Genomic DNA, 249978 nt, shown 5'->3' on the forward strand with positions numbered 1-249978 from the left:
CATGATATTCTGGGGGGAGGGGTATCAACCTAATAATGTGTTCAGCTAACTTAGAACAAAACATGTTTTTGTATTTTACAGGGCCATATCGCCTAATCATTTATGAAATATTCTGTTAGAAAAGACACTAGGCTTACATTCTCTATCTGGATTTGAAAGGGAAAAGGGAGGAAGGGAGGAAGAAGATCTCGGTATTTTTTAAGGACTATACTTTTGCAAGTTATGGTGACGATAAGCAAATTCTGTGCATGACAGTGTAAAATGGTCCCCAGAGGGCCCGAAGTGGAATTTTCACAGCGCTCATGGCACAATTAGCCAAATGTATCATAACTGCTCTTTGTCTTCTCCTACCAGACCCAAAGCTCATCCTTCTTATCTATTCTGAGAAAAACCCAAGTGTTTGAATCATTATTTTAGGAGAGACAGGACCTGTGTCGAGACATTTCCATATTTATAGAAAAGGCAAATCATGAATTTCCAATTCTCTCCTGTATTTCTCTTGAAGGTTTATTCAAGGTCATACTAAAGTATTCTGGGTGGGAGAACATTTACAGTCACTCTGAGGAAAACGTTTAAGAAGTAAAATTTTAAACTTTTAGCCTGAGCTTTTCAGATATATTTATTTTAAAGAAAACTGACACCTACACAAAACAAAATGATGTGTCATCACATTTTTAAAAATTACAGTTTGTTCTTCCTTCCTCCCTGGCCATTTTAAACATGTATATTTATAGGTTTGATGAAATGGATACTTTGTGTATATTTGAACCATCAACTCTATGTACTTAAGGAGATTTATAGGGTCATTTTCCTAAGCGTAATGGACTGAAATCGCTCTCAGCATGACCCCTCAACCTCTCTGCAACTCTGTGTTCCCCTCTATAGACTGAGAAAATCAGACCAACACATGAGTCTGATATTTTCTGAGAGAAAGACGCAAGGCTGCAGATTTAGAAAATGTTTTCTCCTCCAGCATTTCCCAGTTTCTAAAGACGAAGAAACAGACGCTGGTTGAGAGGCCCTCCTATGGGGGAAGATTCTTCATCCCAAAATAAACACTTCCTGCTCAAGTCAGAGCCTCTGGCTTAAAGTCTCAGCGTCCTGGAACCAGAACAATACAAACATGGGATAAGTGGAATGAGACTGGGGCATTTGTATGTGATGCGATCATCGCTTTGTTAGTGCAGGTGTACTGACACGCTGGGAATGCACTAAATTTAGGGGGGATTTTAGTCAAGATAAAAGAAGACTAGGTGCCATCTACTGGTGAAGAAACTGAAAACTTTTCCATTTTTCCAACAAAACTGAGTGTCTTTTCGGACAATGCAGTGTGCAGGATACACAAGTCATCATCCCGTGGTCATGATAAGCTGACTGTCTAACCCATTCCCCAGCCTGATCTAGACACTTCCATTTCTATAAATTTAGTCTACAAAACTTTGTGTACAAGGATGGTAAAGATGACGTAAAAGGATGTTTACTGTGGCATTGTTTGCAATTACTAAGAAAATGAGCCAAGTGCCCAGTAATTGGAGTCTGATTAAATATATTATGAATATATATATATATATATATATCTGCTACACAATGAAAAGGTACATACAAAGGAGCTTACAGCTATCAAAAAGAAAGGAGTTATATATATATTGACATGGACTGATATGTTAGAGATATGTCAGGAGAAATAAGCAAGTTGCAGAACAGTATTATAATATGATCCTGTTTTATAAATAATAATAATATGGAGGATTGTTCCCTAAAATAGTAACAGTTTTCAATTACTGTTACTGTTATAGTAATGTAGTAACACATGCCATTTGCAACCAGGATAAAAGGAAACCAACACAAATGATTTTTAAAGGAAAATGAAAAATTTGTAGGGTTTTAGCTTATGTAATGTTTTATTATTTAGATTTTATACATTTATAAAATAAAAATGGTTTATACCCTATTTTAAAAACTTTGGTTTGGGCTTCCCTGGTGGTGCAGTGGTTGAGAGTCCGCCTGCCGATGCAGGGGACATGGGTTCGTGCCCCGGTCCGGGAAGATCCCACATGCCGCAGAGCGGCTGGGCCCATGAGCCGTGGCCGCTGAGCTTGCGCGTCCGGAGCGTGTGCTCCGCAACGGGAGAGGCCACAGCAGTGAGAGGCCCGCGTACCGCAAAAAAACCCAAAAAACAACAAAAAAAACCACTTTGGTTTATATATACACTTCCTTTCTTAGGAATTTATTCTACAAAAAACACCTGCACAAAATATCAAAGATTGTGTAAACTCATGTAGATATAGAGAAGATATAGAAAAGCTATAGAAATGAAGAGGGGAAAGATCCCATACTATATACAAAAGAAAAAAATAAATCACCTGCGATTCCATTTTCCAAGTACCTGATGTTAACTGGTATATTTCCTTCCTTTTGGTGTCAATTTCACACTGTGCTGTTCACATGTATATTTTATGCACGGCTTTTCTGCCGTCACATGACAAAAACTCTAGAAACTCCTCGTTTTAAAGACGCTCTTTTTTTTCATTTCCCAGCTGCAACTTGAGGTAATTTAAAACAAAATATTTGTAGCTTGACCCTCCCATCTCAACCCCTTCTCTCTGTCAGTCTACTTAAGTATTGTTTTCATGCTGTCACCAAGGCTAAAACTCCAGCATCTTCCAAAATAGAGAGCAAAGAAATAAATGATCACATTTCTTTAATGTCCAACTCAGCACAGCAACTTGCCTGATGGAATAAATACATGCTGAACAGTGACAAACACGGCCCCATGCATAAAGGGCTGGTTGAAAAGGTCACAATCCTTGCGAAATCTGACAAATTCAGAAAGTAAGATCTTTGGTAAAACGAAAGCAACTGGGAAGATGGACTTAACCTGATTCAAATCTGAGCGAAGACCGGTATAAGCCACTAGGAAAACTTATTAGAAGAGAAGTGCTTGATAAGTCCAGCTTATGTACTCTTCTCTTTAACTGACAGGGAGACTCCTAGTGGATTTGGAAAAGCAAAAAGAGGGGGTTTATGCAACTGAGTGTTGACGGAAAATTTTATTCAAGTGCCTGGCTTGCCTAAGAAAGGAGCAAAGAACGATTGGGGTAACAAGCATGACAGGTCAAAGGCTTGAGGGTTTAGCTACGTGAGGCCCTGCTGTATTACACTCAAGTTATTTTGAGATGGTCGCAAGAGTACTTGAACCCTGAACAAAGAACTTCTCCTTGCCTTATCCTGTTGCAGATGGGAGCAAAGTGTTTTAAGTGTCCAGAATCTGAAGCAACTGTGAAACCCCAATCAAAAGGCTAGTGAATGGGAGTCGTTTCCATTCTCTTGGTCTGCCTTTCTCCTAAAAAGCCATAGCATTCCCACACCTATGTTTAGCCCTGTTTTCCCCATAGCATTTATAACAGTCTGCTTAAAGGAACATTTGATAGGACTGATGAAACACAGAGTGGGCATCTGATATAGCTAGTGACAGGTACAGTAAAAAAAATCTTAGTAACTCTAGTTACACTTGGTTTTAGCCAACTTTGTCCTCATAGCACTGCACTGGGTGCTGGTGGAAGTTGAATTAGAAAAGGAAGACTAGCAAAACCAAGAATGTATGTTCAAAGTCAGTTTCCCTTGCAGATAAGCAGTTCAGGAATATTCAAGCCTTTAAGCCTCTCCCATGACAGATACAGGAGAGTAAGTTTTAAATAATAATACAGACAAAAACACTTTAAAAAGAATAAACAAGTCACACTATGGTTAGTTGGATAATACTAACTTCCCTCCAAGTTCAGCTTCACTCAGTATCTGCTCTGGAAAACAGCTCTGTGACAAGTGAAGGCATCGATCCCAAGCCCTGCGTTAGATTAGCACCAGCTAACTGAAGTCGTTCACCCCTTGCTTCCATTAGCCTGAACTTGACAAAGATCCCAAATGAGTCAGGATCTTTCATCTCAGCAACAGACTTCTAGGACAGTCATAAATATAGGCTCAAACTGCCTCACTCATGGGGTTAGGTTTTAACTTCTGATATACAAAGTGTTAATGGTTTCCGTGAACACCTGGCCAAAACTCTGCAGTACTCTATTTGCTTGTGATATATTACAACTGTATTATCCAAGCTAATAACTACTCAGCCAAGAGAAAGTTTCTCCTAGCCTCTTTGCTTTCTTTCCTTATCCCATTTAGATTTAATTATAATGCTCAAGTTCTAGTTCATCAAAAGGTTTGATATAAGAAGAAAACTGGACTTCCCTGGTGGCACAGTGGTTGAGAATCCACCTATAAATTCAGGAGACATAGGTTTGTGCCCTGGTCAAGGAAGATTCCCACATGCCAAGGAGCAACTAAGCCTGTGCACCACAACTACTGAGCCTGTGCTCTAGAGCCTGCACGCCACAACTACTGAAGCCCACGCGCCTAGAGCCCGTGCTCCGCTCCACAACAAGAGAAGCCACCGCGACGAGAAGCCCGTGCACCACAACAAAGAGTAGCCCCCACTCACCGCAACTAAAGAAAGCCTGAGTGCAGCAATGAAGACCCAATGCAGCCAAAACTAAAATCAATCAATCAATAAATTTATATTTAAAAAAAGATGAAGAAAACCATTCACAACTCTCCATCTCAAGCGGGCTAGTGTAATATTACTGGTTACTATTCATCACATACAACAATTGTATGTGGTAGGTAGTATTATTATCCTCATTTTATAGATGAAGACACTCATGAATAAAAGTTTCGGTATTTTGCCCAAGGTTACACAGCTAGGAAGTGGTGGAGATGAGATCCGACTCTAGATTTTCAGGCTCCCAGCCCATATTCTGAAAACACAAGCTAAATGACACCCTCAGTCTCTCATTTTATCTTCCCCACTTAAAAATAAGCTTGTTCATATGTTTTGAGCAAAATCCAATGATGTGTTTGTTCTTGATTTGATCCTTCAATAATTCTCTTTCACACATGGCACGTAAAATTTAAGGAATAACATTTTCTCCAAAGACATCACATTACCTTATATCCATGGATAGAATCCATTCACCAACAGTCCAAATTCTACCACATTATTAACATCCAATATCAATAGAGTCAAAAGATATTTTAAGTTACAATCAGATGGTTGGGTCACTCCATCTGTCCATCCTGGCAAACCCACCTGTTGTTACTCCTGTCATGTGCCTTTCCACTCTCCTCTGACATTTGACTCCGACACATTCTTTCCTGCAGGTTGCCAAACCTCCTAGGGATGAGACCAAAAAAAAAAAAAAAACCACATGTAAGAGTATCCACAACTTTCCTTTCCTCCCTCCCCTGCCAAAGAGAATTCTCCCTCTTCCCAAAGCGAGAGAATTCTTGCTTTGTGGAAGAAAAGCTAGGTCAATTCAAAGAGGAGGAAACTGTGGGTCAGAGAGATTGTTTTCCCCAAAGTTTATTCTACTCTTAAGTGACAGTACCAAGATTCTAAGTCTAAAAACTGCAGGAATTACATCTTATTAATGCTTGTACACCCGTATCATGATGCTAAGCAAACACTAGGTGCTTGGTCAAAATTTGTTGTATGAATGAAATGGATAGAAGGAAAAAAGGAAAAGAGAGAAAGAAAAAAGGAAATTAACATCTAGTGGTGTATATTACTACGTTTGATTTCACGGAAGGCAGAGATAAAATTAGGTGAAATTATTTTCATAGTTCTTTTTGCGCTTCCTGTAACTAGGACCCTCTGGGTGACATCTGAACGTGACCCAGGTTTATACTTAATTCTGTGTTAGAGTTGGTTGTGTAATAGTAAGGTGCTGAATTAAATTGTCCTTGGATATCAGTGAATAAGCACTCTTCTTCCTGTGTTTTCATTCCCCATGTATTTTGTCAGCCAACAGGCTTGGATGCCTGTTATTTACCAGTGACAGTGCAGGGTGAAAAAGGAACAAAAAATGGGTAGGGATGCTACTCTAGTTGAGGGTGTCACATGATAGAACCAAAGAGTTAACAGTACAGGATGGTAGGTGCTCTGGTGGAGAAATGTATCCACTGCTGGGAACAGTGGGTAGTGATTCCATCTTTTGCAGAAAAGGTGAAGAGGATGATCAGGAAATTTTTACAGAGGGAACCTGGACAGTGTGAAGGACATTCCCAACAGAAGAAATAGCTCGGACGAGGGCATGGAGGCATGCACGTCGTGCCACGCTCAGGGACTGGCCAGAGGGCTGGTGGTACTGGAGCAAGGGCCCTGCCCAGTGCCAGGAGTGGAGACTAACAAGGAGGCTAAGCCAGATTCAGAGGGGCCTTATCTGCCCTGCTAAGGAACTTGGGCTGCTTCTTCTATTTAATTTTAATTTTTTTTTTTTTTTTGGTGTCACTACACGGCGTGCGGGATCTTAGTTCCCCTACCAGGGATCAAACCCGCGCCCCCTGCAGAAGAAGGGCAGATTCTTAACCCCTGGACAGTTAGGAAAGTCCCTCTTCTTCTATTATTTTAAACCAGGCTTATATAGTTTTCCTGACTAAGTACACAAAATCTGTGTGTTCCTTGCTCTCCAATCTCCGTCTGAGTGAGTCTGCTCCAAATGTCTCTGCCAGCCTGGACCTTGGTCTTTCTGGTAAGACATCCTAGAAGACTCCATAGTTTGGTAAGACAGCAACGCCAGCCACAAGTTCGATGAGCAGCCCAGGGACTCTGGGGATACCCTGGAATGTGTGTGTGTGAAGTAGTGTGGGGAGAGACGTAACAAACATTGGTCCCAAGCGCATTATTCTTATTGTCCAACAATAGCCTGCTAAGTAATTTTGTGTCTCAGATTTGCTTTCAGTATCATATATGTATTTAAGCTACTGCATAATTAACCAACTTTCAAGTTAGAGGTCAATACAATTAAAGAGGCAGATAATTCCACGTTAAAATACCAACTACTGGGCTTCCCTGGTGGCGCAGTGGTTGAGAGTCCGCCTGCCGAGGCAGGGGACACGGGTTCGTGTCCCAGTACGGGAGGATCCCACATGCCGCGGAGCGGCTGGGCCCGTGAGCCATGGCCGCTGAGCCTGCGCGTCCGGAGCCTGTGCTCCACAACGGGAGAGGCCACAGCAGTGAGAGGCCCGCGTACCGCAAAAAAAAAACAACCAACTACTAACATTTACAGATTTTTTGATGTTTTGATTTTAATCACTGTGTAAATAATTTTTACATAACATAAAGCACACATGTCCCGTTCTACTTTCTCACTTAGCAGTGTCTCATATAGAGTTCTTCATTCATCTATTTATTCACTCATTCACTTTAGAAGTCATTAAGTAGTATTAGTAATCATATGTCATGCATATCTCATCTAATCTTCAAGGCAAACCTGAATTAGGTACTATTGTTACCCCCATTTCGAGACGAAGGAACTAAAGCTCAAGGATGTTAAGTGACATGCTTGAAGTCATACACCCAGCGAGCAACAGAGCCAGAACTCAAGCACAGGCCCAACAGATACTTAGTTCTGGCCTTGACCTCTTTATTAGTGCTTCCTTTAGGAAGATCTACTTTAAGCCAGGTATGCTGTGAACTGCTGGATATACTCTGGTGAACAAGATGCCTAGAGTCCCTCCCCACGTGAGCTTAGTCATATGGTTTTCCATTTTGCTTCTGTATTGGTTGACGAGTGTCAGCAAGTGCAGCCTGCAGAAAACAAATGCTGCAGAACTCAACATCATCTATAAGGAGGTCTAATATTCAGACGGTGTTGGAATGAACTCAGAGGAACAAAACACTTGGAAGCTGCTCCTTTTCCTTTTCTTTGTTAGGAGTCTGGCATGAATGTGTCTAAACTGACATTTCCATAACCAATCCCAAGTGTTTACATTCCCTACCCCAGCCCTACCCCATTCCCTTCTCCCAGTTAGGAACCCAACCCTACTGATGTATAATTCTGAGTCACAGGAGATCTCAGAGTACAACGTTGATCTTGACGTCACATCCTGTTTGATGGATTGTAAGACCTCTCCTCTAAACACACACACACACACACACACACACACTACCTCAATGGAGAGACAGAGTGCAAGCTTCAGAAAACTTCCCTTTGGATATGTGGGTTGCTATGGTGATGAGAGAGCCATGGAATCGAGAGGCACTTATAGAAATGACTGTAAATGACGCTTAAATAATATTCGAGAACATTTTCCTCTCGAAGTCAGTCTTGGACAAGAGCATTGCTGGGCTCCCTTGGCTTGTGGCAAACACGTTTCTATGCTCATTCACTGAGTGGCTTCAATGTGCCAGGTGACTGGTGTACATACAGTGGGGAACACAGACACAGAATCTGCCTGCCAGGAGGTGATGGTGAAACAATGCACCTTCACTAGAAAGTAAACACATAAGTAGAAAAATGGTATCAAGAAAAGAACAGGGGCTATGAGAAGAATTATATTTTGTACTTGTTATTTATTTACATATTATATTTGTGATAACATAAAAGGGGAAAACAGGGAACACCTACTTTGTTTTGGGGGCAGGAGGCTCTTTAAGCAAGTATTAGTAACCTGAGGTCAGAAGAACAAGTAAGAGTCTGAGCCATGCCTGAGCGTGGCAACGGAGAAGTGTTCCAGGCAGACCAACAGCACTGCAAAGGTCGTGGCGCGGGAGAGACTGTGCTACATCCCAGTACTGAAAGCACAGTGAGAGTGGGGTGATGGGGGTGGAACTAGAAGTGGTGCCTGGTGGCTTCACACCTCATGTATTAACAGGTCTGTCCCTAGAAGGTCATTTTCTCACTCCTAGAAGAAGAGTCTCTTCCACTTGGCTTCTCTATGCCTCAACTTGCCTCTCTGAACTATGCAAGATTCAGAACTGAGTCACCTGTTTGGGTAAAGGTGCACCAACTTTTGGGTAGAGACAATTAATTACCAGGAAGGAATAAAAATGATGTGTATTTCAGGAATCCCATTAAACCTTGGGGAGTGTTTCCCTGTGTTGATACAAGACCGTCACTTGCCAGGGTCACCCACATAGATTTTCTGTGCTTCCTGAAACACTTCCCTCCTTTGGCTCCCATGACTCAAGCCTCTTCCATTTTCCTCCTACGTTTACATGGTCTCCTCTTTCTCCTTTGCAGGCTCATAACTGTCCACCAGGCTTTGGAATGATGGAGTCCCTCAAAGATCAGGTCTCATTTTTGCTAGTTAATGCTTAGTCATCCTTCAAATCTTATCTTAAGCATCACTTCCTTGGGGAAGTCTTTCCTGGTCTCCTTGACTAATCAAACCCCCTCGATAGGTACAAATGTTTGCATCCCCCCAGAATTCATATCTTGAAGCCCTCCCCTCCAATGCGATGGTATTTGGAGATGGGACCTTTGGGAGACAATTAGGTTTAGGTGAGGTCATGAGAGTGGGGCCCCCATGATGGGATTAGTGCCCTTATAAGAAGAGGAAGAGACACCAGAGCTCTCTCTGTCTGCCATGTGAGGACATGAAGAAGGAGGCCATCTGCAAACCAGGAAGAGAGCTCTCGCCAGAACCCGACCATGCTGACACCCTGATTTTGGCCTTCTAACCTCCAAACTGTGAGGAAATAAATCTGTTGTTGAAGCCACTCCTTCTACGGTGTTTTACTGTAGCAGTCTGAACTAAGATACTTGCTCTGACAGGCATTCATAGAACCATGCTCTTGTTCTTCAACAGTCCTTACAGAGCCATAATTTTAGATTAATTGGTGTGATTAAAGAATTTCTCCCCAGAAATTCAGCTCCATGAGCACAAAGTCTCTTGTTTCCTAAGGCTTTTTTCATGAGAACCAGCTTCATGTATAACAGTTGCACAGGGCCCCATGCACAGAAGGGCCCCATCCTTGCTTTAACACTCTGATGTTGCCGTGCTGAATCTTAATAATCTTTGAACAAGGGGCCCTGCATTTTTTTTTTTATTTGCACAGGCCCCACAAATTATGTAGTCAGTCCTACTTATCATTATATCCCAGCATATAGCACAGTTTCTGGCACATAGTAGAGCCTCAATAACTGTCAGTTGAATGACTGACTGACTGAATATAAAGTGCCCAGAGCTAAGAATGGTGGCTGGGTCTATCTGACCCCAAAGGTCATGCACTTACCGCCTCTCCATAGACCACTGTTTGCACTCAGATATGAGGCTGGGTTTGACTAAATCTGCTTAGGGACCTTCCTCTCTCACTCATCGCTCCAAATTATTTTGTCCTGGGGCATCTCTGGGGTAGTGTTGCAGGGGCAGCATTCTCTGGCATAAACATCCCTCTGAGTCATAGAGCAATGCCATCGAGAGGGGCCTGGACAGCTGCAGCTGTCAGGCATCTGTGAGTTACTTTGAGATGGCATGAAAAATATCTCCCGATTGGTTAAATCTACCTTACGTCCTGCCCCCCAGAACTGTAGGATTGACATTTGTACAGAATACTTTTATACAACATATGAAAATATAACACCAGCTGCTGAAAAGAATGGGCCTCCTCAAATTCAGTTGCGATAATCTCGCACTTCAAAATTAAACTGAATTTTATCTGAAGCTCTTTGACCTTTCTCTAGTATAGTTAATTTACAGAAGTAATATGAAAGATTTGCCCTTGGAATCAGGAAGCTGGGACAGGAGTGGAGAATTGATTCAGTTTAGGTCAAGGGAATTGTGAATTTACATGCCTTCCTTAAGGCGAGAAGTCTATCTCTCTGGTTAAGGGGGCTGCAAGATAGATTTGCAAACTCCTGCCTTGAATCCACCATCATGGCTATAAAGCTGGGGCCGCCTTTGGTGCAGAGCCCACTGGGCAAACCTTTAGCTCTTTCAGCATTCCAGACAAGAGCTCTGTGCCCGTAAACCATCTTCAAATGGCAAGCTGGGGAAAGAGTCAGGCTCAAAGAGAATTAGCTGGTGTGCTTTCAGCCAGGCGTAAATCACACCCTGTGTGAGGGGTAAGGGGCAGGGGTTGCTGTGCAAATAGATCAGCCCTAGGAATAGAATGGCCCAACACTCTTTAAATAAAAAGCTGAGCAGGGCCTGTTTCGTGAAGACAGTACTTTGCCACACCAACCATTATCACAGTCACGGCACCTTTGCTTTAGTTTGTGTTATGGTTCTGGGGTGGATCAAAAATCCTGTCTCCTTTGGGCTCCTCATGAGGGTGAAGGGTGTTATCTTCTGGATCTATAGGTTTAAATAACAAGTGGTTAGAATCTCAAGGAACCTTCTGCCTGCCTGGCAGCTCTAGATACCCTAGAAAATCTCAAGGGCAAAGTTTAAGGTCCACATGAGTCTCAGGTAGGTAAAGAAAGACCCTGTAACACATTCATCCATCCTGGACAGTTCAAGACCCCTCAAGTACCACTTCATTCTCTTTCTGATATCATCCCAAGAGAATGCTGGGCCAGGAATGTCTCCTACCAGCCACTCAGTTCTCATATAATTATAACATTGATAATAATAACGAAGTATCACTAACACTTTTTGAGTGAAACTATTCTAAGCATATAGACACTCTCCGTGTACAGACTGATTTTCTCCCTGCAACAACCCTCTGAAGTAGGTACTATTGTTACTCTCCTTTGAGAGATGAGGAAACTAAGACAGAGTTATTTAGGGTCACTCCATCTGGAGACAGGACTGCCTTTCTTATCCTAGTAACATTTTCAGGACTCTGTTTTAGGAGTTTGCAAAGGTGACTTGAAAAATATTTTTTAGTGAACTCAAAATGCTGGCGCTTAGAGGATGGGGATTTAAATAAAAGGAAGAAATCAATATGGTGGTGGTGGTGTTTTTTTAAGTGGGGGAGGGGCATGTATATTTTGAAAAAAGTCAGCTTGAAGCCTAGGGCCACTTTGGGAAATCATATTCCAGGAAGTTAACTTGACTTTTCACTTGGCATTATTGATGCCCCTGATAGAGATTCTCTTCTCTATCAGGGGCATCAGGTTAGGGTGCAGGTCAACCTAAGTATATGTTAAATGTCAATTCAAGCCTCCTTTTCAAAAAATATGGACGAATGCACCATCTAACATTGTCCCTCATGGGACTTCCCTGGTGGCACAGTGGTTAAGAATCTATCTGCCAATGCAGGGGACACGGGTTCGATCCCTGGTCCGGGAAGATCCCACATGCCGTGGAGCAACTAAGCCCATGCGCCACAACTACTGAGCCCATGTGCCACAGCTACTGAAGCCCGTGCACCTAGAGCCTGTGCTCTGCAACAAAAGAAGCCACCGCAATGAGAAGCCCACGCACCACAATGAAGAGTAGCCCCCGCTTGCTGCAAATAAGAAAGCCCGCACGCAGCAATGAAGACCAAATGCAGCCAAAAAAAAAACCCAAAAACATTGTCCCTCATGGAATCTCCCATTGAAGCAATAGCTGCAACTTTTACTTTTAAGCCATGAAGACACTTTCTTCAAAGTCATTTTCTGAGTTTGGTTAGCCTGGACTGCTTTGAAATCATGACCTTTTAGATGGAACTAGCATCTTTTTTCCCCCTCCAAATTATGATGACAGAATAATTAAGAGAAAAATTAATTAATCAAAGATATGCAGCGATAGAGGCTATCCAAATTCCCATCTCAAACTATTCTCCCTTTTATCTCTTCTTTTCATTTTCTGAACCTCTGTTAGATTCTTCCTCTCTTGAGTATAAGATTTTCCAGTAATACCCATGGACACCGCATAGGTGCATGGCAGAACTCAACCTTAATATAATATGAATGAGCAGAAGAAGGGAGGAGGACTCATCATAGCAAGAGAGGCAACAATTGACAGATTTTAGAAAAGTATCTGTCTTAGTTCAGGCTGCTATAACAAAAATACCATAGACTGGGTTGCCTTAAACAACAAACATTTGGGACTTCCCTGGTGGTCCAGTGGTTAAGACTCTGTGCTCCCAATGCAGGGGGCCTGGGTTTGATCCCTGGTCAGGGAACTAAGATCCCACGTGCTGCAACTAAGATCCCGCATACTGCAACTAAACGATCTCACGTACCACAACTAAAGATACTGCACACCACAATGAAGATCTCGCATGCTGCAACTAAGACCTGGAGCAGCCAAACAAATAAATAAATATTCAAAACAAACAAACAAACAACAGCAACAAACTTTTATTTCTCACAATTCTGGATGCTGAGAAGTCCAAGATTAAGGCATCCACAGATTCAGTGTCTGATGAGAGATGGCCTTTTGGTTCATAGACGACTGCCTTCTCACTGTATCCTCATATGGTGGAAGGGACAAGGGAGCTCTCCAGGATCTCTTTTATAAGGACACTAATACTGTTCAGGAGCCCCCTCCCCATGACCTAATCACCTCCCAAAGGCCCCACCCCCTAATACCACTGGGGATTAGGTTTTAGCCTATGAACCTTGGTGGGGACACAAACATTTAGCCTATAGCAGCACCAATCACCACTCAGGTTTGTGTGATCATTTTTATTTTATTTTTTTAATTAATTAATTTATTTTATTTATTTATTTTTGGCTGCGTTGGTTCTTTGCTGCTGTGCGGGCTTTCTCTAGTTGTGGCCAGTGGGGGCTACTCTTCGCTGCGGTGCGCGGGCTTCTCATCGCAGTGGCTTCTCGTGTTGTGGAGCATGGGCTCCAGTCATGCAGGCTTCAGTAGTTGTGGCTCGCAGGATCTAGAGCGCAGGCTCAGCAGTTGTGGCGCCCGGGTTCATTGCTCCCCAGCATGTGGGATCTTCCCGGACCAGGGCTTGAACCTGTGTCCCCTGCTTTGGCAGGCGGACTCCCAACCACTGCACCACCAGGGAAGCTCTGTGTGATCATTTTTAGGTATCTCCTTGTGAGGCCAGGCCTACATTTACTTCTTTTTCTCTGACACTCAGTAGAAGTGTTGGGTGACAAATTTGAGGAAATCTTCCAGAAAATATGTCAGAAAAAAGAGAGATAAAAAATAGAGAAAAGAGGGACTCATGGTTGTCCAGTGGTTAAGAATCTGTCTTGCAATGCAGAGGACGCCGGTTCGATCCCTGGTCAGGGATCTAAGATCCCACATGCCACAGGGCAACTAGGCCCACGCGCCACAACTAGAGAGAAGCCAGCGCACTGCAACGAAGAGCCCATGTGCAACAACTAAGACCCGACGCAGCCAATAAATAAATAAATAAATAATACATAGTTTTTTTAAAATAGAGAAAAGATAACACCTGAATAACAAGAGTTGTAGAAGAAGGAACAGAGAAAAATGAAGGGAAGGGAAGCCTCAAAGAAATAATTCAAGAGCATTTTACAGACTGAAGGGCTTGAGCTTCTGGACTGAAAACATCCATCAAGCATCTTGGAGAATGTATGCCTTGAATGCCAGAGCTTAACATCCACTGCTTAAATCCCATCTCTTGGAAATCTTTGAAGCATCTCAAATTCCACCAGTTGAAAATTGAACTCGTTTTTTTCCCCTTAAATCTTCTCTCTGTGCTCCATATCTTGAAGGCTATGACTATTCATCTAGTTACACAGCTTAAGATTCTAGGACATCTTGACATCTTCCTCTCCTATACTTTTTATATCTGATCCATCTCCAAGTCCAGTTGGTTTTGCCTTCTATCTTGTAAATACGTCTACTTGCATTCACATTTAGCATCACCTCTTAACATCAGCTCCTAACACCTCTGCCTTAACATCACCACGACAGCAATAGTTTTTCTTGTCTCTCTGTAGCCTCTCTTAACCTCCTCTTTTTTTTTTCACACTGTATCTAGTTATCTTTTCAAAAGGCAAATATGATCACGTTTTTCCTCTTTGTCTCCTATCCAGAATTGAGACTCAACAGTCTGATTTAAAATATGTAAGAGCTTTACTTCCTTTTCTGGGAAAGTTGGTCTCTTCATGGGTTCACATCTAAGTTATGGTCAAAACTCCTCTATTGGGGCTTCCCTGGTGGCGCAGTGGTTGGGAGTCTGCCTGCCAATGCAGGGGCCAAGGGTTCGTGCCCCTGTCTGGGAAGATCCCACATGCCGCGGAGTGGCTGGGCCCGTGAGCCATGGCCGCTGAGCCTGCGCGTCCGGAGCCTGTGCTCCGCAATGCGAGAGGCCGCAACAGTGAGAGGCCCGCGTACCGCAAAAAACAAAAAACAAAAAACTCCTCTATTGTCTGTTCTTCCAAACACCAAGAGAGAAACACAAAGATCGAGGCCCAGAATTGGTTGGCAAACTGAAGAAAAGCAGCTTAAAGGAGGACCAGAGGCAGGAGTTAATGTGGCTGTTGTTTTGGGCTGCACTTGGTAAGGAATAAGGGTCATGTGTAGCCCTTTGCCTGGTCTCTACGTCTTGGTGTCCTGAGATTTTAATTTCATCATAATTCCAAAGAATCAGAGTGAGATTTGACCCAGCAAAGAAAAGCATCCCCGAGTTTTGGGGTCCCAATGACAACTTCCCAATGCTCTTCACATAAATAAAATCCTTAAAGATGTGGTATGTACGTGTGTGTATACACACACACACACACACACACACACACAACTGAATATTACTCAGCCATAAAAAAGAACAAAACAATGTCATTTGCAGCAATATGGATCGAACTAGAGATTATCATACTAAGTGAAGTAACTCAGAGAAAGACAAATACCGTATGATACCACTTATAGGTGGAATCTGAAATACAACACAAATGAACCTATCTCTGAAACAGAAACAGACTCATAGACATAGAGAACAGACTTGTGGTTGCCAAGGAAGGGGGGGCGGGGGGGAGGGATGGATTGGGAGTTTGGGATTAGCAGGTGCAAACTATTATATACAGGATGGATAAACAACAAGGTCCTACTGTATAGCACAGGGAACTATGTTCAATATCCTGTGACAAACCATAATGGAAAAGAATATGAAAAAGAACGTATATATATATGTATATATGTATATATGTATAAATGAATCACTTTGCTGTACAGCAGAAATTAACACAACATTGTAAATCAACTATACTTCAATAAAATTAAAAATATAAAATCCTTAATGTGGCCATAGGAACCTGCAATGTTTGGTTCTACCTACTTCTCCAGCTCAGTCTCAGCCAGGCTACCCTCACTCTGTTTCAGGCTCACAGTCCTCTTTCCATCTCTCCCCTCACCACGTCCCTGCCACCTCAGGACTGCTGTTCATGCTGTTCCCTCCACCTGGAATGCAGTTTCCTCCCACCTCCACCTGGTTAACTCCCCCTACTCCTCCAGCTCTCAGCCCCATCAGCACCTCCTTGGGGAAGACTTCTCTGGCCAAATCAAATTCCTTCCTAATAGGCTCTCAAAGCAACTTTTCCTCTTCTTAATAGCAATCATGCCAGTTGGCAATTATATGTGCGTGATTATCTGATTAACATCTTTCTCGCCCCCGGATTGTAATTTTGCGGGGGCAGGGACTATATGTTCTGCTTACTGTCGACTCCTCAGTAACTAGCAAAACTTCTGGCCCATAGTAAGCCTTCAATGCATATTTGTTGAATAAACAAATAGTTGAACGAATGAATGAATGAGTGAATATATAAATAAATGAAAGAATTAGAGATCTGGAAACTTCTAAGATATACAGATGGCCCTCAACTTACGATGGCTAGATTTAGGATTTTTCTACTTTATGATGGTGCAAAAGCAATAGACGTTCAGTAGAAACTGTACTTTGAATTTTAAATTTTGATCTTTTCCCTGGTTAGCTTATGCAGTAGGATACTCTCTCACATGCTCTTTCATGATGCTGGGCAGTGGGAGCCGGTGCAGCGGCCAGTCGGCCTGGCGATCACGTAGTTACTAATACATTTACAGCCATCCTGTACCCAGACAACCGTTCTGTTTTTCACTGCCAGTATGGTATTCAATGAATTACTTGAGATATTCAATACCTTATTATAACATAGGCTTTATGTTAGATAATTTTGCACAACTGTAGGTCAATGTAAGTGTTCTTGAGCACTTACACTAAGGTAGGCTAGGCTAAGTGATGATATTCCCCAAGTCAGGTGTATTAAATGCATTTCTGACTTAAATATTTTCAACTTAACGCCGGGTGTATGGGGACGTAACCCCATCGTAAGTCGAGGAAGATCTGATTTTGAAAGTGGTCCAAAACAACTTCTGTAAAATTTCTCCATTGTTTATTCAAAAGCTGTCATAAAAGCGCCTCAGGTAACAATTTCTATATCATGGTGCTTAGGCCCTGAAATACATCCTGAGATATTAATAAGGATTTGTGGCTGTAAGCCATAGTTTCAAGAAGGCAAGTACCGTCTTCTTACTGTAGTGAAACATGGTTTCAGTCTCTTAAGAGATCATCAAGGGACTTCCCTAGTGGTCCAGTGGTAAAGAATCCGCCTTGCAATGAAAGAGACGTGGGTTCGATCCCTGGTCACGGAACTAAGATCCCACATGCCGCAGGGCAACTAAGCCTGCGTACCACAACTACTGAGCTCGAGCGCCTCAACTAGAGCCCACGTGCCGCAAACTACAGAGCCCACGTGCCCTGGAATCCTGCACGCCACAACTAGAGAAGAGAAGCCAGCGCGCCACAGTGAAGATCCTGCATGCCTCAACAAAGATCTCGCATGCCACAACTAAGACCTGACACAGCCAAAAATAAATTAACTAAATAAGTAAATAATAAATAAACCTTTAAAAAAATTAAAACGGCCCATCAGAGTGCTAAGCACAATGGATGAAAAAAATTAAAAAAAAAAAAGATCATTAAAAAACAAGCTGGGTAACTTTATAGCTGTCAACCTAATTTTACCTCCTAATAAAAATATGATACTGCTTATTTGGAAAAGTCAAAAGGACTCTAATTGCAGACGTTAATAGTATTAAAGAAGTTTGTTAAATTACAGGCTATCCAGCTTTGTGAAAGCACAGCTCAGGACCCAACTCTCCCTGAAAATCTTTGAAGTGAGACAGGAATTCTGAAGTGGCACATAATTTCATCATTGCAAGATATCAGACATACAGTCCCAATTTAGAAAGCCCAGAGTAAGACCATACTGAAAGACAGCTTTGATCATCATAAGGATGGTGGCGAACATTATACATCTGAAGATCGTAAGAGCTAACATTTACTAATCACCAACTTTGTGTCAGGCAATGTTCTAAGTGTTCATTTAATCCTCATAAAATCTAATTCTAAATGAGGTAGGGACTAACACTTCCTCCAGTTTACAGATGAGGAAACTGAACACAGAGATTACGTTACTTTCCTAGGATTATACCCCTAGTATAATCCTAGTATAGGGTGCAGAGCCCACACTTGCACTGTCCAGTACGGTGTCCACTAGCCCACATGGCTGTTGAGCACATGAAACGTCGCCAGTGGGAACTGAAATGCACTGTAAGTGTAAAATACACGATAGATTTTGAAGGCGCGTATACCAAATGTCTCTTTAACAATTTTTCTCATGATTACACATTAAAATGTTAATGTGGATATGCAGCGTTCAGTAAGACATGATCAAAATTAGTTTCATCTATTTTTTTCTTTTTTCATGTGGCTATGAGAAAATTTTCAAATATATCCATGGCTTTTATTCTATTTCTATTGGACAGCTCTGCTCCACACTCTTATACTACGTTATACGGTCTCTTCCTCTGGTAGCAAAGCCTTTCACTGCTAATGGTTGCATTTTTATGACTATTAGCAATGTAAATGACCTGTCAGCCTGAATGATGCAGTGAAGAATGTGGAAAGGAACAAAAGAAGAGAAGCAGAGATGTCATCTGAAATTATCAGCAGTGAAATCCCAAAGCAGCAGGACATGTTGGCTATTGTCTTCAGCACATATGGCTCTGTGATGCTATTCCCTGTGTAGAATGTCTTCATTTCTCTGTCTTGGCCGAAACCTTTGATGGGCAGACACCAGCAACCAACGGACATCTTCCTTATTGCCTTCTAGACAATAGAAAAAAACACCACTCTTGATGAGTTACCTTGGGGCCCATCAGCAGAACACACCTGCTGCCCATCAAAGGCTACCCTAGTGAATTTCATTCACTCATGGATTTGTTCTTTTATTCTCAAGTCAGACAAGATCCCTGCCCTTGATGTTTTGAGGAAATATGGGTTCCTTCGGGTTCCTTTTGCAGACCCTAAGGGGCAACGTCTGTGGGGCATGGGAGAGAGGAGGAAGGGAAGAAATAAGAAGAAAGAGTCTCCGTGTGAAAAGGAGGGGACCATGGTTGTCAAGGCCCAGGGCACAGAAGAGGACAAACTCTTCTTGCTCTCTCTGTCCACTGGCTACTACCCTCCCCTTACCATAGCATGAGCTTTGCTCTCCCCACCCATGCTCCTCACTACTCTGATTCAGAAGCCTCTTTCAGGATTTAAGTTTTAGTTGTTTTCACCTGAACCTACAAAGGAGTAGAATAATTCGCCACGTTAGTCGTGCAGGAATAGAAGAGGGTGGACCACAAACAATATGGGTCCTGAGGACGCCAGAAAACTTTTTTTAAAACCTAAAGAAATGTGTCAGAGTCACAGATGAAATGGTGATGCCTGAAGACTCAGTAAAATCCGAGACGTGAACCTTGACTCCTGGACTTCGGATTCTCTGGTTTTGCACAGGATATTCCAAGGGACACAGTACTGGACAGTCCAGTTGATCCCCTAAGAGCATCACACCCCAGGCTATCAAGATCCTAAACACATAACTTAAGTATTTATTTTTCCTTTTGCCCCAGCAAGCCCCGTGTACTGGCTCAGCAGGCAATGGGTATAAGGACAGACCTGCTTAAAAAAACAAAAATTAGGGCTTCCCTGGTGGCGCAGTGGTTGAGAGTCCGCCTGCCGATGCAGGGGACACGGGTTCGTGCCCCAGTCCAGGAAGATCCCACATGCCGTGGAGCGGCTGGGCCCGTGAGCCATGGCCGCTGATCCTGCGTGTCCGGAGCCTGTGCTCCGCAATGGGAGAGGCCACAACGGTGAGAGGCCCGCATACCGCAAAAAAAAAAAAAAAAAAAAAAAATATTAGAAAATTCTCCCAACATAATGCAAAGGGGAAAACACAATAAGCAGCATATATAATGGTGTAAACAATATTAGCCTAATTATGTTTTTAAATTTGTATATATATTTTACTGAGTTTTCAAATATCATCCACTAGAATGTAAGCTCCATGACGGCAACTTTTTTTTTTGGTCTATTTTGTTCACTGCTGTATTACCATCACCTAGAAAAGTGCCTGGCCCATAGCAGGCATTCATAAAGTACTTATTAAATGAATGAATGAATACACACCCATACTCATAATTGGAAAGAAGTGCCTCAAAATGTTAATGAGGGTGGGAATTCCCTGGCAGTCCACTGGTTAAGACTCTGCACTTCCACTGCACGGGGCATGGGTTCAATCCCTGGTCAGAGAACTAAGATCCCGCATGCTGTGCGGCATGGCCAAAGTTAAAAAAAAAAAAAAAAAAGGTTAATGAGGGTTATCTCAGGTGGAGGGGTTGTGGGAGAATTAAATATTTTTTATATAATACCCTGCATTTTCCAATTTTTAAAATAAGTATGTGTTGTTCATAATTGTGACAAAATAAACATTATTTTTGGATAATAACTTTTTTATGCTCTAGGGGCTCCCCCTAAGAGGGCTGCACGGGTCCCTCATGGGCTAACTACGTGGGTGCGCATGGAGGCCCCGAGTCTGGTTGATCGCCAGGCCCTGCCTTGAGCCGATGCTGCTTAGCAGGGCCCGGTCACCAGGTGGCTGCTTGTGGAATCCTAGGGGGTCCCCGGGGCTAGTGCTGGCTCGCAGGTGGGCAGAGTCAGTGTTTCGCCTGCCCTCTTCCAGCCAGTCCTCTCCGTGGGCCCTGAAGCCTGCGCTGGTCCATCTTCTCCCTTGGTTCCTAAAACGTGCTTCCCCCTTCAGTGCCAACGCTAGGCAAAACATTTCAGAATGGGGAGAGCGGCCAAGATGGCAGAGTAGAAGGACCCTGAGCTCACCTCCTCTCACGAGCACACCAAAATCACAACGGTCTGCAGAACAACTGAAATCGAGAAGGACCCTGTGGGGCTCTTGGGCATGGAAGCCGTTTTTTTTTTTTTGCGGTATGCGGGCCTCTCACTCTTGTGGCCTCTCCCGTTGTGGAGCACAGGCTCCGGACGCGCAGGCTCAGCGGCCATGGCTCACGGGCCCAGCCGCTCCGCGGCACGTGGGATCTTCCCAGACCGGGGCACGAACCCGTGTCCCCTGCATCGGCAGGCGGACTCCCAACCAGTGCGCCACCAGGGAAGCCCTGGAAGCCTTTTTTTGTCCCCCATTTCTTGTAGGCAAGGCTCCAGCCTCCATGACCTTCCGTGAGTTCCAAAGCGCAGATTCCAACAGTTGCTAATCAAGGGAGGAGCAGGCAAGAAACCACCTGAGGCGAGATTAAAGGGACCAGACGCTGGTCCAGTGGTTAAGACTCCGCGTTTCCAGTGAAGGGGGTGGTGGTTCGATCCCTGGTTGGGCAACTAAGATCCCACATGCCATGCAGCACAGCCAAAAATTAAAAAAAAAAAAAGGCGGTGGGGGGGGGCACCAGAGAAGCTCATCAAGATTGGGAGACTGACCATCTGAGATCCTGCACACACCCTAATCTTGTCACCAAGCCGACACTTGAACTATCACTATAAAACTCTTCATCAAATCCTCCTGGGTTGGGACACATAGTTTTCAAGGGCAGGAGCCCACTGTGTCCCCCTTTTGCCTGGCAAAGCAATAAAGCTATTCTTTTTTACTTCACCCAAAACTCTGTCTCTGAGATTCAGTTCGGCATTGGGTGCAGAGAGGCCGAGCTTTCAGCATCACCACCATCGATGAAAAGACTGGAAACTACCAGGAAAGATCTTCTACAGCTAAAAACATAAAGAAGGAACCACAAGGCGTGTAGGAGGCGCAGACTCACAACGTAACTAAATCCCATACACCTGGAGGTGACCGACATACTGGAGAATAATTACATTGCAGAGGTTCTCCCACAGGCTCCCCAGGGCTCTGGAACCAGGAAGACAAGCCCCCAGGGCATTTGGCTTTGAAGGCCAGCAGGGCTTATTGGCAGGAGCCCCTAGGTACTGGGGGAAATAGAGACTTCACTCCTAAAGGGCGTGCATAAAATCTCACGTGCACCAGGACCCAGGGCAAAAGCAGTAATTTGATAGAAGCCTGAGCCAGACCTACCTGCTGGTCTTGGAAAGTCTCCTGGAGATGCCGGGGTGGCAGTGGTTCACCCTGGGAACACTGACACTGGTGTCAGACACACCGGGGAACATTCAGCCGCACGAACACGGTTGATACGGGCGGCTGACATCTTGGCTCATTAGCTCTAAGACCCGGGCCCTCCCAGCAGCCTGCAGGGACGCCCCAGGCCAAACAACTAACTGGGCTGGGACACAGCCCCACCCATCAGCAGACAGGCTTTCTAAAGATTAAAGGGCCCACGCCTCCTCTGGGCTCACCCAGCCCACCGAAGGGCCAAGGCACGGGCCCCTCCCACCAGGAATCCTGCATAAGCGTCTAGACCAGCCGCATCCACCAGGGGGCAGACATCAGAAGCAAGAAACTACGATTCCCGGAACACAGGCCAGATCCTATCCTGGGACCATCTGAGCCCTGGCCCTGCCCACTAGCAGAACAGCGCAACCTTCAGGACACTCAAGAACACATACCCAACTGTGTCAGGAACCAACCCTCCCTCAACGATCTGAAACGAGCTCTGGGATCGCTGGGCCCTGAAGCCAGACTCCAGGAACCAGCTCTGCCTGCTCATAGACCGGCACTAAACTAACCCCAGGACCTGGCTTCACCTGCCAGTGGTGGGCATCAGCCTCAGAGTCTTCTCAGTAACTTTTCTTTTTGGCTATGTTGTGTGTCTTGCAGGATCTTAGATCAGGATCAGGGATCGAACCCACACTCTCGGCAGTGAAGACGTGGAGTTTTTTTGTTTTGGTTTGGTTTGGTTTTTTGCAGTACGCGGGCCTCTCACTGTTGTGGCCTCTCCCGTTGCGGACCACAGGCTCCGGACGCACAGGCTCAGCGGCCATGGCTCACGGGCCCAGCCGCTCCGCGGCATGTGGGATCCTCCCGGACCGGGGGCACGAACCGCGTCCCCTGCATCGGCAGGCGGACTCTCAACCACTGCGCCACCAGGGAAGCCCCAAGACGTGGAGTTTTAACCACTGGACTGCCAGGGAATTCCCTCAGTAAAATTTTAAAAGGAATATTGGTGTATTTAAAATAACATAGATATTTCCTCCTTTTTTACTACATGTCCTAGAGCCCTGATATACGCAGGCCAACTGAGAAGACGTTCTGTGTGGAGGCTGCATTTTAACTCAGGACCTACTGTGTGTTGGACACTATGGACACAAAAGGCTGAAGAATCATAACCCTTAAAACAGGTCCTAGGGAAGAAAATCTGAAGAAGTGATATAAATCTTTAAGGAAATCCTTGCAGTTGTACTGCATTTATGGTTTTACATTAATGACCCCTCTAAAACACGCAGAGAATTCCTGAGGAATCAGGACAGGTGTTACTGTTCCCATTTTACAGATGGGATTGAGTTACTGGGAAGTTGAGCTGCCTGCTTAAGGTCAGCTGTCAGAAAGTGGCAGATCCGCGCACACCCAGGTCTTCACGCCACCCTGCCTTATCAGCTTTCCAAAGAGCTGCCGCCACGATGGCTCTGCCCGGGTCTCGGGGAGGAATGCTAACTGGACATTTGTGCTTCTCTAGTCACGTGTGGCTACTTAAATTCAAATTAATTGAACTTGACATTAAACATTCAGCTCTTCAGCTGTGCTAGCCCCATTTCCAGTGCTCTGTAGCCACTTGCAGCTAATGGCTGCCTAATTGGACAGCACCGAGGACACGTCCATAATCCCAGAAAGTTCTACTGGATAGCACTGGTATAAATTCATTTGAATTGGCTTTTATTTTCAAATAACAGTCAATGTGTATTGAACAATAACAAGGTGAAAGGCCTCATTTAAACCTCATAAAAACTTCTAGAGGTTGGGCTTCCCACACACAATACACAATTTTGAAAGGTTATACTCCATTTATAGTTATTATAAAATATTGGCTATATTCCTTATGGCATACAATATATTCTGTAGCTTATTTTATACATAATAATGTGTACCTCCTAATCCGCTACACCTATACTGCCCCTCCCCCCTTTCTTCTCCCCACTGGTAACCACTAGTTTATTCTCTATATCTGTGAGTCTGCGTCTTTTTTGTTATACTCACTAGTTTGTTGTATTTTTTAGATTCCACATATAAGTGATATCTTATAGTATTTTTCTTTCTCTGTCTGACTTATTTCACTTAGCATAATACCCTCCAAGTCCATTCATGTTGCTGCAAATGGCAAAAATTTTCTTGTTTTTTATTGCTGAGTAGTATTCCATTGTGTGTGTGTGTGTGTGTGTGTGTGTGTGTACATACCACAACTTCTTTATCCATTCATCTGTTTATGGACACTTAGGTTGCTTCCATATCTTGGCAATTGTAAATAATGCTATGAACATTGGGGTGCATGTATCTTTTCAAATTGTGTTTTCATTTTTGGGGGATATATACCAAGGAGTGGAATTGCTGGGTCAAATGGTAGTTCTATTTGTAGTTTTTTGAGAAACCTCCATACTGTTTTCCACAGTGACTGCACCAACTTACATCCCCACCAGTGAACTCCCACTTTTTAAGCATCTATGACACACCCAGCACTGTGCTAGGTCTTGGCTATTGGTGTCTTTTAAACTTGCAACGGTAAGCCTAAAAAAATCTTTTGGGTGGAATAAAAAGGATCTTTAATTAACATGAACTGAGTGCTTACTCCGTAGAGGACTCAGGGGTCCATTTCTCACTCGAATGGACTCAGAGCCATTATCTAACTTGCCCGCGGTCACACAGCTAATAAATGATAGGGCAGAGATGTGAATCCAGACTCTTGGCACTAAAGCCCATCCTCTTCACCATGAAGCCTTAACCTTACTTAGAGGACAGTGGAGAAGGAAGTCATTGTGTCCCTAAATACAAATGAGTTTTAAAATTCTTTGCTGCTGCAGTGTGTTCCACTCTTCTGTTCTCCTAGAGGAGACTGACTTTCCCTTCTCCTCTCCAGGTCACATTCTATCCATTTTTTAAACTTAGTCCAACATAAAAATAACTTTTCACATCAGAAGATATGAATCCTAGAATGTACCGACCTGAAGTTCAGAATTTCTATTCCTGGGAATTCCCTGGCAGTCCAGTGGTTAGGACTCTGTGCTTTCACTGCCGAGGGCATAGGTTCAATCCCTGGTTGAGGAACTAAGATCGTGCAAGCCGCATGGCGTGGCCAAAAAAGTATTGTTTTTTTAATATTAAAAATTAAAATAAAAGAATTCCTATTCCTGGAGGTTATCGAGCAATGGAAATTCACTCATTCATTCTTTCATACCCCATACTCTGTGGCAGGCACAGCCCTAGGCAAAGCTCCTGCCCTCATGGGGCTTATGGTCTAGTGGGAGAGAAAGACAATAAAAAGGTAAGCAAATAAATAAAAACAATAAATGAAGATTGCAAAAAGCAGTAAGAAGGAAATATACAAGACGCTGTGTGAAGGAATAAATAATGGTCATTAGGGACGACCTTCTCTGAAAAGGTGACCTTTGACTGAAACATGACGCCTGTCAGTCAAAGAGCCGAGAAGATGGCATTCAGACAGAAAGAACAGCATGGGCAAAGGCCTTGAGGGTGAAAAAAGCTTGACTGGTTCTAGGAACTGAGGCTGTGAAACATAGGGGCAGGGAGAGAGTGATGTGAGTGAGCTAAGCTGAGGCTGGAGATGTAGGAAGGGACCAGGTCATGTAGGGCCATGTGGGCCAAGGTAACACATTTGTATCTTATTCTAAATGGATGTGCTTTAACAAAGGGAAGGCACATTCTGGTTTATAGTCTTAAAAGATCACCTTGGATGTGAAGTGGTTTTAAAAAGTCAAGAATGGAAGCAGGGAGAAGACTAAGGAACCTGTGGCTCTGGTCCATAGGATGATGACGATGGTGATGGAAGCAAGTAGATAGATACAAAAAAAATATTTTGGAGGTAGATTGTGTGCTCTGTACCTGACTAACAAGTGGTGAATAAATAAGTGTTCAATGAATGAATGAATGAATGAATGAATGAATGGATATTTCTAGGTTGCAGTCCTGGACAGTGTGTTATTCAACATGTTTTCCCCATACTTATCATGGTGCCTATTTGATAACTACTTGTTGAACAAATAATTCTGGTGAGAGGACTATAAAAAGGATTCTGGGGGGCTTCCCTGGTGGCGCAGTGGTTGAGAGTCCGCCTGCCGATTCAGGGGACACCGGTTCGCGCCCCGGTCTGGGAAGATCCTACATGCCGTGGAGCGGCTGGGCCCGTGAGCCATGGTCGCTGATCCTGCGCGTCCGGAGTCTGTGCTCCGCAACGGGAGAGGCCACAGCAGTGAGAGGCCCGGGTACTGCAAAAAAAAAAAAAAAAGGATTCTGGGAAGAAAAGTTCTAATTTTTCTTCTGAGAATAATAAAGTACCAGCTGTAATTTATGGAGCATCTTTTATATGCCAACTGTGCATTCATCAAATTGTCCTCACAACAGCCCCATGAATTCGTACGATTAGCATCCACATTTTACAGCTGGGGAAACTGTTATTCACAGACATACATTCAACACGTTTATTTAATAAGTATTTGTTGAGTGCCTGAAGTATTGGTTCTCATGAACAATAAGTGGCAAATCTAGCCTTGAACTTAAGACTGTCTGATTTTGAAGCCCATGTTCTTTGACCAAGTTTTACTAGTGGAAATTAAAGAATTAAAGACTTGAAAAATCTATAATCCCCCTAAACCTGGTCTGTCATTTATAGGTAACAGCATGTACAAAGTGTGAGCTGCTTAGGCTGGGTTTTGGGCACACCATAAGCCTGTACCCCTTGACCTTTATCCCCAGCTCAGAATATTTCTATGCATAACGCTGGGATCTCTTGCCACGGGTGGAGACAGGAGACTGGCTGGCTCCACACGTCTGCATTCCCACTTGCTCTCCCGAAGTTCCAACTGCCCACAGTTCCCCTGACATTATGCCCTGATTGCTAAGTCTGGTCTGTCACAAGGACTTGGAGACTCCAAGGCTGAGGAGTTGAGAATTCTTGCTGGCCGCTTTGGGAGGGCCAGATAACACAAGTAAGACCCTGGCATGCTAAACAGAGGGAGGGCTATTTTGAGACTCTGCTCAAGTAATATTTCACGGTGGAAAAACGGTAGCACTCTGCACAGGATGTGACTTGACAGGAGTTTTGGCTCAGGTGTCAGTGCCCTGGGTTTCTATTTTTATTGTGAAAACTTGTAGTTTGACTCTAAAAGGGCCAGCCCCTAACGGTAGTTTGAACCTTAAAAGGCTGGCCCCTAACAAAGAGGTAAAAATTGGTGTGAAATCTGGAAACTTTTCTAAAAAATGTCATAGCTCAAGATTGAAGGGTCAGTCTATTAAATGCATCATGACATAGCTACATAAGGAATATCATGTAGCTATTAAAATGATAATATGAAGCTCCCTTTGGCCACAAAGAAACATGTTCATGCAGCATTTTTCTGTGCAGAGAGATTATTACAAGCAGAGTGTACACATATAGCACCATTTTGTAAAATATGTGCATGGCTATAAATGTATAGAAAAAGTTTGGAAGGAGATATAAAAATAATAAAAGGTTGTTACTGTGCCTTTATATTGTTATCTTTTGAACTTATTACAAGAAGTATGGATTGTGTGTGTAAAACCAGAAAAAAAAAATGAAGCAATTTCCATTTTGAAGGGAAAAGACGGTGATCAAATTGGTCCCTGACCAAGTGGTTAAGGGAAATCCTGTACGGTAAGGGTCCTTAGCTCAAACATTATTTCTAATATTCTCATGAAAGAAAGTTCTATTTCTAAAATTATCCCCCACTTGCTTATATATTGTGTTGAGTAGATGTGTAGATTTGGGTTCGAAGAACATCTGAAAAATCAATGGAGGAAAAAGAAGAAATACTAACTAATCGGCATCATAGCCACACGTTTATAGTCAGTTCATAGGAACTAATTAACATTGAAATCTTTGGGGCAAGGACAGTTGTTTACATAGGAGTCTAGGAAAGGCATAGAACACTGGGAGAGGAGAAGATGAAACCTGCAAGGTAGGAGATGAAAGAGCTTCAGGCACCTTGACCATGAGAGTTAACATGGAGGACACATGGCGGAGGGGAAACAGAAAGCTTAGTGCACCATGTGTCAGTGTCAAATTCAACCTCCATATTCAGTTTTCTTACCTCTTCAATTTAGAGAGAGGGTTTTTTCCCCTCAACTTTTTCCTCGACTGGATATTCTGCCCAAACGTTGATTCATTTAAACTGCATAACATTTTGAGCAAATATTTAATCTGAAAGAGGTTGTCTTTTTCATGAATACTTTGGAAGGTATAAGAACATATTCAACATTCACAATTGTGATATGTAGCACAGAGTTCTATGTGGGCATGCTATGGGTTGAATCATGTCTCTCCAAAATTCGTATGTTGAAGTTTTAACCCCCACTATCTCAGAATGTGACCTTTTGGAAATAGAATCTATGCAGATGTAATTCATTAGGATGAGGTCATACTGGAGTAGGGTGGCCTTTAATCCAATATGACTAGTGTCCTTATAAAAAGGGGAAATTTGGACACAGAGAGATGCATACAGAGAAGATAATGTGAAGAGATATGGGGAGAAGATGGCCATATACAAGCCAAAAAAGAGAAGCCAAGAACACATCCTTCCCTCACAGCCCTCAGAGGAACCAAACCTGACAACATCTTTTCTTTTTTTAATTATTATTATTTTTTTAATTTTTATTGGAGTACAGTTGATTTACAATGTTGTGCAGATGAGCTTTTTTAAAAATTTTATTTTATTTATTTTTTTATACAGCAGGTTCTTATTAGTTATCCATTTTATACATATTAGTGTATATATGTCAATACCAATCGCCCAATTCATCCCACCACCACCACCACCCCTGCCACTTTCCCCCCCTTGGTGTCCATATGTTTGTTCTCTACATCTGTGAACCCTGATAACATCTTGATTTCAAACTTTTAGTCTCCAGAACGGTAGGACAATGATTTTCTGTTGCTTAAGCCACCCAATTTGTTATACTTTGTTACAGCAGCTTTAGCAAACTAATACAAAGTGCAATATATCCTAAGGATATGTGTATGTTGAATTCTACCAATAGACATTTGAGTTGGGTCAGCATATTTTCCTCCGTTATGGGGGATGTCACCAAAGGTCATAGGTAAATAGTTTGCCCAAGGTCAGTCAAGCCAGAAGTCATAACAAAATTACTATACTTAACATAGTCATTTAACTAATGTACACTCTAGAAGTTTATGTTTTCAAGTGACTTAAAACATTTTTTGAACATTGCATTGAGAAAATGAGAGATTAAGTTATATTGGGGCCACTTTTATTTATTTATTTATTTTTTGTGGTACGCGGGCCTCTCACTGTTGTGGCCTCTCCCATTGCGGATCACAGGCTCCGGACGCGCAGGCCCAGCGGCCATGGCTCACGGGACCACCCGCTCCGCGGCATGTGGGATCCTCCCGGATCAGGGCACAAGCCCGTGTCCCCTGCATCGGCAGGCGGACTCTCAACCACTGCGCCACCAGGGAAGCCTGGGGCCCCTCTTAAGTGGAGTGATTATCAGTATGTCATTTAGCCCTCAGGACAGCCTTGAGAGAGAGTAATATCTACATTATGACAATGAATAAATTGTGTCAAAAATTTTAAGTCACTGTCCAAACCTGAAGATTCAAACACAATCATTTCTACTCTAAGTCTGGTATACACTCACACTTATTTTTAAAAAGCATAACACTCCTATACCTCGTTATGTGAATGATATTTTCTATGCCATAAGCCTCATTGTAATGCTCTTTCACCTATTTAATTTATTTGTCATTTCCTTTCTCCTACAACTTCCCCCCCAGGTAGTCACAATTCCCCTATCAAAAGTCACATGCCAATCTAAGAAATAATTTTAAAAGTTCTCTCATTTACTGCAACCAAAATGAGTCGCTTTGTACTCCACAAAGTCAAATGATCTGATTAAGTTATTCAGTATGGAGGTAATAAGATAGCAAAAATATTTTTATGGGTTGGAATGACATATTCCTTCTGCCACTCAGGGGACATGATAGGATATTCCTGCTCTACAAAAATGTTTTTACATCATCATGATATCATGTGGCCCCTACATATAAATGCTTCTAAAACTACCCATTTAAAATGTTGGGTTGTTGTTGCCTCTGAAAAAAATTGCATAGGAAAACCTAGGAGAAATACAAATTTCTTGTGCTCAAATGCATAGAACTGATGGTTTTTCTTGTATTTTAAAGTGCCTTACGTATTTTAAAGTACAGCAATATAATTATTCCTTTTAGATAGCCTAAGGAATACTAATGTCTCTTATGTTGATTACCTAACCTCCTTGTATTAGATTAGGTTAATTTCCTAGTGATTTTAATAAAAGTGCGATACAAAATTAGTAAGTCATGTCACTGTCTTTGAAGAAAAACTCAGAATAAACTTACCCAAAAAAGACAATGACTAACATAATGGGATAGGTAGATAAAAATAGATATAGTTTATGCCTCCATCTACTTCCCAAAAAGTCTATAAAGCAGCAGATAATGAATACACATAAAGATGTATCTGATAAATAAAGATAAGGAAAAAAAACAGAAAGCAAATACAAATGAGAGTGATAATTAAATCAGAAATCATGAATGAGTGTTTAAATAAATGGATAACAAAATTAATGGGATTGCATATTACTGAATGTCTGGGATATGATGTTCTGAATTTCCTAGCCATTAGAGCAATAAAGAAGGAGGAAGAAGAAGATGAGATATAATCAGTGCTTCTCAAACATCCCCCCCTAAATTTCAAGGAGAATGACTCCTGGGATACATAAACTAAAACAATCCACCAGAAGTGAAAAATCATTTTATGATTTAGCATAAGAATTCATGGAAATACTGTATTCTACCATTAATACAATGAAATGTTTTAATGAAAAAATAATGACTTTTATTATTTCTATCTGTGAGTAAAATTTATTCTCCACAATTAAGTAGCATGTTAATCCTATACCTTAACACCAATTTCCAACATGTTACATTTCCTATTATTCCTAGAAAGTAAATATATAGGTTTGAAAAGTATATGTTTACAAAACTCTCATCTTATTTTTTAAAATCACACAACAGACTTTACTTTTTTTTTTTTATTTTATTATTTTTGGCTACGTTGGGTCTTCATTGCTGACGCGAGCTTTCTGTAGTTGCAGTGAGCGGGAGCTACTCTTCGTTGCGGTGTGTGGGCTGATCATTGAGGTGGCTTCTCATTGAGGTAGCTTCTCTTGTTGCGGAGCATGGGCTCTAGGTGTGCAGGCTTCGGTAGTTGTGGCATGGGAGCTCAGTAGTTGTGGCTCGTGGGCTCTAGAGTGCAGGCTCTATAGTTGTGGCCCACGGGCTCAGTTGCTCCACAGCATGTGGGATCTTCCTGGACCAGCTCTTGAACCCGTGTCCCCTGCATTGGCAGGCGGATTCTTAACCACTAACCACAGGGAAGCCCCACACAACAGACTTTTTAACGTGAAATTTTTTTTTAATGTTTGAATTTTATTTTATTTACTTTTTTATACAGCAGGTTCTTATTGGTCATCAATTTTATACACATCAGTGTATACATGTCAATCCCAATTGCCCAATCCATCACACCACCACTACCACCCCCCGCCACTTTCCCCCCTTGGTGTCCATACGTTTGTTCTGTACATCGGTGTCTCAATTTCTGCCCTGCAAACCAGTTCATCTGTACCATTTTCCTAAGTTCCACATATAGGTGTTACTATACGATATTTGTTTTTCTCTTTCTGACTCACTTCACTCTGTATGACAGTCTCTAGATCTATCCACGTCTCAACAAATGACTCAATTTTGTTCCTTTTTTTATGGCTGAGTAATATTCCATTGCATATATGTACCACCTCTTCTTTATCCATTCATCTGTCGATGGGCATTTAGGTTGCTTAAACCTGGCTATTGTAAATAGTGCTGCAATGTACACTGGGGTGCATGTGTCTTTTTGAATTATGGTTTTCTCTGTGTATATGCCCAGTAGTGGGATTGCTGAGTCATATGGTAATTCTATTTTTAATTTTTTAAGGAACCTCCATACTGGGTTCCCTTTTCTTCACACCCACTCCAGCATTTGTTGTTTGTAGATTTTCTGATGATGCCCATTCTAACTGGTGTGAGGTGATACCTCATTGTAGTTTTGATTTGCATTTCTCTAATAATTAGTGATGTTGAGCAGCTTTTCATGTGCCTCTTGGCCATCTGTATGTCTTCTTCGGAGAAATGTCTATTTAGGTCTTCTGCCCATTTTTTCATTGGGTTATTGGTTTCTTTAATATTGAGCTGCATGAGCTGTTTATATATTTTGGAGATTAATCCTTTTTCCGTTGATTCATTTGCAAATATTTTCTCCCATTCTGAGGGTTGTCTCTTCGTCTTGTTTATGGTTTCCTTTGCTGTGCAAAAGCTTTTAAGTTTCATTAGGTCCCATTTGTTTATTTTTGTTTCTATTTTCATTACTCTAGGAGGTGGATCAAAAAAGATCTTGCTGTGACTTATGTCAAAGAGTGTTCTTCCTATGTTTTTGTCTAAGAGTTTTATACTGTCTGGTCTTCCATTTAGGTCTCTAATCCATTTTGAGTTTATTTTTGTGTATGGTGTTAGGGAGTGTTCTAATTTCATTCTTTTACATGTAGCTGTCCAGTTTTCCTAGCACCACTTATTGAAGAGACTGTGTTCTCTCCATTGTATATCCCTGCCTCCTTTGTGATAGATTAGTTGACCATAGGTGAGTGGGTTTATCTCTGGGCTTTCTATCTTGTTCCATTGATCTATGTTTCTGTTTTTGTGTCAGTACTATATTGTCTTGATTACTGTAGCTACATAATATAGTCTGAAGTCAGGGAGTCTGATTCCTCCAGCTCCGTTTTTTCCCCTCAAGACTGCTTTGGTTATTTGGGGTCTTTTGTGTCTCCATACAAATTTTAAGATTTTTTGTTCTAGTTCTGTAAAAAATGCCATTGGTAATTTGATAGGGATTGCATTGAATCTGTAGATTGCTTTCGGTAGTATAATCATTTTCACAATATTGATTCTTCCAGTCCAAGAACATGGTATATCTCTCCATCTGTTGGTATCATCTTTAATTTCTTTCATCAGTGTCATAGGTTTCTGCATACAGGTCTTTTCTCTCCCTAGGTAGGTTTATTCCTAGATATTTTATTCTTTCTCTTGCAGTGGCAAATGGAGTGTTTCCTTAATTTCTCTTTCAGATTTCTCCTCATTACTGTATAGGAATGCAAGAGATTTCTGTGCATTAATTTTGTAACCTGCAACTTTACCAAATTCATTGATTAGCTCTAGTAGTTTTCTGGTGGCATCTTTAGGATTCTCTATGTATAGTACCATGTCATCTGCAAACAGTGACAATTTTACTTATTCTTTTCCAATTTGTATTCCTTTTATTTCTTTTTCTTCTCTGATTGCTGTGGCTAGGACTTCCAAAACTGTGTTGAATAATAGTGGTGAGAGTGGACATCTTGTCTTGTTCCTGACCTTAGACAAAATGTATTCAGTTTTTCACCATTGAGAATAATGTTAGCTGTGGGTTTGTCGTGTATGGCCTTTATTATGTTTAGGTAGGTTCCCTCTATGCCCACTTTCTGGAGAGTTTTTATCATAAATTGGTGTTGAATTTTGTCAAGATGATCATATGGTTTTTATTCTTCAATTTGTTTATATGGTGTATCACATTGATTGATTTGTGTATATTGAAGAATCCTTGCATTCCTGGGATGAATCCCACTTGTTCTTGGTATATGATCCTTTTAATGTGTTGTTGGATTCTGTTTGCTAGTATTTTGTTGAGGATTTTTGCATCAATATTCATCAGTGATATTGGTCTGTAATTTTCTTTTTTTGTAGTATCTTTGTCTGGTTTTGGTATCAGGGTGATGGTTGCCTCATAGAATGAGTTTGGGAGTGTTCCTTCTTCTGCAATTTTTTGGAAGAGTTTGAGAAGGATGTGTGTTAGCTCTTCTCTAAATGTTTGATAGAATTCACCTGTGAAGACTTCTGGTCCTGGACTTTTGTTTGTTGGAAGATTTTTAATCACAGTTTCAATTCCATTACTTGTGATTGGTCTGTTCATATTTTCTATTTCTTCCTGGTTCAGTATTGGAATGTTATATCTTTCTAAAAATTTGTCCATTTCTTCCAGGTTGTCCACTTAATTGGCATAGAGTTCCTTGTAGTAGTCTCTTAGGATGCTTTGTATTTCTGCGGTGTCTGTTGTAACTTCTCCTTTTTCATTTCTAATTTTATTCATTTGAGTCCTCTCCCTCTTTTTCTTGATGAGTCTGGATAATGTTTTACCAATTTTGTTTATCTTCTCAAAGAAACAGCTTTTAGTTTTATTGATCTTTGCTATTGTTTCCTTCATTTCTATTTCATTTATTTCTGCTCTGATCTTTATGACTTCTTTCCTTCTGCTAATTTTGGGTTTTGTTTGTTCTTCTTTCTCTAGTTCCTTTAGGTGTAAGGTTAGATTGTTTATTTGAGAGTTTTCTTGTTTCTTGAGGTAGGCTTGTATAGCTATAAACTTCCCTCTTAGAACTGCTTTTGATGCATCCCATAGGTTTTGGATCGACATGTTTTCATTGTCATTTGTCTCTAGGTATTTTTTGATTTCCTCTTTGATTTCTTCAGTGATCTCTTGGTTATTTAGTAATGTATTGTTTAGCCTCCATATGTTTGTGTTTTTTACATTTTTTTCCCTGTAATTCATTTCTAATCTCATAGCATTGTGGTCAGAAAAGATGCTTGATATGATTTCAATTTTCTTAAATTTACTGAGGCTTGATTTGTGACCCCAGATGTGATCTAGCCTGGAGAATGTTCCGTGCACACTTGAGAAGAAAGTGTAACCTGCTGTTTTTGGATGGAATGCCCTATAAATATCAGTTAAAATATCTGGTCTATTGTGTCATTTAAAGCTTCTGTTTCTTTATTTATTTTCATTTTGGATGATCTGTCCATTGGTGTAAGTGAGGTGTTAAAGTTCCCCACTATTATTGTGTTACTGTCGATTTCCTCTTTTATAGCTGTTAGCAGTTGCCTTATGTATTGAGGTGCTCCTATGTTGGGTGCATTTATAATTGTTATATCTTCTACTTGAATTGATCCCTTGATCATTATGTACTTTCCTTCCTTGTCTCTTGTAACATTCTTTATTTTAAAGTCTATTTTATCTGATATGAGTATTGCTACTCCAGCTTTCTTTTTATTTCCATTTGCATGGAATATCTTTTTTCCATCCCCTCAGTTTCAGTTTGTATGTGTCCCTAGGTCTGAAGTGGGTCTCTTGTAGACAGCATATAGATGGGTCTTGTTTTTGTATCCATTCTGCAAGCCTGCGTCTTTTGGTTGGAGCATTTAAGCCATTCACGCTTAAGGTAATTATTGATATGTATGTTCCTATGACCATTTTCTTAATTGTTATGGGTATGTTTTTGTAGGTCCTTTTCTTCTCTTGTGTTTCCCACTTAGAGAAGTTCCTTTAGCATTTGTTGTAGAGGTGGTTTGGTGGTGCTGAATTCTCTTAGCTTTTGTTTGTCTGTAAAGCTTTTGATTTCTCCATTGAATCTGAATGAGATCCTTGCTGGGTAGAGTAATCTTGGTTGTAGGTCCTTCCCTTTCATTACTTTAAGTATATCATTCCACTCCCTTCTGGCTTGTAGAGTTTCTGCTGAGAAATCAGCTGTTAACCTTATGGGAGTTCCCTTGTATGTTATTTTTCTTTTTTCCCTTGCTGCTTTCAATAATTTTTCTTTGTCTTCAATTATTGTCAATTTGATTACTATGTGTCTTGGCATATTTCTCCTTGGGTTTATCCTGTATGGGACTTGCTGTGCTTCCTGGACTTGGGTGGCTATTTCCTTTCTCATTTTAGGGAATTTTTAGACTACAATCTCCTCAAATATTTTCTCGGGTCGTGTCTCTCTGTCTTCTCCTTCTGGGACCCCTGTAATGTGAATGTTCTTGCGTTTAATGTTGTCCCATAGGTCTCTTAGGCTGTCTTCATTTCTTTTTATTCTTTTTTCTTTATTTTGTTCTGCAGCAGTGAATTCCACCATTTTGTCTTCCAGGTCACTTATTGGTTTTTCTGCCTCAGTTATTCTGCTATTGATTCATTCTAGTGTAGTTTTCACTTCAGTTATTGTATTGTTCATCTCTGTTTGTTTGCTCTTTAATTCTTCTAGGTCTTTGCTAAACATTTCTTGCAACTTCTCGATCTTTGCCTCCATTGTTTTTCCGAGGTCCTGGATCATCTTCACTATCATTATTCTGAATTCTTTTTCTGGAAGGTTGCCTATCTCCACTTCATTTAGTTGTTTTTCTGGGGTTTTATCTTGTTCCTTCATCTGGTGCATAGCCCTCTGCCTTTTCATCTTGTGTATCTTTCTGTGAATGTGGTTTTTGTTCCACAGGCTGCAGGATTGTAGTTCTTTTTGCTTCTGCCGTCTGCCCTCTGGTGGATGAGGCTATCTAAGAGGCTTGTGCAAGCTTCCTGTTGAGAGGGACTGGTGGTGGGTAGAGCTGGCTGTTGCTCTTGTGGGCAGAGCTCAGTAAAACTGTAATCTGCTTGACTGCTGTTGGGTGGGGCTGGGTTCTCTCACTGTTGGTTGTTTGGCCTGAGGCAACCCAACACTGGAGACTACCTGGGCTCTTTGATGGGGCTAATGACAGACTCTTGGAGGGCTCATTCCAAGGAATACTTCCCAGAACTTCTGCTGCCAGTGTCTTTGTCCCCACGGTGAGCCATAGCCACCCCCCGCCTCTGCAGGAGACCCTCCAACACTAGCAGGTAGGTCTGGTTCTCTCTCCCCTGGGGTCACTGCTCTTTGCCCTGGGTCCCGATGTGCACACTACTTTGTGTGTGCCCTCCAAGAGTGGAGTCTCTGTTTCCCCCAGTCCTGTCAAAGTCCTGCAATCAAATCCCACTAGACTTCAAAGTCTGATTTTCTAGGAATTCTTCCTCCTGTTGCTGGACTCCCAGGTGGGGAAGCCTGATGTGAGGCTCAGAAACTTCACTCCAGTGGGTGGACTTCTGTGGTGTTAAGTGTTTTCCAGTCTGTGAGTCACCCTCCCAGCAGTTATGGGATTTGATTTTACTGTGATTGTGCCCCTCCTACCATCTCATTTTGGCTTCTCCTTTGTCTTTGGATGTGGGATATCTTTTTTAGTGAGATCCAGTGTCTTCCTGTCAATGATTGTCCAGCAACTAGTTGTGATTCTGGTGTTCTTGCAAGAGGGAGTGAGAGCACATCATTCTACTCCGCCATCTTGGTTCAGGGCCCTTAAAGTGAAATTTTAAGATTTAGGTATAACATATATGCAAGGCTATAATTTAGGAGATTGTATAAAAAATGTTATACCTTACAAAGACTGAAACCCAGTCTTGTATTAGTTCAGTCCCTGACTGAATTAAGGTGATCTGCTCCTAATCTATCTTCTAATCAAAGCTAAGATAAATCCTTTCTGGTGGGAAATAATATCATGTAGAGTTTATAATTTTTCATATTCAGTGTCTGGCATTCAACTTAAAATTACCAGACATACCGAGAAATGGAACCAACAGCAAAAACAGACGGTAGATACAGACTCACAAATGATCCAGTGGAGGGTTATTAACTGCCTTGGCCAAGAAGAGAAAGCTTCAATCCACATGTACACAGAAGAAGAAACTTAAGAACCAAGTTGGTTTGCCTCTGCCTGAGAAGTTCAAAACTTGGAAGCACCAGGTATCATGGAAAGCAGTGAGCAACACTGAGTTGAAAATAGAGTGATTAGTTGAAAGTTTTTAAATGGGGAAGTTGCATCCCCAGGTCCTTTATCCAGAAAATAATTCTTCTATCTAATAGGAGGTAACAGATTTATTATGTAGAGAAATTGTATCAGAGTGGCTCCAACTTAGGTTGGAAAGTAGAGTTAAGTATGAAGCTGAAAACACTAATATTAAATGAACATCAGCTTACTGAATGGTGGGATCTCTAGACCCTTATTCAACCTGCTCTGAGAACCCCAGGAACTGGTTTTATGCCTTTTCAGTCTCCCTAGTAATATTCGTCTCACAAAGAATCATTTGCTGGTGGTGATATTTGGGACCCCCAAAGAAATAGCCAGCTCCCAACCATAACATCTTGAAGTGAAGCCCACAGCCAGCAAGTTCCGTCCAAAAATGCTTTTTAGTGCCTTACACATTAGTGGAGAGATAAGAATCAACCATACATTTGCAGAAAGTCACAAACATAAAAAGCAAAGGGAAGCAAAGAACAAAAAGCAAATAGGAAAAATAAAGCGTGGGGGGGGGTGCTTGGAAAGAAAGGAGATTATACTGGAAATGGAGAAAAACTTAAAGCTACATACATATATTTAATAACTTGAGAGAGAGAGGATAATGTGCCCATAGAATAAAAACAAGACGTAATGAAAATGAAAAGTCTGAAAACAAGATAAAACTTTTGATATTTAAAATATAATATCTAGGGCTTCCCTGGTGGCGCAGTGGTTGAGAGTCCGCCTGCCGATACAGGGGACACGGGTTCGTGCCCCGATCTGGGAAGATCCCACATGCTGCGGAGCAGCTGGGCCTGTGAGCCATGGCCGCTGAGCCTGCACGTCCAGACCCTGTGCTCCGCAACGGGAGAGGCCACAACGGTGAGAGGCCCGCGTACCGCAAAAAAAATTAAAAAAAAAAAATAATAATAATATCTAAAATGAAATTTAGTTGAGGAGTTGGAATATGAAGTTAAGGAAGTTTCCCAGAAACTTGAAAAGAAATGAAAAATAGAAGAGAGAGAGAGAGAGAGAAAAAAAAGAAAAATAGAAGAGAAACAAATGGGACCTAATCAAACTTAAAAGCTTTTGGACAGCAAAGAAAACCATCAACAAAATGAAAAGACAACTTACAGAATGGGAGAAAATATTTGTAAATGATGTAACTGACAAGGGGTTAATATCCAAAATATATAAACAGCTCATAAAACTCAGTATCAAAAAACAGCTCAATTAAAAAGTGGGCAGAAAAACTAAATAGACATTTTTCCAAAGAAGATATACAGATGGCCAACAGACACATGAAAAGATGCTCAGTATAGCTAATTATTAGAGACATGCAAATCAAAACCACAATGAGGTATTGCCTCACACCGGTCAGAATGGATGTCATCAAAAAGTCTACAAATAAATACTGGAGAGGGTGTGGAGAAAAGGGAACCCTTGTACACTGTTGGTGGGAATGTAAATTGGTGTAGCCACTGTGGAAAATAGTATGGAGGTTCCTTAACAAAAAACTACAAATAAAGCTACCATATGATCCAGCAATCCTATTCCTGGGTATATATACAGGAAAAAAGAAAACTCTAATTTGAAAAGATACATGCACCCTGATGTACACAGCAGCATATTTACAATAGTAAAGACATGGAAACAATCCAAGTGCTCATCAACAGACAATTGGCTTAAGACACTGGAATATTATTCAGCCATAAAAAGGAATGAAATATTGCCATTTGCAGCAACATGGATGGATCTAGAGAATATTTAGTGAAATAAGTCAGAAAAAGAGAGACAAATACTGTATGATATCACTTATATGTGGAATCTAAAAAATAATTCAAATGAATCTATATATAAAACAGACTCACAGACATAGAAAAAAAAATTATGGTTACCAGAGCAGGGGGAGGGACTAATTAGGAGGATGGGATTAACAAATACAAACTACTATACATAAAATAGATAAGCAACAAGGGTTTACTGTACAGCACAGGGAATTATATCCAATATCTTATAGCAACCTATAATGGAATATAATCTGCAAAAAAAAAAAACAAAAAACTGAATCACTACGCCATACACCTGAAAGGGAACTCTTTCAATATTGTAAATCAACTCTACTTCAATTAAAACAAGAAAGGAAAACTTATATTCTTACAATCTATAGGACCGATGTCCAAAAAGTGGGTCTCAGTGGGCTGAAATCAAGGTGCTGGCAGGATTGCATTCCCTTCTGGAGGATCTAGAGGAGAATATTTTTTCTTGCATTTTCCAGCTTCTAGAGGCTGCCTACATTCATTTGCTCTCGGGCCCCTTCCATCTTCAAAGCGAGCAACCGCTGGTTGAGTCTTTCTCACATCTCATCACTCTAACATTGACTCTTCTGTCTCCCTCTTCTACCTTTAAGGATGCTTGTGAATGATTCCATTGGACCCACCTGGGTAATCAGGCTAATCTCCCTATTTTAAGGTCAGCTAATCAACAACATTAATTGCATCTGCACCCTAAGTACTCCTTTGCCATGTAACAGAAGTTATTCACAGGTTCTGGAGATTAGGACATGGCCATCTCTGGCAGTTACTATACTACCTATATCACCATTCTAAGGTGATGTATTCTCTTAACCACAGTAGCTGCAGTAGAAATGTGTTGGGGGTGCCCACCCTAAGCATACCCTTTCTCAAATAATGTTTGCCCGTCTTCACCAGTCACAGTTACATGGAACTAGGGTGAGCACCCAGCTGAAGAAGGAGCCCTTTTACAGATGAGCCAATAATTAATGACATCTGAAAACTAGTACCAAAGACAGGTTGCTCAAGTCAATTATATGTTTGGGGATTTGAATTTAGAGATAAAGGCAGAAGATACCAGCTATTTGTGGATTCAGGAGCTACAAGGTTATGCAGACTTGGAAGCTACAAGTCAGCAGCATTTTTTAGGATTTAATTTAATTAAGCTAAGGAAACATTGAGAAAGGGTGGTGGGTAATAGAAAAGGATGTACTAAAAAACAAACAAAGCGGGCTTCCCTGGTAGCGCAGTGGTTGAGAGTCCGCCTGCCGATGTAGGGGACACGGGTTCGTGCCCCGGTCCGGGAAGATCCCACGTGCCGCGGAGCGGCTGGGCCCGTGAGCCATGGCCGCTGAGCCCGCGCGTCCGGAGCCTGTGCTCCGCAACGGGAGAGGCCACAACAGTGAGAGGCCCGCGAACCGCAAAAAATAAAAAACCAAAAAAAACACCACCCCATGCCAGGGCAAAATCAAGAAATTTTAGAGCACCCAGGTTAAAAAGGAGATCCAAAAGCTTTCAGAGAAGGAAAGAAAAGGAACCACCATCTGAAGGGCATCTGATGTCTCAAAAAACAGTGAATGTGAGAAGGTGATGGAAAAAAATGCCTCCCAAATTCGGGACACCTGCTACCCAGTCAAACTAAAAATCAATATGAGAATAAAATGGAGGTATTTTTACACCTACAGGTGCTAAAAACATTAACCTGCTATGAAGTTATATTAAGAAGCTCTTTGGGACTTCCCCGGTGGCACAGCGGTTAAGAATCCGCCTGCCAATGTAGGGGACACGGGTTCGAGCCCTGGTCTGGGAAGATCCCACATGCCGCGGAGCAACTAAGCCCTTGCACCACAACTACTGAGCCTGCACTCTGGAGCCCGCGAGCCACAACTACTGAAGCCTGCGTGCCACAACTACTGAAGCCCGCACACCTAGAGCCCATGCTCCGCAACAAGAGAAGTCACCGCGATGAGAAGCCCGCACACCGCAACGAAGAGTAGCCCCCGCTCGCCGCAAGCAGAGAAAGCCCACGCGCAGCAACGAAGATCCAAGGCAGCCAAAAATAAATAAATTAAATAAATAAACTTAAGAAAAAAAAAGAAGCTCTTTGAAGATGTGCCTTAGCAAAATGAGAGGAAGCCTGATATCCTATAAGTGGGGGCAGGTTGATAATGTCAATTGATAATATATAAAGTTGGGAAACCAAAAAAAAAAAAGCAGAAATGACATTTATTTAGACATGTGTCATAAATACAGAAGAAACAGCTAAAAGAAGAGGAAAGGGTTGGAGGAGGGTTCTGTTGTTTCCCATTATAAGCCTTTCAGAACTATTTGAAGTTTAAATTCTGTACATCAGAACCCTGATATAAATTAAAAATACTGTAATTTTTAGCTATGTGTTTTAAAACTCTGATTAATATCATCACATTGTCCTCCAAAGATTGTACTAATATACACCCCCATCAACAGTGATGGAGGGCAGGTGGTGATTTTATATATGATCTTTGTTAATGGCATTTAATAAATTTAGCAAAGGCTTTTCTGCAAAATGATAGTGTTATGAAGATCTAGCACTGGCACAGGAGAGAACTTATATTCATGCATACTTAAGATGGTCTTGACATCAGCAGATGGTACGGCATAGTAGAAAGAATTAGATGGACCTGAGTTCAAATTCACAGTGGGACACTCATTAGCAGGGTGGCTTTAGAAAAGATACTTAAATTCTTCCAGCATCAGTTTTCCAATCTATCAAATGGGGCCGTTAACACGCAATGTGACTCATGGCATAGCCTGCCTGGAAGAGAGAGAGAGGAGACAGCAAACATACTAGTATTCCAGTAAGTTCTAACTGCTGGCCCACTGTTCTCATCCATAATTGATAAAACTGAGTGTCCTAAGTAATTTGATTCACTTAATGGATTGGGTTGGGTCCTCCCCTTCCTCCAGAGGCCAAAACTGAGACAAGAAGATGAATGTTAGTGGTTTGAGAGGTGGTTCCAGGAAACAGCATTAGGGGAATAGGAAAGTGTAAGAACACGTCTCAGCATTATTCTAACTAAGAGGTGAAGAAACAGAGGTAAGTATCTACCAACCCCCAACCTTCATTGGTTGAGAGCTGGTCCCGAGACACCACTGAACTCTTAGCACTTTCAGTGTACTCCTCACATCCTCAAGGCCAGCTCTGGCAATCAGAAAAATGCTCTTGGGAAAAGAATATCAGTTAACTTTCATACTTGTAACTGGATTATATTAGTTTTAGCTTTTCGAACAATCTCAGTGAAACTAAATCATGAAACTGGAACATTATAAGAATTCCCTGAACAAAGGAAAATAGATATGAGTAAAGACTCCATAGTGTGAAAATTACCAATTATGGGATTTAATTTCTTCGATTAGCTTCAGTTCTAGAAATATGTTACAAGTTTACTTGATATCTAGAGAACTTAAATACTATGCTGAAATTGCCTTCTCAGAAAGATAAGGAAAATTTGTTTAGAAACTGTTTAAATTCCTGTGACCACAGAAGTACTAAGAACAAAGAGTATTTTTGGAGATTAGCCAGGTAGGGCAAAGGTCTTTAAAATTAAACTATACATGCTCTGATCCTTGTTATTGTAGTTTAAAATTCTAATGAACTTTTGTCATTCTTTTGGCTGCCCAGCATCTGAACCCCTTTCTATGTTTGGGGAATTCTTGAACTTATGAGTCTTGATAGGATGCAGAAACAGTCTCCCAGTATAAGAATTGAAAGTTCTAGATAGTCACTTTTCTAGCCTTCTTTGCAGCCAAGCATAAGCACATGACCAAGCCTCAGCCAATAAGAAATTGCCAGGGCTTCCCTGGTGGCACAGTGGTTGAGAATCCGCCTGCCAATGCAGGGGCCACGGGTTCAAGCCCTGGTCTGGGAAGATCCCACATGCCATGGAGCAACTAAGCCTGTGCACCACAGCTACTGAGCCTGTGCTCTAGAGCCCGCGAGCCACAACTACTGTAGCCCGTGCCCCTAGAGCCTGTGCTCCACAACAAGAGAAGCCATGACAATGAGAAGCCCACGCACCACAACGAAGAGTGGCAACTGCTCACTGCAACTAGAGAAAGCCCACGTGCAGCAACAGAGACCCAATGTAGCCAAAAATAAATAAATTTATTTTTTTTTAAAAAAACAAATTCCCTTCCCAGAATTTGAATGAGGATCTAGTGATGTACAGAAGCAAGGAGGGTAAAAAACCATCTCTGAATGCCATGGCAGTTGCAGCTAGATAGTTTCTGGGGCAGCAGTGATGCTATGCTAGCTCTGTTCAGTGACATGCAAGATGATGTAAAGTTGCGGCACTTAGTGACTGGTAACAATGATAGTGATGTCTTCACTTGGCCAGATCTTTGATGTGGTTTGGGGCTTTATGTCTGGCTGCTTGTTCTCCAGCCTTCTCAGAAATTCTGTGAGCAGTCTAATACCTTTCAATAAATCCCAGTGAATACTTCAGTGAGTCAAAGCTGATTTCAGTTAGCTACAACCAAGAAAGTTTACTGCTTCAAAATTCAGTACCAGCAAGTAGGGTGTTGTCAGTAGCAAATGTTTAAACCGGTTTGAGTCAGGGTTTTTTGTTATTTGAAACCCAGAGCATCCCAACTGATCTCCCTGATTTTACTAAGAGTTAATGAGAAGAAACAAAGTGTTCCAAAAGATATCAGTCTGACTAAAATTTGTAAATGCGATATTTCATCACATGAACTTGTTATAATTTAATTGCTTATGTAAAACATACTTGTTAGGTAAAATTTTATTTGTTCACACAGATCATAAAAATGTTTATTCAGTCTGTTAACTTAAGCTGTTTATGAACTCACTGGCCTTTTGTTGGTTAATCCACCACTACAAATCCTGGATGGGTTTGCTTATCAAAGAGAATCTTCAGGGCTTCCCTGGTGGCGCAGTGGTTGAGAATCCGCCTGCCGATGCAGGGGACACGGGTTCATGCCCTGGTCCGGGAAGATCCCACATGCGGCTGGGCCCGTGAGCCATGGCCGCTAAGCCTGTGCGTCCGGAGCCTGTGCTCTGCAACGGGAGAGGCCACAACAGTGAGCGGCCCGCGTACCGCAAAAAAAAAAAAAAAAAAAATGTTTTCATTAACATTCATCAACGTATGAAAAAGGAGTAAATTTTTAAAGCCTATTTTACATTAAAATCTTTGCTATCAGAATCCACACCATCAAAATACAAAATCAAATTCCACTTAGATTATATGAGTTGGAAAAAATATATGAACCAAAATATCTAAATATAAACTAAAGTGGTGGCTATATGAGAGTATAAAAGTCATTCCAGATCTTTGAAGGACAGGTATGGATGATGTTTGATAGTAAAGCGACACTATCCATGTGAGTATGGGAATAATCAGGGTCTATTTTATATTTATAAAGTCTGGAAATTAAAAGAAGTTTCAGGGCTGTAAAAAAAAAAAATTGGTACTGTCCTTTAAAAGTCAGCAGTTGAAAAGCAATGAAAAAGAATAAACTTCTGATATACCCAGCAACATTGATAAACTGTAAATATTATATTGAGGAAAATAAAACCAGATGCAAAAGAGTATATGTTGTATAATTCGATTTATATGATGTTCAGAAGGTAAGCATAGATTGGGAAGAGAAGTGAGATAAACTTATGCGGTGCTAGAAATGTTTCTGTACCTTAATCTGGATGATGGTGATATAGGTATATGCATTAATCTGTACAGTTAAGTTTAGATATAATTAATGCTGTCATACTAATACACTTTACATACTTTACTACATATGTGTACCCAATTAATCAAGAAATTGCTCATCAGTCAGCCATTAAGTACATGTTGGTTATATAATAATAGAATTTATAAATCTTTGATTAAATATTGATAGAACTGAAGCTTCATAACAGAGGAACAATATCTGTTTCACTTAGCACTGGATACCCAGAGCACAACATATTCTACCAGGCACAGGGTGATGGAAAGGAGGGAACAGAGAGAGAGAGAAAGGACTTTATTTTAGCTATTTTTCAGTTTATGTATTGTAATTAATGCTGCCATCCACTTTGTGTATTTGGTTTTTTCCTTAATTTAGTAAAGGAGATGGCTTTGAGCAAGGCTGCCCCATAGAATGTGTCCACAGAATGGCTGGGATAAGGAAAAAGAAAATATTCTCAGCCCTTACTTATGCCTTATGAATAGGAATAACTGAAGAGAGAAAAGAGGATAAACTAACCAGAACCATAAGCTCCAGGACCAGAGCCCAGAGGAGGATCCTGTGATTTAAAGGAAGGAAAGATTTCATGCTTAATACCTGGGCCAAAAGACCAAATAATGGGAAGCTGCCCATGGGATGCACTGTAACTGGATAGAGTTTGCTTCTTGGAACTCCTGCTCTCTAGAGAAGAGTTTAACTGATCTGTTCAACCGGATGAAAGTGACAAGACGGAGGATGGGATTTCATATACCAGAAAATGAGGGGCCATGAATAAAGGCTAAGAAGTCTCTCTTCCTTGTCCTTGGGTGGTGGCAGGGAGTAACATTTCCCATAATATATGGAGAGGGTTAGTCTTTGAGCAGCTAGTATGAGCATCTTTATAAGAACTTGCTTGTGAAAATGGGCTTTGATCAATGTATTTTAGGTAAAAGGCAGAGCCCAGATTTTTGCCCAAGAGGAAGCAACTCTGTAGAAAAGAGTTGATGCTGACTGGGGGCTTTGGGGAAAATTGTCAAGATGAACCCCTCAGGCTTGCATTGGGTATAGGAGGGACTATGGCATGAGGAAAAATGTTGATAGAATTTTATTAATTTGTTGGCTGAATGATTTCTGTTGTAAACCCTCTTCACCATTTCCTCTTTCAAATCTTTGGTAAAATTTATGTGCTTGATTAATATTTTATCAAGCCTATTTTCTTTGTGGGAGAATGAGTATAAAAGCTGAGTCTTACTTTGAATTTAGCACTAATTGAAACTTTCTTTGTCTGTCCGGGCTGGTCTAACAGAATACCATGGACCAAGTGGCTTATAAATAACAGAAATGTATTTCTCACGGTTCCGGAAGCTGGGAAGTCCAAGATCAAGGTGCTGGCAGATTCAGTGTCTGCTGAGGGCCCACTTCCTGGTTCATACAACCATCTTCTCGTACCCTTACATGGTGGAAGGGGAAAGGGAGCTCTCTGTGATCTCTTTTATGAGGACACTAAACCCATTCATTAGGGATCTACCTTCATGACCTAATCACCTCTCCAAAACCCCACCACCAAATAACATCACACTGGGGACTAGGTTTCAACATGAATTTTGGGAGGACACAAAGATTGCCTATAACAAACTCAGACTACGTGTGGATATGGCCAATATTGAGTTAGCCTCCATTTAGTCACTCTGGGTCTACCATGCTCTTTCTTAAGAGTCCCTGGGGAAGGAAGGGCACCAGGAGGGGACAAAAGAAAAGGGGAGACTGGGAATGCTGGACACAATGCAGAGTACTAACCACTATACGACCATGGCAGTGCTGCAAATCTTTTTTTAATTAATTAATTAATTAATTTTATTTTTGGCTGTGTTGGGTCTTCGTTGTTGCGCTCGGGCTTCCCCTAGTTGTGGCGAACAGGGGCTATACTTCGTTGAGGTGCATGGGCTCCTCCTTGCGGTGGCTTCTGTGGTTGCGGCGCATGGGCTCTAGGCGCACAGGCTTCAGTAGTTTTGGCTCGCAAGCTCAGTAGTTGCAGCACAGGGGCTTAGTTGCTCCGCGGCATGTGGGATCTTCCTGGACCAGGTCTTGAACCTGTGTCCCCTGCATTGGCAGGTGGATTCTTAACCACTACACCACTCAGCGAAGTCCCAGTGCTGAAAATCTAATAGGGCAAGCTCCAAGGAGCTCTTGACGTACTGGCCAGGCTCACTTGGTCTGGACTGAAGATGGCCCATATAGTCCATGAAGCTCTCTTGTTTCATGGTAATACAGATGGCATATGCATAAATCTGCCAAGCAGCAAGTAAGAGACAAAGGGTTCTTTCCCAGGGTTTCTTATGGAATGTTGAGGATAAACCATAGCTCCCAGGAAAGACTGCCTAAATCCTGGCTCCTCTCTAGGGTTTATTATTTGCTAGCCTCCATCTTTTATCAAAGTCTTTCTTTCTTTTTTTTTTTTTGCCTCCAGCTGTTCCAATCTGGTTTAGCTGGGCTAGTTCAAGGAAAGAAGAGATCATGGCCCAAGTTTGGGCCAGAGAAGTAACAGTGCAGGAGCACCTCCCTGTGGCTGAGTGGCAGGAGAGCAAGAAACTTTAGCTCCTGGATCTACCCAAAGCAAGAGAGAAATGCAAGCAAATGATTTGTGGGAAGTGTAACTTTGGAGTTTATAAGTGGCATTTTCCCTAGACCATCGTGTCTTTAGCACCGCAGGGTTACAGACCATGAGGTCTGAAGTGCAGAAAAAAGATAGGTTCAGAATAGCCACTAAAGTATTTACTTTTTGATTTTTATGTATTTATTTTATAGAAATACAGTTGATTTACAATACCAGTTTCCGATGTACAATATTATGTTAGTTTTAGGTGTACTACATAGTGATTCAATATTTTTCTAGATTATGCTCTATTCAAAGCTATTATAAAATATTGGCTATATTCCCTGTGCTGTATATTACATCCTTGTTATCTTATTTATTTTATACATAGTAGTCTGTACCTTTTAAAACTCCACCCCTATCTTGCCCCCTCCCTCCTTCCTTCCCGCCACTGATAACTAATTTGTTCTCTATATCTTTAAGTCTGTTTCTATTTTGTTATATTCGTTTCAATTTTTAGATTCCACATATAAATGATAACATACAGTATTTGTCTTTCTCTCCCTGACTTATTTCACTAAGCATAATACCCTCCAGGTCCATCCATGTTGTTGCAAATGACAAAATTGCACTCTTTTTTTATGGCTGTGTAGTACTCAATTGTGTATATATACCACGTCTTCTTTATCCATTCATCTGTGGTGGACACTTAGGTTGCCTTCCATATCTTGGCTATTATAAACAATGCTGCTATGGGAGTTCCCTGGTAGTCTAGTGGTTAGGGTTCTGCGCTTTCACTGCAGAGGCCTGGGTTCAATCCCTGGTCGGGGAACTGAGATCCCACAAGCTGTGCAGTGTGGCCAAAAAAAATGCAGCTGTGAACACTGGGATGCATATATCTTTTCAAATTATTGTTTTCATTTTCTCTGGATGTATACCCAGGAGTGGAATTGCTGGATCATATGGTAGTTCGAGTTTTAGTCACTGAAATTTTTAAAGCCATGAATGTAATTTAGCAGGAACACTATCACAGGCAATCATTTTTTGTTTTGTTGCTAAAGCTGTTGGATACATGTTAGAATGATTTTTTTTTTGTCTGAGTGTATGACAGGAAAATAATGTTTAAATCAATATGTAAATCAAAGCATCTCCACTAGCATTATTAATCTAGAAGGAAGTATTACATAGACAATAGTAAAAGGAAGGACATTTAGTCTATATTTTCAAATGGGACTTGATCATTTAAAGTTGTTCACTGGCAAAATTTTTCACCAAGTTAGTATAGATTATATGCTACTTCATAAAAGATAGCAATAATGAAGTTTGGGTTTTTTGTTTTGTTTTTCAGTATCTGTCTTCAGAGAAAAATCCTAAAACTTGTAGGGATTTCTGATGCCAGAAAATTTTGATATATAAGAGTATATTTAGCAATCAGGGTGACTTAGATCATGGTAAGTGGCATATGTATAATTATAATTTGCATTCCAGTTATTTAAACTGAGATATCCTTGATCAGGTTGAACACACTGTGAGTAGAAGATCTCTTCTTCCAAGAAATAAGATGGAGACAGTCTTTGGAGAATGGCCTCACTGAATTGGTAAGTTAACTTTCTCCGGATTTTGATGACTTCCCCAGTCCTTCCATAATTCCTCAGTGCTCTGGCCATTTTCTGGTAAGTCATGGTCTTCCGATTGCCTTTTCTTTTCCCCCAAAGTTGGGCAAGTTTTTCTTTGTTTTTTGATACAAACTGAAAGATGCCTTTGGTTTGATCTATCCATTGAATACAAGATGCCATCTCGGGATTACACAGGGATTCATGAAGGTATTCAAACAGTCGGAGCTTCTTCCTGCCTAAAATAGAGGAAAACAATGTCATACTTCACCATGGCTCTACACAAGGAACATCCTTGGGAAGCGTTTGTTGACTGACTACACAATTCAAAGTTGCATTGGGACTGGTTTTCTTCCTACTCACCCCTTAGAATGCATTTATGGTATCATTTTATGGGACTTGAAAATCAAGGGTCTATTTGGCCTACTGCAGTTTCAACTGAACCTTTCTTTGTTAGGGAAGTTGTCCAAAATTTTGTACCGTCCTTCACTGGAGAAGGGAAGCATGGCATCTCTCTACTCGAGTCTCCCATTTGTCACGTGGTCTTTTGTCACAGTTAAATCTTGACTTCTAATTTTATGTTGTATGTTAAACTGTCTACAGAACAACAAGACTGAGCAAAATGGACTGCAAAGTTTAGTGGTTTTAAAGAGAAGTCTCAAAAGCCATTTCCAAAAGACAACTCATTTGAAGGGGCTTTATTCAAATAAGTTAAGTCAAATGAGGTAAGGAAGGTGAATGTATTTTGCAAAATGTAAAACAGTGTGCAAATACAAATGAAATCAGTAACAGACATGTAAAAATGCTAACTCCGGTTCTGCATAACTACTTGAAAAAATAAAGAAGAGAAAAAAACCAGAGTCGAAATGCCAAAATATCTTCATGACATTTTGACATTATTAGTGAGCAATGACAGTGAGCATTGTGGTATTTTTTCATTGCAGTGAAATAAGATGGTACTGCCAGAGTTTTTAATCTCTTTTAGGAGCATAGCCCTTTATATTTCAGAATAACTAGAAAGGAAACTTTGGGAAGATTTGTTGCTATGGTTTTTGCTTGTTTGGTGGATTGGAGAACAAAGGTGACAACCGGTTTTGTGACTTCTGAATTGGCCTGTAAACACCATGTCCCACCAGATCTGTCAGTAGCTAAAAGCTCCACAGCCAAATTCCATTTTCCCCTTGAGAAAGTAGAATAGTGGATTCTCAAACTGCTTTAAACAGTCTCTGGGGTGTAATACTCATGCATCTGTCATCATTCATCCAAAAACCTCAAAGGTTTTTACAAAGATTATCTTTTGCGTTATATTATCTTGAGTTTATGAATTGAGAAATGAAAGGGACTTACCAAAAAATACATCATGAATTAAAGTCACAGCCTTAAAGAAGTTCTGTGGCTCTCACCCAGTGGTCAAATCAATTATAATGGATTCTCATCTTTAAAAGTTTGTTTTTCAATTTTGAAAAAAATGTTTAAGTTTTTACTTTTTGAAACTAAAAGTATTATATGATAAAAAATTCAAACAGAAGCACAAACGGAAAGTAAAAACTCCAATCTATCCTACATATTTCTAGAAAATAATTTGTTTTGCCTATATAAACATATGTGTATCCTTTAAAAATTAAAAATGGGGGCTTCCCTGGTGGCGCAGTGGTTGAGAGTCCGCCTGCCGATGCAGGGGACACGGGTTCGTGCCCCGGTCCGGGAAGATCCCACATGCCGCGGAGTGGCTGGGCCCGTGAGCCATGGTGGCTGGGCCCGTGAGCCATGGCCGCTGAGCCTGCGCGTCCGGAGCCTGTGCTCCGCAACGGGAGAGGCCACAACAGTGAGAGGCCCGCATATCGCAAAAAAAAAAAAAACCAAAAAAAAAAATTAAAAATGGTATCACAGTATTTTGTACTTTTTCCAGTGAATAATATATCTTAAATAAAATCATAGAACAATATAGAGATTAGCTATAGATAGAGGAAATACTAAACTGTTGACAAAGGTTACTTGTGGGGCATAGCATGGGAAGAAAGAACATTTTTTCACTTGTTCTTTACATACTTCTGAATCAGTTGAATTCTTAATAATGAGCATTATTACTTTTGAATTATGGGATTAAAAAGGATTAAAACAAAACCCAAAATGTATTTAGAGCTCTTTCTGTTTCAATACTTAAAGTATGCCTTTTGCTCTTTAATAACTATATATGTTCTATTTTTATGCATGTACTATTTTTCTCTCAATAATGAATTCCCGAATTATTTTGAAATTTCATTGTTTTAAATGTATCACTATTTCAGGTGATAAGTGGTAAATGATACATTCCCTAATGGCGAGATCCACAGCCGAAAACATCAGTGAAAAGATACAGGCGCCACACCCTGGATTTAGTAACTGGTTGGTTTGTTTGTTTAAAAAAAAAATAGGTGACAGAGGTAGAAGTGTTATTGGCCTCATATTAAATTACTACCATTATTTAATATTCAATAGTAATATTCAGTAGATTCACTTTACTTATGTGATTTTATACATTATTCCTTGCTGGATTAGAATATTACTGCATAGTTAGACTTTTACAATTCTAGGATACAGTATACTGTTTTATAAGAACAAAACTAGTTATCTCAAAAAATATTCATTTAAAATAATTTTAAGTATGGACAGCTACATGTAAAAGAATGAAATTAGAAGATTTTTCCACACATTTACAAAAATAAACTCAAAATGGACTAAAGACCTAAATGTAAGACCAAAAACCATAAAACTCCTAGAAGGAAACAAAGCACTAGGCAGAACCTCTTTGACAAAAATTGTAGCAATATTTTTTTTGATCTGTCTCCTAAGGCAAAGGAAACAAGAGCAAAAATAAACAAATGGGACCTAATTAAACTTAAAAGCTTTTGCACAGCAAAGGAAACCATCAACAAGACAAAAGGGCAACCTACTGAATGGGAGAAAATATTTGCAAATGATATGACCAAAAAATGGTTAATATCAAAAATATGTAAATAGCTCGTGCAACTCAATATCAAAAAACAAACAACCCAATTAAAAAATTGGCAGAAGACCTGAATAGACATTTTCCCAAAGACATACAGATGACCAACAGGCACATGCAAATCTGTGCGATGTTTATGCTCAACATCGCTAAAGATTCAGAAATGCAAATTAAAACCACAATGAGATATCACCTCACACCTGTCAGAATGGCTATAACTTTTTAAAAAATCACAAATAACAAATGTTGGCAAGGATGTGGAGAAAAAGGAGCCCTTGTACACTGTTGATAGGAATATAAATTGATAGAGCCATTGTGGAAAACAGTGGGGAGATTCCTCAAAAACTAAAAATAGAGCTACCAGGGACCTCCCTGGCGGTCCAGTGGTTAAGACTCCGCGTTTCCAATGCAGGGGGCTTGGGTTCAATCCCTTGTTGGGGAGCTAAGATCCCACGTGCCGCATGGCACGGCCAAAAAAAACAAAAAAGAACTACCCTATGACCCAGCAATTCCACTCTTGGGTATATATCCAAAGAAAATGAAAACACTAATTTGAAAAGTTACATGCTTTCCAATGTTCATAGCAGCATTATTTATAATAGCCAAGATATGGATGCAACCTAAGTGTCCATAAACAGATGAATGGATAAAGAAGATGTATATATACATACAATGGAATATTATCCATTAAAAAAAAAATAAAATCTTGCCACTTACAACAAAGTGGATGGGCCTAGAAGGTATTATGCTAAGTGAAGTAAGTCAGAGAAAGACAAATACTGTATGTTATCTCTTATGTGTGGAATCTAAAAAATAAACAGAAAAAATTTTAAAAATTAACAAATGAATGTAACAGAATAGAAACAGACCCACAGATATAGAGAACAAAGTAGTGGTTACCAGTGGGGAGAGGGAAGGAGGGAGGAGCAAGATTGGGGTACAAACTACTACGTATAAAAGAAATAAGTTACAAGGATATACTATGCAGCACAGGAAATATAGTCAATATTTTATAACAAAAATGCAGTACAAGCTATAAAAATTTTGAATCACTATGTTATAAACCTGGAACTAATAATATAAATCAACTATACCTCAATTAAAAAATAAAATAAAAATTAAAAAAAAATAATTTTAAGTAGCTATGATAAGGGATCATTTTTTAAATTACACTATAAAATTGGGATGCATCTTATATGTCTTTGTATATCAGAGGTACTTTACTATCACAAACAACATTGCAAGGAACATCCTAATACATATATATGCACACACATGCATCTAAGGTATTCGGGGAAATATCCATAGTGCCAGACTATGAGCCTAATGCTTTACATGGATCTTCTCACTTAATTTTTATAGCAACCTTACAATGTCTGTACAATTATTATTATTTGTTTGCTTTTTTTTGAATAAGGAGACTGTGGTACAGAAGGTTAAGTAAGTGATTTGGGCAGGGTCACATAATCAACCCAGAGTTCACACTCAACCACTAAGTGAGTTATATAGTCACTAAGAGTCAAAAGATATGAACATTTAAAATTTTGGTAGGTACTGCTAAATTGCCTTACAAAACTTTGTAAAAATTTATACTCTCTTTAATAATGCACGTGAATGTGTGTGGCCCACATCTTAGCCAACAGAGGCCATTATCCTACTTTAACACTTTGCCTACCTGTTAGATGAGATCATCTTCATTTATGAAATCAAGATTTCAAATTTATGAAATAAAGTTATGATGGAACTTGGAAAACTTAATAGAGATGATTAAGTTTGTGGAGAACTTAATAGAGATGATTTCTATCCTGAGGGCTTCACAGTTGAAATAAGACTGCTAAAATAATTTACGGAAAAGTTCCCCCTTCTATACCTAAAATGTATATACCTTATTCCTTTTTTATTGAAGTATAGTTGATGTACAATATTATATAAGTTACAGGTTTACAATATAATGATTCACAATTTTTAAAGGTTATATGCCATTTAAAGCTATTCTAAAATAATGGCTATATTCTCTGTGTTGTAGAATATAGCCTTGTAGCTTATTTTATACATAATACCTCTTAATCCCCTACTCCTATACTGCCCCTCCCCGCAATGGTAATCACTCGTTTGTTCTCCATATCTTACACCTTATTCTTGAATACAGATTTACTTGACTGAAGTGACACTTTGCACCTTTACAACATCTCTATGAAGCTATAGGAAAGCTCACCCAAGATAAACAGCTTGGAGTAGTTTGTCTGTCAGAGTTAAATTACTCTCAACTGTGAGAAGAGAATATTTTGCAAATCAATTCCAAACTCAGATATGAAATTCCCTTAAAGCTGCTTTGATGAAGATTTGACTCTTTTACCTATGCGAGGAGTAATGGATCCACATACCTTTTCCTCCCTTTTGCTGGAGAAGAGTAGGTTGCACCAGCTGGTTTTCAGGGATGTTCTGCAGAGACTGATGAATATTTCCTTCAAAATAGAGGTCCGCAGCACTGTTCTATATAAATAATGTATCAGGATGTTAAGTGGGACTTCCCGTGTGGCCCCCAATTGGTGGCCAAAGTCAAAAGCTGAGGGCAAAAAGAGTGTTCAGCATCTCTCGAATTCTGAAAATCCCTACCTTCAACTGCTGTCTCCCAGGGCAGAGCTAGCATCAAACCCATATATGGAGAGGGCCAAGGGACAGAGGGTAATCTGAGGCTTTGTGAGGAGTTCTGTATCTTCCCCTCCCTATGAGAAAGGAGAGTGGGTTGCTTCCTCCTTTCCCCTAAAAATGCCCAGCAAGAAAGATCCAAAAGAATCATTAGTAGAAACTGAGGCGCCAGCAAAAAGGGAAGATGGGCTTCCATTCCTGAGCTGGATGCCCATCTGGCAAGAGAAGATAAGAGGAGAAAGATGGCAGCTGAGGGAGGACAGAGGCAAGAGAGGCAGGAAGAAGCAGCCTGAGTTCCTACCATTACATATGGCAAGGAAATGTGGGCCTCCATGGGTTAACTAGACATGGTGGTGGAAGGGGGTGGACTTGAGCCCTCCTTATACAGGAGGGCTGCCCAGCAGGTAAGGAGTCCCCACCACAAGAGGCTGTGCAGTGTATGCTGGGGATGGAAGCTGAAGTGGAAATAGGGTAGCCAGATCTAGCAAATAAAAATATTAGGCATCCTATATTTTATAGGTTGCCAGGTTACCTGGCAACCCTAAGGGGAGGTGAGAGAGGTTAAAGTAAAACCCAAACTCCCTCTTTAAAGAAATGTCTTGTTGGAGAGGCCCTGATAGTATAATTTACAGGGACAGAAAAAGGACATTTGACATACTATGGTTGAAGGTAATAACTGAAAAAAAACTTTAATATTTATACTCTACCACATTAAGACTGCTTGATAAAAGGGACACATCAAGGAAACAATGCAGGTAATTTCCTGGCAGTCAAGTGGTTAGAACTCGGCACATCCACTGCAGGGGGCATGGGTTCCATCCCTGGTCAGGGAACTAAGATCCCACATGCCGCAACATGGCCAAAATAAATAAATAGATAAATAAGAAGAAGAAGAAAGAAAGAACATAAACAATGTAAAAGAACACATGGAAGGAGAGGTAGATGGTGGGGACACTCCCGTTTGCAGAAGGCTACTAAAATAGAAATGAATTGGTCCAATACACATAGCTAGCTCTGAGCTTGGGAGGGGAAATAGAGCAGGTTAATACAAGATTGTGGGTAAAGCCAGTGCAGGGAACGTTTTAGGGGATCCATAACTTTCCTGCAGCTTTTCGGATGGACTGAGGAGAAGCATTGATGTGAGAACCCTAAAATACCTCCTCTATAGAAATCATTCAAACCCATCTGAAGTCAGATGAAGGACAATGATAAAGCGCAGTTTCCTTCTTGACAGCATTGATGGTCCCCCACACTGACCATCAAATTCACCAAGGGGAAGGCTGGGACAAATAGGAAATTTGCCTGTTACTGAGGGATGCTGGTCCCCTGGTAAAAGTACTCACTATTACTGTTCTCCAATTGTAGACAGGTTCCTCTGTGGGCAGCACATCATAGCTGTTGGAATTTCCTCTGACATGAGAACAGTGGTTGATGAAAGCCAGGTAATTTCTGTAATCTATTTAAAAACAGGGAAAGAAACTGACAAAGTCAAAGTTTATATTTGTGTGTGTGTGTGATGCTTATACATGTTTATATGCTTATATACGTGATTGCTCTTGGCATTTTTATATTGAGATGTTAAATTTATTTAGGATAAAGAACATAGGCAGATCTGTCTCCTAATGCAAAAGAAATAAAAGCAAATTAAACAAATGGGACCTAATTAAACTTAAAAGCTTTTGCACAGCAAAGGAAACCATTGACAAAACAAAGACAACCTATACAATGGGAGAAAATATTTGCAAATGATGTGACTCACAAGGGGGTTAATATCCAAAATATATAAAGAGCTCATATAACTCAATATCAAAAAAATAAACAACCCAATCAAAAAATGGGCAGAAGACCTGAATAGACATTTCTCCAAAGAAGACACACAGATGGCTAATAAGCACATGAAAAGATTCTCAACATTACTAATTATTAGAGAAATGCAAATCAAAACAACAATGAGAAATATCCTCACACAAGTCAAAATGGCTATCATCAAAAAGTCTACAAATAATAAATTCTGGAGAGGATGTGGAGAAAAGGGAACCCTTGTATGCTATTAGTGGGAATGTAAATCGGTGCAGCCACTATGGAAAACAGTATGAAGGGCCCTCAAAAACACAACTACCATATGATTCAGCAATTCCACTCCTGGATATATTCAATATACCTGAAGAAAATGAAAACTAATTCAAAAAGATACATGCATCCCAATGTTCATAGTAGCACTATTTACAGTAGCCAAGACATGGAAGCAACCCAAGTGCCCAATCAACAGACAAATGGATAAAGAGGATGTGGTATATATATACACAATGGAATATTACTCGGCTATATAAAAAAAATGAAATTCTGCAATTTGTGGCAACATGGATGTACTGAGAGAATGTTATGCTTAGCGAAATAAGTCAGACAAAGACAAGTGCTGTATGATATCACTTATATGTGGAATCTAAAAAATAATACAAACAGAAACAGACTCTCAGATATAGATAACAAACTTGGGGGCGCTTCCCTGGTGGCGCAGTGGTTGAGAGTCCGCCTGCCGATGCAGGGGACATGGGTTTGTGCCCCAGTCCGGGAAGATCCCACATGCCACGGAGCGGCTGGGCCCGTGAGCCATGGTCGCTGAGCCTGCGCGTCCAGAGCCTGTGCTCCGCAATGGGAGAGGCCACAGCGGTGAGAGGCCCGCGTACCGCAAACAAACAAACAAACAAAAACAGAGTCTGCCTGCCAACGGGTTTGAGCCCTGGTCTGGGAAGATCCCACATGCCTCAGAGCAACTAAGCCTGTGTGCCACAATTACTGAGCCTGTGCTCTAGAGCCCGCGAGCCACAACTAATGAGCCTGTGTGCTGCAACTACTGAAGCCCGCGTGCCTAGAGCCCGTGCTCCACAAGAAGAGAAGCCACCGCAATGAGAAGCCTGTGCACCACAACCAAGAGTAGCCCCTGCTCGACACAATTAGAGAAAGCCCATGCACAGCAACAAAGACCCAAGGCAGCCAAAAAATATAAATAAATAAATTTAAACAAAACAAAAACAAACTTGGGGCTACAAAAGGGGAGAGGAAAGCAGAGAGGGACAATTTAGCAGTGTGGGATAAACAAATACAAACTACCAGCAGAAGGGGACTGACATCTTTACCTGAGGAGTACTGAAGATCACCAGTTGAATGTTGCCTCAGTACTTCAAAAGCATCTTCAAATGCTTGACCCAGCTTGTCTTGTTCAACACAAGCCTGTTAGAACAATTGCAGAACTCTGGAGTTAGGAAATTACCAGTAGAACTTAATTTTCCTGATATAAAGGAGGGTTTGTTTCTCAACCACAGCACTATTGACATTTTAGATTGACAAAGACTGTTGCAAAGGGGTTGCCCTGTGCATTGCAGGGTGCTAAACGGCATCGCTGGTCTCTACCCACTAGATGCCAGTAGCACTCCCACAGTTGTGACAAACAAAAAATGTCTCAGACATAGCCAAATATACCCTGGGGAACAACATCAACCCTGGCTGAGATCCATTGCTCTGTAACATAGTATTTAGAGAGCAACCTCATTCTATAGTATAGTATTCAACATTTTATAAATTTTTAGCAAGGAGTTATATAGCAGGAGACTGATTTGGAAAAAGGGATCAGGGAAATATCTTTAATCAAACAGAATCTGAATCATTATTTAAAAATGAAATGCTCTTAATTTCAAAAGCATGCCTCCAAGACCTAAAATTGAACTGTTTTGCAAACCATTTCATACCCTTATTAATCTAGCCCATATATCTTATTTTCAAAATGGAGGAAGCGTAAAGATTTTTAAATGCCAACTTACCATGCTTCATTAATAAATTGACAATTCTGAAAAAGATTAATATTTAAAAAACAAAATTAAATAGTGTTTCTATTTAATTTGCCTCTGAATTAAAAGACTTTACTTAAAATATTTTCTGAATATACCTTATATAAACCAAAAGTACCGTCTGAATTCTCTTTGATGAGTACAAATTTTCTTTCTACAGAAATTTCCTACAAAAATTTATTTTTGCTTTTCTGTCATCACAAAACTTTTTTTTTTAAATTAATTAATTTATTTATTTTGGCTGCATTGGGTCTTCGCTGCTGTGCGTGGGCTTTCTCTAGTTGCAGAGCACGGGCTCTAGGAGCACAGGCTTCGGTAGTTGTGGCTTGTGGGCTCTAGAGCGCAGGCTCAGTAGTTGTGGCACCATGTACTTAGTTGCTCCGTGGCATGTGGGATCTTCCTGGACCAGGGCTCGGACTCGTGTCCCCTGCATTGGCAGGCGGATTCTTAACCACTGTGCCACCAGGGATGTCCTACAAAACTTCTTAAATGTTAAATAGCTACATATGTATAACTGAATCATTTTGCTATACATTTGAAACTAACGCAACATTGTAAATTAACTATACTTCAATAAAAAGAGATTAAAAAATAAATAAAATAGCTAGAGTTAATTACACAAACTATTTATATTGATATGAAAATATAGAAATAATTCGAGTATGTTTAAATATTTTTAAATTCTTTTAAATATTAAAGTATTAAAAAGTTCTGGAAATCAAAATCTTTTTTACCTTAGCATGGCTCTCCATTTATAACAGTGATTTTTTTTTTTTTGTAAGTTTCTGGTGTCATATGGACTTCTGAGAATCTGGTGAAAGACATGCTTTTTCTCTCATGAAATGTGAATTTACATTACAAATAAAACGTACTCCATGAAAACTGTCGGTGGACTTTCTAAAATCCTAGATTAAGAACTCTGGTCTATAATTTTACATTATTTACATTCTTATCTCTGTAAGTAATGTAGATTTTGTTTTAAATAAACAATTATCATACTGACCCACATTAAATGTTTTCAAACTTTATGTTCTATAGAACTACACAAAACAAACAAATCCACGTAACAAGAAAGAGCGGGTGGTGGGTCCACATTGCTTACCATTTCATTTAGCACATGAAGCAACTCTGTTTATACAAGTTTTTAGCATTTATCCTGCAAACACAATGAGCTTACTCTTTAATATTTAACACTGCATAATATGATTAGATGATATAATCTAATGCTATTATTATACATATCCATAATGTAGCAATACAATATGTCAAACATCGAAATTCTATTCTGCTCTTTGAAATCACTATGTCATTTAAAAGAGAATATGACAAGAAAAACCATAAAAAAAGGTAACTATGGGAGGTGATGAATGTGTTAACTAATTTTACTGTGGTAATCCTTTCTCAGTGTATATGTATGTCAAATCATCATGTTGTACACCTTAAACTTACACGCACAATATGTCAATTATATCTCAAGAAAGCTGAAAAAAAATACAGCTTCTCAATGTGGGAGATGTTGAAGAATTTAGCAAAAACTTTAAAAAAAAGAAGAAAATCCATAAATCACATTTTGGGCTATAGTCCCTAATGAATATTATCAGTACATATGTTTTTAAAAGGCCATGTCAGTAACTTTCAATTAATTATGCCTCAGCTCATAAGCACCGAAGCAAATACATACTCAGGTGAGTGTTGTACTTTGAATTAAATACTTAAATGAGACTACTCCCTTTGACTAAAATACCCCACAAAACTATCATGACTCTTAAAAGTAGCAAACCCAAAGGGAAGAAAAAAGCTTGAAAACATTATTGATCACTTCAATTGCTTAATATTTCTAGTATTGGAACAGGCAGTCAATGAGAAATACTCATTAGGCCAGAGAAGAAAATTAACACTTATTACAAAGAGTTTTGAAAAGCATAAACTAAACACTTACCAGGAAGAAACTTCAGCCCTTTACCAAGTTGTTTCATTAATATCAGAAATAAGACAGAACTGTCAAGAGCTCACTGGCAGAGTTTCATTAAGTAGCTGTTTTTAAGGAAGTGCTACAAAAGGGGATTTTTTTTAAAAGATACAGTGCCTTCATTATTTCTATTTCATGATATGGCCAGTGGACACCAGAGGCTATTATTTTGAAGAGGCACAGAATATTTGTATCCTATGGGCCAAAAGCATTAGAACAAATCCCATGAAACCCGCCTGCCACCGAGCATAATTTATGGCTCCTCCGGCCTACACAGCCCCACTGGGCACCTCTGACCTGTACAACCCTTGTCCACCTTTCTTTTTCTATTACTCCTATTATTTCTCCCCTGATTCTGGAGCCTACGTTGTTTTTCTTGCCTGAACTATTAACAGCCTTCACTCTGGTCTCTTTCCTCTCAAACCACTTTACTTCTAATGTCGTTCACTGATCGCCCTACTTAGAGATCTTAAAGGCGCAGACCCTTGCCCTGGCATTCGAGGCTCCTCATTCCAGTCTTAATCTTACTTACCACCATGCATTTAAGAGGAGGAAATGAATCCATGCTATGGTCTTCCCTTCTTACCTGGATCCAGTAACAACTCCAAAACAGGAGAAGCTTCTGGGTAGTGATCTGATTGGACATGCTTGAAGCTGCTGCACTTATAGACCAGGTCCAGTTCTCTTATTTAGCTTGAAGGTTGGGATGGTTTTTGCTGGCCCTGATGGAAATTATTGGGGACTTCCTCCACCTATAATGCTTCCTTCCCAGCCCATCCATCTGCCCATTTACCTATTTTATCTTACCTGTCCATCAGAGGCCAATCTAACATTTAGGTATAGTCCAGGTGGAAATAACTTTCCTCTCTGAAGCGCAGGTAGGCAACACCCTTAAGTAACTGTAACCTTCTGTCATTTTAATAGATGTCACATTTAGCCAGGGGGAAAACCACCTAAGAATTTTTTGTAAATGTTATGGGTGGGGAGAGAGATTTTCTGTTTTGCATAGTTGGAATCTGAGCTCACCTTTGATATGGGACTATTGTTCTACACCAATTACTTTTTTGACCGAGTTTTATTATGCAAATGTAAACACACATCCCCTCTTCTGAAATGTAGATGTTTAAGTAAAAAGTGTATAAAACCAAATCGCTAATGTTGATGAGTTTTTAATCTGTACCATCGCCAGTCTACGCCCTTTTCGTGCCACTTTATTTTGTTTGGTTCATTTAGTCAACAAATATATATAAATGAGCTCTTTGCCAGACACCGTCCTGAGTCCAGGGACCACAGCCCTGAACAAGTTCTGGTGAGGAAAAATGATTTTTTTTTTAAAGCAAACTAGAGAAGTGTTATTAACAATAAGTGCTGAGAAAACAGTAAGAGAACGGTCATAGTAAGTGTATACTGTCATGGTGAATGGTCACGAAAATTCTAAGGGAGTGTGTGTGAGCTGAAATCCAAGGATAAGAAAGAGTGAGCAAAAGAAAAGCAGAAATGCAGCGAAGCACCTCTAGTCAGAAGAAACAACAGACGCCAAGAGCCTTAGGTGGAAATGAGTTTGGTTTATTCAAGGCACAAACAAGAAAGCCAGTGCAGCTGGAGGAAAATGAGTGTGGGGTCCAAGAGGCAAAGTTAGCGAGGAAGGAGGAAGGATCCAGATCAATCCACACATCAAGCCAAAAAATAATATAAAACTTTTTCAAGAGAATCTAAACATCACATATGATAGTAGTTACCTCCTTAGCTCCATTTCACAGATGAAGAATCTAAACCGAGGATCAAAGACATTTCATGATTTTTTTTCTAAGGTCCAATTGCTAGTGAGAAATGGGCTGGGCTGGGTCCAGATTTAGGCCCAAATGACTTCATGCACACGCTCTCAACCACATTGGAGCCCTATGTCCGCAGATTAGGTTCCACTGGACTAGGGTTCTTAGTCCCGACGGCAGACTTCATAGCACCCGGCAGATTCTCATAGTAGTACAGGCTTGTTATGTATTTGAAATCAATGGAAAAAAGTCAATTTTCTAAGCCAACATTTTCCCCAACAGGTGTCTCCAAAGTTTTATTCTGCAAGATATAAATAAATGGACCCTGAAAAAGAGTTGAGCAAAACCAATGAGCACATGATGTTTTGGGGGCACAATTCTATAATACAGATGAAAAATAAAAATGCAGTTTTGAGTCCTTTGTAAAGATAAAGTATGAAAATGCTTTCAGCAACTTAAAAAAGAAATGATACACTGTCCTTTTAGCATTCTAGAGAGTAAGGCTCCTATTCCTTGAGAACCTGATGAAAGCTACGATGAGCTCTTTCTCCAGGAAAATGCCATCAGCACATTTTCAGGCAAACTCTCTGAGTCAGGCCAATAGAGCCCACTTTAGGAACTCCTACTGTATTGTAAATATTTTCAAAGCCTTCTTATCTAAGGACTGCTTCTTGAGACACTTGTACCCAATACACACACAAAGCATCTTTTTAGGGGTGGTCATTAGTGTTTCTGTTCACTCTAGAAATGAGCTGAGTAACAAGAGCTCTACAGAGAGGATCCCTGATCAACAGATTCTTTTTTGCAGAAGTTCATTGTCCTCAGTGGCAACTGATATTATTTTAGAAAATTGTAAGCAACAGATGTGGTGGAGTCTAAATCCTATGGTGCCAAGCTTCAGGTGGAAAATTGCTTTTTCTGAGGATAGAGAACTTCAGAACCCAAGAAAAGGAGACTAAATTCAAGCTCTTATCTTTCTTTGCAGTTTCTATTTAAATAATTCGATTCCGGGCTTCCCTGGTGGCGCAGTGGTTGGGAGTCTGCCTGCCGATGCAGGGGACGCGGGTTCGTGCCCCGGTCTGGGAAGATCCCACATGCCGCGGAGCGGCTGCGCCCGTGAGCCGTGGCCGCTGAGACTGCGTGTCCGGAGCCTGTGCTCCGCAACGGGAGAGGGCACAGCAGTGAGAGGCCCGCGTACCGCAAAAAAAAAAAAAAAAAAAAATCGATTCCTTAGGGGACTTAAGAAGTGGGTCTTAATCTTAGTAAGACCTCTGAAAACCTAATAAACAAATAATTTTGCAAGACCGGGAAGAAGGTGCTAGAAAATTTGTTATGTCTCAGTAGAATTCATAGAACCGTAGGTTATGAGACAAATAGCTAATCTTCACCCTCATTTTAATAATAACTTCTACTAGATTACTCTTTGAAATTTATTGAGACTTGTTTTGTGGCCCAATATAGGGCCTATCTTGTTCCATTTGCACTTGAAAGAATATGTGTTTTATAGTTATTATATGTAGTGCTGGATAAATGTCAATTCGATCAAGTTGGTTGATAACGTTATTCAAATCATCCATATCCTTACCGATTTTTTTCTCTGCATTTTCTTTTTTTTTTTTTTTTTTTTTTTTTGGTACACGGGCCTCTCACTGTTGTGGAGCACAGGCTCCGGACGCGCAGGCTCAGCGGCCACGGCTCACGGGCTTAGCCGCTCCGCGGCATGTGGAATCTTCCCGGATCGGGGCACGAACACGTGTCCCCTGCATCGGCAGGCGGACTCTCAACCACTGCGCCACCAGGGAAGCCCTTCTCTGCATTTTCTATCGATTACAGAGATTACAAAGAGGAATGTCAAACTATAGTTGTGGATTTGTCTATTTCTCCCTTTAATTCTGTCAATTTTTGATTTCATGTATTTTGAAGCTCTATTATTAAATGCAGACTCATTTAGAACTGTTATGTGTTCCTGATGAATTGAGCCTTTTATCATTATAAAATTTCTCTCTTTCTTTTTTGCAATCCTTTCTGGTAGTCCTTGAAGTCTGCTTTGATAGTAACCACACTAGCTTTCTTATCCTTTTCACTTTCAACATGTTCTCTTTATCTGTCTTTATATTTAAAGTATGTCTCTTTAAAGCAGCATAGAGTTGGGTGCTGCTTTTTACCTAGTTTGATGATCTCTGCCTTTTTAGTGTTCAGTCCAATTTAGTAATTACTGATATAGTTAGGATTAAATCTACCATCTTGCTATTTGTTTTCTATTTGTTCTGTTTATTTTTTGTTCCTTTGTTCTTCCTTCCCTGCTTTCTTTTGGATTAAATAAGTATTTTATTATTTCATTATATTTCCTTCATTAGCTCTTTATAATGTCATGGTAAAATAACGGTATGACATACTTCTGTAATTTATCTTTAGCGGTTACAATATGCATTCTTCATTTATCAAGTCTACCACTATTATACCACGTCATGTATAAGAAACTGTTATACCACTTCATAAGGTAAGAAACTTACCACAGTATAATTCCATTTACATCCCCTCCTATCCTTTGTGCTACTCCTGTCACATATTTACTTCTACATAGGCCAGCATAATAGATTATTTAACCCTCACAATAATGCCCTGGGTTCCAACTGTGGCTCCATTGCACCTATCTGTGTAAACTTGGACAAGTTATTTAACCTCCCAGTTTCCTCTATAAAGTGTAGATAATGATTTTACTTACCACATAGAGTTATTGTGAAAATCTGAGTGAATTTATGTCATGTACTTTGGACAGTCCAAGCATTTAATAAATGTTGAACGAACGTTAGGTCCTGCTTTATAAGTATTGCAGATGAAGTAACAAAGCCTCAAGGGAAGTTAAATGACTTAAGATCACACAGTGAGTGATAGAAATGAAGGCTTTCAAACCAGTTCTATCTGACTCCAACCAAAGCCTTTTAACCATTCAACCAGAATTTGCTTCCTTATCTATGGAGTAAGACTGAGAACAAGCATGAGAACAAGAATTCGCTAATGGCCTTATGTAAAAGGGCTCTTGAGAGGTTTTACTGAGATAGCATAGGAACAGAGTAGTAAACACACCCGATGGTAGCTATTAATCACAAAACTGCTCCTATTTACCACACCTGGGACCCTCACCACACCTGGGACCTTCACCACACCTGAGACCTGCAGCCACCTGGCAAGTGGCAGAGCCAGGACTCAAACCCAGGTCTTTCCTGCCATGTCTGGTGCCTCTTCCCAACAACCAGGTTGTGTAAAAATTCTCCATAACAACATGGTAAATCAACTATACTCCAATAAAATTTTTTTTCAATAAAACTTCTTTAAAAATTAAAAAAAAATAGGCAAAGGCAAGAAAACGAATTCTCCATAGGCTCTAGTATTTACTGTAATTACTGTAATAGCTCCCACCACTGCTCACACCAATGGAGGAAACTCCTCTGACACAGGACTGGTAAAAAAAAGCCACCCAGCTCCACAGAGAGGCGGGGAGCCAGCAGATTTACTCTCCTGCTTTCTGTGGAGGCGCTGAAGGAGTGCTGGTTTGTTAGTCCTGTGTTCAGAGCCATGACAGAGCCTGTGCAAGGGCTGTCTCTAGTCCTAAAACAGCTAAGTTCTGACAACCTACTGGTGTACCTGCTGCATTCTAGGCAGGCAGCGGTGAGCTAACCCATTGTGAAATTTGTATACATCTTTATCTGGAACCCCAAGAGCAAGAATGCCTCTCCACTTCAGCCCTTCCAGCCTCAGAAGCTTCTGAACCTAAACCATTCACTGGCCTGGGAAAGGGAAGAGGAATGTCTCCTCTCTCTTACTGGGGTCATCATGCATATTTTCACTTTCTAGTTCACTAAGAAGACAGGCTTGCAAGTGATTCTGCTTCATCTCCAGGCCCTTTTGGCTAGGATTTTTTTTTTTCCTAGCGATTTGTGAGTGGCAATTCCCTATGTTTTAACAAAATCGGTTAGCTGGGCAGATATCTTTCATTATGGAGAAGCGGCCTCCCATTCCCACAGAAGTTAACTGGGTAGGGAACTGATAGGGACGGGGTGGGGAGGGGATTCTCTGAGCTCAGAATAGTTTGGGAAACTGACACATTAATGGGATCCCAAGTTACAGCTGTGTGCCTATAACAGCCTAGATGTTTCTGGTTCCAGTTACTAATCGTCATGATATTTACAGCTTCTCTGTATTTAACTTTTATCAGATAACTACAATTAGCAATGAAAAGACTCACTAAAAGAGAAATCTGTAGAGTGCCTTTGGTATGGTTAGAAAAGAGAGAAACCTTTCAAAGACTTTCTTCAAGGGGTTCTCAGTACTGTTTTGCTCCAGTTTTTTACAACTTTCCTATAATCTTCATTATAACAACCACGATAATATAACCTTACACTTTCATAAGATTCTGTCATTTCCAGCATTATCTCTGCTATAGTACCTTGCCAACTTTGGGGGGCAGGTGGAGGGAGCAAATCTTACATGTCTTTTGCTTTCCCAAAGCAGGTGGTAAAACACTATAACACAACATAGGGCTTCAGTGGAGGTTGGATGGGTGAATGAGTACATTGTATCACTGAACTCTCACAACCGCCCATAACGCTGGCAGGGCAGGTATTATTCCCATTTTGCCGGTGAGGAAACTGATGCCCAGGGAGATCAGAGGTCACTCAGTGAGTGAGTGTTAGGTTTAGAATTGGGATTTCCTTGTTCTCAATTCAGCTTTTCAGATATCGTCTCTGGGGAACATTGGCAGATACCAACTAACTTTTTTTTTTTTTTTTTTCCGGTACGCGGGCCTCTCACTGTTGTGGCCTCTCCCGTTGCGGAGCACAGGCTCCGGACGCGCAGGGTCAGCGGCCATGGCTCACGGGCCCAGCCGCTCCGCGGCATGTGGGATCTTCCCGGACCGGGGCACGAACCCGCGTCCCCTGCATCGGCAGGCGGACTCTCAACCACTGCGCCACCAGGGAAGCCCTGTGGTGGCTTCTCTTGTTGCGGAGCACGAGCTCTAGGCGTGCGGGCTTCAGTAGTTGTGGCTCGCAGGCTTAGTCGCTCCGTGGCATGTGGAATCTTCCCAGACCAGGGCTCGAACCCGTGTCCCCTGCACTGGCGGGCGGATTCTTAACCATTGCACCACCAGGGAAGCCCCACAAATCCATCAACTTTGACAGAAGGTTTTGTTCTGTTTTTAATGCTGTGGTTGAGATTAACAAAAATTAAGAAGTCTGACAATACTAACTAAATGAAGAAGATGTGAATCAGTGGGAATTCTTCACATTACTGGTAGGAGTCTAAATTGGGACAATCATTTAGGAAAATAACTAGTTATTAGGAGTATACACAAGAGATACTTTTGTACATGAATGCCAGGATATATGTAGAAAGATGTTAGCAGCCGTGTTAATAATGGAAAAGCTCTGCAAACAACTCATCTCTCTCTCTTTCTCTTTCTCTCTCTCTCTATAATATATACACACACACACACAGGATAGATAAATAATACATAGATATATACATATATACACACTGACAAGAGAATGAATAAATTGAGGTGTGTTCACATAATGGAATAATATACAAAAGTGAAAATGCAATAACACAGAAGAATCTTGAACACATAAAGTTCAGTGAAAAAATAAAACCCAGAAAAGCACTTAGAATATGACAGGATTTTTACAAGTTTCAAAAATAAACAACTAAACGATATATTTTTAATCAGCTTTTCTTTTCTTTGTTTCTATTTATCACCTATGTATCTATGTATCTTTCTATCTATCTATCTTTATATGGTGTGTGTGTAAACCAAGTGAATAATAAACACAAACTTAAAGACAGTGAATACTCCCGGGAATAATAAACACAAACTTAAAGACAGTGAATACTCCCGGGACGGGGCAAGCAGGGAGATGGTCTAGGGAGTAACACACCATTTATTTAAAATGTTTTAGTTTTTGGACCAGGGGATGGTTCATTAAAGTAAAAGCATACATATGCTTTTATGTGTTTCAAATAACATACTAAAATAGTAAACAATAGACAAAGAGAACAAGGGATTACAGAAAGGTTATCTAACAAAGCAAATGAAATTCCAAAAAAGAAAATTCTAAGGAAACAATTTTGCTTCGGGCAATAAAAACACTCATCAGTCAGTGTTATAAAACTACATTTTTATTTTTTTAATTAAAAAATGTTTTTTAATTTTTAAAGTTTTTTGGCTGTGCTGCGTGGCTTCTGAGAGCTTAGTTCCCTAACCAGGGATCGAATCTGTGCCCCCTGCTTTGGAAGCGTGGAGTCTTAACCACTGGACCACCAGGGAATTTCCCCAAATTACATTTTTAATTCTATTAAAACTCCTGCATGATTTAAATATACTCTATAAATTTATGACAGAAATAAAGACGTATGGCAGTAATAAAGATGTATAAAATTTAGAAAACCAGTTCTGTCCTTTTCACCTCAGCCTCCAATCAATTCCTAGCGTTATTTCTTACTTGAAGCCCTAAACTCAAATGGCAATAATTTTGCCATCAGATAACACAATACCTCACATATGAACCCCAGATTCATGTTTCTTGGCATGCTACTTTGGAAAAATATAAAAGCAGACCCACCTGGTTTTAAATACATTTAGTAAGGCATCTTATTTTGTTTAATGAGAAACCAAAGAGCTCGGTTATTTTTCTTTTGCGTTCATGGTGTGAATTCCCAAGGTTTCTGTGGAAAAGAGGAAGTTAAGATTCAGATTCTAGTTGTCAGATCTGCAGTACTAGATGCTACTGTGCCACAATGTTCATGAATTTGAGAGGATCATTATCAGTTGAGGTCCAAGTGAGAGTCTCCAGGAACTTGGAAAAGGGAAAATCTTGCGCCCATTAGGTGAAACAGCAAGAAGAATAAAACCAACCTCAAAGTCTCCTGAAAGAGAAGGGCAAGGAGGAATATCCAAAAGGAGAATGAGTCATTCAGACGGGAGGGCTGCTACTGAAGGAACAGCCTATTCTAGAACAATCCAAGACGTATCCAGAAGGAGAAGTAATCCGCTTCTGGGCAAAAGAATCGATACTGTGGTGATAGATGCAGGGCGTGGAAGCACATGAGTATTAGAACACTGCAGGAATCTCTAAGACCATCTTTATCGTGAGTGCAGAGCCAGATCAAGGGTGGGCCAGGCAGAACGACAACCTACAATATCTAAATCTAAAATAAGGCCACAAATATACAGAGGTAAGGGAAATGTTTTTGGTTTTATTTGTTTTTCTGGTTTTCAGCAAAATCTTTTATTTACCTCCTGTTCCCCAACTACGTCACATGAACACAGGTAGCCAGGTACCTTTGTAAACGTAGAGCACTCAGTATGAATAGAAATCATGCACCTCAGTGATTTTTTAACAAGAAACTTAATGAGTAAAAAGACTTCAGGTGTGTTTGAAATGTCTGCCCTTTACTGTATTCCAATCACTGAATATTATCTGTGTCGAAATTTTACTCAAATGTAGACATGTTTTTTGTTTTTTTGTTTTTGGCCTCGCTGCGCAGCTTGCAGGATCTCAGTTCCTCAACCAGAGATTGAACCCAGGCCCCCAGCAGTGAAAGCACAGAGTCCTAACCACTGGACCACCAGGGAACTCCCTAGACACTTTTTCTTTGCACACTTGCTAGTAACTACCTAGTGTGTTTCAGATTGTGTTTACTTCTGACAGTTGTTCTTCCCAGAAGCTGCTGGTCTTCTTGAGGACAGGATTGTAAGTAGTTGGGAAAAAAGGTTTAATAAACTGTGGGCTAGAGGTGAGAAGTGAGACCTCTGAGACACACCCTCTTGTATCCATGGAGGTCTCAGAGCTGCCTTGATTTATTCCTTCAAATAGATGCTGTTCTAGATGCCAGGATATATCAGTGGACAAAGAAAAAATTCCTGTCTTTGTAGCATTTCTGCAGGGGGAGACAGATAATAAACATGGGCATGATGACTAAGTAAATTACATAGCATAGTAGACAATAAGTAGTTTATGAAAAAAGGAAAGCTGAGTAGAGTAAGGAGAAGCAGGAAGGGGAGAGGTTCCCCTTTTAAATAGGCTCATCAGCCATGCCATATTACGATGGTAGCATTTGTGTCAAGACTGGAAGGAGGTGAGGAAGTGAACCGCTCAGCAGCCAGTGAGACAGCAGGTCAAGGGCTGAAAGACAGGTTAGGACCAAGGGCTTCTTGAAGGAGGGAGAGTCACACTTCATTACTGGGATTATATTGGTTGCTTGGGGACACTGAAGAAAGTCATCTTTATTCCACCTTTCTTGCACTCAGAACTCACTCCTAAATGTCACATTACTATTTCAGGCATATCGATTTGAGTGTGCACAAAATTGATATGCCTACTCAGGCTGCCCACTTGTTTCTCTCTCTTCTGATGCCATTAAACATTCAGAGTGGCTTGCTGTGGTGGCGGAGGCATAAGTTTTCCCTCTAGCTTTGGATTGAGAGCTCGTAAGCTTCTACACTGCAATTAAGTCAAAATTGGAAGTGAAATTACACTGCTTGGAATTTTAGCCCAGTTTGTAGCTATCATTTTAATCCCCGAAATTGGATTTAGGGAATCTAAGTTGCAAATGCCCTGTGGCACTTTTAGATGGAAGATAACACAATGGCTTCTACACGGTTACTTCTACAGTGTTTCAAATATCATGCCCACAGGTATTAAAAAATCATTAAGCCCCTAAGGAGATTAGGCAATTTGAAGGGAAATAAGTAGTAACAACAGAAAATAGAGGTAGCCACACCCTGGGGCTTCTGATATTGGGGTTGTCAGCCACAGGCTTTAAAATAATTATGTTTGATAGTGTTTAAGGAGATAAAACACAAGATTGAAAATCTCAGCAGAGAACTGGAAATTATTATTTTTGTTAATAGCAGACGTTAGGGGCATGACAGATGTGAAGAAAAACCAAATAGAAATTCTAGAACTGAAAAATGCAATAACCTAAAATAAGAACTCAGTACATCCATTCATGTCTTCTATATTCTATAAAATACAACAAACCAAAATAATTTTGTTGACCTTTTCAAAAAAGTTTGACCTTGTTGATTCTATTGTTTGCTGCTTTTCTTCTATTCATCCTCACCTTTATTATCTCCTTCCTTTCATTCTCTTTGGATTTATTCCATGTTCCTTTTCTAATCTCTTATTTGAGATATATGTCTTTAATGTTTGTTTGTTTGTGTTTGTTTTTTTAACTAATGTGAGCATATAAGGCTAAAAGTAGCATTTTTGCTCTATCCCACAAGTATTATTTTTTCTTTTTTTTTGTTTTTGTTTCATTTTTTTTCTATTCTATAAATTTTGATGCAGAGGGCTTTTACTATCATTCTGTTCCAATTATTTATTAACTTTTCATTATTATTTCTTTTTTACCCTGGAGTTAATGTTTTTGATTTCTAAATACAATATCTCAAGGGCTTTTAATTTTTTTAAAAAATAAATTTATTTATTTTTGGCTGTGTTGGGTCTTCATTGCTGCACATGGCCTTTCTCTAGTTGCAGTGAACGGGGGCTACTCTTGTTGTGGTCTGCTGGCTTCTCATTGTGGTGGCTTTTCTTGTTGCAGAGCATGGACTTTAGGCACATGGGCTTCAGTAGTTGTGGCACATGGGCTCAGTAGTTGCAGCACGCAGACTTAGTTGCTCCACGGCATGTGGGATCTTCCCAGACTGGGGGTCAAACCCACGTTCCCTGCATCGGCAGGTGGATTGTTAAACACTGCGCTACCAGGGAAGTCCTTTTAATATGTTTTTTGTTATTAATTTTTAACCCTGAGACCATGTTCTCTAATCATTCACTATTGAGTTAAAAATTAGTAACAAAAACAGAACCCGACAAACTTTCTCTGTAAAAGGCCAGGTAGTAAATATTGTAGGCTTTGCAAAACAATGTATAGTTTCTGTGGCATACCCTTTTTTTTTTTTTTTTTTTTTGGCCACACTGAGCGGCTTGTGGGAATCTTAGTTCCCTGACCAAGGATCTAACCCCGGGCCTAACCACGGGATCACCAGGGAATTCCCTTCTGTGGTATATTTTTTAATGGAATGTTATGTACCCATTACAATGACTCATTTTTAAAATATCAATATGGAACTCTAAGCTACATTATAAAATAAGAAATGCAAGATGCTAGTGTATATATGATAATTCAATTTATATTTTAAAGGCTATATTAAATATTATACGTACTTACATATGCATGGAATATCCTAGAAGGATACATAGGAAATTGTTAAAAATGAGCATCTCTGGGGAAAACTAGGGTTTGGGTACCAAAGATGGGAGACTTACTTTTCACTATATACTTTTTGGTATTCTGAATTTCTTTTTTACAATTTGTATTACCTAGTTAAAAAAGTATAAAACCTTTTAAAAATTATAGGCTGGCATTTTATCATACAACACTATTTTTTTTTCTTTTTGCGGTACGCTGGCCTCTCATCATTGTGGCCTCTCCCGTTGCAGAGCACAGGCTCTGGACGCGCAGGCTCAGTGGCCATGGCTCACGGGCCCAGCCGCTCCGCGGCATGTGGGATCTTCCCGGACCAGGGCACGAACACGTGTCCCCTGCATCGGCAGGCGGATTCTCAACCACTGTGCCACCAGGGAAGCCCCTAGAACTTGAACTTTTAATATAGCAACTAGGATTGCTATTGTTCTTGGTTCATAGTTCAAGGTAGCCAGCTTTATTTATTTTTGCTCCTACATGCTATAGACTAAAAATATATTACCAGAAAGAAAAAAGAAAATTGTGTGCCAAAGTGGTTTAGAAACCAAAAGTCAGAATTTAATCTCTACATTAAGCTGAATATTGGGGAGGTATACACTCAGAAATTAAATTGTGAAAACATTAAAACACACAAACACACACACACACACGATATTGACAATTTTCTAAAAAGATAAAAATTGCCTATACTGATAAAAAAAGTTTTTTAACCATTCTTAATAATTTCTCCTTATTTATTGTTCTATCCCTGTTATAGACAGCATCTTCAAACATTTCCTAAAGTTTATCACAAGTTAAATATTATGTTAACATTTTTAATATTAGTCTTCCTGTTCCACCATTATAATACTTTTGAAAATCTTCAATATTTTTATTTCACTTTTTCAATCATTTTCACACATCCCAATAACTTCTTTCTTAATTTCAGTCATCACTGTTTCCATTTCTTTTATTTTTTTTTTCAGATCAAGATCTGTAATTCTTTTGCATCTGTGATTCAACGCCCATCCTACCATAAAAGGCCTCTTTAACTGTTCACTTCTGTGTTATATTCAGTTCAGTTTTTTAAAAAAATCAGCGTTATTGAGGTACACTAAAAGATAAACTGAGGCACATTAAAATTTACAAGAGTTTATTTGCGCAAACATCAATTTCCAACATGAAAGTGGTTAGAAAATTGTTAGGAGCACCCTACCAACAGGAGCTAAGAGAAGGTTCTTGTGGAGCAGACAAGGAAGCAAAGCAAGAAAGTTATTTGATTGGCTGTAGCTTAAGCATTTGCTTGTTTTGGGGGAGGCTAGTTGCCTGTTTGCGATTGGTTGTTCTTAAATCTTGTCTTCTTGGATATGAGAGCATTTCCAACTGATTCTGGCTTAAGTTTTGGTTTGCTTATGGAGGCTACCAAGGCATTAGAGCCACCTCAGCATAAAATAGTCTTTTTGTTTAGCTACTTTAACAGATACAATTTACGGTCAATAAAATTTACCCATTTCAATATATAGCTCTATTTAATATTGTACTAGAGGTCCTAACAATTGTAATAAGGCAAGAAAGAGGAATAAAAAATGTATAGACTGAAAAGGAAGAAGTAAAATTGTCTTTATTTGAAGATGATATGATCAGGGAATTCCCTGGCAGTCCAGTGGTTAGGACTACTAGGTTAGCTTTTACTGCCTAGGGCCTGGGTTCAATCCCTGATCAGGGAACTAAGATCCTGCAAGTTGTGCATCTCGGCCAAAAAAAAAAATGAAGATGATATGATCAGCTATGTATACAATTCTAAGAAATCCACTAAAAAACTGCTGGTTCTAGGAAATGAATTTAGCAAGGTTGCAGAATATGAGATTAATATACAAAAATCAATTGTATTTCTATATATTGACAAGAAACTATTGGACATTAAAATTTTTTAAATATCATTTATAGGGACTTCCCTGGTGGTGCAGCGGTTAAGAATCCACCTGCCAGTGCAGGGGACACAGGTTCGAGCCCTGGTCCACAAAGATCCCACATGCCATGGAGCAACTAAGCCCGTGCACCACAACTACTGAGCCTGTGCTCTAGAGCCTTGCTCCACAACAAGAGAAGCTACTGCAATGAGAAGCCCGCACACCAGAACAAAGAGTAGTCCCCACTCGCCTCAACTAGAGAAAGATCGTGCATGGCATCAAAGACCCAACGCAGCCAAAGTAAATAAATAAATAGATTTATAATAAAAAAATATCATTTATAATAGCATTTTAAAAACATAAAATACTTAAGGGTAAATATGTGTAAGACCTGAATACTGAAGACATTCTTGAGAGAAATTAAAGAGGACCTAAATAAGTGGAGAGTTATACAACGTTCATCGATTAGAAGACAATATTGTTAAGGTATCAAATCTCTCAAATTTAATGATAGAGTCTAGACAATGCTAATCAAAATTTCAGCACATGACTTGTAGAAATTGACAAGCTGATTATAAAATTTATATGGAAGTCCAAAAAATCTAAAAGAAAACAATTTTTCAACAGAAGAACTTTTGTTAGAGGCATCATAAAACTACAGTAATCAATATCATAGTGTGATATTGGCATAATAGGCACAGATCAATGGAACAGAATAGAGAGTCCAAAAACAAACTTACACTTGTATGGTTGATTATTTCTTTAAAAATGCAGCTGGGGGCTTCCCTGGTGGCACACTGGTTGAGAGTCCGCCTGCCGATGCAGGGACATGGGTTCGTGTCCTGATCCGGGAAGATCCCACATGTCGCAGAGCCGCTGGGCCCGTGAGCCATGGCCGCTGAGCCTGCGCGTCCGGAGCCTTAAAAGAAAAAAAGTAAAAATGAAGCTGGAATAATTTGATAGCCAGATGGGAAAAAAGTGAACCCTGATCTTTGCGTCATAACATATACAGAAATTAGTTGATTAGTTGATTCAAAGATTTGAAGAGGTAAAACTATAAAACTTCAATAAGAAAGCATAAGAGAAAAATTTAATGCCCTTGTGTTAGGCAAAACAAACAAAAAATTTTTTTTGGCTGTGCCGTGTGGCATGCGGGATCTTCCCTAACCAGGGATCAAACCCACACCCCCTGCAGTGGAAGCACGAAGTCTTAACCACTGAACCACCAGGGAAGCCCAAAAATTTCTAAAATAGGGCACAAAACACACAAAACCTAAAAGAATAAGAATTGATAAGTTGAACTTCATCAAAATTTAAACCTTGGCTCTTCAATACGCATGAATAAAATTAAAAGCCAAGCCACAAACTGGGAGAATACATATGCAAAACTTATTTCTGATAAAAGTCTTATAGCTAGAACATTAAAAAATTCTAAAACTCAATAATAAGACTAAAATCCAAGTTAAAAAGGGGACAAAATAAAATAAAATAAGGGGACAAAATTTTTGAACACACATTTCACTAAAGAAAATATATGAACGATAAACATGAAATGATGCTCACCAGCATCCTTGTCGTTGGAGAATTGCAAATTAAAACCACAATGAGCTACATCTACATGTATATTAGAATGGCTATAATTAAAAGGATTGAAAGTTACCAAATGTCAGCAATGATATGCAGCAATCGGAACTCTCATATATTGCTGGTGGGAATGTAAAATGGTATAGCCATTTGGAAAGTAATTTGTTAGTTTCTTATAAAGTTGAACATGCACCTCCTGTTATGACCCACCCATTCGACTCCTAGATATTTGCCTGAGAGAAATGAAAACATGTTCACACAAACACTTGTATGAAAATGATCATTGCAGCTTTATTCATAATAGCCCCAAATCGGAAATAACCCAAATTTCTGTCACTCATGAATGAATAAACAAATTGCTGTAGAGCCATGCAATGGAATTTTACTCAGGAGAAAAAGGAACAAATTATTGATACACACACGTTTAACATGGATAAATCTCAAAAGCTTTATGCTAAGTGAAAGAATCCAGGCACAAAAGACTACAAACTGTAAGATTCAATTTATATGAAATTCCAGAACAGGCAAAACGATAGTGTCAGAGTCCAGATCAACAACTGTCTAGGGTTGGGGAGACTGGGAGAAGGGACTGGCTGCAAAGGAGCACAAGGAAAATTTGAGGGGAGGGGGGTTATGGAAATGTTCTATATTGTGATTGTGGTGATGGTTACATAACTGTATACATTTGAACCAATAATAATCAGAAGATATAATGAACAACTTTATGTCCATAATTTAAAATTTATATGAAATGGGCAAATTCTTTGAAAAACACAACTTACTGGGTGACATCAATAGGAGGGTTTTTCTAAACTAAGTACCTTTGTGAAAAAGAAGTTAGTGCTGGCAAACAAACCAGCATCATACATGTCAGAAGTGTGAAGAGGGTACAATTAGGACTTTTTTTTGTTGTTGCTGTTTTGTTTGTTTTGTTTTGAGCTAATATGTTGAAACCATATTTATCCCTCCATTTTTTTCCGTTTTTTGTTTTTTTGGCCACACCGCACAGCTTGTGGGATCTCAGTTCCCTGACCAGGGATTGAACCCAGGCCATGGCAGTGAAAGTGCTGTATCCTAACCACTAGACCACTAGGGAACTCCCTATCCCTCCTTTTCTTAGGAACTTTATCAACGAATACTATATCGTTTTCAGAAAAAATTCAGCTATATTTCTATATTTGTTTACCAGAAACCTGGAGACATGTATTGTTCAAATTAATTATAAAAGCCCCCAAAAATTAATTATAAAAGCACAAAAGAAAAACAAATGATTAAATATATAAAGGACATATATAACTCAGTATGAAAATAAGTATATACCCAAGATAGTAAAAAATTATGATAGAAAGAACAGTCTCAAAGAATTTTTTTTCTTTCATCCTGTCTTTGCAATTCCCAGTTTGGCTTTGGTAGAAAATCAAATCTTACTTAGTATGTCTTTATGAACATCTGGTAGTGGGAAAGAGAGAAAGACAGGTCTCTGGACTGAATTTTTGGTTCCTTTAAACAGAAAACTATTAAAGAAATTATACCCCCCCTATTTTTCTTACACTTAAAAAAAGATAAAGCTAAAATTGAATCTGTGAATTATTGACCTTGCTTCTGTGTATCTGCACTCATTCAAACTCATTAACATACTATATTTCCTCCTGTAAGTCTTCTCTTCTATTTTTGCTCTTTCCTTTTTCTCAACTTAAGAAATCAAGAAAAATCGTTAAGAGCTCAGACTCTTTTTTTTTTTTTTTTAATTTTATTTAGTTTTGGCTGCATTGGGTCTTTGTTGCTCCACGTGGGCTTTCTCTAGTTGTGGTCAGCAGGAGCTACTCTTCGTTGAGGTGCACGTGCTTCTCATTGCGGTGGCTTCTCTTGTTGCAGAGCACGGGCTCTAGGCGCACGGGCTTCAGTAGTTGTGGCTCGCGGGCTCTAGAGCACAGGCTCAGTAGTTATGGCACATGGGCTTAGTTGCTCCGTGGCCTGTGGGATCTTTGCAGACCAGGGCTTGAACCCGTGTCCCCTGCATTGGCAGGCAGATTCTCATCCACTGAGCCACCAGGGAAGTCCAGAGCTCAGACTCTTAAGGTTGGGGACAGACTCCTTGGGTTGAAATCCTCGCTCTGCCACTTTCCAAAGTCAATTTTTCCTATGCCTAATATGAATAACAATGACAACATCACTGACATTATTTATTATATGGCCCAGAGGGGTTAAGTGACTTGGCCAAGGTCACATAGCACTATCTACCTGGAAAAAGCCTCACCTCTATGGAAATACTTTGCAGAGGCAAATTAATCCAGACCCTCCCATTCAAATCCGGGAAAGCAAAACTACATTCAACCCACCAGTGTTGATTGCATGTGTAGAAACAGGACAAGACTTCTGCCCTTTGGACCTTGATAGTCTCAAGAGGAGGTGAATGAGGAAACAGTCCAACTAGCTACGCATGAGAAATGACATGGGAAAAAAGTTCGGGGAGCTTAGTTTTAAGCATGGATGTGGGGTGAGGGACTGGAGTGAATCAGGAAAAGCCACAAAGAGGAGGAATATTGGAAAGGGAGCCTTAAAACACACTCTTCAGAATCATCTTGAACCAATGGACTCTGCCAACGTCTGCTAACACAATTTTTGTAGTAGCCCTTCCAAAGTGGATTGGCAAAGCTAGTCTGGGGTACATAGGGTGACCAGCTGTCCCTGTTTGCCTGGGACTGAAGCATCTCCCAGGATGTGGGACTTTCAGTTTTGAAACTGAAGAGTCAAAGCAACCCTGGGCAAACTGGAAGAGTTAGTCGCTGCTGCAGAAGTAAACTATAACAATGCTTGCTAACATCTGTTGATTACCTGTAATGCGTTAGATGCACACTGTTCTAGGAATTTTCCACATGTTTGCTCATTTAATTCTCCCAACAACCTCACCCCCATTTGAATACTATCATTAGCTCCATTATGCAATGAAGGAAATCAAGGCACACAAATTCTCAAGGTCATGCTTCTGGGAAGTGTTGGGACCAAACCCAGACATTGTCCTGCTAGGGTTGACCTTTTCACTATTGTTCTATCCTGGGCAAACATCAAAATAGCCAGCTGCTGAGGATCTTGGATCCCCCAGGAAAATGGGAAGGGTCAGACCTGAGAACCAAAGCATTAAAAATGTCTTTTAGTTTGATCCCTGCATCTCTAGACTCCCAAATCCATGACTCTCTAGGGCAAAATTCCTCCTGCATTGGATGAAGTTCTAGGTCCTTAGAACAGTTTGCAATGGGTTCTTACTTGTTCCCAGGCAACTATGGTTTAAATGGGACTCAATCTCAACACTGCTTAGCTAATATTTTTATCTCTTTTAAAAAATAATTATCATTAGTTGAGAATGTACTATGCACCTGGCATTGTTCTGAACGCCTTGCCTATATTAAATCATTTAATCCTTATTTCTTGTATTAGTCATATACATGCCTGCAGAAGAAGAGAAATTTGAAAGTTAGCTTTTCATCTTCTTTCAAAATTGGTGATGGCTAGTTGGATAAAATAAGTCCATGGGGAATGGAACATATATTGATGCTTCAATGAGTATTTCTCCTAGTATATAAGTGATTTTGTTTTCTCAGAACTAATCTCTGCTTTTGCAATATTCTGATTTATAACCTATTTGTGTCCCTTTTAAACACAACTTCATTCTCCCAGTCAAAGGTCTTCTATGGAAGTGTTCTTGGTGATTTAGAAACTCATGATCTTTGTGTAAAGGAGCTTTGGAAATGTTGTTGATTGCTTGCTTGTTCTTAAAGTTTTTATCAGGCAGTTTATATGCCCTCCATGCTTTAGGGGAGAATGAGAAACCACCAGCATCTGTGGTCTTTGTTGGAAGACTGACTTAGAGCACTAATGCTTTGAGGGCGAGTGGATTTGAATGGAAGGGGCATTTTTTCCTAATTCTCACCCATCCACCAGATCCTTGGATTTCTGTTGCCAGAATGCCCTTACTTTCAAATGGGATTTCCATTTCTCCTCAATTTTTATGTTGCCATAGGACAAACAGTCATAAAAATTCATGTCCCCTGCCAACCACCCCACTCAGAAACTTCATTATTTTCCTTCTAAGGAGGGAGAAACCATAACTTTCCTTTGAAAATCAAGCCCAGTGAATCAAAAACCTTTATGGTAAGGGAAGGCAATCACAGCTTGGATTCTTCCAGTCAATCTCATCAACAGTAAATTATATTTATAGCATTCTGTACACATCCTTGCCGAAAATGTACTGTCCTGTGTCCAGAGCAGTGCCTGGCACCAACCAATAAATGCTTCTTTTTGAAACCTTTGTATTTTAAAATAATTTTAAACTTTAAAGAGCTTCAAGAACAGTACAGCTTCAGCAATTGTTAATGATTTGCTACATTTGCTTATCTCACTTTCTATTTTTTATCCATACATAAATTTTTAATGAATCAACAAACATCATGCTCCTTTATGTCTAAATAGTTCAGTATCTATGTCCTTTAAACAAGGACATTCTCTGATATAGCTGTGAAATAACAGAAGACATAAATTGGTCTCTGCCCCCAGTTCCTGATACAGAGCTACTGAAACCTTTGTAAATTCCTAAGTGATAAGACAGAGCACTAGGCACATCTTTTGTTCTATTGAGGTTACTCTGGGTGGGCTCCTGGATGGCTCCTAGAGGCAGGCTGGTCACGAGAAAGACCAAGCCACGATTAGAAGCTTGGAATTTTCAGCCGCACTCTCTATCCTGCAGAAAGAGGAGAGGGATTAGAAACGAAGTTAATAATTGATCATGCCTACGGGAGGAAGCCTCCATAAAATCCCAATAGCGGGACTTCCCTGGTGGTCCAGTGGTTAAGAATCCGCCTTCCAAGGCAGGGTATGCAAGTTCGATCCCTGGAGGACCTAAGATCCCACATGCCGCAGGGCAACTAAGTCCATGTGTTGCAACTACTGAGCCGTGCCACAGCTAGAGAGAAGCCTGCACACCACAATGAAAGATTCCGTGTGCTGCAGCTAAGACCCAACACAGACAAAAATAAATAAATAATAAATATATATTTTTTTAAGTTAAAAAAAAATCCCGATAGTGTGGGATTTGGAGAGCATCCACGTAGGTGAACTCATCCACACTGGGAGGGTGACGCACCCCACCTCCGTGGGGCCAGTAGCTCCCGCACTCAGGATCCTCCCGGACCTTGTTCTATGTTCTTCATTTGGCTGTTCATCTGTATCCATTATCATATCCTTTAATAAACTAATAAACACAAGTGCTTCCTTGAGTTCTATGAGCCACTCTTGCAAATTAATTGAACCCAAGGAGGGGGTCATTGGAACCTCCCATCTACAGCCAGTTGGTCAGAAGCACAGGTGATAAGCTGGGCTTGCAACTGGTGTCCGAAGTCAGTATGTCAGGTGAGGGCGTGGGGGGCAGTCTTGTGGAACTGAGCCCTTAACCTGTGGAATCTGATGTTATCTTCAGATAAACAGTCTCAGAATTGAGTTAAATTACAGGACACCCGGCTGGTGTCACAGAGAATTGCTTGTTGTGGGGAAAAAAATCTCTTGGTGACCAGAAGCATCAGAAGTGAAGTGTTTTGTATGAGTAGTAAAGGAGACTCACAGGGAAGAAACACACAGATGGAAAACTGAGTTTTTTCCTTTTTAATAACCATGGTGTAATTATAAGGTTTGGGAAATGTATTTTAGTTATAATACTCACCTAACATATTGTTTATATTTGAATTTCATCAATTGCCCCCAGAATATCCTTTATAGCAATTTTGACCCTCTTCCAGGATCCAATTCAAGATCACACATTGCACTTTGTGGCTGTTCTCTTTACTCCCCTGTTAACTTAAAACAATAAAACGGCCAGTTATTTTACCAGCAAAATGAGTTTATTCAGGAGCAACAAGGAATTGCAATTCTGGAAATGCATCTGTGGTGAACCCACATACAAGTTCGGTAAAGCAAAGAAGGGGAGACTATTTTGTAGAGGAGAAGGGGAAGTTGGGAGGGACTTTTATAAACAAAATGTTCACTGGAAGAAACTGGGAGTTAGAAGTATAGTGGCTTTTCATTGGCTGACTTATGATAGTCTCTCATTGGCTGAGCTCTTGCCAGACAATGACAAAATCTTTCTTCCTTCTGCTGGTGGTAGTAAAGTAGTCACTTCCTGACAGAGATGTAAGTTGTGTCTCTTCCTGTTGGAATCTGTATTGATGTGGAGTGGTACATGCAAGAGACATCCCCCTTCTGGTCGCCTGACTCCATTTTAGTGAAATTTCTTCTTAGTTTTCATAGCTTTTATTAATTAATTTATTTAAATTTATTTTATTTATTTATTTGGCTGCATTGGGTCTTCGTTGCTGTGTGCGGGCTTTCTCTAGCTGTGGCGAGCGGGGGCTACTCTTCGTTGCAGTGCACACGTTTCTCATTGCGGTGGCTTCTCTCGTTGCAGAGCACGGGCTCTAGGCGTGTAGTTGTGGTACGTGGGCTCAGAAGTTGTGGCTTGCGGGCTCTAGAGCACAGGCTCAGTAGTTGTGGCGCACGGGCTTAGTTGCTCTCTGGCATGTGGGATATTCCCGGACCAGGGTTCGAACCCGTGTTCCCTGCAGTGGCAGGCTGATTCTTAACCACTGTGCCACCAGGGAAGTCCCCTTTCATAGCGTTTAAATCTGCAGAAATTCCTCAGCTTTTCTTTGTCCTTCATGGCATTGACATTTTGAAGGCCAATTGTTTCATAGACTGTCCCTTCATTTGGTTTCCTCACAATTAGATTCAGATCATGCACTTTGGGCAGAAATGCTACACATATTGTGTTCTCAGTGTGTCCTATCAGGATGCAAATGACCTCAGTTTTCTCCACTATTGGCAGTATTAACAATACATGCTTCTTGAACTGAGTAGGTAAATTGAGGACACATAATCATATACATGGATTTTGTAATTCTTTCTTATCCTCCATTTGTATTATTAAAAACCAATCTGTTCTTCAAAATCTTACTCTGATGAATCCCATAGGTGGGATTTAGTCAGAATGGCTGAGAGCACAGGCTTCAGTACCTGAGAGAGCACAGGCTTCAGTACCTGACACAGTGGTTCAAATCCCTGATTCCACTTAGCAATTGTGACCTTGAACAAATTGACCCCTTAGTTTCCTCATTTGGAAACTGATCATAATGAGAGTGTCTGCAGTTTGTTCATCTGTAATGAGGATTCAAGGAAGCAGTAAATGTAATAAAGCACTTAGCTCTTGGCTGGGCACAAAATAAGTGCTCAAAAAAGTTAGTGATTGTTATTATTATAATTAACCCATACAATGGCAAGCAGAGACAGCTGGTTCTCCCTAAAAACTTCTTGACTTCTTTTGCCATTGGGAAGGGGCTATGTGATCAATTCTGGCCACAGGACTGTAGGTGAAGTGCCATGTGCCACTTCTGGGCTGAGGACCTTACAAGCTGGTGCTCTTCCCCTGCCACAGTGACCTTGAAGGCTGCATGTTCCAGATGGAGTAGCTACAAGGTGGAGATAGGTTGCCTATTTAAACTGGTGTGGGGAAAAAATCTCTTGGTGACCAGAAGTGTCCTAAGTGTTCTGTGTGAATAGTAAAGGAGACTCACAGGGAAGAAACACATAGGTGGAAAACTGAATTTAAATAAATAAGAAGTAAACCTTTTTGTCTTAAGCCATGGATATTATATTTTACTATAGTAGAATCTAACATTTCCTTGATTAATTTGAGTAGCATGTCCACATAATGTGTAAACAACGATTTGATAATTATGCAAAAGACTAAAATATACTGTTGATTCTATCCTTAATGACAGTTAACTCTGTGTTTTTACTGATACTTATTCAACAAATATTTCTTGAGCACTAACTGCATGCCTGATTGTCCTGGCAAGTGGCAGGAAAACCAGGCAGAGTTCCTGTAATCATGAGGGTGATAGTCTAGTCAGGGAGACAGGCCTTAATCAAACAATGGCATAGGCAAATGCATAAGTGTAACCAGTCTTAGGCTATGAAGAAGGGAGAGGACCACAGTGCTATGAGAGGCTGAAAGTGAGAAACAGATCTACCACTAGCAATGGGATCTTGGAACACTAGGCTTAATAGCCTAGTAGTTTCCCTGTAAAATGGGTACATTGGCCTAGCTGGTCCTGAAGGTCCCTTCCAGCTCGCATAGTCTATATTTTTGTGTGGATTCCTCTTTTTTCCTTGTGTGAGCATTTTTTAATTGAAAAAAAAAAAAACTAATTTAGCAGAAACATTGGCTAGCACATGAGGCAATGTGACTTCTTTTCTTACTGCTAATTTAAATCCAGTAGTGTTAGGCAGCCTCCCTCAATGTTTTTGCTGAAACTTTGGAATAATGCTTACTAATCATCTTCAGGGGAACTTTGTGAGCTATGAGTAAGCAAGTTTCATTGAGTGACAAAGGCAGGAGGCTTACATCCATTTAGCAAAGATGACCCTCTCCGGGGGTAGAATTTGAAAAGCCCCTGAAGAAATCTGAGGGTGGGGGAAATATTTCCCCCTCTAGCTACCTGAATTCCCATATTATTTGTAACTTCAGAAAATCCTGGAACAACAATGAAAGTTTTTACTTGGGAACAACACTGTTCTTTTTTTCTGATGCTTCAGTGTGAATGTCTTATGGTAGCTGGAAGTCACTGAGGGATAAGGAAGGGAAAGAACTCAGAAAGATCTGGAGCTTGAGGGACTTGGCCAGAAAACACAGATATGAGTCTGTGTGCAGAGGTCTTGTGCTCTAGGAAGGCCCTGGCTGCCAGGCTGAAGAGACCACCCACAGTGAAGGATCCAGGGATAACAACTCTACCTCACAATGTTGCCAAGGGCCAACAATGAGTACCTGGCATGTTTATTACCAAGGAAGTTCACTACCTTGTACCAAGCACCATAATAATGTGAAATAGTAGTCTTATATAATCTAAAGAAAGAAACAAAGTACTTTTAAGTCAGAAAAATAAGGGGTATGATTTTTCCCCCCTGTAATGACTGGAGGTCTTTGCTATGAGTTTCATAACACTTGTATACCCTAGATAGGTGTCAAACGACAAAAAAATTAGCACAAGCTTCAATTCATGTGACTTTGATTCCCACGTTGATGCCAGCGAAAAAGCCAATACATAACTGCAAAATAACTTTAAGAAAAATTACATGACTAAGCAAAGCTGGTATTAAAAGGCCAGTTCTTCTTTTTGTAAAGGACTCGAAACTTGCTAACATAATAGGAGCAGTTTTCTCATGCCCATAGAACCATTTTCACATCCCACATCTTGCCAGTTTGGTATTTCCTTCCTTTATTGCTGAAAAGATTGTCAGACATTTTGAAAGGAGAGAAGTCAATTAAAATGCATTTAGACGGTTCTTTAAAAATGCTGATAGGACAAGGCAAATTTAAGATATCAGATACAATAAAATATGAGGGTTTTTTTTTTTTTTTTTTGAGAAGGCAAGGAATCTTAGTGTTCTGTATCCTTGAGGGAAAATGCTATATTTTGTTAAAAGTAAATATGTTGTTTTCATTCATTCAAGCAAAGTAATTTACTTTACTTCATATTATTGTTGAGTTGTCTCAAACATTATGTCCACATATAGCTTGTAAGTAACTCTTCAAGGAAAAAAGAAAAAAACCCCCACATTTCTCCATGATAATACACGTATCTAGGATTCTGAGGGGACTTTGGGGACCCAGTGATTTTCACAGCTTTTTCTTTTTTAATCAGTGGAACTAGTTTCTATGTTAAGACTCTCACGAGGAATGTCAATATATAAAACACATGAAAGTCGCCCTGGTGGGAGAGGTGATTGAGGACCCCAACCCAAACTCAATCCAGTATTCATTTCAAATAAACTTTGCTTCACTACTTTATCACCAGAGTCCATTGAAGTATCTGGCAGAAAGATTTGTTGAAGAAATATATTATGCTGCCTCAGTCAATATCAAATAGAGATCATCACTTATAATACATATTAGAACATTTATAAAAATAAAGAAAACCTAAGTATCCATCAACAGATAAATGGATAAAAAAGCTGTGGTATACATAAATACAATGGAATACTACTCAGCCATAAAAAAGATGGAATTTTGTCACTTGCAGCAACATGGATGGATTGGAGGGCATTATGCTAAGTGAAATAAGTCAGACAGAGAAAGACAAATACTGTATCACTTATATCACTTATATGTGGAATCTAAAAAATACAATAAACTAGTGAATATAACAAAAAAGAAGCAGACTTGCAGATATAGAGAACAAAGTAGTGGTTTCCAGTGGGGAGAGGGAAGAGGGGAGGGGCAACATAGGGCTAGGGGCTTAAGAGATACAAACTATTAGGTATAAAATAAGCTACAAGGATATATTATACAACACGGGAAATATAGCCAATATTTTATAACTATAAATGGAGTATAACCTTTAAAAATTGTGAATCACTATATTGTACACCTGTAATTTATATAATATTGTACACCAAGTATACGTCACTAAAAGAAAAAAATAAATTAAAAAATAATGTAATAATGGAAACTATTTAGTGTATTATTTTCAATAATAGTAATTGGCCAGGTAACAGCCTTAAGACACATTTTAGTACTTGGCAAAGCAAAGTGAATTCATTTTCATTTGAGAAGTATATTTTGAGTTGGAGGGACGGAAGACTTTAATATCAATTAATATCAGTCCCCTGTTTGAACACCCCAGACCCGCTTCTTTCCATCTGTGGTACTTAACCTCACTTTCCTCAGCTGTAAAGGAGAACAATAACATCAATTTTGATGTCCATTAATAAAACCCCCTTTTTTCCATGCATACCAATAGGGTTCACATGAGGTTAAGGGGACTCTATAGCAGTGCCTCATCGTGTGTGCTTACGGGATGGGAGGTACGGAGGGGGTGGGATGACCCATCTTGAGCCAATGAATAGAGTGTTATTAAATGGATTGAGACCCAACTGGGAATATTTGGACTTTAGCTGCAGAGGGTCTACCAGTTTGCATGAAAGACTCTGGAGCTTCCTAAAAAGGCTCTTATTCCAAGGGAATTAGTTACTGGAGGAGAGAGCCAATTTCGAGTGTTGTGTGTTGTCTATCACTCAGATTTGAAGAACTTGTGCATCGTGTCAAAACCAAGAACTGGACAAGCTGTTTTGACACAAAAGTTTTAGTAGGACATGGTAGGGGAAGGAATGTCCTGTTGTTCTCTGTAGTGCAGTGATAGTGTTACCGAATCAGGTCCGGCTGCTCGCTGCTCAAAACTCAATACAGAGAGAGAGAGACAAATGTAGGTAGAAATGAAAGTTGCTTTTAAGCAGAATGCTGGCAATCTGGAGAGATGGTGGACTCAGTGTTCCCCAAAAACCATTTCCAAAGATTCTGCTCAGCCATGAAAGTTGTTAAAGGGAAAAAGGGAAGTAATCTCAGTTAAGCTTTGAGATAGGGGGTCAGAGTCGTCGCCATCCCCCACTGTGTGCAGGCTAGTGTGCGGGCTCGTCAGCCTGTGATTTTTCTTCAGATGCTATCTTGTTCACACAGTTTGTTTATGAGGTTACTGAAGGGGGAGCTAGGGAAGAGATCTGGTCATCTGTTAATCACTTGTTCTTCATTTCTACTTCTTTGATCTACGGAAAGAATCAACAGATTAAGCAAGGTACTGTGTGGATGAAAGATCTGAAAGGTGTGCTAGGGCTGGAGATGAGTAGAGCATAGGGTGCCTGGTTTAAGGTTAGTGACAACACTAAACGTCCTCCTGCACCTCTTCCTGCCAAAACTAGCACAGTGTGAGCCTCCCTGTGTGATGGCACCAAAATGTCCACCTGTATCTGTCCCCATTACTTGGAGGCTGAGATGACATATCTGTGGGCTTTGTAGGGGGGCTAAGGATCTTCTAGTCACATCTAGAAGACAGAACCTAAGAAACGCTCTTTATTAGTGTTAATAAATTTCCACCTTTTCATTTCACTTTCTTCCCCCATGCCTCCCCAGCAGAACATTTTGCCAACGTTAAAAAGAATGAGGTAAATCTATGTGTATTGATATAGAATATCAATATTCTATATCAATATCAATATATCAATATCAATATATAGATATCTATATCAATATATCAATATCAATATATAGATATCTATATCTATATCAATATATAGATATATTATTGTTAATTGTAAAAAGATACAGAACAATGTAAATATTATGCTTCCATTGATAATAAAGGAATTATACAGGTATATGCATGGAAGACATTGGAAGGATACACAAGACCATTTATAGTGATTAATTCTGAGAAGGTGATGGTGTGGAAATCTGGGGCAAGAGAGACTTCATTATTTACTCTTTTTGTATTATTTGAATTTCTTTTTTTGGACATATCTACATATATATGTTATTACATATCACATATATGTAACTTTTTAAAAACTATGCATTGCAAAAAATAAAATTTAAATTGACTAAGTTAGTCTGAACTTTCTCATATTGACTATTACTATCTATCCCAAATAAAAGGAAAAGAAGGACATACCATTTAGAAACTATGTAAATATTTTCAGTTTTCATATATATGAGAAATATTTTCATACATATATGAAATATATATATATATTAATAAGGAAGTTCCTTATTTTGGGTAGGCTGCTTTCTTTCCCAGAAGCAGAACACAGCAATAGTGCTTAAGAGGTCTGGTTCTGATGTCAAACAGCTTGGGATCCGATCTTAGCTCTGCCACTTACTAGCTATATGTCTTGGGTAACTTAACCTGTCTAAGCTTCAATTTCATTGCCTTTAAAATGTGGGAGAATAATAGTATCTACTTTTTAGGGTTATTTATGAAGAGTGAATTAAGTAGTGCAGTTGAAGCGATTACCATACTGGCTGACCCACGGTAAGCACTTGATAAATATTAGAAAATGCATTATGGTGAAAATAAAGGGCACACAACAGTGAGGATTCGTGGGAAGCCAATATTTGTTTCCCTTTTTGAAAAATGTGGACAGCCAGTGACAAATATGGATAATAAAACACATTTAGAGACGTTCCATTTGTGTAATTAACAATCTAGTAATTTCCAATCACTGGTTGAAGTTTAGGTCTCTCAGTGATGGCAGACCTTTGAGTGTTGAATGGGGTGTGGATAAAACGGCAGAGTTTCCCAGTCAGTTTAGAAGAGACTGTGTTACCTATGTTATCTACTTGTCTTTCTGGATGCTCTTACTGTTCTTAGTTTCCCCATGTGTCACTTAACAAGGTGGAAAGAACCATGGACTGAAGAGAAAGAGAATAATTTAAGCCTGATTCTATAACTAATGAGCTGGGTGACCTCAGGGCCATATTGCCCCTACTTGCAAAACAGGGAGACTGGCCCAGATGATCACCAAGTTTTTTCCAGATCTAACAATTCTACAAAAATGCCACGCCTGCTTAGCCCTTCTGGTCTCTACTGAGTCTATATCCTGTGTTGCTCCATTCTGATGAACTCAGGCTGCGAGGTGACAAGAGAGCTTTGCAAAGCCTGAACTAAAAATAACCTCCTCCATAAATATTTTATCAGAAGCTAGAGAGCTAAATAAAATAAAAGATAATTAAAATTCAGTATTAATGTCTGTATTCTGAGAATTTCACTTTGTTATTCATTTTGTGAACAGAAGTAAACAAAATTAAGAATGAAAATCCTTCGGAGTGTAAATGAAAGAAACAGATTTAAATTACTAAAATTTACTAAGAATAAGATTCATTTTGCTTTATGTCTCCCATTCAATTGATACGGTACTGTTAACAGGTGTACTCATTTAGCACATACTTTCCAGCATTTTGCAGAGATGTTATACCTTATGTGTAATAACGATTAAAGTGCTTTCCATTTGTGGAGCTGGTGTTTCATAGTTTACCAAGAGATTTTGTAGTTTAATAATTTACAACCAAAACGTCTATCTGGTCAGGAATTTGATAATATACAATACAGCTCTTTTCTCTTGTTAAAATGATAAATTGATATTTGAGTTAGAGTTTATTTTATAAAGCAAATATTGCAAGTTGGTAAAAAAATAAAAAACTGTTCAATAGAAATGCAAAATAGGGTGGTATGTTCTGGAATGCTTCTAACTTTTTTCCCACAATAGTGAGTTAGGCAATATTCAAAGAACTTCCTTATTTTAACTTTAAAACAACTTCTCTATATCAATAATAAAGATTCTTTGTTTTTCACCAGGCAGGGAGGTCACTTCAATATTTGATATGCAACATGGTATTTGGTATAAGGCGTGTTGTTTAACCAGGCTATTGAAATCGCACTATAATACCAGTTCATATGCTATAGGACCAACCTTTTATTCTCTATAATGCCAAAGTTCTCATGCAAACTATATTATTTGTTTTTGGTTTTGGAAGTTGGGGCAGAAACAGCAGTAGCAAATTTCATTGTTTCAGATACTGAAGAGAAAATTTTGAATTTTAATATAAACTCATTTTAGGTATTTTAATGTCATTAATTTTTGAATAGATTGTTGTTTAGATTGGACTGCCTCATTTGAGTAGACTGGGGAAATTCCATATTGCCTCTTCCCTCCATGTTCTGGGAAACGACAGTACAGAACAGTAAAGCATTTGATTTCTCTTTAGAATAATAATGCTGAAGTGAGTCATTCATTTATTCAACAACAATTTATTGAGTATTTACTATTGTGCTAAGCCTCACAGGAAAGAAAAAGAAGTATATAACTGGGTACTTGCATATACACAATGACAACCAATAATTGTAGATGGGTCAAACTCTAAGCACCAACAGTGGATACTTTAATAGCATAAAAAAAAAAAACACATTCTGGAGTAGGAGCACTAGAATAGCTAGGGAAGGCTTTGCGCGGGAGAAAGAGCCTGAAAAGATGGGTTGGATTCGAATAGGGGGAAATAAATGGAGAAAACATCCCAGGGAGGAGAAGCCATATATAAAACGTTACAGTATTAGTCAGGCAGAAGGCATGTCCTGAAGATAATATTGAAGAAATAGGGCACAGAGCATAGAACTCTAATTACTGAAGGGGTCTGTGGACAAGTAGCATTAGCATCCCCTGGAACTTGTAGATATGCAGAACCAGAAACTAATTCCACATACTCAAGGTCTTTGGGTGCTTTGAAGATTGGATGTCTTCCCTGATGAAAATGCAAACTTCACTCTAGAACCAAAATCTAGACATTCCTGGAAACAGTCAGTTTCCCCCCCCAATTCCACAATGTTTGCCTAATCTGGAGAGAGGTAGTTAGGTAGATATGATTGTGGAAGTATTTGACTGCTGAGTTAAGTAGCTCAGGCCTCATCCACTCATGAATTCAATAAACATTTATTGAACTCCATTGTGGTAGCACTGGGGATACAGAGAAAAATAAGCCCTCCTTAAGCCCTGCCCTTAAGGAGCTCACAGTCTAATGGAAAAGTAAGTAACCAACAATTACAAATATCTTTCTGCAAATGAGTTTTAAAGCGTTATAATTGAGAAATAAACATGATTTATTCTGTTAACATTTATTGAATATTTAGTACATGCAAAATGGTGGTGTTCAAGGGTATCTGGGGTTGGGGAGAAGCAGAGATGGATCAGTTAAGTGGCTACCATCTAAGAGTAGGAAGTAAAGGAAGAATAAATAGGGGTTGGTCATTGTGAATTCAACAGAAGGCCAGAGAAAGAAGCAAGTCTGCATTAACCCATAAGTGGTAAGGTGAAGTAGAATTTGGATCACTGAGCAGAGAAATAGGCAAGTTGAGAGAGTGAACCATATTTGGGGAGTTTCGTTTGTTTTACTTTTTAGTTGGGGAGAGATATGTTCAATTTTAGATATGTGGATCTTGAATGCATGTTCATAGAGAACCCTCTAGTAAGGAGGAGGAGGTTCAGGACTGTAGCTTAAGAGAAAAGCAGAGCTGAGGCAATGATTGATCAGATGCTTTTTCCTCCTAACAACCCATTTGAATCACTGGAAAGTAAATAGAATTGATTGTGCAGCTTGAAGTTGTCCGTTGATGGTTAATTACATTTTGTTTATTTTTAAATAAAGCTCCAAACCTTTGCTTTCTTAGCTGCGAACAACACAAGCAATTTTAGTGATCTCAATCACGACTATTATGTTCACTAATATGACTTTATTTCCTTTTCCTGTTAGTGCAACAGTAACAGCAAAAAATGACAATAACAAAGTTTTTTTTTTTTTTAAATTCCATTTTCAAAGTCCTACTCTAGTACATTTTGTCTGTGTGTTCATTTTTTAAATATATTGGCTGGGACCTCTATGGTGGCACAGTGGTTAAGAATCCACCTGCCAATGCAGGGGACACGCGTTCGAGCCCTGGTCCAGGAAGGTCCCACATGCCACGCAGCAACTAAGCCCTTGTGCCACAACTACTGAGCCTGAGCTCTAGAGCCCGCGAGCCACAACTACTGAAGCCTGCACGCCTAGGCCCTGTGCTCCGCAACAACAGAAGCCACCGCAACGAGAAGCCCACGCATCACAACAAAGAGTAGCCCCCGCTTGCCGCAGCTAGAGAAAGCCTGTGCACAACAACGAAGACCCAATGCAGACATAAATAAATAAATAAATGTATTGGTTAACTTCAAAAGCCACAGCTATCTTGTATCATACAAGATTTGAAAACTGTATAAATGGTCATTATAGTCAATGCATAGCTGAGTGGTTTAAATTCCTCAAAAGTTAATTGTGTAATTTAATTTTAACATGTAGATTTTGTGCTATATTTACCTATTATGCTCTTGCTCTCCCCCAGCTCCTGGCAAGATTTATTGACTATTCAAACTACCAGCTTCTGTAAGCTCCTCTATCTGGCACATCCACGTGTGGCATTATCTCTCATCTGGTAGGGACTGGATGAATCCTGCTGTGGTAGACTTGGTGGATAGAGTGTCCAGGGGTGATACCTGGGCACTAATGCCATTTCTCAGTGGTAGATCTCTCCTACATATCTGCGGTGTTGGCTCAGATTATATAACAGGGCTTCCATGTCGGTCTCCAAAGAGACCCTTGCAATCTAGACAAATACATTCACTTTCTAGGAGAGAAAACAGAGACTCCACAAGGAAAATTCAGAGTTATGGTTGATGGTGTGGGCTTTGGTGTTAGACTAGGGCTCAAATCCAGGCTCTGTCCCTTTTAACCAGATGACCTTGGGTAAGTAGAAACAAATAAGCAAAAAAAGCCAACTAGTTTACTTTTATTAAAAGAGTAATCCATGGTATAAAATTCAAACAGCACAAAGGGTATACAAGAAAAAGTGTCTCCCTGCACTTCAGATCTGCAGTCTACTCTGCAGAGTAACCATTCCTAAGGGTTTCTTGTACAAACGTTCAGAATTTCACGCATATGCATAGCATAATACAAATGTGGCTGTGTAAATGTGCAAGCATATCTATGTCAATTCCCGTAAGCGAAATTTTTGTCAGGGGTATATGTGCATTTAAAATTTTGTATGTAGATGCTGCCTAATGGTCATCCAAAAGATTGCACAGTGGATGAGAGCGACAATTTTCCCACGTGCCACTTCTTAAAAAATTTACCAGTTAGATAGGTGGAAATGTCATCCTAATGTGGTTTCTTCAAATGTTTTAAAAAATATAACACATAGAAAAACACACAAAATATAAATGTACTATTCAATGAATTATCAAAGAAGCAAAGAAGTCAGGTCAAAAACAGAATATCAGAACATTCCGGAAACTTTCCTCATGCTTCCACCTACCCACTTTCTCCTTTCCAAAAATTTACATTATAGTTCAGTTTTGCCTGGTTTTGAACTTATATGCATGGAATCATACATAGTATGCTTTCTTTGGTGTCTGCTTCTTCTGTTCAATTATGTGTTTATATTTCTCCAGTATACAACTGTAGTTCTTTCATTTGCCTTGTTATATAGATGTCCATCATGTAAATACATTGCAATTTATGAATCCATTCTACTATGGACAGATATTTGGGTTGTTTACAGTTTTTTATTTTTATGAATAATGCTATGTAAATATTTTTATACATGTCTCTTGGTACACATGTGCATGCATGTCTGTTACGTCTATACCTAGGAGTATGGCACTGCCATAGCCATGTCAAGATCAGTCTAGCTTTTGTGAGGATGAAAGACCACATGGAGAGAGAGGCCAACCAAGTCAGCCGATGTACCAGCTGAATATAGCTGTGTGAATCACCTCCAGCCAGATCAGAAGAACTGCCTGTCCAATCCATATGATTGTGATAAATAATAATTACTGCTGGTTTAAGGCCCTACATTTTGAAGCAGTTTGTTACACGGCAATAAACAACTGACATATAGAAATTGGTACTAGAGATGGGGTACACAGAAATTTAAAATACATGGCATTGACTTTGGAACCATACTGTGGGTGGAGGCTGGGAAAATGAAGAGGCTGTTAGTGAGAGCTGAAGGACTGGCAAAAATCTTTTAGGGTAAACAGCTGTGCAACAGTGGATAAAAATGCTCCCTGTAGTAACTTGAAATATAGATAACACAGTGAATGAACTTGCCTAGCTGGCTGAGATATTTCCAGGCAGAATATTGAGCGTGTCATTTGGCTTCTTAGAGCTGAGTATAAGCAATGGGAAGAGAGAAAGACACTAGAGAACTGTTCAGTTTGTAAGAATAATTTGGAGGAGATACAGAGAGCCCAGGCTTCCTGGGTTAGAAAATAAAACGGTTCCTTATCCCAGGTTTCTCCAGCTGGCAAGAATTTCAAAATAAGAAATGCCCCCACCTTTCTATAATGAGATTTGAGAGGAAATAAAGCAATGAGAGAGAAACTCTCACTTCTGGTATAATAACTTCGATAGAGAGACAAGGCAGTCTTGCCCTCAGGAAAAAGAAGAAGGTGGGAGGAAGGGGCTGGGTTGGTCAAGAGGGTGGTTTATGAAAGATCTGAGACCACAGGCATTGGGCTACTGTGGCGTGTGTTATGTCCTCCCTAGTGAATGAGGTCCTGCTTCCTCAGCTCTCCAGGGCAGAAGACAATCACAGCAAGACATAGTTTAGGAAGAGCCATTAATACTGTACTTAATGCCAGCCACATCCACTCCAAGGGGACAAATACTGGTATTAGAAAATAACTGTGAATACCTAGTGTGTCCAGCTACTATAACTTCCCCCTTCCTGCACCCTTTTTCATGCATATGGTGCATATGAAAGCAAATATGATCCTCCAGTGGACACTGTTCCCCTAGCCACAGCTGACTGGTACAAGTGTGGACACCTGATTACAAAGAATTTAGTGAGTGGGTGCAAATGGTAGGGATGATTTTGGAACAAGAGTGGCTATGAAGTATGGCCATAAACTGATGATTATTACAGATGGGTGTTAGGTACATGGGTGCTCATTGTTAACTATTCTCTCAAAAGAATATTATGAAATTTTGAAATTGTACCTCAAATGAGAATACGATGGAAGTGCCGACTAAGGGTTAAGAACCCTTAGTCTCAAAAAACTCAAAATATTCAGGAATTAGTTTAACCAAAGGTACAAGACCTGTACACTGAAAACTATAAAATGTTGTTGAAAACAAGTAAAGATGACCGTAGTACATGGAAAAACATCCCACATTCATGAATGGGGAAGACTCACTATTACAATGGCAATACTCCTCAAATTAATCTATGAAGTCAGTACAATCCTTATCAAAATTCCAACTGCCTTTCTTTGCATAAACAAACAAGCTGATCCTAAAATTCACTATGGAAATGCAAGGGATCCAGGATAGCCAAGACAATTTTTTTAAATAAATTTATTTATTTTAATTTTGGCTGCATTGAGTCTCCGTTGCTGCATGCGGGCTTTCTCTAGTTGTGGAGATACCATCTGACCCAGCGATTCCACTCCTAGGCATATAACTAAGAGAACTGAAGACGTGTATTTCCACAAAAACATGTACACAAATGTTTGTAGCATCATTATTCAAAGAGCCAAAAAATGAGAACTCAAATATCCATCAACTGATGAATGGATAAACAAAACACGCTATACCCATACAACAGAATATTACTTAGCAGTAAAAAGGAATGAAGTATTTCATACATGCCACAACATGGATTAACCTTGAAAACATTATGGTAAGTGAAATAAGCCAGACACAAAAGGACAAATAGTGTATGATTTCACTTATATGAAATATCTAAAATAGGCAAATTTGTAGCTACAGAAAGGTTATCAGCAGCTAGGAGGGGAGCAATAGGGAGTTATTGCTTAATGGGTATAGAGTTTCTGTTTGGGGTGATGAAAACATTCTGGAATTAGACAGTGGTGACTGTTGCAAACCTTGCGGATATACTAAAAACCACTGAATTGGACACTTAAAAATGATATTATTGTATGTGAATTATTTCTCAATTAAAAGAAGACCCCTTAGTCTAAAGAGAAATTCTTTGACAAAGTACATGTTATTGAAAGGAAACATTTGAAATACAATACATAATTTGTGAAAATCACACACCTCGTAGTGAGAGAGTAGCATTGACATATATACACTACCAAATGTAAAATAGATAGCTAGTGGGAAGCAGCCGCATAGCACATGGAGATGAGCTCTGTGCTCTGTGACCACCTGGAGGGGTGGGATAGGGAGGGTGGGAGGGACATACCAGAGGGAGGGGCTATGGGGATATATGTATGCATATGGCTAATTCACTTTGTTGTACAGCAGAAACTAAAACAACATTGTAAAGCAATTATACTCCAATAAAGATGTATAAAAAAAAAATCACACACCTAGTTATGATTTCAAAACATTCCTTAGTTTAAAAGACAATTATAAATACATAGCATTAAGTCCTTCTGAAGCTTATATTTATTATACTTATATATTTATACTTATTATATTTCATAGGTTTCTGCTTCATGGAATAAAATCTGAGCAAAAGAAAGTAACTTCCACTAGGTAATGTAACACACAGAAATGTTTAAGTTTCTAACTTAGGAAACTACAGTATGGTCATGTGTTTGCAAATCCATTTACCAAATGTATAGATCACGGCTCAGTTACAGAAGGCATCATAATGCAGTTACTTCAGGCCTGGAAGTCAAATGATCAGAGTTGCTGTCCTGGCTCTATCACTTAGCTTCTTTCTACTTCTTCATGTGCAATTGAGATGTTTGGAATTGAGGTTCCTTCCAGCTTTAAAATTTTAAACTTATTTGATCGTATTGTGGCTTTATAGTCAGAAGAATTTTGAAATTGTTTTACTTGCTTGGACTGCATTTAAACATTCACGTTTTAAAATTTAATAAATTATTACTGGACCGTAAGATTCGAAAAGGATTGTCTACTCCACTTTTAATCAATTAGACCAACTGATCTCATTCTGCTGAGAATTAGCCTGAAGCAATACCACCATCTGGTGGTTCCTCTTCAAATATAACAACTTTCTTGAAGAAGAGAGCTTGGCCTCGCCTATCAAATAGGACAGGTGGTTCAGATATGCCTAGTTTAGGAAACAAGTTTAATAATATTGCATAATATATGTTTAAGTTAACTAATGTTTATGTTATTGGCCTTAAAAACGTATAATTCAACACATTCTCTCAAATATTTGTTTAGTGCCCAAGTACAAGAACAAAACAGTGAACAAAATAAACAAAAATACTTGCATTCATAGATGTGACATTCTAGTGAGAGGCAGTAGACAATAAATAAGCATAATAAGTAAATTATGTTTAGTGGTACCTTCTAAAAAATCAGGATAAGGGGGATGCAGAGTAGGTTGCAATTTTAAATATTAATAACATTTGAGCAAAGACTTTAAAGAGGTGAGGTCAATTCCAAATGTTTGCCTGAAGAATAAAATTCCACAGACTTATAAACTAAATGTTTACCTTTAATTCTAGCACGCTACTATCCTTGTTTCCTCAAACGTTTCTTTTTGGTAAGCAGGAACTGTAAAACCAGATCAATAGTAACAGGAATGACCGCATTTTGAAAAACGATGTTGCCTTCAAAATACATACCTTTTCTATAGAGTAATGACTGCCTTTAGCTAGCATCGGAGAAGGTACAGGTAGAAGAAAGGAGGGAGGGACGCTAACGCTGACCCTGCAGGCCACTGCGACGCCAAAAATCTCTTTGGCGGCCTCAGTTCAGGCGGCTCCGCATTGCTGGCGCGGGGCTCTTCCTATTATTATAAGGTAGCCCTCTTTCCTAGTCGGAGGATGGAGCCAGTGGAAAATCGGGTCAACGCCCGCAGGGCGCTTCAGGACAAGCCATTTCTGCGACGCCGCAAGCTGCGCCCGCTTCCAGTCAGGCTGCCGCATCGAGGCCCGACGCGCATTCCCGGTTGGCGGATTCACCACGTCTTGGTGTCAGAATTTAAAATGAAAATTCGAACTTCCCTATTTCGGAAGCCTTTCCTGTCCAAGAAAACAGAAGCAGGGGAGACTTGGAGTCCTTGAATTTTTTTTTTTTTTCCTTGCGGCTTCCGCAGTATCTACACCCTGCGCGCCGGGGACTTGCGTCGAAAGTGACGGCGCGGACGCTCAGGCCGCCGTTCCCGGCGCGCAGTCGCGGCGGCCTCGCTCCCGCCCCCGCCGGGAGGTCCGACGTGGAAGTTGCTGGCTGACCAGGCTTCCAAGGAAACCCACTGGGAACCAGAGCCCGAGGCCGAGCCGGAGCCGGAACCGCAGCGCAGGCCCAGGCGAGGGGAGGTGGCGGCGCCGAGGCTCGATTAGGAGTCGCTGCCGAGGCCGGGCCCAGTCTCCGCCGGTCGACGAGGGAGGACAGGCAGTTCATCATGGGTGAGGGATCTGAGAAGGGAGCCTGGGCGCGCTGAGAGGCCGAGGCCGAGGGCTGGGGTCTGGAGGAGGAGGAGAGGGGCCGGCCTGGAAAGCCCAGAGTAGCCAGCGTCTTAGGGCGCTGACTGCTGAGGACGTAACTCACCTTAGATTTTCACCTGTGTGCGTGGACCCTGCCTCGAACCTTCGCCCCCGTCTTATCCCGTTCTCCTTTCTCCCGGCGGGGTCAGAGGTGAGGGCAGCGCGGGTCGGTGAACTTTTCCGTCATCCCCTCGGACCCAGCGCCACTTGCTGGATGGAGCTGGTCTTGCGAAGCTTGGCAGCGTGTCAGTCGCAGGTTCGCTCAGGTTTCTTGGGTGAAGGATGAGCTTCTGGATTCTCTCTCCCTGGTCGCTGGGACTGCGTCAGTTTAAACCCCGAAAGAGGGTGGTGCTCGTAATGTTTTACGGCCGACTTGGCGTTTGTCTGCTTACCTGTATCTTTTCCTGTAGAGAAGGTGGAGAAGGAAATGGGCAGGGAGTGTATTACTAGTCAGCGATGACATTTTAATCTCAATTTTTGGAGTGCTGATTGAGGGAACTACATTGTCATCGCAAGCATCAGGTAGAGCTTCCCTCCCCGCTAGAGCCCAAATGAAGGTGCAGATTTCTTAACTTGTTTACAACCCTCCAAATGATGCAAATTCTTTGCCTTATTTAAATAGCTCAGCGACTTTCTGGGGAGTTTACTTCTTGGTCTGGAACGTCAGAAGCGCTTTCTTGTCTTTTTGCATAACCCCTTCAGTTTTATTCTTCTGCTTCTTTTTAACCTGTAAAAGGTAGAAAGGATTTTGTCACGTCACACCCCTTGTGTTACAGATGTTCAAGGTTCTCTAACCCATAGTGGATTCATTTTTCCAGACTTGCAGCTCTTAATTTTGCCATTTCTTGGTAAAATAACCAGGTATTGTGTGTGGCATCAGTGATTGAAGGTACTTACTGTACAACAGTAATTGCTTTTCATGTTCAAGGACCTCATTGTCCCACTGTCATTCTGGTTTGCCCTTTGGTTTCTGGGGGTAGTGAGGAGATCATGCTAAGATATCCATATTCTCTCGATTAGAAAGTGAGCTCCATGAGGGCAGTGGTCCTGTTTCTCTTATTTTTGAGTGTATCTTCTGTGCTTGCCTGACACAGTATCCAGGACATGGTAACAATCAGTAATTACTAGTTTGATGTTGAATAATGTATTTCATTGGAAGCAAAAATAGGCACCTATGAATCGAGGAAAAGATTACAGTATTATTTAATTTGCTGTAGCTTTCAAAGGGTAAGATTAAATGTTTTGTGGGCCTAGTTCATGAAATGATTTTGAAATACATCTTTGTTATTTTTTAAGGTGGCTTTTTCTCAAGCATTTTTTCCAGTCTGTTTGGAACCCGGGAAATGAGGATTTTAATTTTGGGATTAGATGGAGCAGGAAAAACTACAATTTTGTACAGATTACAGGTTGGAGAAGTCGTTACTACTATTCCTAGTAAGTGTTGGTATGATAAACTAATTATAGGGGCTTTCTCTTTCCATCAAACATAACTTTATTTCTGAATAAATATATAATATAATTGATAAGGTTCGTAAACTTCTACTATGAGCATAATATTTATAACACTTTTTTTCATAAATTTACAGACAGTTTGGTGTAATTTATGAACCCCTGTGCATGGCTGGGTTCTGCTGTTTAGGGCTGTTTTAAAAGTTGGGTAGAGTTAAGCCACCTAATCTCATTGAGAGCCAGTATCTTTTTTGATAAAATGAAGATAATAAATATACATTGGCTTTGAGGGGAAAATAAATCTAGTATATAAAATACTTTGTTAGCCTGTGTAAAGAATTATATAGATATGAAGTGATATTATTACATTTGAAGTGGTTTTTTTTCTGTATTTGTTACTATTTGATTAAGATTAGTTTCTCTTTAGTAATTCTATTGATTATTTTTAAAGATCTGAGTTGAAGAGACTGAGTGTTGAATCTGGTACTTAAAAATATCAAGAAAAGAAACACCTTGACTTTAAATCAATTGATATCTTAGAAGAATATTCTCCAACAGTCTTAATTTACTACATAAGAAGACTGTTCTTTTACTTATCCTATTTTCATTTGATGCCCTGAATTTACTTAGATTAGTAAGATTAGTACATTTAAACTAATAATTTGTAGAGTTTGCTCAAGAATATTTAAATTATGCCTTTAAAGTTACTCTGTCACTCAAGGTATTTCTATATTTAGTACTATTTAAATTTCCAGATTAAAAAGAAAGTGTAGCTTTTATGAAAGAAGAACTTTTCAAACCCTGTGTCATCTGTTACTTCTTTATGCCACCTTCAGTAAATTTCAGTTTCCTTGGTTTTTCCTTCTCAAAATCACCCAACTCAATCTGCTACAGTTGAGTCACCGTGGCCCCTGCAATACACATAGCCCAGTGGATTGCATTTCAGCAAATGTGGTTCATACCACGCCCTTGTCCTTTGCAAATAAACAACATTCCTAACTGATGCTGGAGACAGTGATTACCCTGCTGCTTAATTCTAAGGGAGACATCATGAACTTGCTTTTTAGTTTTTCACTCAGGTTTTTTATACTTGCCATATACTCATAATCGTCATTTGCCAGTATAAACTTAAATCTAAAAAATTAATTGTCCAGTTATAGCTGTTAAGTCATTTTTTACTTTGATTTTTTTTTAAGTTTGTGAAATCTTAGTAATATTTGTATATGTAGCTCCTAAGTTTTTTTCAGTAACCTCTCCACCTCCTTCAGATTCCTTTCAATGGAAGATAGTAATATCTTGCCTTAGGCATGTGATGCGAGAGCTCCAGCTAAGAAGGATGGCTGGGAAAAGGGATGGGACTCCTCCCCTTTGACCATCTCGCTATGACCTTATTACAAATGAGCTCTTGAGGAAGTCTTCAGAGGGTCTGTGAGATTGCCAGCCTTAGAGAACTCAGCTTCCATAAAGAGGTACACAGCCATTGCTGTGCCCTTACCTACTGAAGTTTAGAGTCTATCTAGGCTTTCTTGGTTTTGTTCCCTGTTTATTTGCAACCTACCAAAATTCCGTTTTTTGTAATACATCTGCAACTGTCCTTTCTAAATATAACTTTCTGAACACTTTTGTATGCCAGTACTGTATTTTGAAGGGAGTTTAACATAATAGGATTTCCATTGAGCTAAGAATTATATAATTGCAGAGGTAGCTGGGGGTTCTTATATACCCTGAAAGTGGTGTTGATCTTGCTGATTGGTGTGCATATGTGTGCATGTGTAGCACAGCGTACTGTCTTATCTTAAGTGGGATGATATTTGAACTAACAGTGTGATTCAGCAGTTACCATTAATTGCTGAAAGTCAGATTGGATACTTTGAAGACGGAATGTATTAGTCTACATATACTGCTAATTTGATTTCTTTTCCAGCCATTGGATTTAATGTTGAGACGGTAACATACAAGAACCTAAAATTCCAAGTCTGGGATTTAGGAGGACAGACAAGTATCAGGTATGGTGCAAAGGGCAGATCATTTTGTAGTATTGAATCTTTCTTTATTGGCTCCTTTAGGGTTAACAGGAGTAAACCAAAATATGTCTTCTTTTGTAATTTAATGGGAGACACCTAGTTTAAAATGAGGTAAAACGGCCTTATTCTCTCAATTAAAATCTGAGAATTAAAAATTTTAACTAAAGAATTAAAATCTAAGGAAGCCAGTTTTTCAGATATCACTTCAATGAAAAATCTTTTCATGAAAATCTCAAGACCTAATTACTTCAGTAGTTTTTAAATAAAAAGGGTCCTCTAGTTAGTTCTTGTCAGTCCCTTCCTCTGTGAGACAGACTGTTTTGGATTTCATAAAAATACCTTTTGGGCCCACCATTTAGGACTAATGTGAACATAAATGCCCTCTGGAATTCAAGTCTCCTGCCCAGCATCCTGTGCTTGACATGGCAACTGCGAATGTTTAGTGACTGTCACTGCTCACTCACTAGGGTACTTACCATCTTAAAAGATCAGTAGTGCATTCCCCAGACATCCTGCTGCCCGGTAACTCATTTTATTTCTTGAACCACTTTTGAGTCAGTTTCTTATTTTAGCCATTTCTACTTCGTGTCTTCAGTGATCAGTTGAATGTCTGTTACATAAAATCATATTAAAAATTTTTTTTAAAGAACTCATTCCTCTTAAGGAGTTTCTAGTTAAGATGTAACAATCAGGTCTGTGTGGAACTTTTTTTATCGGTACATTTAGTGATTTTATAGATTATAAATATATTCTCTCAGCCTAAAGTCTGAACTCATTCTGAAGCTCCTTGGTCCTGTGATTTATGTTTATCAATATTCTTTCCACCCCATCCCATCTGAGGGATATGATATATGTCCATCAGAAACAATGAATCATTATGGCATTGATTCTGGCATGGATGGGGAAGGATTGGCAAGTAATACCCCCCACCCCATCACTGCCAAGTCCTAGCATATGAATTAACATACCAGTTTCTTCTTCTTTCAAATAATAATGTATTCTCCCTTTCTGAATTTTCTTCAGGCCATACTGGAGATGTTATTATTCAAACACAGATGCAGTCATTTATGTAGTAGACAGTTGTGACCGAGACCGAATTGGCATTTCCAAATCAGAGTTAGTTGCCATGTTGGAGGTAAGAAAACTTTATTAAAATGTGGGTAAATCATTTGTATTTGCTTGCTGTTTGTTTTTTTGTTTTTGTTTTTTTTTTTTTTTGCAGTACGCAGGCCTTTCACTGCTGTGGCCTCTCCCGTTACGGAGCACAGGCTCCGGACGCGCAGGCCCAGCGGCCATGGCTCACGGGCCCAGCCGCTCCGCGGCATGTGGGATCCTCCCGGACCGGGGCACGAACCCGCGTCCCCTGCATCGGCAGGCGGACTTCCAACCACTGCGCCACCAGGGAAGCCCCAGAAGTAACTTTTAATTGATGCAATCAATTAATATTTATGTATTAGTGATATAAAGTACATGTGGAATATGAGTCAGAACTATTATATTAAAACTTACAGACACAAAATCAATTTGTTTTACTTTTGTACACAAAAATTCTAAATGGAGTAAAGAATTATGTAAAATGGAAGTCATTATAAGGGAATATGTTTAAAATTTCTGGATTAAGAAGGTCCTTCTAAATCCAAGAATTGGAGGGAATTACAAAAGAAAAGATAGATTTAATTATATTGATATTATACAAACAAACAAAAAAATCCACAAAGCTCAGATGCCAAACAATACAAGCTAGGGTAAAATGGGGAACCAAGACACAGTTTTACAGCCAGTGACTAAGGATTAGTGATCTTAATCGTATCAATACCTTTTGCAAATCAATAGAAAAGGGAGCAAAAGGCATGAACCTACAATTTATAGGAGAAGAATTTATTGCTAATAACATTTGTATTTTTAATACCCTAATAATAAATAAGCATATAATGAAATGCTATGTTTGGAAAAATATATAGTTTCAGTTCTACCAAAGCTGCATTGGAGATGGGCACTGTCATACACTGTTCGTGGAGTTGAAATTGTTACAGGCTCTCTGGACAGCAGTTTATTAATACATGTAACAAGAACCTGAAAAAAATTTCATACTTTGATTCCATTTTTAGAGAATTGTGTTAAAGAAATAGAGATTCACACAAAGATTTCTGTATTATGATTCTGTCACTTTGGTTTCTCTAATAGTCGAGTGAAAAGAATCTAGGAAGAATCTAATACTGGAAAACAGTTATATAGTTTATGGTGCATGAATTCTTAGTGTAGAGTATAACCATTAAATATTTTTTTTACATCTTTATTGGTGTATAATTGCTTTACAATGGTGTGTTAGTTTCTGCTTTATAACAAAGTGAATCAGCTATACATATACATATGTTCCCATATCTCTTCCCTCTTGCGTCTCCCTCCCTCCCACCCTCCCTATCCCACCCCTCCAGGCGGTCACAAAGCACTGAGCTGATCTCCCTGTGTTATGCGGCTGCTTCCCACTAGCTATCTATCTTACGTTTGGTAGTGTATATATGTCCATGCCTCTCTCCCGCTTTGTCACAGCTTACCCTTCCCCCTCCCCATATCCTCAAGTCCATTCTCTAGTAGGTCTGTGGCTTTAATCCTGTCTTACCCCTAGGTTCTTCATGACATTTTTTTTTTCTTAAATTCCATATATATGTGTTAGCATATGGTATTTGTCTTTCTCTTTCTGACTTACTTCACTCTGTATAACAGACTCTAGGCCTATCCACCTCATTACAAATAGCTCAATTTCGTTTCTTTTTATGGCTAATATTCCATTGTATATATATGCCACATCTTCTTTATCCATTCATCCAATGATGGACACTTAGGTTGTTTCCATCTCCGGGCTATTGTAAATAGAGCTGCAATGAACATTTTGGTACATGACTCTTTTTGAATTATGGTTTTCTCAGGGTATATGCCCAGTAGTGGGATTGCTGGGTCATATGGTAGCTCTATTTGTAGTTTTTTAAGGACCCTCCATACTGTTCGCCATAGTGGCTGTACCATTAATGTTTTAAAAATTTTTTTGAGGGACTTCCGTGGTGGCGCAGTGGTTAAGAATCTGCCTGCTAATGTAGGGGACATGGGTTCAAGCCCTGGTCCAGGTAGATCCCACATGCCGCAGAGCAACTAAGCCCCTGCGCCACAAATACCGAGCCTGTGCTCTACAGCCTGTGAGCCACAACTACTGAGCCCGTGTGCCACAACTACTGAAGCCTGTGTGCCTAGGGCCCATGCTCCACAACAAGAGAAGCCACTGCATTGAGAAGCCCGGGCACCACAATGAAGAGTAGCCCCTGCTCGCTACAACTAGAGAAAGGCCGCGCACAGCAATGAAGCCACAATGCAGCCAAAAATAAATAAATAAAATAAATTAATTAAAAAAATTTTTTTTTGATAGTTTGGAAAAACATCCACAATTTAATGTTTAGTTTATTTTTTAAAGCAGGGTATGGAACTGTATTTAAATGTGATCTTAAATGTATATATATACTAAATAAACTATAAGTATCTGAATTACAAAGCAGTAGAAAATACCCAAAATGTTAAACAGTGATCATGTTTAGGAGATAGGATTATGGGTGAAGTTTCTTTTCTTCATACTTCTCTATAATTTCAAATAATTTATAATGAACATTGTATATTAATAATTAGGAAATACGCTTTTAAAATAATGGATTTTTTTTGGCATTTCTTCCCAAACTCAAGGGAGCAAATTGATTAGAAGAAATCAAACTTTTCTATGTTATTTAGGAAGAAGAGCTGAGGAAAGCCATTTTAGTGGTGTTTGCAAATAAGCAGGACATGGAACAGGCCATGACTCCCTCGGAGATGGCAAATTCACTTGGGTTACCTGCCTTGAAGGACCGAAAATGGCAAATATTCAAAACTTCAGCAACCAAAGGCACTGGCCTTGATGAGGCAATGGAATGGTAAGTATGTTTCCAGAAGCCGTCTGTGTGTACATGCACTGTGTACATACATGTGTCATTTCCCTTTGGTCTTAAGGATGAAATTCAGATTATTTATCAGTTTTCCATATTGTTCCTCCACCCTTTTCTTCCACTGGTCTTCATGTACATCTGCTTTTATTTCAACCACACCTAATTATAGTTAGATAAGCCACCAGCTCTCTGCTGTATTTCTAGCTTTTTCCCCTACCTCATCGCACCCTCCAGTTCCTTCTCCTTCAGGACTTAGGTTAAGGCTCTGTGTTTCTCAAGAGCCTTCCCTGACATAACTTCATGCCCACTGCCTTACCACACACATAGAGGTCCTTGTCACAGGTCAGTGATATAGTAGTACTTGTTACACTGTCTTGTAGTTGGTTTGTGCATCTGCTCATTAAATTGTCATCTCCTTGAAGACTGAGACTAGTTTTCATCTCTGAATTATCCACATCTGGCCTGGCTGTAGTAGTATCAGCCTGGAAAGTGGATATCTGGTGTTTTTTGCTTATTTGTTTATTTATTATTTTAAAAAATATTTATTTATTTATTTTTGGCTGCATTGTATCTTCGTTGCTGCATGCGGGCTTTCTCTAGTTGTGGTGAGCGGGGGCTACTGTTTGTTGTCGTGCATGGGCTTCTCATTTGCAGTGGCTTCCCGTGGAGCACAGGCTCTAGGCGCATGGGCTTCAGTAGTTGCAGCACGCAGGCTCAGTAGTTGCGGTGCATGGGTTCAGTCGTTGCGGCGCGTGGGCTCTAGAGCACAGGCTCAGTAGTTGTGGCTCACGGGCTTAGTTGCTCTGTGGCATGTGGGATCTTCCTGGACCAGGGATTGAACCTATGTCCCTGCACTGACAGGCACATTCTTAACCACTGCCCCACCAGGGAAATCCCTGGTCTTTTTTGATTATTCATTCAAAGCAGAGAAAGTGAAAGCTAAAAGACCCTCATGGCAATTGAGTCCATAACCTCATTCTTTTAATATAACTGTCTTAGCCTTCATCATTTAAAGTGCTTTGGAATCCACCTCCAGTATAAAATTTATATAATAAATGATCTATACCTGAAAGTTTGAAGTTAATCTTATGAAACTGTTGATTTTCTCTTCACAGGTTAGTTGAAACACTAAAGAGCAGACAGTAATTCAGTCACTTCTGCTCCTCTGAAATGAAGACCACATCACGTATCCCTTTGGAAATAGTTAAAGTGTGCTTCACACTACTAAATGTTAAAACTGTATGATTGCCAGCATATACCAAACTGACTGCAACATTTGTAATAAGTATTAAAAATAAGTATTTGGTTGGAAGGGTAACTCATTGTGATTGAATCAACTGAATGTGTGTTCTGTATAATGTAAAATATTCCTTCCTTGTTATCTTGTGTTAAGGTATATATTCTGTTTGTATGGAATTCTTATTCAGATACAGTCCTATTAAAGAATGTACTCTTATTGAGGAAAAAGCCCTCCAATTTTAAATTAGTGGTTGCAGCTTGTTTGTATTAACACTAAAAAATATCTTAACTCAGATTTTTTTCCCCCTAAAATGAATTAAGTTTTTCCAAAGATTAGGCTCAGTAGAGTAGGCTAGGAACCTAGCGTGGGTTAATTATAGTCTTCATTTGCTTAATGACCACTTTAAGCTGTTTCATTTAAAAGCTTTTGGTTATAGGTGTGAAGTTGAAGTAATTATTTTGGTGGCTATCTTCACTGACTTATCTGTAATTATCATTTTATAGTATTTATGGTTGTTGGGAAATTTTTACAGATTTGGGCCCTCCTAGTTAGTTTGTACAGGAACCCTGTGAGGTAGCTAGGACATCATTTTTACATCTTCATTTTTATGGACATGGACCCAAAATTCTGATAGACTGGCTTGACCAGTGTCACCTGCTAGGGAGGTGGGAAGAGGGCTTAAAGCGAGACTTCACAGGGTCAGAAGCTTGTCCCATAAACTATACCATAAATTCCTGAAAATGCCAACATTGACAACACAGCTTAACTCCTTATATAAAATTAAGCTAATTGAAGTAGACACATTACAATCAAAATAATGTCTATAAATTTATTTGTCCTTACTAGTAGAGGTAGTAAAAACAATCCCAAATGGTTATATTTGTTGGAGTTCACAACACATTAAAGAAAATTTCACATGAAAGGAAATTTTTTTAAAAGATCTATTTTAAGAAGCATTGTAAAAGATGTTTTTGCTGCCTTTGATTCCTTTTATCTACCTGTAATTGAACATGTAAATTTGATTGGTGAAAAGTCAAAATCTTATTGATTCTACAGGGAGAATTAAGTATTCGTTTAAAAATTAGGCTTACAGCTGCTAGGCTGTCAAAAACAATTATATTCTAAGGGACTTCTTAAAGGAACTTTTCAAACAACCCAGTCTACAGTATGACAGAAGTAAATAAGAGTCCTTAGTAGTTACTAAAATTGGGAGCAATTTTTTCATTTTTTTAGTTGGACAAGCAGCATTTAAAAAATTAGATGCCAGTAAAGAGAACTTAATACCATTGTGCCCCTCAGGTCTCAGGAAAGCTAGTGGTCATTCAGCTCACATGAATCTGACTTTCTTTTCTAATCTGTGGGACTTCTCTTGTTCTCTAGCACCCATTCCTAATTTGATTTCTTGGAAAGCTTTTGGAGACCTTCTTCCCAGGACAGGTGTTCCCAGTGCACCTAATATTACTAACTGAGCATATAACTAACATTGTTTCATAGTTTCCGAGGCACTCCTGATGGGCAGACTGTCTTTTTCATGTCTGTATCCCTAGCATCCAGTATGGTGCTTGGCACATTATGGCACCTCAGAATATGTTCATGGTTCAAATAGTATTGCTTTTATATTTGTCAGCTGGGAAATAGTACATCTGCAGTTCATACTTGGGTCTGGTCAGTGGCACATATCCACTGCTGGGCTTGTACCCAAGTGGCTAAATACTCCCCAGTGGTTCAGGAACACTGTGAAAGTAGAAGTCAGTGGAGGGGCGGCCCTGGCAGGCGAGTGCTGCCTGACGTGTAGTCCTGGTAGCCAAGGCCAGCACTTGGATGATCCTGAGCCCTCTGGTTTGTCACAAAGAATAGGATGGGGTAAATAGAGCATACACTTATTTTAATATGGTATGAATTAAAAGGTCCTTATCTAGCAGGAAACAACTGTACAGGTATGTTACAGGAGTTTGAAAGTTCTCATTTATAAGAATCTACTGAGTATTGTTTTGTGAGAAGCCTGAAAATGAAAAAAACACCAAACTTGAAATCAGAACACATGAGTTCTAGGCACAAAGGGCCACACTCCATCAGTTTTTGTTTGGTTTTTCTTTTTGAACAAATAACGTCAAAGTTTTCTTTTAGCTCTAACGTTCTATTTTATAATTCTGGTTGATAGTTGTGCTGTGTCATGTGATTAAATTTTCAAAAATGAGAAATTGAGGTGGAATTCTATTACCAGAATACCTGAGATGCACCTTAAATTGTGGAAATGTAAGCTCCTTGAGGGCAGGGACCATACATCATCTACTGTTAGAATCCCTTGCATCTAGTATGGTGCACTTGGCACATACTAGGCACTCAATAAATATTTACTGATTAAAACAAAGCTGTGCTCAATATACTTGAGATACTTATTCTTCCTGATTTTTGCTTTAGTATTTTGTTTTCTGATTTAAAAATTTTTATAAAAGCAGTACATGCACTTTAAATCACTTAAGAATTGAGTCTGCCTTCCAAGATGCCCTATGTTTATCCTTTTGGCGCATTACAAACACCTTAGAAGTGTGAGAACTCGTTTGATATATAAACTACATCAAAACACAAATTCTGAAGTTCATGAATGTTTGAACATTTGATTCCTATGCCTTATGCTATAATATTTCTAATCCCATAATTACAAATTACAAAGCGCATGGGCTTTCAATCCTGGGTTTGAATCTTAACTCTTGCCACCTACAACCTGTGTCACCCTTAGGTAGATTACTTAATCCGAGATGAGATTCCTCATCTGTAAAATAATGAGTTTTAGGAAGCTCTCAGGAAGACTATGAGAATTAAATAAAATGTAAAGCGTAGGATAGATTCTTTCTCCCCCTCCTTCCAAATATATTGGGCAGTAAAGAATATTGCTTCTACATCAAGTGTATAGAGAGGCAAAAGATACGGTTGAACAAGATAATGCCAAATTGTTTTCCAAAGGGGTTTATAAGAGTGCCCTTTCCTCCACCATGCTTGCCAACATTTGGTATTGTCAGCTTTATAAATCTGAAGGGTTCAAAATGGAATTTCATTCTGATGTTAATCTGCATTTTCCTAATTATTAATGAGGCTAAATACAGGAGGAGTGACTCAAAAAAAAATATTTAACAACTAGACATAGCTGATGCAGGAGGACCCCTACTAGTCCAGGTATTAGTCCTTTAATTTCTGGTATGGGGAGACATGGAGTCTAGGGACTCATATAGCCAGGGTGGCACTTGGGGTCTCAAGATAGTGAGTGACTACTTACTAACCAGTACATAAGTAATATTGGTATAGCCATATTTGCTAAATGTTGAGGTTTAAGGGCCATTTATATTTCCTCTGCAATGCCTATTTCTCTCTTTTGCCACTTTTCCTACTGTAGTATCTTTGTTGATTCATAGGTATTCATTATATAGCCTGGGTGCTACTAATCCTTTATCAGTATATGGTACATACTATGTCCCAGTTGTATCTTTTTGTAAGTAGACGGTCTTAATTTTAATGAAGTAGAATTTATCACATCGTCCCTCCACAGACAGCACTTTTGATCTTATTTTTCATATCTGAGAGGGCAGGCCCCTCACCCTACTCTCCTTTTTTAAAAGCATCATGGCTATTCTTGATTTACTATCTTCCATATAAATTTTAGAATCAGCTTGTTGGGATAATATGAAGAACTCCTTTGGGATTTTGCTCAGATACGCATTTACCCAGTGGGATCCACCTGGGGATGAACTAGCAACTTATGATACTGAATCTTCCTACTCATGAACATGGTTATACTTCTCCATTTGTGCAGATCTTTCTTAATGCCTTTTGATGAAGTTTTATAATTTCCTCCATACAGGTATTGCAAATCATTTGTTTGATTTATTCCTAACTTCTACATGTTGTCTTACTATTTTAATGTGTATTTTTAAAAAGAAAAATACATTTTAAGCTCTTTATCACTAGTGTCAAATGCTTTTTAGACAGTAAAGATACAGTAGTGGTATGAAATATTTTAATTAAAAATAAGCATGAATTATATTAAACTGTATAATATACAACCTGTGCCAAAGTTTAAATTAAATAATAAAACCTATGATTTTGGACCAGCAGATACACTAGAAAGTTCATGTTTCGGGGTAAGCTGGGACACTGTATTAACACAGGGAGCACTTTACTCCACCATTGCTAAATCTTTCAGGCTGTGGCTCTTTTGTCTCTTGGCCTTATAGCCTGGACGCAGGAACTCGATCTTTCTCTTCTTTGCTTCCTTTTTATTTTTGTGTTTCTTCAGCTTTTTCTTGGCAGCGATATCAGGATTAGTTACAAACTTGAAAAAAGAATAGAAATGTTATACTACTTTTAAAGTGACTGTTAAACCAATAAAAATCAAATGCAGAAATGGACCATTTTGTTCACCTTAAACATCACAAATGCAATACATGCCCATTGAAGAAAATCTGGAGCCCCAGTTATAAAGTCCCACTTCTCAAATACATCCAACTCCTCTTTCCTCCCTGGGTAAGTCTGACACACATGCATGCACACACCCCTGGTTAAAAATAGTTAAGCCTAATGAACATGCCATTTCTTCAAAGAGCAGGCCTACCTCCAAAGCCTTCCTCTTTTTCCGGAGTGCCCTTTTCTCAGTAGCCTGTTTCTGTACAGAGGCAAACGCTAAGGAGAAGCTCTCGAGCCCAACCAGCTTTTTCAGCAATTCTATGATTTCCTGGGATAGATTCTTCAGCGAAGGATCTAATCACGCACACAATAATAATCAGAAACACGTAGGAAAGGACACACTTGGATATGTAGAAAATTAACAACACACAAAATTTAAACTCCTGAGGCTTTATCACTTTTATCATTTCAACATTAAACACTGATCTGAAACTAGCCTCTTTGTTGCTGAGATGGGAGAACAAGCAGAAGTGCTGGACACAGCACTCTGAGCCACACCTCATCCAGGATGCAGCAAGAGATCAGAGACCATGAAGCAACTTCCCAAGGGAATCCGGGCTCAGAAGACATCAAAGTAATTTGAGAACTTGACAAATGTTTTGGGTTACCTTTATTAACCTGCTCAGCTCTCTGCAGATGGGGGCAAAGAAAGGTAATTTTGTTTCTCTAATTCCCGGGTCATAGAGGCTTGGCGCTGGCTGTAACCTCTTTTTGGATCAAAGACTCCTTTGAGAAGCTGACAAAAAGCCATATTCTCCCACCCTTCCCTGCCTCCTCTCTCCCAAATGCAAAGAGTCGAGGATTTCTGCATTCAATTTCAGGAAAGCTCATGACACCTACTGTAGATTGCAAGTTTCTTGAAGATGAGGATTGGGCCTTTTCCACCGCTGAACCCTTATTTAGATGCTCAATAAATGTTGGCTGGGAACCACAGTCAACCTGACCTCTAAGAAGGAAACTCTCTCTCCAGGCTGTAGGACTAAAACAGCTTCTATTTTGACATTCACTTCATTTTTGTTTTTAAAATTCTTAACATCCACTTTCTTTCCAACCCCTAATTCCCACTTTTCCAACCCCTCTCTTTCCAACCCCTAATTCCCACTTTTCCTAATATCATGTACCAAAGGTACCAAATGTACCAAATGTACCAGGCAAGAAAAAAAAATTGGAAAATTTAAAATATTTGAACTAAAAACTATTTCATATTTTTGCCTTGTAATTTTTGAGAATATAATAACATTTGTTCATTATTTTTCACAGCACTATGAGGTTTAGAACCACCCCAAGTTATTTTTCTTTGAATATTTAATCTATGCTTAGGAGTAAAACATCATCATTTAGGAGAGAAACGTTCACTCTTAGACACAAGAAAGCATATAGGAGAGAAGACAGTTAAAAATAACACAAATATGCCTTATTTGCTTGCTGTTAATGGTCTAGATACCTAGCGAGTTTTCTTTCTTAAACTCTGGCAGAGAGGGAGGACAGAAAGGAAGAAGGAAGCATTCAGGAGAGAAGACAGGAATCCTAACATGGAAGTATTCAGAAGAGAGGCCGCAGAATTACCCTGGTCCGAATAGGTGCTGTTCAGTTCTCGGAACAAAGGAGCTATGATCACTGGGAGGTACGGCTTCACCTTGTCTATTCCAAGATCCATTGATACAGCTCCGAGAAACTTAAAGATGCATGTTCTCTGAAAGTACAGATCATTTTTCTTTTATACTTGCAGCTACACAGAGTTAATTTAGAAAACAAGGTCTATTTCAGGGCAGATGTTATTGCTGCAGTTCTGGGTTCAAAAGTTCCTAGGGACTTAGGAGGATAACTAAAACCATTAAAATACTTAAAAAAAAAAAAGACTACTTTCAGTCATTTTGCACATGCATCGCACCTTTAACGGGTTTCTAGGTGAATAAGCAGCTTCCAGTTTTGCGATCCGGGACAACTTCCGTATCAACCACAGCAGCGTGGCTGGCTCGCTCCGCTCTTCATTCTTGTCTGCACACACCTTGTGTTCTTCCACATCCTCTCTGGCCAGGCCATCACCTAAAACTTCCTGTTCTTCCATGTCTTCTTTTATGTTACCTTGCTTATCCCCAGAATCAGGTTCCAGTAAATATAAGACTTTGGCTACGAACAACAAATTCTTAACAACCTTAAAAAAAGGGGCAGAGGGGAAGGGTAAGAATTGGATTCTGATTGTGCAGAAGCTAAAATAGGTATCCTACAATTAGAAAACAGAAAACTGGGTATTGCACTGTTAAACTGACGATCAAGCCTTTTTTTGGATTATTCTTCAGTTTACCTCTTACAGTGTGTCCAAACCTATTTCCATGTAACTTTTATCCATTTGGCCTACTTCTATTCTTTAAAGTTCCACTGAGTAAATAATTTCATTCTGGATCACCCATTTACATTTTTCAAGAGAGCTTTGATCCCCATTCCATTAAATTCCTTCATCCATCCATTCTTCACCAAAATAACAGTTTCCCTTTACTGATCCATTTACTGAGCACTGACTAGTTACCTTGTATACAGCATTCCAATTCAACTTCAAAATATCCCTGTTAGGTACTATTATCAGGAGAGAAAACCAAGGCTCAGAGTTGGTAAATCTCAGCCAAAGACCAAGTGAGTGGTCAGTCAGGATTCAAAGGTCTTTAGAATTCCAGCCCAAGTTCTTAAACACTGAGCTCCTCTTTCCCGCATATACCATCTGGTCCAATTGCCCAGGGGTGATTTTTTAGTCTTATAATAATGGACCCATTTATTGAGTCCTAACTCTACAACATGCATGAAATCTCTGACGTGGGTATTTCACACCCGTTATGTGAAGGAGGAAACCAAGTTGAATTTGATTTCCTTCACCATCCGGGCAACTCTGCTAGAAGAGCTGTGTACCCAGAGTTCCCCCAAATGTGGTACTCAGAACACCACACTGTCCAAGGCTAGCCTGGCCATCAAGAGTTAATGCCAAGATTATCATTTCCTTCTGGAAGCCGGGCCTGCACGAGGACAGAACCAGATGTGGAGGCCTTTTCTCCTTGCGGCACCACTTCACATTAACTCACTCTAAGATTAAGGTGAAGTAAAATCCATCATTTCTTTCAACCTGGTCTGGTACTAGTAAATCTCTTCCTACCTGTCCCGAGTTTGTATGGTTTGTCATCCTCTATTAAAACTCATATTGTGTAAGGCCCCACCCACTGTCCACCCTGGCATGATTTCTTTGGCCTCACTTTGCTGTCCATTGAATAGCTATCCATTCCCTCCCCAACCCTGCCATTTAAAAAAGTGAGAGAAGTATCAGTGTTCATGGCATGCCACCTGAGATCACTCTTCAGATACAACATTCACCTAGTTTCTACTGCCCCGTCCCTTAATCTGCATTGCTCCGTTGTTCATAATGGCTCACAAGAGACGTGGTCAAGTGCTTTGCTTATATCTAGATACCACGTCCATGTCACTTCATCATCTACCAGCCCAACTGCTCTATCAAGAGGAAAAAATAAAATGGAGCAGTAGACCAACTATTCAAAAGCAATTCACATTTACTGCATATTTACAAATGCTTTCTTCTCCATATTTTACTTAGAATTAAATTTTATATGAAACTACATAAAGCTTTTTAGTGATGGAATCATTCATCTGCCTTCTGTTAAGGACAGACAATTCTCAGACCACACTGTAGCATGAACATTATTGGTTTCTCTTTCGCTTCCAGGGATAAGGGAAGGAAATTCAATATTACAGTTTAATATAAAAACAATCAATCAGGGACTTCCCTGGCGGCACAGTGGTTAAGACCCCCCTGCCAATGCAGGGGACACAGGTTCGAGCCCTGGTCTGGGAGGATCCCACATGCTGCGGAGCAACTAAGCCCACAACTACTGAGCCTGTGCTCTAGAGCCCGCGCGCCACAACTACTGAGCCCGCGTGCCTAGAGCCTGTGCTCTGCAACAAAGACAAGACACCACAATGAGAAGCCCGCGCACCACAATGAAGAGTAGCCCCCGCTCGCCTCAGCTAGAGAAAGCCCGCGCACAGCAAGAAGACCCAACGCAGGCAAAAATAAAATAAATAAATAAAAATAAATAAATTAATTAAAAGAACCACAAAAATCAATCATTGTCCTTCAAAGCTTCAGTTGCAACGTGGAGTAGATATGTTAAAACCGATGATGAAAAAGATAAACAGCCAGCTTCCCACTGTATCATCTTTATTGGGAATTTTAAACGGAGCCAGGAGTAATCCCAGTATGGACACCAGAGTCAATTAGATACATGTGCCTAACTGAACAGGTATTTAAGTGTTTGTTTATATTTCATTTAATTCCCCAAGGTTTAACTAGGGAAAACCAAACCAAACCAAACCAAAAACCAAACCTAAGCTTATTCCTATACTGTTGGTAGAATAGGTCCCTTCTATTTAACTGGGAGGATCACAATACTTACCTGCTCTCCTAGAGACTGATCCAAGAATTTGGAGTGCAACTGATGGCAAGAGGCTAGGGAGATACTTTTCATCTGTGAAAAGAAAATGGACATTGGCAGACACAATGCAGGGTATTTCTGACTGTTTTTAAAAACTCCAAGTAACTGTAATGATACAACTAAGGTAGGAGATTTTGCTCTGAATGACCACCTGTGTAGATCTGGAGAGGGAAGGTTCATGACCAGAAATTGTGTAAATGTTCCCTTCTATTTGCCATAAGAATTTTAGCTCCAGGACATGGGGAGATATAGATCATAATCCTTTAGATTACTGGCAGACAACTTTACATTCAAATACTTTTCCCCCCCTGTTTTCTTCCCTTCCACTCTCTGCTCATTCAATGTTTATGGAGATCCCACTATAAGCCAGGCATTGTGCTAGGCACTACGAAATCGGAGACAGATAACACACGGTCCCTACCTAACATTTTCAGGAACATGATCTCATTAAGTCATCAACAAGGTTATGGAGGCAGGACAGACAGTATCTTATTTGCCAGTATTGATAAAGAAATTAAATATATAATGGAAGATAAATATGCTAAATAAGCAAATCAAAAGTCTGACTAGACCAATGGTCTAAAAATTATCTTTGAAAAATCTTGGACTTGAGGGTGACCCCTCTCTAGTTACTAACACTCCTATGGATCCACATGTGCATCAAGTTGTTGACTGTAAGAGTTTATCCCAAGGCCAAGCCCAAGACAGTTACAGGAACCAGAATGAACATCTCATGTAGATGAGGGAAGGAAAGAGTCTCAGAGAAAACTTACCTTTTGGTCAAGGTCACTTGTTAGGAAGCTGATCGCTACAGGTTCTGAGAGTTTCTTTTTAGTTTTTTTGACATTCCGTTTTCTGATAAGTTCCTCCGGTTGGCAAGAGGCAAAGAGCAATCCAAAAATCTGGGCTGCGGTGAGCCACACCCAGTTGTGCGGATGTCTCAGATGAGAGTGCACGTGACCTAAGGGAGCCAAAGCGCATCCTCAGACGTCAAGGTTTTCCTGACTCTGTGGTGGTGAGCGTGACTAATTCAGGTGTTTCTTGAGTATCTATTATGTGCTTGGATTTAGGAATCAAAGATGAACAAAATAGCCCCTGCTTCCCGGAAGTGACGTGGAGAGATTAGAAGAAACTAGAGAACCAATTCTACCAGGGTAAATGATACGAGAGAGCTTTGAGTCAGCCTGAAAACAGACCAGTTTCATAAGAACTAGCTGAAGACTCAAGGAGATAAGGTAGCATTAACAACTACAATTTCTAAACTAAAATTAAGGTAAATATATACATGGGTACATATTCTTTTCTCATAACTATTGAAATCAGTGGCTCCAAGTAGCTGACTGGAAAGGTATCATTTATTGAGGTGTTCTATGTGCCAGGCATAGGCTAAACGTGTTACACATATTACCTGATTTAGACCTCACAACAGTTCTGTGAGGTTGGAACTGTCATTCCCATTTTATAGTTCCAGAGGGAGCTAAGTAACGTGCCAAGCTGTAACAGGCAGAACCAAGCCTGGGCCCCAGCTTAATCTGGCCCCAGAGCTCATATCCTTAAACATGACCCCTTAAACTATCTTAAGGATGAGCCGTTAAAGATCATACCCTTGGGGCTTCCCTGGTGGCGCAGTGGTTGGGAGTCTGCCTGCCGATGCAGGGGACATGGGTTCGTGGCCCGGTCCGGGAAGATCCCACATGCCACGGAGCGGCTAGGCCCGTGAGCCATGGCCGCTGAGCCTGTGCGTCTGGAGCCTGTGCTCCGCAACGGGAGAGGCCACAACAGCGAGAGGCCCGCGTACCACAAAAAAAAAAAAAAAAAAAAAGATCATACTCTTATGATACAGGGCCATTCTTCACATACCACACTTGGAAAGTACAGTAGAAAAGCCTTGTGGTAACAGACTGAAATTCTAAATGAGCCACCTCATATCTGAGTTTTAGTCTCTGCTGCTTTATTTCAGGAAGATGGTTTTACTTTGTTTTCTGTATGAACCTTTGTAATTATCTCAGTGGAGCCATACCAGAGTAGGCCATATAGTAACTTAGTGACTGGATTATTTCTCATAAAATCATATGAGTTCTCTTAAAACAAGTGGGTATTTAAAACATTCATTGCAATGTCTATTTCCTACTGATTAATCAAAACTAAAACGTTAAATTAAAAATTCCAGGATCTTATTTTTCATTTAAAGAAATGAATTTTATTTTATTTTATTTCATTTAAATAATATATAACTTAAATATTCCCACAGAAGTGAAACGGTTTAGTAAATTATGGCACATTTATACTATGGATTATTTAGCCATTTAAAAGGATATCTACTAAGTATGTTACAGTACTATAATATGCCTACTTAGGTATAAACAGGATATAAAAGTTTATATGGAATTATGCAACCTCAAAAAAAAACCCCTATGGTTATTTGACAAAAGGAAGACTGGATGGAAATGTATAACAAATAATCATCAAGTAGCAAGGAGGACTTTGGGAAATTTTTTCCTTTCTTTTACTCGTCCATAATTAATATTCTTTCTTATTTATAAATGAAATATATTATTTATGAGGATACATATATACATGCATATATTATTTGTTTGTTTTTTCCCCCAGAAAAAAATATTTTCACTGTAATCAATCTGCAAGGGCCTTTTAAATCTTTTTATCATGGACTTTTCACCTGACATTATATATTTCTAAAGTGTTTAATTTTAGATTTAAATAAAAAGGAAATACTTACTCCAGATTTTACTCAGAGTCTCAGAGGGCTTGATAAGCTGAATAATATTACATCCCTTGATGAGTTTACTTATCAGTGTAAGAAAACTAAACAGAAGGCGATCTGCAGCTTTTTCTTCAGTCTCTTCCACGATCTAAAATTAGGAGGGATGTTAAATCAATTAAGACAATAATTTCAAAGTATTTGATGGACATTTTTACTCTAGGATGTACATCTATACCAGAGTTTCTCAACCTAAACACTGCTGACATTTTGGGTCAAATAATTCTTTGCTTTGGCAGGCTACCCTGTGCACTAGAGGATGTTTAGCAACATTCCTGGCCTCTACACACTAGATGACAGTAGCATCCCTCTACCCTCCAGTTGTGACAACCAAAAATGCCTCCAGACATTGCTGTCTCCTGGGGGGCTTAAGAAACTTTGATCGACATATACTATGGAAGATAACGTACTTTAATCTTCACTTTAAAAAGAAGATAGAACTACACTGAGTTCTTGCTTTTATTAATAAAAAAATTTTTGAACTCAAATATTTAATCTATTAGCTATACCACCTCAAGTAAAACTATTAAAATAAGCAAGAGTTTTACTCCCTAGCAAATAACTTACATTTGTAAAGTTTTCAGGATCAATTTCCTTTTCAATCACACGGAGAACAGTTCCAAGTCTTCTCTCAAAAGTGACTCCTTCACTTTCCACAAACAAGCCACAGATGAGGGCAGCTAGCTGTCTATTTAAGCTCTATCGAAAATAAAACCATCACAAGACAATATCAGCACAACTTGGGGAGCTGTTTCCAAAACTGTAAAATGAAGGTGGGCATGACCCTGTCCTCAGTAGTTCTTTATGATACCAGAAATCAACACAATGTGGATTTTTGGTTGCTAACATGAAAAATATAGAGAAATCTTCACCATCCAGAACAACATTAAAAAAAGTGGTATCCAGTGAATAATACATTTTTTCTCATTTTTAAATTAAAAAAAAAAAGGAAGAAGTTTCAGCCCCCCGACCCCATTCTGATTTTAATACTTAAAGCCAATATTAAGTTATGACATGTGTTGTTTATATTCCACAAAGATGGGCCAGTGATGATGAGGGTAGAGTCAGCAAGTGGTTATAATTATTGGCAAAAGTTACATCCTATAAATTGTATAAGCAAAATTGGAAACAAAGATATTCATCAATGGGGATTGGTTAAGTAAATTATAATACATTCATGTAGAGTAACTGGGTGACATTGACCTTGTAGTGGGAATACAGGTGATATCTGTTACTCTCTGTAACTTCTTATATTTTCTGAAATTTTACTGTAAGAATATATTATTAACATAACCCAGTAAAAACAATAAAGCTATTTGGGAAAAATTAATTCAACAATGTATAATATGTATTCTTATTTAAAGTATGAACACCAAAAGCTCAGACTTTTCTTTGCCATATGACTAAAAGCAACACTAACCTTCTTTGCCCCAAACCAGGTGGTAACCATATCGAAGAGCCAATCTTTTTTCTCAAGGCTGATTTTACTGAGTAAGGATTTGATTGCCATGGATGCCATCTTTTTACACATGGCAGAGTCATCGTTCACCATCATTAGACAAAGAGGAATAAAGAACATTCCACAGTTCTCGTGGAGCAGTCCCTGAAAGAAAACAGACACTTATGAGCACACTCAGACTGGAATTCTCACAGATGTCTCACAAACAGAGGACCCTGGGCTCCTGGGAGCCACAGCTTGTTAACAAACACAGGGTTTGTCTTTGTGATTCACGGTACCTGAGGGAATGTGTCAAAGAGATAAGCGATCATTTCCAAGGCGGACTCTCTCCCGGTCTCATGTTCATAACTAGGGTAGGAACATTAGAAGGACTTGTTAGTAACTTTAAAATTTACCAATAATTATTTTTAAGAATTTAAAATGTTGTCTCAAGGTGCCAGTCTATTTCTTAATAAGTGGAAAAAACCTCCATTTTCCCAATTTTCATACATGTACTTACCATGCTACTATGCAGTTGTAAATGTAATTTTGTTAGATTTTTACTGTTCTCCTAAGTGGACTCTAATGACAATCGATGGTCAGAGTGAACTGAAAAGCAGCTTGCAGAACTGCTATATGAAGCCATGCACAATGCTTGACAGTCAAGTCAGTGATTCATAGGATAGCATCCTCAAAGAATGTGCCATTACATTTCGGCTTTGTTCTTTTCAAGACAGTCCACACACTGAAAGGAGGGAAGAACCTACCCCACTGCCTTGTGTAGTTTATGGCTTCAACTTACTTCAGTTGAGCGAGCATGAATTCCAAGTTTGGTCGCAATTTGTCCCCCAGGGGATAGTCAAGAATATATTTCAGAAAAACCTAGGAACAGAAGTCACACAAGAGATTACTTGGATCCTGTCCCTCCAGGATTCCTCTTTCCTAAGCTGCTTTCTGGGACACACTGGTAGGCTACAAAGACCTTTCAGAAGGGTGATCAGTTACGTGAAGTCCACCTCTTGAGTCAATAACTGTGCCCCTCCTCTCTCCTCCCACTTCACTTCCTCAGGTCTTGCCTGATTAAGCGTCAAGTCCTGGCCCATCATTAGCATGGTTGTTCAGGGCTCCAAATCTCAGCTCACACACCGGCAGCTCATCTCTCTGATAGGAGGCTGTGGTGAACTGACTATGGACTGTGGTTCAACCCTGTATTTCCCCTGAAATAAGAATAACAATAATAGTGATACTACTACTAACTTTTTTTTTTTTTTTTGCGGTACGCGGGCCTCTCACTGTTGTGGCCTCTCCCGTTGCGGAGCAACAGGCTCGGGACGCGCAGGCTCCGCGGCCATGGCTCACGGGCGCAGCTGCTCCGCGGCACGTGGGATCTTCCCGGACCGGGGCACGAACCCGTGTCCCCTGCATCGGCAGGCGGACTCTCAACCACTGCGCCACCAGGGAAGCCCAATACTACTAACTTTTGCATTTACTAACTACCTTCTTTGTGTTAAGCACTGGGTTAAGTGTTTCTTGGTTGGTTTTCATTACTTCCTTAGGAAGTAAGTAATATGATCCCATTTTGCAGATGAAGAGAATGGAGCTGGCACAGAAGGTAAGCAACTTGCTCGGTGACACTGCCAGAATCCCATGCCTAGCCTATCTGCATCCACAGGCTCTGCTTGCAAACTGCTGTATTATTCAGCTTCCTTTATTAATAAACTGTGAGAACTAAGCACATCATTTAACTTGCCAAGGCCTGTTTTTCCCCAACCATAAAACGGTGGTACTATTTCTTTTGAAGGATAGTTACAAACAGAAGTCATGTATGTAGAGTGCTGGGCGTGCAGCTAGTACTTAATAAATAGCAGCTGACCCTCCTTCTTCCTAAACGAGTTAACTTTTTTTTTTTTTTTTTGCGGTACGCTGGTCTCTCACTGTTGTGGCCTCTCCCGTCGTGGAGCACAGGCTCCGGACGCGCAGGCTCAGCGGCCATGGCTCACGGGCCGAGCCGCTCCGCGGCATGTGGGATCTTCCCGGACCGGGGCACGAACCTGTGTCCCCTGCATTGGCAGGCGGACGCTCAACCACTGCGCCACCAGGGAAGCCCCATGAGTTAACTTTTTCTAAAGATGGCCTCCGCAGCCCAAGCCCTCCTTTAACTCCGAGTTCATATTTCCAATTCAGACCCTTCCATTTCCCGGGTTGATATGCACTCATAAGATCAGGACAAATGTATGAACACAAATCTGCTAGTGTCACTCCTCTGTCTACTGATTTCACTGGCTCTTTGTTATTCTTAGAACAAAGCCCTAAATCTTTAACAAGACCACAAGGCCTTGCCTGATCTGGCCCCCTCCCCTGTCATTCACCTTCAACAAGCTAAGCTCTTACCCACTTCAAGCCTTATCTTCCTTAGCCTGCAAGGCTAAGCCTTATTCTTCCTCCAAACTTTGCTTATATGCCAATCCCCAGGAAAGCTTTCCCCCACTATCACATTAGGGTGGTCCTCCACCATGTCATATGCTCTTATCATATGCTCTTCCATACTCTGTCAATTTTAAGAAGCACAGTTTTCCACATTTTAACATATCTGAAATTGGGATGTCTTACAATTGATGCCATCTTATCACTGTCATAGTTTTTTCCCCTTCCTTTGAGGTATGTAAGTAACGGTGTGTCTTGTAAGTGATGAAATACAACAGTACTTTCTTCCTCGTGGCACTCAGGATGTCTGTAATTTAATAACTACTTGTGGGATTTCTGCTTTGCGCATCTCTGCTATAGGACAGACAGGGACTATAAAAATTTTGTTAACCACTCTTCCAGCAATACCAGGTACACAGTGATATACATGAAGTGGTCAATGACTGGACCACTGGCTGGAAATCTTTGCTGCAGGTTATCATGCTGCAGAAGGAAAATGTGTTTCTTCATCCATCTGAAACATGCCACATGTGGGCTATACTCAAAATGCTCTTTATACTGAAAAATGGCCTTACACTTGGTATGTGAATGGGCTCCTGAGTCTTAGAATAAAGCAACAGTATGACACAAAGTCTTCAGAATTCAGTGTTGACATCTCTCTACCTAAAAACCGAACAGAGAAGGCAGGGCCCAGCCCTTGCCATGGGAATACGCTCTCTCTACAAACCTGTCTGCACTGGACTCTGACAGGTTCGTTTTGTGCAGAAATCGCCAGCTTGGACACTTTGCGCATGACATCATTGATTTCTGGAACCAACAACTTTCTTGATAAAATGGCCTGAGATACAAAAGGAAAAGACATACTTATTTCATGTTTTACTGCAGACGGCCTGTTGTTTACTAAGCTGACCTGATGTTAAAAGCAGTCACAGGCAGTTTTCAAACATAATGAAAGTACCTCCACAAGAAAAAGAACATAAACTTAAAAAATGGTTAAAATGGTCAATTTTATGATACATACAAGGAGACTACATGCATTTGTACAGAATTCCCTGGAAGTTTAATAGAGAGCTCATGTTTAAACATTTTAATAAGCAGATGTGTTAGCTTATAATTAATCAACCAAATCATAATAATCTTTATAAATTAATTTCAGAACTATCTACAGCTAGTCAGAACACTGTGTTCCATGTTATTCTAAATATGTGACATGAGGCTCGTTCACTGCACAATCCAACATTCTGGTGACACCATACCTTCAGAAGACCAAATGCGGTGGCTTGTCTTGTAATATCATAAATGTCCTCCTCAGCATATGCTAGCAGAACTTGAAGCTGCTTTTCAGTTATCTGGTAAGACTTCACTTTCTTCACAAGTATGGTCACACACTGCAAGTTACAACACTGAGGTTAACAGCCAGGACATCCCACAAATCAGCATACGGTGGAATGATAAGGACTCAATACAACAGCAATGTTTTTTCACACAGGATACCAACACTCTGGCCTTAGCAAATTAATCTGGAAGAAATTTTGACCACGACCACAAAAGATGACGAGGAAAAGTAACTTTGATGTTAATCCCGGTCCTGGCTTTTCTAAGTGCAAGTGAAAACACCTCACCTTGAAACAATTTACCACCAGGTGGAAATTCTGGCCCCTGGCAGCCCCGAGTTTTGCATAGTCCTTCAGCAGAAGGAAAAGGTGCTTCATTAGCTGTTCCGCTTTTGTTTCTGTGGAAGGCAGGGGGAACCTCAAGACCCAGATCAGGCATTGTAAAGCGCCTGTGATCACCTGAAAAACAGACGAAGCCAATCAAGTGATGAAGTGACCGAACTCAACAATCCAGCACCAAAGGCTGTGTAGACACTGAGCGACCGAGTTGAAGGAACGAAGCGCTCTGCCAGGCCACTCGGGGAGAACTGTGCTAAAAGTGTAAGGAAATAGGGACGTTGCCTCTTCCCTGTTGTAGAACTTACTGCTTCTCCATAGCAAGTGAAGGTACATCCCAAGCAAGTGAGAAAAGGTGCTCATATTCTTAACCTATTATGGGTAAATGATTAGATGGGCTGGCTAATTTTAGCATTTTTTTTCCTGAAAAACACATTATAAATGCCTTTCCAATTTTCTAGAATGGTACTTCAATTTAATCCATTCTTATTAGGCTTGTATTATGTACACAAGGCACTCTACAGAGTGTTAGAAATACGATGATAAAAAGGATGCCTTTCCGCATTTAAGGAGCAGATAGCTGAGATTAAGCATGGGAACTCTGACCCATAATTTAATATAGTTAAGTGCAGTGCCAAAGGTATGAAAAAATGTGTTGGGACCAAGTGACTACAAAAGAATCCCTGAACCTCCAGGCCAAACCTTCTAGATTACCTAGAGCAGCTGGTTCACCTCTACCTAATACACCCCTACACCCTGGGTGCTGGGATGGCCTTGTTGGGCTGGATTAGACGAAGATAAAGCAAAGAGCTCAGGAGTCAAAAAGACCAGGGCTTAAAACCCAGCTCTGCAGCTTATTACCTGTTTGACCACAGAGATGTTAAATACTTAACCTCTCGGCACCTTTCCTGTAAAACAGGCAATCTGAGAAAGTGGGAAAGGTGTGGGCTTCGGAGTCTGACAGACTGAGGCTTACATCCTAGATCTGTGATATGGGGCAAGTCACTTAGCCTAAGGCCTGGATTTCTCATCTATGAAAGAGACACATTAATAATATATGCTTCATGGGTTGTTATGAGGATTCACAGCAGCGAGCAGTAGCAACAAGGATGATGATGATGAGATGATGATTACTGCCATGGGGATAGCACCACTCACCCTTCATGAAGTTGTCGTGAGGATCAAATGAAGGGCTTTTACAACTGTTAAGCGCTACCTATTATTATTAAATTGCTGTTAAGGGAGCAATTTAATACAGAGAACAGAGGTGGTTCATGATGTTGTAAATCTCTTTAAAAACTCAACCATCTTGTGAAGCATGAGCCTAGAAACAAGTTCTAGGTATACGCACAACACGGCTCCCGTGAAGGAACAGGTGCTCACCTTCACGTCCATGGAACCCAGGCAGTCTATGAGGAGAGACATAAAAGGATCCAACATTTCCAGAACATGTTCACTTGAAGACTTGATCTTGGAAGTCTTCAGACTAAGATGCAACAGCTAGAAGATGTAAAAAGATACTTCACATCAGTTGCCCCTAAGACCAAATGAGTGAGGTAAAGGTGAAATGATTTTAAGAGACCAATGTGAAATGTTACGATGCTTCTATTTGAAATTATAAAAAGTGTGAAGAAAGGGGAACAACCTGGGAGACTCTCAGTATGTGAAGAAGGTGGGAGCTCACTGTGCAGCTGAGATTCGAAGTTCATTTACCAAATGGTTATTCCTCAGCGTCTGCTTTGATTCCAGGTACTGGTTTGGCATGAAGGACATGGCAGTAACCAAGATCAGCAGGGTCACTGCCCTCGTGGATCTTAGCCAGGATGACAGACTCTAGGGAACAATTCACTAGAAATGCAGGGTGCTTTGAGAGTTCTGGGGGGACCTGAGCAGAGGGAGGAGTAGATGGTGAGGTTCTGGGGTGGGAAAAGTGTGGTGACTTTAGAGAACTGAAGGGAAGCCACGTGTACAGGATGAGGCTATGCCCTTGTGGCCCAAATGAAGGACAGGGCTCTCTCCTGGGAAAAAAGGGAGCCAATGAAGGATTAAAAAAATATATACAATAAAATGATCAAATTTGTGTTTTCAAAAAATTTAGAGTAGTTCAGAGTTGCACACTCATGGGCAAAGCAACAGTGAAAGCACTGTAAATATCAGGCCAGAATCATTAATTCTGAGAAAGTTATATCATCAAAGTACCAGCATTTCCAGCGGAAATAAGCAGTACTGGAAATTCAGTAGAGGATTAAAGGCACAGACTCACTGTGTGCAGCAAGTCTCACTTTAAGGTTAATTCTTACCCGAAGTCCAGACTCAATAAATACGTGCATGTTGGTTTTCTTGCTTACAACAGCTTTCTGCCCGCCTCGAACTGGAGTTGGGGGGAGCAGAAGACAACTCTGGGGTGGCAGACGTGGATCTGGTGCAGGGGCTGCTGGATTTCTGTCAATCAAGTGGAATGAAAACTAGTAGAAAGCACACTGTATGCTGCATCCCTGGAAGCTACTATGGCCCCTTCTGGTGAGGTGAGTCCAGTACCAAATAATGTGCTCTTTGCTGTGGGTTTTTTTCCCCCTTAACCACAAGACACCAAAGAGATGATTAGGTTGTTGATCAAAGTTTCTAGAACCCCAGAAACAGAGGTCAGAGGGATGAACACACATTTAAATGAAGATGAACAGCAAGGGGACACTCCCTTCCTTTGATTTCTGAAAACAAATGCCAAGGAGTCTCTTTCAGACTACAGAAGCGAAATTCAAAGGAAGTTTACAAATAAGGTATTTAAAATCTTTGGAGGTCTAAATCTCTGATCAGAACAAGCAGTATATATTTTAAGTCTATCCCAACTTTGATTCAATAAATATCTAAAACAAAAGTGGTATTAAGTAAATGTCAAAATAATAGGTTGCCTTCACAGCTACCGCATTCAGCAGAAACAATCTTGTGTTGACATGTATTACCTGGAAGGACCTCAGCCCAAACACCACAAAGTAGTACCACCTTACAACTCAGATAAACATACCTTTTTTTCCCTACTAAAGCAAATTATTAAATGAACCCACTTAAGAGTAATTGAGTAATGAATGGCTTATTAGAAGTATGAACCTAAAGGATAGTTGTTGTTTTTTTTCCAAACTTACTTTTCCTTCTCTGTTAACAGGGGTAGATTTTCGCTGACCAAACCGTAACTAAGCAACAGAATGGATTCTGCCGTCATTTCCTGGTTTACAAGTAATCCTGCTATGATTCGACGTAAGGTTTCATGAACTTTCCGGGCCAGTTTTAAACTCGTGGTATTTTGCAAGATCTAAAGGCAGACATAAATGCACGCTGAGGTAACACAGAACTGCAGTTTGATTTGTTATAATAGTAGTTTTCTTTTATATATTTACTTTTTAAAATATGCTTTTTGCTAATTAAAAAAGAAACACATTCTTAATAAAATTTCAAACATAGATATAACATATAAAGTCAAATATACCCATGACCTCAGCCCCAGAGATAACCACTGCCAGCTGTGTATGCCGCTGGATTTCTTGTGCCTCCGTGGCACTCTCTTTGTTGATGAGGTCTGGGCACAGGGCTGGAGATAGGATGTGACGCTTGGAAGATGTCAGCCTTCCAAGTGCATTAAATGGGGTGGTTTATAGGCAAGCACATACACATAACACAACATCAACAAAATGCAGTCACCGCTCACAGGAAACCATGCTAAGGAAGTGGTGTGACGGCCAGGCCTCAGGGTTGTACATTAGTTATTGGGCCAAATCAGAGGAACTTAATGGGACCCCAGCACCATCAACCCCAGTACAACCCTCAGCATGTCATAGCTATTCCCCTGCACAGGACATGGATTAGTAACTTTGATTACCTTGGAGGGACTTGATAATTTACATGGAAAATAAGTGTGCTTTGTCAACTCTTTTTCATCCTCAAAACATATCTAACATTCTTAGATCAGGCTCAGATACGCTAAATGCATTCTAGGAACAATTAGGGAGTTAATCTAGCACCAAACATGTGGAATTAGCACAGAGAACACTATGAAGGTAGGTAAATGACAGTCCCTGCCCAATAGGAAAGGCAGAATGAAAATGGTGGAAAGAATGTGAGATTTGGATCAGAAAGATCTGGAATTAAATCCTGACTTTTCTCCTTAGCCATGTTCCTTTCTATCTTTCTAAGCCTGAATTTTCTCATCTGTAAGACGGAGGTACTGTCAATCTCAGGGGACGGTTGTGCAGATTAGAAGAGATAATGAAGCACAGTGCTAAGAACATGGGTATCTGTTCAATAAATGCCAATTCTCTTCCTCCTGGCAATCTGGGAGCAGCAGTCTGACTCCAAAGGCTATGTTCTTAGCTGCTGACGGGACCCAGCTCAATAATTCACCTGTAGTTCAATTCTTGTCGCCTTTCCTTTTGCATCTCATGGTTTATATCAGGGACTCTGATTCTTGGATCAGAATCCAAGAATCAGAATCAGCGGAACCAGAATCCACTGAGCTGCCAGCCACATGGTACTGGTGCCCTTAGCACCAAAGCAAATCATAATGCTCAAGGCTCTTTTCAAGAACTCATGATACTGTAAGGTGGGGATCCCCTTTAGTACATTCAAGTCCTTACCTCTTTTAGTGGAAGGATAAGTTTTGTAACCTGATCTTTTCCTACAAACTTGCCCAAGATTTCATAAGACTCATAACTCTTGCTTCTTCGTGCCTCCATGACCTTGGAGAGGATCTGCTTTACTTCCTTTTCTTCAGCAATGGCACCAAACAACTCATGGTTAAAAATCTTTAAAAGAAAAAAAGCCAAATGGCAATTATGTGCACTCAGCAACTTACGCCAACATAAGCAGTCTCTGAAAATGCGTGGTATGTCCAAGTCAAGGATTAAAATTAGACAATAGGAATTTCTATTAGATTTCACTTTTTTCAATGTAGTTTAGGGACCAATTACTAAAAAACAAATACAGAAACACTTCAAGGTTTACACCAATGGAAAACAAAAGAAAAATACCAGGTAGATTTACATATATAATTGTATAATATATAAACAGGCACTTCTTTGATACTATCAAAGAGTAGCTTAATTTCTCTTTAAGAAATTCTCACATTTGTAACTTAATTATCAAAATAACGCATTTAATTAAAAATGTAGTGTCTACATTTTTAATGACTAAACAAACGATTGTGTGCCACATTTAATGTCTTTCTAATCCTACCCCCCAAATTATCATATTATCTGATTTTAAATTGTTACTAATTTTTCACTATTCTAAATAAAGCTCTAATGAATCTACTTCTGTACAAACTCCAGACCACACCTCTGATTTTACCGGCTCGAGACCTACTAGCAACAGCAGAGTGCCCATCTCACATCACGTAAGTCTCAACTTTTTAAACCTCTGCTAGCCTAAGAGATGAGATAGTACATTATTTTCATATTTATAGGCTATTATTTCTTATTTTGTGAACTGATTTGTGTTCTTTGACCTCTTAAAAAAAAATTTAGAATTCCTTCCTCTAAATCTTACCTCAATCATTACATCCAAACAAGAGTCCAAATTCCCAACTTGCAGCTTGTTGGTGAGGCCTTGCAGCAGCATGTAAACAGTGAAAGTTAGCACATGCACCTAAAACGAAATGGATAATAAGAATATGGATGGCTAAGAGCACCACAGTAGAAGAAACAAGATTTAGAAGTACGGCAGGTGCGCACTCAGATTATATATCTGTAATTATTGCAGGGAGAAGCTTTGACGAATGACACATACTTATATCACTGCCTAAAATCCTTTAACCAGATGGTCCCTTTGTAGAAAAGATGCTCAGAAACACATCACCATGCTTAGGTTCTATTATTGTGACTAAATCAGGCCAATGATTTATAAAGAAGAGCACAAGTCTTGAACTTTTAAAAACCAACCTGTGAATTACGGAGCCTGCCAACGTTGAATGCAGTCAAACCCGGTACAAAAAGTGTTATGAAGGAAACAAGTTTTTGCCCTTCACAGTGATCACAGCTAACGTTCCTTAGAGCTTACTATGGGCTAGGCACTGTATTAATACCCCACATGTACTGAATCATTTAATCCTCATCCACTCTATCTATGGCATAGATGCTACATTATCAGCATTTTCAGATGAAGAAGCTGAGGCACAAAAAGGTCAATCAAACTTGCCCAAGGTTACATGAATAGGAAATGGTGGAGTCAGGATTTGAAACGAGGTGATGCCAGAGTACACAGAGTCCACGAAAGGGTGTATTCTGTATACTGCTTCCGGTGCTGTAAATTATCAAGGTAAACATCAGATAATGATCATACACTAAGAAAATACACCTGATTGGATTTTAAAGGCATAATTTCATATGTACCTACTTATGATCTTTAAATACTTTTACATATATAAAATATTTGCTGAGGACTTTATATAATTTTTAAAAATCCTTTTGGGGGGGTGAAGAATGACACTCGAAGCGTACCGTTTTGGTTCTGTCTACATGATTAATACTAATACCCAAACTGCTGTTCTCTCATCCTTATTTTACTTACTTTGACGAATAATGAGACAGACTGGAAGAACAGGTGGTTACAGAAAAATGGGCTGCTTGTTTAAATGCCTCAGGTGCTCAATTAAATGTGCGAATGAATCCTCAAAGACAGCTGTACTGTATTCATGTGGTGCGCTCCGTGCCCAAGAGCACCTCACACAAAGTAGCCAAGAATTACAGGCTGGCTGGAAGAATAAACATGGAGACTGACAGGGGCTCCGGTTCCAGGTGACATGGAGAAAGCACACTCTATCCTGTCTCTCCCACTGAGTGCAGCTATAAGCTCCAGACAGGATGCACAGAGCTGCAACTGGGGACGAACACCAGAGTGCAAGTACCACCAAACTCCCAGTGCGTTTACCCCCGTTTTCTATACAGTTATAGACTGCAGCAGCCACAACTCTGCTGGGAGACCTTCCTTTCCCATTGGGACTGCAGTTCTGAGAGGATGGGCCAACTAGCTGCTTTTCTCCTTCTCTGTCTTGCCACCACTTAGCCTCTGTGTGGGTACAGCTGTGGGAAGTATATGGCAAAGTGGGAGAAATAAAGCCCCAGCTTTCCAGCTGGAGGTGTGAAATAAGTGGAAAAATAATGTGTTAGCAAAGAATCAGAAGATATTAGGGACTAAATGGAAACTTTACAACTGAAAAAAACCAAACAGACCAATAATTGAAATAAGAAAATTTACTAGATGGGTCCAATAGCAGGATGGAGATTAAAGAGGAAGGGGTCAGTGAACTTGAAGATGAATCAATAGAAATTATGCTATCTAAACAGAAAGGAAGGAGACTGAAAAAGAAAATAAAAATGGAGCCTCAGGGATGGATGGGACCCCCCAAAAAAGTCGAACAGGAGTCCCAGGAGAGGAGAAAGAGTGCAGTGCAGAAAAAGTATTTGAGGAAATAATGGCTGAAAACTCCCCAGTGTGCTTGAGAAGCTCAACAAACCTCAAACAGGGTAAACCCAAAGAAATCCACATTCATAATCTAACTGCTGAAAAATAAAGACAAAGTCTTTAAAGCTGCCAGAGAAAAATAATGCATTACTTAGAGGGGAGGAATAATTTAATTATTCATCAGAAAGGCCAGAGGAAGTCGCATGACAATTTTACAGTGCTGAAAGAAAAGAAATAACTGTCAATGCAAAAGTATATATCCAGTGACAACATCCTTCAGGAATGGAGGTGAAACAAAGACATTCACAGGGGGAGGAAAACGAAGAGCATCCGTTGCCACCACACTTGCTCTATGAGCTTGCCTAGACCAAAGGGAAATGACACCAGGAAGAAATTCAGAAATGAAGGAAGAGCAGTAGAAATGATAAATATCTGGGCATACTTGAGGATTAAAAGCAAAAACTCTAACGCCGCTTGATAAGTTTTCAACATATAAGTTTTCAGCAAAGTAATACATAAACAACTTTTAAACAAAGGAAGGGTGAAGGGATCTATAGGGTAATAAGGTTTTTACATTCTACTTGAAGTGGTAAAATACTGATTCTAAATAGATTATTAAAAATTAAGTATGGATATGGTAACCTGGAGCAACCACTAAAACACTATACGAAGAGAGACAGTGACAACGAATACTGATATTTTTAGTGTGTTACTTATAACCTATAGAATAGGAACCTACCTATGAACAAATTAGGACTTGGAAGGTCAAGCTAACTACCAGAAGTCTTGGCTGGGTACTTGAGAAAAACAAGTTGCAGTGTTCCTCAAACTTTAGATCACTCAGGGATCTTATTAAGATGCAGATTCTGTAGGGCAGGTGCTGCTGATGCCACCTGTCCGGGGCCCACAGTTGGAGTAGCAAGACCGCCAGGTAACTACTCAAACAGCTTTGTATTCCACCTGGTGTTCTTATTAATTTTATGACATGTCATACATTTCAACTCAAACAAATGTCTATGTTCTTTATTGTTCACATGTGTGGCTATACGTTCAATATACATTCAGTAAGAATTTTATTAAGAACTCAGAGAATACAAAACTTGATATCAAGTGATTTGAGAGAAAAACACAGGTTATGAAATGCAGGTCTATAAGGATCTTTTAAGAAATTAAATATAAGGGCTTCTTAAAAAACAGATTTTTAAAAATACTGACTAAAAATTTTTAAATATGCTTGCTTGCTCTCTCAGTAGATCAACTTTACAAAAGATAGACCCAAAGTATCATGACTTAGTGTTTAAAGTGCAACTATTTGAACCCCAACCCAATTTGAATATAAAGTACATGATGCAATTTACCTGATAGCCACGCACAAGGGTAGTCTGTAATTCTTTTAAAATATATTGTAGGTAATGCACACCCAGATCCTCTATTATTTTTGCCAGAGTGCTGCGAGCAATGTCTCTGATTTCCTGTGCTCTGTTCTTGAGGAGGGCACACACTTTCAGCAAAATACTAGAACGTGAGAAATTAATTGACTAATTAAAATAACAGAACCAAATAAAAATATAAATATCCTTTAGTTTCTGAATCACTCATAACCCAAATTATGCCGATTAGGATTCTAAATTACAGCAAATTGTGCCAGTGCTTCTCTTCCTGACAAAAGAGAAGAGAGAACCAATTTTTGAGTTTCACTGAACTTTTCTGATTTGTCACACAACATACCTAGGCAGATTGGCTTCCATAACTTCCTGTGGAAGGGACTGCATTAGTTTAACCATGGCAAAAGCTAAAGGAACTCGAACTACTTCCTCATCATTCACAACCTTTGATTTTATGAGTTTGTGTTCTTCTTCTCTTTTAGTCTGTAAGAAAAATTTAGGTTAAACTAAAACAAAAATAAATGGATTAGGGACCTACCAACACTACAACCTTGCAGTTGAAAGATAAGCTCTTTTGCTATATCTTATATCCATTTCTAAGTTTAATGTCTTAAAAAACAAACTCAATTATGCAATTTGATAACCCTCCAAAAATTATAAAAATAATATGAATAAGAACATTCTTTCCAAAGGAGCAATCAACCAATCAATCAATAAATAAAACCAAGTATTCACTGATGTGGGGTTAAGACTGTTGTGTAATATTTAAAAAGTCACATAAAATTTGTGTTAATTGGGACTTTCCGGTGTTTAACTGACATCGTTGGTACATAAAAAATATGGCACCTCAAATAAACTTTATTTACAAATATACAAAATGATGAAATCGGTATTTTACATCAGGGGTTGGAAAACTTTCTGTAAAGGGTCAGATAGTAAGTAATTTTGACTTTATGGCCGCTATTGAAGCTACTCAATTTTGCTATTGTAAGGCAAAAGCAGAATTAGACAATATGTAAATGAATGGGGTGTAACTGTGTTCCAAAAAAACTTTATTTACAAAAACAGGCTGCAAGCTAGATTCAGCCCATGGGCCACAGTTTGCCAGCTCAAGTTTTACACTGAGAAGGAAAGGCTCTGGCTTCATGAGAATGCACGCCTAAAATGTTACCCCTATTAAACAAGAAAAAGATGTACTTTTGTTTTCTTCCTTTTTTTTAAAAATTTTTTGGTCACACTGCGTGGCATGCGGGAATCTTAGTTCCCCGACCAGGGATCGAACCCACGCCCCCTGCACTGGAAGCATGGAGTCTTAACCACTGGAATGCCAGGGAAGTACTGAAAAAGATGTATTTTTGAATAGCAGAGAAGCGGCCAAGAAGTAGAAAAGGGAAACATACTCTAATTTTTAATAACCTTTTTTGGAAATGGGAGTCATCTTAATATCTACTTTGGAGATAGAAAAGCATATATCTACCAGTATCAGAATCATAATGAAGAAGAAACATTACTACCTTAGCTGTACGAGATGAACCTGAAGATGATGAGATAAGAGAAGGGAGGTGAACTGTGAAATGTAGAGATAAAAGAAAATCCAAAAGCTGACGTCAATCCACATAGTTAGGAGCCTCAGTCTGACAGGGCCCCACGGACACCCCACAGGGTCACACAGACCTGCTGGGCCCCAAACAGAATGATTACCGTAGATGCCAGACATTTATGGAGCCTGGGTAGGATGTCCCCAGTTATGGTTCCTTGGATATTTTTAATTGTTTTCTCCAATTCTTCCTTATTCCAAGGAAGGAAAGAGATGGACTTTGTGATACACTCGGATTCCTTAGCTGCTGTCCCTTCACAATCATCTGGGTCAGGGTTTTCTAGCTCTTCATTCTTGTCTGACAAAGTCTTAAATCCATCTTCCTTCTCATCATCATCCGTATGCTCTAATTCCATGGCTTCATGCTCTGGCAACTCAATCTCTTCTATGGTGTCTATGTTTAGTAAACAACAAAAATCACCTTAAATTAAATAAGGAAACAACACAGTTGTGTTAAGTAGTCTTTTCTACTAACGTCTAATAAAAAATATCGCTGACTATAAGGGCAAGATAAGGGCTGAGGAAACAGCAGTAAATGAGAGTGTTACGGTCCTTCATTTTCTTACAGTTAGCCTAATGAGGAATAGAGACAAGTAAACTGATAATTATTAAAAAAAAAAGTGTGGAATAGTAAGCAAGTCCAGGGTACTTTGGGATCACATGGAGAGGCTGGGGGGAGGAGGGCTCTTAACCAAAAGAAAGCTTCCAAAGTACTGTGGTTGGAGGTTTCCAAAAGCAAAAACCTACATTCATGAACATGAAAATCCTAATGGCAGCCAACAAATCTCATGCAGAAACGTACCTTATTATAGGATCCAATTTATTAAAGAAACCTGGGCAGTATCGTAGAGAAAAGTCCAGACTTGGCTCTGCTAACAAGCCATGTGACTACAGTCAATTACCTTAACCCTCAGGGGCTTTGGGTTCTCACCAGTAAACTGCAGACGGCACCTACTTGCAAGGCTACTGTTAGAATTAAATGTGGCAAAGCCTGTACTGTGCCTAAAATATATTTCTGACACTTCACTGACTTTCAAGAAATGATAGCTATTAGTCTGCATTTGTTTTTACTGGCTGTGTAGCTTGGGGAAAGTTACTTTACTCTTGAATCTCAATTTCTCGTATCAAAAAAATGCAGTAACTAACACCTAAGGTTCTTGTAAGGTTCTTATGAGGACAAATGAGATAATGTCTATAAAAGCACATTTCACAGTAGATGCTCACTAACCGTTTCAAACTCCATTCACACCTAAGAAGAAAACAGTGAAGTGAATTAATATTTTAATTTTTTAATGTTTCTGTTTATGCAAAATTTCAAAATGCAGATTCAATTGAAGATAAACTAAGGGGCTTTAGTACATTAATTATTTAAAACACAAATGGTTTCTACAAATTCAAAACAGTTTTTCTCTTCATCAGTGTGGCTCTTGAGTGATTTGATAATGAATCAAAGAATTAGAAAATTTTGAGTAGGAACACTGCAGTAATGCAAACTAAGGGCCAAGATATTTCAATGTCTTTAGCCAAAACAATTAGAATAAATACCTTGGCCTACTTAAGTGTTTATTCTTTTCCTTATTTTCCTGTGATGGCTAAATCCTGTAGAGTCTGGTGTTCAATAAAAGCAGTAGTAGTAGGTATCTTTACCTCATTCTGGTTTTAAAGCAAAGGCTTTTAATGTTTTACCATTGAGTATGATGTTTCATTAGGTTTTTGTTTTTTTTTTTTGGCCACGCCACACGGCATGCAAGATCTTAGTTCCCTGACCAGGGATGGAACTAGCGCCCCCTGCAGTGGAAGCGTGGAGTCTTAACTACTGGACCACCCGGGAAGTCCTATCGTTTATTTGGTTGGTTGGTTATCTATCTATCTATCTATCTATCTATCTATCTATCTATCTATCTATCTATCTATCTATCTATCTATCTATCTAGGGCTGCATCAGGTCTTAGTTGTGGCACGCGGGATCTTTAGTTGCGGCGTGCAGGCTTCTCTCTAGTTGTGGTGTGCAGGTTTTTTCCTCTCTCTAGTTGTGGTGTGGACTTCTCTCTAGTGTGGTGCACGGGTTTTTTCTCTCTCTAGTTGTGACGTGGGCTCCAGAGCGCGTGGGCTCTGCAGTTTGTGGCACACGGGCTCTCTTGTTGAGGCACACAAGCTCAGTAGGTGTGGCATGTGGGCTTAGTTGCCCCGTGGCATGTGAGATCCTAGTTCCCCAACCAGGGATCAAACCTGTGCAACCTGCATTGGAAGGTGGATTCTTTACCACTGGACCACCAGGGAAGTCCCTCATCATTAGGTTTTTAAAACACATCTTTTAACAGGTTAAGGAAATTTCTATCTATTCCTTGTTTGATAATTGCTTTTATTATGAATGGATATCGAATTTAATCAAATGTTCCCCCGTGTCTATATAGATGATCACATTTTTTTGTTTGCTAATGTGTTAAGTTCCATTAACCAATCACCAACTTCATGAGTTAGTGGGGGCTTCCTCTTTTTCAGTCACCTGAAATAGCTGATATAAGGTTGAAATGATCTATTCCTTGAGTGTTTGTAAAACTTGCCTATAAAACAGTCTGGACCTGGCGTTTTCATCAGAAGAAAATTTTTAACTACAGATTCAATTTCTTTAATCATTAGAGATCTATTCAGATTTTCTATTTCTTCTAAAGTCAGTTTTTGTATTTTATTTTTCTAAGAATTTGAACATTTCACCCAAGTATTCAAATTTATAAGTGCAAAGATCACAATGTTATTTTACCTTTTTCATTTAATTGTGATCTTTTAAAATTCCTAGTATTTATTATGCCTTCTATTGTCATTGGTCAATCTTGTCAGAGGTTTGCCAATTTATGATCTTTTCAAAGACTGATTTTTATTTTTGATGATCCTTTCTGTTGTATCTACTTTATATTTCATTAACTGTTGCTCTAAGTTTTAATTCTTAGACTTTCTTTGCATTCACTGCTTAACATTCTTTCTACACATTAAGGTGATAGAATTGAATTTCTGTGTGAATAATCTACAGGTCAGATTTTTTTCACCCATACAATTTAGTCTGGACTTCTCTACTGTTAAATAAGTTTTTTACAAAAATACTCAAACCATTCATTTTAACTTCCTCCTGACTCATTCACTGGTCACTGCTACAAGAGCAGAAAAAGGAAGTAAATTGAATTTTGCTATCTTTAATTCATGATCATGAAGTATCCAAGGATAGGAAGGAAATCTAGTTTAAGAAAGTTTAAAAAACTTACTCTCTTCCCTCTGAAGTTTTCTCATTTGTTCTTCCAGAGTTTTGTGGTCAAAGTGGAATGCTTCTAACACTATCACTAGCAAACTGTTAAAAAAATTTTCACAGAAATGTTCATTTGATTAATAATATCACTTGACTATTAAAAAGAGAGGAAAGTTAAAGACTTATAAACATTAAATTATTTTTACCAGTCTTAGGTATTTTTTCAGTTTAACAAGTCTTAGTATCACCTCACTGATACAAGGTAAAAGTAAACTGAGATTGTACAAAGGTTGTTTCAGAAAATAATCCAAAATTTACATTTTAACAACAAAACAAAAATAAGCAGTTTGACCATACCTGACACCCAACTTTTGATTGATCTGTCCCGCCTGTAAGACACGAATGAAATGTTTCAAGTAATATATATATGCCGACCAAGAGAGATGTTTGCAAATAGCTCCAATAACCTCTGTGGCAGCAATGGTTATATTTTCATGCTGTAAAACAAATCAAGAGCACCAGTAAGCATTTGCAAATAAAGTACACAGCTAACTTGGTGCATTAAAAAGCTTAGACAGTAGGTGATCAGCAATTATAGAAAGGAAAGAATGCCCAAATTATACTCCATTGTTTTCCCCGAGCTCTAGGAAAAGATGCTGTCAATGAAAGGAATGACATCTTCCTCCCATTAAAGGATACTAACACATTTTGTTTTCTATTCCACTCAGACCTCCCTGATTGGTTCAAGCCTACAGACTGAATGAAGTAAATTCAATGTGTAAAAGTTGACAAATGTCAGAATCAACTACAGATTGATTGCTACGAATGCTGAGCATTCGTAAGTACGATGCAACGGAGAGAGCTCTTTCAGACCACAATGGAGAACAGGAGCTGGATGTACCCTCACACCTTAAACCAGAAAAGTAGACAAAAATATATGAAACAGTTTTCAGACTTTGGACATCAAATAGTGCAGGACAGTGACTCCTGAGAGAAAGGAAACAAATGAAATGAGCCGTATAGTTACCCCAATTCATTGTGTGGGGATAACTGTCAGGTCACAGCACATGAGAAGAAACCCAAAAAGGGCCCCATGTCTCCCTGAGTTAAGGGGGCAGAGTTGAGGCTGTGGAGCTAGAGTCCTCAGGGCAGAGAACCAGACAGAAGAGAGCTACACAGAGAAAAGCTGCCCAGAGAAAGAGCTCCTTAAGCTTCAGCTGAGAACTGATCAGTACACACGAGTAAGGAGGAGACAGGGAAAGAACCACCAAAAAGGAAAAGATGAAACACTCATCTAAGACCACACAGGGATGAGAATAGATCATGTTCCCATCAGCCAGAGTAAAAAAACCTCATGATACATGAAGCATTAGGTATTCAGGTACTCAGAAAGTTAGTGCCTCAGTGGTAGGTTCAAGTAAGCACCAGACTAAAGGCTGCTTGTGCCTAACAGAGCTTAAATGCAAGCCCCAGAAGGACCAGACAGGACTTCCCTCGTGGCACAGTGGTTAAGAATCCGCCTGCCAATGCAGGGGACATGGGTTCGAGTTCTGGTCTGGGAAGATCTCACATGCCGTGGAGCAACTAAGCCTGTGCACCACAACTACTGAGCCTGCACTCTAAGAGAGCCCGTGAGCCACAACTACTGAGCCCACGTGCCACAACTACTGAAGCCCACTTGCCTAGAGCCCATGCTCCGCAACAGGAGAAGCCACCGTAATCATAAGCCAGCGCACCGCAACGAAGAGTAGCTCCTGCTCACCACAACTAGAGAAAGCCCGCATGCAGCAACAAAGACCCAACACAGCCAAAAATAAATAAATAAATAAATAAATAAAAGAAAAAGGACCAGACTACTCACAAGTAGCCCAACTGCATCTGAAAAAAATTCTCAGGAACACTTAAATACAAAAACATCCAGCACCCAGCAAAGTCACATTCACAATATCTGGCATCTGAAAGATGGCTACAAGGCATACAAAGAAGCAGAAAATAACTCTAATGAGAAGAAAAATCAACCCATCAAAATGGAAACAGAAATGACACAGATGATACAGACTTAATAGTAGACTTAGAGATTAAAACAACTGACATAATTATTGATATATTCCATTCGATCAAGAAGGGAAAGGAAAGCATGGGCATGTTAAGGAGAGACATGTAAGAAAAAGGCCCAAATTGAACGTTTAGAGATGGAAAAGACAATTCTGAGGAAAGATACACTGGATGGCATTAAAAGTAGATTAGACAGAGCAGAAGAAAAGATCAGTGAAGTTGAAGACATGGTAATAGAAAAATGAAACAAAATGAAACCCAGAAGGGAAAAAAGAAAGACTATTTAAAAAAAAAAAAAAGAGTGTCAGTGAGTTATGGGACAACTTGGAATGGAATACAATGGAATCTCCAAAGTCAAGAACAGGAACCAAAAATATCTTTGAAGAAGTAATGGCCCAAAATTTCAAAGTTTGACAAACACTATAAATCTATAGATCCAAGAAGCTCAACAAACCCCAAGCACAAGACACTGAGGCACATCATAATTTAATGGCTTAAAGTCAGTAATAAAGAGAAAATTTTAAAGCCAGCCAGGAAAAGAAAAAGATATATTCCACTCAGAGGAACAAAGAATGACTTCCTTTAGAGACAATATAAACCAGAAATCAGTAGAGTAGTATCTTTAAAGTACTGGGAAAAACCTCAAATCCTGTGAAATTAGAATTCCATACCTAGAAACATTATCTTTCAAAAACAAAGATGAGAAAGGACAAACAAAAGCTGAAGGAATCCATTACCAGTAGACCTGCACTACAAAAATTTAAAGAAAGTCTTCCTGTCAAAAGTAAAATGATACAGGATGAGTATTTGCATCTACACAAAGGAATGAAGAGTACTGGAAATTGCTGATCTAATATGGAAGCAAATACAAAAGATCTTTTCTTTAGTTTTAAGGATCTCTTTAAAAGATAATTGATGGTTTGAAGCCAAAACAACAACAGTGTATTGTGTGGTTTAAAACTAACATACAGGTAAAACTTATGAAAAAAAATAGTACAAAGATAGCTAATAAGCCAATGGAGATAAAATAAAATCATTAAAGGATATCCAATTAATCCAATAGAAGAAGAAAAGGAGGAAAGGGGAAAAAAAACAGAACAAATGCAGAATAAATAACAAGATCATAGATTTAAACCCAACCATATTAATAATCATATTAAATGCAAATGGTCTAAAACCAATTAAAAGGCAGAAGCTGTCAGATTGGATTAAAAAAAGCAAGATTCAGCTATATGCTACCTACAAGAAACCGACTTTAAAAGTAAAATAACAAATAGGTTAAAAATAAAAGACTGTAGAAAGGTATACCATAACAATACCAATTAAAGCTAAATATAATTAATTTTTTTTATCTACACCTCTTTCCTATTTTACTGCCATCTAACTCTGAGCTGCTTACTGGCTCTTCAAACTGGAATTTAGGGATGCATTCTTTTATCCACTTTAGAAATTCTTAAAAATTTTTTGAATATCCGGAAATAATAGAGGAAACCTATCCTTGAACAAGATCATATAATCAACAGTATAAATTCAAGTCACAAATCCTGATATTATCTCAGTTAGACTTAAATATTTATCAAGTCTTTACCATGTGCCAGGCACTGTTCTTACGCACTATGAGGTATAAAAGTGAAGACGTTCTGAGTTCAAATACCAGTTCTGACTCTATGTTTTTGAGAAAGTTCTATAACCTCACATATTCTCAGTTTACTCCCCTATAAAACAATGATAACAGTCCCTACCCCATAGGGTTGAGTTGTTGTGAGGATGAAATCAGATTACATATTAAAGTACTTAGTATTGTTTCTGTACCTGGTATAGAGCTAAAGAAAAGGCAGCTGTTGTTTTATTTCATTTCTTATGAGCCATTTGGGAAAACAATGAGAATTAAGGCCTATGATACAAAAGTAACAGTATGCCATCTTAGTAATGTGATCATTTCTAAGCGAGGAAACATTTTGTGGTTGGCCTTTGTGAGCTAATAATAGCCACCATATTTAGAGCAAGTGCCAGGCACAATTTTAAGGGCTTTAGAACTATTCTAGGACTGTAATTATGGTAACAACATCAGTATGGATGCCACCAACCCCATCTACAGTTTGGAAAAGTGTGTCATGGTACAAGGAGAAGCTTACTGGTTTCTAGATCTAATGCCCTACCTTGATCATTTTCTCATCAAAAATTGGAGCCATGGCATAAGGCATGATGTAATTCTGAAGAGATTTAGAAGACAGCACAATTTTGCCTTCCATTAGTTGTTTTGCCAATTTCTTCAAGGCTCTTGCTCTTCTGTGGATCTACGAGTCAGATAAAATATGAATTAGTCACTGAATAATCTCACCTACAACCAGCTCCATTTCAGTATCATGTTCCTCTTCCATGAAAAGATTAAAAGAGTGAAATACAGTCCATGTGTTACATGAGCAAACACTTGTGCCTTGATTTGCTTTCAGAGACATAATCCATAGTATTTCTTTACCAATGGATCCTAGAGCAACTTCTTAGGAAATGGCAGGGAAAGGTGACACTATTATTGTGGTTTGTGATACCACTGAGGAAATCAGACCCCAGGAAACAATCATCTCCTATGCAAATCTGATGATCACAAAGACCAAGGAATGAGAAGCTCAGAACTTTTTGGAAAATTAAAATATATCTTTTTCTTTTTTTTCCTTTTCCTTTTTTTTTTTTTTGCCACACCGTGTGGCTTGTGGAGTCTTAGATCCCCGACCAGGGATTGAACCCCAGCCCTTGGCAGTGAAAGTGCGGAGTCCTAACCACCGGACAGGACAGCCGGGGAATTCCCTAAAATGTATCTTTTTAAATGAGACAGAACGGTTTGAAACACTTGTTTATAGACAAGAAAAAGAAAGAATAATTGTCTTCTACCTGAATGTGCTTCATATTCTCAAAGAAGTCCATTTCTGGATCATGGCAATCAGTTAGCTGTACCAAGTCTTTAAATTCTGGTTGATCTGGAAAGGTTTGAATTAAACAGGAAAGCAGCGTGGTATAATCTTGTTGAATACTCTGCAAACATCGAGTTGAGAAAAAAAATTTTTTTTTAATTTTAAAAAGAATTTGCTTCTTAGGTAATACAAAGAAACACCAAAAAAGTCATTACAATTTTTTATAAAGTAAAACATTCCCACTGAAACAACAAACTATATAAAATCAGAAGTGACTGCCCTCTTCTCCGTTCCTACTCCCCTGTAAAAAGTTTGCTGAATATTTATACAATCAAGTATTTTACTTAAGTGTACTAAGCCTGACTGCTTTTCTACACAACTACAGCAGAAGTAGGGAAAAACAAAAACAAAACCCACAGATAGTAGTACTTAATTGCAAACCCCAATACCTCTGTCTGGCTCTTCAATCCTTTCCTCAATTTCTCCAGGAGTGAACGATGAATGATTTCTCTATATTCTTTCTCTGTGACATTCAAAGCAGCAAGCCTTTTGATGATATTCATCAAGCACATGCTTGCATTGTCACTTAAAGACATGTCTCCTAACTGGACACAGGAAAAAACCCAAATTATTCTGTATAATAACTATAATGTTGAATATTATTTCCCAATGAAAGAGTTTATAATATTTAGCCACTGTTCTGTATAAAACTCTCTACTAAGAAATGTCCCACAGGTACTTCATACTTAAGGAAGAACCAAACATAGGGTTGTGAGGAATACAGTAAGTGACTTTGAAAAGTCATGCTTACTGAGAAGTGTCAGTAATTTCAGAAAATACTATGAGATGTACTATTTTTATATTACTGATTTTGCCTTTATTTAGAAATTTGGTATTTTATCCATCACGGATTTTTTTTCTTTTTCGTTTTTTATTGAAGTATAGTTGATGTAGAGATGTACTTTTTAATTAGCTTTATTTCTCAAAGCAAACAGAACAAAAGGTTCACTAAAGCCAGTTTTCAATATTCAAAATCAGGTGATCACTTACAGTGACACAGTTGGCTGGTATAATTCTGGTTAGCTGCTTCAGAGTTCCTGGTTTAAGGAATGCAGGTTGTGAGTGTAGAGAAAGTATTCCCAACTCAGCCAACCAGGCAGTGATTCAGGATCCCTCATGTTAAAATTTGATAAGATATATGAAGAATGAGCCCAAATGGGGAGATTACTTTTTCCTATATTACTTAATCCTTAATATCAAATGAACAACTATAAAATGCCACAAAAAGATTACTGATGTCACTACATAGTTAACTATTAACCAAGGGTTTCATTTTCCACATTTTTGAGTTTTAATTCATTTTAGCAACATGGCATTTAATATAGTTGCAAACCCCTTTTATTTCTACTATATCAATAAAAGAGGGCAAACTTAAATAATATAGTTACATAACTTAAAACATTGATATTTAACTGACACACTATGAAATTCACCCTTTTATTGTACAATTCAATGGTTTTCAGTATATTCAGAAGGCTTTACAACCGTCACCACTATCTAATTTCAGAACATTTTCATCACCCCCAAAGGAAACCCATTAGAAGTCACTCTCTCCATTCTTCCCACCCCTCACAGCCCCTGGTAACCACTAATTTACTTTCCGTCTCTGTGGATTTTCCTATTCTAACACACAGCTTTTCGACTTTTCACAGTGCTTCCACATATATTATTTCATTCAAAATGTCTGCCTTTCAAATCATGAGCATAACAGTATGGTCTTTGCCAAACAACATATTCTACAACTAAAAGAAATTTTATATTAAAAATCCCATCCCCCTCCAAACCAAATTAGGTCATTTAGTCATATTATCAAAACAATAAAAAAAAATTCATAAATTTTTGTTATAAGAACCTACCTCCATGTTATAGAAACAATTATGCATAACAGGAATTAGGTAGTTAACGTCCATGGTTTGCATCTCTTTAATATAAGAGGTGATGGTCTGGAACGCTGAGAAGCGAACATCAAAGTTGATATCATCAAGATGTCTTTGATCAAAGGTGTTAAGCTATGAGAAATGCCATTGAAACGATATAAATGAAGGTATATAAATTTTAAATAAGGAATAATAATACTTTGGAAGCAAAAGAGACATAAGATTTTCTTTCTTACCTTGACAACATCAGTAATATATTTTAATCCACTATCAAAATCAGAAAGACTCTAAAAGAAATGAAAGCAGTATATTATTAGTGAATAAAACCTTAACTTGTCTGCCTGCCTCCCTTTGACTCCCTGCCACACTCCAATATATATGGAAACGTCGTATCAGCACCAGGCAAGCTGCTAATATGCATTCCACATCATAGTTATCTTTTGAAAAAGGGGTGATTTTGGGGTAAAAATGAATATTACAGACCTGGAAAACTGTACAAAGCAACTGTCTTGACAACTTGTTCTTAATAACTGAGAAGAGTTTTGCTAGAGGCTTGAGGAAGCTCGTAGGCTCCAGACAATGTTTCAACAGGTTTTGTACTGTCACCAGAATATCAACCTCTGTATCCTTAAGAAAAAATATTGAGAGAAATCATATTTCAGTAATTTATAAAACTGGTCAAATTGGCTTTAATATATTATAGCACAGAAAACAAATAAGTATAAATAAGAAGTAAAAGTAGTAGTACTTAGAAAAGTTATTTCATAGTCTTTTAAAAGTTCTTAGCATTTTAACTTAACCAAAAACCTATAATAGTGTCCATTAACAGTTTCTTCCTTTAATTCTAATAGGAAATATGCATGGTTTTGAAAAATAATTTCTTCTATTTTCTAGCTAAAGAGCCAAGAAAAATGAACTTGCTGAGGAAAAATACACACTTCTGGTCGTTCACAAATCTGTGGTCTTCTAAACTGAATTACTATAGAGTAGGAGTCATTCAGTATAACTCCTAAGGCCTTATAAATGAGTGTGCAAAATGGGAAGACTCTTTTCATCAAGACTGAACTATGGTTTGAAAATCACATCAGAAACTCTAAACTATGCCTGAATATTAAAACAGTGACTTTTCATTCAGTTTGCCACTGTCACCATATTTAAGATCAATGCGTGTCTCAGGTTGCAGATTTGTTATTGATCAAAGTCAGAGAGGGGAAAAAATCCTGAAATGGATTAGAAGCGAAACAAAGGAAAATAAAGGGTTTGAGACTTTCACTGTAATGGTAGATGATGAGGTCTCCACCCTCTCGCCTGCCCCCATTCCTCTTTCTGTCCCCAGTTTTCTCCTCTGTTTTCAATTTTATGTTTCTGTATGAAACATATGTTTTATGTTTCTGTCTTTTCACAAATACTCTGGGATAAATACATCACAGAATCTAACCAATAAAATTATTGTTTACAATAATTTTATTGTAAACAATAATAATTGTTTTTGAATAATAATTTTATTGAAAACAATAATAATTGTAAACAATAATTATTGTTACAATAAGTAAAAATTATTGTTTACAAATAAACCTAAAAATAAAGTGCCACTTCAAAGACAAATAAATGTGCTGTGAATTCATGCCTGAGCAATATTGCCACGGTGGAGGAAAGGCAGGAGCAGTGTAATGAGCAGAGAACTTTGTTCTTTTTCTTTCATAAACTTGCTGATCCTGGAGAAGGAAAAAAAAATGGAATATGTAAGGAAGATATATAAGTTAAGAGTATTTCTCCAAGTTAAACTTTTCGTAAAAAAAATTCAGTGATGAAAGACCCAGGTGGCTTTTAAGTATGTGTGTATATGTAAAAAGCTTAACTCAGTTATTTAGCAGTGCCCACTCTTATTTCCCTCCAACTTCAGGTTGGTGGCTACTATTCTATTGCTTTTGTAATATCTGATTGTGTAGGTGGGTTATAGTAAACTCCAATCCTATAATTAGTAATTGATAATTACTTATTTCGCAAGGAAACAACATTTTAAGTGCTAAGACTTGTTTTAGGTTTTATATACATTTCCATATAACTCCCAAAACAGCCCTATAATGTAGGCATTATTAACCCCACTTTGCCCAGAGAAAACTGTGGCTCAGAGAAGTTGATGTCACAGAGCAGGTCTTTCAAACCTAGTCTTTCTGGTGCCTAATCACTCATCATCTTCTCACTATCACGTAGCCTATGATAAAATTTAGTAAGTATATTTCCCATGGTTTCCCGTTCTGCAAAACTTAGAAATACACTAGTATAAATAAAACATTTAAAAGAAGTTCCTGGAAGATTCTAATACATCATTTTTTTATTGTTGCTGAAAGTAACAGAAAAAATAAACTTTCAACAACTAAGTCCTGTAACAATTTAGATTTTAAGATAGAATCATTTTGTGCACTCAGATTCACTAACCAGGCACTTTATAGAAATCACAATTGTATATTACCAGGTCTAGCAGTATAGAGAGAATCTTTAAAGAGAATCTTTAAAAACCCTTGCAAGATCTTCTTGACTCTTAAAAGAACAAATACAGCAACCTGCTCTTTTAAATTATTTTTATCAATCACACTTAAAAAAAAAATCACAACTATATGATCTCACATAACTCGAAATTTTAATTGAACAAAATATGTAAAGGCTAATAAACAGGCAAATCTATTAGTCTACCTTAGAATTTTGAAAAGTCTGTTATCTTTTATAATTAAATAAAGGCAGATGTCATAAAAGGTTTATTCCAGCAGAGAAGGAGAATTCTACATTAACTTAAAAATGGAGGACATTTAAAATACTGAAAACTTTTTTAGCTTATTACCTTGTTAAAACAAATGAAAAACCAAGCATAATTAAAAAAATTAAAACTACAGGTGGTAGTCTTATCTTTTAAGGACCAAATGTATCACTTACTTTGAAAGAATGCCCAGTTCCTTACTGACTTGTGCTCTATTCTTCTTCTTTTTCACCTTTTCTGCACTTATTGTGGTTTTGCTGAGATACTGGAGAATTGCAGGTACACGAGGTAGAATTAATCGTCCTCCTATCGTGATAGACTCTGAAACAGTGATAAATGTACTGATTTTAATTAACTATGCTCTTAAAAGCTAACTGTACAATATCTTCCTAATGACAGAAAAGGAAAGCACTCAATTACCATGAAAATTTAATATATTTCAACTCTAAATATTAAATAACTTTCTTCTTAGTCAAAACATCTATATCAGTAGCTAAATTAAAATTTTATATGAGACCCTTGAGGATTTAAACCATTTTGGGTAGTAGTAAGAGAACTGTTAAGATAATTTGGTAAGAATTCAGAGACATGACAGTGGAAATCATCTGATAATGTCCTGAAGGATAGTTGAGCTTTCTGGAGCGTAAATAATCCGAATTTCTACCTACTGCAAAGAAAATTCAGCTTATATAAATTGGTATTAATTCCTAGAGAAAAGAAACTCTTTTAATAGAGTAAGTTATAAAAAGAGTCAGATTCTATCAACTTTTCCATTCTGAGGGCACAAATGATACCTCAGAAGTATAAGAATTGTTTGCTCTGTACAGCTTACATACCATCTGCACTTTCTGTGTATACACATCCTGTCACAGGTAAGCTCAAAACTGTTTCTGTGGGTTCAAAATCTGGAAGGCTAAGAAGGTCATCGGCTATTTCCATCACAATACTAGCTGTGGCTTCAGAGAGGTTCTTTGCTGAGAGAATCGCAAAAACATTGGTCAGGATATCACATTCCGGGTGCCCAGGTTTCTGTTTAGCCAGGAAAGGGAAATATCTGCAAGAAAAAACACTAACATAGTCATCTTCTATTTCAATGTTTATTTCTAAAAACACGTTCCATATGAATTTTCATAGAGTTTAATGAATATATATGTGTATGTGTGCATATGAATGTTAATAAGATTACTCAGAAGGGAAATTACTTTAAAATCTAAAATTTGATATATAATAATTCCAGGCACCATACAACCATTATATTATCTACGCACTTTATATTTCTCATTTAATCCTCACAACATCTCCATGTTAAGGTGGTATCCTTATCTCCACATTACAGATGAAGAAATTGAGAACTGTCTAAAGCTAATGAGCTAATAAGTCATAGACCTGAGCTGTGAACTGCAGTCTAAGCCCTAGTTCTAAAAGAAATGTATTAAAGACAGGCTATTTTTCAATTATAAGCCTTCTAGAATATGAATGTTTATATGCTCACATAAAAACCATGTACTACAACGTGAAAATTAGGAGTACAGACCACAGACGAAACAAATATTTGCTGAATTAGGATATGCAACATTCAGATTAGGATAATTTGTCAAGGGAGGGAGATGAATCCATCCCTGGTAATGAAAGACTCACATGAATGATACCCAAAAGGTAGAGAACACAAAAGCTTTCCAGCCACGGGCAAACTAGCAATTGCTTTACAGCCAGAGATGCAATCCTAACAATCAGTAGGAAGGCCAAACTGAAAAACTTCAAATAGTTTGGCTTTACCAATTCATCATCAGTGGAAAAAGAGCTCAAGCACTTTAACATACTTAGTCCTGACAGACTGAAAGAAAAGTTCTAAGAGGTTATACTCATACATCTTTGTCCAACAGATACTGGGGATAGTACGTGCATGCACCAAGCGAGATACTTTACATATTACATCTCCACTGTCAACGAGAGAGAACTTGTAGAAGAGAATGAGGTGGCATCCAATGATGTGGATCTATACTTGAGTAAGGACCCAACTAATATATAAACCAAGTCACTACTGTAAAGTCTTCTTGGATGAAAGTCCTTCATGGCTTATTTGTACAACAATGACACAACTATAAAATATTTCTCAAGTATGCCTATGAAGTGCTGCTTATAAATGTCCAATGAAAAAACAAGATATGAAATTGCTTTCTCAAATTGGGAAATAAATGAAAAGAGCCTTTATGACAGTAAACATAAAACAGGCTTTCCTGAGGAAGCCAATGGCAAGGTATTGTTTTTGAAGACTATTTAATGACACAGGGAAACGTTCGTGACATAATTTACATGAAAAAAACAAAAGCAAAAGCTTGCTATAAGGTATGATCCCAATTTTGTAAAAACTGATGCCAAGATTTTAACATCGCTGAATCAATAATAAACACATTTTCTTTTATTCTATCTTTCATTCTTCAAAATAGACCAGGGCAAATTAAGTCTGTTTCCATTACTGAGATAAACAAAATAGGTTTCTCACATCCCCACTTTACTGAAAGTTCCCACATTCTTCAGCAAATATTCATTTGGTCTGTAACACAGCATCTCTGAACCATCAGTAGATGAAGGTTCTGTAAATGGCTCATAATGTCCACAAAAGGATACTGATTTGTGACCATTAGCGCTGTATGTATATTTAGATGGAGTTTTACAAAGAACAGAAGACAATGACCTAGAAAATCCAGAAAGCTTGTGAAATTTTTAAGTGGGAACCGGGAAAATGACAGAATGCGAATTACAAATCAGCTTTTATTCTTAAGCAAACATGCAAAATTGTAATATTTGGATGATGATATAACTACCTAGTGTGTTTCACATCTGTTTTTCCCTTTGCCAGGTCAAATCAAACTGCTGATACAATCACTACACATTGGAAGAACAGCCATATCAATCCCAATACTACTAATTTTCTTCTTTTTTAAAAAATTTATTTAGTTTTGGCTGCGCTGGGTCTTTGTTGCTGTGTGCAGGCTTTCTCTAGTTGCGGCGAGCGGCGGCTACTCTTCATTGCGGTGCGCGGGCTTCTCATTGTGGTGACTTCTGTTGTTGAGGAGCATGGGCTCTAGGCACACGGGCTTCAGTAGCTGCAGCGCGTGGGCTCAGTAGTTGTGGCTCACGGGCTCTAGGGCACAGGCTCAGTAGTTGTGGAGCATGGGCCCAGTTGCTCTGTGGCATGTGGGATCTTCCAGGACCAGAGATCGAACCCATGTCCCCTGCTTTGGCAGGTGGATTCTTAACCACTGCACCACCAGGGAAGCCCCCCAATACTACTGATTTTCAATTTTCAATTCTTTTTTTTTTGGCCATGCCACACAGCTTGAGGGATATTAGTTCCCCAACCAGGGATGGAAACTGGGCCCGCTGTAGTGGAAGCACAGAGTCCTAATCACTGGACCGCCAGGGAAATCCCTAATTTTCAAGTTTTAATGAAATTGTAAAAATAGCTAAAAATGTGTAAGTCTTGATATAATATACACTCTACAATTTTAATTTATATTAAATTGCAAAATGTTGCTTTATCTATTTTTTCCTTTTTTTATTGTTATAAGTAATTCAAACACTCCAAAGATATATCATGAAAAGTCTCCCTTCCCCACTCCAGCTCACCAAACCTCCACTTGCTATGGTGACATTGTTTCTCATGTAGCCTTGATCCATTTTCTATTTCATTTTGTATTTATACACACATACATACACATATAAAAGCATTTTTCCTGGAACACACTACACCTATTATTTAGCAACTTGTATTTTTCTTCAAACTACGTATTTTGAGATTCAACTGCCTTATTCTTTTTAACTGCACTGAAAGTAGGTCGCTGTGTGGAAAGAGCATAAATTACATTACTAGTTCCCTTGACCAGTTAGTCTAAAACACTGCCCTTTTTAAAGGCAAAAAAAAAAAAGATTATACCTTGCATTTCTGCACCAGATACTAATTAGCTTCAGCAGAGGAGTAGGAGAATACTGACTCTCAGATCCAAGCCTGCTGATCTAGGACACAAAATAAAAACAGAACACAAAATAAGAACATACACAGGACTGTAGGAAAAAACCAAACAACTGAAAAGCAGAACAAGAACAGAAATCACACCAGAGGATAAAAGAGCCAAGAGATAAACATTTAAAGGACAAACTGAATAGTGAGAAATCTTTCCTAAAATCAAGTCTCTCCTACAGTCTTAGCTATAACTACACCAGTTATCATCACCAAGTGGGGACAACCAGAGAAATCAAACAAGGAAATAAGAAAAAACCCTGTGTATTTTCCCTCACGCTTGTCAAAACCCAGAGGCATACTATGTGAGGTGCTACAAAAGTTAGGTTACATTTGCTTAAGAGACAACAGTCATATTCAAATTAGCCTTAAGTGTAAACGCTATGGTATTGGAGAAACTAGCTCTGGAGCTTTAGGTGGTAGTGGAGGCAAAGAAAAGTGTTCTAAAACTTGCAGAAGCAAAGAAAGGCTTGATGTGAAAGAAAAGACCCGGATTAGCATTCGTGGCTGGGTGCAGACTGTGCTGGTGAAGCAGTATTAAAGGAAAAAGCAAAAGGTATCCAGGCAGAACAGAGAAATCAAGCTTTACCTGGGGCCAAACTGCACCATGAAATACAGCATCAATTTCTTCTGTTCTGAACTGATAGGACTCCCAATCCAAAAAGATATCAGTTACCATTTTGATTCCAAGACGTCTTAAATTTTTCAGTGGGTTAATAAACCTCAGCTGTATCTGTAAAATAAAGATCTTCTATTAAAAAGATATCGCTTTTATTCTTGACTCCTCAGGGCGGCACTCCTGCTCAGGTGGTGAAGAATCAAGCTGGGATCCTGTTATGAAGCTCTGATCCACATGGAAACGTCAACTGAGTAAGTCATATTGCTTTTCTTATTGAACAAGAGGGGAAAGCATACTTAAGAAAACCAAATGGTGAGATGTGTTCTATTATCAGGCCCAGTAAAATCACACTGTGTCCTTAGGGAAAAACAAAATCTCAGTGGGAACAGCTGTTTTGTATTCTACATTGTTTTACTTTTCTGAAACTGTACATTTTAAATTCAAGAGAACATGAACAAGGATGCCATTGCTTTGCTACGCAAAAGTCTGAGGAATCATGATAGTTCACATACCCATCAAGTTTCTAACATTCACTTTTAGCTAATTATCTCATTATACAAGTTACAAAGAGAGGAGACGACAGGCAAGCATAAGAAGGTGACACAATTACAAGTCATTCTGTTCTGCTTCAATTCTACTGGCAATATTTTCATGATCTGCTAGATCATGTTTGGTGAAAAACAGAAACTATTACGGATATTTGAAAAAGCATGGTATCATGATCCCCCGGAGTAGTAAGAAACTAACCTTGGCAAACATGACACCAAATCAGACCCCGCCCTTTCCCCTATTCCCATCCAATCAAGTAGGATCTGCATGTACTCTTCTCTTCTGTAACCAGCTGCCCAGGCTTCTCAGTAACTGTTGAGTAAACTGGAGAAAAGTCCTGAAAATGAGCAACTGGAGGCTTTAATTCCTAGAGGAACAGTCCATGTGACTGAGTTTATGGACATTCACGAAGTACCTCATTGCTTAAATGTACAAAAACAAAACAAAACAAAAACAAACCCAAACCATAAGGACCCTCAAGAACCCTCAAGACACCTATTTCAGTGTCAGTCAATGCCCTGGAGGATCTGAAAGATACAAAAAAGTAAATGTGTAACTTAGCTCAAACACACAAATGTAGAACTTTAACTCACTTGAGCATATTACCGTGCAATAATCCATTACAGAACCTCAAGGAATTCCTTGGACTTGTCCAAGAATTAAAAAAAAAAAAAAGAAAAGAACAGAAAAGAAAGCTCTACGTGTCTGGAAGGCTAGCACCTCACTGTCTAATGAACTGTGAAATTACATAAATGATCCTTTGAGTTACTGATTGTTGACTCAGGAGAAAGACTGCATTCCTGAGTAACGTCTTCTAAGTTAACCAGAAAGTCAGAGGACTTACAGAGGGTTTATACAACCTGTAACGTTTCATGACTTAACATAGCCATGTATAGGTAGTCACTATCCCTCACTATAAGGTAAAAACTAAAATTCTCACACAATTCTCCCTATGGCCCTGAAGCTCTCATGTAACACAGACAAAAAAACTTCTAAGACCCCTTTTCAGCTTCCCCTCCTGGCCCTACACAGCCTCTTTCCACAAAGCAAAGCGATAAGTTTTGGAACATCAAACTGACCTTATCATTCCCTTGCTTTCAAACCTCTCAGAGGTTTCCAAGTACACTTCAGAGTAAATCCAGCTCCTCGTCATAGCCTACGAGCCCCTACCCACCTCCTGATCTCATCTTACACATCTCGCTCCTTGTGCTCTAGCCACCTCAGCCTCCTGTCTCTTCTCAGGATGTGTCAAGAATGTTCCACCTCAGGACTCTGTACTACTAGTCATTTTCTCTGCCTGAAATGTTCTTCCATTGTCTGGGGAGGCATCAGCTCAAATATCACCTCTTTAGAGGTGGCCCTGAACACCCTAGTAAGAGCAGCACCCATCCACCTCCAGATGGGTCACTTCCTACCACATTCCCTCATTTTAAATTCTTTACAGCTTCATGTCTTTCCCTAACATGCTCATGCTTTCCTCTACTTCTGTGAATATATGGAGTGTATTTCTAACAGCTGTTTTAATGTCCTTGTCTGATTCTACTACCTGTGTCATTTCTGGGTCTGCTTCTATCCATTGGTTTTTCTCTTCATTATGAGCAAAATCTTCCTTTCTTTGCATGCCTGGTAATACCTGACTAGATGTCAGACACTGTGAGTTCTAGTTTCATTTAAATCATCTAAAAGTTTCTGAACAGGGATGCAGTTAATTTATTAGGAAAATGTTTGATCTTCTTAAGCTTTGTTAGTGGTGTCATAGCAGCCTTTATGCTTGGGCTAATCTGGCTCCACTACTGAGGCAATCCCCTTCCAAGGACTCTCCCTGATGCCCCAGGTCTCATGAGGTTTCTGCTCTGGCTGTTGGGAACACGAGCTGTTCCCAGCCCTGTGTTAAGTCAGAGGACTGTTCTGCCTGCTCCTTTCGCGTGGTTTTACTGCTTCTAGTCAAGATGAAGTGACAGGGACCAGATTTTGTCCTCCCCTCTCAAGACACTAAAAAGCTGAATAGAATATATGAAACAATGATTTCTGGACACTGGACAGCAGGCAACAGAGGACAGTAATCCCTGAGAGAGGGGAAACAGATGAGATGAGTCCTACACAGTCCCCAGCTTCCTGCCTGCAGAGTTTCAGGCCTTGGTGTGGAAAGGAAGAGCCCAACAATCTTCTTAAAATGAGGAGACAGTTGTGTGACTTGGGGAGGCCAAGGTGGCTAGAAGTCACAGAGCAGAGTACTGGAGAAGAGACAGCGACACAGAGAAGGATTTTAAGAGATCTGCAGAGGAGGCTCCTGAGTTTATTTTCCTCTTAGAACTTACCATCTGGCATTATTCTGATTACTTTTGTATTTATCTATAATCTTTTCCCCAAGATACGGAGTCCTTACCATCTCGTTCTCCACCTACAACAATGTCTGGGAGATGGTAGGTGTGAAATAAGTATTTACTGTATAATTAAATGGACAGGAACTTCTGTTTGCTGCTTCATCCCAATGCTTAGTACAGTGCCTGACAAGCAGTAGGGGCTCATTTAACATTTGTTGAAGGAATAAATGATGAAAATAAAATAGTGCCTACCAAAATGGAAGGTATATTCTCAGTCTGTAGGTCTTGTTAACCAGAGAATATCATTTCATTACTAAAGCAGATTGATATCCATGCATAGCCTGAAAAAGCAGTGTAGAACTTCGGCTGTCAATTTTTAGTTATGTATCTGAGAGGCAGTTCATCAGGCATATCCCTAAAACAGCTGAGATGAATTGTAGCCAATTAAAACTGTGCCTATTTGTCATTAACTGAGAATCGACAGCAGACATCTGAGTCTGGGTTTTCACTTCAAGTCCCATTTTCTCCAACAAGCCTTCAGTCAGTCCATAAAAACATTAAGTTTCCCTAAACTCCAATGTGTATACTTATGTCCACATACAACAAAACATAAATATATTGTCTTGAATATAATTCAGAAAACATTTCCTAAGCACCAACTCATGAAGCCTCCTGGCAGTTAGCTAGCTGACTTGTCTTGCCTGATCTTGCTACTTACCTTTATTTAAAACATTGCACTTACAATAGGCAAGCATTTACCTTTAAAAGAGGTCTGGGAAACTCTGTCTCAAAATAACAAGGACAGTGCTAACAGTATTCTATTCATTCTCCAACCACTTTGAATTAAATGAGAGTTAGAAGATGTCCTACACTTTTAGGTTCCTGAAATTAAGATCTAAGACACATCAGCTCAACTACCTCTGACTTTGTTCTGAGATGTATACAGAACTAACTCCCTCCCTACCATTTCACCTCCTTTTAAAATAGATGCTTGCTATAATCTGCATTTTCTAGCTATTCATAAATATTTATAACAGTGAAGATTCCCATTATAGGGAAGGCCATTTTAAAGAGATGCTTGGGCTTCCCTGGTGGTGCAGTGGTTAAGAATCCGCCTGCCAATGCAGGGGACACGGGCTCGAGCCCTGGTCTGGGAAGATCCCACATGCCGCAGAACAACTAAGCCTGTGAGCCACAACTACTGAGCCTGCGCTCTAGAGCTCGTGAGGCACAACTACTGAGCCTGCACTCTAGAGCCCACGAGTCACAACTACTGAGCCCACGCGTTGCAACTACTGAAGCCCGCGTGTCTAGAGCCTGTGCTCCGCAACAAGAGAAACCACTGCAGTGAGAAGCCCACGCACTGCAATGAAGAGTAGCTCCCTCTCGCCGCAATTGGAGAAAGCCCACGCGCAGCAACGAGGACCCAACACAGCCAAAAATAAATAAATACAGAAATTAAATTAAATTTAAAAAAAGAAAGAAAAATACTTAAAAAAATAAATAAAGAGATACTTTACATAAGAAAGAATTAACCTAGAAGGATGTTAGATATTCAGGCCCCAACCAATTTCCCAAGTAAGACATAGACTTTTACACAAGAAGAAAGCGTGTAAAGTGAATCTCTCTCACCTTTTCTCGTTGATCAAGGATGTGGGATACAGTTGCGGTCATGCAGAGCAGTATCTGCAAAATCTTTGGTAAGTATGCACTGATCAGATGACTAATGTTCTTTAATACTATCTCAAGGCTATTTAAGATACCGTGCTGACGACCCAAAGGAAGAACTTTAGACAAATCCAAATCTTCTACTGCTTGAATGACAGCAGAATGGCACTCTCCTAGTGAAACAGAGAGGAGCAGAGATAGCATGTGAAGGGAAATATTAGTTTGTTACTATTTATAATTATAGCTTCCTTTCACTTTCCCTCAATAATACAGCATTTTCTACTGTTATAATGATTTACAGATGATAATGTACTTTACTTGTATTTTTTCTCCTTTTGATTCTTACCCAACATTCAATGAGCTAGATGTGATAGCTTTTACTGCTATCATTTTATAGATGAGGAAACTGAGGAGTAAAGGAAAGTAAGAAACTTGTGACAGAACTAAGCCTCTAAGCCCAATTCTCACCCTATTTATACTATTCCTCAAAATCTAAGGAATTCCGTTTTATTCCATCTATCAACTTTCCACACACTTTCTCCCTCTCAGCTTTCATGGACTATGCTATCTTCAGCAGTTTCAAGGAAAATGTCTTGTTACATTATAAGCTCCTTTAAGGCTGAGAATCAAGTGTTTTATTTCTCTTGCAGCCCCTGATAAATAAATAAAACAATGGTCCTTTATAAACAGGTACCATACTGATTTCATAATTTACTTAAAAGACTTGAATTGTTATTGCTTGAGCTTTACTTCAAACCAACTGGTATGAGATCATGAGCTTACTGATTCATACACCAAAACAGTCTATCCATAAGGTATCATTAATAGCTACCCTCTTACAACAGAGACTATTAACACTGAACAAAAACTCTTCTATTCATTACAGCCAGCTTCCTTTACAGGGCCATATTACACTGAATGAAAACCTTTTAACAGCTATATCTATTATCCCCTCCCCTCCCCCACCCCCCGAGGTGGTGGTGGGGGGAAGCAACACATTACCCTATAAATAAATATCTATGTTTGCCCAAAACAAAGCAATTTTAAGACTGGAGCAGAGGTACTATGGTCGGGAAGATCTGTGTTCAAATACCAGGTTCACCATGGGCAAAACACTTACCTCTCTAAGCCTCAGTTTCCTTATGTATAAAATGGGGGCAACCAAGTACTGAAACCTAATGTGGCCGTTTTAACAGTCAACTGAGTTATCCGTAAAGGGCCTGTCATAATGTCTGGCATGAAGTAGGAACTCAGTAAATGTTAGCCATTATTATCACTATTAATTACTAAGATCGCATACTGGAGAACATACCACAGAGCATCACAGCTCATTGTACACACTTACTAATCCACTTTGTTTAGACCGTGAGGTTGAGAGCAGAGATTACAAATATTCATTTTTCTATATTCAACAGAGTGTCTGGGGTGCAGGAGGTATTCAACAAATCATTATGCAACAGATGAACGATTCAGTGAATGAATACATGCCAAGACAATTAAGATTAATTTTGCAGCATGCTTTAAGCTTCTAAGGAGAAACTTATTCATCGCCTATGGATAAGTATCATTTTTCAAATGGCCTAAATGTACAGTAACAACAAAAAATACACATTTTGTAATCAGGGGCTTATTAGCACAGGGATGACGATAATCCCCGGGATCATTTGTTAGCTCCACCTAATTCAATCAAAGTTTTAAAAAAACTGCGTGTCAGCAAAAAGACCACCTTCGAGATTAGGAAGAGTGACCCCCTTAGAAAGATGCCCAAGAGCGTGGGAAACAGCCTGAGACAGCAGAGGTCTGAGCAGACAACATGCATGCAGAGCAGCAGCTAGTTGATAGCTACCATTCTTGAAGTGCTTCACAGGTTCAAACAGCAGGTCTAAGAATATCTGGATCTCTTCAGGCTGGCTCCCAGCGAGGAACCTCAGAATGATGGACATGCGGGTGCCAGAAGCAGATTTCCCCTGAGTTTTACTCCCAGTTTTATTCTTCATTCGGCCATACAAAATTCTAAAAAGTCCAAAGAATATTATTTGTTTGCACGTTCATCCTAAAACATTATTTATCTGCACATTAACCCTAAAACACAGTTGTTTCATTTTCCTGAAAGGCTACAATAGTAACTCAACAGATTTAAATGGATACATTCTAAAACAAGGAAGAATGAAAATAAAAATTAGATATTTAATATGGAAATTTAAAATAACAACAACAAACACAAGGCTAAGGGAAGCAGGAAGAAGGAAATAAAGACAATGGCTAGAAGGTGGTTCTTTGGAAGAGAAAAAAAGCAATAAACTAGGCAAGCCAGAGGTAAGTCTAATCAAGGAAAAATGAAAACAAGAATATATAGATTAAAAGGAAGTAAAATAAGAGCATAACTATAAGTAAAATAAGGAAACTGGAAAGATTTCAATTAAATGGGTAATTTTCTGGCAAAAACACACATGTAAATAAGCAAAAGGAACTTAAGAAACCATGAATAAATCAGTAAACTTGGAGCTCACATAGTTTTACAGATGAATTTTTAAAACTTCCAAGGAAAAACAATCCCCGTGATATAGTTTCACAGCAGAGAGAAAGAAGGAAACAGTCCTTTTTCATTTATGAAGGTGGTATAGTTGTGATATCAAGATGGATTAAGGAAGAGAAATAAACTACATACCAATAATGCCTAAAAACAAAAAACACAACATTTCTAGCAAATCAAAACCACAATGAGGTATCACCTCACACCTGTCAGAATGGCCATCATCAAAGAGTCTACAAATAATAAATTCTGGAGAGGGTGTAGAGAAAAGGGAACCCTCCTACACTGTTGGTAGGAATGTAGATTGGTGCAGCCACTATGGAGAACAATATGGAGGTTCCTTAAAAACTAAAAATAGAGCTAACTTATGATCCAGCAATCCTATTCCTGGGCATATATCCAGAGAAAACTCTAATTTTTCTGAAAATACACATGCACCCCAATGTTGATAGCAGCACTATTTACAGTAGCCAAGGCATGGAAGCAACCTAAGTGTCCAGCGACAGATGACTGGTTTAAGAAAATGTGGTGTGTGTGTATATATAAACATATGTGTATATATATATATAGTGTGTGTGTGTGTGTGTGTGTGTGTATATATATATATATATATATGAATATTACTCAGCCATAAAAAAGAATGAAATAATGCCACTGGCAGCAACATGGATGGACCTAGAGATTATCATACCAAGTGAAGTAAGTCGGACAAAGACAAATATTAAATGATATCACTTATATGTGGAATCTAAAAAATAATACAAATGAATCTATATACAAAACAAACAGACTCACAGACATAGGAAACAAACTTACGATTACCAAAGGGGAAAGGGAGGGGGAGGAATATAAATTAGGAGTTGGGGATTAACAGATACAAACTACTATACATAAAATAGATAAGCAACAAGGATTTACTGTATAGCACAGGAAACTGTATAACTGAATCTCTTTGCTGCACATCTGAAACTAACACAATATTATAAATACTTCAGTAATAATAAATAAATAACTGGGGGAAAAACACCCCACAACATTTCTGAAAACAGTACCCAGTGCTGCATTAAAACGATATTAAAGCTGAATAAGGATTATCCCAGGAATGCAAGAAAGAATCATTAGTAAAATCTATTAGATTAATACAGATCAATAGCTCATAGAAAAAAGTTAATATGATCATTTTAATACATGGTTAATAGTCATTCTAATAAAATTCAACATCCATTTAGCAGAAATATAAATAACATAGTAATAAAAGCTACTTTCTTAGCATGATAAAACTACTGACTTAACATTCAAAATTTAAAGAGAATGGTTTTCAAACTCTTCAATATTAGGATCCCTTTTCAATTTTAAAAATTATTGGAGAGCTTTTGTATACGTGAGTTTTATCTATTGATATTTATCATAGCACAGGTTAAAACAAGTTAGCAAAAGTAACATTTCTAATAAAAATTAGTTCTATATATTCCAAACCTGTCCCTCCTAAAATTAGTGAGACTAGAGGCATTGTTTTACTTTTTTTTTCCTCCGAATTTCTTTATTGCCTGGCTTATTAGAAGATAAATGAATTCTCATATCTGCTTCTGCATTCAATCTGTTACAACATATTGTGGTTGAAAAAAATCCAGCCTTACACAGATATGTAGTTGTAGAAGAGAAAAATGTTTTATAAACTTTCAGATAACTGTGGATATTCCACTTTGATACTACACCAAACCTCAACAGGAAGCAGTTTCTTAAAGGCTGGTTGCAAGGTGGGATCTGAAACCGTATCAGTGAACTCTGTGAACTCTGTTACATTAAAATCCATCTGCCTATCTTGCACTTTGAACAGATCTTTACCCATGAATGATCCTGTAACATGCATCAGTTACTTGGAAAACATGAAAAAAATTCCATGGGAATGAGTGAGCAGCAGAAGTGTCTTATGCATACCTCCCATTTTTGCATATAGAATAATAAAAAGACAAGTACTCAAGGCTCAAGATTCATCTAAGGGCATTGAATGAAACCAGGTTTTTATTTTATTTTTTTAAACTCCAGGTCTGTGGCAATGAAGAATGGCTAGCACAGTCGGGAGCCACTGTCCCGATTCATTCTAAGGCACCCGGAGTTTTACGCATCATTGCTTTTGCCTGGTGAGCACAAATGTTAGCACAATGGAAAAGGTAATGTCTTAGTAGTATTATGAAAAAAGTTTCAACCTCGTGGACCTCCTGAGAGCATCTCTGAGACAGCCCCCACCAAGAAGGAGCAGACCACACTTTAAGAACGACTGCTTTAGAACCATTACTGTTAAAGCCAGTAGCAAGACAAGGATAACCACAACCACTACTACCACAGTTAATTCTTCTAGGCTCTGTAAGGAATACGTAAATTAAAAAACAGAGAAAGAGGGATTTATATCATAAAAGAGAATACAAAATTCATTTGACCACTATTTACTAAGAGCCATGGAGTTTGCCTTCTAGCAAGGGAGATACACAATAAGAAAAGAGGCTATGCTGGATGACTAAGTATTGTGAAGAAAGGTTGTGCAATGGGCTCTGAGTGGGGTGGTAAATGGAAGAGGTGTAGTTAGAGGGGGGTCTGGCCTAGGTCATACCAGGCCCTTAAAGGCGTAGTAAGGATTCCCTTTGCTACTCTCAGTATAATGGGGTCTCAAAGGGTATTGAAACAGGGGACTAACAATCTGACCGATGACTGTTATTCACTATTATTTTTTGACCCAGAAAATCCAATGAAAACTAGTAATAAAGTTTTGTAACATGGATGGTTAAATAAAACAAATCAATAGTTTTTATAGCTCATAATTAGTTACATACCAAACGAATGAATTATTTATACTATTTCTCAATAGCAAACCTTAGAGAAATATTGGATTTAATTTCAACAGTATTATTAAAATAACACCATGGCAAGATCCTTTCTCATGTTAGGGACAAAATATTTAAAATAAGTCTCTATAACAATTTGACTTCCCCAAAACCAATTTTAAAAGTAAATAATTAAATAAAAGTCAAAATGAAATATTCCATTACAATTGCTGAATCATAATACGATACTCACAATTGTTTTTGTGACCAACTTTTAAAAAATCAGTTTTGAAAGTGTATAAATACCTCATCAGAACAGGAAACAGATCTGCTCGGTGGGCTGCTTTCACTACTGTATTATCTTCAGAAATGCTAAAATGCACTATCTCTTCCTTAAAGCTTCTGTCTTCAAGCAATCTTTGTAAGTTTTCCCTTTAAAAATAGAATTCAGCAGAAATCATCACTTAATCAATAATACTTTTTTAAAAAATATAATTAATAGAGTACTATACATATATAAATGAAATAGGTATTAAGAATAGTTTATACTGTAGTTGACATCCATAAAGGAAAGTCTTCACACAAATACCTTCCAAAATGGCAAGTTTTCAAATTTTAAAAGGTAAAAGGGATTATAAGGGGTTAGTCAATAATTCAGCTGTTTATAAAAGCATAATATGAAAGCTTTCTTCAGTTCTTAGGGTGTGATTATGATGACTCCCTAAGTAATCACCAAGATTTTATGACATTGTATAAGCAAGAAGAAATGATATAGCCACCTCAACACATACTTTCCAATTAATATTCTCTCTCCTACCTTATTATCTATGGAGAAGCACTCTTAACAAACAAATATACTTCCAGTTTTCATTTCTTACCTGAAAATAGCATTATGATCACCTCAGAAAGGAGGGAATTTCCTAGGCCTTTATAAAATTACTTTATAAGAAGATGTCTGGTAGAAAGATTAAAAATCAGCCCCCAAGTATTTCTTTAGCTTCAAATAACTTACCTGTAAGGGAGGATATGTGGATGTTTATATGTCATTATGCAATCCAGTGTTATTTTTTGCACCATTTGATCTTGGTGTAGCAACAACTAGGAATGATATTTTATAGAATAAATTAATGAAGTTAGATATACACATACCATGGGATCATAATTTACTTGTACTAATTTGCTCAATTAAAATTCTTAGAATCTAAATTCCTAGACATGGGTTAAGGATGATTTCCTGATAATAGCTTTACATTTTCCTGGAGGTAAAGGAAGATGAACAGAATATATGCAAAGAACAAAACAGAAACACAACTCTGACACCTGCCTCCCACATGCCAGATTCTCAGGTCTATCTGTCTTTTGGCCAAGGCCAATTCCCTACATGAGTCTAGATTTACACTAACTGGGCTGGTCCTGTGATGAGACAGAGCTCTTCTAATACCGTGAAGGTAAGAGCAGTCAGGAAGATGCCAGGAAAGAAGACCTGGCTCTGAAGCCTCTCTGATCAGTCAGTTCAGAATTTTGTTTCCTGTGGACAACTGAGAGTTTTGAGCTCTGGCTCTATAAACAAGTTATATCTGAATTACGGGCAAAACAAGGACAAATTCTGATGAAATAATATGTTTCATTTAAAAAACATCCAAATGAAAAGAGAAAATCTCGTTTCCCCAGATGGTTTAGAATGACATCCAATGCTTACTCTGCTTCTGACGTTAATTTTTTTCTGCAACGTTTTTTGGAACTCAAGGTCATATATTGTGATTTCCACGGACTATTATTCTCTCTTTTTTCATTCAGTCGAAAAGATCCTGGAACCCTGGCGCTCCATAAGGCTAACTTGCCTAGCAGTGAAAAGTAGCAGCTCTCTTGGCACAAACCCTCATTCCCTTCTAAAAACGAATTCTCACAAGACAACTAACGCTTTGTTACACTCACTGTTAATACAGCCGATCAATGTTTAGTCACCCCAAATTTCTTTAAAAATCTGCTAAATTAGTACTGTCTAAAACTGTTTCTCAAGATACAGAAAATATCTGTTAATTAAAAAAAAATTAGACTTAAAGTATAGATATGGGCCCTATTCCAACAATTATTGAAAACCTAAAAGTTATTTTGGCAAAGAAAAAGGGAGAGGAAAGTTCACAAGTAACTGTAGTGGTAAGAATTTATTTTACTTACCTGAAGATACAGCTCATATAATTTGGATTCCAGATATAAGGCTCGTGGATTCGAAAACTTAGAGAAAACTTGCAAATGAGCAATTAACTGCCTAAAAAACAAACAAAAAACCCCCGAGAAAAACAGAAAAAAACAGAATTAGAGAACAGACGTTATTTGCTTGAGATGATAGTACCCACTAATTTTAGTCTGTGACAGGTACTCTGAACACCTTGACTATAGTTTCATTGTTAATTACACAGACAAGTTTTAATTATTTGCATTTAGGAAATCATTCTCCAGGAATTCCAAATCTCAGGCAGGTCCTCCCCTGAAATTCAGGCTCCCCACCCCACAAAATCATTCAGGATGTCCTCAGAATAAACCATAAATTAAACCAAATGTAGAAAGAAAGTAATCAAAATGGTAATACATTCCAAGATTGAACACAGATAATTTTTGGAACGATTCCTTATCTAGTTCCTATGCAGTAGACAGGAAAGTGGAAAAATATACACTTCTTCACTTTTATATAACATAAAAACTGATGTCAGGCAACAGAGGTCCAAGTTTGGGTAACAATGGCTCTTGCTTACCAAGAAGGAGGAAGAAAGAGCAATGCTCTGTGGTAAAAGTTAAATCTGAAGATGGGGTTGCCTCGAACAAACCACATCATCTACCGAGACAGAACGAGAAGAGCGCTTCTACCGCATTTACATGCTCAACTTTCTAATTCATACACTCTACAAGGCTTTAAAAATACTTAAGCAGGGAGAAGTGAAGAGAGGTGGAAACCAGCTGCATGTGTGGTTCTGCCATTCTGAGCTGTTGACTTTGGGGAAAGTCACTGAATGTCTCAGAGTCTCAGGTTCCTCATCTCGACAAAGACAAGACCTCCCAGATTTTCTGCGAGGACTGAATGCAAGACCACAAGTTGTGGTGCTTCAGCTCCCAAGGGTTTAGCAAACAACACATTTCTCTGTTTTAGGCAAAAGAAAGCAAAACTGTGAAAGCCCTATTAGTTAATATAGAGAAAAATGGCTGGAAATTATGACCTCTTTAAGATATTGTAGAGAAATAGGGGTAAGGGAAGCCCTATTATTTATATTTAGCTTAAATGCCTGTGATAATTAGTCTTATGTGTCAACCTAAGTTGCAGTACCCAGTTATGTAACAAAACACTAATCTAGGAGTTGCAATGAAAATATTTTGTACATGTTGTTAACATCTACAACTAGTGGACTTTAAATAAAGGAGATTACCTTCAATAATGCGGATGGGCCTCATCCAATCAATTGAAAGCTATAAGAGCAAAAACTGATGTTTCTCAGAAAAGGAATTCTGCCGTAAGACTGTCACACAGAAATCCTACCCTTCGAACTTCACATTCAAGACTACAAGCATCAAATCCTGCCTGAGTTTCCAACCTGCTATCTGCCCAACAAATTCTGGACTTGCTGGCTCCTATAATCACGTGAGCCAATTCCTTAAAACAAATCTCTCCACACACACACACACACACACACACACACACACACACATATATCTCCATTCTACTGGTTCTGTTTCTCTGGAAAGCTCTGACTGATACAATGTCTCTGTAATTACTTATCACTGAGCCTTTTCAGTTTTACAAATAAATTTTTTAAATCTTCTATTGAAACATATACGCTTTCCCTCAACATTTATTATTTTTTATGTGCCATGTAGCCTTCAGGAGACAAAGAGAACAGGAGCTAATTTTCACGTTCTCATTAAATACTTGCCAGTGAGGAACGTGTTCCATGGATTATAAAATTGGGCTATGAATATACTGAGATGGCCCCAAGAATGTGATTATCCATTTACTTACATTTTCAATGATGGGGAATGCTAGCAACATTCTAGGTTTGGCTACAGGGGGCAGGAAAATTAATTAAGACATGGAACTTATTTTTAAAGAGTTTTTAATTTACATAGATGATTTATAAAAAAATTAGTACCCAAGGCAAGGAGCAGCACCTGATTAGAGGTATGAACAGCTGTTATCAAAGCTTGAAGGTGGGTAAGATAACTTCTAGTTTAAAAGACAGGAAGAGCTTCAGTGAAGAAGCAGAATGAGAACTGTGCCTTGAAGTATGACTAGAATTTCACTTGGCAGCAATGATGCAAGGGGACTGCAGAAAGAAGGACATAGCAAAGGTCCAGGGGTGAGAATGGAAGAGGTATGAATGCATGAATAGCTTATTCGTTTATTCAACAAATAAACACAAGGACAAACCTTTGGATAGCTGTTATGCTGAAGGATACAAAGACGAAAAGAGCAATCTCTGTCTTAGAGGAAGTAGTAGGGGATAGAATGCTCAGAGTTGTGAGAAGGTAGGAGCAGAGAAGGAACTATGGTTCCATGAAGCTTAGCCATGATCTTAGTACATAAACTCCTGTGCTTTATATACTATTTCCATTAGCTGGCAAGCCCTTCTGTGCTTGGCAAACTTTTGTCTTGCAGCTTCAGAGGTGCCCTCCCCTTTGTAAAAGTCTTCCCTTTGTGATAGAATTAAGTCATTTTTTTTTACTGTGCTCCTGTAACTCCTTTAAAAATACTTCGTTAAAATATTTCACCAGGCATTAGACTGAGCTTCTAGCTCTGCAGAAGCTAGGTACCATTCATCTCTGTTGCCCAGCACTTAGCAAAAGGACCTCGATACAGTTGCTGAATGATGAGCTAACAAATGGCTCATGGGAAAGACTCAACAAATGTGCATATCAGATTGAGATGTAAAGTGTTAAAATAACACAGCAGCGCCAGTCTGGTGGATCTCTGACACCCCAATTCAGACAATATTCAAGTAAGCTGGAGTACCTTCTGAAAGCAGAGTCACTTCTTTTTTCTAACGTTTCTAACAATTCAGGTAAATGAATAAACCAGAGAGTCAGAAAGAGAATGTAACAGCATGGAAAAAAAGAAAGCCAAAAGTAATCAGGAAAGAAGTCAAAAGGCAAAGTTAAGAGTGCTGATGCGCTTATTTATAAGGGAAAAGATGTTCCATTCTGTGTTGCCCCAGCACACGAACATAATGTCCCAATGCTATGAAAGTGAACGACAAAGGTCAAGGGCATTTAACTGCTCCAGGCCCCAGTGCTCTCATCTATAAAAAGGCGCTACAATCAGATGACTCCAAAGTCCCCAAACTCTTAACATTCTGTGGCTAAACAAGAAAAAATAAATAGTAAGCAAGCAAAGAAAAAACTCAGAACACTGGCAGTTTTCTTCAGGTTGTAAAAGAAAATCTCAGGAAGATTCAGCACTTTGGTAAATAATTATCTGAGTAATTCATCTTGTCCCAGACTATTTCACAGGAGGTCACAAGAGGTCTCTTCCCACTCCTCCTGGATCCGTGGATCTATAATCTTTCAGCAACGCTGAACTTACTTGGTCGCAGCTCTTCTTGTCTTTTTCTTTTGTGAGGGTTCATCTTGGGGCGCCAGCTCTTCCCCCAACTCTTCATCCTCTCCGGCAACAGGTTCCTCTTCTATTTCCTCTGCCCCCAGCCCTCTGCCTTTTCTTCGCAGATCCTGGGTTGGTGCAACTTGCAGATCTGCTGGGTAATACTCATTGCTACAGTGGAAAGAGAGTAATATGAAACAGATGAAGCTAAATATACTAAATGTTTATGACAGATGTATGTCCCCAGTTCACAGACTCACACACAGAAGAGACATCAGAGGCACCTTAGTCAAGCATCTTCTACAACATTTAAACTCAGCCCCTCTTAAGTACCTAATTTGACAAGTCAATCACTAACTGCAGAAGACAGCCACTTCATTGTTACGCTGTTGAAAATATTTGAAATGTCTACTTTGGACTAAGCTGATATCAGCCTCCCTGTCTCTGGAACCACAACTTGGGGAGGAGCGGATAGGGGTAGATTATATTATAGTATTCAGTCCTCCAGGTATGACCTGGTAAGACAGGCGGGACTATCAATTCATTGCTTTTGAGGGAAGTCACAACATGACACAGACTCAGACTAAATGTCCAGGCAATGAAAATCAGTCAGGCTTTATATTTTGGCTCCTCTAAACTAAGCTTGTGCAGTTGGTATTCACATTTGTTCTCACTGAATTCCATCCTTTTAATTTTGGTCCATTGCTGTAGGTAACTAATGCTATCTTGAAGGCTATCATTCAGTGCATTAGTTTTGTGTCACTTTGGTTCATTCATCCAACAATTATTACTTTGTTGTCTGTTTTGTGCGTGACACTGGGCTATAGATATGAGGAAACTGATCAGATAGACTTTAAAGTCCTCACTCAAAAATACACTGATAGGGACTTTCCTGGTGGCGCAGTGGTTAAGAATCCGCCTGCCAATGCAGGGGACATGGGTTTGAAACCTGGTCCGGGAAGATCCCACATGCCACGGAGCAACTAAGCCCGTGTGCCACAACTACTGAGCCTGCACTCTAGAGCTCGTGAGCCACAACTACTGAGCCGTCGTGCTACAACTACTGAAGCCCGCGTGCCTAGAGCCCATGCTCCACAACGAGAAGCCATTGCAATGAGAAGCCCGTGCACCACAACAAAGAAGAGTCCCCGCACGCAGCAACTAAGACCCAACGCAGCCAAAAATAAATAAATAAATTTAAAAATACACTGATGCAATACATATTTGAGGATAGCATCCTACCAGCACACCTGGAAGAAATACACTATAGGTTAATACACAACACTAAACCTAGAAGGCTGAGACCCTACCATACTCAATGCTGTACTCTTAGCTAGCAGGATCTTACCCTTAATAAATAAAAAATAAATGAATGAATGAAATGAGCAAAGTTGTCCTTTAAAAACTGCACCATTATCCATTTAAAAACGTGTGTACTATACTCTCAGCCCTCAATTAACCACATGACATATTAACCTTTACCTCCATGCACAGCATGTTCACTCATTCATTTATTACATAATTCATACAAAGCACTTATAAGAGTGTCTAACACACAGCAAGTACTATTAAATGTCACCTATCACTGAGATACTGTTGCTATTGTTAGTCATTCATTTCTGCTTCTGGTTTGGTTCTTCTCAGAGAATGTTTACAACGGATTCACAATTAGTCCTAATACCAAATTATATGAAACATATTTAGAAGTATAAATTTATAACCCCCCAAATTAAAAGCCCATAATATATTTCAAAGTCAGAATTAAAGGTGACCTTTGGGTTTTTCATTAGTTTGGATCATTTACAAAAGTATTAGTTATAGGTGATCAGTGCCAATTAATCTTCAACATTTTTAAAAAATTGTGTCTTTTCAGTCTTTAAGTTTTCTTAAACTCAGAGACTCACATCCTGTTACAGGGTCCGCCCTCCATCCACACCTCACAGCACCTTGTGCTACTAGAGGAAGGTCTTTACATTAAGCTAAGGAGTAATTTATTTCTTTGGGGAAAAACTTGAAAAATTAACATGATAGGAACTTCATATCCTACTAACACCTTTAATACCGGCTTGCATAGGTACAGCCCCTTGCAATTCACGAAACAACTGATAAACACTACATGATCTTCAAAACAAGGCAAGGAAGCTGAACGTCACTGCTCTTGTTTAGACATAAAGCCCAAAGACCTATGTGAAAAAAAGAGAAAATCATTACTCTTCCACCACCATATCTACTGACCTGTGTGCATCTTTGCTTGTAACCTTTCCCAGAATGAATTATCCAGGCAAACCTCTTCACTTATGCACAGAATCCTGTCTCCTCCTGCCTATTCAAAGGCAGGGCTCTCGCGATTTTATCCCCTCTCTTGCATTACCCATTTCCCCTCCCTTACGGATCATTCACGCTAGCATCGCCTACACACAGGCTGTTTAAGCTCAACGTCAACCCAGACAACAACGGCTCCCCTTCTGCTCCCACACCTCCTTCCACCTACGTCTACTTCCTTTTTTCAAGAACTGCCCACACTTGCTGTTTCCATTTTTCTTCTCCATCTTCTCTTAAGCCATTTTAATCAGAATGTCATCCCTATCAGGTCAACCAAAACAACTCTTGTTAAGGTCACTTCCAAAGCCAATGGTCAATACTTTTTTTTTTTTTTAATCTATCATGACAAGTGAGGTTTATTCCAACGATACAAGAAAGGTTTAACTTTCTAAAGTCAATCAGTATAGTTACTTACATTAAGAGAATAAAGAAGAAAAAAGCATAAAACTAACTTATTAGATACAGGAAAATAAGTGGAAAATTTTCTCACAAATTAATGATAACCATTTTTTTTTAAACAGCAGCTTCTTATTAGTCATCAATTTTATACACATTAGTGTATACATGTCAATCCCAATGGCCCAATTCATCACACCACCACTCCCACCCGCCTGTGGCTTTCCCCCCTTGGTGTCCATACGTTTGTTCTCTACATCTGTGTCTCAATTTCTGCCCTGCAAACCGGTTCACCTATACCATTTTTCTAGTTTCCACATACATGCGTTAATATATGATATTCGTTTTTCTCTTTCTGACTTATTTCACTCTGTATGACAGTCTCTAGATCGATCCACGTCTCAACCAATGACCCAATTTCGTTCCTTTTTATGTCTGAGTAATATTCCATTGTATATATGTACCACATATTCTTTATAAATTCATCTGTCGATGGGCATTTAGGTTGCTTCCATGACCTGGCTATTGTAAATAGTGCTGCAATCAACATTGGGGTGCATGTGTCTTTTTGAATTATGGTTTTCTCTGGGTATATGCCCAGTAGTGGGATTGCTGGATCATATTGTAATTCAATTTTTAGTTTTTTAAGGAACCTCCATACTGTTCTCCATAGTGGCGGTATCAATTTACATTCCCACCAACAGTGCAAGAGGGTTCCCTTTTCTCCACACCCTCTCCAGCATTTGTTGTTTGTAGATTTTCTGATGATGCCCATTCTAACTGGTGTCAGGTGATACCTCATTGTAGTTTTGGTTTGCATTTCTCTAATAATTAGTGATGTTGACCAGCTTTTCATGTGTTTCTTGGCCATCTGTATGTCTTCTTTGGAGAAATGTCTATTTAGGTCTTCAGCCCATTTTTGGATTGGGTTGTTTGTTTTTTAATATTGAGCTGCATGAGCTGTTTATATATTTTGGAGATTAACCCTTTGTCCGTTGATTCATTTGCAAATATTTTGTCCCATTCTGAGGGTTGTCTCTTCGTCTTGTTTATGGTTTCCTTTGCTGTGCAAAAGCTTTTAAGTTTCATTAGGTCCCATTTGTTTATTTTTGTTTCTATTTCCATTACTCTAGGAGGTGTACCAAAAAAGATCTTGCTGTGATTATGTCAAAGAGTGTTCTTCCTATGTTTTCCTCTAAGAGTTTTATAGTGTCCAGTCTTACATTTAGGTCTCTAATCCATTTTGAGTTTATTTTTGTGTATGGTGTTAGGGAGTGTTCTAATTTCATTCTTTTACATGTAGCTGTCCAGTTTTTCCCAGCACCACTTATTGAAGAGACCATCTTTTCTCCGTTGTATATCCTTGCCTCCTTTGTCATAGATTAGTTGACCATAGGTGCGTGGGTTTACCTCGGGGCTTTCTACCTTGTTCCATTGATCTATGTTTCTGTTTTTGTGCCAGTACCATGTTGTCTTGATTACTGTAGCTATGTAGTATAGTCTGAAGACAGGGAGTCTGATTCCTCCAGCTCTGTTTTTTTCCCTCAAGACTGCTTTGGCTATTCGGGGTCTTTTGTGTCTCCAAACAAATTTTAAGAGTTTTTGTTCTAGTTCCGTAAAAAATGCCATTGGTAATTTGATAGGGATTGCATTGAATCTGTAGATTGCTTTGGGTAGTATATTCATTTTCACAATATTGATTCTTCCAATCCAACAACATGGTATATCTCTCCATCTGTGGGTATCATCTTTAATTTCTTTCATCAGTGTCTTATCGTTTTCTGCATACAGGTCTTTTGTCTCCCTAGGTAGGTTTATTCCTAGGTATTTTATTCTTTTTGTTGCAATGGTAAATGGGAGTGTTTCATTAATTTCTCTTTCAGATTTTTCATCATTAGTGTATAGGAAAGCAAGAGATTTCTGTGTATTAATTTTGTACCCTGCAACTTTACCTAATGCATTGATTAGCTCTAGTAGTATTCTGGTGACATCTTTAGGATTCTCTATGTATAGTATCATGTCATCTGCAAACAGTGACAGTTTTACTTCTTCTTTTCCAATTTGTATTCTTTTATTTCTTTTTCTTCTCTGATTGTCCAGGCTAGGACTTCCAAAACTATGTTGAATAACTGCGGTGAGAGTTGACATCCTTGTCTTGTTCCTGATCTTATAGGAAATGCTTTCAGTTTTTCACCATTGAGAATGACATTTGCTGTGGGTTTGTCATATATGGCCTTTATTATGTTCAGGTAGGCTCCCTCTATGTGCACTTTCTGGAGAGTTTTTACCATAAATGGGTGTTGATTTTTCTCAAAAGCTTTTTCTGCATCTATTGAGATGATCATATAGTTTTTATTCTTCAATTTGTTAATATGGTGTATCACACTGATTGATTTGCATATATTGAAGAATCCTTGCATCCCTGGGATAAATCCCACTTGATCATGGTGTATGATCCTTTTATATATGTTGTTGGATTCTGTTTGCTACTATTTTGTTGAGGATTTTTGAATCTATATTCATCAGTGATATTGGTCTGTAATTTTCTTTTTTTGTAGTATCTTTGTCTGGTTTTGGTATCAGGGTGATGGTAGCCTCATAGAATGAGTTTGGGAGTGTTCCTTCCTCTGCACTTTTTTGGAAGAGTTTGAGAAGGATGGGTGTTAGCTCTTCTCTAAATGTTTGATAGAATTCACCTGTGAAGCCATCTGGTCCTGGACTTTCGTTTGTTGGAAGATTTTTTTCTTTTCTTTTTTGTGGTACGCGGGCCTCTCACTGTTGTGGCCTCTCCCGTTGCGAAACACAGGCTCCTGCCGCGCAGGCTCAGTGGCCATGGCTCACAGGCCCAGCCGCTCCGCAGCATGTGGAATCTTCCTGGACCAGGGCACGAAGCTGTGTCCCCTGCATCAGCAGGCAGACTCTCAACCACTGCGCTACCAGGGAAGCCCTGTTGGAAATTTTTAATCACAGTTTCAATTTCATTACTTGTGATTGTTCTGTTCATATTTTCTATTTCTTCCTGGTTCAGTCTTGGAAGTTTATACCTTTCTAAGAACATGTTCATTTCTTCCAGGTTGTCCATTTTATTGGCACAGAGTTGCTTGTAGTAGTCCCTTAGGATGCTTTGTATTTCTGCAGTGTCTGTTGTAACTTCTCCTTTTACATTTCTAATTTTATTGAGTCCTCTCCCTCTTTTTCTTGATGAGTCTGGCTAATGGTTTATCAATTTTGTGTATCTTCTCAAAGAACCAGCTTTTAGTTTTATTGATCTTTCCTATTGTTTTCTTTGTTTCTATTTCATTTATTCCTGCTCTGATCTTTATTTCTTTCCTTCTGCTAACTTTGGGTTGTGTTTGTTTTCCCTTCTCTAGTTTCTTTAGGTGTAACGTTAGATTGCTTATTTGAGATTGCTCGTTTCTTAAGGTAAGCTTGTATTGCTATAAAATTCCCTCTTAGAACTGCTTTTGCTGCATCCCATAGGTTTTGGATTGTCTGTCGTGTTTTCACTGACATTTCTCTCTAGGTATTTTTTGATTTCCTCTTTGATTTCTTCAGTGGTCTCTTGGTTATTTAGTAATGTAGTGTTTAGCCTCCATGTATTTGTGTTTTTTATGTTTTTTCCCCTTTAATTGGTTTCTAATCTCATAGCACTGTGGTCAGAAAAGATGCTTGATATGATTTCAACCTTCTTAAAGTTACTGAGGCTTGATGTGTGACCCAAGATGTGATCTATCCTGGAGAATGTTCCATGCACACTAGAGAAGAAAGTGTAATCTGCTGTTTTTGGATGGAATGTCCTATAAATATCAATGAAATCTATCTGGTCTATTGTGTCATTTAAAGCTTGTGTTTCCTTATTAATCTGTCCATTGGTGTAAGTGAGGTGTTAAAAGTCCCCCACTATTATTGTGTTACTGTCGATATCCTCTTTTATAGCTGTTAGCAGTTGCCTCATGTATTGAGGTGCTCCTATGTTTGGTGCATATATATTTATAATTGTTACATCTTCTTCTTGGATTGATCCCTTGATCATTATGTAGTGTCTTTCCTTGTCTCTTGTAACACTCCTTATTTTAAAGTCTATTTTATGTGATATGAGTATAGCTACTCCAGCTTTCTTTTGATTTCCATTTGCATGGAATATCTTCTTCCATCCCCTCACTTTCAGTCTGGATGTATCCCTAGGTCTGAAGTGGGCGACTTGTAGACATCATATATATGGGTCTTATTTTTGTATCCATTCAGAAAGCCTGTGTCTTTTGGTTGGAGCATTTAATCCATTCACGTTTAAGGTAATTATCGATATGTATGTTCCTATGACCATTTTCTTAATTGTCTTGGGTTTGTATTTGTAGGTCCTTTTCTTCTCTTGTGTTTCCCACTTAGAGAAGTTCCTTTAGCATTTGTTGTAGAGCTGGTTTGGTGGAGCTGAATTGTCTTAGCTTTTGCTTGTCTGTAAAGCTTTTGATATCTCCATTGAATATTAATGAGATCCTTGCCGGGTAGAGTAATCTTGGTTGTAGGTTCTTCCCTTTCATCACTTTAAGTATATCATGCCACTCCCTTCTGGTTTGTAGAGTTTCTGCTGAGAAATCAGCTGTCAACCTTATGGGAGTTCCCTTGTATGTTATTTGTGGTTTTTCCCTTGCTGCTTTCAGTAATTTTTCTTTGTCTTTAATTTTTGTCAATTTGATTACTATGTGTCTTGGTGTGTTTCTCCTTGGGCTTATCCTGTATGGGACTTGCTGTATTTCCTGGACTTGGGTGGCTATTTCCTCTCCCATGTTAGGGAAGTTTTCAACTATAATCTCTTCAAATATTTTCTCTGGTCCTGTCTCTCTCTCTTCTCCTTCTGGGACCCCTATAGTGAGAATGTTGTTGTGTTTAATGTTGTCCCAGAGGTCTCTTAGGCTGTCTTCATTTCTTTTCATTCTTTTCTCTTTATTCTGTTCCGCAGCAGTGAATTCCACCATTCTGTCTTCCAGGTCACTTATCCATTCTTCTGCCTCAGTTATTCTGCTATTGATTCCTTCTAGTGTAGTTTTCATTTCAGTTATTGTATTGGTCATCTCTGTTTGTTTGTTCTTTAATTCTTCTAGGTCTTTGTTAAACATTTCTTGCATCTTCTCGATCTTTGCCTCCATTCTTTTTCCGAGGTCCTGGATCATCTTCACTATCATTATTCTGAATTCTTTTTCTGGAAGGTTGCCTATCTCTACTTTAATTAGTTGTTTTTCTGGGTTTTTATCTTGTTCCTTCATCTGGCACATAGCCCTCTGCCTTTTCATCTTGTCTAGCTTTCTGTGTCAGTTAATTCTTATTCTTCATCTGACTGATGTCTCAGACACATTTGATTCCACTGTTTACTCCCTCCTTGAAATACTTCCTTCAAGGGATATTAAGTGGTCTTGGTTCTTCTATCACTCTTTCCTGGCATCCTTGGCTGATTCCTTATCTTCCAACCTCTGAATATTGCTGTTAGTCCTTGGAAATTTTCCCTCTCTACATTTAAACCCCCTGGTGTGACTTCATTCCCTGTCTCATAATTTTAAAAACCATCCATATACTGATGAGTCTGAAATTTACTATCTTTAAACCAAACCTTTCCCCTGAACTTTAAACTCTACACTCAACTACCTACTTGAGATCTGTGCCTAGATGTCTATTCAGCATCCTAAACTTAACATGTTTTAAATAATGAACCCTTGATCTTCCTCACAAGTCAGCAAACTTCTGCATTTCTGTCAATCTCAGTAAATGGTAACTCTGTTCTTCCAGTTGCTCAGGCCAAAACCTTACAGACATCTTTGATTCCTCCCCTTCCTCCTTCGTGCACCCCCCAAACCCCCATCCCACGAGTGATCTGTTGGTAAGTCCCACAGGCTAATCTAGTTGCAATTCTTCAAAAATATATCTTTTTGAATTGAAATCCTTCAAAAGTTGTCAAGGATTCAACTACCTCTCATCATCTACACTATTCCCACCTTGGTCACCATCACTTCTTGCCCAGATTTTTGCAATCTCCTCCCAACTCTACTCTGCAGTCCCTCTGCTCTCACCACTGCTGTCCCACAGTCCATTCTCAACATGGCAGCCAGAAAAATCCTCAAGAAAACTTAAGTCATGTCATCCTTCTGCTTAAACCTCCCAATGGCTTTCCATTTCACTGACAGTAAAAAACTTAAAGGCCCTACACATATTCAGTCTCCTGTTAAATTTTTGCCCTCACCTCCAACTACTTTCTTCCTGGATCACCCTGCTGTAGCCAAAAGACTCCCTAGCTGTTCCTTGAACTAGTCTGGCTGGCTATGGTCTGTAGCCTGCCTAACCTAACCCTACAGTATTTTCCCATGTAATGAAATGTTTCCAGAAAACATAACTTTTATTGATTGACTAGTAGTGTTCTATATACCGCATCCCTTATCTTTAGAGTTTTAAAGCAATCTGACTCTCACACAGCATACCTAGTCAAAATAAAACAGTGCTCCAGAAAGTTCTTGTTATTCTTTGAGAGCACATTCCTCGGCATCATGGGAAACAGTCAAGAGGTTCAAAACAGAGTGGCTGAGGTTGAGTTACTGCAAAGTAATTTTAAGCCCCAGGCAGGCAAGAAAACAACAATAGGGCAAGAAATAACAAGGCCATTGTACACTGATCTAACTCGGTATGGCCTTTCTTACTTTGAAATCTGCAATTTTTTATTAATAGCGTTTGTGGGCTGGTTAAATTTTGGTTTATGTAAGATTAAGTGGTAAACAAAAGTTGTTTAGTTGTTATCTGATGGAGCCAGTGCTTTAGAGAGGTGCCAATGATTTGAAAAGATGACAGATTTAAGAAAAGAACTCAGCCAATCTGGGAATTTAATACTTTGCACCTTCTCTTCCTCACACCCTACCAGAGACATATTCCTAGGCAAGAACACTTACTTGATAAATCTCAAGAAAAGCGGGGAAAGCTCCCTGGACCGTGGCTCTACCCTTTCTGGGAATTTTGCCAGAGCTCGCCAGAGCAAAAACCGAAAATTGGTATGGTCCAGTCTTTCCTGAAGGTCGGTTTTCAATGCGAACTGCTCATGATAAAGAGTTCCAACGTTTCCTTCCTGAGTCTGCTCCCAACTTGTATCTCCAATGGACCTCTCCTCATCTCTTGTGTCATTTTGCAGCTCTTTCTCTGAAAGAAAAAAGGTCATCATAACCACTAGAGAAATGTTAACAACTACCCTATGTGTTTCTGCCAGTAATGGCATTCCTTTCACTAGTAATACAAGCAAATGATAACAGTATCCAAAGGTTATCAAAGATAATACATTTCTCATTTCTGCTTTCCAATTTTATGTGTAATTAAGCAATAGAAATTAAACAGTTAAACAACCATTTCCTCCCGCAGCCCCCTCCTTCATATCCCTTTACATACCAGCATGTGTAGCTGCTTTTTCTAGATGTTCATAGTAGACTTTCCAAAATTGCTTATTTTCCATTTCACGTGCATGAGAACTAAGAGTAAAGATCATAAAATAAAACCCGTGGTATGGACCCTATTTTGAGATATCTCATACAAAAAAAAAGTGAAAGGATGTAACTAAAATACTAATTAAGTTATCCCTGAATGTGGGGTCGTAAACAACTTTTGTACTTTATTTTTCAAAATGCCTGTTCTGCTAAGGTCTAATATTTAGGGTTTTGAGAGGCCACACATAATATATTTCCAATCTGACAAAAAGCTAGAGTAGGCCCTCTGAAGACAAATGCCTGCAGAAGGACAGATTTCTATAAATGAGGCACAACATATGTATTTTTTATGTGATTATGAACGTCCTTTTTAGAGCTAAAGGGTTTTGGATACTAGACAGCAAGGGTTTTAAATTTAATTTTTAAGTTTTAAATTAAAGTTTGGCTCAATGACTCAATATATATAAATAAAAGCATACAATTATTATACAGTACTTATTACTGTAAAAAAAATTCAATAATACAGGTGTATAATATAAAGTAAAAAGAGAAAGTTCTCCAAAGTTATTTCAAAGTACAGAGAAACATATACAAAACAACTGAATTGTCAAAAACTTGGCATCAGATAGAATAAGTAATGTTTACTTTTTCTTCACCTTGTCCCACAAAGGCTTTAAGGTAGCTATAAATACCATACACACCCATTCACTTAAATCACACCCCAGAGTATAATACTGGCTCCATCATCATTCTGCAGTAGTGAAAGCACAACAGCTTCATCCATTTCACCCAGGCTTACCTTATGAGTTCAATAACAGGATCCCAGAGAGCACTGAAGTTAACATATAACATGCCTAACAGATAACGAAGTGGCACCTGCAAGCATAGGAAATTAGTTTAGATTAGCACCAAAATGCAAGGATCCTGACTTGGACAACCTGAGGTTTGGAAAGAAGCTTCTGCTTTAAGAAAAAACTTGCAGGTGCCAATCCAAAATTCAGGTACAGTAATTTTCCTCCTCTTCCCAAAATGTCACTCACTATTTAACAGAGAAGAATCACTTAAGAAAAAATAGTATTCAAACTCACTCCAGATGTTCACGAATAAAGGATATATTTGAATAAACAGATTTGACTCATGATTAACTTCATTCCTAACAAATACTGCCATCACCTGACAAGACAAAACTTGAACGGTAATCAGTAAAGCACAGGTACCAAAGAACCCAGCAAAGCACTACATGAACGGCAGCTGAGGCTTTATGAGCAGATGTGTGAGTTCTCAAAACTAGGCATTAAAAGAGTTCAGTTCAGAGGGTCCAAAGTTTTCACAGTCGCCTTTTGGAATGACAGTCACTGTTACTAGCATCCCCGTGCACTCAGGAAACATCATGTAAAGTGGTAGTTCTATTATTATTTGGGGGTGGGGTGCTTGTGTCTACCTTAGCAGCAGAGTCCCTTTCCAAATGGAACATAACACAGGACGCTAATATATAGAACAGGTTAAGAACAGAACTGCTCTGCTTGAAAGGGGAATGCCTCCACTTGGCCTTCTTCCCAAAGGGATAGTGATGTATCCTCAAGGGTCATGGACGGAAAATCCCTGATACAAAAGGTAGAGGGCTGACGTCCTGCAGCAGTGAACAAATCTGGAGAAGAGTATCAGGCTGTCAACTTGACCTTGTTCCTCCTGCTGCCACCTACTACCTACCCTCACATACTACACACATACTCAGGAGAAGGGAGGATAGTAAATTATTTCTACTGTTGAAAAGGCTGTGGAGCCATTTAACTCAAAGCATTGAACAGAACTGGGTATTTACTTAGTTTTAAATTCTTTTTTTATAATTCTTGCTTTTAAAAATTCTTTCTCTCTCTCTCTCTTTTTAAATTTTTTGGTGACTATTTAGTATGCTTCTCTTTTCTCAAATGCCAGCTAAACAGATCTTAAAGTATAAACTGAGTTAAAAAAAAACACCCCAAACACTGTTTTTACCTCCTGTAATGGCCCATCAGGGACTGCAGTCTGTACCACATCATGTCTTAGTTTTCTCAAATGAAGAAGCTTCTCTCTGTAATCATTCACAGTTGCTGGCACAAGTTCTGCCTGGCGTAATATAGCAAAGACAGACTGACGCTCTGAGAGCTCGTCATCCTGAACAACCAGAGGAAACCAGGAGGCAGGTCAGTATTTTGATTTTCCAAAAAGAACATTAAATGTGAACAGAAGTCTAAAAAAGAAAAACTGGCATATGTTAATGTTTTAAATTAAATAAGCAACACATTTTTTGAGTAAATGATTCATTCTTCCTCACATCATTTACTTTTTGGTAGATAATTTAGGTTTAGTGTCTAGCAGAGACACGACAAGTAAAAAACAGGAAAGTAATTCTCAAAATCACTCAAGTTGACTGGCAATATTTTTTGAAATACAGAAAATGTACATATACTTTCACTGTACAATTCTACTTCTAAGTACAAGTAATTTCTACTTCTGGAAGTAGTCACTTGCATTATTGAAATGTTTCCCTGAACAAAGGTATCTGTGTAAGGATGTTCACGGCAGTATTATTAGAAATGCTGCAAAACTACCAACAACCCACCTAAGCGTCCATCAAGAGGGAACTGGTTAAATACAATATTTTAAACTGTGGGGCACTATTCAAACTTCAAAAGAAATGAGGTAGGGCTAGAGGTACGGATATGGAAAAACTTGCATGACACCATTTGTTTAAATTATGTGTGTATATACAAAAAGTCTGAAAGAATAGTCACCAACTAACTATGGATTTTCAGTGGTGGCCTTGCTGAGGGGATGGGAATAAGAATGGCAAAAAGTTTTTTTCAAACTTCGTGATAGATATTAACACGGTATTTGAATTTTTTGCAAAATTATCATTTTGGAACACAATATGTCAAGTTACATTTTTTAAAAGTTACCCAAAATGAACAGTTAAAATACCTCCATTAATTCTGGAAGCCGAACCTCAAAGTGGTTTAGGATCCTTATGGTCAAAAGCCGAATCTAGAGAAATTAAAAGGCATGTTTCAAACTCCAACTATTTAAACATAAGAAACTGATTAAGAGTCAGTGAGACCTAAGTTTCATGGAATTATGAAAGATAGACCACTTGTCAGAGTAATACGTGTTTATTCTATTCCTTATTTCATATTCAACACCAACCAACACCTTATTCAAATGGTACTTGGAACAATTAATGACCAGACTAGACTGAGAAGATAAGGATGCTCATAAAACGGTGCTGCTTCTTTGAACTATAACACTATAGGCATCTCTGTAAATAAGCGCAAAGAATCTGATTAAGCTTACAATTCCACTGAAATTAATGGTTTTTATTCCTAAATAACATGTTCAGGTATTTCTATACACCTGAATGAGCAGCAGAATCACCTACAGAGCTTTGAAAAATCATGCAGATACGTCACTTCCACCCTATGCCTGCAGAATCAGAATTTGGGGGTGTTGGGACCCAGAATTTATATTTTTAGTAAGCGCCCCAATTAACCCTGCTGCAATCGGTTTGTAGGTCAGTGTTTAGGAATCACTGCTTTAAATAGAAACCACCCCAAAGCAGCATTTTCTGATTAAGGAGCTCTGACAACCACTGGCAATACACGCATAAAACAAAAGATGAGAGGCAGAGAACACACCACAAAACCGTACTACCTTGGATATGCCAGTTGAAATGTTTGCTCGTAACTTGGGAAATAATTCCATTAGAGCTTCCTCTGAAAGTGGCCCCCTGCAGCCACATAAGGATAATCTCTGATAATAGAGATCAGCCAACAGCAACACAGACGGCTCCAAAGGAAACGCTCTGCAACGAGATATTTATTAGATCCAAACTGTACCGTACACCACAGAGAACTTAGGCTATACCAGAAACCACAGAAAATTATCACTGATGAAAGGAATGTAAGAGGGAACAGGTGAAAGTTTTACGTGGACATGTAGCATCACTTGAGACATGAAGAATCTGAGGTCCACCAACAGTGAGCCACACGCTCGAGTACAGACACACAGCCAGAGGCAGAGGCAGGATGATAATATGGTGTTTTGACTGAAGTCAAATGCTGTCTTTTCAATCCACATACTCATAAGTGACAGTGACATAAGGGGGGATATATACTATTCACTGAGTGTTTTCTATGTGCCGGGTACTGAGCTATGAGGGAAGCAGTACAGAGCAGGGGGCCAGCACATCAGCTCTGGGGTAGGGCAGCCCAGGCTTGAAGCCAGCCCATCATCATCATCACCCACGTAACCCTGGACAAGCCACTTAACCACTATGTGCTATGCTCCAACAAATACTTACTGAGTATCTACCATGTACCAGTGACTTTTCTAGATACTATAGCAGGAAACCAAGGAAAAAGTCCCTATCCTCCTGGAGCTTATATTCTAATAGGGGAAGGTCACCTCAGGAAAAGGAGGCTGGACTGAGAGACTGGTGCGTGGGGGAGAGGGCAAGGGGGTGAAGAGGAGTGCTGTCTGATATGGGGGTGATCACGGAAGGCACAGATTGAAGGAAGTCAAGAAGAGAGCCAAAAGGCACCTGGAAGAAAAGCATTCCCGGCAGAGGGAGCAGCGACGCCAAGTCCCAGACAGGTGTGCTTGCCTATGTGAGGAGAATCGAGGAGACCAGTGCAGCTGGAACAGAGTGAACAAGGAGGAGTGGCTGGGGAAGAGGTCAGAAGCCAGGGCCTAGATTACACAGAGCCCCGAGGAACATGATGAGGACTGCGGGTTTTATCCCGAGTAGGCTGGGTACCACGAGAGGAGGGTTTCTCAGCAGTGGCTCTGCTCACGCGGGCCAGGTGACTCTTTGTTGTGAGGCCGTCCAGTGCACAGCAGGGCGCTCCTTACCCACCACACCCCAGTAGCAGTCCCCAGCTGTGATGACCAAAAACGTCTCCAGAATGGCCCGTGGTTGAAAATCACTATTTCCGAGGGTTGTTGGCAAAAGAGTGACATGTTCTCTTTCACGGAAAAGAATCATCCTTGTTGTTGGGTACAAAACAGACAGCAGCAGGGCAAGGATGGAGGCAAGGAAACTCGTTAGGAGGCTACTGCAGTCATCCAGGTGAGAGATGGAGGTTGAGACCAGACTGGCAGCGGGTGCTGAGCAGCTGGGGTTCTGGATTTATTTAAGAATTCGAGTTCCCCCTTCTACAATGTTAACAGTACCTATACCTCAGGGAATTGTTGTGAGGATTATAATAATAATGTAATAATAATACGGAAAGTACGGAAAGTACTCAGAAGAGTGACCGGCACATAATAAAAATTCAATAAATGCAATTTGTGTATTGTTAACGCATAGTCTAATTCAATCTCCATGAGGGAAGTACTGCTACTCCCTTTTGAGAGAGAATAAAGTTGAGATTAACTAACTTACTCAAGGCTATCTAGCTAGTAAGTGATGAAGACAAGGTTCAAATCCAGGTTGTCTTGGCTGTGAAACCTCTGGCGTAACCAGTAGCTAGCGCAGCACCCAGCACTGAGGCCTGCATCTACAACTTTCACGAATGAAAACTTGCACTGCCACCCTCCAAGCCGATTCGCTCCTATTAGAGGTTTCTGGGCCTCCTAGGTTAAAAGCACCTGCCCGGGAGGCCAGCTGGCCTTCCACAAGGGACAGACAAATCCCACTCTGTCATGCGTGCTTTTCTGTTTTAAAACCTCCACAGATGCCTTAAATTGTTCCCACCAAAGCATACAGTGTGAGAAGTTTAAATAGAACGACTTAAAAAAAAAAGGGGGCTTCCCTGGTGGTGCAGTGGTTGAGAGTCCGCCTGCCGATGCAGGGGACATGGGTTTGTGCCCCGGTCCAGGAGGATCCTACATGCCGCGGAGCGGCTAGGCCCGTGAGCCATGGCCACTGAGCCTGCGCATCTGGAGCGTGTGCTCCGCAACAGGAGAGGCCACAACAGTGAGAGGCCTGCGTACCGCAAAAAAAAAAAATAAAGGGAACACATACGGAATATGGTAAGTAGGAAGACAACAAAGAAAAACTCCTCCTTAAAAAAATTTAAAGCAATTCAATTAACAATAGCCTTGCCCAGATTGGGGAATGTACAGAGCTCCTGGATTACTGCACTAAGTCTCTTAACTGGTCTCCTTTATCCTCCTTCAGTCTCTTCTCGATATAGCAGCTTAAGTGATCCTACTTTGGCCTACGCCACTCTCCTGCCAAAAACACCTCCTGTGGCTTCCCCTTTCACTCACAGTAAAAGCGAAGGCCCTACAACGGCCAAAGGTCAAACACTGCCTGCCACCACGCCCCCCATATCCTCCTCTCCTACTACCCTCTCCTCGCTCTACTCAGCTACAATAGTTCCTTGCTGCTCAAGCAAGGCACCCACACAGAGCCTCGGCACTCATACCTTCCCTGGGTTTGGGACAGAGCGCCCCAGGTCCCAGATATCCCATCCCCAGGGCTTACTTCCTTGCTGCTTCTGGGTTTCTGCTCAAATATCTCCTCGGTGAGGCCTTCCCTAGTTAAAACTCCTATTTGTCCCCAGCCTCCAGACTCTCCCTGTCCCGACTTTACTACTGTCTAACATGCCATGTATTTTACTTGTTTATTTTGTTTAGTATATCTTCTTGCTGGTGTGTTAGCTCCCTGAAGGCAGGGAATTGTGTGTTTCATTTACTGTGTCTCCCAGTGCCAAGAATACGGCCTGGTACATGAGAAAAGCAATGAATACTTATTGAATGAAGTAAATGAGCAAATCTGTTGTTAAAAGCATGTAAATAAAACGGACTAGACTCCAGAAACAGAAGCAAACTACTTTACAAGACTTTTAAAACGCCTGACCTTTAGAAAGGGTGCCAAGCCGAGCAATGAATGGCTCTCAGTAACGCCCTGTGCTATGATCCAAATCAAAATAAACTTAAACAAACCCAAAACTGGATTGTTTTCGTATGTAGTAAAAGGACCACAGGAAAGTTTTCTGAAGGGCTAAGTGTGTCAAGCCGAGAAACACTGTGAAAGCAGAAACGTGTATGTTGGAGCCATGGTGCCATGTCATGTGACCAGCATTATACACCCACTTCACTCTGCAACACTCATTTACATACACAGTGAAATACCCTTTCACAAAGATGAATCTGTATTTAAAGACTGTATCCAAAAATGTTCTTATTTTAACGGGAGGATTTAAATCAATAATAAATTTCCTACGGGAATACAACTCAGGTAAAAAATAGATCCAAGATTTTGCCAACACAGAAGCCTTTATATTTCATTCCTTATTAAGCTGAATGTAAGATATGTTTACTTACAATACTAAATTCTTCACACGTTCCACAGAAACCAGATGAAGAAGTTCAGAAGATTCTTCCAAACTTAGCAGAGTATTTACAGCTTGACAAAGAACAAATAAGTTTCCTTAAGGCAGAAACACAGGAGAAAACACATTATTTCTTTGACACAATAACTATAGACATCTCATTTTACCTACCACTTGGTATTTATACAGAGTTCCTAAAGTGAATCTAAAGGATTATCTGTCAAATGTCAGAATATAACAGAAAGGAACTGAAAAGAGGTTCCAAGTCTTATATTTTAACTTTCTTAAGAGAAAAATATATTCAGAAATGGAGAATAAAAATGTATGTTCCCTTTAACTGAGATGAGGAGAAAATTCAATGGTTCTACCAACTGGTATTATCAAAATCAGAACTTTTGAGAATAGACTTAGACTTTTCAAAAGCTACGAAATTATCTTTGTGTAAAACTCATGTTGATTTTATGACTCCAATTTATAAGAAATCACATATCCAATGGCTACTACGTATAACGGACTCAATTTATATTAATTAGATAATCATTTACTCCTAGACCAGAGGTTGGCAAACTATGGCCCACAAACTTGCGGGTAGTCTGTTTTTATATGGCCGGCAAACTAAGAATGCTTTTCACATTTTTAAAGGGTTGTTTAAAACAACAAACAAACAAACAGAATATGCCACAAAGACTGAAGACTGAATGTGGCCCACAAAAGCTAAAATATTTACTGTATTGTCCTTTACACAAATATTTTGCCAACACCTGCTCTAGTTAGAAAAGGGCTATCCAGCAGAACTTCCTTTCTGCAGTGGTAGAAAGGCCCTATACTTACTTCTGCCAAATGTCCTCACAATCCAATACGGTAGCCATTCGCCACATGTGGCTACTGAGCACTGGAAATGGGGTAGGTCTACTTTATTCTCTAACATGTCTGCTTGGTATCTAACACAGAACCTAGCAATTAATATTTAAATGAATGACTACTATACACATGTGTTAGGAAAAAAAATACCATGCTAGAATAAAACAAAATACCTACTATTATTTGCTTATTTTTGTAGCAAAATTTTTTTATTAATCTTATTTTGATCAAAATACCTACTTTTAAATTGCTGTTCTCAGCTAGTTGGGGGAGTTGGACAAGTATACAACAGGAAATGGTGTTTGGGGCAGGGCAGTCTACTTCTGCCTGGATGAGTCATGAAGACCTTTCTAAAGGTACTGTGTTTGAGCTGAGTTTTTTTTTTTTTTTTAATTTTATTTATTTTTGGCTGCACTGGGTCTTTGTTGCTGCGCGCGGGCTTTCTCTAGTTGCAGCGAGCGAGGGCTACTCTCTGTTGCAGTGCGCAGGCTTCTCATTGCGGTGGCTTCTCTTATTGCGGAGCATGGGCTCTAGGCACGCAGGCTTCAGTAGTTGTGGCTCGTGGGCTCTAGAGCACAGGCTCAGTAGTTGTGGCGCACGGGCTTAGTTGCTCCGCGGCGTGTGGATCTTCCTGGACCAGGGCTCGAACCCGTGTCCCCTGCATTGGCAGGCGGATTCTTAACCACTGCACCACCAGGGAAGCCCTGAGCTGAGCTTTGAAAGCTAAGTACGAGTTCACCAAATGATGAAAGACCTAGAAAGGACTCCAGGCAGAAGGGACACATGTGCAACGGTAGCCAGAGGGACATACAAGAAAGTGTCTTGCTCTAGGTAAGCAAATGCCTGGAGCACAAGTGCATACCAGGGCTAGACTGGGCGTGGAAGACAGGAACAAGACAAGCTGGGACTTGAAGCCGAGTCTGATTTCTTTGACCATGGCAGCCTTCCACTACTACACCTTTGGACTCAGCAAATGTTCAAGCTGTCCTGACTTTGCCACCACATTATGAGGTACAAGGGTAACGCCTCCATCTCAGCCTCTCTTTTCCCTATTTACATACAGGGGGTTCTGCCAGAACACAACACAACGGCAGTACTATTCTCTGGTATCCATGTGTTTACAGTTACTCTGGGTGTGCCAGAAAAGACAGACAAGAGAACAAATGGTGACTGTAACTGACCTTTTCCAAAGCTCCCTCTGTCAACAGCCATGAAGAGTGACTCTATGAAGCAGGTGACTAGGGCTATCACCTTCTCTTTCTCCAGGGGTCTGTCCAAGAAGTGGGGAGAAAAAGGGAAATGCTCAAACTAGCATTCAATGGCTTTTTCATGAAATGGCAAAAAATGGCTAATAAATGTTTTCATCAGCTTGCTAAAACACCTTTCACAATTAAACACAGTTGATTTTCTCACCTAATATGAGGTAACACGACAAGGGCCGCCCAAGAGCATGAAAGGTAAGTACTCTCTTTATTTGGGGGTAACTGAATTATAGATAAAAGATGATCTAATACTGAGATCTGTTCCTTTCCTCCCTTGGATCTGGTCTTCTTCTGCCTTATACTGGATCTGAAGGAAGAAAAGATAAACAAATATTTAAAATGAGAGAGGATATAATCGCTCTAGCCCTCTGAAGTTTGAAATAAAATTGGTTCCTTCCCATGCATGGAGCATTAGTGGGAAGGAAGGAACTGGTGGTGACAGTTGAATACAAATAACTAAACAAAAGTGACTCATTTACTGATTTTTCAGTGACAGATTTTTTCAACCCCATTGGTTCTATTTTCTTCTATTTTCTATTTTAACTTGCTTCATAACTTAAAGCAACTCTCTTCCAGTTTTAGGTATTATTTCTGAATTTTGTGCTGATGGACATGTGTTTAAGAACTGGAGAGGTAATTATTGGCATGAACTGACTTCCTCCATCCCCCCTTTCCTTTCTGACATGAATTTTACTGCTTCACAAATGTGTAGAATGATGTTGCAAAGGAATCACAGTGAATTTGACAAATGTCACTAAAATGATTATGACTTAGAAGTAACTTTTGGACTTCCCTGGGGGTCCAGTTGTTAAGACTCCACTCTTCCACTGTAGGGAGCACGGGTTCGATCCCTGGTTGGGGAACTAAGATCCCGCATGCCATGCGGCCAAAAAAAAAGCAAGAAGTAACTTTCTCTGAGGCTTTAATCTGATAAGTGGTTACCCAACATTATTTTCTAATATGACATTCAGTTTTAGGTATCTGTTACTTTGGTGGTATTCTTGTTTGCCTCTATTTTTGCCAATGAACTATACCTCAGTCCTATTTAAAAGACAGAAATCCAGTGGAAAGAAAAGTCACAGAAACAATAAGTAAATTGATCTGTTTTTATAATTAATCCTCCATGTCCAGTTTGGTTAACTTATTACAGAATAGAAGTAGAATATCAGGTTTTTATTCCTATACCTGTTAATCATTAAAGTTAACCAAAAAAGTTGCATTCTCTTTTGTTTCATACTTATCAGGATACTGAATGCTTGGAAATTATGAGAGATAACTAAGTGAATTTTACTGGTAATTTCTAAAAGTCACTGTACCTTGATATACAGTCTTTCTAGTATTAACCATGACTCAATAATCAGAAAAAAATCTTACAAATAAAATATTGAGATGCTTTAAAAAGATGAGTCATTAGTTGCCATGTCATTCCCCTGCTTCGTCACACCTGCCAATGAGGTCCTCCAATAAAATCCATACTCACCTCATCCTGTAAGGCCTTGGGTGATACGACCCTCTCCTCCTTCACTCACTTCCTCCCTCCTCCTTACTCAATGCTCACAGGCTTTCCTTTTGTTCCTCAAACACACTGGGCTTATTCCCATCCCAGAGCCTTTGCAGGAACGCTTCCCTCTGCCTGGAAAGCCTTTCACCCACACTTTCTTTGCCAGGTTGGATCCTTCCACCATTACAATCGGACCAAAGGTCCCCTTTCTAGACAGGAGTAGTGCTGCCTCTCTATCTACTCTGTCTCAAAGCCCTGTTTTATTTTTCTTTTTATCACAATCTAAAATTAACTTGTTTGTTTATCTGCCTCACATGCCTGTCCCCCCAAGACTGTCATCTCCCCCAAAGAAGAAACCTTTTTCTTTATTATATCCCAGTGCCTAGAACAGTGTCTGATACAATAAATATCTGTCAAATGACAGAATAAATTTATCTTCCCAAGAGTCTTTTCACATCTATTATCTCCTTTTATTCTCACAATAAATCTGTGAGATGAGTGGATGGAGTGTGATCAGGAATATTCAGACAAAGGTGACCATTCACGTATTATTCTACAGGGTGATGGAAGTTTTCTTAGACAAAGAAATACAGAACCTGTGGCACTCGCCTTAAGTTAATATGCTTACATTTATTAGGAATGGATAAGGGAACTGGTTTCCTGATCTATAATTTCTAGAGGCACACCCACTCAACTATTTGAAAAATAGTAAGCAGAATCCTCTCAAATATTTACATAAACTTTGTTTCGACTTCCAAAGAGTATGTACTGTTTTTAATGAAATTGAGAAAGTAATCCATAGACCTTTTAACAATTCAAACAATGCAAAGGTTTATAATCTAAAAGCTAATAGTCACTTCTTTCTTCTCTTTACCATCCTCTTGTCATAAACAAAGATAACAGTTTTGTGTCTCTTTAGGGGGTTGTCAATTCTCCCCAAATTGACCTATAGACTTAATGCAATTCAAAACAAATCCCAGCAAGGTGGTTTTTTTTTTTGTAGATACAGACAAGTTTCTTCTAAAATTTATACAAAAGGGCAAAGGACCAGGAATAGACGAAACAATCTTGAAAAAGAAGAATACAGTGAAAGGATTTTTTTTTAAGATTTCCAGATTTATTTTACACTATAGTAACGAGATTGTGGCATTAGAGGAGGACAGACACATAGATCAATGAAACAGAACAGAGAGCTAGAAACAGTCCCATACATTTATGCCCAGCTGATTTTTGACACAAAAGCAAAAGCAGCTCAATGAGGAAGAACAGCCTTTTCAACAAATGTTGCCACAGCAGTGGACATTCAGAGGCAAAAAAGGAAACTTGACCCAAACTTCACACCTTATATAAAAATTAACTCAAAATGGATCATGGACTTAAATGTAAAACATAAAATGATAAAACTTAAAAAAAATAGGAGAAAATACTTGGGACCTATAGTTAGGCAAACAGTTCTTAGACTTGACATCAAAAGCATTATCCATAAGAGGAAAAGTTGATACATTGGATCTCATCAAAATTTAAAAATCTGATCAGTGAAAAATCTTGTTAAGCAAAGGAAGACAAGCTACAGACTGGGAGAAAATATTTGCACCATCACGAAGCAGACAAAAGGACTTGTATTAGAATATATAAAGCACTCTCAAAACTCAACAGCAAAGAAACAATCAAATTAGAAAATGGGCCAAGGAAATGAACAGGTATTTCAGTAAAGATGATATGCAGATGGAAAATAAGCACATGAAAAGATGTTCAACATCCTTAGCCATTAGGAGAATGCAAATTAAAACCACAGTGAGATAGATATCACTATATCCTATCAGACCGGCAAAAACAAAAAACTGAAAATAACAAATACTGGTGAGGATGCAGAGAAACTGGATCACTCATGCTGCTGCTGGGAACGTAAAAGGGCACAGTCACTCTGGAAAACCATCTGGCAGTTTCTTATAAAACTGAACATGAAAAATAAAACGAAGCAACAAACAAAACTACAACAACAACAAAAAACTCCAAAACAAAAACAAAAACCCCAAAACTGAACATGCCCTTACCCTATAACCCAATAAGTCCACTTTGGGGCATTTATCTCAGAGAATTGGAAAGCTGTGTACATGAATGTTTATAACAGCTTTATTCATAATAGCCAAAAACTAGGAATGATCTAGCTATTCCTTTCAACAAGTGTATGTTTAAACAGACTGCTACATCCATTACCATGGAATACTACTCGGGAATAGCACACAAAGACGCTCAACATAAAAAGGAATGGATAACTGATGCACACAACAACTTAGGTGGGTCTCAAGGGAACTGTGTTGAGTGAAAAAGCCAATCTCAAAAGCTGTACTGCATAATTTATATAATATTCTTGAAATGACAAAATTGTAAAAATGGAGAATAAGATTAGTGGTTGCCAGGAGTTAGGGATGGAGTGGGGAGTGGCAGGGTGAGTGTGGCTATTAAAAAGTAGCACAAGAGATCCTTGCAGTGATGGTACAGCTCTGTATCTTGACTTTGGTGGTAGTTGTGAATAGACATGAGATAAAATTGCACAGAACTATATATCCATATACATGCAAACACAGAGATGAGTGATGTAAAACTGGTAAATCTGAATAAGGTTGGTGGATTGTACCAATGTCAATTATCTGGTTGTGATATTGCACTAAGGTTTTGTATTGGGTTGGCCAAAAAGTTCATTCAGGTTTTTCCGTAATCATGCGGAAAAACCCGAACGAACTTTTTGGCCAAGCCAAATAAGATGTTGCCACTGGGGGAAACTAAGTGAAACATATATGGAAACTCTCTGTCCTATTTCTTATAACCACACATGAATATACAATTGTTTTAAAATAAAAGGTTAAGAAAATTAATAGTGACTTCTTTCTTTCACTTACCACGCTCTTGAAGTTAAATAACCTGTTTCTGTATCCTTTCACACGTGTTCCTATGCTTATATATACTTTTGGTTTTAACTTTGCAAAATGGGATCATGTACTCTTCTACAACTTGGTTTATTTATTTTTTTAAATTTATTTGTCTATCTATCTTTGGCTGCATTGGGTCTTTGTTGCCGTGTACAGGCTTTCTCTAGCTGCGGCAAGCAGGGGCTACTCTTCGTTGCGGAGCGCAGGCTTCTCTTGTTGCAGAGCACGGGCTCTAGGCATGCGGGCTTCAGTAGTTGTGGCATGTGGGCTCAGTAGATGTGGCTTGCAAGCTCTAGAGAGCAGGCTCAGTAGTTGTGGTGCACGGGCTTAGTTGTTCCACGGCATGTGGGATCTTCCCGGACCAGGGCTCGAACCTGTGTCCCCTGCATTGGCAGGCGGATTTTAACCACTGTGCCACCAGGGAAGTCCTACAACTTGCTTTTTTCACATAACAATGTATCACGGACATCTTTCCAGTTAATACATGTAGATCTTCAGTTTTTACAGTATTCTGAATGCATTATTTTTAAATGGGTAATCCTACCAAGAATACACAGAATAAAGACTTAGAACTTACCCCACTGTCTGTTCTGAGAAAAGCAGAGGGTACTTCTCAATCGCCATGGAGCCAGTGGTGGGAGGTGCTGCTTTGTTCAGAATGAGTTTGGCCAAAATGGCCAGAGCTTCATCTTTGACTGCAGCGTCATCAGTCAGGAAGCAATTCTCAATATACAAGAGAAAGCTGGGTAGAAAAAGCTAAAAATAAGACAGAAAATCACACTTATTAACAACAGATATAAATTTCAGAACACCTAATGAAGAGAAGATTCTAACACTTCCACAGAGAAAAAAGAGATCATAAATAAAGGCTCAGGAATCGTAATGACATCAGACCTCTGCAAAGGAACGGTGGAGGCCAGAAGACAATGGAGCAATGCCTGAAAAACTGAGGGAAAACGACAGCATCTAGAATGCTGTACCCAGCGTACTGGTGATGTAGTTTGAGGAGAGAATAAAGACACTTACAGATGCACTAAATCTCAAAATTTTACTTCCATTCACCCTTTCTCAGGAACCTCTGGAGAATGTGTTTCATCAAAATAAGAGGGGAAACTACAATAAGAGAAAGACACGGGACCCAGGAAACAGGAGAGAGGCAAGTCCTAGTATGACATCTGTGCAGTGGGCAGAGAAAGCAACATGTTCAGACTTGAAAGGCTCTAGGAGGAACGTCTCCTAAAAAGAAAAGAGAAAAGCAAAGAGCTGCCAAAATTCTGCCCGTTTGCTGCGTGAAAGGCATTCTGTGATGCTGCTGGCAGACCCACCAGCAATTTCAAGTTACTAAAGAATGAGGCAATTGGTAACTTCAGGAAAAACGAAAGGATATACAAAAACGGAAATGTAATTATAAAATACTCCTTGATTATAGGGATTAAGTGTTTGATGAATACGAATTCAACCAAAATTTATAATGTAACTCTGTTGAGCAGATGAGAAGCGTAAAAGAACTAGAAATCCACCTACCCAGGAGGAAGCCTACAGATGAGGACTAAAACTGAGTCAAGGAAAAGCAGTATGTTCAGATGATTTAAAAATATAAAGTAAATACTAGGAAAAAATAGCTAAAAATCATTAGATGTGCTTGTTCCTGGTGAGGAAGATGGGAGTGGGAGTGAAATGAGTGCCTTTTAGCCCTGTGCAACCTTTTAAACAACATACATAGAGTACTCTGATAAAAATAAGTTTTTTAAAAAAAGACCATAGGGAACAGGGGAGACAGAAAAGAGGCAGCTGCTAAGAAAACCTGAGAGAAATAAAGAGCCCTCACTGGGCAGGAAGCAACAGGGCTAGGACATGTATAAAGAAGTATTTTTCTGAGACAAATGAAAATATATATTATTACAGACTAAAGGGAAAAATGAGAGAAGAGATACAGAGATTTCCATGAAGTGTACTGCAGAATCACCAGTTGGAAGGAGTGGCAAATGTTTGATGAAGGTGAGGGGCAAGGATAAAATAAACTCAGGATTTGATGAGAAAGATTTCTACCTCATTCTATCAGGTAGCAATTCATTCTGTAGCAATGAAATAAATTCATAACCCTCCTCCTATGCAAACTGTTTCAGAAGCTATTTTCTATGCTTCAAATTCACAGTTTAAGTTCCTTAAGCCATTTTTTTTCAAATTTATCACATTGTTCTATAACTTCCTAAAAGATTATTAGAAAAACAAATTGGTTACCTAGTATCATTTAAAATGCTTAGCATGTGGAATAAAGTTTCACATACGACCTAGAACTGGAATATAATTGCTTTAAAAAAAATACATGAACTAAAACATCAAATACTTATTCTATTCCTTTCAAAAAACAAAATCACAGGATTTTTAAATTGATTATTTTATCGTGACAGATTTAAAACAAAACAAATCCAAGACTTAATATCTCACTCACCTGCTCAAACTGCTTCATAGCAAACATGACTTCCGAAAAACCCAAAATTAAGCATCTTTCAAATCTGCTCTCAAAAATCTGTGGACCACAGGCAAAGAATAGTAATGTAAATACAAAGAGAGTACTTTCCCATTCCTGAAAATAAAAACATCCGAAACCTTCAAGATCCTCTAACTTGCAGGCAGGAAGTGTGGGATGCTTGATACAAGTTAAAATAGTCATGAGAGGCAAAAAGAACTGGATTGTTGAATTTGCCACTGTGCAGATGGACACACCAGGTGTGAGACACAGGCACTGGGCCTTCCTCCTCGGGAAAGAAGCTACTAGAGTAAAGGTATGGTGGGCACACTTCAACCAGTATTCTAAGTGCTCGGCCTTCTCCAAAGGGACTTACAAATGCGAAGGGCTGTTTCTAGTGATTACCCAGGGCTTTGCCTAAGAGCTGCTCCATTCTTTCCCAGCTACAGAGAATTACAAAAGGGCAAGTAGCACGACTTTACACCTTCCTCTAAACTTTATACTGTTGCACTACATGAAGCTAGGAAGAACCTAACTGATCTATTTTCAATTCCACTTCCCTCCAATTCATCTTCTAAACTCACTAAAATGCCAATCTCATTAAATCATTTCCCTGCTTAACATTTTTCCAGGGCCCTCCGCTACTTGGAGGATAAAATCCAACCTAACTTTTCAAAGGCAAGCAAAGCCTTGCTGATATACATCACACTTCATGTGTCCATGTGCCCAGCAACATAGATTTTTGAACACATTTTTGCCATTCTCTCTCCTAGAGTTTTTAACACCTTCTCTGACTGGCAGACTGCTATTTAACCTTCAACGACTATCCAAAATATTAGTCCTTTGAAAAGCTTTCTCTGTCCCTCAACCCCAGACAGAATTAACCTTTATGTTTCGACGTGACATAAATAGATTGATTCAACAGATTTTAACTACATACTCCCAGGGCCGCACTTCCCTAACAATAAAAAATCACAGGCAGGACTTCCCTGGTGGTGTGGTGGTTAAGAATCCGCCTGCCAATGCAGGGGACATGGGTTCAAACCCTGGTCTGGGAAGATCCCATGTGCTGCAGAGCAACTAAGCCCATGCGCCACAACTACTGAGCCTGAGCTCTAGAGCCCGTGAGCCTCAACTACTGAAGCCCGCGTGCCTAGAGCCCGTGCTCAGCAACGAGAGAAGCCACTGCAATGAGAAGCCCGCGCACCGCAACGAAGAGTAGTCCCCGCTCACCATAACTAGAGAAAGCCTGCGCGCCATAACGAAGACCCAACGCAGGCAAAAATAAAAATAAATAAATAAATAAAATTTTAAAAAATATTAATTAAAAAAAAAATCACAGGCAAAAATAAACAAATAAATAAAATAACAGTGTCCACTCTACAATATCTAGTCCATAACCTGAACTTGGTTAAGTAAATATTTGTTTGGTGAATATTTGCCGAACAGATTTAGCTTTTATCACATTTTGTTTTGCTTATTTCCATTAAAGCACGCGATTCACATCTCCTTAACAAGATTATAAACTCCCTGAAGACAGAGCCTTTGCCAAGCTTCATTTATATTCCCCAGAAGGCTTACGCAACGCTAAACATAGTATTAACTACTCAGTTAATATTTGCAAAAGTAAATTACTTTTTCTATGGTTTCTTTGATGAGTGTCACTGGCAAGGAAATATTTTCACCTAGGATCAAAGCAGAAATTACATCCAAGAGGGTCGCCCGGCAAGATCTGGAGAGATGGGCTATTTGTAATGTTTGAGACAACACCTGTAAAATAAAAGGAAAAACAATGCACACTTAGCAATCAGCTTCTAATGAATAGGCTCTAAGCAAATTAAGTTGGGAACTCACTTTACAAACGTCAACAGGGTTGGTTATCTTTGATCCATTTCCATGTTTTACAAGTATCAGATATGTTTCTAACAACCTTTTAAACTGTTCAGAACTTTCCCCACAGTTAGTCTTGGTTACTTTTGTATGTAGATCCAGGAGTGATTCCTGCAAATGAAGAATTTATAAGAAAGAATAACTACCAAAGATCAAACTCATCTGTTAATTTAATAATGAAAATATTGTGTGAAGCAGTTCAAATTTTCACATTCTTTTTCTGTGAAAGAAAAAGACACATTTACTGGGAGTCACTAATGATAACCGCTAACATTTCTGAACGCACTGTTGTAAGTTCTTTACGAGTATTTCCTCATAATCCTCACTGGCAGGGAATACTATTATCCCTATTTCCCAGATGAAAAAACTGAGGACCAGAGGCTTAAATTTTCCCAAGTCACACTAGCAGTAAGTGACAAAGCCAGGATTCAAACAGAGGACTCTGGCTCCAAAGCCTGTGCTCTTAACCACTATGCTCTACTGCATCTCAAGATATCAAGGCAAGTAAAAATAGTACAGGGGATAGAGGTAAGGAAAATCCTAGTAAGTATATAAAAATATGATGACAACAATTATAAAATACAATATCCAGGAGTGATCTGCTTAATTAAGAACAACAATTAACTCTTAGACTCCTAATTACACACAAATACTTAAAAATCAGAACTCACTTGCAAACATTCAAAAAATATACCAAAATGTTCCTTGTAGATGTAGAACGCTGTGGATTTGACCATGTTTTTGAGTGTTTCTCCAACTAAAGTCCATGGAAGTTGAGTTTCTGTTTCAGTAACTGGTCCTAGCTTTTGCAAAATTAGCTTCACTGCCTGTGGGAATCCAAGAATCATGAAAATGAACATGCACACTCTTATTCTCAAGTATTACATTGGTATTTCCCTCTCTGATTATTCTCCACTCTGCTCAAGCTACCTTAAAATCCGATCCAGGATAATCAAGGATATGGCAGCTCTGGTGGTTAACTACATGTCCCAAAACAACTTCCAAACTAGGATGGGGAATTTTATCACACAATATCCCCCGCCCCCCATCAATCAATTTATGTCACCTTCTAGCACCCAGGATGAAGAGAGCAGTGATTTTTTAAATTTTTTGATTGACGGATTGATTTTTTGGCCGTGCTGCATGGCAAGTGAGATCTTAGTTCCCCAACCAGGGATTAAACCCGTGCCCCCTGCGGTGGAAGGTCAGAGTCTTAACCACTGGACCACCACGGAAGCCCCAGCAGTGATTGTTTTTTAAATGAAAAATACCTAATGACCCAGGGCCTACAGTAGGTAAGCACTGTTTTTTAAAGCCCTAATGCGCCCCATTGAATGTTTTCTATTTATTCTAGGCAATCCTCTCTCCATGTCATCTGTGTAAATCTTATCTATTTTCTTTTAATCTCTTTCACATAGATTCAAGGAACTCCTCCCAGTTACTTACCGTCTCTGTACAGGAGTGAAACATATTTCTAACTCCTTTGCACATTTCAAAGAGCAACTGTCCAACTCCTTCTACTTTTTCCGGATGTTCATCAAGATCAAGAAACATTAAATTGAAAAGTGCGTTTTTATCAGAAACCTAAAACACAAAATGCAAATGGAAAACTGTATTTACAACATAAACATATCCTAATGAATAATTATTATTTGCTATTCTAAAGATTCATATTTAAACGTAATTAGGATAAAAATTCTAAAAGGAATAGTGACACTTGCAATGATTTCAAACTGTTGCAAGAGTATATTATCACTTGTAATGTCACACAAAAGAGTGATTAATTCATTGGTATAATATGAAGGTATGTACCAAGAAAAACTACCTAAGGCAACAGTCTATCTTTTAAAGTAAATAGTATGCTTATATTTTATGAGTATAAAAGAAATTTAATAGCAATGTTTTTGTTTTATTACAAAAACTCTATTAAAAACAAACAAAATGACACTATACAATCAGTTCCTTCCAGGAAATTTTTATAAAAATTTCTGTTAATCTCACTGTTCATGCACAGACTGACATGAATTAGAGAATATATATATACACTAAGTAAGAATAAAAGAGTAACCCCAATTATTTCACATTAGTGAGCAAAAACCACCTTATGGTGAGATAAACTCAAAACAGTAACAGGTTTCTCTTTATATAAAAAATATTAGTCCATAATAACTATACTATAAAAGATATCTGCTTCCGTTCATCAGATTCTTGAGGATTAATGAGCAATAAACACATAAATGATCAAACTAACCTTTCTCATCAAAAAAGTAAAGCTTTCAGCAGCAAAATTTCTTATATGTAGTTTTCTATGAGCCAGGAGTGTACTATACATGCTATAAATGAGAAAATAAGACATGTTTAATTAATCATCATTTTAATAAAGATGTACTACATGTTAACTATATGCCCAACACTGTGCAAGGTATGCAAGAAAGATGTAGCAGGTATAATAACATTAGCAGTTTAAAATCTCATTCGATTACCATGACACCCACATGTCAAACAGAAGACTGAAGATCATAGACATTAAGAACCCTAGGATTGGTGGCACTGGTCATATAAGAAAGACTATGAAAAGATGAAACTTGTAGTGATCCCTGAATGACAGGAAGAATCCAGGTGGGGAATGGAGTGCATATTGCCAGAGATCAAAGCAAGAGCAAACACAGGGTGGGCAGAAGTGATCACAGTCAAGGGATAACAGAGAGGGACTTCCTGGTGGCACAGTGGTTAAGAATCCACCTGCCAATGCAGGGGACACGGGTTCGAGCCCTGGTCCGGGAAGATCCCACATGCCACGAAGCAACTAAGCCCGTGCACTACAACTACTGAGCCTGCGCTCTAGAGCCCACAAGCCTCAACTACTGAGCCCGCGTGCCACAACTACTCAGACCCGCGCCTAGAGCCCGAGCTCTGCAACAAGAGAAGCATGGCAAGGAAAAGCCCAGGCACCACACTGAAGAGTAGCCCCCGCCCGCTGCAACTAGAGAAAGCTCATTACACCCAACACAGCCAAAAATAAATAAATAAATAAATAAAAAAGAGAGAGAGATATCAGAGAGGCTGTCTGTCTAAAGGAAGGATGATATGGGTAGGGAAGGCAGCTCCAGATAAAGCTATTCAAGTCAACAGGTGGCTCTGAACACTAAGCAAAGGAGTGGGGACTCTAGCTTACATTTAAGTAAGCACTTACTATGTTACTTCATCTAATCAGCACAACGACTCTGTGGTGTAGGAACTATTATCCCCATCCTATAGATAACGAAATAGGGGCAGAAAGGCTACGCAACATACTCAAGGTCATACAGCCATGCAGCTATAACTAAATAATGACTCATATAATCACATTGTTTAAACTGGTTTCCCAAATGAAAGAAGAGCATGGAATATATCTCTCCTATTTCTGCCATATCCCCAGCATCTAATTGTTCCTTGGTCATAGCAGGTACTAATAAGTGTTGGCTGAATAAGAAATGAATAGTTTCAGAAAGAGAAATTGGGCACCAGTATAGGGTGATATAAAGGAAGAAAGAAGAGGCTGGCAGTCAAACTAAGAAGTTAGTCAAGTCATAAAAGTTTGGGCAAACAAGGGCATGAAAGAGGGCCAGTGGCAGAAGGAAATGGCAATGGATGAACCCAAGAGACATTTCAAGAGTCCCTGCAATGAAACCAAAGATCTTATAGTATCCACCAGGCCCTTTATGGTCAGGTCCCCTACTACCACATCTCTGACATCACCTGATTACTCTCCCCCTATAAACGCTGCTGCACCACCCAGGCTTCCACACTGTTCCTCGCTCATGCCAGCCCCATGCCCAAGATGTTCTCCCCCTGATAAAATGTAAACTTCATAAGAGGGGTTTTTATCTGGTTTATTTGTGAGTGCATCTCAAGCCTGATACACAGTGTACAATAAGTAGTCACTGGATTGAGTACGTGAATAGCAGAATCAAAAAGATGTAAAGTCCTTGAAGACAACTGGATCAAAGATGCCTCTAAGTGGCCAAATCTCGGTGATGGGAAGAATGATGGTATCACCGTGAGAAACTGGGCAAACAAACAAAGCCTGGCATTGAGTACATATTTACTGAACACACAAATGAATGAGAAGAGCTGGCTTGAACAGGAATGTGTAGACTTTGATTTCAACAACAGTCAAGTGAAAATATCCAGGCTGTTGAAGATGTCATACAGAAAGCGAATAAATTTATAACTGGAGAGCCTGACTCAGGAGATATAAAAGTAACAGCAGAAGTCATGAGACCAAATAAACTATATATACCCCAAGATCTTGCTGGTCTTTAATGAAGTAATCTCGGTTTCTAATACGTTTTACCAAAATCTTCACAGAGAACTAGTAAAGGTCAGAAAAATATTTCTTTCTCATTCCGTGTTCAAAGGAGGGTAGAGTGAAGGGAGGTGGTACAAAAACAAAATCGACAGTCCTATCCCATATCCATACTTATACTGGGTTGGGGTAAAAGGTTAATCTTACGTGTTCCTGTGCCAACTGAAGTATGTAGAAGTAATCAGGACACCAAGTAGAAATTCCACTAAGTCCCAGATTGAAATAGATTACAAACAATCTTTGCCTTACTTTAAACAAAAAGCTGGTACAGAATTCATTCTCTTTCCCTGTCCACAGTTACTTACAAATACTGAGTGTCTCTTTTGTCTTAATCAGTATTTTAGGAGCTAGGAAAATTCAAATATTTAAGATGGGGTTCTTGAAGAGTTTATAGGTTTGTAGAGACACCATTACATTAGAAGAAACGATTATAACAGAAGTTGTGTGACATAAGTGGTATGGGATGCCAGACGTGTTCAGAGTACAAAGCTGTGATTTCTGGACAAGGTGCCCGGGCACGTATGTGGAAGCTATGGATTCAAGTCAGGCTTTGATGGTGGGGGGTCTGATTTCAATAGCTGGAGATAAGAGAAGGTCAGGTCAATGCAGACTGATGGAGCAGACTACAGACCACTTTGGCTGGAGAACCAACGTTTTATAAGAAAATAATTAGAGACTGAGATGGAAAGGAAGTTTGGCGTCAGACTGAAGACAGGGAAAAGGCCAATTAAAGAACATATTAAAGTTAGGTAGCCACGTCAGCAGGTGCAAGTGACAGGTATTATACATGTTTTCATTAAATACAGATGGGAGTCAGAAAGTATCTGCTTGTTGTCAGTATCCATAAAAACTGCCCTTGACCGAAAAATAAAAAATTTAAAAATTAAATGCTAGAAAATATCATTGTAGAAGAGGATCATTCTCCTTAGGGGCTTCAAGCACACAGTTGTTTCCCCAGAGGAAATCCTGACTATTCGATATATGTATATTGCTTTTGCTTTCAAAACTGATGCAGACGGGGAGCAGAACTGACTGCAAAAGGGCATGAGAAATCTCTTGGAGATGATGGAAACGTTCTTCAACTGGATTGTGGTGATGGTTGCATAACTATAAATTTACTAAATAGCACTGAATCATATAAAATTTTAAAGCAAAAAAAAAAAAAGAAGAAGAAGAAAAGGGAGAAATGGTCACCTGTATATATTGGACATGTCCTTCACCATCAGTCTCCACAGGTACTTGTACAGATAGGACAGTGAGGTGAAAGCCCATTCTAACAACTCCGTGTCCTGAGTCTCCAGGATTGAAGTGATAGTCAGGAAAAAGTCCTGAAAATGGGGATAGAAGTCCGTCTGCAGATCTCGTGCCAACTGTACAACTAAACTGGATGAAAAAAATAAGGAAAGGTAACTGATTCTGATACATGTAGATCAAAAACCAAATACTACAAATCTGTTTCACAAATGATAACCTATCGCCTACGATGAAAGGATTAATTAAAGCTACTAAACCAAGTCTCAAGAGAGGTATAAAATTTTTCACGTTTTAAGAGTTGAGCAAAGAAATCAGGCTAGAGCTTGTACCTTCCATCACAAGTTATATTCAGTCATTCCTATAGGGTCAAAGAAAAATCAGGTTCTTGTAAAAGTATAAAAAGCAAAAAAGTATACCCCTAAGATTCTGCTTTACAGTAATGTACTAATATTTTCATCTAACAAAAAAAGGTAAATTCTTGTTTCTAAATTACAAACACCAGATCTAAAGCATATGTAGCTATAAAACAACCTTTCTTAAAATTCAGATAAATGTTGTTGCCTTTCTTTCAACATGCTACTTACTCCAAAAGGGGTTGATAGGCATAACTGTTCTTGACTTGCAGGTGAGTCTTCAAACTCTGAACTATCTCATTTTGATGATAGACTAGCTGATTAAAAGACTGGCATTTGTCAATAACTTCTTTGTAAAATTTCCCTGGGTAAGGGAAAAAAAAAAAAAAAGAATAAGTTCTGCTTTTCCATCACATCAATATTTAGCTGTTTTGACCATATATAGTACAAATGATGGGTGAATAAAATAGAAACAAAACAGAAAATACCAAAGTGCTCCGTAAGGTTCAGTTCTCTCCACTTCAGTAGACCCTCAAAAAAGTAGGTTTCAACTTCCTGCCAAGATTAAAGCAGTCCATTAATCAGACAACTCAAAGAAAAACTATAATCAAAGTAAATAAGAATAATGATATATTAATACGTTAAGACAGTGATGATAGTCAAGAGTTGAAAAACTCCTCTTAGTTTTTTTTTAAACAGGGCATTAACTAACACACCTAAAAAAGCAATCAGGTATAAAATATGGGCAGAAGAAAAACTAAGTAATAGTCACGCTAAAAAAAAATTTTTTTCTGTTTTTCACAATTTTACGCCAAGAAAAATGTTGACTCTTACAGTTCTTTCATCCTGCTTTTGGAAATATGAATTGCTACAACCTTATAGAGAAGTAATCTGGCATTTCTATTAACATTAAAAACAGGTATGTCCTTTGATCCAGCAATTCCCTTTTTGGAGATATTTCTTAGAAAATTTGTAAATATACAAGTATAAAGACATTCATTCAGCTTTATTGTAGTGGGGGGGGGAAACATAAAAAAGCCTAAATATCCAACAAAAGGAAAATGGTTGGTATATATATTATGGTCTGTACATAATAAGGTATATTATGTTGCTATTAAAAAGAATTATATCTATTATTAAATTAGAAGGATGTTGATAGTATACTTTCAAAGTGAGAAAAGCAAGTTTCAAAGTGAAGTATATGGTAGGAACCAATTTTTCTTTAAAAAAAAAAAAAAAGACCTCTATAAGTGTTTGTACATATTTATATGAGAGAAAAGTTCTTACTTAGATGACTACCGAATCATCACAACTGGTTACCCTGACTCCAGAGCAACTGGTTGTTCTTTCCTCCACAATAAAGCCAGAGAGATCTAAAATTTACAACTGATCATGTCACACATTCCCCTGCCTTATAATCCTAGAATGACTTCCCATAGCTTCAGGATAAATCCAAACTTAGCTTGACATATGAAGCCCTTCATGGTCCTTGATTATCTCTTCAGCTTTATCTCTCACCAGCTACCCCCTTCACCCATCTGCAGTCACCATCAACATAAACAAACATCCCACAGGCAATTATAAGCATACTGAAATGCTTGGGAGTTTCTTGAATGTGACATGCTCTCTTTAGCCTCTGTTCCTTTATAAAGGCTTCTTCCTCAGCCTGAAACAGCCTTTCCTGTTCTCTTTGCCATGCTAAAACCTATACAAACAAGACTCAATTCAGGTATCACCTAGTCCACTTCACCTTTTTTGACCTCACCTTATACCCTCACAGAATCTAGGTTAGGATCACTTCACGGTGAGTTCCCAAAGCATTATGTGCCTACCTAGATAACATAATTAGCACACTGAATTCACATATTGGAGACAAGGCATTCAAAGAGATAGTGAGCAGAGTCTGACTAGAGTCAAGTGAAAAACAGTAAAAACTGACATTGAATCCCTAATTTAAAGGCACGTTATACAGGACCTTAAAAGGCTGTCAGAGAAATAATGACTTGATGCAGCGAAAACAAGATTTTTGAGTAGAGGTGTGACTGAGTTACAGCATGGTTAGAACTGGAAAAAATTATGTGGTTTAGCTCCCCCATGTTTATTAATAAAGGAGGAAACTGAGCCGCAGGAAAGTGACTTGCTCAAAACCTCTTTAAAATTGTAGTTTCAGGAACATGGATCTGTAGCAGTGCTCGGAATGCACATGGGAAGGGAGTGGCTGGAATCAGAAGCCACCTGAGAACCAAGTAAATTTTCTAACACCACATCACCCAATAGAACTTTCAGCAATGATGGAAAACGTTCCATATCCGCACTTGGTCAGTATGGTAGCAACTAGCCACATATGGCTACTGAGCATTAGAATTTTTAATTTACTTTAAATCTAATTTGTTATGTGTGGCTACTGTTTGAGACAGCACAGGTCTAATGCATTTCATGTTCATAAAAGAATGGCTTGAGAAATTCACTTCAAAGAGAATCTAAAAAACCAACTATGAATACTTGAAGATCAGCTCATTTAACATTCTCTTACCTCATCATAGCTTGCAGTTCTATCAATCCGGTGAATAATATCGATATTCACATTTCCCAATCGTTCAGCAAACGTAAGAAACTGCAGGGGAGAAGTATATTTACAACACATCCACATTTTATACTTATCACAATCATATGTGGACAATTTCCTCGTGGAAGTATAAAGTTTAAAGGTTCAATGTGCCTCCTTACGTTCTATCATTAGAAATAATGTTACGCTTCGCTTTCAATTTCAGAGTTGTATTTTCAATCAATCATAAAATGTATAACTGAGTTTTACAACTAGAAGTAGACATCACTGCTAAATCACAGAAGATAACTTTAAAAACAAACTGAAAGACAAATGCACTGCACTACTGTACGAAGATAATGAAATATTTCTATGGATATATTTGCAAAATATCATTTCCAACAAAATTTCCATGCTAGACTGGTGGAGTGATCTAGGTAAAAGCTAGCAACGTGGCCTCGCCACATCTACTGCTAGGTTTCATACGCTGCTGCAAGTACAGGATCTGGCTAAGTCGTGGCAACAACAGTGTTTTTAAACATATACAGACCTACGGCTGTAGACTAACAAAGAAACCCTCAAGAAACAAACCGGGAAAGTGGTGTAGTAGCCAGTAGCTGGAATCACTCACCTCCTCCCACCGGCCCGCCCCCCATTCGGTCTTCAAGGATAAAAGAGCAGGAAAGAATTCCTAAGCAGTTAGTTTGTGACACTGAATTTAACTCTGGCCTGAAGAGAAGTCTCAGCCAGGCCAGACGCCGCAATACATGGGCGAAATCTGCAGTTGAAGCTTCCTCCCCCATCCCATATTTACTACACCCGGAGAGAGAGAGGCTCTTTTGCTAGAGCCTCCGGACAAATGACTTTCGCTCGGTCCAGAGCACTGTAGCCTCGGGAGCTCCGCTGAGAACTAGTCCCACGGCCGAGTTGCTTCACTCACCCGGTAAGTGTTCTCGATCTTGTGGGAAACTGGCTTTGGCTTCATGGCTGCAGAGGGGCGGCGGCCCGCGAGGATCTCGGGAAGGGTTGAAGGGATGCTACTGACTGTAGACAAGAGAAACTGGCTCCCACACTTGCACTCCCACGTACTCAGACTCTTTCTCACGTGCGGCTTGAGCCCCTGGGCGCCGCCATGTTGGAGACGGGTAGCCGGCAGAGCGAGTCACGTGGGCGGAAGAAGCGGACGGAGCAGGCGCGCCCGCCCCCTGCAGCTGGCTGGAGACTGGGAGGCTCTGGCTGAGTGGGTATGTGGGGGCGGAGTATTTTGAACTCTCTTCAGTAAAGGTTTACAAGAAAAATGTGTATTTTTATCATAAAAGAAAACATGCCTGTCATCATTAACAGCCAATAACGACTACCTCTCACTATGTATACTGCATCAGGCAAAGCTCTTTACATTCATAATTTCACAGTAAATCGCATTGTGAACGTTGCATGACTACAGATGAGGTACGTATTTCTAAGTCCCTTTGGCATACGGAGAAAGCAAGGATGTGCAGCCGGTAAGTGGCAGTCTGGCAGAGGTCAGAGTTCCAATGTCTGATATTCTTTTTTTTTTTAACATCTTTATTGGAGTATAATTGCTTTACAATGGTGTGTTAGTTTCTGCTTTATAACAAAGTGAATCAGTTATACGTATACATATGTTCCCATATCTCTTGCCTCTTGCGTCTCCCTCCCTCCCACCCTCCCTATCCCACCCCTGCAATGTCTGATTTTTTTTGTTTGTTTGTTTTTTGCGGTACGCGGGCCTCTCACTCTTGTGGCCTCTCCCGTTGTGGAGCACAGGCTCCGGACGCGCAAGCTCAGCGGCCATGGCTCACGGGCCCAGCCGCTCCGCGGCATGTGGGATCTTCCCGGACCGGGGCACGAACCCGCGTCCCCTGCATCGGCAGGCGGACTCTCAACCACTGCGCCACCTGGGAAGCCCAATGTCTGATATTCTTAACCACTATTTTTCCATTTAAAATTGGAAAGGACTTTTAAAGAAAACTCATGGTTTCGTGCACAACCAGTTAACGTTTTGGTATTTTTCTACCATTCTTACGTCCTGTTGTTAAACGTAATTATACAAACAGGTGTGTGTGTGTGTGTGTTTTTTCACTTACTCATTAAACAAATATTTCTTGACAGTCTGCTATGGGCCATGCTCTGTTATGTGAGCTGAAAAAGAGACTGATAATATTAATAATTTTGTTTGGAAATGTTTAGTCTGAGGTGCTTACATCTTAGATAGCCAAGAAGAGATATTCAGTAGACAAATTGAATATATTCCTGCCTAGAGCTCAGTGTAGAGGTCAGGGCTGGAGGTGTGACTTAAATACACTTTACAGAAAGTGTGAAGTTATTTAAAGCCATGGAACTGGATGAGATGTTTTAGGGAGAGAGCGATGAAAGGGAGGACAAAGAAAAGAAGAGGACCCAAGTTGAACGTTGGAATGCTCCACCATTTAGCAGTGACCAGAAAGGTGACTGGGAAAGAGAGCCAGTGAGGTAGAAACAGACTAGTCCTGGCCTGGAAGCAGAGCCAGTGGCCAGCTATAGTGAAAACTGAGGAGAGAGAAGTAGCTGCTGAACCTGACAAGGTGATGGTCACTGATGACCTTGACAAGTATGGTCCGGTGTAGAGGAAAGGAAGCGAAATATGTATGGATTGAGGAGGCAATCAGGTGAAGAAGTAAAGTAGATAAAACACTTTCGTATTGTTACTGGCATTACGACATCAATGTTTTTATGTTGTCACAGGGTTGCTGTAAATATTTTTAATGGATTCATAGCATTTATGGATTTTATTTTTTAATAATAAAATATAGAAATGCCCAATGTTTGACTGGCTTCCAGTAAGCTAATTGGCTTTTTTTTTTTTTTTCTTTAGGTGGTTCTTCACCTTGTTGGGTCACAGAGCCTTCAAGGAGTCTAAGTCTAAGCTGTAGACCTTCTCTTCAGAAAAATACTAATAAGCTCATTCACACTAAAATGTATAGATGATTTCAAAGAGAAGTCTGCAGTTACCTGAGGGTAAGAGCCCCTACTCTAAGCAATGTTCCCAACCTATTGCTAAAATTACCCCCAGATAATTGTGTCCTTTTGCTTCTCTGTCATTTATTTTTGGTAATGGAGTTAATGGGACAATAAGGAGTAGAGAAAAACATGAAAATCAAAAAACTGACACAAGTTATATATTGCATTGTTACTCATTATATGATCCGTATAATATTGACAGCTCTGGTTGAACAATTTATCAATACAACATGGTGGTTAAGAGCATAGATGCTAGAACCAGATTGCCTGGGTTTGAATCCTACCTCTGCCATTTATTACTGGTGTAGTCTTGGGGAAGTTACTTACCCTCTCTGAGCCTCAATTCCTTTTATGTAAAACGGAGCTAATGAAAGCACCTACCTTATAGGGCGTTGTTGTGCAGAGTAAAGAAGCTAATGGATGAAAGGTGCCAGGTACCATAACTGCACAACCTTTGACAAGTTACCTAACCTTTCTGAGACCCAACTTCCTGATCTATTAAAAGAAGTGATAATAATACCAGTTTTTCAAGGAATTGTATTGGCGCACAGAGAATGGTATAAATGTTTGCTGAATGAATAAGCAGTCTACTGTCTGGCTACCTGACAAGTTCCTTAAGGGCAGAAACCATGTACTTTTTCAACTTTGTATCACCAGCGTATCCCGTGAACTTAAGAGTTTAATGAATGTTTGTTGAATTAACAAAGCGTACAGTACTTTGTTTAACCCTGACAAACTCAAGACTAATGTAACTCCTGCACTGGATGAGGGTTGTGCCACAGGATTGTTAAGGTTTCTTCCAAAGCTGTTTCTCAGGTTCTGTGGAATGTCCAAAGCAGCCACGAAGAACACCACTGTTTACTTATGAATCTTCTTGCCCCCCAGCTTTTGCCCTCCATGCCAAGGCCTTAAATACCCCTTGCAATCCTCTGTTTCTTTTTACCGCAATCGTTCTGCCTGCCCCATCCATTCCAGCTAGTTCACTTAGACACATAATTCTTTCTTTCCTTCCTTCTTAAGCTTGATTGGGAAGTTTTGCTTTTTAATCTTTGTTTCCTTAGTGCACACTCTAATTTAAAGCCCAAGGGACTACAAGAACACATGAGAAGTTTGCCTAGCCTAGACATGGAAGGCTTCTAGCTGGAGGTGACATCTAAGCTGAGATCTGGAAGATGGATAGAAGAAAACCAGGCAAGGGAGGAGCATGGACACAAATGGTGTTATCTAGGTAGAGGGAACAAGGGAAGGAGCAGTATATGCAAGGGTTCAAAGTAGTCAAATACAATTTTTTTTTTTTTTTGCGGTATGCGGGCCTCTCACTGTTGTGGCCTCTCCTGTTGCGGAGCAAGGCTCTGGATGCGCAGGCTCAGTGGCCATGGCTCACGGGCCCAGCCGCTCCATGGCATGTGGGATCTTCCTGGACCGGGGCATGAACCCGTGTCCCCTGCATCGGCAGGCGGACTCTCAACCACTGTGCCACCAGGGAAGCCCAATTTGGTTGTTTTTAGCTCTTAATCCAAAGCCACATCCTCTCAAGTTAGCACTGGGCACTGGTATCACCCATAGTATCCTTGGGCTAATAAAAAGTAAAACAAAGAACAGGGTGAAACTCAGAGGTAGGGAGAGCCTCAGTTTCCTTAAGCGTAAGGTGGGGACAACAGTAATCCAAGGCTCTTGAAAGGTTAGTAAGATATTGTACGTGATGTCAGGAAGGGGGCAGGTCTGCATGGTGGGGCTCAAAAGTTGCAATATATCAAACGGGAAATGGTTCTGACTCAGAACAAGGGACCAAGGAAGTGAGATCTCAAACCAGTAGAGGGAAGTGAAGGGAAAAGAAGAAAGCCAAGGAAGATATTTTAGTAACTCTTAATTACGGTAGTTAAGAGAAGCTGACCCAAAGATCGTTCCCTTCTTGTGAGAACCATGTTCACTGTTGTATATAAATCGGGAGGCAGCAAGAGCATGGAGTTTGGATTCAGAGGAACATTTGGATCCCAATTCTAGGATCTTCCATGTATTAGCTGATAATTGGACCAGTGACTTAATCTCTCAGCCTCAGTTTCCTCACCTTTAAGTAATAACCAAGTCTGCCTTTTTACTTGCTGGTTAGTAAGGAGATCCTTTGACATAAAGCAGGTCAAAGTCTCTTGTAACTTATACATGCCTATATGAACAGTCTTTCTTATTTTTATTGTTTCTTTTTCAACCATATGATCGCTTTTTAGCACTGAGACCATTGAGCTTCTATTCTCCTTTCCTGGTTTATGCCTCAGGCATCAGAGACATTAGACCAGAAATTGCAAAGTGGTAGGCTTCACCAGCCCAGTGTAGCACACAGATATATTTTGCTCACCAAAAATGTTCGTGAAATCTTTTAATTTGTAAAAAATCTGGAGATTTCAAGTGAAAATCCAGATTTCTAGCTTCTCTTGAAAAATTAAAAACATCCACAGCACTGGGCCCACATTTGGAAGAGCAGCAATCACTCCCTGTAGTCCAAGCCCTGACCCCCTCGCTGGTTTATGTCTGAGGTACCCACCTGGCCCCCTTAGGCATTTCATTTTGCAGCATCTGCTCAAGAAGAAGGCTGTTGTCTTCGGTTTTGAATATGTCTCTTCCAGAGAGCAGATCATTGACGCTGCTGCCATTTTTACTGTTTAATACAGTGAGTGACTCAGCATTTTACAGGGGAGCTGGTGCAGTCTTTCCGTCGGTGTTAAAATATTTGGAACACCCTTCCCCACCTCCTGAAACACACATACAGACAAGCACACACGCTACTGCCTTCTGTGTTCAGCTTGTTTTCCTTCCCCACTTTCACTCACCGTTGGCATTTCTGTCTGAACTTTAAATTCCTTATTTTCTTTTAAGAGATGTCAGAGGATAACCTAAATTAACCTGCTTTTTGAACAATTTAAACACCTACATATTTTCACATACCCACTTTCATGATTTCTACTCTCTATTTTTATCCTTAACTTGACATCTTCTGTAGGAAGGATAAGGGTCTCAGTTTGGATTTATCTCCCCTTCTCCATTTTCCCACCCTCCCCTTGGTTATATCTTTGCATGCGAATTGGCTTTTGTCCTATTACATCTTAGTTGCTTCTTTGAAGGAGAGGAGAGCTTGGACTCTGCTACCAGGTGTCCCAGGCTCACACCCTTGTCACTGCTATGTGAACCTCAGTTTACTCACCACCAAATTAGGGGTAATACTGGTGCCCCGCATGGAGCTGTTCCAAAGAGTCACTAACCTAATACTTTGGTTATCAAAGTGTGGTCCCCAAGCAGCAGCAGCAGCACCCAAGGGGAACTTGTTAGACATGTGAATTCTCAGGCTTCACCCCACGCCTGTTGAATCAGAAACTCTGGGGATGGGGCCCAGTAATCCGTACTTTCACAAGCCTTCCAGGTGATTCTGCTGCAGGCTCAAGTTTGGGAATCACTGACCTCCTGTATGTTAAAGCACTTAGAACGTTGTCTGGCACATCCCATGTGCTATAGAATGTGTTTACTATTATTACTATTTAGTCTTTTATAAGTATTTGCTATTATCATTATTTTGTTCTCCTATCCACATTTGCAAGGTAGGTTGTATTATCCTCACTTTAAAGATAAGGGATCTGAAGATCGGAGAACTTCTAAGTGGTGGAAGGACTTGAATTCAGGTCTTCTAATATCAGTTTGCCTTTTTGCCACCCCACAGCTTAAGAATGTGAACTAGAAGGGCCAGGTTTAGAGAAATAAATGCTTGGATGTTATGGTAGACATTTGTTGATTTCTTGACAGTGTTTGTTCTCTCTTCCTCTGGAAGCAGCATCCTTATTTTCCTTTGAGGAATCACTCTTCCCTCATTCTTAGTGTCTGAAGTTCAGACTAGACACCTAGGAGGGCCTGTGTCCTAAGTTGTATTTCTTTGGCCAACTAACTGGTTCAGAGGTAAGCATGTGTCCCAAGCTGGGCCAGGGACCCTATCTGGAAGTTTTTTGAGCTATTGGGAAAAAGATGCTTCTTTTTCTTGAAGTTTTGCAAGATGATAGGAGCCTGAAGCTGTTGGTGGCCATTGTGTCACTTCATGGAGAGGTCTGCCTGTGAATGAACTCTGTGCAAAGTAGATGAGAGACAGGGAGGGAGAGAGATTGATTGAGATGAGCTTATGTGAGCCAATGGATCCATCCACCCAGTCCTTGGACTTTTCAGTCACCTTAGTTCACTAATTCCACTTTTGTATGCTTAAGCCAATTTTAACTGGGTTCTTTCACTTTCATCCAAAATAATACTTACACAGCTGACTTAATATTTTTGTGTTGGGGCTTTCCTAGTGGCGCAGTGGTTAAGAATCCGCCTGCCAATGAAGGGGATACGGGTTTGAGCCCTGGTCCAGGAAGATCCCACATGCCATGGAGCAGGTAAGCCTGTGCACCACAACTACTGAGCCTGCATTCTAGAGCCTGTGAGCCACAGCTGCTGAGCCCATGTGCCACAACTACTGAAATCCATGCACCTACGGCTCGTGCTCCGCAACAAGAGAAGCCACCGCAATGAGAAGTCCGTGCACCGCAACGAAGAGTAGCCCCCACTGGCCGCAACTAGAGAAAGCCTGCACGCAGCAATGAAGACCCAACGCAGCCAAAAATAAAAATAAAACAAAATAAATAAATTTATTTAAAAAAAGATACATCTTAAGAGAATGGAAAGAAGCCACAGACTGGGAAAGATACTCGCAAAACACATATCTGATAAAAGATGTGTATCCAAGACGTGCAAAGAACTCTTAAAATTCAACAATAAAAAGAACTCAATTTAAAAAGGGCAAAAGATCCGAACAGACACCTCACCGAAGAGGATATACAGATGGCAAATGAGCATATGAAAGATGCTCAACATTGTATGTCATTAGAGAGTTGCAAATTGAAAAACATTAAGATACCACTACATACATGTTAGAACGGCTGAGCTCTAAAATACTGACAACACTAAATGCTGGAGAGGATGTGGAACAATAGGAACTCTCATTCATTGCTGGTGGGAATGCAAAATGGTACAGCCACTTTGGAAGACAGTTACCTATTTCTCATAAAGCGAAACATTGGCTTATCATATGAGCCACCTGTCACTCTCCTAGGTATTTATCTAAATGAATTGAAAACTTATGTCCACACAAAAACCTGCACATGGATGTTTATAACAGCTTTACTCATAATTGCCAAAACTTGGAAGCAACCAGGATGTCCTTCAGTAGGTGAATGGGTAAACTATGGTACATCCATACAATAGAATATTATTCATTGATAACATGAAATTAATCTGAAAAAGAATGGATGTATGTATATGTATAACTGAACCACTTTGCTGTACACCTGAAACTAACACAATGTTGTAAATCAACTATACCCCAATATAAAATAAAAATTAAATTAAAAAAAGTGAAATGCGCTATCAAGTTTTAGAAAAACATAGAAGAAGCTTAAATGCATATCACTAAGTGAAAGAAGCCCATCTGAAAAAGCTACATACCGTAGACTCCAACTTTATGACATTTTGGAAAAGGCAAAACTATGGAGACAACAAAAAGATCAGTGGTTGCCAGGGGCTGGGAGGAGGGGACAAATAGGTGAAGCACAGGGGGTTTTTAGGGCAGTGAAACTATTCTGTGTGATAGTTTGTGTAATGGTGGATATGTGATTTTATGCATTTGTCAGTACTTATAAAACAGGGGCTTCTCTGGTGGCGCAGTGGTTGAGAGTCTGCCTGCCGATGCAGGGGACACGGGTTCGTGCCCCGGTCCGGGAGGATCCCACATGCCATGGGGCGGCTGGGCATGTGGGCCATGGCCGCTGGGCTTGCGCGTCTGGAGCCTGTGCTCCGCAACGGGAGAGGCTGCAACAGTGAGAGGCCCACGTACCGCAAAAAAAAAAAAGAAAGAAAGAAAACAGTACAACACAAAGAGTAAACCCTAATTTAAACACAGACCTTAGTTAGTAATAATGTATCAACATTGGTCCATCCATTGTAACAAGTATACCACAGTAATGCAAGATATTAATAATGGGGGAAATTATATGGGAAGGGGAAGGGGGTATACAGGAATTCACTATACTTTCTGTTCAATTCTTCTGTAAACTTAAAACTGCTCCAAAAATAAAGCCTATTAATTTTTTAAAATTACATCTCCTCCTAACTCCTTCTCCTTGTAAACCCAAAAGTTCTTTGGAGAAGATCATGGCTACTTGAGATGGGATCTAGAAAGACAACACCCTGCTCTTGAATCCTGGGAGCTCCAAGAGGAAGTAGGACCAGAATCTCATTAACACTAGAAACCAAGAAAATTTGGACCTGTGTGATTCAGAGTGAATCAGAAAGAGAAGTGAGTGACTCAGAACAGCAGCTAGGAAAAAAAAAGATGTATTTACATACTCAGTGAATTTTTATTGAGTGCCTACTGTGTGTCAGGCACTGATCTAAAGGCTTAAGAGACAACAGTAAACAAATGAATTCCCTGCCTTCATGGGGCTCATATTCCAGTGTGGGAAACAAAAAATAAATATGTAAATCTCTAGTAGACCATCAGATGGCAATAAGTGCTATGGAGATAAATACAGCAGGTAGATAGGGAGAGTGACAGAATCTTAATTATTCCACAGAATTCATTCCCCTTTTCATTTTTTAGAAAAAGAACCCCTATCTCAACTGCTTATACAAGTCAACATCAAAAAAATAAACCACACACACACACACACACACACACACACACACACACACACACACACACACAGTGGAATACTACTCAGCCCTAAAAAAGAATGAAATTTTGCCATCTGCAGCAATATGGTTGGACTTGGAGGGCATTATGCTAAGTGAAATAAGTCAGACGCAGAAAGACAAATAATGTATCATATCACTTAATAAAAAATGCAACAAACTAGCAAATATAACAAAAAAGAAGCAGAATCACAAATATAGAGAACAGACTGGTGGTTACCAGTGAGGAGAGGCAGGGAGAGGTAACATTGGAGGGGGAGTGGTAGGTACAAACAATTGGGTGTGATATAGATTACAAGGATGTATTGTACAACACAGGGAATATAGCCAATATTTTGTAATAACTGTAAATGGAGCGTAACCTTTAAAAATTGTGTAAAAAATTTTTTTAAAAAGAACCCCTATCTCAACTTTTAGCTGGTAACATGACCATGCATTAGAGACTACATTTCCCCCCCTCCCTCCATTTTGCACCTGGATATAGTGTTGTGACCAAGTTCAGTCCAAGGGGATATGAGTGGAAATGTTTTGTGTAACTTTCAGTCAGGTCATTAGCTGAAGGATAGAGCCACTTGCTTTGTACCCTTTCTTTCTCCTTCCAACTGGCTAAGAGATGGCATTGACTGGAGCATCCTTGGAAGCCAAGTGTGGAAGATGACAGAGCCCCCAGCTTTGGACTGCTCAATTCTTGACAGTTACACAAGAGGGAAATAAACGTCTATCTAGTATAAGCCACTTTGGGTTTGGATTTCTTTATTATTGCAGCTTAGCTGCTACTTAATTCAGGGAGCACCAGAGCAAAGTGAGAAGGGTTTGCTATGTTATATAAGGTAATCAGGGAAGCAGAAACATGAAGAAAGGGAGGGAGGGACCTCTGGAGATGAAGATAGTTCCAGGCAGAAGAACAGCAAGTGCAAAGGTCCTGAGGCAGGATTGAGCTTCAGTCTGGTCCAGGAATAGCCAGGAGCCCAGCGTATCAGGAACACAGCAAGTAGGAGGGGAAGTCAGAGGGCTGGGGAGCAGATCACACAGGGCTTAATAGACCATACTAGGAAATTGCTGAAACAGCCTCTTAGCAGCTCTTAGAGCTGCTGTGGTCCCAAGGCAAGGACAGTGGAAGAAGGTCCATGGAAGAGGACATCACCAGATGCCTTGTGGGACCAGAGAAAGGAAGATTGCGATCCTCTTCTTGGTCATCTGTAAGATGATTTTTGCTTATATTCATGGGAAATTCTAGAGACAAAGACATCGTCATTTCAACATATGCTCTTGGATGTATTCTTTTAAGCAAATACTGTATTTGTAATAAAATACTGTCTGGGCAGATGTGTTTTCCAGAATTTCAGTGGGGATTTAACCTAAGTTATGAGTAATCCTCCTCCAAGAATGACCACATCCCAATGCCCAGGAACATCTCTGTCACAAGAGCTATGCAGTCACAACATTATAAGCATTCCCCATTTTACAGACTAGGGAAACCCAGAGAAATCAATTGACTCACTTGAGATAGCACAATAAATTAACAGCAGAATTGGGAACTAGAATCCAGGTGTCCTGACCACCAATTTAATACCCTTGCCATTACAATGAACTTTACTTCAGGCTAGGTATAAAAGGTGATGGTGAATATTAAGTCACAAAACAATCCGTAAGGACATTTGCACCGGGTTTGGTTGGGGTATCCATTATTTGTCAGCAGCAGGTTTTTTTCCCTAATGATTCTTTGCGCAAAGCAGTGTGGGATGAAAAACTGCATTGATTGCACACAGTCAGATAATCTAGATGGAGGTAATTAGTGTTAATAAGCCCTTTTATTTATAAAGGACTTGGAGGTTTCTAAAGGATTTAGCACCCGTCAACTCCTCTGATCCTTTATGGCATCCCTGCAAGGTAAGCAGGGTAGATATAATTTCCGTCACATTATAGATAAAGTAATCCCAGAGGCAAGAAGTGACTCCGCTGGGGTCACGCACCTTTGATTGATGGTGCCAGACTTTCTTACTCCAGGTTCAAAAGACTTGTTGCCACACGTGTCTGCCCAGATGATTAATAGCTGACACTTCATAGCTCTTACTATGTACCGGATACTGTTCTAAGTGCTTTGCATATTATGACTCATTTACTCTTTCTACAAGGTAAATTCTGTTATTATCCCCATTTACTGATGGGAAAACTGAGACTGAGTTACCCAAAGTCACATAGTTTCATTAAGCAGTCAGAGCTGGAACCCAGATATCCATAGACTGTATCCAGAACCTGTGCTTTTGGCCACTGCACTATGCTACCTCTCCAGTTAGGACTTGCAAGCAATTTTACGATTCATGGGCACACATCAAGAGTCTTTGAGATCAAGTTCAGATGCCTCATGATTCTAATGACTATCCTAAGACCTTCCTTAATGCGTATGGGCACTTGATATTATCTACTTACATGATAGAGAGATGCGATCAAGATTTGACTTTTAGACATTCATCTGGTGGGGTGGAAGAAAATTGTGCATAACAATAGTTACTTTGGCATGAATGTTGAAAAGTTTTTACAGGTAACAGTGAACAGCCTACTGTTCTGCAGAAGAATCAATGCTGAGAAGTCATTGCTTCACTCTCTTTTTCTTTAATTCATTAGTAATATGGAGGAGTATAGAAGACATGCGTAGTTTCCATATATTCTTTTGGTAGCACTACTTTTATTTTCTTTTAGGGAATCCCCTCTTTATTTATTCTCAGTGCATGTGGTTTTAATTCCAACCCATCTCCTACCTCCAGGGTTGGATGCATGATCCAGACCCAGGCCCAGTGTATCTCCCTGAAAAAACAAAGTGATTGGTTTGGGGATAGGTCTGTGATCCTAGTCAGTCCAGTGAATGTCGTCACTAGGACTTTTTTTTTTTTTTGCGCTACGCGGGCCTCTCACTGTTGTGGCCTCTCCCGTTGCGGAGCACAGGCTCCGGACGCGCAGGCTTAGCGGTCATGGCTCACGGGCCCAGCCACTCCGCGGCATGTGGGATCTTCCCGGACCGGGGCACGAACCCGTGTCCCCTGCATCGGCAGGCGGACTCTCAACCACTGCGCCACCAGGGAAGCCCCTCCCTAGGACTTTTACTTGAACTGTTGGGAAACAGAAACCCTCTTTCTATTTAATGGGCATAAACTGGAGGCTACTGGTGGCTATCTTGACCTGTGAGGGAATATTTGCATTAGAATGAAGCTAAGACAGATAAAAATAGAATGAAGAGATAGAATCAGGTTCCTAATGATAAATTTGGAGCATCTAAATCTAGCTGTGTCTACCCTTGGACTTTTCAATAATATGAACCAATACATTCCCTTGTGTGTTTAAGCAAATCTGAGTCAGATTTCTGTTGCTTGCAACCTAATTTTCCTGATTGCTTAATTAATTGTTCTGATTAATACAGGTATAATTCATACGCCAGACTTTCTGCTTTGCCTGAAAGTGAACTGTATCAGTTATCACCACAATAAAGCTGCATAAAAAACAACCACAGTGACGTGCAAGAAGTCTGTGGCTGGCTGGTTCTGATGTTCTGGGTTTGTCTTGGTTGATCTTGCTGGGCTTGCTGGCGTCTGTGGTTTGCTGACCAAGTGGTTGGGGGCTGGCTAATCTCGCGTGGCCTTGGCTTGGATTACTTGGCTACGTAGCTCTGCTTTGTGTGGTCTCTCATCATCCAGCAGGCTAGCCTGAGCTTTTCTCATGGACAGGTAGAGGCCTGAGACAGCCTGGAAGAGTGCAAGACCTAGGCTCAGGACGGTCACACACCACTTTGACCTTATTCTATTTGGCAAAGCAAGTTACAAGAATAGCCCATATTCAGTGGGTGGGGAAATGGTCTCCATCTCTTGATGAGAAGAGCTGCAAGTTCTCATTGCAAAGGGCATAACTAAAGGGAGGAGTGGAGAATTAGAACCATTTTTGTAATCAGTCCACCACACTCCTCCTTGTTACATTTATAAAACAGTGGTGGTAAAGAGATAAAATAAGCAAATGGATACTGGAAATTACCAGTTGCTTACCAAAGGTAGCACGTTCCTTCAGTGCAGGATATGATGCTTACCTGTCCTTATTTCACCCATTTGACATGTGTGATTTTTCTTTAAGTTGGAAAGAGTTATAGAAACTCTGTTCCAAAAAGAGACTTTGAAGGTCATCTGGCCCAACCGCCACATTTTTCAGAACAAGAGACCAGACCCCAAAGTTAGGGAACTTTCCCAGGGCCATGCAGACGTGGATCTGGACCCTTACCTGGTGACAGCAGGCTTTCCGTCATCTTGTGCTGTTCCCTTCCCACGCCAAGGCAGTACATGCTTGAACTTTGGAGTCAGTCAGCCTGGGTTCTAGTCCAGGCCTTATCACTTATGAGCTATGAGACTTTGGACAAATTATTTAACCCCTCTCTGGATGATGACAGTAGCACTTATCACATAGGGTTGTTGTGAGGGTTCAATGAGAGAAGGTAAATAAAGCACATAGTAAGTGTTCAATAAATTTTGCCTGTCATTGTTTCTTAAAACACAGCATTTTTCTGTTTGGCTTACTCCTGTCTACATTTAGTCTGGGTTTAGGAGTTTAGGGGAACTGAACATATCACAACTCCTAATACTTAGATATCAGGGAGTAAATTAATCTTTTAAAATTATACTAGATTACAATTCCACATTTTCTTATAAGAAGAGATGCTTGTAGGCTAGTTCATCTGCTTATTTACTAACGAACATTTCCTGAAGGTGTACTCAGAGTCAGGCATTGTATTCGTTTGCTATTGCTGCAACATATTACCACAGACTAGTGCCTTAAAGCAGTATGGTAAAGCAATTCAGTCCTGGAGGTCACAAGGACCTCCAGGCTGCATTCTTTCTGGAGGCTCTAGGGACAATCTGTTACCTTGCCTTTTCCAGTTTCTTGAGGCTCCCAGCATTCCTTGGCTCGTGGCCCGCACCACTCCACCCTCTGCTTCTATCATCACATCTCCTTATGTCCCTCTGCTTCCATTGTCTCATTGCCTTCTCTGAACCTCCTGCCTCCCCTTCAGACCTCTCCATGTGGCTTGTGCTTCCATACAGCATGGTAGCCCGGAGTAGACAGAGTTCTCACATGGCAGCTCCGAGCTCCTAGATGAGTGTTCTCAACAAGCAAGACAGAATCTTCAAGGCCACTTATGAGCTAACCTTGGAAGTCACATAGCTTCATTTCGCCATGCTCCTTTGGTTGAAGTAGTCAGAAGCTTACCTAGACTCAAGGGAAGGGATCACATGCCTTGGTGGAAAGAATTTCAAAGAATTTGTAGTTACATTCTTAAAAATGGACTGGACTTCCCAAACAGGAGTTTTTTTCGGTAGCCGCTGCGTTTCACCTGCCTTGGACTGTGGAGGCTTCTGAAGTTGGCAATGGTTTCCTGCACACTGCTGAGTCGGACGGCAGCAGATCTCTGGCTCAGAGGCAATGAAGCTGAAATCTAGTGGGGGTCCCCCTGAATTTTGCTTCTCAGGTCTTTCTACCAGTTCTGTGAGCACCTAATTTCCTGTATTAAATACCCTTCTACTTGAAATACCTAGAGTGATATCTGTTTTCCCTATAGGAATCTGACTGATACACACTTCAAAATCTTCTCTCTTAACTGCTGTCTCTCACATTATTAACCTTCACCGCTTTTCTTATGCTCCCAGCCTGCTCCCCAACAGCCCACCCACATGCCCACACACCCAGCATGCCCCTAGGAAGACGATTCTGCTTCTTATTGGTCAGAAAAAAGAATACGTTGGGTATGACCTTCCTCAGCTATCCTCTCTACCCAACTGCAGCTATAGCTACCCTTTTTGTTTCCTTCTGCTCCACCTTAAAAGAATTCTTCTGTACTTCTAGAAAAAAAAAGAAGATAAGACTTTTTTATGTGGTACATGACACCTTTTATTTACCTTTTCAACCTGATTTTCTGCTACTTCCTCATATGTTCCTGTACTAATTACAGTAAACTAACTTCCTTGATAAATAAAAAAGGTGGAAATGTTGCTGTAACAAAAAACCCGAAAATCTATGGTGGCTCAAACACAATCAAAGTTTATTTCTTGCTCAAAGAACAGTGCTGGACAGGTGAATAATCAATGGGGCAAGATCTCCTCTTTTTAGGTACCCAGATTGATGGAGACCCAACCGTTTTCAACGTGTGCCTTCCAAGCTCACCTTTCCAGACATCCAGGAGGGGAAAAGCATATGGGGGATATACATAGAGGGTTTTTATGGGGCAGGCCTAGAAATGTCTTTTCTGCTCCCATTCCATTAGCTAGAATTCAGTCACATGGCTACATCTAACTGCAAAGGAGGTTGGGAAATGTAGTCTAGCTATGTGCCCAGGAGGAAGGAAAAAAATGGGTTTTGGTGAATATCAGTCTGTGCCGATGTGCCTTAAACCTTGGAAAACTTAATTATTCAACAGTTTAGCTTTGTCACTTCTAAATTAAGGATAATAATAGCACCTCCTTAGGGCTGTTATAAAGATTAAATGTACTGTACTATAAACCAGCCTTAGAACATGGCCTGGCACATAATCAGCCTCCATCCATAACCGTCAGAGTTATCTGCTGTTGTTGTTATTATCATTACATCATCATCATCATCATCCTTAGAGACTCAGCTTAAGTATTACTTCCTATGTAAAGCCTCGGTTCTCCCTTTCCCCTCCTGCCCATTTCTCTCCCAGAGTTATATTGTATTATAACTGTTGTAGGATTGGTCCCTCCTCTACATGCTACTTGAGGGCAAGGAGTGGGTTTAATTATTTTTGTATCTCAAGTACCTAGCATAGTCCCTGGGATATGATAGATGTTCACTAAATATTTATTGAAGGAGGAAAAAGGGAAGTTATGGAGGAAAGAAGGGGACTTCCCTGGTGGTCCAGTGGTTAAGACTCCGCGCTTCCAACGCAGGGGGCATGGGTTCGATCCGTGGTCGGGGAAGTTCTGCATGTCATTAAAAAAAAAAAAATCTATGGAGGAAAGAAGGAAGGGAAGAAAGGAAGGAGGGAGGGAGGAAGGAAAACCATGTAAGGGTCAACATCTTGTCATGGGTAGATTCATGAAAGGGCCACCTGGTAAACTTCATAGTGGCTTCAGTCATCGCCATACCCCAGCTCCCAGGGGGTCTGAGCTCCTCCCAGCTCAGGGGCCAAGGCTGTTTGCGTGCCCTTCACACCCTGCATTGGCTGCCCTTGTGCACCGCCTCACATCCTCTCAGCCTAGCTTTACTCCAGCCATTGATGCAGCCTCTGGCTGCCAGAGGTGTGAGCCTACGGTCCCTCACCTCAGGGGCCCGCGTCTCATTCTGCCCTGGGGCTGCTCTCACTCCACTTCTTTGGGCACCTGCAGAAATGTGTTTTAACTTTCACATGTGCAAACACGAGAGTGCAAGGAGTTGGCATCTCGTGGGGCAACTGAACCAGTGAAGGACAGGAGTTAGTGGATAAAAGTTCCTTTTTTCCAGCTCTTGGGTAGATGATTCTGGTAGGGTGACCAACCCATCCTGGTTTTCCTGGGACTTTCCTGGTCTTTACGCCGAGAGTCCCACATTGCAGGAACCCCCTCAATTCTGAAAGGCATTCTACAAGACTTCTCATGAGGTTCCAGTGGGGGTCAAGTCCCAGATGCCCAGAGCTTAATAACACACCAGGATTGCCTTTCCCTACCTACTTCCACGCAAGCCCCTGTCTCAAGCTCTGCTTTCTGTTGGTCTTTGAATTGGGAAGCTCTGAGCTTCCCTGTGCAGTGATGAGTGTTTCCAGCTCTAGAAAACTAAAAAACGTAGAGGCAGGGGAAATGAGTCAGGGCCCCAAATAGCCAAATTATCACTTTCCTGATGTTGCTACAAAATTAATCTGGAAGATATGGTATCATTTAAAGGTATTATCAGGAAATGTATCCACAGTACCAACTAGACAAGATTTTAGGGCCAAGAAGATTTGCCTTTAACTTTTAAGAAAGATCTTCATAAAACTGAAGAACTTGAAGCCATGACATGACAGCCAGTGGTGTGCTAGAGCACCTTGTGCCTGCTTGTGAGAGCTGATTGCTAAATATTCAGGAATTCTGCAAGCCAAACAACCATTGGTAGCTTGAAACCAGCCTTGGGAAGAGGACTGACAACATAGAAATTGGAAAACGCTGAAATTGGGGCTCCCTCTACCGCCGGAGCTGGTTTACCAGCCCATCACTACATCCAGCTTTGATCACTGGTAGCTTCTTATCCAGGACTGTGGCTAAATTAAGTGTGTGTGTCTTAAAAAGAATTTTTTTTTCTCCCCTGCTTTTTAGATTGTGGACACAACAATCAGTCATTAAAACCTGTCTTTCTGTCTCCCTCCACAGAGGTTTTCTTTACAGATTCTATGAATCTGAAAGATGCAAATTCCTGTAGAGGTCTTTGGCAGGATTACACACCCAGCCAGTTATCTGCTGTTGTTGTTATTATCATTACATCATCATCATCATCCTTAGAGACTCAGCTTAAGTATTACTTCCTATGTAAAGCCTCAGTTCTCCCTTTCCCCTCCTGCCCATTTCTCTCCCAGAGTTATATTGTATTATAACTGTTGTAGGATTGGTCCCTCCTCTACATGCTACTTGAGGGCAAGGAGTGGGTTTAATTATTTTTGTATCTCAAGTACCTAGCATAGTCCTTCTGGGCTGGGCCCTGCCCAGAAGCTCTCAGAACCACATCAAGGTGTCACGCTGCTGTTTCAAGGGAGTTTGTCCTCATGAATTGCCTCTCTGGGGACTTTGGGCAATTCTGGAAGGATTTTGGAAGCCTGGTTGGAATCCTTGCTGTGTCACTTGGTAGCTCTGTCACTGGGCAAGTTACCTAACCTCACTGAGCTTCCTTATATGGAGACTGAATAATACCTACTTGAGTTTAACTTCTGGGTTTAACCAGAAGCTAAGGAAATTTAAGCATTAAGGCACCTCACTTGTATGAGCCCCTCATGGCCGGGGAGGGGGGCTTAGGCATGTTTCATTTCTAATCTTATAATCTAAACTTCACCCCTCACCCCCACCACAAAGTATATAATCTTCAGAGACTCAGACAACTCGGATCAGCTCCTGCTTGCGGGAATGAATCATAACACATGCAAAACGCTTAGCCCAGGTCTGGCCCATTGTAAGAGCTTCATAAATAGTCCCTGTTGTAATGCAGGTAATTTCCCTCCCTCACCACAGGTCCCACATCGTTTTCCTCCACTCTCTAAGTGTCAGCACTTGTCCCTGTTCTGTTCATAGTTTGCTTCTCCTCCACCTACCACACTGGCTTCTTGCCAATCACTTGCCTCTTGGCCAAATTTATTCCAAGAGGTGCAGCACGCAGTGCCTCATGCCTTGATTTTAATGATGGGAAAACAGTGTTTAGCAATTATGATCTTCATCTCCTTGTGATGTGACAGCAAGGAGAGACTGTAAATAAATTGCCCGAATCTCCTTGGTGTGACGGGGAATCAAGGTCATATTAACACTTAACAAAACATCCAACAGGACAGGAAAACAAAGGGCAGTTGAGGCAACACTGTGCTGCTTTGCCAGTTGTTAAAATAAAAGGCCAATCGTCCATCAACCATGATGTAGAGATACTTCCCTTAAGAGCATATGTATCTCAGAATTATCAAAAGGCTCTGTCACCCTAATAATGGGTTTTTAGCACAGGCAGAGGGAATGTAAGCCACATTTAGTGCACTTGGCACTGCAGTTGTAACAAGAATTTCAGAGCCATTCGTCTTTACTCAAGGTGAGTTAAGGGAGTGAATGGCATGCCTGGGAGCCGGACGTGCACTCCTTCCCTGAGCTGTAAGAAAAGACCTTGACTCAGATGCAACTTAGGTGCAGCCCTTACTGACAGAATGTTGTATACAAGGCACCCCGAGTGGTGATGAGTTAAACCATTTCTCTGGTGCTTTCTTTTTTTTTATTTTTTTAAACATCTTTATTGGAGTATAATTGCTTTACAATGGTGTGCTAGTTTCTGCTGTATAACAAAGTGAATCGGCTATACATATACGTATATCCCCATATCCCCTCCATCTTGAGTCCCCCTCCCACCCTCCCTGCCCCACCCCTCTAGGTGGTCACAAAGCATCTCTGGTGCTTTCTAGTACGCAGTGCTGGAAGCTGTCCAGTCAGGTGGAAGGAGTGAGGCCATTGGGATCAGATGAATCTGATTTAATCGTGGCTCTGCTTTGTACTGGTGTATGACTTAGACTATTTATGCAACCTCTGATCCTCAGGTGTCCTCATCTATAAAATGGGAATAATACCACTCACCTGCAGGGTTGCTGAAACGTAGCAAGTACATAATATGTGTTCATTTTCTTACCCTATTCTGAAAGCGTAGCATCCAAGTGCAATTCTGGTATTCTTAGACACTGTTTATGTAGCTTTTCTGAATCTTGCATTATTTTAGTAGTTGAAACATTTTGTCTTATTACAAAAGCAATATATTATTTTATAAATTTATTTATTTATTTATTTTTGGCTGCACCGGGTCTTCCTTGCTGTGTGTGGGCTTTCTGTAGTTGTGGCGAGTGGGGGCTACTCTTTGTTGCAGTGCACGGGCTTCTCATTGAGGTGGCTTCTCTTGTTGTGGAGCATGGGCTGTAGGCGCGCAGGCTTCAGTAGTTGTGGCATGCGGGCTTCAGTAGTTGTGGCTCATGGGCTCTAGAGCACAGGCTCAGTAGTTGTGGCGTACAGGCTTAGTTGCTGCCTGGCATGTGGGATCTTCCCGGATCAGGGCTCGAACCTGTGTCCCCTGCATTGGCAGGTGGATTCTTAACCACTGTGCCACCAGGGAAGTCCCACAAAAGCAATGTATTTTTGTAGCACAAGAATTAGAATATTTAGGTAAGCAAAAAGAAAAAACTAAAAAGATTACACATAATTCCAATATGTAGTTATAGCTCCTGTTAAAACCCTTGGAGGTATCCTTCCAGAACATTTTTTATAAATACTTTTATTATTAAAATATAATTATACGATACATATTATTTTATAACCTGCTTTTCAAAAAGACAATAGATCTTATTTATAGGAACCCTTGGGAAAAATCTCTTTCCTGACAAGCCAGGCAACAACTCTTCCTTGTCATGGGAAGCAGTTGAGATTAACACACTATTACAATTGTCTATTGTTATTAAATAAGTTATACCAAAACTTCAGTGGCTTTTTCCCAGAGAAAGGCCAGATAGCTGCTATAACGAAGGAAAAGCAAATGACATTTACAGATACCATTTTTGAAGCTCCTTGGTTTAGAAATCATGTTTGTTTTCTTTTTTTTTTTTTTGCGTTACGCGGCCCTCTCACTGTTGTGGCCTCTCCCGTTGTGGAGCACAGACTCCGGACACGCAGGCTCAGCGGCCATGGCTCATGGGCCCAGCTGCTCCACGGCATGTGGCATCTTCCCGGACCGGGGCACGAACCCGCATCCCCTGCATCGGCAGGCGGACTCCCAACCACTGCACCACCAGGGAAGCCCCATGTTTGTTTTCTTTGAACAGTTTTATAAAAACTAGAAAGAAGCTTATCCCTTTGTATTCAAAATAAGGCAAAAAGAGATTTGTGATTGGATATTGTCTTAGATTGAGCTGCTATAAGAAAATACCATGGACTGGGAGACTTAAACAACAGACACTTAGTTTCTCACAGTTCTGGAGGATGGAGGTCTGAGTTCAGGGTACCAGCAGATTTGGTTCCTGGTGAGAACGCCATTCCTGGCTTGCAGATGGCTGGCTGTCTTACAGCTGTGTCCCTACATGGTGGAGAGAGAGTGAGCTCTGGTCTATTCTACTTATAAGGACATTAATCATATTATGAGGCTCTACCCTCATGACCTCATCTAAACTTAATTACCTCCCAAGGCCCACCTTCAACATGTGAATAATGGAGGGAGGGTAGAAACATTCAGACCATAACAAATATTGTTACAGGCCCATAACATCTGCCCTAGAAAAGATAATAAAAGGGGGCAAAAGGGCTTCCCTGGTGGTGCAGTGGTTGAGAGTCCGCCTGCCAATGCAGAGGACACAGGTTTGTGCCCCGGTCTGGGAAGATCCCACATGCCGCGGAGCGGCTGGGCCCGTGAGCCATGGCTGCTGAGCCTGCGCGTCCGGAGCCTGTGCTCCGCAACGGGAGAGGCCACAACAGTGAGAGGCCCGCATATTGCAAAAAAAAAAAAGGGGGGGGGGGCAAAATACCGCTACCTTCCATGATCCATCTTGTTGGAAAAAATAATTGAATTGAACAGGCAACCAGGCTACTATTTAGATGGTTGAGGAATCTCACCCCTGGCTGAGAGATAGAAGCAGTACAGGTTACATCTGTATAGTAGTGAAGCATTTTGTAGGGAACCAAGGTAGAATGGTGCCTAGTGGTCCACCTACTATCTCTTGTATCCTCAATACCTTTCTTATTAAAGAAAACAAGAATCAGAATAAAATCCTGCCAAGAGAGGGGCTATATCCCTAATTTGGGCAAGCCTTAGACTAACCCAGACCATCTTTCTATAACAATAGATACAATATAATATTTGCATAGTATGCAGTTGTATACATTGTTTCTCAATTTCTCAGATGGAGATGGGGATTAAGAGACAGATCCAACTATTTATAAAAGACCTACTCCAGGTATTACCTCTTACTATCATTCAACAAGTATTGTTTGAGCTCCTACTGTGTTCAAGGCACTGTTTTCTGTGCTAGGGGTACTATGGTAAACAAGACACGACTTCCCTGGCGGTCCCATGGTTAAGTCTCAGCACTTCCACTGCAGGGGGCATGGGTTTGATCTCTGGTCGGGGAACTAAGATCCCACATGCCACGCCACGTGGCCAAAAGAATAAAAAAAAAAACAAGACAGGCAGGGTTTGTCTTCCCATGCAACTTATATCCTGCTGTTCGCTGACGTAAACCACCATAAAAGACGTTTATAAACCTATTGCTGATGACTCTAAGACTTCCACTTGGTGATGCATCAGAAGGTCAATTTCACTTGAGAATTTAAAGGGGAAAGAACATCACTTTTTAAAATGAAAACAAACCTTAAACATTTTGTGAAGTTGAAGCATTTTTAATGAAATTATAGAGGAAACATGAGGCCGCACGAATATTTCTTGTTTGAAGCATCTGCTCACGCCTACAGCCCCGATCACACAGGGTTGAGAGCTGGCTCTCCTCTGCACGTTAAGGGCATTTTGGTGGAATTGCTTGAGAAGAATTGCTCTTCAATGTATATCTCCTTCATCGAGTTGTTGAGAGAATTAGATGAGGTGACCCATGTGAGATGCCTAACACTTGGCACTTAGAAAATGCTCCATGCATGTTAGAGTCACCGCCCTCGTTCCTCACGACAGTGGTAAGAAACTTCCACAGGCTTTGGAGTCAGACAGTGGCTTATCACTTATTTGTTGGAGCATCTCCAAGCCTCATTTTATGTATGAGGATGTCCTTTCCTGGGGTAGGGTGCCTATCCACACTTCTTTTAGGGTTCTGGCTCCTACCTCTAGGATTTAGAAGAGGGAGGAGGGACAGAGAGAGCAAGTGAGCAAGCTGTTGTTAAGAAGAGGAGAAAAAATTCAGACCATTTGCATACCAGGGCATCTGAGTAGGCCAGTACGAGCAGGCAATCGATTTGCTCGTGAACGTTTCTCTCTGAGGCTGGGGATGTTTCCTTCCTCCCCATCACCTAAGCAGAGGTCTTGAAGCCCCTTTCCTTCCTCACGCCAAGACTGCCCCTGGCTCTGCCCGAGGGAAACTGGATGGCTCCAGTTTACTCTTCGCCTCACTCGTAGTCTAGAAAGTGAGGGCTTGAAGTAGAACAGAGGGACAAAAAGATTGATGAGACTTTGGGAGGAGGAGGAGAGAAGACATCCAGAAGGAAGGGATTCCCTGATCCCAGTTCACGAGGATGCAGTGTGGACTAATAGATGGCTCGAGGGAAAACCTCTGTGCCTGCTCGGTGGACAGTACCCCAAGTGAAGAACCCGGTGAAGAGGTGGGTGATCATACTAACCCCCTCCCTCTCCACTCATCTCCCTTCTTAAACGTTTAAGACCTAAGCGCTGAGAATGCTAGGGTGCCACACCACCCACCTGCCTGCCACTTCTGTAACTGTGACTGGTTTACTGAATGAGCTGAATTCAGTGGCATAAAACTTCTAGCCAGTGCCATGTTCTGGTACATTTAGTAATAATTATGACTGCCCTGAACATGCTTTCCTTTACCTGGAATGTTTTCTTATCCTCCTTTTCTTGGTGAGCTCTTACCAATCCCTCTAAAGTCAGATGGGACATCATCGCCAGGAAACCTTCCTTGAGCTTCCATAAGACGTCCCTGCCTTGTGACTGTGTGAGTATGTTAGGCTCCTTGAAGGGGAGGAATGGTCTTATTCATCTTTTATCCCCCAGGATCTAGTCCAGGCCCTGCCTAACAAATAGTAGCTGTTATGATTTTGGTTTTTATTACCCCTCTTATCTTTGGTCAAAAATGATAGTAGAAGCACATCCGACTACCCATATTTGTAGATTGAGTTCCCTGGGAAGCAGGCTCTGAGATGGAGTTTTGTGTGTAAGCAATTTACTGGGGAGGTCTGTCAGGATCAACACCTCTAGGGTACTGAATGAAGCAAGATGCAGCAGAGGAAAAAGTTGGGCTACAAGGGTGCCACAACGAAGGCCTAAGCTAATCCCTTTGGAAGAAGAATGGCCCTGCAGAGTGGTTCTGAGTTGTCTTGAATTGGAGCAAAGGACCAAGCCTTTTCACCACAGTATCAATCAGTCAAAACACGCAGGCTGCCCCTGAGAAGGGGGCGTGATCTTTGATGAAGAGGCTCTTTTCAGCTGAGGACAGTGTGAGCTCTTGGGCATCCTGGCCTCCACAGCTGAGGGAACGCATGCTTCAGTCCTGAGATTGACTGGGGCGTGCCGTGTCTATCATCGTCCACACCTGGCTGCTTTGCATGTGGATTCACCTGCTTCATATAAAGGGGTTCTCCTGAGTAGCAAATGTGAGTACAGTCTGTCCTGAAAGGTCTGTATACCAACATGGGTAAAGAGCTCGACATTCTGGTTTATACATCAGTTTTCATTAGCTTGGTGAGCTTGAGTTTTGTCTAGGTAGATTTCTGAACCTAAAATTAATGGAGGACAAGACTGGAATCTTAGAGAGCCTGCCAAGGTATTTAGAAGCCCTTGGAAAAGCTCTCCGTTCAACTATCTCTCCATAAATTTGACATTTCCTGAGCCATAGAAATTTCTTAGAAATGTAGTTAATCTGCAGAGAAAATTTTAAATGAATATGCAAAAATCTGAGGTTGCAAGTTTTGTTATTTCAACCCCTGCAAAGCAGATCCTAGACTAAGGACCCACTTCTACCCCTGGCCCTAAAGTAACTTCCAGAGTCCTGCCTAAACAACAAGCAGCCTCTCCTTCATTGATAATATTCAATAGTTTTAAAAATTGATATCTAAAATAGTTGTAAAATCGAAGATGGTGACCTAAGCAAAGTGAAACTTTGTGAGTTTAGAAATGGAGCCTCGGAGGCCTGAGGGGGTATTTGAAGAACACTGATGTTTCAGTGGGTGGTGAGAGAAGCAGGGAGGTTTAAACCAAGTTTCTGTGCTTAGCTCTTTAGTGAAATTAGAGTTGGCACAGTTTTCTTTGGCCCTGAGTCCCAGCTGTATTCTGAAAACAAGGTGGGGGACATTGCCAAAAATAACCTGCCCTTTGTTTGACCGTTGCATATAAGGTAACTTAATACATTTTAGAAGTCACAGGACTTCTCGTCTCAGATGGGCCTCCTACTTTTACAGGTTGAATTGTGTCCCCCTAAAAACGTACATGTTGAATATGTTGAAGTTCTAATCCTCAGTGTCTCAGAATGTGACCTCATATAGAGATAGCGTCTTTACAGAGGGGATCATGTCAAAGTGAGGTCATTAGGGTGGACTCTAATCCAATATGACTGATGTCCTTGTATAAAGTTTGCAGATTTGGAGACAGACATGTATACAGAGAGAACACCAAGTGCACATGCAAATGGCCGTCTGCAGGCCAAGGAGAGAGACCTGGAACAGATCTTCCCTCACAGCCCTCAGAAGGACCGTCCCTGCCAACATTTTGATTTTGGACTGCTATCCTCACCCGGTTTGTGGTACTTTGTTACAGCAGCCCTAACAAACTAGTATACCTACCTAGACGGACTCTTTCCCATTCCCCACAGAGGCAATGATAGACTGTATGGGAGGGGTCTACTGATAGCAGGTAATAGAACTTAGGTAAAAAGTGGGAGTCTGTTGTAATGGCAGATGGTCATCTTAGAAACCCAAGGGCAAAGGTATGGGCTGGGCCTCAACCAGGGACAAATTGGAACCAGAGACCCATTTATTATCAGAGCTGGTCATATCTCTGCAGATGGATTGGCTTTGAGTCTCCAGACCTTATAGTAGGACAGACAGATAGGTTCCCAAGTTTACATAGTTGAGGTCCAGTTACTTGCGAATGACCAAAACAAACTGGGGGAAGGGACATTGGCTCAGCTGCCATCGCTAGTTTTACTCCTGCCTCAGAGCAATCATATACCAGCATCTCTCCAGAAAGCATCCTCTGTAACCATGGAGGTCGTGGAGGGAAAGAGGTAGGCCAATTAGTTTACTATGGTGTAATTTCCTAGGGCTGCTGTAACAAATGATCACAAGCAGAAAGTTATTCTTTCACAGTTCTGGAGGCTAGAAATCCAAGATCAAGGTGTCCGCAGGGCTATGCTCCCTCTGAATGTTCTAGAGAAGAATCCTTCATTACCTTTTCCTAGCTTCTGCTGGTGGTCAGCAATCCTGGCGTTCTTTGCCTTGTAGCTGCAGCACTCTAATCTTTGCCTACAACTTTACATGGCATTCTCCTCTGTGTCTCTGTGTTCAAATTTCCTTCTCCTTATAAGGATAACAGTCATTGGATTAGGGCTCACCCTCATCCAGTATCACTTAATCTTAACTTGGTTACATCTGCAAAAGCCCTATTTCCCAATAAGGTCACACTCACAGGTTCTGAGGCTTAGGACTTGAACATATCTTTTGCGGGGGGTGGGGAGGTGGGTAGGACACAATTCAACCCACAACCAGTCAGTATCCACTACACAAACTTCTAACAATTTTACTAGTTCTCTTCCTTCTTTGACTTTTCTACCTCCTGAGATTCACCGGAGACCTTCGTGAGTCAGCAGCCTAACTTTTCATAACTCCACTGTCTGTTATGTATCGTCAGTCACCTCTACCTTCCTCCTTCTTATCTTGGAAGAAATGTCTGGATAGGATTGTCGGATAAAATATAGGACACGTGTTTAAATTTGAATTTCAGATAAACTATAAATTTGTAGTGTATTTCCTAAATATTGCATGATGTCCTGAATTTTTATTTGCTGAATCTGGCAACCCAAGCTCCTGCGTCTGTCTTAAAGATCTGGAAGTTCTTTAGATGAGGCGTGTGTTCCCCAGTTTGCCACCACACTGAAATATCTACACCTGACCTATTTCATTTAGTTATGTGCCTGGCACCTGTAGGCATTTCAGTTTGTAACACCTATTCTGGAGTTGGAGGCCAGTTAGAAGGTCGAAAGTCAGGTGAAAGATGAGCAGAGACTGAACTAAGGCAAAAACATAGAAGTGAAGAGGAGAGGGGTGGATTTGAGAGCTGATAGGATGCAGAATAAAGTATTTGGCATCTGTTTGAATGACTCTAGTTTTACAGCCTGGGCTATCAAATGAAACTGGTAACTGAAATAGGAATACAGGAGGAAAGGGGAAAGTAGTAGCTTTGTACTTAGACATGCTGGGTTTGGGATGTCCTTTAGATGGTTGGATATGCGATGCTCAGTAAAGAGGTAGGAGCTGAAGATGTAAATTCAGAGCTATAATCACGTGGGTAGTAGTTGAGATATGAAAGTAGTTGGGACTTCCTAAAGAGAAACAATAGTAGTAAAAGAAAATAAAACCCTGTGGAAGACCAGTATTTCAAGTGAAGAGTGGAAGGAATCCAGCAAGGAAACAGACATGGTGAGGAAGTAAATGAATCAGAGTCAGCCATTTGGGCTGGGTTCTGTGGGGCGGTGCTTTTGCTGGCCTCGCCTGGGCTTATTGCACCTGCAGTCAGCTGCAGGCAGCCGCGCTGATTCTCCAAGTGCTTTACAAGCATCTGTCACTTGATGTTGTGTCACATTTGCCTTTGTTGCATTGGCCAAAGTAAGTCACGTAGCCAACCCAGACTTGGGGGGTGGAGAAACAGGTTCCACATCTGTGTAAAGGCATACATAGATGGAGGAAGGGGAAGAATTCATGGCCATCTTTACAATCTGCAAGATGGTTTTATTACCTCCATTTTATAGAAGGGAAAACTGAAGCTCGGAGAATTTAAATAACTTGCTATGCTTACAGGGCTCCAAAGTGGCAGATCCAGGATTTGAACTCAGGTAGTCTATCTCTGGTCTATACCCTTAACTATGTTACACCACCTCTCATAATAAACACCTTGCAATAATAGACACTCAACAAAAATTGGCTCTTCTTTTTTTAACGGTATAAAGGGCCTCAGAAACCAATATTAATAGAAATGCTTGTGGCAAAATATTATGCATCCTAATCAGTGGTGATTGTCATTGATTGATATTGATGTTTTTTAAGAACCAGGGTTAATCGTTATGAACTTTATTTAGTCAAAGGCATAGAGCAACAAATGTTGCTCTCAGAACCACAAGAGGTGGATAAGAATATAGAACCTAAATTGAAACCAATGCTAAATTGAGGAAAACAAAACCAGTAACATTTTGAAGGTAAGTTGGTTGTTTATTTATCTAATGATCATTTGTGAGCTAGTCCTCATACATTAACTTGGAACTTGCAAACTGGGCAAATTGTAAATCAGTTAATGTGAAATTAAAACCTTAAATAAATGCCACGTCCTAAGACTTATGGAATACGGCTCAGAGTTCAGATATGTATTTCACTTCTAAGTCACAGCAAAACAGTGAGAGGTAAGCAGTGCTCTAAGTGAATCTATGGAAGATAAATACCATTCAGGGATTCAGAGGAGGGAGCTCATGCCCTCAAAGGGGCTTCAAGTATACAGGCGGGACTAGCAACGGTGGGCACTTTGTGTGCATATGAATTATGACTTGAGTGGGAGGCACTTGTCTAGAATGCAGGTTCCAAGGCCCCATTCCTGCATATTTTGATTCATCAGGCCTGGAATGGGCTCCAGCAAGCCACATTTTCTTATCCTTACCCCCATGGGATTCTGATACGGGTAAGCCACAGAGCACATTTTAAGAAACAGATGGCAGTAGACCCTCAGCCTTGGGGAGAGTTGAACAGAAAGGAAGGTAAAGATAAGGCCATTCTAGATGGGTCCCTGATCACAAAGTTCTTTCAGTATGTTTCCTATACGTTATCAAATGTAATTCTTTCTTTGCATGGAGGTCTTTGTTTATTAGCCACTAATATTCTTCCGTAAGGTTTCCTTACACAAGTAAAATGATGATTGGCATGTTTGTACGTTTGTATGTTTGTACGTAACATTGTAGGAAATAAGAAAATTATCGGATAGACAAATATTCATCAATAGGGCACTGGCCAAATATATTTTCCAACAAGCATACAATGGAATACTTTCCCACTGTTCAATGAGGAAGCTTTTTATGTACTGATACGGAGGAAACTCAAAGACATATTAAGTGAAGAACGCAAGGTATAGAGGGATGTCTATAGTATGTTGTGAATTTAGGTATAAAGGAGGGGAGATATATATTGGTATTCACTTGTATATATAGAAAAACAATCTCTGGAATGTTATTCAAGGGACTAGTGAGAGTGGTATTTATTGGGGGAAGGTGGGAGCTGACTGGATGAGGGGGGCAGAGGTGGGAGAGAGAATTTTGACTGTAATTATTTTTAGGCTTTTAGATTTTTTGTTCCGGTGAACACATAATGATATATAGTCTCTTTGAAATGTTAAATGAATAGAAGGCAGGAAGAAAGAGCCATGCGTAGATTCCAGCAGGGTCTACTACGCCGTACTAGGAAGGCCATTTGGCTCAGGGCATGACACTCAAAAAGAGTCTCAAAATTCTACCTCCAAATGAGATTTTATGCCCATTCACAAAGTCTGCATTTACTAGCAACTTTAAACTGTGCCTCATTACCAAGTCACATCTTCTGTAGTATATTTCGAATTAATGTTTTTATAAATTGCAACTACCTTTTTTTTTTTTTGCGGTACGCGGGCTCCCCACTGCTGTGGCCTCTCCCGCCACGGAGCTCAGGCTCCGGACGCACAGGCTCAGCGGCCATGGCTACGGGCCCAGCCGCTCCGCGGACCGGGGCACAAACCGGGGCACGAACCCACGTCCCCTGCATCGGCAGGCGGACTCTCAACCACTGCGCTGCCAGGGAAGCCCTTTTTAAAAAAAAAAAATTATTAATTAATTAATTTATTTTTTGGCTGTGTTGGGTCTTTGTTTCTGTGCGAGTGCTTTCTCCAGTTGCGGCAAGTGGGGACCACTCTTCATTGCGGTGCGCGGGCCTCTCACTATCGCGGCCTCTCTTGTTGCAGAGCGCAGGCTCCAGACGCGCAGACTCAGTAGTTGTGGCTCACGGGCCTAGTTGCTCCGTGGCATGGGGATCTTCCCAGACCAGGGCTCGAACCCGTGTCCCCTGCATTGGCAGGCAGATTCTCAACCACTGCGCCACCAGGGAAGCCCACCTTTTTTTTTTTTTGGCTCTACTGGGTCTTCGTTTTCTTCTTTGTTGCAGCATGCGGGCTTCTCTAGGTGTGGCGTGCGGGCTTTCTCTAGCTGTGGTGCTCGGGCTCCAGAGCATGTGGGCTCAGTAGTTGTGGTACGTGGGCTTAGTCGCCCTGCGGCATGTGGGATCCTAGTTCCCCGACCATGGATCGAACCCGAGTCCCCTGCATTGTAAGGCGGCTTCTTAATCACTGGACCACCAGGGAAGTCCCCTAACTACCTTTTAAATAGCACAATTTGTACTCCATATTATGTTCTGTTTAAAAATTAACTTGTTAACTTATTAACTTATAAATAAGAAAACCTACACATCAAGTAACCATGTGTTTGCATTTCTTTACTTTTTTATACTGTCGGGAGCTTCACGATGTATTGTAGTAACCTGGACTTCTTTCTATATGGCTCTGTATCAGCCCTGACCTGTTTGGAGCTAACGACTGCACTCAGGAAGGCAGTCTGGGGTCTCCTCTAAGTTAAATATATGATTATTCTTCACAGTAGGATCTCAAACCAAAGTCTGGGTCGTGAATTTCTATGTGTGGTTAGTATGTAAAGGTGTGTGTTTGCAAACTATTACTTAGTTTGGACTGTGAGGTTTTTCTTCCTAATCCAGTTGAAAGAGACTATATATTTGTAAGTTCTGCAACCCTCACTGGATTGAAGAGAGTTCAGGATTTCAGACTGTGCCACCTTCACAGGATGTGGGTGTGTGTTTACTGAAACACACATGGCCATACATATGTTCAAGTGTCTCTTCGTAAGAAGGGTACAGTATAAACGGAACCTTTGCTTCTGCTAGATATGTCAGGTACTATGATAGGCCCTGGGCAACTAGAAAATGCCCATTTTCCATTTCCTTAAAAAAGAAAAGCTGACCCTTCCTGTTTTCTCAACCTTTGTGACTAGGAATTCCCTGTAACTAGAGTGGGAATCCTGGGAATGTGACCATGCTCTGTGGCTCACCTGCAAAGAACTCTGTCATTTAGCAAGAATCGGTCACGTGGGGATTGTATTGGGATTGCCCAATGCCAGCTCTTCCTAAATCTGCATCTGTATCAGCCCTGCTGCAGCCAGAGCTGCCCACACTGGCAGTGTGTGGGGACATCATGTTGGGGCTTGGTGTGTGGGGACAGGACACACAGTTCCTGGAATTTGCCCTGTTGGCCTCCCATGAGGTGGCCTCTGTCCTACTTTCCCAAAACTTTCCTCCAGCTAGTCTAAAGCTGGGATAATGAGGCTACAAATTATTTACTCTGAAAATTCTGACTCTCTTCCAGTTAAATCTTTAGTACATGTTAAATGATTTGCGTTATTAGGAGAGCCAAGGGACTCTAGCAGTGCATTTCTGTTTGTTTTTTTTTAGAACAGTTTTTATTTTTTAATTTTTTTAACATCTTTATTGGAGTATAATTGCTTTACAGTGGTGTGTTAGTTTCTGCTTTACAACAAAGTGAATCAGCTATACATATACATATATCCCCATATCCCCTCCCTCATGCATCTCCCTCCCACCCTCCCTATCCCACTCCTCTAGGTGGATACAAAGCACAGAGCTGATCTCCCTGTGCTATGTGGCTGCTTCCCACTAGCTATCTATTTTACATTTGGTAGTGTATATAAGTCCATGCCACTCTCTCAGCAGTGCATTTCTTTTAATTTTACTTAAGAGGAATTCATGGGGCCCCTTCACTTTGCATTAAGGATGAGAATGTGGAAAGGGGAGAGTGGGTAAGAGAACTAGCATTTATTTAGCACTTGCTCTATGCCAGGAAGTTTATATATGTTGTCTTTTGGGGAACCTAGACTCGACTGAGGTCTGTGAGGCCAGGGGCCATGCCTTACATATCTGCTAGCACAGTGCCTTATCTGTAGCAGGTGTCTTATGTTATTGAATGAAATGAATATATATATGTATATGTTATGCGCCCATGTCTGTCTGTCTGTCTATCTGCCTATCTATCTAATCTTTGCCAAAGCTCAGGTCATTTAAAATTACATTGACCTTTGTCAACTGAAAAAAAAGTGCACAACGAGAGCTGTGAGTTCAGTTTTATTTGGGGCTTACTGAGGACTATAGCCCGAGGGACAGCCTCTCAGATAGCTCTGAGAACTGCTGCACAAAGAGGTGTGGAGAGGGGGAGGTCAGTATGTATAGATGACTTTGGTGAAGTGGGTCTATGCAGTCAAGCATACATCTTGGTAGAAGGTTGCTGCTAGTCACGAGGAGCAGACGTCTCCATTAATGATTTTAGTGCCTTTCTAGGAATGAGAAGATGCAAGAAATTGGATTCATGAAATTTTCTCCTGAAAATATCTAACTCTCTGAAGACCTGTTCTGTCCGTCTTTCCCAAAGCACAGAGGGCCTCATTCCTGATCTCTGCCCTGAACTCCTTTCAGGGTGCGTTAAGGGTCAGCAACCGCAGTGGCTAGTGGCTTCATTCTTTTAGAACCAGATGGCGAGCGACATTCTTTAGTTTGCACTTTGGTCTGAGTTGAAGACCATCCCATTATTTCTTTATGCAATAGTTGATTTTATACTTAATTTCATGTAACTGCAGAGCTAATTAACTTATTATTATAGTCTTTTGAACCTGAAGATGTTTTCAGAAGTGTAAATTGAATACATCTCTGGGTTTGATGAAACTATTACTTTTTAATTAAAAATGGTTACATTGACTTTATTTTCATTACCCATAAAACAGGACTCTCCAGTCTTCTTATGGTGAAATTTTGGCATTAAGAGCAGTTGAAGATGAAGCATTCATATTGGAAAGTTGAATGTGGAGGGAGAGAAAAAGTGGAGTCACAGGAGGGAGCAAATAGGCTCAGCTTTCACCCCTCCCTACACTTCTTAGATATTTCGGTCACGATTTAGAATTAAGATGAACTAATTGGAGACATCATTCTGGGAATTCTTTATGCCTTATAATACTTTAAATATAGTAGGTCAGTGATTGATTCCCAAAGTTTAGTCATTCTGCACTGCAGGATGACTAAATTCACATTTGCTATACCTTTCTACCTGTATGTGTATTGATTTGATTTTTAAATCAACTCACTTAAAATTAAATTTTTTTTGGAAAGGGGACTTCATATTGTTACCATAAAATTGGAGACAGGCATCACTTGCTAAAAATTGAATGTAACTATAAAATTAAATCTAATGAAAACAAAACGTTAGAAAAAATTCTAAATAAACCTGTCTTTCCTGTTCTCTAAGCCCGAGGCTTGCCCCTTATTTAGAGAGCTGCTAAAAGGCCAGCAGCAAGCTGAGAGTTTACCCTGGAAGTGATCAGAAGGAATGAGGAGAATTTTGAAAGAAATAACTTAATTTAATTAAGTTAAATTAAATTTTAACTTAATTAAAAATTTTAATGCCTATCTGAGCCACACCTAAAATTATCTCCAGTAATATACATCATCCCACACATTGCAAAATGTTTTATCACAGAAGAAACTTCTCACGATTTTGACGTTTGCTGCATATACACAGGTTTTTTTTGTTAGAAACACCAGTCATGAAAAATGGAAGAAGTAGTCTTCCATGTAGAGGTTTAGATGTTTCAATTTAATGTGTCTGGTAGAAATTTTCCAGTTAAAAGTACGTTGGCCACAATGTCTCATCTTCCTTCTGTCTCTTAGAAGGGAAGAAAGGCAATACTAGTCAATGGGAATAAGGGACCAATGGCCCATTGTAGTCCTAATATCGCTACTGGTTTAGGAGGAAGTCCTCTTTCATAGAGGCACCTCCCACCTCTTAAGGGGAAAGAGCGGGAATGGTTAAATTGATCTCTTCTATACGTCGGCTCACAATTCTGATGATGTTTCTGCCCTTGAGGGTTCTTCTTCCTAAAGGTTTTGCCAGCTGTGGTCTGTGTCTGTTAGTGCCTTCTCCAGATAGGTCCTGGTAGTTCTCACTGGTGCAGCTCAGGTCTCTCATCTCTCCCTGCAGTTCACGGATACTTAAAGTCAAGGGCTGCAGACATTCACTTGATAAAGGATTACAGATTAGCTGCAACCACATACTTAATAGTGGAGCTGCATTAAATGCGTATTTAACTTTTGCATGAGAGAGTGCAAATCGGAAACTTGCCCCAATTGCCGTGGGTGGTCTTTATAAAGGCTTCTTCCAAGGCTGCCCTCACCTTCTCCTCCTAAGTTCCATCCTGTGGACAGTTTGTTAGGGTGTTGTGTGTGTGTGCGTGAATCTCTGTCACTGACTTCTCCCCCAGCTGGGGTGACTTGAACCTTATTCCAACTCCATCGTTTTACTGTCATTGGAATCCTGGTGGGAGGTCTCCATTCCTGAACAGACTGCATTTCTATCTGTGCTGATGATGCCAGCCCCCCCAACATATTCTCCAGTTTATTACCACTGGAGAATATGTATATGTATATACATAAATGTATATTCAATATATATCTATACGTGAGCTCATAAATGTGACATCTAGGAATCAGAATTGTTTTTCTTAAATGGGCTTATAAGTGGATTGGGTACGTATCATATTCTAAGTAAATGCTTCTTGGTGCAATTTTAGATATCAACTATGGATTTTCTTTCATGTGCAAAAATTAAAACATTGATTACACACTAGCAGAAATGATAATAAGCGCTGTTTATCACTTAGAAAGCACTTACTATGTCCTAAGTTGCTTTATAATTATTAACTCATTTTGACTTTATCATAACTTTATGAGCACCCACTCTGTGATTGTAAAGTACTGTACTTTATTACATTACCTCTAATTCTCACAATAATCCTTGAAGGTAGTTAGTATTGTTCCCGTTGTTGTGACTACTCCTGAGAAATGGCCAAAATTTGGTCTGGATGTCAACACTGATGATGTCGCACACACACCAAGAGGGTATGAAAACGCTTATTACTCACATAATGAGGCTTTCTGGGGAGAGCAGAGTGGCTCCCAAACAGAGCAAAAACTGGCTTGAGAGAGGGTAAGGAAAGGAGACTGGCTTGGGAGTTTTTGGTGGTTAGGGGTTGGGATCAGGGTGAGGGTTCCCACACGTGGTTTGAACCTCCCACCAACACCAAGGAGGGGCACCTGGGCTTTCTGATCCATTTCCGCAGATGCAGGGCAGAAGGGGAAGAGGAAGAGGTGAGGTTTAAAAGCTGTCAGTAGTCAAACATCAGAAAATGGAGTCAGACTCTTTATTATACCCATTTTACTAATGAAGAAATTGAGAATCTCTGATCTTATGCTTTGAATTAGGCATAACTTTAGATCATGTGTAATTTAGTCCACATTGTTCTGTGGTCCCATACTAGGCACCCATCTTGAAAATGCACACCCCTGATCATTTAGGGAAGTGAGAGACAGAGTAAAGCCAAACTACCATCGCAATCTGTCTATACTAGAGGGACAGAAAAGCAGTGTAGCCTGGCATGGTGGAAGGCTCGTGGCCTTTAGAACCAGAGGTGACTGCTTATTGTTTAGCTTTACCACTTACCGCTTGTGGGTCTTGGGCAACTTACTTAGCCTTTTTGAGTCTTAGTGAAACAGAACATCAGAACATCTCTAGTGATGTGAACTTTATGAGACACCCCATTGCATGTTGGGGAACTCTGTTGGAAAATTGTTTCTTAGATAGTGGATTTCACTATGCTGAGTTTGTTTCTCTGAACAATGGCAATATCAAGGCAGGTTATCAGGAATTCTAGAGTACAAAGACACAACTGGCCATCTGGAAAAATTATTAAAAAGGACTTTGGAAAGTAGAGATTAGATCCAGGGACGTAAGGTCCAGCTCCTTAGCAAAGGTGAGATGAAGGTCCTCCTCAGCCTTTGGGGGAATCCAAAGGACACTACCCTAAGTGAGGAGAATGTTGAAGTGCCTAGGCCATTCATTCATTACTGGCAATAATTTTGGTACAACACTGGGGTTTGCTCCTCAAATATTGCTTCAACCCTGTCCCAGGAGAGTTTAATTCTCAGGCTGGTTCTACATCCTACCGTTTTTGCTGTTGTTGTTGTTGTTGTTGTTTTGCGGTACGCGGGCCTCTCACTGTTGTGGCCTCTCCCATTGCGGAGCACAGGCTCCGGACGCGCAGGCTCAGCGGCCATGGCTCACGGGCCCAGCCGCTCCACGGCATGCGGGATCCTCCCGGACCGGGACATGAACCCGTGTCCCCTGAATCGGCAGGCGGACTCTCAACCACTGCGCCACCAGACAAGCCCTGTTGTGCTTCTCTGAGGCAAAGAGTGAGTTGTAATCTGAGAAAGAGACAATTCAAAGCCTGATGACATCACCGTCTTCCTCGTTACCCCTCTTAATTTATTTTTTTGCGGTACGTGGGCCTCTCACCGCCGCGGCCTCTCCTGTTGCGGAGCACAGGCTCCGGACGCGCAGGCTCAGCGGCCGTGGCTCACGGGCCCAGCCTCTCCGTGGCACGTGGGATCTTCCTGGAGCGGGGCGCGAACCCGCGTCCCCTCCATCGGCAGGCGGACTCTCAACCACTGCGCCACCAGGGAAGCCCGATCCTGTCTTTTTATAGAACCCCTAAATGCCAGTGTTCTCTTGGGCTTGTTGGTTTCTCCAGAAAGGAATTCTCTCCAGTCCTGCCTGAGAGAGTATAAAAATCTGGCAGTCAGCATACTGGGATCCAAATAGTGGAAAGGATGGGGAGGGTGTCTCATCATTCTTTAGGCAAACATTTTCTAATCCCTGTTTTCTAGGAAAACACCCCACTCCAGGCCTTAGCTGTGACCGGTTCCTCAGCTAGAGGTTCTTTAGTTTAACCTTTCCAGGAAGGGTATTTTTAGTTTTCTGACAAGAAAATGGAGAGGGAGTTACCTGGCTGCCCAGAAATGCCTTCTAGTTTTTCATTCTACCTCCCATCCTTACCTTTAAAGGTATACGGCATCTCTGTTTCTGACTCTTCCTGGGGGGTACTGTGCTACAATCTGTTTTGTTCTTGTTGGCCTCCTTCCCTTAAGGTATTTAATAGGTGAAGAAATCTAAAACCCAAGTCAATTTCCACTTGTTTATCTGCATTCAATCTTTCAAAATTGTCCTAACTCTTTATTGGCAGTCATATCTTCTCACCTTCTCTTTGTTTATTGTTTTTTTTAATTCCTTTGATGCCATTTTAGTTATCTTAGTGCTGTTTCAGGAAGTAGTGGAGTATGTGCAATCAACATATTTTATTAGACGTTGTTCCTTCTTTGTGCTTAACTTTCTATACCCAAAAGAGGAGTTGAGATTGCTTGCAATAAAAGATACATAGGCAAAAAAGATTGAAATCTGGGGAAAACAACAGAAGTCAAGCAGCAAAAGAAGGGAAATATCTGTGCCAGAAAACCAGGCTAAGGATGTGGGCTGTGATAGCACAAGAGTTGGCCTTACTGAGCTACCATAGCAGTTCTGCTAAAAACAGAAACGTAAGGAGTTTCGTAGCCCTCATTCCCTAACAGGAAGCACACTAGGGCATCAGATAAAATGCCTCCTACTAAATGTATTGAGCTGGTTGATCCCATTACCTAATAAAGTACCTAATACTGCAACTCAGAATTGATTACACTGAGTTGGTTAGAGTGAGACTCAGATAAGAAAACAAAATAAAAGAAGCCCTGCGGGAGTAGTTCTGAGTCATTTACACCTCTCCCAACTCCAGCCCTGTGGTGACCCTGGGGATGATGAATGTCACCTAGCACATCAGTAAACAAAGGGTGTAGCAAGTCATCTGTCACTGAAGCCACCCCCAACCGTGCACCCTGAGGGGATTCAGGATGGAGGAAAACAGGATACTGGCCCTAGATAGTTAAGGTGTATACCGAAGGAGTGACTTCAGTAAGCCCAGACTCTTGCATCTTCCCAGATATAGCAAAGCACTAAATGCATTAACTTGGGATGTCTGGGTTTCTTTAATTAACAGTAATCTTTTGATGTTCTGACTACTTGGTTTTTGTTGCAAAGACTCCTATATATCCTGGTTCCTCCCTTACCTCTTCAGAGCAGTTCCTCAGAGCTATCTGAGAGACTATCTCCCAGGCTTAAGTCCTCAGTATGTCCGCTGAATAAAACATAATTCTCAGCTTTCAGATTGTACATTTTTTTTTTAGTCTGCAACACTGACTCTTGTAACTGCTTTAAATTCCCAACTTTACTCAGTGTTCCTAGGTGGAAGTGTAACGGAGCAGGACACTGTGGGGCCTTCCCAGGACAGGCCCTTCCCCCATAGCCTCTGCTTTAGCTCCTCTCCAAAGTACCTAGATAACAGTATTCGATGCACGTTTCCTGAGTTGTTTTACAGATGTGAAACCCCCCTCACCAAATGGAAGACGGTAACTACTTGATGACCATAAGCTCATAGCCCCAGGCCTCCTGGAGCCTAAGGACTGATAATGTGAACCCCTGAGATACCACCCTGTTCCCTCACCATCCGCTAATCAGAGGATTGTGCATGAGCTGATCACATACCCTGTGATGCCCCGCCCCCCCACCTGGGGAGCTCGGGGCTTTTTAGGGCATGAGCCACCCGTCTCCTTGCTTGGCCCTGCAATAAACCTTTCTTTGCTCCAAACGCCAACGTTTCGGTTTGTTTGTTTGGCCTCACTGTGCGTCGGGCGCACAGACTTGCGCTAACAATTTTGGCGAAGCCAGCCAAGGAGTCTGTGCCTGTGGCAGGTCGACCCCAGCAGGGGGCAGCCCCTTCCCTGAGCCTCCAGCAGCTGCCAGAGCCCATTTCGCTCTGGAAATCTTGGAGGCACTGTCCCCAATAGGCGCCGGCCGCCCATGGCACGAGGCTGTTTGGAGCCAAGAAACGTCTGTCTGGAGCCGTGGTCCACATTCGGTGTCATTGGGTGAGTCACTCCAGCTTGCGCAGGCTGGGAATTCTCTCCACCGCATCTGGGCTGCTTCCCTTGCGGGAAGTGAGCCACTGGGTCCACTTTCTTTTGAGAGCCGGGCCAATCTGTCTGGAGGCCTCCGTCTGGGAGTGGAAGCAGAATTTTAGACTATACCTCTTCAGATTTTCTGTCTTTGTGACCGTAGCTTAGTTGTGTGTGGTTTTGTGGGTATCATTTTGGGGTGAGCCACTCATGGTCCATTCTCCTTCAGGAGCCAGGCTGCTCTGGAGCCTCCGTCTGGGAAAGAAAGTGGAATTTCTGGACCGTGGCTCATCTGATCCTTTGTTTGTGGGACCATATGTTTGTGTGTTAGTACTTGCATTGACCAGTTGAGACGTCTTTGGAGAATAATGGGGTTCATGTGTGATGACACCAGGGTATCCGTCCCTGTTGCATTAGTTTCACCTGAGGCAGAGCATTGGTTGGGATTTTCCCTTTTGAACTAGACTTGGTCATTCATTTAGCTTCATCTCCGATGGGGCATTTGTTGGGGTTCTCTCCTTTTGGACTGATGGGGCATCGGTTGGGAATCTTCCCTTTGGGGCTAGGGAACTGTGACCCTGAGAGACCGATTTGAATTCCTGTTTGCTTGCTATTTGATAACACTGGCCGTGAGTAACTAAGTATGGGTGATCAGAGCTCTGTTCCATCTTACAGTCCCCTGGGGTATATTTGCAAAACTAGGAGATCTTTAGCTATGCTCCCTAAATGAAAGAAAATGCCTCAATACTCTCTGAGATCTGGAGAGCAAAAGCCCTTAACGGTTCGGCTATTACATCAAAGTTGGTCTTTTGCAATTGCTTTTATCTTGGGGGGGTGTGTGTGTATGTGAATGAGTGTCTCGGTACTTGAGTTCAAATCCCTTTTTCGCTTCCTGGTTTTGCTGAAAGTGGGGCATGCGAATGTGAGCAGATGATATGTATTATTGTCTATTACTGTTATTTGTTTAAACTGAAGTGGATATTTGGGACCTGGAAAAAAAAAGAAAGTTCCCTGAAAATAGCCCAAGATGGCTAGGTTTTGTATAAGTAATTAAAGGAGGAATTTGCATTCCTCTTCCTGTGCCTTTGAGATGTAAATGATCTACCTGGGATCTCTGGAGTTTATCTAATCAAACTACATTGCTTGGAACTGAAGAAAAAAAGGGATGCAGGAATAACATTAAAAAAAAACCAACCCTCAAAACTGCTAGGAATGCTTCCTCAGCCAAACTTTAATTCATAAGCTTCATAAGGGATCATCAAGAACAAATAGTAAAGCCTTAGTCATCTGAGCAGGCAACTTTAATGTATTCCAACTGTTCTTTGTAAGCTAGTAAGTTTGTATTGTAATACCGCATTCATAACTGAGTTTTTTTAAGTGACGCTATGAGATCTCTAGTATTGTTTGTTTATATGTCTGTGTACACATTATCCATATGAGATATCTCTGCCTTTGGAAAGTATTATCAAAATTGAATTTGTAGGGCTTCCCTGGTGGCGCAGTGGTTGAGGGTCCGCCTGCTGATGCAGGGGACACGGGTTCCTCCTGCCCGGGTCCAGGAAGATCCCACATGCTGCGGAGTGGCTGGGCCCGTGGGCCATGGCCGCTGAGCCTGTGTGTCCGGAGCCTGTGCTCCGCAGCGGGAGAGGCCACAACAGTGAGAGGCCCGCATACCGCAAAAAAAACAAAAAAACCCAAAAAAACCCTGAATTTGTAAAGAGCTCTATTTAATTGACTTTAAGTGCTTACAAAGTAAATATAAGAGAAGCTAGACAAAATGAGTTTCAAGTTCACATGAACAGGGAAATACTCTATTAAGTTAATACCTGATATTAAGGTTAGTTTAAGTTTGTTGATCTAATTAATATAGGTGTGTCTTTAGAGTCATCAACATTAAGTATAATATGTTTACCGCACCTAGGTTTAATAGAAGTTAAATGAAATCTTGTTATATCTGTTGCAAATCTGTCAGCAAGAAAAATAACTTGGTATGATGATTTCAACATCCAATTAGGTCACTCTCAGGTTTCCAAACTTCACTTTTAGAAATCCTTGGGAAATTCTTTTATTTATTTATTTATTTTTGAGTGGCTTAAAAGAACAAACATTTATTACCTTACAGTTCTGCAGGTCAGAAGTCTGACATGGGTCTTACTGGGTTAAAATCAGGGTGTTGTTACAGCCGCTCCTCTTATCCAGAGAACCTGTTTTCTTGCCCTTTCCAGCTCCTAGGGGCAGCCTGTGTTCCTTGGCTCGTGGCTTCTTCCTCCATCTTGAAAGCAGGCAAAAATCTTAATGCCGACAAGCACGGTAAAGTAGGGTCAATACAACAGCATGTTTAGCACTTCTTTTAGGCAACAAACAGTGCTGGGTTCTGGGGACTTATGACGATGAGCAAGCCCAGTCCCTTTTCCCAAGGAGCTTGTTTTACTCTCACAGGAGATAACAAAATGGCATAGATGTTTGATAGAGGAGGCACCTTTCAGAGCATCTCACCAGCTCAGCACCTCCCACATGGGAAACTAGTGCCCCTTCCTCGCTCTCAGGGTGAATCTGTGCAGCCACAATGGGACCCCTGCCCTTCCGGCCACTGCTGATGGGATTGGGGTCCAGAGACATGGGACCTAAGCTGCACCAATCATATTTCCTCTCCAAGGGATTGAGAATTAAGATTCAAAGGTGCTAATCAACCTCTGTTGTTTACTGAATTAAGGGCATATAAGCACTGGCTTGGACATTTCTGGCCCTATAACTGTGGCAGTGCAGAGAAAACCCATCTGGAGAGAGAGGGGAAAATGGAGCAGGTATGTAGAGTGGCTTTCTAGTTCCTGCTTTTGGACTCATGGAATCTATGAGATTATCCTGCATTAATAGCCTTGATTAAAACGACTGCAAGACCATACCAGTATGAAGGCCAAAAATGCAGTACAAACATGGTAAAAGTGCTCAAGGCAGGGAGAGAGTACATCTGGTTGTGGGCTGGTAGGATTAGGAATAGTGAAGTATTTCATGAAGAATGTTGAAAATTGAGTCCACCTTTAATGATGGGTGAGACTCTTATCACCCATCTCACCCAAGAGGAGGTGGGGGTGAGAGCATTTATACAGAACCATAGATGGGAGAGAAAACTAGGGGGGAGGCATGTGCCAAGGTGAGTGGGGATGGTTGTCTTCTTGTGAAGGTTTGAGTTCCTCGCATGAGCTATGACCCGTGTCAGCGCATTCTAGGTCCTTTTTCCACTTGAGCATAATTACCAGCAAGTGTCAGTCTGTTCCCATTGACCTCCCTAGCTACTCTGCTTTAAAAAAAATTAAAGAGGCCATTCAGAAAAACTCTTATATTTCTACAGAAGACAAAAACATGTGTGAAGCAACTAATAATACAGTGCTGTAACTTTCAATATAAATTTCTTATTTCCTTGTTTCAGGATAAATGGTAAATAGACATGTTCCCAGCAGTGTGAGGTGAGTAATAGGAGTACCAAACATCATTTCACTCCAAGGAAACCTGTTTGGCTCTGTTAGCCATCTATATCTAGAGCCTTCAGATGTAGTAGGCCACCAATTTTCAGGGCCACCGATTACTTTTCTGGGGAAAAAGTTTATTTTGAAATATTTTTAAAACATACCATAAATGGGACTGGGAAAAAGGTGTAATATAAACCTATTGTGGTTTAAGTTGCTGTTTTTCACAAAATATTAAATGTGAATATACTTCTAAAACCTGAATAAACTGTGCAGTTATAAGGCATTGCATGAATAAGCTTATTATATATTTTTATATGTTTATAAGTACACTGATTAGTGAGAGGGATAAAAGTGAACTCAGTAGGAAAGCTCTGGAGAGAAACAAAAAAAGTGAGACCTTCTACCCTATAGCTAATATTATTTACCTTATTTAGGGAGGGACCTGGTTTATAAACTAAAGTAACTTTTAGGCCATAAGCCAATGATGTTTTAAACTTGAAGGCAGCTCATGTAACTTTCTTAACTGCTGACTTGTTAATAATTTTAAATATTATTTGTTCCCAAACCAATCTTTTTTTTTTTAATTAATTAATTTATTTTTTGGCTGCATTGGGTCTTGGTTGCTACGCGCAGGCTTTCTCTAGTTGCAGCGAGCGGGGGCTACTCTTCCTTGCGGTGTATGGGCTTCTCATTGCAGTGGCTTCTCTTTGTTGTGGTTCACGGGCTCTAGGCATGCGGGCTTCAGCAGTTGCAGCACGCGGGCTCAGTAGTTGCAGCTCGTGGGCTCTAGAGTGCAGGCTCAGTAGTTGTGGTGCACGGGCTTAGTTGCTCCGCGGCATGTGGGATCTTCCCAGACCAGGGCTTGAACCCGTGTCCCCTGCATTGGCAGGCAGATTCTTAACCACTGTACCACCAGGGAAGTCCCCCAAACCAATCTTTATCATAGCCTTGTATTTAGAATTTCTGTGAGCTTGAAATCCTGTCCTTCCTTCACCAAGTGTCTGACACAAATATAATCCCATTACAACGGATGTCATTGCAACATTTTGTGTGTCACGGGAAGTGTTTCCTATTACCGCCATGACTCTTCCTTAAAAGAATGTAGTCTGTATAACAAGACAGTTGGGGATAGTGCCTGTACCTAATCTTAATGAACTTTGACTTTACAACATCCTGTGTACTAAGTGTGTTCCTAAAATCAATGCACATTGATTATAAAACCAGCAGATCACATGTCAAAATGCACTTGAGAAATCACAAGGGCTGTGAGCGACTGAGTAAG

General features: G+C 39.9%; 3 protein-coding genes and 1 long non-coding RNA gene across 10 annotated transcripts; 2 read left to right on the plus strand and 2 right to left on the minus strand.

The window, feature by feature from the left end:
- Window positions 1–48264: 48264 nt before the first annotated feature.
- Window positions 48265–99769, minus strand: SPIC (Spi-C transcription factor). 7 transcript variants are annotated; one of them, XM_060306907.2, is made up of 10 exons: window positions 99561–99768; window positions 98636–99034; window positions 75772–75950; window positions 69494–69596; window positions 62841–63198; window positions 59106–59131; window positions 58425–58518; window positions 56631–56743; window positions 55023–55131; window positions 48265–49891 (listed from the first exon to the last, which is right to left on the minus strand). In XM_060306907.2, exons 6-10 carry the CDS (start codon window positions 59106–59108, stop codon window positions 49464–49466), a joined length of 747 nt encoding a protein of 248 aa, XP_060162890.1. In that variant the 5' UTR covers window positions 59109–59131; window positions 62841–63198; window positions 69494–69596; window positions 75772–75950; window positions 98636–99034; window positions 99561–99768; the 3' UTR covers window positions 48265–49463. The 7 variants fall into 7 exon arrangements, with proteins under 7 accessions (XP_060162890.1, XP_030712128.2, XP_030712124.2 ...); XM_030856268.3 differs by lacking the exon at window positions 98636–99034 and having other exon boundaries at window positions 99561–99769; XM_030856264.3 differs by lacking the exon at window positions 99561–99768 and having other exon boundaries at window positions 62841–63174; window positions 98636–99108.
- On the plus strand, window positions 99173–110542 carry ARL1 (ARF like GTPase 1). The gene is made up of 6 exons (XM_030856271.3): window positions 99173–99418; window positions 100793–100930; window positions 102870–102951; window positions 103993–104104; window positions 106741–106919; window positions 108047–110542. The coding sequence occupies exons 1-6, from the start codon at window positions 99415–99417 to the stop codon at window positions 108075–108077; spliced, it is 546 nt and encodes a 181-aa protein (XP_030712131.1). The 5' UTR covers window positions 99173–99414; the 3' UTR covers window positions 108078–110542.
- Window positions 110543–112169: 1627 nt separating this feature from the next.
- UTP20 (UTP20 small subunit processome component) lies at window positions 112170–206911 on the minus strand. The gene is made up of 62 exons (XM_030856260.2): window positions 206712–206911; window positions 205760–205840; window positions 203715–203781; window positions 203458–203590; window positions 202814–203002; window positions 199523–199604; window positions 198718–198855; window positions 197943–198098; window positions 197236–197382; window positions 197017–197151; window positions 195364–195441; window positions 193489–193667; window positions 188632–188787; window positions 188400–188488; window positions 186350–186455; window positions 182729–182879; window positions 182003–182065; window positions 181037–181195; window positions 179841–179917; window positions 179007–179086; window positions 178520–178763; window positions 168861–169046; window positions 165470–165560; window positions 164304–164389; window positions 163598–163723; window positions 159786–159952; window positions 157904–158112; window positions 153369–153512; window positions 152696–152775; window positions 149595–149812; window positions 148935–149079; window positions 147631–147718; window positions 146487–146630; window positions 146240–146290; window positions 145983–146135; window positions 144516–144671; window positions 144047–144187; window positions 143317–143454; window positions 139460–139599; window positions 139122–139204; window positions 135969–136258; window positions 134611–134750; window positions 134241–134397; window positions 130969–131067; window positions 130059–130226; window positions 128574–128740; window positions 127734–127875; window positions 126817–126933; window positions 125386–125556; window positions 125020–125151; window positions 124491–124601; window positions 122142–122221; window positions 121639–121708; window positions 121322–121504; window positions 120469–120600; window positions 119860–119992; window positions 117896–118083; window positions 117084–117155; window positions 114521–114784; window positions 114196–114322; window positions 112778–112923; window positions 112170–112498 (listed from the first exon to the last, which is right to left on the minus strand). The coding sequence occupies exons 1-62, from the start codon at window positions 206754–206756 to the stop codon at window positions 112343–112345; spliced, it is 8346 nt and encodes a 2781-aa protein (XP_030712120.2). The 5' UTR covers window positions 206757–206911; the 3' UTR covers window positions 112170–112342.
- Window positions 206912–206983: 72 nt separating this feature from the next.
- LOC115852955 (uncharacterized) lies at window positions 206984–214224 on the plus strand. The gene is made up of 3 exons (XR_004039331.2): window positions 206984–207273; window positions 208647–208789; window positions 213115–214224. It is a non-coding gene; the product is annotated as an uncharacterized lncRNA (long non-coding RNA).
- The last annotated feature ends 35754 nt before the right edge of the window (window positions 214225–249978 follow it).

Source organism: Globicephala melas, chromosome 10 (genome assembly GCF_963455315.2).
Source record: "Globicephala melas chromosome 10, mGloMel1.2, whole genome shotgun sequence".
NCBI lineage: Eukaryota > Metazoa > Chordata > Mammalia > Artiodactyla > Delphinidae > Globicephala > Globicephala melas.

What these genes read in the sequence shown, in the direction of transcription:
- SPIC (XM_030856268.3), bottom strand. An exon ending in ACAATTGGAGAACAGTAATA is followed by an intron (nt 55,132 to 56,630) that starts GTGAGTACTTTT and finishes TTATTTATATAG; the next exon opens with AACAGTGCTGCGGACCTCTA. An exon ending in CCAGCAAAAGGGAGGAAAAG is followed by an intron (nt 49,892 to 55,022) that starts GTATGTGGATCC and finishes CCTCTATTTTAG; the next exon opens with GCAGGAAGAAGCTCCGACTG.
- ARL1 (XM_030856271.3), top strand. An exon ending in AGTCGTTACTACTATTCCTA is followed by an intron (nt 100,931 to 102,869) that starts GTAAGTGTTGGT and finishes TTTCTTTTCCAG; the next exon opens with CCATTGGATTTAATGTTGAG. An exon ending in GGAGGACAGACAAGTATCAG is followed by an intron (nt 102,952 to 103,992) that starts GTATGGTGCAAA and finishes AATTTTCTTCAG; the next exon opens with GCCATACTGGAGATGTTATT.
- UTP20 (XM_030856260.2), bottom strand. Translation starts at nt 206,756, where the DNA reads ATGAAGCCAAAGCCAGTTTCCCACAAGATCGAGAACACTTACCGG. An exon ending in CTGTTTCCTGTTCTGATGAG is followed by an intron (nt 159,953 to 163,597) that starts GTATTTATACAC and finishes TGGACTTTTTAG; the next exon opens with AATTTTGTATGGCCGAATGA. An exon ending in ATGGTGCAGTTTGGCCCCAG is followed by an intron (nt 152,776 to 153,368) that starts GTAAAGCTTGAT and finishes TTTGTGTCCTAG; the next exon opens with ATCAGCAGGCTTGGATCTGA.